This window comes from Syngnathus typhle, linkage group LG10 (assembly GCF_033458585.1).
Source record: "Syngnathus typhle isolate RoL2023-S1 ecotype Sweden linkage group LG10, RoL_Styp_1.0, whole genome shotgun sequence".
Lineage (NCBI taxonomy): Eukaryota > Metazoa > Chordata > Actinopteri > Syngnathiformes > Syngnathidae > Syngnathus > Syngnathus typhle.
Genome location: NC_083747.1, coordinates 8,664,586 through 8,918,873, shown reverse-complemented (window position 1 = coordinate 8,918,873; position 254,288 = coordinate 8,664,586). Strand labels below are relative to the sequence as shown.

Sequence of the window (254,288 nt, the reverse complement as noted above, 5' to 3'; positions counted from 1 at the left end):
CTCACCAAGTGCTTGTACTAGTTTCCGCTTATAAGTGGAACTCTTTGATAAGTGCACCTAATTGGGCCATTAATGTCGATCATTTCATAGGCTAATAATCCTTTGAATGAATTCAAGTGATACAAGATAAAGTTTCTGGGCACGGCTCCGTAATTCCTTCTGGTAATAGTGAACGTTATTGTGGCGTAACTTAGAAATGGGCCAAATCAAAAGAACATTGTGGTAATTAGGCTGTAATTCAAGGAATTACCACATCGCCACATAGGCTTAAATAGTCGTGTTGGGAGAAACGCAAAGCACATTATTCTAATGGTCTAATATGCAAAATATGTCTTGTTTCAATTACATGGTTTAACAATGCATAAATGATGTGAGCCTTGTTATTTGGACTGCAGGGTCGGCCGTTATTCAATCACTTAAGGGGGCCAGTGTTAGGGGCTGATCTACCATCACTATACTATATACATGTATATATATATATATATATATATTAAAAAAAAAAATTAACAGACCACCAAGGGCCACTGCCAACCAACATTTAAGGGAATAAAGATGAACAGCAGAGAATGTAAGCGTTAAATTAACAGTGGGATGGATAATTATATGACCCGTGTGTTGTAAAGATTCAATTTCTAACGCTCTAATTAGGCAACCGTCTCCCCATACATCAGTTCACATCCCTCTGCCATTTTCTCTCTAGAAAGCGTCCTGTGAGCGGAAATAATTGCATTTTATTAAGACACCGCTTGCGTAATGAAGAGAGACAAAGGAGGGCTGGTAAAATATACGTTCTCTAAACGGCTTGTTCCACACTTTGTCCACTGTGCCAGTTTGTAATGTGTAAAATGATGCAGCTCCCAGATTCCTTGTCAGACAACGTGCATGTTTCAACTGTGGGAAAGATTATTCACTTACTACACCAAAAGCACAATAATAATATCAGCGATGCTTTCAAAGACTGCATTGGAAGGAGTTGGTCCATCCATCAATCTTTTTTCTACCACTTATCCTGCTCAAGGTCATAGGTGAGCTGGAGCTTATCCCAGTTGACTGAGTTGGGTACAGCTGGACTGATCACCAGTTAGTCAAAGAGCTGAAAAATGGAGGCAAACAAGTCACACTGATGGAGAATTTCCAGTCTTCAATTAACCTTACATGGATTTTTGTGGGAAGGAACAGAGGCCATGGAGTAAATCACCAAATGACTACCAAATAAACCGATCACCAGCAGTCAAATTTGATATTATAAAACGTGATAACATAAAAGTTGACAAATGCAGGAGTGCTTCCATAATGAGCCTTTTTACTCTCTACAATGCATCTGAAATAAAACAATCATGACTTCCAGCTTTAATTAAAGAGGTTCCACTTAAACATTTCATTATTTTAGAATCATCGACTTTTTATTCAAAGGACCTCCATTTTATGTTCAAAATAATCATCATTTGTTTCGTAGATGGATCAAAACGATTTGTAGAATGACTGCCTGAAATCTAAGGCTTTCCCCAATAATTTTATCAACACTACAAATAGAAATATATCCTATATAGTAAATTATGATTGGGATTTTGGCCTGTGTGCTATTAAATATTTCTCGATTGAGCACACAGGATAATTCTCATAACAATGATAATTATTGTTTATCTCATTATACAGGAACAAAGAAGGGTTGTCAAGGCCTCCTGCAAGGCTTACATAACAGCAGCTGACCCACGTCTTTCATCCCTGCTCTAATTGTTGTGGGCATCAAAGAAGACGGAGATTGACAGGCTGTAAGGGCGGATTAATGCGTCGGCCGATGACGACGAACTGAGGTGTGAGGGAGGGGAACTGTGGAGAAGACGTGGGGTCTAAAATAGTTGAGGAGGACAAAAAGTGGGGAGCGAGTTAACGAGAGGGAGAGCATTAATTGTCCGCATTGAGCTCTCTTTTGCTGAGTGTGCCTGTCCAAGTTGCCGGCGCTAACCCCTCTAGCAGCCCACCGTGATCTGAGCCAGCTCTCAGACCGCTGTATTCCAATGCAATTAGGCCACTCAAAGGCCTGCTTAAAGCTGTACCACTCTGCACACACACACACACACACACACGGTTAGCAACAACCCTTGTGGGTCCCTCCCATTGTCACAGGGAGGTGTATTCCGTCCCTCATTTGGAAGGCCTGGATGAAGAGACCACCCTGGGGAGTATAAAAAAAAGGCAGGATTACCTCTCTTTCTGTCCTCTTTTACCTTTCATCACTCTCTGGCTCTTTACTGCTTTCTCTATTGCTGTTGCTTCCTCCTCTAAAGTCTATCAGCTGGAGCAGGCGTTGAGGGCACAGACAGAACACAGCACACCTTCTGCAAGAGAAAACACAAGAGGATGTCGACATGGGACTGCTTCTGCTATATCATACCCCTCCCTCCTTATTATTCATACAGTCAAATATTTCAACAAGTGTTGCTCCTTGGCTCATCCCTCTTGGCATGAGTCTCGCCTGTGTTGTATTAATGGAAGGCTCTTCACCATAGCGGTTTTCTTGGCTGCGTTTCAGTGTCTCGTTCCCCAGAAAGCATTTAAAACAGATTACCAAGCTAACGCTACACCTCCCCAATAAAGCAGGGGGGAAGCTGGCACATTAACACCTGCAATACTCCTCAATGCCCTCAATAGATTAATGGAATAATCCACACAATGAGGTCTTTGATTCATGCGGTTTGGCAGGCAGGAACGCCAGCACGGGAAACCTGCCACGAGCAGTTGCCTTTCTTATTTTTCTAATCTTTGCATCGGATGAGCTTTTGATGTATTTTAACTCCTGCATCTGCTGTTTTGCATGTTCCCAGTCAGAGGAATAACTTGCTTGTGATGCTCACGTGAAGGCAGAAGGGGAGGAATCACAGGCTTTCTGAAGGGTGTTAAAACAGGAGCTCGCCCTCCTCCTTCCCCCATTTCTCTGTGTAAGGATGCACATAAAGGAGTGCGTGTGCATGCGTGTGTGTGTGTGTGTGTGTGTGTCAGAGCTCACAGTCCCATCGCTCATGTGCGGCTCGATTAGCCCCACGTGTGTCGTTCGTCAGACGTGGAGGCAGAGCAGATGGCAGGAGATGCATGGTGTTACCATGCTGCTGCACAATGTAACACTGCTCTAATTGAAACATCAATACGGCCCTGTCAATACACAATTGCTTCTTTACCAAACACCACTACCCACAGTGAAAAAGACTTTTTTTCCCCTTCCTTCTTTTTTTTTTTTTTTTTTAAATCAGACTATTTTACTTTGAAAAGTTGAAAGTCAACTCTGTAATCACAACACAACTTGTTTTCTCGTCAGTTTGTTTCAGGTATGCCGAACATCCAAATCTGAATGACACACATCACTTGATTTGTGTTTGTAGATGCCAAAGGAGGCAGGGAGTTAAATTAAAAAGCGAACTTCCTCTGTAGCGTCTCCTTTGCGGCATATTTTTAATGAATTGATAAAGACTTGAGGGGGTTCACATTCCTGTGATCGGTAATTTGATGTTAGTGTAAATTCAGTGGAGACCAGAGAGAAATTAAGTGGCTAGAAATTAATTTGTTATTTGTCCAACCCAATGAGGAGTGACAAAGGCTCCCTTAATGAAATACTTCTCCATTTCCTACTCTGCAAATCTGAATTTGCACTTCAACTAAGTGGAAAAAGAGAAACATACTATTCCTGTGTGAGATGTGGAACTTGGAGCAGAGGCGAGACTTGCTCCTGAGACAATTTGTTTTTTGAGGATTGATTTATGTTTTAATGTGTTTGCGGGGTGACAGAGTGATGGAGTTCCCAAACCAAGTCGGTAATTCACCTAAAGAATCCTTGCTGGCAGTAAGACGGCACACACAAGGCCATGGAGTTGATTCATGATTATCAGACTTGCTGCACTGTTGACTGAATTCCTTCTTTTTTTAAACCCCTTGTTCATTTTTCTTACCCCCTTTCTCCCGCTTCTTGCGCTACCTTTTTACTTCACAGTTTGTCCACCCCTCCATGTCATTTCTTCTGCTAAAGCCAAATAGTCACAACATTGAGATTGTGGACAAATGCCATACTGGTGTGCCGTGAGAGATGTTCAGCTGTGCCGTGGGAAATTGTCCAACATTAAATACCGAGCGCATTGTAAACAGGATCGCCAAACCACAGGTCAGTCAACGCAAGGCCTGGTCAGCCACTTGCTAATCGTGCATGCGTGGCAAATCGGAGAATCTTGAGATTTCATGTTGTGGCATCGGCACATACTCAGTTTATGTGTGTAACCCTAACCCTAACCGTAATACTAGGGTTAGGGTTACCTCATAGTCAAAGGTCACAGGTGTCACTCTAGTCTAACCCTAGCTCTAACCCTAGCTCTAACCCTAACCCTAGTCCTAGCTCTAACCCTAACGCTAACCCTAACTCCAGCCCTAGTCCTAACCCTAAACTTTAACACTCGCTCACATTGCCTGGAATATATATGGTTTTATGGAGCAGCTCACAACCAAATAGTTATATTGGTAATATGGGAGAGAACACGAGCAACTGTGTTGCAACTTTTTCTATGATAAAATAATTTAGGTCTCACTGCGATTTGACCCCAGGTCGCTGGGGTGAGAGTCCAGAGCATTAACCACTACACTACGGAAGCCTTGCTCAGATTTCATGGAATATATATGGTTTTATGTATCCTACCTCTAACTCTAACCCTAGCTCTAACCCTAGCTCAAACCCTAACCCTAGTCCAGGGAATATATATGGTTTTATAGAGCAGCTCACAAGCAAATAGTTAAAATAGTTATATGGGGCAGCACACAAGCAACTGTGTTGCATATTTTCTATGATAAAAAGTTTCAAGTCTGAATGGGATTTGAACCCTGTGGTCAAGGTCACAGGTGTCAAGCTCTAGTCCTTGGGGCCTGCATTAACGAGGGAATCTTGGCAAACATGCTGGAATGCGGCGCCGAGGACCAGAGGTTGACACCTATGACCTTTGACCATGATATTTCCCTAATAAAGTGGCCTGTTATTAGGTACACTTGAAAATGGCGATGTACCTAATGGAGGGTCCAAGCTACGTCACAGATCAAACAGCCAATCAGGAGGTGGGTGTGAGGCCGGGTGTGGCACTTTTCACTTTCACGTAAGCTGTCTCCCTATTGAAGTGGCCTGTCATTAGGTACACCTCATGGACACTACAATAGATACACTACACGAGGTAAAAAAAAAATAATAATAATGAGAAAGTGTAGTGAACGATTTGGTGAACGATTCTTTTGAACAAATATTTTGAATGAACCGATTCTAAAGATTCAGTTCACTTAACTGGAATGCACATCACTAGTACAAAACAGTGCAGACGACTGCCAGGTCAAAATAGCTGACTGAACGATGACACAAGCTCTTGCTCAGTAAGAACTTGGTTCGATCCCAGTTGTGAGAATGTACATAAATGTGCTTTTATTGTGCAATTAACCCTTTATTTATTTATTTTATTTATTTATTTTTTTACCTCGTGTAGTGTACCTATTGAAGTGTCCATGAAGTGTACCTACACATATTGTCATATAAAGCAGTTAACCAAATGTCTGATTTTTCTGTTTTAATTGGCGAATAAAAAAACAAAGACTAAAACACCAGACACGTGATCTGCAACATACAAGCTCGTCAATCTCTCTGGACGGAATGTCATGGCTTCTTCTAGGACCGACTCAATGATGTAACATAGATAGCAATATTTTATTTATCTATTTATTTATTTTCTAGCCAAATTGAGAGCGGGATCCATCATTATGTGGCAAGATAATGACACAAAACTTGCAGGCAAAACAACATAAAAGTTCAGCATGTTGACATGACCTCCACTGACCAGAGGGGTGTACTGTATTTGTTTACAGAGTGGCAATGTGATTAGAATACGAGGCATTTTTTTCCTGTTCCTTGCCTTATATTTTTTGTGTAAAATTCAGTTCACTACTGCACTATATACAAAATCCTCAGAATATGAATACATGTGTGCTGAATGATTGACAGACAGACAGACGGACAAGCGGGCGGGCGGGCGGGCGGGCGGGCGGAGGGACAGACAGAGAGACAGACAGACACAACAAGTACAGACAGTTGAATTTTAAATCAATCAACCACTGTCTCAGTCTCTGGTGAAGATTTGATCTTGGCTCAAATTTCCAGCAAGTGTTTACCATCTCACGGGAACGAAGAATCCGCAGCCAGCAGGGATTTTACCGATACAGTTTATTACAAGGCACGTGAAAATGTGAGCGCTGTAAAAGATAAGACTGCACACAACACTTTCAATTATTTCTCACAGCTTTCACAAAAATAGAAGCACAGTAGGGAGTACAGTAAGCCAAACCTATAAAAAGGCACAGAGTGAAGAGTAGTCCCAGGCTGGTGAAGACTGAGCATACAATGTCTTGCTGCTGGGAGAAGAGAGAAGTCAACACGGATGCTGTAATGGAGCAAAAAAAAAATCAGGTCTAATCTATGTTTAGAATCAGAATTGACAAGGGTGAAAAAAGTTGTATCATTCTTGGGAAGTACAAATGTATGTGATGACAAATTCACCTAAGCCCAAAATTAATGCTGTGACTTAGTGTGTTGGTAAAGTAAGTTTCTATTTGCTTATTTAGTAGATTTTCAGGTTGAAATAATCAAGTTGTTTTATTAAGAAAAATAGTTTCCATATTCATTATGTTTTACGTTCTTAAAATTATTCTCACAGCCCCTCCCAAATCCATTCAAGTCATGATAAATATAGAAAATTACGCCAATATTCACATAGACTATAAAGACATTTGTTCAAAGTCAACCATCTCTTATTTTAGTATTTTTGAGCTCATCTATACACATTCAACAAATAAAAATTCAGTTCGTGTGACCACAGTTAGTATGAATAATTTTGATCTCAACTGTGAAGTATTGAATTTGATGAATGAACACATAAACAGTGTCCAAACAAGGCCTTGAGGTGATGAATTGCTAATGTCTGCATCTGCAAGGCTGAGAGTCAAACAAGCTGTTTGACTTTGACCTTGGTGTCAAACATTTTATGGCACTGACCTGACATCTATCCCTGACATATAGGAACCTTCTGGATATGCAGCCAAAAAATACAGTCAGGCTCCGACTATAACTGTGATCTTGTCAAATAAGGATTATCGCTATATCAAACTGAAGTCACACTTATTGTCATTACGCTTTCTGTCTGTGGTTTTGCTTATGTTACAGATATCTTGAATAAATATAGCATTTAACATAACGTTGAATAATTCATCTACATTTGAAATGGTTAATAGCACAGTCACTAAATCACTGCATCATTTAAAAGAGCACAGTGTAATGATTGTATTATTGCACACATGAATTAAAATTCAATTCACAAAAGTCAGCCTGAGAAAAGATAAACCACAATAATCCTTTTCATATCAAATGCTTCACATTGACAGATTGGCCGCTCATTCAAGCAATGCAATCTTTTCTGCCCTCTAGCTCGTCAACACAAACAGATGACAGCCATTTTTTTCCTGGAGCGGATCTTTCTCTACTACCTTAGATGGGAAGCCTTTTGTGAAAGTGAAAGGAAGAGGGCGGCTCACAGAGCGAAAAAGACATGTTTATTTCGCTTGTCTCTAAGGGACAAAGCCCCCCCCCCCTCATTTTCAACCCTAATAGATCAAACAAAGGACATCATTTGTAGGCCAAGTATTTTTCGGAGTTACCTTCTCCTCAGCTATGCAGTTCCCTAATCGGACAGAGCCCAAGGAAACGTGCAAAACCCAAGCTACGTGTGTTTATGTGTGTGGTCGAGATATTGCACGGTCTGTTTGTTGTGTCACCTAACATCGATTTGTCCTTTTTTCAATTTATTCCTCCTCTTTGCGTCTACAATCTATTCAAATCTACCACTTGGGTGAGAATTGGGGGTAAAGATGTTGTCAGGGCTACGTGGACTGCACACTCCTACAAACACATGCTGCTGCACATTCAAACACAGTGCGGAAAAATAGTAAAATAGACCGACAATAATATTCCAACTGAATAACCTTGTTTTTCAAACTGGGATATTTAATTGTCTTCAAACCTGGTTGGAGTGTTGTATGCGGATAGGATCAGAATAACAATATCTCAGTCCTGATTCACCTGTCTGATCCCTATCACAGAAGCTATGATTCTGACATTTTCGGATGTTATTACTCCGAGACAAGGATTTGTATCTGAAAGCCTTGACAGTCAGCGTGGCATTGAAAGGAATTGCTGCATGTGCACAAATTCTATCCTTGTACCCTGACAATGCAAGCCATTCCCTCAGTGTCACCCGTCACATCCCAACATGTGAAGTTGATCAATGCAGATATGTTCAGGGGAAACTGGAATCCGTAGAAAATTAGGACACTATTGGAATTGTAAAACACAGCTTGTGTTTGTTGTGTGCCTCTCTACAGCACTGTCTCGTGACTGGATGAAACGGTGACATCAGCAACCAGCTCATTCCTGTCTGCCATATGTGGTGAGCCCCTTTGGTCACTTCTACAGGGGCTCAGTCACGGCACTGCCCTGTTGCAAGCACATGTACAAAATGTGATGTGAAGAAAATAATTACATTTTGTTCAGTAATCTGGTTTGCTTGCTATGACTGAAATCATTATATGTGTGGCTGTCTATTCTGGCCTGGACATCACATATAATTTAGAAAAAATCTGTGATAAAAGAAACATAAAGACAATAAAGGGGAAATATTACAATGTATAGAATGAATGTGGAAATTCAAAGTAAAAATTATTTGTGTGTGTATATATATATATAATCTGTGAGCACCTCAAGACGAATGTATTTGTTCAAGAGACTGCCCTTAGGACAAATGTGTTTGTTCAAGAGACTGCCTGGTACATATGCGGAGACACATGCACACTATTTTCAACCAAGTGTTTTTCCTAGGTACTCTGCATGTGTCCACGCTTGTTATTGTCCTCCTTTAATTGCATCTTTTTGCATGGAAGAAGCACAGACTACAACAAGGCAGTGAGGGCTGCAACTAATGGAGAGGCTATAATTGTGAATAGAGGCATTCATCGAGGGACATCATCCAGGAATTGCACCACACAATACCCAGCGCCAAGCTGCTCAGATCACCAACGAGTCAGCAAACACGTACACACAAACCGGGAAGGATCGTAATCACACCTCTAGAACAGAAGGAGGCGAGGAAGAGAGGAGCTGCAGGGGAGGAGAGCAAGTGGAGAAAAGAAATTAGACAAGGAGAGTGGAGGGAGGGGAGCAGGAGATAAGATAGTGAAATTGATGTTTCCTACCATTTGATTTGGGTCATAGAGCCTAGGAGGCAGATCAGACAGACGCACGCACACACACACACACACACACACACACACACACACACACACATGCACACACATGCAACACAGATTTTGCCATCAGCATAGGCATGGCGACACATAAATACATATAGGATGCTAAAACAATGAAAGCCTTCAAATACAAATTTTGAAACATGGACACGCACAAAGACTTGCCTGACATTCTGTCAGGTAACTCTCCCACAGTCTCTATACTATCCCTCAGTCAAACAAACCATTAGGCCAAACACAGAAGAAGCAAGCTAAGAGAGATACAACAAAGCCTTACGTGGCAGCATGAAAAAAAAAAAACCCTCCCAGGCACCTGTCAGAGAGACATCAGGAAGAACTCAATTAAACACACCATCACTGCTCAATTACTGCCAGATGATCACAGCAATTTATGTTCCTTTGCCACACAACCACCAAACAAACACACACGGGGGTCAAGGATATAATACAGAAGCTGAAGTAGCATACACAACTAACACTATAGCTTCATTCTTTTTGGTTTGGTATGGTGGGAAAACTGCTGTTATCAAGTGATGCATCAGTCGGGAGGTAACGCACCAACAGACACTAATGGATTACTACTTCAATGCCTTATATGAAAGCAAAACTGTGCACAATAAAACAGACCACTACAATAAAGTGGAGATTGAGCAGTATATTATTGCAGAATCAAGAGCTCAGCTGCAGTTGGACACCTAACATTAGCACGAGTTTTAGTTATTTCTAGCTGTGTTTACAAAAATGTAATAAGGATTTGCTTTTTCAATGAGCTGTGACCAGAAGTCATTAATATAGTAGTGCGGGCTTGGCATCAGTAATGTAGACGCTTACTGTAGGTAATTAGTAAGATTTCCCATGAACGACTAAGCAAATACATAATTTTCCAAATCAAATAACCAGACTGCACAAAAGCAATGGTAAAAAATGCCTCTTGTTAAAATATATTCGAAAGATGACGCCATGTCACGGCTGCCTGTCAGCTGTTAGTTGCATGTTTACTTTCTGTTTACTGCTTCCTGCATCATTTCTCGTAAACCGAGGAAGCCCTGTACCTTCTTTGGCTAATGGAAAAGCCATCAATTGCGAGCACACATGCAGGTTCGCTGCAGAGTTGGTATATGATGTCGTGGAAAAGTGGCATAATTGTCGAGGCAGAGGTTCTTCAAGTAAAATGCTTTTAGAAAAAAAATGCATCTAGTATGCTTACTGTTGAAGATATTCAAAAACACATGCATCGGGTGAAGAGTGCTAACAACTTTCTCATCTCGCTATCACCATGTAAGGAAATATGTGTAACTTCCCAAAATGTGTTGTGTATGGATACCAGATTGACTAACAGCTTGATCTTGGGTCAGATCCAGCAGCACAGAGAGGGGATACATGGATGGATAGAGAGAAAGGAGGGGTTGAGGGGGAACCATTGATTTTTTTTTAAACAGAGAGATCAGCATCATGACAAAAGGAGAAAAAGAAACAGCACACACACACAAACGCACACACAAACAATTTTGAGCATTTTCTTGAGTTATTCTCCTATGGCAAGGTTAAGTCGAATTTAGACTTAAGGGGTGAAAAGGTTACCAAATAAATGCCGCGCCAATTCTTGACTTTCCCGTCCTATTCTAAACTCCCTGATAACACAGGACCTCAATGACCGGTGAGAGTCCATGTTGACAAAGATCAGCAGGAAAGTCAGCTTACATGTCTCTCTCCCAGCATGCCTCACTGATTTTTAACAGGCCTAATCCCCTTGACAGCAACAGGGATGAAGGTGGTGTGGCTTTAGTCTCAGTCTAGCTAATAAGGTGTTTTTGGAGGTCACGGGCATCGAGGGAGCTGACTCGCGTGGAGGAGGAGGGGTTGGGGCTTTCAAGGGGGCCTGGGGTCACATTGTAATTACACTTCAGAGTCCCACTGGTCTGACTGACCACTGTTTACACTGGTCGAGTTACCGTCAACCGAGTTTGATTGCATAGCTGTTGTGGGGAAGATTAGTCGGGTAAAATGAGTCAGTGAATAGAATACATGATTCGGAAAAGTTGCTGTAGTTGTGTTGTTTTGTTTATCATCCAGACTTGATTTGTCCAGCCTCTGCAGTTCTGTACTCACCTCTGCTTGAAAGTGTTCAGAGTGATGCGAGCAGCAACATGTGCACGATCCTGTGTGGGTGGGAAGTGTTGCAGAGTGCACAGTGTTACACTTCGCGAGGCTACAACTGCCTCCTCTTCATTTGGTCACGAGGCGTTCTTTGCTGATCATTTACGGTCATTTGGAGAAACAATACAAAGTAATGTTTGTGAGGAGAAAATCTGTAATGCTGTACTTTGGTTTTCTTGCATTGCATGGGACAAAAAAATCACCCAAATGCACAAAAAAAAGCATGTAGGGAATGTAGTGGAAGAAAATAAGGATTTGGTCCTGGTGGTCAGACTTTTTCACATCAAATAAGTCAAGCCATATATTTGCGAATCCTATTTTGTGTATCTACAATCAATCAAGTACTACTGGGAAATAAGCGATCAATCCCAACCTCATACAAATTGATTGACCAGAAGATCTGTCCCGAACATGGGTCTGGCTGGAACAATTTGGATGTTGATGAATGCTTGGCAAAATGAAAGCACATTTATATACATAAATATTTTGTGTAATTTTGTAAAATGTCACCAACCTACGTCATTGTTTATTATTTCAGAAATGTTGAAATTAAAAAAGGCAGCCGTGGTTGAGTTAAGTAATTTGCCTGTCATAGTGGAGGCCTGCCATGGTGCCTTTGAGCAAACCACTAAAATCTCAACTCTATACGTATGTACTATGACTCTGCAGTGCTTGCAGTACTCACGAGTGCGGTGGCTTAACTGCAATGAATAAATCTCATGAATATGCATGGGAAAAAGACAAGAACAAATCTTGTCTGACCAGCAAAAATACAGAGTATATTAGAATCAGAATGAATGTGACGGCAGTCATCTAAAATGTATTATTGGTTTCTTCTCATACATATAGTGTAAAATGTCTCGTTTCTACAGATGGGCTGTACTTGTCGAGTCACGGTGGCGACTGCCACGCAAAATGTGATTTTTGTACTAAAAGATTCACATTAACTTGGCTGAACCTTGGAATGCATTTCCTGCACAGAATGAGAAGTGTGTAATTTTGTTCCTGATCACTCGTAGTAGAGCAGTTTTTCACAAGATATCTATTCACAGCCAGCATAGACAGCAAGAACTATTTAGGAAACCCATCATTCGTTCATTTGCTCGGGGGCATGTGAGCAGTGCTGTAAGACGAGTTGAGAAAAGAAAAAAAAACTGAACTGTGTGCAATTTTACTGTCGCCTAGATATCTACTTCTAATACTATATCATGTTACGATGATGATTACTATTGCCTTCTGATCCAGATTTTTAGTAAATAGTGTTATTACGTTGATGAATCTACGCCATTGTTTGAACAATGCCCTTCATTATATGAGAAAAAAAACCCCACATTATATGAAATCAAGCATTTTAGGTATAGAAGAATCTAAATCCTGAGCTCATACAGCTACGGTGTGACAATACACACGATCTCCCTTCCTGCATGCTAAGAGTGGATTCCAAGTATGTGTGAATGCTCTGAGCTGACCGAGGCTAGGCACGGCAGCACCCCGGTTGAGCCTTCATTGATTTGTTGTTGGTAAACAAACAGCTGGATGTTATGGTTGAATCAATATGCCTTGCCTTCCGCCCAGCATGCCTTCTTACCAGACTGACATGCTCCTACTTCAAGTTGTGACCTGCATCAAAACATTGTAAATATAATTTCTTTACCATAAGTAATTGCAGTCAAATTAATCTCGCTCTCTTGACACCTGGATCTATGGAACACATAATACCATTTTGCAAATTGAATGCAGCAGTAAAATATGACATGAGGCTTATATATGTATGACATACACATAGACCTGCAGCATAAAAGCATAGATAATGATTCATCTTTCTGCCACATTACAAGAAATGAAGGCTGTAAGCCTAAAAAGCGGGAGTGCTGTGGATGGATGAGATGAACAATTAATCACATGCAATTTATGTAGTGTTCAATTATTCTGATTTGCATGGTTTTGCCGTGTAGGAGGGAATCTAGAGCACATAGAGCGAACTCTGAAGACTTGAGGAGAACATGTGAATCCACATTGGTATTCTGAGTAGAATGGCCGAGTCCAGCATGCTGTTTGATTTCAGGAAATTCTGAATTTCATATGAGAATAAATAATGTCTGCAATATTGTAAGCAATGAAATCCAGAGGTTCGTTCTAAAGGAAAGAGAAGAATGACCCTTGAATTGAGTCAGCGTTTGAGCATGAAACTGGATCTTATTTCCAGAGAACTAGTTGTATACGTCTGCCGTTGATTGACAAAACCTTCAAAAAGGCAGGAGCCTGGCAGAAAATCATTCATGAATCAAGCAGATTTTAAACAACTCTGACTGAACTCATCAGAAGCGTCCTAGTGGTATTATAAAATGAGCAAACCATAATATAAAGCCAGAAGAAATGAAACGGACTTTTGGACAAAAGAGAGACAAAGACAGGAGAGGATTAGCAACGGAAAGATTTCAAAAGCAGAGAGAGAAAATACAGAGGGAAAAAGATAAGTGAGGGGATTAGTGATGAGCCAGAGATGTCAGGATATTGAAATGGGTGAGCACCGAATGAGAGAAAAAAGGAGAGAGGCAGAGTTCTGATACAAAATGAAGCAGGCCACGGTAATCGGAAGTGATCTCTCTTGTGAGAAAACACTGCCTTATAATTCTCAACAAATACAGGTTGGCACCGGAAGAAGCAATGATGGCCGGTGGATTTTGGGAAGGAGGCAGTGGTAAATGGGAATGAGGGTGGAGTCTTGCTGTGGCTACATATGTAAAACAGCGGGGAAGCAGCAGTGTGTCTTTGGCCCAACCTGAGCTCCCCTCTGCTCCCTCCAGCACATCAATCATACAAAACAGGGCCATCACAGCCACATTGCACGCTGGGAGACACACACGTGCCACTGTGCGCACGAACACACACACACACACACACACGCACGCAAGTCACAATTTTTATGCCTTCCAGTGCATGTCAAACAGTTGTGCCCTCACTCAGTACCATCTGTGACGGGTGCCAACACACAGTGGGTGATATTTACTGGGAGACCCTCACCAACAAAAGAGAGGCAGGAAATACACAAAGGGACCCTCGGATCACTTGATCTCCCAAAACTCATTAAGAATGCATATATATGTAAATATATGCACCTCTGCGAATGCACCTTGGGCCGAAATGTTAGTGTGTGCGCTTGTGGGTGAAAGTACACAGCTGGAAGAGTGTGTGTGTTTCCACTGAACAAGTGACGATGCTTTGACAGTGTTTGGACCAAACTGTGATGCAGTGTGTGCTTGCTATGCTGTGAGGCGAAAATGTGGACATGTTTTGCAGTGTTATTATTCTCCCCCTATGTAATAGGACATGCTTAAGAAAAAGATACAGAAAAGCTGGGAAATTCTAATTGAGCGTTTTCTCACCAAAGAGGCAGGATATTGAAATTAATGTAAGTTCTGCATGACTTATGCACTTAACATATACGTGTGTGTGTGTGTGTGTGTCAGACACCTAGATGTACGTATATATATATATATATGTGTACAAACATTGATGTTTGAGTAAAAAATAAGACAATGTGCATAAAATAATTAAATGTTTAAATTAAATTAAATAAATATCAATGAAGATCTGTTTTTTGGAAAAATCAATATATATGAGTTAGGCGCCACTCAGGATATGCCCAAAATGTCTGAAACCATTGCTCTCGATAGCCCACTCTGATCATCTGCCCATTTGCAGAATCCGTATTGGAAAAGGTAGAGCAGAGGAGAGTTACTGAGTCACTGTGTATCTCCAGCCTTGTGGTCCTGTCTCCTTCACAAGCGCGGAAGGTCAGGAGAGCCTCAAAAGGGCCCACAGTAATTCTGTTCTCACTTCAGCTCCACTTTTCGTTCAGCAGCACCACATCTCTCTTTAACAAACGTCTTCATGACAAATCAATATAAACTCTCCACAGACCCCCCTCTGAAGCTCTCTGTGCTGCCCTTGAGCTTTCAAACATGAATCGAAAAGATAGCTCAGTTAAAGGTGAAGTCAAGTCAAAACCTTTCTCACTAGTCCAAACACTAGATTTTTAGAATATGAATAAAGCAGCAAAATCAGTATACATTCAGTCCTGCAGCAAGGTAGTTTCTTTTGTTTTCAGGACATTACAAATTGTTGTATTGGCTATGCTCAATGTTTGTACAAGAGCTCTGATTAATTTCTTCCTCATCTCTCAGCTTCAAAATGGTTTACTTTTCTCCCATAGGCAGCTCTCAAAGCCCAAAACAAGCACTATCTATTTTATTTTAATCAATTTAAAAACCAGAGTAACGAGAAAATCTCAACTCGTCATTTGTGCTGACATTATCGATTGAGTGCTGGATCAGATCGAATCTTTATTTATTTAGTTGTTTATTTATTTATTTACTTGTTTATTTCTTTATTGAGGTAGTTATTAATTTATTGATTGAGTTATTTATTGATTTACATAGAAACATATCGTGTTGGTAGACCAAGTAACCAAATTCTATTGTGATTATTTCAAAGTCTAAATGAATTACAGATGTTGCAAAAGCTATGAAATGTTTTCAAACTATTGCCCCTGCACATAAATGACAATGTGTCTGCTTTTACGCCGAGTGCAGATTAAGTTCTCTCACCAAATTATCGAGCGTATTGAGGGTGTGGCTGCTTCATAGATGAGCGCAACACGGCCCCAAATACACTAGACTACACTTGCAATGGCACGAAAAAGTGACGCCCGTTTTTACACTGAGTGCACGGGCGCCAGTCTGCCAAAATAGGGCTCCTTGAGTTTTATTAGAAGAAAAAATGTGGGGCACCAGCTACCTTAGTAAAGCTGACTGAAGTGTTCAACCATTCTTTCTTATATTAGATGTCTTACCTTTCCAGTTTCTCTTCTAACTACACAACAACACAACACAAACAACAAACGGGTGAAAATGAACACCATCTATTTTTAAAAAAATGGAACATCTACTTGTAAAAAAAATGGAATGAAATAATACAAGAATGTTTTTCTTCGCTCGGGTGCTACTTGCAGTGACTGATGAATGTAACCTTGTCCTTCTCCTCCTACTGCTGTTTCTCTGTGACCTCCTGCATTCTGACAACTTGTGTGAAACCACTGTGAGTGTGTACACTGATTAGCAGTGTGTTAAGGCATGCGGCACATCAGATGTGAGTGTTAATTTGTGTTGCGAGCATCCCAGTGACGTGTCTCACCCCCCATATAATGAGCAGCAGCACTGTTGTGTGGCTCGGCTTCTCAGTGTTTCCTCCCCGTCTCTGCGACACACTGCGCCTTGGTAATTGGTCACAGAGGGGACAGTAAATCTGCACGAGGACGTGGGAGAGGCACAGAGAAAGAGAGCAAGGGAAGAGTATGTTTGTGTGAGTTTACAGGGAGAGCTAGGTGAGAGAGGACAGGGGGTGGGAGTCTGGTGAGAGAGGACAGGGGGTGGGAGTCTTTCATCTTCACAACTTTTTCTCAAAACTGTTTACAAGGACTGCTGCCTAGCTCCGCACGCACACACACACAAACACACACTCACACACACACGCACACATGCACAAACACACGCACACACAAAGTGATGCAGCCCCCACTTCCACTGCTACCACCCACACGCATATACAGTAAATGACCTTAGCGCGCTACCGTCTGCGAGTATGGATTCTAATCAGATGTCGGCAGTATTGTGTCTGTCAAACCTGGCCAAGGTTACTTAACCTTCCAGTCTTAATTTCCCTTCCATTTTAGTGCCTTCCTTCATATCAAACATCAGCAAATCTACAGGGGGGGAAAAAGGAAAAGAAGAGTGTCTGGAGGAAAGATGAAGATTGCCATGCTTGGCTGAAGCTCGGAGATGAAAGTAAAGGATGATTCACATTGCTGTGGCAAAATGAACTGAACCAAGTAGAGCTGAGCTGTGCTATTTTTAAACTTATATATGCCACAGCTAATGGAGGAGGACAACGTGAACTGGTGAACATGTCATTGCAATATCACAATAAATGGTATTGGAAATACTGCATTGAGTATTGAGTACTATGTAAGAGTAGAGATGCCAAATTCTAGACGTTTTCAAAGTTGGAATTTAATATTGGAAATACATAGGAATTCATAGAAAATACATTGTACTTAGGGCAAAGTATGGGAATTTATAGGAATGGAAGAAATAATGTCTATAAAGAGGTTATTACGTTGAAATAAATAGCTTGCTGATTGATCATAGCAACTGGAGTACAGTATATTGTATAGTATATTATTTATTTATCTTTATACTAACAACCATCTTAATATTTTCCGGAAAATAATGTGGGGTTGTCCCAGAACTATAGGATGGTAATGTATGATTTGACACACACTCAAAAATATGACCTTGCAAACGCAATATGGTATATCAGTTAAGCACTACCCTTATATAAACTTGTTCTGCTGTTAATAAAAGTTTAAGCGTGTTGTACAAGTGACTCACATGTTCACTGAGTTTAATGTATTCTATTATGCAACCATTTGCTAATAAATATAAGTTACTTACTCACATAAAAAAGATGTGCATCATGACTCAGAGGCCTCTTTAGTGACAGTATTCGGCAGTTAGGGCTGGCCACAAAATTACATTGGAAATGAGATAGGGTCATTCAAAACAAAACAAAACAAAACAAAACAAAACAAAACAAAACAAAACAAAACAAAACAAAACAAAACAAAACAAAACAAAACAAAACAAAACAAAACAAAACAAAACAAAACAAAACAAAACAAAACAAAACAAAACAAAACAAAACAAAACAAAACAAAACAAAACAAAACAAAACAAAACAAAACAAAACAAAGATGTGAGTAAACCAAAGTCAAGAGAAACTGTGTGCAGGTATAGGTAGGTAAAAGAGTCAATCATCTACTCATTACAAAAGAGGAAGACAGATGAATTTAGCAGGCAAAACAGACAAAAGAGGCCCCTGTGAGGATAAGCGCTTCAGATAATGGATGAATAGATAAAAAGAGAGATCCAATACATGACTTGGATAAGTGTGCACCCTCCAACACCCAGTTCACTCCTAGTAAACACTCTTGTTGTCCTCGTTCATCACAAGCAACACATCTGGAGTGACAATGGCACATTGAGGAAAAAAAAAAGAGCCACTAGGCTGCAAAAAGCCTGACAGCCTGTGCCTGTTTACAGTGTGTTACCACGGGAACGCATCCATCAATCACACTTTGTAGCGATGGTCACAAAGATGAAGCCTTTTTCAATTTACATGCTTTACAGACAGGTACGCACACACACAAAGCAATCGCTAATTTACAAGTACACACTTTCAAACTGATTACTCAAATCCGCATGACAGACACAGTGTCTATGCTATTTCACACACTCAGATATTAACGCATACTTCAAACATCCTTTCGCTAGTTTTTTGTAAATGACACAGTGACACAGTCATCATATAACAATTGGTTTAGCGTTTTTTACCTCTGACCTCAGCCAATAATTGTACCTCTGTGCATAAATAAAACTCAACAGCTCTATTACTACTAAAATTTATTCAAATGACAGTTCCTTAGGTCAGGTCAGAGCTACTCCCTGTAAATGGAACAACCTACAAGAGAATATAAATTTGTCAGAACTCATTACTCACCAGCACGTGTTTGCGGGAAGTCTTGAATGAAACATTGACTGTTTATTAGAGGGGTACTGGTTTCCCATGACATTCATAACATAACCTGTCACACATCTGCAGGAGCCAGATATTCCTGCCTGCACCTCGATCAAACACAAAAATCACATTACATCACCTGCACTACAATTTAAACCTACTTTTAGGTAGTCTAAACTCATAAGGGGAGAGTAAAGAAAATCCTCTGGGTCTACTGGAATGCTGAGCGACGAGCAGCACGATCTAGCAAATTCACAACTATGCTCAACTGAATTAACCCCAATATGAAAATCGAGCTGCACCCAGTTTTACGCCATACACAGTCTATTTTCTGTGCCCAAAGCATGATATCATACAGCAGTAAAAGCCACATTTTTATTGTGATAGTCACAGGGTAAAAAAATCCTTTTATCTTATAAGAAACAGATTTTTTTCAAGTGTAAAACTTCCTATCTGTGTCTGAAACAAGTCTGCAGCGTGTTATGTGTCTGAGATTCCCAGAATTGATGCAACGTTTCTCAAATATCTTTGGATAAGGGGCTTTATGAGGTCAACTGAATGCAGTTCAGTAGCAGTTAGAGCTAATGGGTCCAATTTGAGGAGGCAACAAGTTATTGAGGAAGATGTTGTGCTCTGACACTATCTGTCTTTACTGAGGCTGTTTGTGTCGCCTGTAATTGCTTGGTGGATTGATGCTGGACAGCGTGCCATCTCACAGACTATAATCAAGGCTCATTATTCATTTGTTAGCGTCCTAATATGGGTGTTGGAGACACGTTGACCGACTATGAAGCGTCGACTACGTGATGACAATGTGACCAGTTGTGCTTTCTCTCTTTCGCTTCACTGCTCCAGCTTCACCTTCTCTTTGTTTCCTTTGAATGCTCGGCTCTTCTCGTTGCCTTTTCCCTTTCACATCACAGCCTGCTACACATTGCTCTCCCTTTCTTTTGCACCCCTCCACTCACATCAAACACATCTCTTCCATCAAAATGCTCCTCCAATGCTTCAGTGGGACTGAAATCGCAGGAGGTGTCTTGATTCTCGTGCAAATGTCTCGCTTAGCTCACTTTTATAAAAATCACAGTCCTCAATGACTAATAGGCATTTACATGTGCATTGACATCCATTCATGTGCTGCCCAGTTTCAGCAAACTCTTTGGCAATCTAAAGGGGGTGACAAAGACCTAATTCCTGCCATTATTACCATACAGACATTACGTCGTTAATGTGCAATAAGTGAAATTCATTATCCTGATGAAGGGGTCTTTCGGAGCACCTCCGAGAGAGACAGGGAGAAGAGAAAGAAGAGAGCTAATCAATAACTCAATCTTGTGCCCTGCATGGGGCTCCATCTCCTCGCTCTCAGACTGTCAGAGTATCTTAGGAGTAGAGGCACGAGCTGCAGCCCACACCGTCCACGTTCTAATGGCACATTGCTCGATCAATGAACACAATCTAATCAGCCTCTATCACCACCACTGACTTTTAGCATGTTGGGCCAAGTCTAATAGCATTAGCACAAGTGTGTGACTGGGGACTGAGGTGCGACGCCAAAGTACAAGGTCATTTGGGGAAGGGTTAGAACAAAACAATAGGCAACAGTTCAATACAGGAACCGAGAAGTACTATTTTTGAGTTTAAGCACAAACCGATATACGGTAAATCAGGGGTGTCAAACTCTTTTTTTTCGCGGGCCGCATTGTAGTCATAGCTTCTTTTGGAGGGCCAGTATGACTGTCAACCCAAATAAATGTATGAGCACCTCATATTGTATACAGTATAAGCTACGAAACAAACTGACAAATAATTCGTTTTCAAATCAGACGAGTAAAAACTAGTCAAATATTAAAAAATAGATATATATTATTAAAAGTGAAGACAATTTGCAATTCTAGGAATGATGCACAATTTGTCTTCGCGGGCCACATAAAATGATATGTCGGGCTGTATCTGGCCCCTGGGCCTTGAGTTTCACACCTGTGCTGCAAATGATAACTAAAACTTGTGACGTTATTCCTTTCCATATATGTCATTGACCACCTTTTGGAAAGAAACTGTGGAAAAGCTCGATCCTGTCATATATTCTCCTCTTGAGACTTGTAATAAATATCTACCACATTTCAGAAGTAAGATTAACATTTCATGATAAATATTCATCTTGTGACCTTAACCGTGATCTTAGGGGGTCTCAGCCCCCAGCTAGGGAGTCACTCCACTGCATTGACTGAAGACTGACTGTTTATCGAGTAATCAGTGGGTGCTTGTTGAAAATGCATCAATAGCATTTTTATTTCTGGACCGAAATGTCTCACCTTTTATAATTTCATAGTTCAAAAATAAATATATATCAAAAAACAAAGTATAAACAAAGAGGCCTATTTACAAACAAAGACACTCACAACTTTTATTAAATCCATTATTTGTCCCTGCAATTTTAGTTCCAGCATCAAGACAACGCACTCATTAAAATTCACAGTGATTTAAGTGTTTTTATAGGGTTGTAGCGCCACAGTTTGCATGAGTCTTTGCTGGACTTTGCTAATTTCAAATTGTTGTCTTATGGAAGCTAGTGTATATGTGTATTGGCTGACAATTTGATCTGCGCAATTGATAGCTATCCGACACATCACCACAGAAAAATGGATGGATGGATGGATGGATGGATGGATGGATGGATGGATGGATGGATGGATGGATGGATGGATGGATGGATGGGATTTGTATTGGGTCAAAATATAATCATATATCTAATGAGGTTCTCAATGCATATTATTATGCTGTAGCAATTATCTTTTTTTTTTTTTTTTTACCAAAACAAAGCAAACCAAAATACCAAGCTGAACATATGGGTAAACAGACCTTGTCACACTATTCCTATTTAGTGATTAAATATATCCACCCGAGAGCTCTGCACCTATTAAATCCTATTGCCGGAAAGATCGATCGAGCCTGCTCCTGCTTGGTGGCCATAAAGCTGTGTAGACATTTATCTGATGGCGAGAGCTGCAGGAAAAAGGTTTACCCATGAAAGAACATGATGAAAATGACACATTTTATGTTCCCTGCCATGTCAGTGAAAGACTACTGAGCTGTGTGCCACTTTTCAGGAAGACTCTGGGGTCTTTTTAGGAGCCATGAGCCCAAGAGCCCATACACAGCTGTATTCACCAAACAGATTCATGAGCAAGAATATTCCACTAAGACACCGTTTAATAGTCGAATCAATCCAAATATTCTTATTCAAAACCTTCAGGGAACCACGTTAAAATGACTTATGTTGAAACCCACGCCATCTTACGCATCTCAAGAAATTAGTCAGAGAGAAGTCAACCATCTCTCAACTTCCTGCGTGGTTGGAAAGAGGTTGAGCCAAGTCTCTTAAGAGTGACAGCTGATCTCCTGTCCGCACAGTACCGAGCATGTTAAAGCACTGATCCCCCGCCCCCGTACATATCAAATCCGCGTCCTCACATTTTCACCATCCACTTTCACTCCTCGATGGCTAACGCCCATGCAAGATCTACTCCCCCCTTTTTATCCATTAGGCAGAAGGCCACTCCCCCCACCTCTCCATGGGGCCTCTTTGTAACTGTCAAGGAACTCTTTTCACTTTTTGTTCTGCCTGCCCTCTTAGGTCCTTTCTCTGCTGATATTCACACCATCTGCCAGCAGCATGAGGAAGGTGCACAAGACTCTCCTCGCATTGGCTTGTCAAAAAAATCCCACTGTCTTTTACATTTGTATTAAAGCACAGCTATGACTGCAATGCTGCAACCAAACAAAATTTTTCATCACGCGGCGGGAATCGAGCTTCGGCAGTTTGGCCATTGTTTGCAGTGGTATACGTCCCCTTCAGAAGTGGCTGTAAAGAATCATTCAAGCCACACTAAGCAGCTGCCTGCGAGTTAGGTCATTTTCCCAGGAGCCACAGAGTGGGCATTGGCAGGACCTCAAAAAGAAGGGACACCATCTGTTCAGCCCCTGAAAAGGTTAGTGACACCTTCTGTGGTACCAACAACTTCTAATTAAGTGGCCGAGAATGCAGTAGCAGATGCTTTTGCACAGGATTGGTGGGCTGCCTCGCTTATTCTGATGTCAGCCACACCATGGCATCTCTTAAAGAGTGAAATATATAATGTATGCATACGCATTGATCAGCATAACACACAAGTGGTGGCCTTTGTTTTATGTGATTTTTGTCCCTCCTTTGTAACACCTAATTAAGTGTCCAGCATCAGGAAAATCTGGCTGAGCCCCTTGGTCAAAACCCAGCGTGGTATGTTTCCATTATATCATGCTGCACTAATTTGATTAACATTCGGAATTAAACACAATGACAAATAGACTTAACATCCTTCTGATTCTTATCATTCTTAGAGCTAAATCTGCTGCTAATTGAGCTTATTAAGTAATTAAGAAGAGGTCTTAATTATATCGGTGCCACTGGGACCTGCACGGATGTACCCGTGAAATGTTGTGCTGCATGCCCAGCCCTGTTTTGTTAGTTTTGGTACTTCCAAATTTCATCCTTTTTTTTAATTTATTTTTTTGATACTATTTAGCAACGCGCAGTTTTAGGTTGTCGGTCAACATCTGTCTGACGTATTTTGCAGACAAAGAAAGAAATGAAATCCAGAATCCACAAAGTCAAGCCAATTACCTTGCAAAGAGTTAAAAGCTTAATAAAACATTGTGTGGCAAGGAAATGAGAATTTTGGCACAGACATGGATTTAGTCTCAGGAGAATGGGCACCAAATGGCCCCCTCCGTCTCGCTCTCTCTCTCTTGCTGCCATCAGTCAAAGTAGCAGCCACCCGTCCCCTTCTTTCTCCCAAGGAGACGTCTCTGGAAGCCACAATGATCTATACCCCATGACTTAACTCTTCATGTCCGACATCCTTAGATTTGTGGCTTGAGGGTTATTCAAACACAAATTTAAAAGAGGATGAAATTCAGGAGAGAGCTTTTGTTGGACGTACACCAAGGTAAAGTCATTTCAGATGGCATTGCCTCAGTGGAGGAGCAAGAGGTAGCGAGTGTAGCAAATGATTTCCTCTGTGGTACTGAATGCTTTTCTTTCATTCCACACAAAGGGAGGTTATCAGCACTCAATGTTATCATTTAGATGAAAAACAAAGAGTTCGATTTGTTGGGCAAAATATGACATTGGCTATGTGACTTAGTTCTTGCATGCATTTTAATACTTTTGCTCTTGGATGTCATATAATTAAAGTGTGGTTTGGTATTATTTTGTTTATTAATTAATAGGATGGAAAGGGTAACATGAATAATTAAAATTTGAAGCCCCTGAAGTCGTAACATTTTAAATTTGATCCAAAATTATGTGAGAAATATATAGTCAGTCAAAACCTTGGAACTGCCGCAATGCTTGCGTTTAAACATTTCTGTCAGACATTTCTAGAACTTAAACTGCAATTCAGGAAGAGTAACACGAATGACAATTCAAAAGTGAAACTGTGAACGATATTTGCATTAGACACAACTATTGAAGTTCCGACTATTTTTTTTCATGTTTTATCGCAGTACCCCAGAACAGCTGTGTTTGACTTCACAGGTTCCACATGATCAGCCACCTCATGATCAAATTTATAAAAGCAGAATAATATTTAGCTCCACATGATGCACTCAGCATGCACGGGGTCTCCTACTGAGAGTTCATGTGTTTAGGAAAATCGATGAGATGTATTTTTATTTTTTATTCATTGGAATGGAGAAAGCTGGACACTTGAGTCTCTATTTGTTAAGTGTGGATTATCGAATAGTTGCAAGACTGCAAAAAAATAACTTGTGACAGTTGTGTGAGTGTGTGTGAATATTTGTGCATGAATAAAAAGTTAAATATAAATGTAAACATAAATCAGGTTTACTACAATTTTCTGTAAAATAATAACTGTTATTAAATCTGGATAATAATAAAGACTAGAGGTTCTTGCTGCGTTCTATTTTGAATTTTCTTCAGTTTTCTCTCCATCTCCCCCCCAGCAAAATATGAAAATTGCTATTTGCAGATGAATAATGCATGAGTGGTGGTTTGGAGTAGCGCAGGGTCCCGGCAACAGACTCGCCCTCTTGTAACACAGTAGGGTGGAGTGTGGTGATGGTGGTGTTGATGGTGCGTGCGCCGGGGTTTGGGTAGCGGCATGTACAGGCACCCCTCTGTTTGCTTGCTGCACCCCCCTGCTGGGAGACATGGCACCCTCTGCAGGAGCTGCAGAGCTCTGTTTCCCATCTCCCTTAGGCAAGATGGGGTGTGTCATACACAAAAACACACACTACCAATATTCATCTTGGCTCTTACGCTGACCCATCAATCAAATGTGCATTTACCCACACACTCATACACACATGACATGCACACACTCCAAAAGACAAATTCTCTCTTTGGTAAAACCTGAGACTGATCCAAGGCTCAGTCATGCTGTAGTAGGTAAAAAAAAAAGAGGTTGGTATAATGAATTAATTTATAAGGCAGCGACACAAGGCTGGTCTCCACCAGGAGAAAGGAAGAGCAAGTCCAACAGACAGAGGCCGGATGTAAGGAAATGTACCTGGCATATCTGTATGCGCACGTCACACACTGACACACACACAAATACACGCACACAATTTGTCTGTTGTTGTTGTTAAGATTACATTGTTTTGCTCCTGTTTCCCGTTTTTGGTTTGCTCCTTTTTCTAGTTTTTTTTTCCTTCCCTTAGTATTTTTGATTCCACATTCCTCGTTTGCCTTTTTGTTTAATTTTTGGAAAATTAATACATTTTGTTCAGAGTTCATCCTGCACTCTTGCTTTGCATTGCAGCACATGGTTCCACCTTTGGCCACCACCTACTCAACAACCCACACCTTGTGACACACTGGATATAAACTAGTGTACATGCCTCTGTTCAATTGTCAGGTTTTTATATTAAAAAAACATCATGCAAGCAAATTTTCTTCTCGCATTAATGCGACCTCTCACCCTTATATCTCAATTAAATTGAATAGATAAATACATAAATAAAATCTTTCCAATAGAAGTAGAAATAAACAGAGACAATGTTGTGACTCAACTCCGCTCAACTTTTTTAAGTGGGGATGTGTTCAGACGTAACCATTAAATTATATTTGGTCTTATTAAATGGGAGTGAGCATCCATATGGTTCTCTGGAATTAAACTGGACTGTTCTGGTTGTCGTAGAAAATGGCTCATCTGAAGAAACGTTATTAGTTCACGAAACAAGGCTTGATGTTGGGACTAGATGTCTCATGACATGTTGAGACAGCTCCACTACACCTAAATGGAATATTAATAAGTGAGTTTCCACCCAATGAATCCTGTTAATGGACACAGGGCTCTTTGCAAGGCATCCAAATGTTGCTGTTTGTTTGATGTTTTGTTGTTGTTTTATATTACAAAAGAGTGATACCATGTGTGATTGTGGCTTGCCTCCAACTTGGAGTATAAATAACTCCACAACAACTCAGGGTGGTGTTGTCCTAACCAGGCCTTGTTGCATGAACTGATGAAGCCTGCTTATTAAATAAGAGGTGAATCATCTTCAAAGGCAACCAGTCCAGTTGCGATTGATTCAATGTCCTAAGAAGGAAATGACCTGGATGAATTATTCACAACCATGTTTCGTAGGCTTTTTCCGACATTTTTGTTGTCAAATCCCACGGCACAAGCAATGATCCGCAGAGATGAGTGACCTCGCACGGGATCACAGAGGTCTCATTGATCAAAGTATTAGTTTGGAGTGTTCTAAATAATCTGCAAGGCATTAAATATGCGATAGAACATAGTGAAGACAGTGGTAGTGTGCTTTGCTACTTCCTGACTTGAAGTATGTTTTTATTTCCTTGAAAAATACATTATTTAAAAACTGCATTTTGTTGTTTCTTATGTTGTATTTGTTTGAGATTTATATTTTTTGTATATTCTGATTTCCTCATAAATCATCTCAGTGAGAAAATGTATTTTACTGTGTGTTAGATTCTTTCACCCAATATAGTTAGTACAAATAAACCACCCAAGTGAAATATTTGACAGTTAGTCCTCATTGACAGTCAAGTTGGACTTCCCTCCATTAGGCTGCTTGACAGTTTGTCAAAATCAGGGTGCCATGCATCATCACCACCTCCAGCACCATATTCCCACATGCTACTGGCAGTCAAGTCTAACAACAAGAGGGGAAAATAGCACATCCACAAATGTCAGCAGAGTAGGAATGTGGCAGGTACACTTCATCTATAGTAGGAGCAGCACTTTGTGCTTTGACACAAGCATCTGCACGTTTTCATACATACTTGTTCATTCAGGACATTACAAACACTAAACCAAAAACAAACAGAAAATATCTACAACAGATTGCCTTTTTACCTAAAGTATTGAAGTATCACGTCTGGAGATCAACTCTTTCCCCATATTGACTTCACAGAATTTCACTTTGCCTCTCTCCCATTAAAAGGTACAGGTGAGCTATAAATAGTACCTCCATGGATGTATTCCTCCCTATGCAAATCCTGTATGCCCGAGAGTCCATTTCAGGAGATGCTGTCAGGAGGTGTTACTGGCTTCTGACCCGTCTTTTCACGACATTGTCTGACCACAGTTCAATCACCAGTACCAGCAATTTAAAAGACGACTCACCTAGAGTCATTATCTGACAGTCTGACAAAGTTAAACGCCTAAGTACCTGGGTGGGTGGCAGAAGAACACTTTAAAATCTCCAGTGATGAGGAGTATTACAACCAAAAGCGCAGTTGGAAGCCCCACGCTCCCTCTTATCCCCCCTGAGTCTATGCCTGCCATTTTGGCTGCATCTCAAGGCGATATGTTGCCTCTATCTCATGTCACCGCTCTGGCTGGCGTTCAATTTTTGCTCTGGCTCTTGTTCAGCCTCAATTCTGGCTCCGGTTCAAGCACCACAGTTGAGGTGTTTCCCGGGCTTCATTGTGGCTCTGTTTCAGAAAAGCCCAACCCACAACAACACCCCCACAACCCACCCAGCAACACACCACCCTCATGCAGTTTCAGCACCCTAGGTAGCTGGCCCTGTGCCCAGCCCGCAGATCATTGGGAGATTCGGGCCCAGGCCTTTTGTTTGGGGTGGCATTTTGCCTTTGTTTTCCCATCTCGCCTCTAATCTAAACACCCAAAACATCTCATGCTTGACAAATCGGCCCTGAGACGAGGGAGCAGCTGAAGACAAACGGCTGGAAGCGGTTCAACCACAGGCAGGAGTGATGGTGTCCGACTGGGCCTGACCTCCCAAAGGTTAAAGACACGTTCACTTACAAAGCAATCAATTACCCAGGCTGTGAGGGCGCTTTTAACCACTGCCCCCCCAACGCAGCCCTTGCTGCCTCCCACACAGTCAGTGTTATTGATGAGGGTTCCTGTGTACAGCACATTCAACCTGGTGCGTGCATTACATATCACTTTTGAAATGAATCCTAAAATCCGGTTAGTCTACCTGAACCTTGTGTTTCTTATTGTACCCAAAACCCCCAACCCCACACCCCCCTCCATCATCTCCGCCTCCCCGAGCTCTCTCTACTCTGCGGGATGTTGTAGCAGGTTTATTCTGGTAGTTTGGCTCTGTGGGCCTCAGCAGGCCCCTCAGCTGTTCCGCTGGGTTTGTAATTACCATTTCATTACGAATGACACTTTTGGGGGTTGAAGCACCATTTCATTCTGGGTCTCGAGGGGGGAGATGCTTGCCAAATTCCTAGTGAGAGTGGCAATTATCTAACTTTGTCTGCAATTCACAGTTTTGGACTAAGTCACTTGACAATGACTAAGAATATTTGGTTGGTAAAAATGACTTCATTCTGTGATAAGATGTATTATTAATTATTATTATTATTATTATTATTATTGTTATTATTATTAGTATTATTACGAGTTTGTATTATAGAATAATTACAATTATATTAGAATAAAACCATTGTACGGTAGAATTAGACGGACAAAACACCTCTAAAAGTTGTACAAAAACTCAAGAGTTCATTGTCATGCACAAAAATAAGAACAATTTGTCAGCCTATCATGAAGGATCTCAGCATCCCTCAGGTCGACAAGCATTAAATGATTAACCATGGGTACTCCAATCTGCTCCCACATCCATTGGATGTAGGTTGATTGGACATTGTACATATCTATGATAGGCTGGTGACCAGTTCAGGTTGCACCACTGCATCCCGCCCAAAGTCACCTGGGATAGGCTATAACATACTACCTAGGTGAGGATAAGCAGTTGAGATGGATGGATGGACGGACGGACGGATAGATGAGTAACTCCTGTTTATTTTTGTAAGACAGTTGATGATCACAAAGTTTACTATAAAAAATATATGCACTGATAATAAATTGTCCCTGGAATAAGCAATTATTTGTTATTTCCTAAATAATGATTCAGTATCTAAATAAATCAGGTCATGTACTTTATACTTGTTTTATAGCATGTGCATTTCAATCTCAATATCCTCTATCTGTCAATAAGTAAGAGCCATATCGCACGATATAATAGTGACTGACCATAGAGCATGAGGAGTTTAACAACGGACTGTCTTTGCATATTCATGCGGAAAATACAAAAATACCTCTCAACATTTAAAACAACTGGATTACAACAAGCAAAACCTGATCTATTTTGTCCTTTCGCCCACACATACTTGTACATAATATTTTGGTGTGCGCTGCAATTTCACTGTATATTAGCAGCAGAAGTTAACAAACTTTATCTCAAGTAAATTTACAGCTCTCATTTTCAATGAGCAATGCTTGTAGGTGGAGCAGAGTCTTGTTTATTAGAATAGTGAGAGATCTAGTCAGTAGTAATATATATTATGTATTGGAAGTAATTTGCTTAACACTGCTGGCCAATATGCAAATTTAAAGTGCGGTTGCTTTTGCAGTTCAGTGAATGGGGATTAGTGTGACATGATTTGTATGTAAGAAATAGAAAACCCTGGTTTACGAAGCTGCCTCCAGCCCCTAACATGACTATCAACAGGATAATGAGTATACAAACAGTGTGGAAGGATGGAAGGCGTTTTTTGTTGTGCTCTTAATATCACAAGAAATGAAGACCGTGCCAGACATCAATGACTTCAGGTTTTCAGTCATCGCCTCATTATTAAAAAAAAACATTTAGACACAGTTTGTCTGGTAGTTTATATAGCATATTTATTGTTACATAATTACTCATTACTATCTTTTAAAACATATATATTTATATTTTTATATTCCATTGACATTTAACAGATGCTTTTATGCAACGCATCACCAAATATGATTCAACTTTGCCTCCTGTCACTTTTGCCTCTGAGTTACAAAAATAGGCAGTGAGGGAGCATCTTGAGTGTATCTGTGTGTCCATCGATGTGTTTACTCCTCCCTCTTGAGCGCATTAAAATGGTAGACATCAGTTTGGCTGAGAAATATAGTAATGTGACTCATGCCATGTCTACTACAAGTTACGACTACAACTCTAATTGCGTGTCCTGACTGAATGATGGGACACCTAATTCCTCCACACTGCACACTTGTAGAGGCCTGAGGAAACAATAAAGACTGACAGTGGACATATTAAGAGAGGCAACACGTAAGCTTCCTATTTTTTCTATACGATATGCTACTGAGAGTGCACACCAGCACATGAAGCACCATTTGTACAGAAATAGCTTATTGCACAGTCTTTCAGACATAATGATAAAGTCATTTGAACGTATTGACAAATTCATTCCAACGCATTTAGTAAAGTCTCTCACACGTATCGGTAAAATGAAGGCAACTTCATGTCAGTTATGTTTTTAATTGAGAAGACAATGAAATAATACGCCAATAAAATAAATGGGAGATTACGAAAACCAGAATCTAAGAACAATTCAATTAAACAAAGCAATCACGTTTTAAGACTCCACTTTGAGTTGTTTTTCCTCTTTGTAAGCATCCACCATATTTGATGTTGCAGAGTCGCCGTAAACTAATGCATGTCAACATGTCTGGACTTCAAAAAGAGACAACTCACAAAGTGCACAAAATCCATATCTCTCATTCACCCGTTCATACACACTAATACTATATTTGGGAAACAAGTTGGCATCAGAATCAACGTACGAAAACATAAAAAAAACATAGATCAATGTTTTTCTTTTGTGTTTTTTTTTATAGTACATCATAGTTTGTGGGGGAATGTATGACCAAATTAATTTCGCTTTTTTAAACATACATTACAAATGTATTGAAAAAAAGTACCTCCTTCCTTTTTACTCAGCCATCTCACATAAATTCGTCTATCGCCCCACTTCTACATTTGTGTTTCTAGGGGGATCTGGCTAACCTTTGGCCGTGGGCTAATGAGAGTGATAACGAGGATTAAAAGGGGGTTACTGGAAGGTGTCCGAGTACGGGGGTTTAAACAATTACACAGGGCTGCCAACATGCCTCTCTCAATGACTCAGGAAATTACAGTCTGCCTCTCTCCTACACACACATTTCGTCACCACATGAAAGAAAGAAAGAAAGAAAGAAAGAAAGAAAGAAAGAAAGAAAGAAAGAAAGAAAGACAATTTGAATCATTTTAATTGCTTTAGGAGGCAATGCATTTCATAAAACCTGCAAAAATAACAACAGTAACCTTAGATAACCTCAAATCTTGGTAACAAAATTGATGTTAGTCATTGCATCCGTTTGTATGGTGTTTTTTAAAGATTGGACCCTCATAGCACTGATCTGTGTGTAGGCGGGTTGCCTGACCAGATAAAGCATAGCGCTGGACGCCATGAAGAGCAATGGTCAAGCCTCAGAAAGGGGTAAACAAATTACAGGCTAAAATCCAATGTTGCAGCTTACTGCTTAAAACCACAAATTACCCTACTTTTTTTTTTTTTTAAATATCATTTTACCGAAGCATATGAAAGAAGACAAATGGGTGAGGCCGTGATCAGATGTGTTAGGCTTCGCAATGCTGACAAGCCTTTGGAGACACTTTTTATCTTCATTATTGCACGTTCAACAGCTGTTGAACAGCGAGCAAGGCTAAAATGACTAGAATGGAACGTCACCTCTTTACTTCAGTGTCAGTCATTAGGAAATTGGTACATATATTTCCACCTCATTGCCACATCATCCGAATATGTTATGAAAATATATGTATAAAAATGACATTATTCAATCATACTGAATGGAATAAAATCAACAGAGCTCTCTTTTATTCGCTAAATAAACTATAATAAAATACTTGAGTTAAATATAATTAAAGACCTACCTTGAGCCTTGACTCTTTTTCCTCATTATTTTAATTTAATATTTTCCCCCTATATGGACATTATTCAATCACACTGAATGGAATAAAATCATCAGAGCGCTCATTTAGTCGGTAAATAAACTATAATAAAATATTTTAGTTAAATATAATTAAACACCTACCTTGAGCCTTGACACTTTTCCCTCATTATTTTAATTTAATATTTTCCCCCTATATGGATATCCTTCCCCATGAATCACCTGTACCCATGCATGATGGGGGCCTGTCCCTTTTTGCACTAGTATGTCTGTGTTAACCCACTTTTTCTGGCTCCCATTCCGTCTGTATCTCTCACAGAGAGAGTGCTCTTCCCCCAGAGAGTCTCTGTCACTCATGTCGGCGGGGGACAAGGAGAATGTGGCGTTTTCCCCGGATCAAAGAATTTACGAGCAATTAAAAGTTGGCTGACGCCCTGCATCCATCAGCCCCGCATGCTGCTGCCACGCTGGGTGAGGGGGCCTCGCAGTTAACCACAGGCTATATACTTTTATATATGTTTTCCCTCCAAAGAGAGGAGGTTATGACAAAATTATATTTTACTGTCCCTAGTTTCGAGCACAATGTAGACATTCTTCATGCAACACGGTCATTGGAGGTCAGTCCTTGTGAGAAAGCCAGAAGGAAATGGGTGACTTGGTCCTTTCCTTACATACAAATCCTCCTCGGTTACAAAGGAGGGAAATATTTTAATACCCTGTTGTTGATTATAACTGCAGAACTCTTATTTATCCGCATATGCTGATGTAATTTTAACATAGAATTTTTCTGAAGCATGAAAAAAAACACATTGCTCTTCACTGCTGTTAATGGTGCCTGCTTAATTTCAATACACACAAGCACACTGGTGCACAAAGATGCATTGCAGCACAACCAACACACACAAAAACGCACACACGCACGCACATACAGAGTGACAAAACCGACCAAACTCTCATACATCAACACAGTCAGTCCTTTCACTTTCTGTCTCTACTTGACAGGCCCAAACTCATTTGCATCGTTAATTGTCTTGTAATGTACTTTTAATTTGAAAATGGAGGCAATTAATTATTTTGATATGGAACAAAGTGCCACAAATGTAAACATTCTAATAGTTTTCTGGCAACACTGGATCATTTTTCAACACCAAGTTTCAACCTTATATGTTAACACCACAACACAGCCATTTCACTGCTTGTGCATTCTCCTTGCTATTTACTTGGTCTCTGCAGAGGACAGTGCTTTTTTCACTTCTTCTATAGTATCTCCAACTGGATATCGCTATAGTTGCACAATGTACGTATGTGGACTCAAATCACTCGTTTGTTGGTTATTTGATTATCAACCCAAACTGTTGATTGTTGAATGATTTTACCAAATGAGCACACTTTGGGACCACTGCAGTATCTGCATAGTCTTCGACTGATACATTTAGGTTTCTGTGGGAATTTGGACTTTCACTCGTACAATTTTGACGTTGTGCTGCAATATTACTTATTATTTCCCTTGAAAAAACAGAAATTTTTCCAAATCCAACTGCAACTTTGCCCACCCTTCATAGTTCTGCAAATTGCACCTTTTCAGGAGAGGGGACATTAGATGCTCCATTGTGTCAGGATAAGGGACACTCTAAGTAGAGATGTGAAATTACTTGTTTCAATTTGCCAACCATGTGACAAATAAATATATCAAATGATATTGAAGAAGTAGCTGAATGGTGAGGAAGGAATGAAGACTTGAAGAAAGGAAAAGGAAAGAAAACACTGACAAATCAACTCACTCAAACTGCTAAATTCACCATGGAGAGGAACAAGATGGATGCATGTTATTTTCCCCACTCCTTTCACTTATCTTTTCGCTTATCTTATCCTTTTCAACCTCATTCACCTCTCTCTCTCTCCCCCTCTCAGTCATCTTCCTGCCCCACCCGACCATCACGCCTCACAGCTCTATCTCTTTCATCCGCTCTCTTCTGACTCTCCTGAGAGTACTGGGAGCTTGCTGACATCACAGCCCTCCTGCCAACAGCCAATAAATTATGAGTGACAAGCCTTTGGACCAATAAAAGCACCACCATATTTCATGCACAGTAAATCTGATTGCAGATGGTGCCGGCGTGTGGCGACTGACATGTTTATTGTTGCCATGGCAGTAGGAGCAGCAGCAGTGGTACTGAGATGCTTAGAACCCAGCGTCATATTTTGTAAAGCTCTCAACCTATGTGGCGGTCAAACCGATGGAAACTGACACGCAAAATAAGCTCCAACATCATTGAACACATTCACAATAATATTGACGACAGATTTTTTTTTCTTCAGCTGTGCACTGCAAATGTTGTTCACAACATTTTGGAGCTATCCTCAGAAAATGTTACAAAACTCAAATCATTCACACATCAGCTTCATCAAAAAAAGAGTTGAGTATGTGCAGTACATTTTAATAGCCAACAATAGGCACTCTACCTTTTGACACTGAGTGAAGCAGCCGAACACGATTGAAGTGGATCATCACGAAAGAATTAGACTTGGCGAGTGTGTGTGTGTGATTTTAAGAGGCTGACTATATTTGTCATTCCAGGTCCATTGTTTCATATTAGGGTTAGTTTATTTTTTTATTTTTAGGAACTATATGTGTTGAGTATTATTCCATGCTTTTATTGAACACAACATACGGGCATTCACACTGCAGGCAAAAAAAATTATGAGAGTCGTTAGATTTAATAAATGTTTGACCCTCTCGGCTGCATTAACCTCTACCAAGCGTTTCTCGTAGTTGCAGATCAGACCTGTCACGATGAATTTTGGGCAATTCCTCCACACAAAACGTTTTTATTTTTTATTGACATCAATAGTCTTAGGATGTCTGCATGGAGTAAATTGCACTTTTGAGGTCATGCCACGGCACCCCAATCAGGTTGAGGTCACCACAGACACGCTTTACTTGTATTGATTCCATTCTATTGTTGATTTACTGTTCTTTGAATTTTTATCTTATGGAATCACCCATTCTCATAAGCGTCATTTGAAAAAAAAAGTTCTCCTGGAAATTGTCTTAAAACTTAAAATCCAAGAATCTTAATCATTAAAAGCAACTGATCCAGGCCCCCGAGGAAGCATGGCTGCCCCAAACCAAAATGTCCCAACCACATCTGCTGTGTTGCACCCCTTCAAACATACTGTTAGAGGTGTGTTCCTTCAAAACCAAAAAACCTTTTCCAACTATTCCCAAACCTTTATTCTGAATGTCTGTGGTAAATTCAGATGCTGGGATGTACAGATCATTTTGAAAATCACATCATATTTGAAAGACAACATGAACCCACACTTCAGAACTCTTGACCAACGGCTGCAGTACCGTTATCAGATGTTACACAGGCTCCTAGTGACACTCTCATGGCAAGTGATTTATGAACACTTGCTTTTGTGACAGTTACATCCGAAAGCAATGTTTTCACTGAAATTCTTTGAAGAGCTGCTGCAGCATGTAATTCAATCAGATTGTGCAGTCAATCTCAATTTTGCTGGCTCATATACCAAGCTGTTTGTGCCCTGTCTTTATATCAGGTAAGTCTGCAGCATGAGTCCAGTGCATCCCAAGAACGTTCACAAACCTTTCACATTGTTCCATTCCATATTTCATATAACTAGCATTATCCCATTGCACTATTCCTTGATTAGACAGACGGATGGCAAGATTTTCAGCTATGTTTGCTGCTGGAAGTTTTCTGCACTGACCCACCAACCTCATCCATTGCTTTTTGTGATGGTTGTTTAGGCCAGAAACACAGTGGAAAAAAATCATTGTGGGATAGTAAGGACTAAATGTGAATAAAATAAAGAGTGGACTTAATCATGAATTTGCTTATATACTTCATATTGTATATTTTCCTCTCCTTTCAAATAACATACTGTGGCTAATTCTAAATGGTCTCCAAAAAGGTGAATAATGGTTAACTACTTAGTGTTCACTGTACGCCCTCGTCCATCTATCCTCGCCTCTGTAATAAAACATTCTTCATAATTAGTGCGGCCGCCGCAGTATGATCAGGGCATTACAAGTCCTCTGCCAGAGCCCCTAAATGGACAGATTTCACCAGATGCCCGCTGGTGTGATCGGCATCATTATATTTTAATTAATCCATTCTTTTCACAGCAACACAGTAATTACAATCTATTTTATCACGCGACATGCTGACAAAGTGGGGGTAGAAGCAAAGAACATGAAGAAAGGAAAAGACGGAAAGCCTGAAAATGTTAAGGTGAATAAGATGAAGGGCAGAGAAAACAGCTCACAAGTACTATGACTGATTACCAATAAGTCACCACGTATATTTTATTGTAAAAGCATTGTAAAAGCGTTTATGCTACTCTTCACTCATTCAGAAGAAGACCCATTTGCTGCAGGCTGCCCCTGTAAATCAGAGCAGGTACAGACACTCAGACAACCAGTGGGTGTGATAATAACATTAGAGAATTACAATGTCACTCCTCCATGGACAAGATCACCTGTCTCAACTGTCATAAAGTAGATGTCTGCTTTCTTTTTTTTTTTTTTTTATGAGAGGACACTGCGTCTACTGAACAATTTTCAATTTGCTACTTTTGTGTTGCACTGTGGACACATATCCTTTGTAGAACCTCCAGGCAATTAAAGCAAGTAATGAATGAAGTAGTGACTAGTCAAACATACAATATATATATATATATATATATATATATATATATATATATATATATATATATATATATATATATATATATATATATATAATGATAAAAATGCAATTCCATAAACACAGCCCCATTGTCACTGCAGACATTTAAATTGCGATGTAAACCTCATGTACTTACAGCATGTGACATGTTAACAGTTAAATATTTATAGTCTATGTCTGTGATATGCACGAAGGAGACCCACTCACAGTCCTGCTTTGAGCTAAGTACTAATGTCAGCACTACTGCCGTGCTACTGTTGGACAGGTGTGATGCTGGACTATAAATAATGGAAAAATTCAAGGTGTCTCTTGACAGCAGTGCGAGCCTCAACTTTGTAATGGGAAATAACACTGCAAACAATTTTGATCACCATACTAAAACATTTGGTAACTAAACAAATCTGATGGTGGTGTTTGAACCAAAGGCTGCTGGATTATTATTATTTCTAACCAAACCAGTGCCTCAGCCAACCGCTAAAATGTACTAAAAAAATCAGGCATTTTTAAAATTACTTTTGTTAATACTATTAACTTAGATACCTCAATGTATATGGTAATTATCACAAGGGCAATTTGACAGTTATATGGTCATTCCATACCAACTGGACCAGATTTTGTAATCTTTCCCAGTTCGAGTCATGGATTTTTCTGGTTCATTTTTGGTGAAATCTACAAATAAATTTGGCAAATCATGCAAAAGTGTATCCTCCTAGCCCAAATAGTTTTCCTTCTATAGCAGTTTCAAATGTCAACCTTATTGGATATTTCTTTTCCAAGTTAAATCTTGAAATCATGCATCTCTATGACTTTTACTGAGTAGAAACATGTTTTTATTTTGCTATAGCCACATTTCAAACCCCCCCCCCCCCCCTACCTTCAAATGTTCTCACTTTTGTGAAACTTTAGTGACTGTGTCCATGCCATTTGGGTTCTGTAAGCATAAAATTGCGCAACACTTTCAATATGGGTCCAGACCTAAAATTTAGAGACACAAATTTTAAACTATATATTAAAAAATTAACAATGTTATATTTTTGCTTCAACTTTTTTTATTGCAAAGAGTATGAGGCTCTTAGACATCCACTGAAACAAGATTGTCAGATTTTGAACATCTCCAATGTCAACAAAGGACTTTAAGGCAAAAAAAAAAAAAGAGAAACAGAATATATCAAAGAAATTCCTTTGGCCTTTGTTCAGAGGTGGCAGAAAATCAGAGGCATCACTTCATATTAACACCCTGTGATATTCCGAGAAGAAACCAGCAGAGAGGTCCCCAAACACTATGACCGTCTATAAAAGGAAATAAAGGGTCATTTTATGAGAAACTCTGCACATTCTATTGGATGAAGAATGTACTACATTAGTGCAGAGATTCATTGATACATAAAATACTGCAATTATACTGTCATACATTTACAGCAGGTTCTGTGGATATAAAACAACCGGTTTGCTGTTTTAATAATGGTGTCACGAAAACTGGGAATTCAACAAAGAATATTGGAGACTTTAACGAAGGAGTCCGGCTAGAGTTCTCTAATCCCAGACAGGGGAATTCTAATAGAGCAGACCCAAGTGTCATGTCAAGCAATATACTAATGGAATCCAATTAAGACCTTTAAACTGCGCAGAGAGCTGGAGGATATTAGCTCAGTTTTGTATAACAAAAGACCAAAGGGCTGTCATTGTGAGCTTTTTCTGAATATGAAAAGCTAAAAAGCATGAAGAAGAAAATTGGGTTTTTCGGCTTTATTCACTTACTATTGTTCCCACCCAAAATACATGAATTGACGACTGTATATGAAAATCACTTTGCCGCCCATTCTGAAACACGTTTCAGAAGAAGCCACCATCAGGCTCAACATCCATACGTATGGAAGGAATGGTGGGGACCGGAAACAAGGATATTAATGATATATTCCTTTTGAGTTATCGACACACTCATCCCAGATGGTGTATTTTAACGTTCTGATATAGAAAGCTTCTTCATCGTGATACTGATAAGGATGAACATCAGGATATATCTGACACTAAAAAACAACCTGCATGGGAAAAATTAAGCAGACCAAAAGCAAGGACTAGCTTGATTTGTTGGGGTGAATGAAGATAATTACTTTAAGATACGGTTTCAAAGGCATTAGTATGTGAGCAATAAGGAAATAGGCTTTATATATTTGGACTGTTGCTGTCCAGAATGTACGTGTGAGAACTACATCACACATTAAGAAGAGGAGTGTGATTCTATTTTGTGCGCCACGGACCCCCAACCTCCATCATCAGAACAGGCACCTGCATCACCCCTCTAGTGGAATCACAGCAAGCCCAGTAGATCTGGCTAGTTTGCATAAAGCAAACAAAATTAAATTTGCTTTGCTAAATCAAAGTATGTACGATATTCCAAGCCACTCTCTCAGGGACAAATTACTTCAAACGAACTGCTTTGTATCATAACAGAATAAAAGAAAAAAATGTATCAACCCAATCAGCAGCTTTCCAAAACTCGACTCGGGAATTAATTATTGAACCCAAGGCTTTTCTCTCTTCAAGCAGTCTGCGACACTAATCTATTTATTTTGGAAACGCCATTTTGCTCTTAAAAAAAAAAAACAATTGGCTGTGAACTTAGTTCCTTGTTTTTATCTATTTTTCTCTCCTCGTTGCTGCACAGGGCCTGAAAGGTCGTGAATGGGTTAAGGTCACACAATTACTCGAAAGACCCTGAGCAGAAAATCATGCCGGTTAGGCAGAAATGATGTTCTTTAGATTAAATGTTCTAGGATAGTCCTTCAGATAGAAGAGACACTTTAGTTTCTCTTTGGCTATTTGTGTCAACAAAACAGAAGTCGATGTATTAACCAGACTCATCAAGAATTGTATTTGCAAAAAAACGTGTAAAAATGTCTTGCAGTTCATTTTGCGTATTCTGGGTAGAGTATATACAAATAAATAGATTTTGTACTCATTATGTGATTTATCAAACCTGAGATGAGTGTTGATCGCATATTTTGAGTCTTTAAATAGAGATCAGAAAAGCAAATGTAAATGATATCGCTATTGCCACATTGTCTAGGAATATTAGACCTTTTTGGGGCTAATTTGAAGCAAGTCATACAATTTAAACTCTGCATTTCTTTGCATTGACTTAATTTAAGCGCATCGAGAATTGCTTCTGGCTACTGCCAGACATGTTTTTTGGAAGGGCTTGCCTAAATTTTAATAAAAATCTAATACAAGGTGGGCCAATAAGTTCAATTGCCATGCACTCAAGGGAAGTTAAAACAATCAAAACATACACTTTTGTCCAATTGTCGGATTCCCCTAAATTGGAGTCTAATAATCTTTTTCTGTAACTCAGGAAAGAAAAAGTTTGCCTCTTCTACTAACTGACTAACTTCCAGTTCCTTTACTTCAAACTTCATTTTACTCTTGCTGTGCTCACAAATTTCCCAAGGTGAAAAGAATGTAGGCTGATGGGACAATATTTAATGACCCCTAAGCCCCAACTCACCGAATGGAAGAACCAGTCAGACTGCCCACCATGCAATGGCTGGACATTTACACCTACCTTATGGAAAAAAAGAGTTTATACTGAAGATAAATTGAAGGCCTACAAATCATTCTAAGCCTATAACTGCATCTTGTTTAAGATTTACAATATAACAACTTGGGCAACGACTTTTGTGTTATGCAGTCACAAATGCAAAGTCAACGACAGGAACAGAAGACAAAGCAAGGGTGATTATCGAATTAAACATTTCATGGTAGCACATCTCATGTTAAATCTTACTTAATGTTTAGTGTCAAAGACTGCACCTCTCATGTGCTGAATTTAAAGTGAAAGGGAGAAGTTGCTTTCATCAAAAAATATTAGCTGTGTTCGCGCCCACAAGGGTGCAGGCTATCCATTTCGAACTGTGTGCATCTGGGAGAATACCAAAAGAAAGGAAACTCCACCCAGGACCATAGCTAGATCATACATTGCGCTACACTTGCGCTGGGCACCAAGATGAAGCCCATGAAGTCAGTATTTCATACAGCATCAACGACTTGACCAAACATTTTGAAACTATTTTGTGATCCATCATAAATGCATGTTCTGAGTTTTATAAAAGGAAAGAAAAATGGAAGAGAATGTATAGTCCTGTATAAAAAGCATTTCAAAATTCCCATAGCTATTTAAAGGTGTGAAAATGAGAGGGTATGTGCAGTGTTGCTCTGTACACGTCACACCATGACTGGGCAGAAGCTGACGAGAGCCTGCAGGGACAGATAGTGCAGCAACGTATGAGCCTCATTCAAAGCATTGCAGACGCCATCCCTTTGCCAAGGCTCACAAAGCAGCACAGCAGCCATCACAGTGAGCACACAACTGTTTACAAATCCCACTTAATAGGATCAGGCCTCATTGACTGGGTCGCCTCAATGTGTCTGATGTAATCTATTAGCTGCATGATAGTCAGTGTCCCCGTCCAATCGATAACCCCGGGCCTACGTATTGTTCCACTGTGGACCGTTACTCCTCTTAAGTACTGCTTAGAATGCAGGCTGCAACTATAAAGTGCATGTACCTATGTGTGTGTCCATGTTTGTTAGTGTGTATGTATGTGTGTGTGTGTGTGTGTGTGTGCGCGTGCATGCGAGTGTCTGTATAGTATGTGTGTGGTTCTGTGCCATCTATTAATCTGCTCATGTCATGAATGTGCCTGTTTTGTGCAGTGCCACAATGCTAAAATATTAAACATTTACATGAAATTGATACATAGGGAGATGCTAATGACATAATTTAATTCAGATATACACGTGGGTATTGCCTGCATCTGTTAAGTAATTATGCTAATTAGTTTATCATCCATGCACCCATACCCAGGTATAGCGCATACAGTACAGTGTTTAATTGTGAGGCTTTACGGTTGGAAGGTGTGTCCTCAAGTGTATGCTTATGCATGTACATGCTTGCATGTGTGTGTGTGTTCGTCACGGTGTGTCTGTAGACAGTGTAACTAGGTTTCCAATTAGGTTGAACCACAGGCCAGATCAATGCTAGTCCGCTGTGCGCTGGAATGAGCAGCCCTGGGCCCTCTGAGCATGCCCACGAATAATTTATCACTCACACTAGCATTGTGCAAAAAAAGAGAACGAAGACATGGAGGAGAAGGAGGGGGGGGGATACATGCAGTGGAAGGACAAAGTGTTCAGCCCAAGGGAGGGATTGCCAAACCACTGCCAATCGTGGGGATGGAAAGATGGAGGGATAAAGAAAGGCAAAGATCAGGAGTCAGAGAAAAACTATGTCAGCTCCCAAACATTAAGAAGCTTCACCGTCAGCAGTCTCCCAGTGCACAATAAAATTTGTATTAGCCCAATAAAGCATTACCTACAATTAAATTTGCTTGCAATGTGTGCGCAATATACTACAGTATGTTTGAAATACTTTATGAACCCAGTTGTAATTCCATTTACAAAATTTTCAAATCACTATTGGATGTTGCCTAGAGAGTGACATCAGGAACATGGTTGGTCAGTCTTGTTTTGGAAAGAAAATCATCATTTAAAAACTGTACTTCATGTTTACTTGAATGTGATTGGCTGACTTAACAGCCTCATACCCGGTAGAGTTGTTTATTTTACTCGCCCTTTTAAAAGATTTTTTTTTTTTATTTAATCGTCAGTATAGGTTACCGGTGGAAAAAGATTTGAAATTATTCCTTTTGGTCCGGTTGGATAGGTGTGCAGTCATCGGACGGCCAAATTGATCAAGCCATTGGTTAGACTTGTTCAGATACCGTAGGAGAAAACTCACTCTGCTCACAGTCCCGCCAAAATAAATTCACTTAGGATGCACTTAAGAGAGAGCAGCACATTAAGAAAAGATTACAGGCATTTTACAAGTCCGTGGCTCACTGCTATGAGATTAATCAAGATGAGGCGAGGACGGAGACAGAGGGAAGATCATACACCGGAGGCAAGGGACAATGTACACTTTGGTGTCTTGGAGGCATTCTTAACATATAAATGTGTACAGAATAAATGTTTCAAATTCATATAAGTGAAGTGGTTAAATGGTGTCTATTCCTAACATTACCTAAAGAACTCATTTATTTATTCTTCTTCCGAACTGCTTATCCTCACGAAGGTGACGGCTACGTTGGAGGCTAACCCAGCAGTCTTTGAGCGGTAGGCGGGTACACTGATCGCCAGCCAATTACAGGGACCATATAGATGAACCATCATTCACACTCCCAATCACACCTACAGACAAATCGGAGCAATCACTTGGCCTACCATGCATGTTTTAGGACTGTGGGAGGAAACTGGAGCATCCATACGAAACCCACGCAGGCACGGGGAGATCATGCAAACTACTTAAAGGACAGTATTCATTTGAATTCTTCACTTCACTGTATATTTTGATGTATCCTTATCAGCCTGCCCACTCAGATATTCATTTTATTTATTTATTATTTATATATAAACTTCAATTAACAGGCAAACCCCTCATCCACTGTTCCACCTATGACAAGCGCTCCAAATAAAATTAAATGATTAGTGCTAACAGATGAGCCACTGTCATAAAGTATAGTAAATAGTAAATGCCGACCACAAAATCAATATAATAACAATTTGAAACAGTATTATGATTGCATGAATGGATCCTCTTGTTCAAAAAGACAGGACGCTATATTTGAGTCCAGCACAATTTCCACAAGCCCAGCGCAAAATGCTCGCTGTGCGCATGGGTGGTGCTTTCTTTCTTTTGGCCTTTTTTTGTAGACGGCAAAGTTATAGAAATGAAAGTGGATCTGTTCATTCAGAGCAGGAGAGATGCACGTTCCACAACCATAACAGACTTGCTTGTGCAGGTGATGAGCATTGGCAAAGTACAGTTATGAACTGCAATTTCTCCACTTGCAGATGACGTAAAGACTCCCTTTAACCCCGATATATAGTGTATACATGTTACATAAAATAGTATGAAAACAAGAAGTAAAGGTGAAAAAGAAAACCTTACTTCAAATTTAACAATGGACCAAAGTAAAAAAAAAAGAATCGCCTGCCAGTAAATTGAGATGCTTACAATTTTATTGATCCACTAACGAAAGATAAAACCCACTCAAATAAATGTGTGTGTTTGTGTCAAAATGTTAGTGATGGAAGAAGAAAGACAGAGGAAACCAACATAGCGATAGCGCGAAACTCAAGCTCCTTAAAGACGTGAGCAGAATGTTGTGGAAGCAAGCCAGTGAGGTGATATATAGTTAAGTCAGTAGCAGAGGTCACAACCAAGCCTTTAACAGTAATGTCCTGGGAGTTGCTTCGCCCAGGGGACCAGCGCTCCATTTTACAGCCAAGCGACTGAGACTGAGACGTTGTGCCATGACAGCTGGAGCATTAAAGCTGCCCTCTAGTACCATCCATAACATGAAGGAGGTGTGGACGCCACTGATACCGCCACAAAACACCAAGCCCGAGGCCACGCGACAGCTGGCGAGTTAAGAGGCATGAGGAAAAAATGGGCTTGGAAAATTGCTGAAAGAAGCAGAGGAGACAAAAGAGGGAATGGATGAATAGTCTGTTTTTATGGCTTGTGCAGACAGCATGAGGCACATGCATGTTGTCACATGTAGATAATACAAACAATGCAAATATTAGATATATTAAGTATTTTATGTTGATAATTTACTCCGAAAGGAGAATAATGCTTGTCATTAATGTGCGTTTCTTAAACCAACCACCAACAAATGTTTAGCCCTCACTTCGCAAAATACGTAATGTCTGCAGCTGAACTGTGCGCTGCTCAAATCCTGTAACTCATGCACAAGAATACACAAAATAAACAGTGCATATAACCAGCGTGAAATAATTCATCATTCTATTTTATTAGACATTTTTTACTAATAAAAAGGACACCACACTTGGCAACACACCTTACTTGGTCACAGAATGCTTAATTACTTAAAATAATTTAGCATCTAATTTGCAATGAACGAATTGAATTTTGAAAGTAAGTTATAGTAGAAGATCGCGAGAGCTACCTTGTGGAAATAATGGAACGTCATTAGAACATAGTCAATACCTTCAATATGAACAACGTGGAACTCGTTTAAAGAACTCGTTATTGCATTGACATTCTGCCAGTTTATTAGTAACTACTGTTTTTGAAGCTGATGGATTTTAAAGGTAGAAAGAGCTTAGTGGATTCCAGTATAATGAATTGGACACTAGTTATTACAAATATCATGTATTATTGTAGAAGCAATTGCTGTTTATGATTAGATCAACACAATTAACACAGTAGGTGTTTTAGAATTTTTTAATCGTTTCTAAATCTATGCATTGCAAAAAGGTCCATGGATTTACATGGCGTGCGTACATTTGTATCCCCCTGAGCGGTATTTTGGCAACTGGTGAATGAGTAGGACTCACAGCTGGTCAATCATGTCCTCAACATCATACGTGGCTGCCAGTTTGGTAAATTTCCACTGAGAAAACATGCAGGGCCAACAAATCAATCTTCATTTGTTCTGGTGGGTGTGGCACCGTCTTTACCTCATTTGGTGTTAATGTACACTCATTTTGTGGAAGCATCTAAAAGTATTACATATATATTCATACTAGTCAACTTTTCCGGTTCCGGCAGGGGACCCCCAAAATTCAATCTTATCCCCAATGTAATTTCCGATTAGTCATTTATCCTGCTAATCTCCTGATTTTACAGTGAAGTAAACAGTGTCCGTTGTGGAGGGTGTGACGCGACATGGCTCGACTTGACTGCTCGCTCTGAGTCCCTGTCAGAAGTAGTCCAACGTACAGGTAGACAGAGCCTACAAAATGTTTGCGACGGGGCTTCAGAGATCAGAAAATGACTCTTCACAAAGAATACGTTTTGAAGATGTTCTGATCCAGTATTGATACAAAAGGTTTTCGTATAGTATTGTGTCATCTTTTCTTGCCACTTCCCCAATTTCATCCATTCTTTTCACATCACTTGTGCATCGTTCACTTGTCTGGTTTCTCCTCCACGTCCCCTCCTGTTCCCCATCTCCACTACGGCTCCTGTGGTCTCAGTAGGAGACAAACGAATGAGGGCCCCGGGAGGGCAGCGCCTGCTCTGCCACACATCGCTTACTCGCTCCCTCTCAATCATGCATACTCGCGCAACCGGCTTGTCTTTGTCCCACGCAGGCACTACCTATGGGTTGTCATGGTAACCTGCAGTTGGATTTGCTGCTAAGAACTGATTGTGTTGAGCTTAGGCAGGATGGCGCCCCAGGTGCGTGAAGCCTCATTGGAGCTTGCCATGCCGTGTCATGCTGTTCATGCCACGCCAGGTTAGACAGAGATGTCCTCTGCATAACTGCCATATTTTTCCCTTACAAACCATTTTTGTCCCCTCATTCTACACTGCTCCAAAAAATATTTTTTTCTGCTTAGAAAAATGTTGGTTTTTTTTTCTTTAACTACCTTATTAATCCCTTTTAAAATCAATATTTAATATTTATTTGCAAAATGGAGTCAATCCGTTTCACTTGACTTTGCAGGGCCAGACAGATCATGTATTTAATGTAGACAAGCATGTAGGCAATACATGTTGCGACTTTTTTTTCTTATTCCTGTCGGTGCAGTGTTCTTCTACTATATCACGGTTCAAAAGAGTTGTCAGACTTAACTCAACAAAAATGATGCTCCCCGGTGTTATATGTGTGTCAATCACCTTGTGTGTGGTTGCAGCTCACTGACTGGTTTTTTTTTAGTATAGTCTAGTATTGCATTTGATCGCATAACTTGCCGTGTGGCAGGCCTTAACACAGCCACTAAAAAAACTGCTGTTGATTGAAAAGAAAAAAAAAAAAAACATTAATGAGCTTAACTGTGACTTAAGTTGCTTTACAAAAAATTTCCCTTTCACTAGCAATGACACAATGTGTAATTTTATTCATGTCCAAGCTCGCAGACGTAGTTTTTAAATTTCTATTATTTTGCTTGTTTATTTTCTTCAGCATTGTTTCAATAAAAATACGGTGGATGATCTTACTGCGTTTTGGCTCTGCTTTGGGGTTCGACATTCTGTGCACTTGATAAAGACATTTGGGGTTCTGAAACAAATTAATCTTCATTTCAATGGGAAAACTTAATTTGACACACAAAAAAATGGTGCAAGTATGAGCTTGGTAACACTACTGGTCTTCACGGTAACCGATTTCTACAGTATTTTTCAGTTTGAGCATCAAAAGGGTTTCTGGTGCATGCAATATATTCAGCCGCGAGGGTTTCGCGACGCACGATATGAAATAGTCCACCATGGAGATCCTGACATGTAATGTTAATCTTTGCAGTTCGTAGAAAATTACTGTGGGTCATTAACTAAATTAGCATTTTTAGTCAAATGATGTGAAGGTCAAACAAAAGCTTAATGTAAACAAAACTGAAGTTTAATGAGAGACTAAAAGGGAACCAGTGTTACAAAGGCATTTGTCTAGCCATAAACATATTCCTTCTCAGTCCAAGTTCTGAGTATAAAAAGTAGAAATCCACATCCCACAGTTTAGACGAAGAACTGTAGGTGGTGGAGCCAATGCAAAACCTTTTGTGAATACAAATGCTTTGAACCTGGCTGACCCAGTCTCGATTGTGCTCGTGCGAATGTGTTGGTGCTCCACTTGTGTAGAAGCATTCAGTGGAAGCAGCTGCACACTGTCTCTTTGCTCCCACAGCATTCACACTGGTCCTCGGGGTCAAACGCACACGCAAATCAGACACAGGGATGTGTCGGAGGCTAGTCTAAGCTGGTGGTGAGTCATTGCTTTGCTGCTTCTCAGAAAATGAGCATCACTTTAGAGAAGAGGCCCTAACTCCACCTCCACCTTTGTCCCCCCATTCCAGTATGGCTCTCCCTATCTACATCAGTGTACAAAAAGACTGGGCAAAAGCCAACAGAGTACTGCTGTGACTAAAGGGAAAGAGCCAAATAAATGAGAACGGCATGGACGACTGGTACCATTTCAATATGAAAGCTCTACATGGATAATTTGTGTTCTTGAGTGTGAACATAAAAAATGTGTGTATGCATGAGTGAGAGAGAGAGACTGTGGCGTGTATGTAGCCTTGAGAATTCTTTGCCCTGCTAATCAGCTCTGTAGCGCTGTTTTAGAAGTGCTGGAGTGGACACTTGTAATTAGCTGTCTTTGTCCTGTGTGGGAGGGATGGAAAGCCTTGAACGAGGGGAAGAAAAAGGAAAGGGAACGAAAGTGAGAAGGCAGAGGAAACATGTTGGAGGAGGAGAGGAATGGGGAAGGTGAGGAAGGAAAGCAGAGGAGAGGAAGAAAGGGGACGGGTGGGCAAGGCGAGAAGGGAGTGAGCGGGAGGTAAGGGGAAAGAGTACAGTTTGACTTCCAAATTGGCACATTAGTATTCAGGCTACAGTCGTTCACACACTCCGCTGCCGCCGGCACCAGCACCACCACCACTCTGACCACGCTCCGTTGCCCTGTCTGCCCAGCGGCCAGCTCTCCTCCTGCTGAGGACCCAAACACAGAGTGGCATGCGGCAGAGGCAAATACTTGTGTTAAAAGAGAACAATATTTCTGCATGCACATATGACTAGCATTAAATAACATTGTAAGCATTTACATTATTATGGACCCATATGCAGATGGTTGGGGAAGCTAAATTGGTTGCAGTCGACAAAGCAAAAAAAAAAAAAGAAAAAAACACTACTATGTGATGTTGACTGCATGCTTAAGCACCAGTGAGACAAATTAGTGAATCATGACTGAAACCACAAAGCAATGTTGCATTGCAGTTGTACAATGGGAAAGCCATACCTTGATTTGTTTCACATATTTTCAGGAGCACACAGTCATATATTGTTAGATCCGATATAGAATGGTAAGAAATATATATTCAGTAGCGTTTATACAGACATACAATTCTAAGATAATTTAGATACTGTCATCTTTTTTAAAAACGTTTGTTTCCCCAGTCTCCCTTAACATTTGCAATCATGTATTCGCTGTGAAAGAAAATCAAGATGCAGTGTTGTCGGCTGCAATCTAACTGTCAAGTTGTTTGTTATAAACCGTCAAGTTGTTGGTTATTAACTCCCAAGTTGTCCTGATTTGTCCCAGTTCTTTACTCCAACTTGAAAAGGGCCTTGGTCCTTAGAATGCAAGAACAACTCGGATCTTTTTTATTTTGTAGTTTATTGCACAAATAATAAGAGGGTGATTAGTCAGGTTGATAACCTTGAACAAAGAAATCATTGCATTATTTTAAATTCAATGATTTTGGAGTTTGCATGGTGCCCTCATGGGGTTTCTCCGGGCACTCCAGTTTCAGTAGCTGCGTGCATGTACATGTCTCTATATTTCATCTCTATATGTGCCCTGCAACTGGCTGGCCACCAGTTGAGTGTGTAGTTCGCCTTTTCCCCAATGTCAGCTTGGATAGGTTCCAGCGACCCCCACGACCCTGAACAGGACAAGCGGTGTTGAAAATGGATGGATGGGGAAAAAATGAGTAGGTAGTGTGTATGCTTGCGCATGCTGCGAGTTTGTTTGTGTGTGCGTGCATGAGTACAGTAGGAGAAGATACTAAAGGAAGCCAAATAATGTGCATAAAGTAAGGAACAGTGGAACCTCAAGTTACGAGCCAAAATGATTCCATGAACCTGTTTGTAACCTGAAATGATCATAAGTCAGAGTAATATTTTTTTATTGAAATGAATGGAAATGTAAACAAACCATTGCACCTCAAAAAATACTTTATGATGAAAAATCTTCACTTTTATTATTATTATTGCTATTATGTTGACTCCTTTTCTCATTCATTGGTTGATTTTTCTGAAATAAAATCAACAAAAAGGAGGACATCACACTGTCAAGATTAATTCACTCCAAATTACACACATAATATGCACAATTTAATTTGAGTGCCCCCAAACGGCTGTTTGTCATGCGCTTAAAATATTTGTCAATGAGTTGTAGGGGGGTTGCTGACGGCAAATTTGGATGAGGAGAACCAACGATGACGAGCTTCTTGTATAATAAATGACAGATACAGTACCTCATTTAGTGTATAATGCATGGTTTCCTTTGGTGTCCTCTCCCACTGCTTTGTTCGTGTTGCTTTTATTACATTTACATAAAGAACTGTTGGAAAAAAACGCAAGTGAAAATCTATTCATCCCCTGGCGTGGATTAAGCAATGTGCACATTAATGTCCAACCCAGCAATACCCCTGCTCCACATACTAATTGTCAACTGATAAATCAGGTTATCTGTGACAATTTCTACACTCCGTGAAGAGTGTAAATTAGAACATTATTAACTATATGTTGTCTTCTGCCTTGTCGGAGAATGTCGGGAAGAAGAGAAAGGGAGCCGACAGCAGGGATGAAAGCGAGAGAGGGAGGATGGTGAGACAATGAAGGAATACAAACAGAGTAACTGAATGACAGCTTGATATGAAGCGGCAATGGTGTGGTTGTTTAAATGCTCTCAGGTGAAATATCCAGAATGGACAAAAAATTACTCAACGCAACTAAAATTTGGGAGAAAATGTGATTCAAAAGTTGCTTGGAGTTTGGGAGGTTCACGTAGACCTCGTGCAAGATTTCAACATTACCCTTGGTATTAATAAGCATATAAGTTTAATTTAATTCATTTAATTTTCAGTTTTGAATTTTTGCAGGGTGTATTTAGTATGTCACACATCTACATATGTTGTGATTGCTCAGTAGAATATAATTAAAATAGACTCAAAACCTATGCAAAACCAGGATGACTAAAATTATTAGATTTTTGTTTTATATATAGTCATGATGTAAATTATCCATAATGCTGGGATATGAATAATGTTGGGCTTGACTGTACTTTGTTTATACATAATTTAACTTTACACTCTTAAAACAGTTATCCAGTTATTTGTTCAAAACTTTGTGAAATACAAACAAATCAGCTAGTTTCCCCTGTGCCACAGATTATGTAACAATAAACTTTAATACAATAAGCAGTCACACATCACACTGAAACAATTCATTATATGACATAATCTAATGGCATTTTATTCACTTCAGCAGTTCAACTTCCAAGCTATACCTGCACCACCAGCACTACAACAATACCAGCAGAACATACACACACATATCGTGGTTAAAAAAAAAAAGAAAAAGAAAAAGACACACTGGCCTGTGTACATCATGACGCCTCTGTTGAATACCACAGTTGCACAGGTCTTTCAATTAAAAGAAGTATTCATGTGTGTGTGTGCGCATGCGTGTAGCTGTGTGTGTTTTATTCTGGGGGCGGAGCAGCTGGCAGGAGGTGCTCGGGGCAGAAACCATCTGCAGGTGGCAACAGCACATCATGCCCGTGTACAAACACACACACGCACATACGCAGACAGACACATATTTACACATGCTAACACACACACACACACACCCTCGTACACATAACTACAACTTGGCAGATTGTACCTTTGAGTACTGACACACAAAAAAGTGCAAAATTATATTCAGTCTCCTCCAAAAGTAATGAAATAGCAAGGTTAACGCCTTTGTTTTTGTTGTATAGTGACATTTTGGTTTCTGATTAAAAGCTATCAGACAAAAGTTCACTAATCCATCTTTTATTTCAAGATGTCTTTAACAACTCAGGACAGAACACCTTTTATTCAAAACCACCCACTTTTCAAAAGCAAAAATATTGGAACTGACGTTTCCACTTGATGAATTTTGTTGTCACCATCATGAGTTACATTATCAATAAAGACTTTGAAAGTAGAAATATATGCGCCGTATCATGCAAACATTGCACTCATTAGAAAAAAGGATTGGCACGGCATTAATGAATTTTGCAAATAGATACAAAGATCAGTCTCAAACGTTTTGAAACAACGCTTTCTGGACTGACGAGACAAAGATGACTCTACCCAAGTGAACCAATAAAGCCTGCATTTCATCTCCTGAAGTGGAGACTGAAAAGGAGAAACCTCCTTAAACAAAAGAACTGACTGAAAGAGTCCAGATTATTGTTTATTATTTACTGTTACTGTCACTGATGTATAATCCAACTGTTGTGTTACCCTGAAAGTGAAGTGAGAAGTGATGAATACAGAATCTTTACTCATAAAGGGTATGACTTTGATGGACATGATGGCGAATGTTTTGCATGAGTGTTCCATCACTTCAGAACATAAAATAACAGAGAGATGATCCTCCTTATGCAGCAGTAGCATGTGCCAGGCTAATACTCAGATGGCTATTGGTCGCCACGCGCAGGTCTGTGACTTGCAAATAATGGAGGCCTACAGATTAACTGTGTGTCTGTGTGTGTGTGTGTGTTTGTGTGTGTTGTACTTGTGAGAGAGAGAGAAAGAGAGAGAGAAAGAGAGAGAGAAAAAGAGAGAGAAAGAGAAAGAGAGAAAGAGAGAGAAAGAGAGAGAAAGAGAGAGAAAGAGAGAGAAAGAGAAAGAGAAAGAGAAAGAGAAAGAGAAAGAGAAAGAGAAAGAGAAAGAGAAAGAGAAAGAGAAAGAGAAAGAGAAATGTGGTAGAACATGAGATTTACACATCTTTATTAATCAATATTTCTGCTCCTTGGGCGGCTTTATACGGTATTGATCTGAATCTAGAGTCGAGGGTATACTCGTTTGACCCTTGACCACAATAAAACCATAATTTGACGATAGAAATCTATCAGCGTTACAGGACTGCACTAACTTGATGAACAGCTGTTGAACTGTATGTGTATATTTATTTATTTATTTATATATTTATTTATAGGCAGTTCAGATTATGCGTTTTTTTTCATTTCCTTGACGTCATCCCACTAAGGTTTCAGAGGAGACGTCACTCGCATTAGTGGATTCCTTAGAGGAAATTACAAAAGCTATTGAAGACAAAAAAAGATGCGTTTGGCCGAGTATTTATGAAACTTAAAAAAACATCCAACATAATAACTACAACTTCTTAAGTGAACAAATAGAGTGGTAAGAGATTATAGTGAAGTAATTTCATTGGATGATAAGAGACAAGAAATAATTTGTGACATTGGGAGGATATTCACGCTAATGGTTGGACATTACATGTGTTGGTGTAATGATGATGTTCATAGTATTGGATCTAATACAAAGTGGTGTACACATCCAATATCAACATAATACATAGATTCCAAGAGGCTTTAATATCAATTCAAGCCTTGAAGAAGAAAGTCTAGAAAATTTAGGATTAGCACCTTTATTTGGGATGCAGCAAAGCGTTGTCATCATCAAAGTATGTTGCAAAGGTAATGATGATGAAGCTTGAAAACTGAAACCATTCTAATATACATGTATTTCCAGTCAAATTTCAAGGGTTGAATTGTAACAAAACTGTCCAAGAAACAATGGAAAGTCGCAATCCCCTGAACATTAAACTGTAAAACAGCCCCAGATGTTATTTTTCCTGGAAAATCAGCAATTGAGTCACATGGCGATCATCAGATTGAAATATGACTGGAATGGGAATAAAATAGGTTGTCTTGCTGCTGTAATAATCTAACCAGCACAGTTAGACTGAAGAACTAGCCATGCTATTATTAATTTAAGAATCATTCCTTAGATCATCATCACAAGAACACATTTGTGTGTGTGCGTGCATGTGCGTGCATGTATATGATTGCCTGCTTGTGTGTGCACTATACATTCATGTGTGAAAGCATGCTCTAGTTCCAACTCAATTTTGGCATTAATGACAAACTGATACCAATTCAAGTTCAGGGATCAGATACTCGCTCTGTTAAATAATGTAGCAGGTAGCACCAATTGATGTCCCATTTGAACAGCAGAGAGAAATGTTGGAGGATTAATATATATAGTAGGTGCTCTAAGTATGTCAACAACTGCTGTTAAATACTCTGGGGCAAAGAAAAGGATGATTGCCAAACATACATACAGTATTCGTGTGTGTGTGTGTATACCTACGTGCGTGTGTGCATGTGCTCGTGCGTTTGTGTGTGTCTGTGTGCGGGTGCGTGTGTGTATTAAAATCTGTGCTTGAGTGCACGGCCAGCATGTCTATGTTTATGTTTGTGACTGTTCAGGCAATGTGTGTCACTCATCAATAATGTACGACCCTCAGTTATGCCCTCTTCAAAGCGGTGACGCTCTAGTGTTCCACATAATTAACTCTTTGAAACACACATATGCACGTGCACACACGCGCGCACACACACACACACACACACACACACACACACACACTATCCTATATATAATACACGCATTGAAAATAAATGTATAATCCGTCCCTCCCTCCTTCCCTCCCTCCCTCCATCCCTCCATCCATTATCCGTGCCGCTTGTCCCCATGGGGGTCGCGGGGGCGCTGGAGCCTATCCCAGCAGTCATGGGGCAGTAGGTGGGGGACAACCTGAACCGGTTGCCAGACGATCACAGGGCACGCATAAAGAAATAACCATTCGCACTCTTCAATCGGTGTTCAATCGGTGTACCATGCATGTTGGAGGAATTGTCAATTTGTAATTTTTTAATATCAAAATGAGGAAAACAAAAACTTTAGAAAAATAAAATATACCATTTAATTATAATTGAAAAAAATAACCAATAATTCCTTTTTTAGGCCATGAACAAATTGCAACCACAATATATATTTAAATGCTGATGATGATGATCATCATTTCAGGTCAGGAAGCTATAAACCCCATTTCCAAAAAATGGTTCGCCATTAAAAAACAAACAAAAAAATAACCTGGTAGTTACCGTCATGGCATGTAAGTCTCAGTGTCGCAATGAAACCATTAATGAGGAAAAATACACTGTCATGTTTTCAATAGCACATTAATTGGCATTCGTTTTTGTCTTTTATCATTATTAATTGAAAAAAGTAAACCACAAAGATCTCCAGTGCTCATGACACTTACATTTGCATTTAAAATTGAACAAGTAGAAGGGTAACATTAACATGGAACGCAAACTCTGATACACACACACACACACACGCACGCACGCACGCACACCCACTTTTGCGCACAAAATCGAGTGATGTTGGTGCCAGCTTGGAGTGATGGTAATATCAGACACTGGAGGAGCTGCTAATGAACAGAGCAAATGGGAAGAAAGGCTCAAGCTCAATCCACTAATTGCCTTAAAAGCTTTTTGTACAATTTACCCTGTCAACAGAGATGGAGGCTGCAGTGTGTTTCTGTAGGTGGGTAAGTGAGGAGCGGGGGGGAACACCAGAAAACATAAGAAAGTGAAAACTGAATGTTTATTATTCATACAACCAACTCAAAGACTGTCCCACACTTTGCCAGGGCATTTAGGTGAAGCAAGGTATCTTTGTTCATTATTATTATGATTATTATCGGTGGCGCACTGGGTAGCACGTCCGCCTCACAGTTAGGAGGGTGCGGGTTCGATTCCACCTCCGGCCCTCCCTGTGTGGAGTTTGCATGTTCTCCCCGGGCCCGCGTGGGTTTTCTCCGGGCACTCCGGTTTCCTCCCACAACCCTAAAACATGCTTGGTAGGCCGATTGAGCACTCCAAATTGTCCCTAGGTGTGAGTGCGAGTGCGTATGGTTGTTTGTCTCTGTGTGCCCTGCGATTGGCTGGCAACCGGTTCAGGGTGTCCCCCGCCTACTGCCCGATGACGGCTGGGATAGGCTCCAGTACGCCCGCGACCCCCGTGGGGACTAAGCGGTACAGAAAATGGATGGATGGATTACTATCATTATTGTTATATTTTATTTGTAAAAGTAGGGCTAATCTGTTCTGTCCTATGTTTTATTTATTTTTCTGTAAATGGTATATTGATATGCCATATGGTATATGACATGTGACCAGAATGGACGTATTTTGCCCGACCATCAGTGCAGCACTAAATTATCTGCGAGGGTTGCTATGGTAATAAGAAAGTATCATACCAAATACAAACTTGGAATTCTGAGCGGTTAAAGAAGATTTAAACACATCATCCTGTCTGTGTAGGACCAAGCAATGCACACACTTTTGATAACATTTTTAGAGTGTTCTCAAAGCAGTCATCAGCATGCAGAGCAAAATTGCCGACTCACAAAATAGCTACATGAATAAAGTCTACTGGTCGTTCTTGTCTTTCAGAGTATATTTTTCCATGTTTTAAGTCCCAGTCAGCTTCAGAATAAAGTACTTTCTTTTTTTGACAGATATTCATTCATTGGTTTTGGATTTTAAATGTACTTTTAATCATGTACACGGAGCAGTTAGAACCGAATTATGTAAGTCAGTATGATGGCCAGCCAGAAACCAATGTTAGCAAACCTGAATTCTGAAATCTGAATTTACAGTACAGTAAGATAGAAAATTAAAATTGCAGCAGCAATCGTTATCATCAATCTGCGCGAGCCAGATGTGATGCAGGCTTCATGGTGGGAAGGTGCATTTCTCAGTGAGTGCTGGAATCCAGCACCCCACCGTGTTGCTATATCTTAAAAGGATCTAACGCGCATGTCAAACCTTTAGCAAAAGTCCATCTGTGTAGAAATGTGCACTTCAAACTCAAAGTACTTCTCAAAATGAGACAATAGTTTTACTATTTGTTTACTAGTCTGTACAATGTATCCTGATCCTCCATATTCCATCCATCCATCCATATTCTATTTCAAAATACTCTTATTGTGATAGTCAATATCTATTTTTTGTCTTTTCCAGGTGACTCAGCTGAGTAGTCAAGTGGCACTCACTCTATTGACCAGCCATTGTGCTGGGCATTTCCAAACATTGATCAGTGAATGAGGCCCATTGAGTGTGTAAGAGTGAGTGGAAGGAGGGACAGATGTCCTTGCAGGGACTGTGTGGAGGCCTTTCGGTCTCAGATTCATCCCTAGAGTCAAAGCTGTGTCAATATAGACAGTGTGCAGAGACAGAGGTGGGCCTGGGTCAACCCCAAAGCCAAAGCCTGAAGATGACCAGCAGACGTGTGCATACACACGCTTCACAAGTTGGCATGCCAATAACCGCAGCACCTTATTGAGCTGCCCGGGTCCAAGTTCTGACAAGATCTATAATTTACCCTTGGGTCCCTACTGCGGTATATCCTCGTCAGCTAACAAGGCTAAATGTGAGGGCAGTGGCTTCAATAGTGAGACAGGATCGCTGTGCTATGTTTCCCCAAGGACAGTATCCAACTTTTTGATTTTGGCAAGACTTGCTCTAATTTGGATTGGCTTGGTTTCAGTTAAGGTTCCAGTTATGACACGGTTTAACCACCTCCATTAACCTACCTGCATTAGGAATTCGAATCGTACGTGGAAGTTCAAGACTCAAGACTCGACTTGCGACAACTTGACAGTCTTGATTGCTGATCATACTATATGTCCAATCTGTATAAAATATACATAAAATATAACATTGAGAATAGTATACAGTATACTTCCTGGGGAGAGTAAGTATACTGGTCCGTCAGTCTCCAACGTTTGTCAAATGTTATTACTTTTGGCTCTAAATGATACATGTATGATGTAAGCAAAATATTCTCATAAAAACAATAATCTAACTAAACTACCAGTAGGGCATCAACAGCATATTGGTGACAAAGCTAAACTTCATGAAGGAAACTATTCTGTTAAAGTAGGAGATAGACTCAAAGGGAAGGATGAGCAGGAAATATGCATTTAGGTAACTCCAGGCAGATACATAGATGCAAAGCAGCATGCTTCCAACAGAAGCAAATATGTCTCGTACATCTCTTTGGGAACCATCTCAGTGCATTGCCAGAGTTGAATCTCAGCAGGGGAGAGTATCATTCCCAGCGTCACTTTCTAGTAGGAGATACCTCATTGTTAGCAAATTCTCTAGGGATGTGGCACTTTGTACCATGGCTGCATTGACGGAGCTGGCATGTTTTGAGTGCTAGACTCACTGGGTGTTATGGGTTGTGTGACTTGTGCTGTTGAAAACACACACCTTCATACCTACTCATGCACTGTCTCACATGGGTACACAAGCCAACACACTCATACAAAAGGAGTCAAAATCCCATTGCTCACTCCGCAACGCAATGGGCGAATGAAAATCACATTCGATGAAGACAACCCGAAACAATATAATTCATCAGCAAACTCCCCGGTTCACTACTGCTCCATACAGTACATGTTAAGATATTTTCTTATCCTAGTCACACAGCAGGTACAACGTCTTCTGCTCTGAAAAGTTGTTGCTGCAGTTAAACTTTCACCACCGTCATGTCATGGAAACCTTCTCTGCACACACACTATCCTTTCCTCCTGCGATCAATGGTCTCATCCAGCTTGGACTTACATCAAAGTCCCTACTTCCCCCCATGCTTCTTGCTGAAGGTTAGCTGATCCACAGGTAACCTTTTTCCTCTTTCATTCCTCATCTTCTTCCCCTCTCTCCTTCTGTTTCTGCGCTCTCTCAGAACCAGTGAGCATCAAAGACTGCTGGGCCTCACGCCAGGGGCTCCACACTATGCAACCTGCCCCAGACTCCCCGCCAGTATCAATCCCCCATCACTAAGCCACTGCACCTCCAAGAACCTCCCTCCCTCCCCCCCAAAAAAATCATGTGGAGCACACACCCATCGTGATATCCGCCTCCCACCGGGCCACAGATCTGCAGTGTCTACCCCATGCTGGTTGCACATACTGTAAACAACAAGCTGTCAACAGGGCTACAGCGTACTGATGTGACCTATGGAACAGCAGACTGGCTGTGGAGTGGGGCTCCATGCTCAGCAGGTGGGACAGGGGGCTTGGTGGTTTGGGGCCAGTCAGTCAGTACTGCTGTTTGTGGGGTGCACGGCTACCTTAGTTTCGGCAGAAGGGTTAACTTGCCTGTCGCAGAGTTGTGTGTCTACCAAACCTATTGCAATAATAATTTAATTGAAATATATATATATTTTTTTTAACTTTGCAACATGTATTTTAATCTGGAAAAATATTGTTCCATAATTTGATGAAAAAAATATACAGTATTAAAACAAATACAACAAATTGGATTTAAAAATGTATTCAAAAGTATGACTAAAAAAATCTATTGTCATTGTCAAGTTGTCCTGATCTTCCTGAGTTCTTTGCCCCAACTTAAAAAAGGGCCTTAGAAGGCAAGAACTACTCGGATCTTCCTCTTTTTTTTTTCTTTTTGCAGTTTATTGCACAATTAATCAGAAGCTGATTAGGCAGGTTGAAAACATTGCTTTAAGTTCAACTAGACCGGTAAGTGCATACATGTACTTACCGGAATCCAGCAAACTACAAATCAATTGAGCCACTCAAAGTTAAGATAAACGCAGTTTGTACCTCAAACTAAACATTTCAAACAAACCAAACATTTCAAACAAACCAAACATCTTCAAACAAATTAAGCATTCAAGTCTATTTCCTACCAGTTGCGTGTGATCAGGAACAGAGGAGTCTCTTTGTTTTGTTTTTTTCTTTGCTTTCTCTGTTTAGGTTTTCTTTCTTCCACTAAGAGGCTTTGCCTCTTTTGTTTGCCATCTTTTATACTAATCTGTAGGCAATATGGCCATGCCTGGCATCTGACAGGAAAATTGATGAACAGTGATTTGGCTGTTTTTTTTTTTCTGCCCTCTGCAGGTCTGGAGGGAGATCTCGTGGATATTTTGTTTGAATGATCTCTGCTTCTGTTAGTTGACGTGACAGTCATATTGCATCAATCAAATGGTCAATGTGCTGCTCTTTCTGGTGTTCCCACATTGGTTACCTGGGGCTGTATAAGACAGACAGACAGACAGATCATCAGTGACGCAATAATAAATAGTCATTCTGCCCAGAGGAAAAACATATGATTGAGAGTAATGTTGTCTATGTTGTTGCAGTGTTTCTGCTAAATCAGTTGCTTATAAATTCCTGAAAATGTTCCGTTATAATTGTTTTTCACTGACCCTTGAGGTACTACTGTATTTTTATTTTTACCAGCAACCTGAAAAATAATTGAAGACATTCAGTGCTTTACATTATATAAAATACTAAATATAACTGAGCATATCATAAAAACATCAGGTGAACTCATTCATAATATGACCGAGATAAAACAGCACTACTGGATTCTTCTTTTTCTGACATTTACCTAGATTTATCTGATATTCGTTTTGTCTCTACCTTGTCGTTTGACATGACTTCTCCTACTGCACACAATTGCTGCTGTCTCCCTCCCTGACAATTGTCTATGTGCTATTATTACTGTCATCTCTCTACCTTCTCTCGCCTCATCTCCCCATCCCCACACCTACTCAACGTCTCCTCTCAACTCACACTCCGATTTGTAGCTCTTAATATTGTATCTGTCTACCAGAAGGACAGGAGCAGTGGAAATGACATGTTTCTGCAGATAATCCCCCCCCTCACACACACACACACGCACGCGCACACACACACACACCCACACACTTTCAAGACACTCATACTACGTCAAGCTCATAGTGTAATTATCTGGGAGCCGAGCAGTCAGTTACATAGATGAGTGCTGCGCATATCAGAGCTGGGATGTTATACTGACCCAAATGGCCAGGCTGACAAAACACATATTTGAACTTCGAAACAGGGAAAATGAACATGCTCCATTGTACAAAATGAAGGCGATAATTATTTTAATTATTACCATGGATTTCAGCATGTGGGCGTGACACAAGTGAATTTAAGGCAAACACCAAGCTTGTGGCAATTACATACTAGGCAAACTATGTTCCTATGTTAGAGAAGCTGAATAAGCTAAGTACTAAAACCCCATAATAATATGATTAGAATTTTCCATTTTATGCTGTTTTGCAAAATCAAGAAAATGTTGAAGTACCTGTTCAAGTTAATCTTTAGTTTTAGGTTTTTGTCTGAGATCTGTGAGAAATTTGAGAGGTGGTTTAAGCCTGATTTGGTCACATGCTTAGATGTGGGATAACACAGAATCTCTACATATCTTCATGACTGGGGTACATCTAGTATTGCGTGTAGTGTATCTCAGAGTGGATACAGCACAGGCCGGCAGATCTGCGAGATCTGCGTTGCTGTCCAGTGGTACCAGCCGACTTCAATTATGGTCAAATACTGACCCTTTTATTCCCTTTAAATGCGGCGCGGTAGTGGAACATTAAAGTCCCGACATTAGCGTTGAGGTCATTTGCAGTCATAATTATCCTGCTCCACATGCTTTATTGAAACACATTGTCCCTAAAAGGAGCAAATACAAAGTGTGATCAGGAGTCACAATAATGCATATGTATTTTGTTTTAGTTGATGAGCAAGACAATACAGTACAATCACTCCTCTCATGAGGAGAAGGCTCAATTACTTTCAGTATTGACTTATCTTTTCAATTCAGTTCAGTTGTACTCTCCTTGAACTTGATCTGATGGGTAAACTGTGACCGAAGATGCAACATAACCAGATTGTCCTCTCCTGTAAAGAACCAACAAAATAAACAATAACATTTTCCAAACTTCAGACAAATACAATCACCACCTGTCACAGACTGAGCTGACTAGATGTTGGCAGCTACGGTCAAACTACTAACTTGTCAACAATGGGAGCTCAATGAAGATACGAGATGTTTAACTTTCACTGGCCTCATTTTTGGTTTGATCTTTCCGACATCCAAACATTGATCTTGTGAAACAGTTGTGGTGGGATTATGTCATCTGGACAGCAATGTACAATGGGACCTTCAAAGTTAGTAGTTTGGAATCCAAACACAAGTCATCATCCAAATTTCTAGTGAAGCCAGTTTGTTTGCGTCTTTTGCATAACTTTGTCATTCTATGTTTTTTAGATTGCCATAATGGCAGTGAAATCATTTTTTGTTGTCGTAAGGCAGTTTAGGATGTTGAAATGCTTCATCCAATATAGTTAATCAGGATTTAAAATAGCTTTTTTATGCAAGTGAGTGTACTTCAATTGATTCCAATTAAACAATGTCTAAGAAAATATCTACTAACAAGCTCGAACGACCAGCATCACAGATTGTAACTGAGGTTCCACCATATGTGAGAAATCAGTCTCACAGGTGAAAATTATTTTCATTGGTTCTACCACTCTACATGTTACCACCTTTTAATGACTGCACTGGTTGTGTGCCTCTGAGCGCACGCAGTCAGGTTCAATATTGCGCCAACACATCCCAGTAAGAAAAAGAAAGTGAAGCAGACATAATGACCCAGTGAGAAAAGCAGCAGCGCAGCGAGTGCTTCAGCGCCAGGCAGAGGGTACAGAACCCTGCATGAATATCAAAAAGCTTTGTCACTTTGACCTTGAGATAAATATTTAAAATCCAGCTCCAGTCTATTCACCCATACACATCAAGTACACACTGATCATGGTGTGCCCTGAGGCCATGGGTGAACTGAAGTCTTCCTCATTAACTGCCTGTTGTGATCCATGTACAGATAATTACTGCTTATACTCAAAGTACAGATATCTTATATACACGTATGTATAGGTAATACAATAATCAATACTCGTACTGGATGGATGGATGGATGGATGGATGGATGGATGGATGGATGGATGGATGGATGGATGGTTGGATGGATGGATGGATGGATGGATGGATGGATGGATGGATGGATGGATGGATGGATGGATGGATGGATGGACGGACGGACGGACGGATCGATCAATCAATTATTTCCTTTTGCACATTTAGTACTTGCGTTACCCTTAACTTGACACTGTTTGTTTCTTATTTTGTGAATAAACAGTTTCTTTTAACACTTTACTCTGGTTTTATCTCCTCCTCTTTTGTTGCGGCCAACAGCCAGTCATAGGAGTATGTATAATATACACACACTTGTATAATAGCATACCTTCTATTAAAAAGAAACGTCAATGTGTAAAAAGCACAGACTAGGAAAGTTGGTGGAAGACTGACACCGAACATGTCCCTTTTCCTTATCCAGCTTTCTACTAGTTTAAGGCTTGTTCTCTTTCTCTGTTGTAGCATATGTCTCAGAATCTCATCTTGTTCCTCCTTTGTGTTCGTTACGCTTTCTCAACATCTGCACTCTCGCTTTACATGCCGATATCCTTCATCTCCTAGGAATATCTATGAACACATCCTTCCTTCTCTCCCTATATTTATCTCATCTCTAGCTGACTCTCACCCTCCCTCCCTCCCTCCCTCCTTCCATGCATTCCCTCTCTCCCACTCTCAGTGGACTAAAGTCCCACTCGGTGAAAATTAGGAAGGAGGAATGAGCTTGGAATGGTAAATTGTTTATTTTTGACAACTCTGTGCGGCATTAAACACCACCCCCATTCCCAATGAAACCACATGATGGTAGTGAAGTCAAAGAATGGAAAAAAACAAACAAACAACCAAAACAACTCATATTAATCACTGTAATTGTGTGGGTGCTTTGGGTACCCAAGCGGCCGGGTGCCGATGAGGGATGGTGCTGCTCACAGGCCTCCCTCGCCTTCATGAATCACAGCTCGAGTTTCTCGCCGGCCGCCACGGAACAAAAGATGGAGATGAAAAATGCAGCAATTAAGTGATTTGATTTCTGCTCTACCCTTCTGTATATCTCTCTCCCAGCGTCTTTTCCGGCCACACACACACTCAGGCCCACACACACATGCACGCACACACAAAACAAAAATTAAAACACATACCCTATTCATAATAGGTGAAAACATAGACATCTAAAACTTAATAACGCTCCTTAATAGACACACAGATAAATGTACATGAACACGTCAGCTATACTGTAAGCTGTGCCAAGATGTGAAAGCTGATGAATTGTATTTATTGATGGAAATAGTTTAGGCTGCTTATTGGTTTATGATAAAGGCTCCATTTGGAAATTATTGAAAGCGTGTGTGTTGCCTCTCCAAACACACACACACACAGTCTCAGAGTGGTTTTGGTGTGTCGTATTAAGGGTTGGGGGGAAAAAAATTGTAAGTAAATGAGGTAATAAGTTGACAAATTCTTCCATAATGTCTGTCACACACAAATATTCAGTAGGCCTATCACAATTTGCTTCCTACAAGCTGCAGGGTCAAACAACTTTAAACTATGAGAGATGTCGACATTTAATGCATGTGTCTTGCATTTGGGATGCGGCTGAAAAGGACAGGGCTAAGCATTTGCAATTAGAAGCACGTGTAAGTGGTTAGCAGCAAAGAGCCCCGTGTGTGTATGTGTGTGTGTGCGTGTGTGTGTGTGTGTGTGTGTTTGCATGTTTGCGTGGATGTGAGTGCATAGCCAGCCTCGGCATCAGGCCATGATGGACTGCTTCACAGATCCAAACACCCGTTCAGCAAGCTGCATGCTCATTAATCCTGCCAAACTCCACTTGTTACATGCACGCACAGGAAATCACGAGGCAAGGTAAACCAACAACTGCTGCGATCCATCACTGCGTGCCAGCAAAGACAAGTACACACTAATACGGGCACACCAACATTTGGTGGTTTAGTTTCAATATCCACAGATTGTTATCTTCTGTTCTCCATATTCCAATAATAAACCTCCACATGCTTACAGTCAATGTTGATAAATCCAGACTTTAACTTTTGTTAGTTGTGTTGAATATTTCATTCGATTCGCTAGGAACAAGATGGACCACAACAATGGAGGTAAGACGTACAGGCAATGGGCCTTATGCATGTTACACTGTGACCTCATGCATTGTGAGTAACACAGTTTTCCCTTGTCTGGTTTAGGGAAGTAGGACTGCTGTGTCAATCAGTCAATCTGTATCTTTATCTAACCAGAATATAAAACTTTTTGAGACACATGTCTGTTGGGTGATGGACACCAGCTGTAGCACGGTCAGACACTAATATTAGATTTATATTATAGTTATTCATACTTGTATCCGTGATTGGCTGGCGACCTGTTCAGCATGCCTCATGGGGATAAGTGTTATAGAAAAATCACAACCTAGTGTGTCAGGTACATATCTTTTTTTGTTGTTGTTGAAGTTTGTGTCAAATGCAAATTTAGCACCATACCCTATTCGTGGAGAGAAATACTGCCACAAAGCTTGGGAACAAATCAATAACGCCTGACCTCAGTTTGACCTTATGTTGATCGGAGAAGTTATGGGATCACACTGGACTTGATATAAGCTTATTTGATGTGTCGTATCACAACAACAGCGCACTCCACGTTCCCATTTTCATTGTGTCGATTGTTTGTTTTTCTGTTAAATGTTTGTGAACACAGACATAATAACTATACGAATGAAAAATGCTGTATGAAGCCAGTAACACAGTCCATTGGTTAGGTGCAGCGTTGAAGGAAATTTTTCATAACATAATGCGTTTGCCTGGATGGGGAAAACGGAAGCTATCAGACAAATGACGTATCGTTTGACTGAGAGGCTACAATACTATTCACACCAATGTAGCTTTAGGAGAGCAGGATTCCCCAGTTAATCTAACATCTTTGTTATGACTCTTGTATTAACATTGAGTCCTAAATGTGGCAACCCTTCAGGAGGATTGATGAGAACAGGTCCCTGGCAACTATTCTCACATGCTAATAATCTCTGGTAAGGCCTAAAACCAAAACAACAGCTGCAAAAAACAAAGCGGACACTCATAAACAAAGCCACCTCTAAAATCCCTCTCACTTCATGGACATAGACTGCATAATATACAGTAAAACATTTTGTCAAAGTGATCTAATAGTAGCTCTGGGTCTGCATTGAAAGGTATCTTGGTATTTACAAATCTATTTACCATGGCAGTTCTGAACACGCTTTCCAAAACTATGTCTTAGTCAATTGTTCACCCAGATATTTATTAATTTGCATATTTACTCATCCTTGGTGGCATAGCTGCTGTGCATGAAACTCTGAGTTCAAGGTTGTGCTGAAGGACACATGAAAACAACTGCTCAGGGAACAAAACACCAAAGCCAAAGATTTGAATCCAGGTAAATTTCACCACCTCTGAAACCACAGTCATACTAATAAGGATGGCATTTAAACAATAATTAACACAAGCACAATGCACCGGTAGACAAACATCAGCAAAGATACACACAACTGCATATAAAACGTCCATAAACAAGTAGCGCAGAGTGTTGGCGCCGAGACTGAAGTCATCATGGACCAGTAAAGCATTAGCCTCTGTGTGACTCCAGCCACTCCAGAAATAGCCCCTGTAATATATGCTTACTGCCATAGTCTCTTTTGCACAATAGTGCCCTTAATAACACACTCCATTTCTGTTGGCATAAATAAGGGCTCCATTTCCATCTTATTTAATGCAAATGAGAGAGCCAGCACCCAAACAGGTAGTGGGAGTAGTGTGTGGAAGTGGAGTGAGTGTGGAAGTGTGTAGTCACTGAGTGTAGAGCCATGATTGGGGACGAGCAAATTCAAATGAGCATTGTAGAGACCCAACAATGTGCCGTTGACTCCCCCGCCGGCCTGCCATCGGTGTGACAGACAGCGTCACTTAGGGGCTATGCCGCCTGCACAGTGTGCCATTACAAGGGCCAACGCAAAACCAATATTTATCCAAGCAAATGGTTCTCATGAGAGGGATGATGATTGCAGACGCAAGAGTTACCCTCCAGTAGAAGGCGCTGGTGCAGCCAACAGATGTGGTTCATTAGTTCCCTCACATTGTCATTGATCTGTCTGGTGCTATTCTTTTAGAAGGAAGGAATCTACTGACAAATGTGTGTCACCCGGAGAAAAATATCCAGAGAGGATGCACTCGTATTCTTCACACTGGTAATACTCTGGCAACATTTTGTTCAGAGCACAGACATGCAGAAGCACAAATTGAAAGCTTTCCCAGTCAATTAGAATAGCCGGTTACGGTTCAAAAGCACAAAGTGGAGCCGCAATTAGTACTTGGGTGTTGTTCATCAAAGACACCTTGACTGTGTTTGTTCATAAGCTTGCTACATGGACAATGAGTAAAGAGAAATACCAGATTTCGAGAATATATTTTTCTGGCCCAAAGGCTACATACTCTTAAAACTCATTCAGGGATGTATTTTTCTTGAAAGATCAAGAATCCGGGGTATTTGTTTTTATGGGTTTGTTTTTCACACAGGAGGGCAAAAAAGAGTCTGAAAATGACTGTCAATTTGTGATATTAATGAATGTTACTTTTTATTGTCTTCAGAGCCCCATTAATAATAAAAAATCTGTCCAAATACATCTCTGGAAAAACAAAGTGTTACTTACATGTATGTTTGACTGCAGTAATTTGACAACATAGCTGTACATAGGTGGCATTGCATAATTATGCAGTTTAGTCTAAATAATGTTTTTTAACACATACAGTATATGAAATTTCTACAAGATGACAACAATCCTGGTTACATCATAGCTGCCAACAGTAGGCACTGCATGGGCACCCTCTTCCAACTATTGCAGACATTGTTGAACTATACTATAATTGAGCTTTCCTTCAAATAGTCGGAAAGCCGTTGTCGTTGTGACGGTGCTTTCCTTGGGAGAAAGTTTTCATTTTATTTTTCCCACATGCATGCTCATACAACAGATGTGCTTCAACCAACGCATTCAAACTATATGTCTCTCAAATTGCATGTAGATCAGCCACTCAAAGTAACTAATTATTGCATGCCACAAAGTGTGCCAATAACAACAGTGGCAGATGGTGAAGTGAAAGCAAAGACCAGAAGAGGTGGAGAGGAGAAAAGGTTTACAAGGTGGATGATGGTCAGATAAAACAGCCTCATGCACACTTGCTTCAAGGAAAGGTTAATGTCTCTCGCTCTCGTTTTCTGCTCCCCACCCCTCCCACTCTGCCGTCACTTTACCATCTGAGGCCTGCGTGACTTACAGCAGGTCCAGACTGCATTAGATTAAATCATAAATTACCCACCAACCCCCATATCTGCATGCCCCCCATCGTACTTGATCCTCGCTGGTCCTTTCGCTATCACAATCGGGCTTTCTTCTCTCTTCCATTCCACGTGTATTCTTTCCCACTCCTCCACTATTATTTTCCTCCAACTGTAATCATTATTCTCTTGTGTTCACCCCCTTATTTTTCTCCAACACCTCACTCTACAATGTAGCGTGGCTACAGTGTTTTTGGCAGCAGTGCACTATTAGCCTCAACGTACATATTTTTAGGGTGTGTGTGTATGTGTGTGTGTGTTCATATGATGCAGTGTGAATGAAGCTCACGTGTTAATCTGTCCCCGCATTTAAATAGAAAACATCTGTGATAGCATGGGGGGGAAGAAGACATAGTGAATTGGCGGATGTTTCATCAACTGTTTTCAGGCATAATTTAATCTTTTGTTGAAAGCAAGGCTAGCAATCTTAAAGAAAAAACTAATTGCATTGTTAATTGCAGTCTGTTTCCCCCTCGCTCCAAAAGTGTGCTTTTCTGCCGGGTCTCCGATCTTCGCCATGATTATACAAGATATATGTGTGGTACAGCCATTCCTATGACTCAAACACATTGAGGTTGACTGAGAATCATATCCAGCTGAACTTGAAAGTGTTGATATGTTGCATTGGCATTTTCACCATACATTCTGCTATGGTTGGTTGAATCCAAGTAGGGGACATTTATGTGAATGATATGTTATTATTGTTTGTCGACTTACAGACACATGACTGTGTTCTGGGCTTAACCGAGCATTTGGAGGATAAAAAACAAGCTAGTGAACGAAAGAAATAATAAAATACCATTCCTCCTTCACTCCCCTTCAACCCCCACACCCTTCGCTCCACTGCTCCACTGGAGAGAAAAGGGAAATAAAATTGAGTGACCCTGCAGCTCTTTTTTCCCCCCACTGCTCTCTTCATCCTCCCCCTTACAGTGTGAAATCAAATTTCCATGAAGCTCCCAAATCTGTTGCACAGCGAGGTGATTTATCAGGGATGCAAAGAGCATGCAGAAACAATCTTTATTACATCCATTTCCTGCTTGTCAGTCGGGATCATGTTGGCTGTTCATTAAAGGCACGGCGCAGGTGAGGAGAATGCATCCCGATGCCTTGATAGATTGTCTGCTCCCCTGTGGTGACAGCAGCTGGATGGATTGAACAGCGGGGGGCGAAGAGGGAGGGGAGAAAAGCGCTGACTCTGTCGCTCCCCCTGTCAGACACACTTTTAGATGGCCGGCCAGTGTCATCTCTACCAAGCAGCCCGCACCAAACATACATGTGCATGCAGGCTTATGGCAATCATTGGACTGCAGCCAGGAGTAAGTCTGCATGGATGCGCACATGCCATGAGCACACAAACACACATATTTAGAGAAACTGATATAAGTATGTATGTAAAATCTTTGCAATCATAGCCAGATAAAAGGCTTAATTGAAATGAAATGTATACATATTTGTTCTAAAATCCATCGATTGATCCGATATCTATCTATCTATCTATCTATCTATCTATCTATCTATCTATCTATCTATCTATCTATCTATCTATCTATCTATCTATCTATCTATCTATCTATCTATCTATCTATCTATCTATCTATCTATCTATCTATCTATCTATCTATCTATCTATCTATCTATCTATCTATCTATCTATCTATCTATCTATCTATCTATCTATCTATCTATCTATCTATCTATCTATCTATCTATCTATCTATCTATCTATCTATCTATATCTGTATCTATATATATTAATGTGAAAATATGATGGGCTTTCTTGACCTCAATTAAATGTCACGACTTTGCATCACGGTTGTTGTCAAGCATCTACTTCCATTCATTAAGACCGCTCTTGATTTTAGATTTTGATCACAATACATCTACAAAATGTATTATCTTAAAGTGACTTTGCAGAATTATTTGATTTCTCATCCTCATTCTTGTGTCTCAATCCAATCTTGACCTGTTAATCAGGTACACTGAATAACAGATGGATATGATGTTGACCCCATGGCTGATGGAATGTAAATCCAGCTGCATTCAGCTCTGGCACCTAGTAGGGCTTCCCCCCAACATGCCCCTATCTTTTGTATGAAGCGGAGCCACTGTGCATCGACAATTTTTAACAAGAATCAACGGGTAAAGACTTCTTTTTTATTTGCGACTCCAAATCAGACCATAGAAATTAATAACACAAGTTCAAAGAATTAATAGTTGTCCTTGTCATTTTAAAAATGTACATATTCAGCAATATTTTAATTCATAATTTTATTTTATTTATTTATTTTCTGCCTTATTCATGAGAATGTTATGTGTGGTGAGTGCGCCTCTATTGGCGAGCTGCCACTGCTGGCTTCTTTGCTGCCAAATAGCAAAAATCAGAAAGACCTTGAAGATGCCTGCTGTTAGGGTTTTTGACCATCCACAAACATTTGTCATGAAGGTTTGGATTCCCATATGAAATAAAAACATCTTTGAATGAAAACCTACCGATCTGCAAACATCCAAGAAGCCAGGAAAGCTTGATTAGCATACTGGTGAATTACCTGACACCATTTAGTGTCTACATTTTATTAGAGAACACTCGCAATTGGATGAAGACACTTGAGAGAGAAATTTATTTCTCTTTAATTTCTTACTGTTTACTTAACAGGACTTTTTGTATATATCCAACGCATAGTTGGTAACATGTAATAATTACTGTAATTTCCGGACTATAGGCCGCAACCTTTTGCACAAGCTTTGAATTGTGTGGTTTATAGTTCAGTGCTGCTTGACTATGGATTTTTCATGATTTTTATTTTTTTATTTTGAAAAAATATTTGTTTGGTAATTCAGGTAATAAAAAATGTGGACATTTTATTTAAAACACCTACGATTTATAGTCTGGTGCGGTTTATAGATGAACAAAATTGAAGAAAATAATTTTCCGCGAATTTTAGCTAATGCAGCTTATATTCAGGTATAGATTGTGATGTTCTTATAATTCGGAAATTACAGTACGAAAAAATAAAATATGTAACATTTTAGGCAGCTCGTCTTTTGTACTTAAATTGCAAAAATTACTGCCTATCCCACAATTATTTAAATTGACCCACAATGTTGTGTTTTTTTTTTTTTTTTTTTCCTTTGAAGGACACAGACCAGCAAGCATTAAAGCCGAGATGGATGCATGAATGTACTGTCGCTCATTAAGTGAATGAGCTGGAAAAGCACAGCACAAAAGGCTATTTCTCATAGGGGTGGTGTGAGAAAACATAATCAGCCATAAAGTGGTTTATAACTCCTCTTACATTAAAAGATAAATATGTCAACAAAACCGGTTCTGCATCTACAGTATTGTGCTTCCTTTATTTCCACAGAGGCCTGCCTTCACATTGCTTACTTTCTTAGCCAGTAATTATTATGATGGAAAAAAATGCCACGGGGTGTCGTAAAAACAAGCTGAACTGAAGGTTATTCAAATTTCTGCTCCAAAACATTCATGCATTATAGACATCAGTTCCTTTAATTATCAATCACACTTCTCACTCTTCTTGGTGTAAACATTCATTCTTCAACTCTTCTCCATCCATTCATCAATCATTTCCCCCTGTTGTAGAAGTCAAATGTTTGTCCCCTATTTGACTGCCTACTGCTGACATGTGATGACAGTGACTTGAGTGGCGATCAATATAAGTCCTCTGCTATCCGGCCCAAGGTGGAATGGTGTAGGGAAGTGAGAGGTGGTCTTGTCTGTGTTTTGGATTGGATGATACCGTTGACTGCACGGACATCTTGGCACTGGGGTGGATAGAACTTTTACCACCTCACAAATCCTTTTGATTGATGCCCTATTTTTTTTATTATACATTGCTTACAGTTTGTCCACCTGACTGCTTAAAACCAGTGAGAGCACAAACAAATAAGGGAAAAGTGAGGGATAGGATAGCACGGAAGCCATTAGTAAATTCTCATTCCATTCTACCAATAGACTCCTGCCTCATCACAACATTGTAATGCTTTTGAGGGACAAAAAATGTCTCTGAAGAAGAGCGCTACTGAGTAAAGAACTAATACTGTAATTGGAGAGAAGAAAAACTCCCACACGTTCCAGAGAGGATTACGCACCCTGGGATACATAATCACTTGTCGATCTCTTCCATAAACTGCAGCTCCATTACAGCCAAAGCAGTATGGTTCTGCTTCTTAGGAAAATTAAATTAACTAATTATTATTGTCTGTAAATTGTAAATGCATGGATACATAACCCTCATCCTACAGCCAATCCCTCGAGGGTTTCTAATGTTTGTTTTTGTTGTTGGAGTCCCATCTTTTAAGAGTTATCTAATGCTCTGTACAATAACTGTCACACCTTGTAATCACATTTTAGATGTCTACACATTTGTAATCTTCCCGAGTCTTTTTTTTTTTTTCTGCTGTTATGTGACTGTATCAGAGTAAATGTGCTTTGCTCATAATCATAAAGGCTTCAGATACTCAAAAAGTAATAAGTAGAGCATCTGGCTTGACTATAAGCCCCATGACCTCAAACGTAATGTTAACGATACAAGTCCAGAAAGAGTACATCTTTGGCTATGTTGCATATAAATATGAATTGCAACAGAGATTTTGCATTTGTCACATATACATAGTAGGTACTGGATCTGGATAAACATTATGTCATCCAGTGGCAACCACAAAGTGGAAAGAAGGGGGCCGTGGACTAGTGACTGCATTGGCACTATCCAGGAGGAAACAAAAGGCATCCAACAATACTGTAGATCAAGATGATAGCCCCGGGAACGGCTTGCTTCAGGAATGCCTCGGGCAATAGAAGCCCAGTCATGAGAAAGAGCCAGATGGACTGACATTACATGTTCTAATGATGGGTGCCACGGATGGCACTACACCGGAGCTATCTAGAGTGAAGTTATAGTATAGTTAAGCCCCTCCAGCATTTTATTTGATATCTAAAATTAGAAATGATTTTCTGAGCCCACCGCCCCACCCCTATTTTTAGAGAAAAAAAATCTAGTATCCATCCCTGATGAGTGCTTTCCTTGCTTATCACACGTCACTCTTTCTGAAATGTTTGTTTCTGAACACTTGGATTCACATTGCAACATAAATTCACTGTATACTGCTACACTTGGTATAGCACATGACATTTTCTGAGTCCACTTCAGTGCACACATTGCTGAATCAGAGGCATCTCGCAAGAGCGCATAAATGCACACATATCAAAACAAAGCACACCAACTGCAGTTCTATCAGCACTTCAGAATAGTGAGACTTCAATTAGTTCTTGATGAATGAGCCCATAAGATGACACTTTCTCATTTCCCTGGTTGCCAGATATTCCAACAATCAGACTGAAATGAATTCTCATTGTGCCGTGACTGACTCGAAGATGAGCAGTGTGTTGATGGTGTTGGGGACGGAGGGGGCACACAGAAATACATTCACTCCCGCTTTTCAGGGCTTAGGTTTCTGCTTAGGGCAGCATTGTCACGCTAAACATACTTTCATCAAACTCACTGGTGACAAACAAACAGCCTATTACTAAGTAGTCTGCAAGTACAAGTTTCTGCATTAGCTCTGAAGATTTTTTATTTAAGTTTTATTATTATAAGATTGTGAATGCTCTCTGTTTTCTGAACACATTTGCAGGACAATGATTGTTTACATACGTATATTCACTAACCCTGACAAGTGGTATGGATGGATGGATGGATGGATGGATGGATGGATGGATGGATGGATGGATGGATGGTAGGAAGTAAAAAGCGGAAATGACATATATGTATTTGGATTACAATGTCCGTGCTTTGCCGTTGGAATCGTGTTATTTAAATGCACGTGTAACTGTCATGTAAACGAGTCATTCGGAATGTTTCCGAGATCAAACTTTTGACCTTAACTCAAAGATTGACTGCATGGAAATGTAGTAAATGACCAGCTTGCCAGGCTAAGGATGAACAACAATAGATTTTCTTTTTTCCAGTAATTTTTTGGGTATGTGTGTGAGGGGGGCTTGATTGTCAGCATACAAAGATCAAACATACAAGTGGCTGCAGAAAGACCAAACCCAGATAATAATCTGTCCAACATAAAATATCAGCAACAGCCCATACACTCTGAAACAAGCACCCTAGTGTTATATTCAAAAGGAATGTTTCAAGAGACTGTTGTTGTCGTGATGAAAAAAGAAGAAAAGAGAGGAAGAAATAGCACGATTGCAAAAGAGCAGCTCAGTAGGGGGTACAGTGTGTGAATATGGGCGCGTATGTGTGTGTTTCACAAGGTTACAACGAGGGAGCAGCGCTGCTTTGTATTGCGGCAGAATAAAGATGCATGAAAGCAGCTAGTTCGCGAGCGTCCGCCACAGATCCAGCCCTGGGGAATGTGAACACACATTCTACACACATTTGTAACCTTATACAGACTCAAGTTGGTTCTCGACACATAGTGAGGAAACTGAAGTCTCCCATGCAAGCATTTATATGCACAGTATGCACAGTAAATCAGAACAAACCACGACACAGTCGTCATCAACTGACGGCCCAGGAGCCGAATTCGGCCCGCCAAATCGTCCAAACAGCAACAACAGAGATGACGCACATATGTAAAGATGTGAAACACACAAACATTTACGACTGAACGACAAACAAAAACCACATCCAGGATGGGTAAAAGGATTGTCGCTGATGTCTAACTTAGTAAGTGCGATGCCATCACGCATAATATTATACAGTGTACCTCAATCAAGTAAAACTTATAAAAGTCACTTGACCATTTCTTTCTTTTGAGTAGCATGGCACTGCACTTTGGCCATGAGCTTAACATGACTTATTCTCTACTGAAAGAAATTAAGGAATGAGCCTTATAGTCTTTTGGGGGCAATATTTATTATTCTTGAGAAATTATACAATATGTTGTCCATCCATTTATCCACACATCCCTCCATCCACATCTGTCTATCTGTCTGTCCGCCTGTCTGAGCGACTGATTTGATTTATTGAAGTGACGCCACTCTATGTGAGGAAACAATATGTTCTAGAGGTAGTGCTGCTCGCGGTAAATATCAACATTGTGCTGAGGGTAAAACTTAACCCATTGTTGTAACACTGTTGTGAGTCTGTGTTTTGGCAAGGCTGATCAAACTGGGATTCTCTTGTGTCTTCCTCTCCAGTCACACATGAAAACCTGTCTGTCCGGCCTGTCAGAGAAACATCCCTCACTATGTGGACAAGATCAGAAAAGGAAAGTGGAGAATTCCCCAAAAAGCTTGGTAAATAGGCTTCTCTCTACAAGGACCACAGCAGGTTATTTAAGGTGATGGTCTGGTCACTATTAGTCTCTTCAAACTGCCTATCAGTCATCTCCTTTGGGACCCTACAACCACACAGAGCCGTCACGTGGCCGTGTGTGTGTGCACATGTTTTTATGTCCATGTCTTGAACTCTTGACAACAGAAACGAGGTCTGTGGTCTCTGGACAATGGTGAAACGCCTCCTGTGCTTCCACACTCCCTCCATTTTATCATATCATTAGCATTGTATTATCATATCATTATTTTTGGGACACACTAGTCTGTCACGATTGGGTGGTTTGGGGTTTTAGGCGTGCTGGTGTCGAGGCAGAACTTGATGGACCCATGCACAGGGAAGCAGGAGAGGCAAGAGCCTGAATAATAAAAATAAAAAAAAACAGTGTTTATTTACTAAAAGACAAAATAAAGGTATTGAGGTGACACAACTGACTAAATAGACAATGAAGCTCAACATGACACAGCACAGGACATGGGATATTGATTGAATAAATAAAAAAGAGAGACTGGATCCTCCGTCTATGATTGATTCTTGATGCAGATCAATTTGCTATGCTATTAAATACACAAGCTCGCATAATGTATAAAATAAACACATGTATGTAATGACTTCAAAACTGTTTCATTAAAGTGACTTGAGAATGTCATACTTGCTAAGGCAAAAGTCATTCAATATTGGTGGGGGTAAAATATGGCTTATGGCATTTATTGCGGTATGGCCCCCTCTGACCCCCACCCCAACCCCATCACCCCTACTTCTGCTAACCCATGTGTTTCTAATGTTAAATATTCTGAGAAGATTCTTGGTTCAAGGAATTGCGATGCTTTATATCTGACTTCTTGTGGCCAGGCCATTGAAATATTTTAAAACCCTGACTAGTGAAGTAACGATCTGAAGCCCATTCTGTAATTATACTTACCTTATAGTTCTCTTAGTGATTAGCACAGGAATTCATTGCTGTGGCTTCTAACCTCTGATTATGTTTACATTTTGTCTTTGTTGACTTCTGACACATTTTCTACATTCGCACAAATGTCAATTTTCAATCAACAGAGAACAAATGTATTTTTTCTTTAGGCTTGTATTGATTTGGGGGTTGTTCCACAAGGTGTGTTAATAGCAATTCCCAATTGGTATTTTTAATGGATGTGGCTCTTGTCCATATGCAAGGATACGCATAACAATTGTAGTCCAGTTCTCAAACCAGGACCTGAGGTTGATGCTTAGTGCTCTTCTTTTTCAATTATTATTACGAACCACACAACTCAGTGAATGATCTTATTGACTTACAGTATAAGGTACCGTGCAATCAGCTGATTTGAAATATAATTAATAAATAAAAATGATTCAAAATACATCTAGCCATTCTGCTTAATGTAGTTGTTGTAATTAGTGGGATTCACAGCCCCATCATTTGTGGCAAAGTTTCTCATGGGGCGCAAGCTTGCGGCTGACCTGAACTGAACTGAAAACGGAACAAATCAGTTCATTAAATGATTCAACTCTGCGTTCACACATAAGATTCACTCATTCAATAGAATAATTCACAATGCTACTACAGGTTGTCCAGGGTCACAACACTTCCCCCTCCACCCCGGCATGGTACCGTGCCTCCCTGCCCAGTATTAGAGGACTGCTGCATACTGACACCAATTTTGTCTCTTACTACGCTTAACCACAAGCATAAAATAGTAAACTATTAAATAGAGAGTTCATTGCGTCAAAGAATAGTCTCATGTTGTTTGTGACACAGTTTCATTGTCTGGGTAAAAATCAATGAAAGACACTCATCTAACTAACACTTCTCCATAACACAACAGAGACACACACATATTCTTGCCTAGGTTGATGCATGCACTTTGATCCGATAAGGGGTTGGAACTTTGGAAGAAGGGTGCAGTCGATCAAATAGACGAGATATGCACACACGCATGCACACACATGTACACACACACTTGCAGCAATTTAAGACCATTGTGCATGGTTTGATGCTAATGCATTCTTATGCCTAAATTACATGTGATGAGGTTAGCAATAAATGTCATTTGAGAGATAGCAACAGTCTTTTCCATACTTAAAGTGTTTTTGTGCCCACTCGACATCCTTCCACATTTATTTTTATCTCTTAGAAAATGCAGTCCAAAATACCTGGCGCTCTGCATTGCAACAGCCAGACCCCTAACAGGGAAACAGGATATGTGTACAGATACCCAAATGTAATCAAATGGAAATTTTTGATTTGCTGATTAGGGGTGGGGGGAATCAAATGTGAATGCACTTGATTATCTTGAATCTTTTAATTTTTTTCCCATTAATCAACCTGCCCGGGTGACAACCAGGGTGTGCCCTACCTCTTACCCAAAGTAGTCTGGGATAGACCGACTGATTTTTTCCGGTAAACTTTGCAGCAAAGTGGCAGTAGAGCCAATAGTCATTTAAATATTTGATAACAACGCTGACTGAGAATTTTAGTTTCACTGTTTACTGTTAAGTGCAACTTGCATTGTCGCAGCGACCAAATCAAGCAGTGGTAGACCTGTGATTTGATTGTGTGTGTGTGTGTGTGTGGGGGGGGGGGGGGGGGGTCTGTCTGTGTGTGTGCGTGCATGTACCTGCGTGCCTGTGTGTGTGTATTCTGTAAAAAGACCTCTAGTTGCTCTGGAGGAGCGACCAGGACACACTGATCAATACACATGATAGGAAGCTAATCGCTCTATGCCAAACCAAGGCCTGACGGCTACTAATAGCACAAACCCACTGGGGATTGTGTGCGTGTGTGCGTGTGTGTGTGCGTGCGTGTGTGTCTTAATGGCAGACAGAGACTGCTTAGGGAGTGTCCCTCAAGGTTAGACTCAGCGGGTGAGGGGCAATTGACCACACTGTCTATGACACTGACCCCTCCACTGTCAGCACATTCATCATCCAGCTGTGACATATAGACAGCATGGGTGCACCCACACACAAAAACAACAACGCCGACCCCCCCCCTCCTCCTCCTCTGCCACACACACCCAAACACGCAACACACATTCACACATACACAAACGTGCAAAACAATATTTTATTTGATCTAACCTTTATTTAACCAAGAAGGCCCTAATGAGTTATAATGACCGTTCTCACAGCGAATCCTGCCATGGGCACATAATTAGAAACATGAGAAAAAACAAACCTGTACACAAACTATTATATATTATATTATTAATATATTATATATTATACTGCAATTTACACATTCCACACAAAAGTGTGTGTATCCCTGTGTGTGTCGCTTCTCTGGAGAGGGTATGAGTGATTGAGCAAGGTCAGGAGGAAACAAAGAGAAATGTTTGCATGTGTGCATTGCATGCCCATGTCTCTCCATGAATGAGTGACTACGGAGTCTTGAAGGCAGCTGCAGCAGCGTGATAGGAGCCAAGTTGCAGAGATATCTGCGCTGACATTTTGGGCTTCGCTACCCACCCACTGCCTCCTGGGAAAGCGGTGGCGATGGCAGTGTCAGTGGCCACACGCCTACACCTTTTTTTCCTGCACCTCAACTGTCAATCACAACGCTGTCCTTTCTCATGGTCCTTTTGGCTTAGACCATAACTGCCATTTTGACATGTAGGAGAGAATGCACCTCATGATTCACCCTACCACTGCTGATCCATATCTGGACCCCAAATCACCTCCACCATCATTTGTTAGTTCATCCACAGCTGCCACACAGGGGGGGGGGGGGGGGGGGGGGAAGAGAAAGGTTTTGTGCATGTGTGAGTGTACAAAGAAGATGTAGAGCGAATGATAACCAAGATAGAAAAAAATAGAGAAATGAGAGTTCTTCAGCAGTGAGGAGAGAGAAAATGCATGAAGTGAAAGAGAGGAGAACGATAACGCTGAGATACACTCTGGCCCCTCCTCTCGCCTTCTTTCAGGGCACCTCTTGGCCTCCCCTTCCCTCCCCTTCTCTCTGCCCACCCCTTGGCCCTCTGGTGTTGCTCACTCCATTGTGTCAGCCTTCAGAAGTGCTCAGTTTGAGTGGCAGGCCGTCACAGATCAGTTCCCTGCTAAAGCGGCCCGGCAGGCCGGGGTGACGGGCCAGGAAAGGATCTAAGTGGGGTTTATCAGCGCTTCTTAACGCCTCTCCAGCTCTCTGACACAAAAGAGAGGGGGTATTAAACATCTAAAGCAAACCAAAAAGCGTGAAAGCTCCTTATAGGGCCGCGGGATTGGGGATGTGACTGGAGTCTTTAGAGAAATAGCAAAATGAGAGAAGAAAAGGGGGTGGGGGAAAAGCACACAAATACTGCAGTAAGGTAACATTGAAGGGAAAAATTTACGTTATTTGAGCCCTGTGTAGACATGAGAGTACATAGATGGAAAAGAGACACAAGAATGTTAAAGCGAGTGCATCTGAAAAGCTCCCTGGCTCACCACTTGATTTCATGCAACATTGAAATGTCGCACTAACTCAACATAACAAATACAACAAAGTAAATAGATCGGAGGGATGTTTTTCTTTCACTTAAATGGCTATGAACGTCAGGTAGTTCATGTCATGGTTCCATCACTGCACCCTTGGCTGACTGAGTGCCGTTTGCCAATAAGTTTAAATTACTACTCGATTTTAAATTGGAAAACTGACCAATCACTTTATTTGTGACATCTGCATAATTTGTGTGGATGTTTGCAGTTTTTTATTATTGCAGTACACGATGTTTTTCCTAAACATTTGATGTAGTAGGTATAAGAATGTAAGTGAACATCCATCGATAGATAGATATCGGATCGATCGATCTATCTATCTATCTATCTATCTATCTATCTATCTATCTATCTATCTATCTATCTATCTATCTATCTATCTATCTATCTATCTATCTATCTATCTATCTATCTATCTATCTATCTATCTATCTATCTATCTATCTATCTATCTATCTATCTATCTATCTATCTATCTATCTATCTGATGAAATGCGATTTGCAAATCTTTGGTCATTGAGAGCTAAGGGCGAGGGAGGTGCTCAGAACAGGCAGAAATGGCAAGGCTGTAATTAAAGCCTGCTGCGCCGGTGCACATAATTTTTGGCGAGTTTTCTATCTCACGAGACATTGAGGCAAGTACCTTACATGTTTGATCTTTTTTGCCTTGTGAGGTTAAAAAAAGGAAAAAGAAACTTTGTGTGTTTTGTGTTGTGTCCTCTGCCACTGTTGGAGCGTGTGGCATTGTGGGTAAAAAAAACACAATTGAATAGGAAGTGTCTGTGTTGATAGACTTGATAGTACTGTATGTTTGTGGCCATTTAGTGGACTCGCTTTCACGGATATTTGCGCGCAAAACCAAATTGCACGCAAAATCTTTCATAAATCAGGCTTGTCTTTGTTATTATGTATATAAATGTCAGTTTATTTGCTTTGCTATTCATTCAGTAGGCCTACTGAGTACGATGTATGTATTGCGGTCTCGTCTGTGAGTTATAATCGGGGGCCTATATGTTTTTATTGAGCTGTTTTCCACCATCTTGCTAATTATGTCATTAGCAGTGTGATTATTATGACAGCACGTTGTTGCCTTGCTGACTGCAGGCTAGATCAATCGGGATTACACGGTGGCAAAACCTCCGCCTCCTCTGAGAAATCACGGTGGACCTCGATTATGTGTTTGCTGTAGTGGGCTGTTGTATAGCTTGCTGCATATGAGCTGTGCAAAGCTTTGTCAGAGCTTTTTCATATTTTCTTAGGTTGACAGTGAGAAACAATTCCAAAAGGACTTTAACGCTTGACCTTTAAATAACTTAACTTGAGTTTGCTGACAGGTTGGACAACGTCAGGGTGGGCTTTTTTTTTTTTTTACGAATGTTAGCAATAAAAGTTTGATATGAATGTAAATGTTTGAAACCGTTAATAAAAACATTTACTTATTTTCTACAGTGATTCGACGACATACAGCATACACTATACATCACAGAGCTCAGAATTTGTCTGACTGCACCTCGATCAAATTGACCAAAATAGCATTACAGTTCCTGTGCCCATAAACGTGGGGCCAGTGGTATCGTAAAATTTAGTCGATGCTCAGCTTCCAGATTGTCACGTATGACGAGCTCATGTCACCACAAACGCCGACCATGTTGCAGAGATGAACCATATTCCCAAAGAAGCAACTTGCGATGAGCAAAAGAGAAAAGGCAATAAAGAAATGTTCTACCGGAAAGGACATTGATCTAAAACTTTTTTGTGCCTTTTCGAATCATTTGTTGTTCTGCATCCCTGAAAATGGCACTCTTCTGATTTAATGCATTTTGCATGCATGTTTGTGTGCTTGCACAGATGTATGTGTGTGTTGAGGAGAGGCCAGCGCTATGGTTGACCCTGGACAAAGGACAAGGCCAAAGCTTTGACCTTTTCCTCCCAATTTTCCTCTCACCCTGTGCTGTCATGGGATGTCTCAGAGGGTGACGGTTTCCAAGGTAACATAAGCCCTGCAAGTGGCTGTATTGTGCACTGCCAGAAGTAGAAGTAACTTAGTGGAAGATGGCAATAGGAGACAAAAGTAATTCACAGGAGGAGTAAATAACTTTCAGCTATTTGTCACATGACTCCATTTTTTTTCGTGTCTTGCTAATCAACACTAGACACTGATTAAAACAACAGCTGTCCAAATGAATTGTCATTTGCATATACATGCTGTGTAAAATCAGTACTAAAGTGATGGTGTGAGTTTATCTAAAGGTGGCCATGCAAATGTATCACAGTCATGTCTAAGTAACTAATGACACTGATTTGCTGGAGATACAAATCTATTTCCCGCTGTGTTACAGACAATCCCAATCAGGTCATTAAAAAAACACCTTTGGCTTGATTCTGTCTCCAGACTCCAACATGTGAGGGGAATCATATAATATGGCACTGGTTGTTTATTAGTACAGTTGAAATACAAATGCTTGCAGCAGCAGTTGTCAGTCATTTCTCTGTCAGGGCGCCCCCTGCTGTCTCTTATTAAAAATTGCTATGCAATTCAGGTAACCTTGTCCCCATACGAACAAATTTCCAACACTCAGTACGAAGGGATCCAACAAGCTTCTTGTCAGTGTTGGCATTTGCAGTACTATGTTTAAAATCGGATCACTCACTTCCCGATACAATAAAATATGTCACGGAGCAACAAAGCAACCAATGCGGTAAGATGGAGTGGGAAAGCAGTTTTTAACAAGATCAAGACATTTATAGAAATGTGGTTAATCATATTCACGCGTTTAACCATTTGCTCAACATAATTCCAGTGCATCCAGTTTTGTATGTGGGTTTTGTGTACCAAAATCACAAAGCACACAGGTTATTTAACCTCATCCTGGGCCTTTCATTTCCAAGCTTTATGAACTCAATCGTATTGACCGCCTGGGAGAGTTAGAGCTAACTAAGTGAAATCTACTCGGCTGCAATTGTGTGTAAGGTGCACGTTTTGTGTGTGTGCCTTACCGATTCTATCTTCCTCCACTTTCATTCGCTCTATTCTTTGTCCCCGAGGTGCATCAGTGCTGGGACTGCCGAGTAAATTGTCCCAAATTGAGTTCCTTTTTGCTGGCAGATACAGGCCACATCACGACCATTTAGAGAGAGACAGAAAGGGGGTGGGGGTGGGACGAAGAGAAAAAAACTCAAAGAACACATCACTTGCTGAATTTTCACACTAATTTCTCTCTTTTCCTTTCACTTCTGCCTAGGCTCTCTTTCTCTCCTTTGTAAATGTCCCTACTGCCTCTCTGTCTTCAAGGAGCACATTATTCTTCCACTGTATTTCTCCTGTTTTATGTGATTCTCTCGGTGTCTCCCTGTGTCTTTGTCTGCTATGAATAAATGGTTCCTTTGCTTGGCTTGACTTTTCCCCTTGTTGATTCTTAACTGTGGCGTGTCTTCCCCATTTATACATTTTCCCCCTTGATACTAGTTCATTTCTGCCAAACTATAAAGTAGTAATTCTGTTTCTAGTCAATGTCTATTGTCTTTCTTACCCGGGTTCCTATCCTAACTGTTTTACCGCTGGCATCCTGCCATGTATGGATCCAATGTGACAAAATACTCATGAGCACAGACCTCCTGTGAGCTGAAGCCTCGCTCCGACAATAATCACAAAGTAAGTTTTTTAATGCTGGCAGTCCAGCTGAGCCGAGTTGAGCACATCCGCCAGCCCTGATGCTGACACACTCCATTAAACTCTGCAGGGAGCCTGCAGGCTGCCTGGGTCCACGGGTGACGCACAGGAAGAAGATGGGGATAAAATACAAGTACAGCATGTTCCTGGGATGGGGGTGCACTGGGTTGAAGAGAGGAATGGCGATAGAGCACTAATTAGAGCGATACAAGTAGGAGTGGTTTTGATTTGAGTGGTTTTGGAGTTCAACTATGAAAGTTGATGCACACGCCGCTGTGCCTGCCTTGAATCATAACCCTCAGTCAGTCTTCACTCACAAAAAATAAAAGACTGACAGAAAAACGATTGGGTGTTGATTTGTACACAGCTGAAAGCTTGACTAAACAGTCAATCCTGCATAATAATAAGAATGTTGAAACTGTAAGAAAAAAAGGTGGATATAAGTGATGACTGATTGTAATGGACTCTGGACAGGCATATTTACAGAAAATGTAATGTGCAACCATTAAAGCCTCATACTTTACTGGAAATGATGAGACGTGAAACAAACACTTTTTAAATTTAATTTGGTTGCCAGTAGATGTTCTTCATATAAAACACAATACTTAAGCCAAATTGATTTAAGAAGGTGTGGAAAACTCTCCCATCTACCTTGAACTGTAACAGCTATCATGCTTGGTTACATGTTGTTGACTTGACACCTCAGAAATGCCAAAGTGCTGTACCCCGTTCACGCTGAGAGCTAAACAGGAAAATATTGGGTGAGATTGTACAATACTATACTAAATTATTTATATAGCGCATTTTACAACATCTGCAGCTATAACAATAGACATATAGGAATGATAAATTGAAACATAAATTAATAAACAGGAGCAATACAGTAAGTCAGTCAAAAGCCAAGGGGAAAAAATGGGTCTTCAAATAAGTTTTAAAAATGGACAAACTGCTTGTCTAACATTTAAGAGGAGGTCATTCCAGAGGGAAGGACTGGCAACAAAAAAGGCTCAATCCCGGCGCGAGGCCCTTTAACGATTTGAAAACAAATAGAAGTATTTTAAAATACACTAAAAGGTATTGGGAGTCAGTGGAGGGGTGGACAGAATTGGGCTTATATGCTCCCTCTTACAAGCTCCAGTTATGAGTTGAGAGGCATCATTTTGGACTAACTGGAGATACTTTTTTAAAGTGCTGTTGAAATCATTCAATCAATATGACAATTAGGTAACATTCCCAAACAAATACACATATCCTTATGCCTTGGCCGAGAAGGATCACAGCAAAACAATATGAGACCAATCAAGGTACCACCGGTATGGCTCTCTCCCTACTAATGAAGGCACTTTCAAAAGGTAATCTAATTCACCGGCTGCAATTAAGGCTGGGAGTGCCTTGTCACTATCAATTATCTGCTCCTTCACTCATGTTCTCCAACGTGGACGCCGAGCCTGCTTGACACAGCAAACTGTTGGAGAAGATCATCCACATCAGTCAACCTCTGTGTTCAAAGAGAATCACATTGGCTTTATGATGTGATTATTGCAAAATGCATACTTGCTACATTACAAGGGGAAAACATACATTTCAGAATGTATGGAAACAACAGGCGGCAGGATACTAACTGCTGCTGACCTGATTTGAAATGATGGCAGAAAAATGTGTTGGGGCTAAGCCACTTATTGTGTTTTGTCAGCAAACTCTGAAGGAGCCTGATAATGATCCTGTTGATTTGAACAAGGGAGAGAAAACAAGCAGGACAATGAAAGTTGGTGTATAATAATCAAGCTGCAGGCAGACAGATCTAGCACTTGGCAGATGTGTGTGGTGGACGTCTTGGCATTCTATTCATAGGTAGGACAGGAGAGTGGGACAAGCCCTCTGAATCATTCATTGAATAGATTATAATCATCCTCATATAAAAAAAATATTTTAAAGGAACCTTGGGAGGGAGCATCCACAGCGCCCATGACCACCTAGAACAAAAATAGTGCCCTAAGTCTCTTGACTGGCCCGAGAAGGTGTTAAGAGCCTCCTGGAAAAAATGGACAAAGTGGGTAAGGAACGCAAGTCTGGGCTTCTTAGCTTTGCCTGCTGCCCTACAATCCAACCCTGGATGTTATTATCACCTGTTTTACCTTTGGAAATTACATTTTGGAAGACTGAAATCACTTTTCTTCCATTCTAATTTTTACATGACAGAATTAATTAATTGTACATAACTTTACATGTGAATTAAATGGCTCCAGGGACAGTTTACACCACAGGTGTCAAACTCAAGGCCCGGGGGCCAGATACGCATCATTTTATGTGGCCCGCGAAGACAAATTGTGCATCAAATTGGTGTGTCATTACTCGAATTGCAAATTGTCTTCCCTTTTAATATCTTTTCTTTTAAAATATTTGACCAGTTTTTACTGGTCTGATTTGAAAACGAGTTAATTGTCAGTTTGTTTTGTAGCTTTTACTCTTTATAATATGAGGTGCTCATACATTTATTTGGGTTGACAGTTGTAATGGCCCTCCGAAAGAAGCTACGACTACAATGCAGCCCATGAAAATAATGAGTTTGACACCCCTGGTTTACACCATAGCGCCCCCCCCCCACCCCTCTCAAGAAGATAACAAACTTGAATCTCGTTATTCCAATTTGTGTTTAAAGTGTTTCTACTTTTGTTACGTTTTAGTAAGAGGGTGGCCAGTGACAACATAGAGTCTGGCTTTAAATTGGCTCCAGTACATTTTTTACAACCAAGTGAAATGTTAACAAGGCAGTTTTCTGTTACAAGGCATCTTAATGGCTGTCATTTTGCATCAGAGTAATAGTATGGAGTATTCCTCTAACTTGGAAGAGAAATAGTTGGCTTTCTGCAGCAATACCCTGGGCACTGAGGAAGCCTGCTCAGATGGGAGGTAAAATATCTTCTAAGACAATAAAAGCAGTTCAGGTGCTATTGAAGAGCAGTTCAGATGCTATCAACTAAATTCCCATTCATCCATTTTCTGTACTGCTATAAATAAATATATGTCAAAATGTTGGCTCTGCCCATCATCTGCAGTTATCTTCTTTACTCCCTCTCTTGCTCTACCTTCATTTCAATATTGAACTGTTTTATCGGAGGCTAGACTCCTGTGTGCTAAGGCGCTCTCATTAATTTTCCAACAAAGTGCTTCAATCCATCACACGGCCAACATGTGGCCTTTGGAGCTACACATCATCTTAGCCAGGAAGGGGGCGGGTGGGGTACTTGGCTACTCTCCCCCTCTTGGACTCCTCAATCCATCCATCCATCCATCCTTCTCCTTCTTTCCTACCTTCATTTCCCACCAGAGTTTCCCACCTGGGACAGAGACCGTATCTTCCCCACAGTCAAGTCCTCCTTCATTTACAAATGAAGAGTGAGGTATGAGTCAGGCAAGGGAGAGTGGGGATGGGAGTGGGTGAGTGTGTGGCGGGTGGCGATGGGGACGTGGGCTTGGGGAAGGGACTCGGCGATGTAGGACAGTAAGCAAAGAGAGAGAGCAAATATGAAAGAGATGGAGATAGGCGAGAGTGAATGAATTGTGCGGGGCTAAGAGAGACAGCGAGGGAGAAAGAGATAAGGAAAATGGAGAAAAGCTCAATGGAATGAATTAAATTGGGGGGACGAAAGTAGGCGATAGGAAGACAGCGTGTGAGTGTGTGCGCATACGTCATTCACAAGCTACATGTGTGCATCTTGCATGAGAAAATAGAAATGGACACAGAGGTATGTGAGGGGGCAGCCAAATGAGCCGCATTTCCCAGCATGCATTTGGCGCAGGGTTGCCGTCCATGCTGCCCCTGCCCGCACCTTCCTTAATTTCACTGCCTCTGCTCTCTTTGTGCTGAGGAGTCAGACTGAACTCTGGTCTCCCTACCTAATGGAATGGACCCATGATCAACCATTAGAGGATTGGAGTCCCTTTATGTGCCCCTGGGTGCCAGTACACTGCTTTTTTTCCATTTCACACATGCGCACAAGTGTACTGTCTACTGTATTGAGGGAGAGAGAGCCTGGAGTGATCCTGTCTTAAAATAGTTCAGTATCTGACTGAGGCTATTTCCAAAGGATGTAAAATGTTCTTAAAGTATTGTCGTCGTATGAGGTTTCAGAAGGAGAAAAAGAGCTGTCTGAATCTCTTTTACAGCATCCCCAGCTGAATATTAGACATTTGCGTGATTTCATTTAACTGGTAAATCCAGAACTCTATACCTCAATTACATTTGCTTTACTCGGATGGAAAACACACCTCTAGTGTACATACAAAGGAAAAGGGAGGGAGGGGAGATGGGAGGGGATGTTGTGGGGTTGCTCACATGGAGCGGATTGGAGATTGAATCTCTAGATGAGTTGATAGTGAGACACTGAGCCAAGCTGTGCTGGAGTAATGTTATGCTAATGATATGGTAATGATATGGTAATCTTCTGGCAGTATTCCTCCTCACAGGAGAGAAGGGGAACCTGAGCGGCCTTTCACCATTGGTTGAAGACCAGGGACTATGTGATGTCAGAGTTCAAGACAAAACAAACCTACACGCACAATTCCATGCACATCCACAAATCCAGACATCTTAGCAATCACTTCCAGAAGATTTTTTTCTCAGAAAATTAGAAATAGAGTGCAACACCTTATTTGATTTCCTAAATAAAAGTCACGTCCCAAAATGTGAACAACCCAAAAAACTCGACGGTTGTTATTGAGAGTTGGCAATATCTGACCCGTTTTCTTTTTTTGAATCAGTGTCATGAGGTTGATGTTGTTCTGTGTAGTGAAATCAAAACAGAAAATGATCTATTTTAGATTACCACCAGAGTGTTGTTTTTCTTGTCATTGTCTGTGACACCCAGTACCTGTGATGGCTGCCATTACCTGCACATCATTCTCTGTGCCTCTTTCTGATTGCACATATCGGCCACTCTGGCCTTTGTTGCTGATCAGAGCCATTATGATGCTCTTACTTTACTGACATTATAGGCGTTCCAATTACATGTTTTTATGAATTAACTTTTTTCCTTCCATATTTAGTCATGTCGCAACAACAATGACCTGTTTGATTGAAAGGAATGAAGCTTAGAACCTCTTAAGAGTTTCTGATCAAGTAGCAATGTTAAACCAAGTAAACTTAACATGCTGGGAAATAAATTCAGTAAACTGTCTGTGGACTGAATTGTATGTATAATTAGTGGAATTGTGTTGGCTCTGCCTGCAAATTACATCTGCAGTACATTACAGTTGTGTAAATACGGTGGAAAATGATGGTCATTTTCTTGTTGTCTTTTTTCCCTTTCTGTCTTACATTAAGAATATACTTTGCCTGAGAGGCACAGTGACATTTTCCAGAGTGATGCACATTAAATCAAAGAGACTAACAATATGTTGAGCATCAGCATGGAGACATTTGATTTTCATTCTACTCATGCAGTGTTACCGCTGGAAAGCCAACAGACATCAAAATCCCCCCCAAAGCAGGTGTTGTGCTTGTCAGACATCTCATTTCACTTCAGTGTTTTAAATAAATAAATCACAGTAAATCGTAAGGCGCCTCTTCTCTCTTGATGTATGTAGTAGGCTATCTGCTGGCGATTCGAGGCACAAATCACACACACAATTAAAATAGGTTTGACTTAACTAAGGTGATTTAGTGTCTGTGATATTAGACAAAAAAAGACAGGTCAGCAGTCTGGGTATAAATGTCTGGTCTTTTGCTTGAGGTGTCGCTGGGCTAAGCACCTGATTAACTAAGTTGCTAAGTATGTTTGCTTGGCAATGGTCAAACTGAAAATCACACATGTATGCTGCTTCCAAACAAAGTGAAAAAAAACAGTACACAAACTAAGATTGCCAGTTTAATTTCTGGGCAGCACTGCATTTGCCACCATGAATAAATACTGTTTATGTCAATGTGTTTATTATTATTTTTTATTTTTTTTACAAAAAGCAGTGCTTAAGTGCAGGGGGATTTTAGTGAGGTGTTAAAGGCACACAATGTAATGCAAAAGAATGTTTGTGTGTATACATTAGGAAAAATGTGACTGGAAGACAGAGACAGGGATGCACTGTCCAATATACTCCAGGAAAAGGTCAAAGAGATGTTTTATTCATGATTCAGGCGGCAGAGGCAGCAACAGCACCAGGGCCAAGGTTAAAATGAGCTTGCATCCTGATTTCCCAAAGCCAATGCTGCACACCACTTCACACATGAGGCCAGCACACACTGGCACATACTTATCAACAATGACAACACGTTTACCCGCAACCATTGCCTTTCATCAATAGCTTTAAACACAATTTGGGGTGTTTTGGCAGGAGAAATATACTTCCGAGAATGCTGCCCCTAAATGGACCTCACCTTGATGGATATCACCAGATATATGCTTTGCAAAATAACTGTTTACCAACATACACACATGTGCAAGGCTCTAAATTAGGAGTGTAACGAAAAGCGATTTGAATCGGAAAATCGCTTTTTTCGATTCAAAAGCCAGATTTACAGGACTGACAAGTTTATTAATTTTGTACAATGACGACAAGACACTTATTGCATCATATGCTCTCAAGATGAGCTGTCCCATATTCAATCAAATCATAATCTCATTGAATCAAACTGTTCCACTTTAAAATTCGTTCTAGTATTGAACTAGCTTCTATTGGAGGGATATACACCCCAAACTAAATGTTGCATTGCTTCAGTCCTCTACACTAGAAGTGCTTTGTAGATTTTCCTCCACTTCTACTGAACAATAAATGACGCTTTAGTCATAGGTAAGTGAAAATTCAATATAAAGAACGGCCAACAGTCCAAATGCAGAAAAAAATGCCTTGATTGAAACTTTAACCGTAACAAACTTACAGGGTTTTGATTGAATAGATTTTTTAGATACTTAGATTCCATCATTAATGTATTCATAATGTTAATCTTTTGAAATGCCCACGTCGTTGTTTTTTAATTTGTGATTGTAAAAGAGTAGAATATTTATTTCATTGTGATGCCATAAGAATACAGCATGTCTGTACAAAGATCTCAAGAGAGACAAATATGCTCAACATAACTGAACCATATTATAAAGAAAACTACCGGTTGGATTCGCAAGTCATTTAACCCCTGAACTCTGTTTTCAATGTCAAAAAAATCCACCTCATCAAGTGTTGCTTAGAACCTTTTTAGGAAAAGCCGCTGGCATGCATGCAAACAACACTTAAGTAGTAACCTTCAAAGTACTGAGCCCAAATCACAGGTGTCAATCTGACAAATGAGATTTCACTAGAAAAAAATCACCAAGCTCTGCATGATCATCAATTCTGTATCTTTATCATGTCATGTTTTAAGGACATATACAACAACAACAACTTTAGACAGAATACATTACCTGGGCATAAAGATTGTTACTGATGGGTCTTAAACATGCAAACATGCAGTGATCTCCTGTTAACGTTGATGCCAGTCATTTCGGTTGGTCCCATGATGCCTCTCTGTGGCCAATAGATTATACTGCAGGAAGCAGCCAAGTATCAGAATCGAGGACAACGCAAAAGAAACCCATTCACTTTCTATCCTGCTTATACTGTTCAGGGTCATGTGCAGAAAGATCTGACTTCGGGCAAAACACATACTTCACTCTGAATTGGTTGCTAGATAATCACAGATTACATAGAGACAGGGACAATCATTCACACTGACGCTGAGCGAGAACCAAACCCAGTTGCCAGCACGAAAGTCACATCAGTGACTGAAAAAGAACAGATTAATTCTCTTAAAGTAAGTAAGTAAATAAATAAATAATTGATTGCTTGATTGGTATAGCTTCTACTAAAATAGCCATAAGGAAATCTCCATTATCCAGAAGTCAGTTTTGTTGTCTTTGAAATTACAGCATGACCATTGGTTATCCAAACAGCCGTTCTTGTATTGTTTATCATTTCAACATACAGGTACAGTTTCAACATATTTTAACTGCAAAAGATATTTGCCAGTATTGATTGCATTCATTGGAGTATAAATTTTGCCATTTAAAAGTACAGCTGCCTCGCATTGAAAGGTTTGGGAATGGATTGTAGGAAGAAGGTAAAATACTTCATTTGAAGAAGACATGAGGAAATAAGGCAAACTGCATGCACGTGGTTCAACCAGCTAAGAGACCTTCCTGCTGGGAGGTCATGCTAATAAGGTGACCAAAATATATAGTTTGGAGACTTTGTGCACACTTTTTTTTCCCCAGCGATTCATTGCAGACTGCACATCAAATTCTGTTTGGATGAATACATGCATCTCTGACAATTTGAAGGAGTCCACAAGAGACAACAATGTGCTGTCACGGAAGCTGGAAGCATTTGGAGGAAATGTCTTCATGACCCAGGCAGTATGAGCTCTTTAACATTTTGATATCCAAGATTGAGGTTTTTGCTGGCCATCAGTTTTGCATGTGACATGAGGCATCTTTTGACTCAAGTTGCATGGATAATTGCAATCGTGACTGTCTCACAAAAGCCACTGACAATTTTGCAGAAGAAATCTTTCACCCAGTCTAATAAATTGTCAAACTTTGGCACCAGGGGTTCCCGTCCGCAATGCAAATGCCTTTGAGAGCAACGACAGCAGTTCCCTTGTTGTGTGAACTTACTCCCCTCCTAAAGCACAAAGGACTGCAAAACTTTATCATGTGTTCTCAACCTCAGTTTGCTCTAATGATGATGGAGCAAAACCTCATACAATGGGGAAATTCCATTGTGCAATTATTATGGTAATGCACACAAATTGTTCAAATACAATACATTCTATCCCTGCGTTTATCTCACTTCAAGTAAAAATCAACCGCAGCCCACCTGCAGTGTTTTAAAAGAGCTGACAGATGTTTCAAGTCTGCAGCACCTTTCAGCTCCAATCTCTCAAGGCTCTGATTGAAATCGATTACCTAACTCAGTGCTCGAGCCCCAGCCAATCCCACAGAGGTGAGGGCCCAGCGGCGTACACTCGCCCTGCAAGGAGCAGACCACGGGCAGAGACAAAGTAGACAGGGAAAGGTGGGGAGAAAGACCGCGAGGGTACATTGAACAGTGCTCAGGCCTCAGGGTCTACAGGGATGCTGATAAAGTACCTGGACATTTTTATAGACAAACTACTTATTTCGGTCCTCATATCGCTTGGGAAGACTGATAACTTTATATTCCTCTCAGGCAGGGGCGGGGTGCTTTCAAGAGTTTAATTGATCAAACTGTGGCCACAAGGGGTTTTTCTGGAGATAAAGGGAACTACCACTTTCGTCTGTACAATATGAAGATCTTTTAGAATGCAGACTCAATGGAAAAAGCAAAAGAAAAAAATCACTCATTATGCAAAGTCATTACCCGGTTCCTACTATTCTGCTTAAAGAGTGGGAGTTAATGGTAAAATTGTATTGTAAGGCTTTCTAGAGGTCAAACGACCAGTCTTATGATAACATTGCTTCAGAAGATTATTGCTCTAAAATGTAGATAACCATTTTTGAGGTCAGGCGGAAATACAGGGCTTATTAAAAAGGTGTCGCAACATGTGGGCTTCTTATCTTTTGAACAATGCCCTTTTGAGATCAAAACAAAATATAACATGGTGAAATTGTTCTTCACCTGATGTTTTCAGTATCTACAGCCAACAACTGCAGCTGTCCTCCCCGTAACGTTTTGTTCTATTGAGCAGCGCCTAATGAACAAAATTGTGTGCTCTCCAGGGCGCAAGCCAAGTGCAGGTGTTTTTATTTTTTTTAAGATAGGACATAGAAATTTACTTTCATCCGATAGACTTGGTAATTGAGTGATCGCTTGATCGTTAAGAATTCTGTTGATGTGCAATTGGCTGGTAATGCGGTCTTGAAGCAACGGAGGCACTGCTGATTCACTTTCAACAATTTTTGTTCGCAAATATTTGCACCGTGAAAAACAACCAGAGCTGTAGGGAAGATGAGAAGACCATCATGCTGCATCTCCTTTGAGCAGCGTTTTGCTGTTCGGTGCAAAACTGGCAACAAAAGTGTTCAGAACACCTTTCTTCAGTTATAACCACATAGCGCTCTAGAGTGGTTTATATCCTATTTGACTGGCAGGACCTTTTGAGTATGGTGTTCCACAGGGATCTGTTTTGGGGTCCTTGCTGTTTTCATTGTATTTTCTGCCCCTAGATTCTATCCTGCATAGAAATGGCATTTCCTTCCATTGCTATGTGAATGACAGATCTACAGTATGTCCCGCTGATCAAAAAGAATGTGTTCTCCTTAAAACCACTCTGATTCTGCCAAGAGGAAATCAAAGTCTGGATGTCACTGAATTTTCTTAATTTCTTATGGTTTTCGGCTCCAGCGGCCCTTGAACATCACACCATGTTTTCCTGTACCCCCTGGCGTCTAAAGCCAACAGTCTCAAACTTTGGTTTTAAATTGGACAGTGGTTTGAAATTGGATGGCCAAATCAGTGCTGTCATTAAATCCAGTTTCTTCCATTATAGGCAGCCCTTCCTTTCTCAAAAGTACTTGGAAACAGTAATCCATGCCTTCATTAGATCTCGGCTAGACTATTATATGGCACTTTACTTTTCGGAGTCATCCTCAAGCATCTCCAGATGGTCCAAAATCCTGTCGCTTGCCTCTGAGTTCATTCAAGGGAGCACATTACCCCGATTCTGACCTCCTTTCACTGGCTCCCAGTACATTCTAGAGTTTGTTTTATGATATTTCTATGTGTTTCCAAACCATTAAATGGCCTTGCCCCATCTTAACTCTCTGAGCTCCTCCACATCTGGCTGGTGCCTCAAGCCCGCAGACCAGATGCTACGGGAAGTGCCGAAGTCTAAGTGGAGTCTCAGAGAGGATCGAACCTGTTGCCGGACCTTCTCTCTGGAATAACCTCTCTTTAAATGTTAGGCAAGCCCCCTCATTGTCCATTTTTAAAACTCGTGTGAATACCCATTTTTATTCTTTGGCTGTTGACTGAATAAAAACAACTCATGTGAATACCCCTTTTTATTCTTTGGCTGTCGAATGACGGTTATATTGTTCTATTAGTGTATTTTAATAATATTAATACTGTATACTAATTTGTGATTTAATTGACTATTTTCACTGTCTTTATGGTTGTCCCAATACTACAGTTCCAGCTGTTTCAAAATGTGCCATATAAATAAAGTTGTATTGTATTTTATTGTACAATTTCATCCGATATAATCCTGTTTAGCGCTAAACCTGAATGGGGTGCAGCACTTTGGCATTTCTATGGCGTCAATTCAACAAGTAAGTCAACAACACCGAATTGTATGCGAAAAGAGCAAGTAACAAAAGGTTCAGTTTAACTGATTTATTTACCAATCAAACAGAAAAACTACCCTACTGTCAACCTGACCTTTCCTCTGTAATCAACAATGTCATTTTCCTACTCCATGCTGTGTCTGCCACTTGTCACTGCCAAATCTGAGTAAAAGTGACTCTCACATGTACATGCAAGAACAGCCGTGGTAATTGAAAGCACAAACTATGATCTCAGTGGGACGTGAAAGGGGATCAAATGTCACGTCCAAATCCATAAGTCCTTGGCTGAAATGTGATGTAGTCACTTGTCTTTTTCTGACCTTGAACATTTTTAATTCAGATCTTGATCTAGATTTTGGGACTCACTTCATTCTTGGGATGTTGTCACAATCCGTCCTCAATCAGTGGCTGATGATTTGTGTAATGTTTAAGCCTAGTTTATTTGTGAGGGTTTTGCCTACTGCCCATATTCAGTTGGGATAAGCTCCAGCACGCCTGCGACCCTCGCGAGGACAAGCGGTTAAGAAAATGGATGGATGTCATGTTTCCCTGGTATAAATAATGCCACAAAAGAACAAAGATGTTTACTCGCAATGAACATATATAGATCGATCGATCGATCGATAATAGATAATAATATATTTGTAATCAATCATAATTCTGGGACAAATTGAGTGATTATACTGTATTCTTGAGGCCACTTTCTTGGCCCGGGCTTTTGTACCATTAAAATAAAATCTTCAGATTATTTTTCTAACATTGTGAATTGATTATCAAAATAGTATATAATATATATAAGCTCCAGATTTGTTGAAGCAGACAGTCAGGCAGAGATGGAAGATGTTTTGTTGTGGCGACCCTGAATGGGGTTCAGCCAAAAGAAAGGATTCAAGGATACATTTTATACTAAGCAGTAATGCAAAATTGTTATAGTTTTTACTTTTCAAATTGCAGTTGCAGGATAAATGTCCAGATTATAGATCAGTGGCTCTTAACCTTATTGGAGGTACCAAACCCCACCAGTTTCACATGCACATTCACCGAATCCCTCTTTAGTGATTTTTTTTTTCTTTTCTCAAATTCAAGACATCAATGTTTAGTACTGGTGCAGAAAATGAGCCATGCATGAATATCACCTTGTTCAAAGAACATAAACAACACAATGCATGAACTCAAAACAAATGACATACCTGCAAATCATCTGCAAGACCACTTCAGATGTGTTGTCACAAATTTACACAATAAATCAGGTTTGTTCGGACCTCCACAGTGGAGGCTCTGCCGAACCCCTGAGACCGACTCACCGAACCCAGGTTAAGGATCACTGTTATAGATGCTATTTACATCAAACTGTAAATGTTACATGAGACTTCTGCTACTGCTGTGTATTTGTTAAGCTACGCCCATTGTTAAACTTTCCACCAATCAAAGATCTTGACGTTTATTTTGCGCATGCGCAGTTTGAACGCGCGGAACTCTCCCGGAACTCAAACAGTTTATGACAACACAGGAGAAAGCGCCGATCTTTTAATCAAATGTACGGAATTTTAATTCGCATATAAACACAACAAGTAAAGGTTTGTTCATGTTTCTGTGCACTTTGCTTATCCGATCGTTTTTGTTTTCTATTTTTAACGCTGATTGGAGTAGAGTAGAGATTAAGGAACAATAACGGCACTGTAAAAATTCTGAACATAACTTGATCTTCACAATTGATTGAATCTGAAGTCACTGCATCATTTTTGTCGCGTTTTCCGTGTTTCTCATTGCATTTTTTTCTGATGATCAAAGGTGACTGATGAGCAGCATGGCAGACGACTTCAACCAATCCCTCACTCCCCCAGTGTCCCCTACAGATGGTCTGTGTGAGCTTCCCCCAGCCAGACCACCTTGGTTCTGCTGCTCTGAAGTTAAGGAGGATCCAACTGGGCCACTCTCAAATGAGGGATACACTGCTCGAGGTTCACTGAAAAGGTCAAACCTTTTTATGTTACTTCAGAGCATTTTACTGACTAATTGTATGACTGAACAAAAAATCATACTAACATGAAACGGACCCACCTTGCAGGTTGCTGCTGTGTCTTGATCCAGCCCCTGCAGACTATGAGAGCGACACAGTGGAGATGTTTGGTTTAACCTGGGTTACAGAGACAGCATTGGTCGAATCAACCAAACTACTCTTTGGACTACTCAGGTAAACCAAGACACAAAGCGCAGTTTGTTTTTGCATGTTGTGGATCCATCGTTTTCAGTACCGCTCATCATGTTTTTGTCAATAGGCTAAGACAACCTTTAGAAAACCCATAAAAGCATCATATTTTGTGTGACAAAACATATTTAATGTTTGTTTATGCATGTCAAAGTCAAAGTCTGCTTTATTGTCAATCCCTTCATATGTCAAGACACACAAAGAAACCGAAATTCCGTTTCCTCTATCCCACGGTGACGAGACATAGTACACGATAGACATACAAGTAGACGACACAAAATAAAAACAAGAAGGCACAAACAATAAATAATAACTAATAAATAAATAATATGAGTGATGAATAAATAATAAACAAATAACACAATAAATAAGAGGAGCAAAACTGAGCCAGTGTGCATACAGCAGACAGTAAGCATGTCAGTGGTAAATTAATATTTTATTGGCATGAAACTCTCAATCAAGTTTTTTATCGCTTAATGTTCCATTTCAGACAAAAGATCTACAGGCTTGAGACTATGACACAGCACAGCTCACATGACTTTGGTAAGCATAATTCTATTCCTATAAATTGAGGTTTTTCCAAAATTATTGGCCTGTGAAATTATGTCAAGTTGCAGTTACAAAATATTATATGTACAGTGTGGGTTGAAGCATGTGTTTTTGTGCCTTAGGTCAAAGAGGCAACCTCCACTATGAGGCCTCTGAGCTCAGACAGCAATGTGTTTCATTTCTTCAATATATTAAAGTCTTCTTACACAGGTAATCTTTATAGCAATATTATCCTAGCCATTGCACTTGACACGGTTTCTATTTAACTTTATTTAATTTATTTGTTCAGATACCTGAAGGTTTCCTGCAGCCTTGATGCACATCCACCCCACCCTTATGAGGAGTTGGAGGGTCAACTTCCATCTGTTCTTGTCGAAGAGTTGTTTGGCATCATTCTGCTCATTGGGCGTCTTAAAGACCTGCCTGCTAACATTCAGAATGCTTTCACTATACAGAACCCAGGAAAGGTACTTCGAGTCCTAACGGTTACTTAATTAAAATGTTGGGCTACATTTGTTAAATGACACATGAGTGAAGGAATACGATGAGTTTCTAGTTGCTGTAGACGTTACGACTAAAAGACAATTAAATTTGAAATACATTTGTTTAGTGTAGCTCTTTGCAGCACAGCCCACAACCAACATATGCAAGTGCTAGAAGCCCAAACATTGTATACTGTTACATTCTCCTCGAGGGATATTATGGATTGTTTCCACAGATTTTTCCTCCCTCTTGGCATTTACTGCACCTTCACCTTGACATCCACTGGTCAGTCTTGGAAATCCTCCACCTGTTTGGCCATAAGATGCATGGTATGTTTGCGTACTCTGAAATACAGTAGCTTAACAGATGTAAAAAGATTTATACGTAATGAAATTATCACACATGAACAAAATATGGGAAAAACACTTTTTGAAAAGAAAATGTGAGTGTTTAATATACAGAAACAAATATTCAATGCACAGGATGGTCTCGGTCTTCAAGGTGTTTTGCATTGTGGTTGCTGGTGATGTGCTAGCACAAAGAGGTTATGGCTTTCTGACCTTTAGACATGGTCCTGACTGTTATAGCTTCTCTTCTGCCCAGGCCAGGTGGTGTATGCACACCAGTTTGTGAACCTGACGGGAGAGAACTTGACTGATACCAGTCTGTTTGAGGACCACCTCTGCAGCCTTCTGTGTGACCTTACTGGCCTGGCCATGGGCAAATACAGCAAGGTGGGTGGGTGCTAAACAATGAGGGATTATATTTTTTACAGTACCAAAATGTTGAAATTACACAAGAGGATGAAATGTCTTGCAAATGTCTCATGAACATCTCATATATCAAACTTACACAGAACCAACCAACCTTAGACTTAGAGAACAGGCGCGTCAATGTGACGCTTGCTGTCATTTGATGTTATTTGCAGCTTGAGAAAAATAATTTTGCTCTGTGTGCTTGCCGCTGGGACAACTTGGCTAAACTCTCGTCCTTGCTCTGGGCAAACCACAGTGGTGTTTGGGGAATTTGCCGTGTTTGCAAATAATCATGGACCTTTTTGGGTGCAATGGAATCATGTCCTGCATTTCTTTCACGTGTGTATCAACAGAAAAACAGACAGCAAGAGTGATTCTACAACGCAAGCTTTTATTTAGAACTGTAGCCAAAATGATTGTAATGTAACTTTTTTTTCTTTTAGGTTAGGCCGACAGAGGTTCTTAGCAGTCATCATTACCTCTGCTCCTGCACTAAAGAGCTGTGGATCCTGGTCATTCACCTTTTGCAATATAGGAATAAAAGGCGACACTCACAGGTGATGCAGATGCAAATGTGTGCATATTTGCATAAATGAGATCTATATTCATTAGCTTGTCTCTCTTATTGCTTTAGTCTTTTTGGAGCTATATGAACTCATTATTGAGGCCTCTAGTGTCAAACAAACCTACGGCAGAACAGTTCAGTGGCCTCCCGACACACTGCAAGGACCCTCTAGGATTCACATGGTGGCTGCTCACTCATTTAGGAATGCTAGGCCAGTACAATCAAAATGGCATAATCCAAGCAGAGGTAAGAGGCACAATATCACAATTTTATAATATTTACATAATTTTGCGCACTGGCTGTTCATTACGTATATCTACACAATTTAGTATGATTCAAACCAACAAAGATTCCATCACTGACTATAGTATTTATATTTGGGGCTAAAACCTCTACCTCGTATTTGATGAACATGTAGTTCTGTTATTTTACCATATTTTTTATGTTGGTATTACTTGGAGTGCTAATTATTTTTGGAGGTGATACTTGGTGTTAAAGGTTTGAGAACCTCTGGTCTATATTAATAATGGTATGTTAAAAATGTTGACTTTTTATCCCTGTGTATCCTACACTTTCATCCATGCTTGCAGAAATCCCTAGATGACAATTGGACATTTGTGGAAGAGTTGCTCAAGTTGACTTGCAAGCCACAGGTCAGCATCATTCCGTAACTCATCAAACATAATGAAAACAAACATGTATTTTTATTTAGTCAGTGTTTACAACTCCACAATCCAATCATAGGGAGGTCTTGGAGAAGAGCAGGTCAGAATGCATGTGCATTGTTGTCTCTCTTTGTGTCTACTGTGGAAACCGAGTACCAGTGCTGTGTCCACCCTCTGGGACTACTACAGCAAAAACCTAGTAAGGTCAAATACTATGTTCAGTGCTTAACATCCAAAATTATCTTTTTTTTTCTGGTCACCAACCTTTGCCTTTCTTAACATGCTTATAATCAATTTGATGTAATCTCCAAAGTCATGTATAGTTTTAATGTTCTCTTCTGTCTCGCCAATCCAGGGTGCCTCATTCACCGTGCCTTGGCTCGGAGTGAGTGGCTTGGGCACTTTGTCCAAGTCCCCTCTGTCTCTGTTGGAACTGGCACGCAACTGCTGTGAGCCGTCTCCTGTCCGCTCCCAAGGACATACCCAGCTGTATCGTTCATCCAGTTCATTCCACATCTTCCTGCGACTGCTGGCCCTGTGCCTGTCTCAGGACAGGGTAGGGGGAGTACCACAGAGACAGCTCAAAGGAAGGTAAAGCTTGACCAAACCTCATTGTGTCAAATGTGCTTTTCCACAACACACATCCAACATCCAATGAGCGAATTAGTCTCAAATAGTTATTACATTATATTTATGATTTTGTTCATATACTTATTCTAGTAAAGTGATGTGATAACTGGCAAAAGGCACCACCACCCTTATAATGTTATAACTATCTTATGCCTTTCAAAGACGTACTCAGTAATTACATTTGTGAGTAAATTGAAACGAGATGATCATTATTTCACTATTTATACGATACAATGGTCACGGCATGTGTAAGAAAGCCAATCATTGAGTCCTTGGATCATCAAATGACACATACAGGCTGGGTACCCAAATGAGGCAGATAAGTCCGCCTAATGTCTTCCCTCTGTCTGGACTGCTCAGTGGCATTGCAGACATGGGGGCTAATTAGCTAACAAGCGTGGCGGTTAATTCGCCTTAGCAAAGCTTTGGTGGTTTCCAACATGGATAGTGATGGGGCTTGTGTGGAGGGGGGCTGTAGGATGTGTTTGTTAAGCCAGACTAGGCTGGAACATGTCCAGATCTCCCCCCCTCCGACATCCCCCCTTCAACCAAGGCTACACCACACCCAATCAAGAGGCTGTACTGTATTCCAATTTCCAACAATATTTGGGTAGTCCTGGCTGGCCTAGGGAGACATCCATGATGGCCATGTTAATGTGAGACATTTTGCGATACGCATGTTGATCCCCAGAACCAGGAATTTTGAATATCTGCTTGGCTGCAGAGAAAACACAGTCTTAAATAAACAAACAGAAACTGGCTACTCAATGCAATCTTATTTTTTTACATTCAGTCACACGCAAAGGCTGCAGCCATCCCCTTTAAAAGAGAGAAAATAATTAATAATACATAAATTATTGCTTGTTTGCTAAAAAATATATATATGGGGAAGGGGACCTTGAAAAAAAACATTGCATATTAAATCACATTATTAAGGGGGGGGGGGGCACAATTAGGTTATTTTTTCAAAATAGTTCAGCCCTAGATACACGTTTGTTTTGGGAGATGTCACTGCTGCTTTGACCCGCGCAGCATAACAACTTACCTGTACAGGCTGGCATTTCTGTTTGTGGTTTTGGGAGGTAGGGAAAATGGGATTTTATTTTTTTACAAGGTGTGCAGAATTTGAACTGGAAGCGTGGCAGTGTGTATGTTTGTGTGTGTTTTTATTGATCCTTCTCTGGTGTTGCAGTAAATTGGTTTGGCTGTAGAGAGGGACTAAGCGCCTACTGCTGTGTGTCTGAGTGTCTCTGACATTTAACTTGATCTTTAAAGGCATTTCTCCACAGTGCCCTCAGGATCTAAAAGAATGCTGGGTGTTTTGCTATTCTTATTCCCTCTCCCACCTTGTGCCCCCCGCCCCCCACTACACACACACACACACACACTTGCAAGTATGGCTAGACACCACAGATTTCCCCGTCTGTTGTTTGGGTAGTGGAGGCAGGTGGTAGAGCATCATGGGAGTGAAAAGTTTAGTCACTGCATTCTAAAAAAGGGACATGATACCTCTGAATTGATTCTAAATGGAACTAAATAGAATTTTTAAATTTCCAAAATCATGTTTAATGTTGCACCATGACACTATGTGTTCATTGTTCGCTTTTCCGCTCACTATTGTTTTGGCCCTTTTTCAGGATTTGCTCAAAGTTCTCCTCAAAGAAGATGAAGGAGCTGACAGAGGCCGGCCTCATGAACTTCCTGCTACTGTTTCTGGTGGTTGCCATGAAAGTGGAGCTGGAGGATGTTGCCAGTAAAACCTGTGAGCTGCTGAGCTTCCTCCCATCTGACTGCTCCCCAGGTCACCGCACGCTGGTCTGGAGGGGACAGCTGGCTCTGGTATTGTTATTTCAGGTATAGTCGGTCATCCAAAAATCTTAAAGCATGGTCCAGTCCAGGACATTTGACTCATTTGTGCGAGAGGTTTTGACATACTATATGTTCTTTGATGTAGGAGAGGGGCTTGGATCTTGGCCCCCTTGCTAGTGGATTGGCCACATCTTTCAATGATACCGCCAAGGAATTCTACAATAAAACTACGGAGATGTCTCGTAAACTTGCCCTCTGGGGGCCTCTCGGATCTTACCTGGAAGGGGTGGCTGAAGTGTTTGAAACTAGCACCAGGCTCAACCTATCAGAGGAAAAACTTCTGAATGAAGGCTTTGTTTGGTTGCTGCCTGCCTGCCGTCAATCCGAACTGAATTCTGTACTTGGCTTTCTGCAGACTGTCCTCGCCCAACTCAGGTGAGAGACTAATCATCATCCAGGCTTTTCAACCATCAATGTTTTTTCTCCCGTTTCCTATTATCATACTATTCTGTCACACATACTGACCAACACACGCTGCACAGGCCATAATTGTGATGATTATATTTTTTCAATATAGTGCAGCCATCAAAATTGGAAAGAACCAAAGTTCCTGCAATCAAAGTTAGAAATTATAAAAACATTCATTCGAGACAGGGAATAATGGTCAACTAGATTTTAAGTAACAATGTTGCTTCTTTCAGTTATATGTACATAAAACTACAGTAAAATAGACAAGTTGGAAATTTTTGATTTATGGTATGAAGTGAGATAGGATTGTACTTTCGTGTTTATGGTGGGCAGTTCAGGAATTATTGTGATCACATTGCTCAAAAAAGTTAATGTTTTACAATTTATTCATCCGAACCCTAAATACTTTAGTTTAACTCATTTAGGGTTTGTGTTCAATTGTCTAATATTGATGTTTCTGAATTCAAAGTAAAGTCATTGTTAATGGACTGTTTTTCTTTACTGTAACTCAAGTCGAACCACTGTGGCTGAGGCAAGGTGAAATGAAGTGCCATTGTAGGCCCCTAAATAATTTTCTGGGCTTTAAAAATAAAGCAGATGTCAAAAGGCAACTTTGCAGTCGTTTGTGCCTTGTAATTGTAATAGTTAAGTTGCATCAGTATAGCTCAATAAAACGCAGCTCTTACTGTTACGTGAATTGCTCTGTATGTAATAGTCTTATCCGAGATAATGTTGGACATTGAATAACATTCACATGCTTTTATTTCACAAACAATGCAATTTACCTAATGTTAAAACACTGCTTCAAAATACGCCTGGAAAAAAAAAACACCCTTAAGTGTGTGTTTCTGCGAGGATGTTAATAGACTCCGGGCACTCGAGTGTAGTGTTATTGTTTTACAACGTAAAAGCTTATGTTGAAGGGAAAAAAAACAAACTGCTGTTCCTGTAATTTCTCGCAGCCAAGTTTATGTGAGAGTGGTTGCCGCGTCTCTGTGTGTGACACTACAGCACAGACGAACAAGAGCGGCATTGGTTACATATTGACCGATTTATGAGAATTGCAAGATAATCGCCTAGAGTAGTCGGTCGGGTTCTCGTGCCAATTTGTCGTCATGGCAATTGCAAAGTAGCTATATTTAACACATAAGTCTCTGTATGCACCTACGCTGGCCTCAGGAAGCCAACCAGCCCACCAGTCCCTCAGACCAATGGAGTCCTGAATAGTGTTACAAGCCCATGGGACTCTGTCAGGATCGTTTCATGGTCATGGGAACAGCAGCGCTGCGGTTGGCATGTTGAGATGAAGCTAGACTGAAGGTCATGAAGGCAGGTTCACCTGTAGGACACGAGCTTTAGTTACACATTGGGCCTCAGGTGTAAGAGAGAGACACAACTGAGATGTTGCAGAGGTAAAACTAGATGAATGACGGTGTTGGTTTCCCAAAACCTTCTCAAATGGAGACACAAGGTATTTAGGTATTTGATTCCTCCTGGTGACATAATGTAAACTAATTAGATCGTGCAAATAATTTAGATTTGTCATACATAGACAAAAATACGCATACAGTAAATTCAAACAGGAGAAATGAGAGACTACAGTGTAAGGTTTGAGTTGCAGAGCCCTCCCACTGTTACTGATGCTTTTACGTGCTTATTTCTTTAGTTTACACATCCCAGTTTGGACACACAAAGCTATACAGCGACACACACTAAAAGTGAAACCCAACCTCGGTGTTACTCTCTTATTTCAATGTACACAGGATCTTGTTAGTGCACCTGATTCCCTAACTTTTCAACTCGCCTCACAGGGTTAGGAGGGCACGCATTTGCACATTAATGGCCTCGGTGAGAGAGTGGGGAAGGGAAATCACAGAGCCCAGCTGACCCATTTAATCAACAGAAATATTTTGTTTGTGTTACTCTCCCAAATTAAAAATGATTATCAATCTTGGGAGATAACGTTTTGTCTCTGTGGCTAACGGTGTCCCTGTTTGACAATTCATTATTAATTGTGGTAATTTTTTGACAGGCATATTTATCAGGTGCACCATTATACCTATTAAGAGCCATGTGGAATCTGCACACATTAAGATGATTATTGTGCCGGTGGTTGAGGAAGTGCCATCTGAGTGTTCACCCTTGATGGCACTTTTACAAGAAGCCAGTCCCAAGCCTAATTCCTCAGTTTTATTCCTTCTCATGTCTGTCTGGTGGGGGATCCCGCTAGTTGATGAGGTGAGCTGGCAGTGGCACAACCTGTTGGATCTGTTTTCAGTAGAACCAATTAACTCCAGTCCCCTCGGCATAATAGAAGGCAGGTCTTCCTCTGAGGTCATTACAACCTCTCACTTGATATCTAGCCTTTTGTTTTTGTCAGGAGAATAAGGGACACATCTCAGAAGTCAAATCAAAAACTCTAGTTGGTTTCTGTAGTGCGTGGTGCATTTTGGGTGACAGTGAAACGAGGTTGAGAACTTGTCTTTTGAGTTTATGAAGTTCATTAGTTCAAGACAGGATCAAACGGTGTCAGTGTTTTGTTGGCAACATGTTTAGTGCGTGCGTGTTTCTGTGTACATGCTGTAAGAAATGTCAGTTAGGGGAATTAAATGGGGTTTCTGACGATACCTTGTACAATGAGGGCTGATGGGTGTGAAAGGCCCATTCCGCAGTAGTAACGAGGCTAATGAATTCAGAGTCTAATCGATTGTCTCAGCTCTCTCTGGATTAGATGCAACCTTGCCGGAAGGGAAGAAGTGAAATGTATGTGTATGAGGGAGGAGGGTGGTACCCTGTACTCGCTGTACAACCCAACCCCTGCTTCCCCACACCCCCATCTGGGCAGTTGAGGGGGACAGGAGGATCACCTCCAGTCTAAATGAGATTACAGCTTCTTCAGCTGCTTATCTGGGCTAATGCCAGCCACTGTGGGGCTGCTCGTGAGGCTGCGGCTAGGGCCAGGGATGAGCCAGAAGAGCCAAAGTACATTGTGTGTACAGAGGATCAGCACTAGGCTCCCCCTCCATACCCATAATATCCTTTTCTCCTTCACCATCTCATCCTATACTCTGCTGCTCCACACCGCAGCACACCACAGCCCCCAGTAATCCCCCAGGAGGGAAGAAAGAAAACACTTAAGAAGCAGGGAGAGAGGAACAGTGGAGAAACAGGATTAATAATATGAAAAAAGAAGGTGGGGTGTTGGGTGGTGTAGTTTTGCGCACTGGGTTTGACTTTTGCATTGGACAGATTTGTTTGTCTGTGTTTTTCCAGACGGGCACATCAATGTTGTGTCCAGTCAGGACCTACAATGAACCGACTGACTACCAACAGTGTTGTGAAAGAGCCCCACCTAGCGGTGGCTTCAGCACTCTGGGCACATTTCTTCCCCTTCCTCCGCAATTTACGACTTTCTCAGACGCCTCCAGCCCAGTTGGCAGATGCTGCTGCAGGTCAGTATCAATGTTATCCTCCATGACAGAAAAAGTGACCCGAGGCTAAAAAACAACCAATGAGTTGAGGGAAAAATGAATTTAACTGCCTTTTAAATCCGTCTAAGAATTTATAAGAAATAGAGGGTGAGGAAGGTAAATCAATTGTGATAGCCGATGACAAGATCAGAAGATGGCACACAGATCATGCATGCTGAAACATGGGCGCCTTTATTTGTCTGAATTCATGTTGTATGCCTGTAGGCTTCACACTTCTGGCATTCGAGCTGCCCGCTTCCGCCCCCCAGGACCTTCAACCCAATCCAGTTCAATCCATCATGCAATACTTCGGCTGGGATGACATGGTTCATCCACTTCTTGTCACGCGCTACCTTCCGCATCTACTCCAGAACAGGTAGCAAAGCTTAATTTTGATCTGGTCCGTCACATCTAAATGAGTGTTCATGCAAAAGAATCAGAAAGTGTGATTTGTGGTTTACACGACATTTGTTTTAACCGTTTGGAGATTATTTGAAGCCCTTTGGTCATTATTATATCTTTTATTCAGCGAACTGGTGTCCTCACTTAGTGGCGATCGTGGGATCATTGTGTCTGCCTCATCGCAAAGTATGTCAGTCCGGGCCTGGTTTCGGTGTGTTCTACAGCAACACCTTGGTGGGTCTGAAAGCAGAGCAGGTAAAACCAAATTTAGTGCAAGCTTCTTTTTTTTTCTCGTGTCCGTTTGATGCAGCTGATATGGTATCAATTCCCACTCAATGCCCCATTTGCAAATGCCTTGTTCGAGACTCACAATCAGTCTTGGATTAGTGATTAATCTTCCGATTAATAAAAAAATAATACACAATGCGTAAAATAAACCCGACCTTCTCCAATACATTATGATGGATGTCAATCATTCCTAGATTTTTCCTATTTGCAAATTGGCCTGGTCCAAATTCTCTGAAAATTGATAGAAAATGTACCCCCACAATTGGTAAACATGCCAGAAATTTGTATAAAGTCAGGGTTTACTATACAACACCTGGCAGCAAGCAGGTTAGGTTCATTGAATCTGTTACCATGGTGACTGACTTGGAATTTCTCTTACTCGTCATCTTGGACTCATCTCAGGTTTAACCTTGACAGAGTTTTCACATAACCTGATTCTAGCGTAGTCCCCACCTTCTTCACGTGAAGATGGATTATTACAAATTACTAGCTGTTGGTTTTCCTTTTTTTTTTTTGTCAGATATTTTATTAGCTTTGTATTAGATAGGAAATTCAAACCCTGTGCTATTTGTGCCCGACCGACCTGATAGACCTCGCTTTGGAGGAGCAGCTGTGTGAACTGACCCGCCTAGTGCTGATGCTTCCTGAGGTGGACGGTCTTTTGCAGAAAGCGAACCTCTGTCCTACAGCCACCGTGACAAAGCCCACGTCAGCCTTGGAGTTGTTTGTAAAGGTAACGCATCATCATCACTGAATTTTGTCGAGAAAGCAACCAAGTGTGTTTACATTTGAGGACAAATCAGATTAGTCTCGTACAAATAAGACAAACACTGTTTGAAGATCATACCTGACGTTTTATGTGTAATACGTGTGTATCACGTGAAATGTATTTTGTGTATGTCCCTGCCATATTTGGCCTACATAGTACATCAAAGATGGAAACTTCACTCACCCATTTGATTCTTTCTTGGGTCAGGCTGTAGGCAGAGTGTACAGCGGACTGCAAGTTTTGTCTGAACGTTCAGCCATGGTGACCAGAGCGCTGGACTACATTGGAGACGTCCTTAAATATATCAAACCCTCTTTTGTCAGCAAGAATCCGAAAGGAATTCAGCTAACTTATTGGGCTGTTGGTAAGAGTCACATGACGTCGATACTGACCTCTGACATGGAGGGTCAAGAAATCGTTGTTTGTTTTTCTTTCTTGGATCATTGTGAGCCAGGCTGCGTCGTGAAGCATTGGAGCCACCTGCTGGTCACATCCAAAGCGCAGCAGTTGCTCTTCCGCATCGTGGATCGGCTGCTACTCCCGCATAACCTCTCTCAGCAAGACACGGCTCTAAGAAACAGTCTGCCACTCTATCTACAGGTTTGGGTCCATATAATCAGAAGACAACTGTAAACGAAGGCATGCATTTATGCCTGTATTAAAATTCCTGCAGGGTCTGTCAGTGGCTTGTAGTGTGTCCCCGTCACAAGGGGCGCACCTGAAGCAACAGCTCCATTCCATCATCCGAAGATATCTTGATCATTTCCTTCCCGTCTCTCCTTCGTTGGGTAGTATCACCAATCATCCCGTGCTTCTCAGCGCATGCGAAGCCATCCCAAATGGCCCTGGGGCCTTGCTGAGGAGGATTATCCTGCAGGTCCTCTGGTATGACTCCAAAATGAGATCTGCCCTGTTTGAAATGTCAACTCCCAATTCAGTTGAAAACATATTGACAAAATACGCTCTAACAATGTCGAAATGTTTTTTTCTCCTATTAGCAAGAGTTTCCTTCAGTTCAAAGGTCATTGTCCTCCACCTCGCCTCGTGCCCGTTCTGTTATTCCTGTGGGAACTTCTAAGACGTAGCAGCGACTCAGACCCTGACCTCCTCACTCTACCGCTTCCTTCTCTACTGCGTTGCTTGATGCTGTGCAATGACCCTCAGGGTGAGGTTTAGTTGATTAGGACTTGCTTGCACTTTTTACTTTACAGGTAACTCTAAATAAATTGAGGGAAACTTCTATGAGGTAATTATACAGTTTGTTTAATAATTATTATTTTTACAGTCCCAACAGAGGCCTCAGTGGGAAACCATAATTTCCATATGGCCCAAAATGAGTTTGTAAAAGTGAAAATGCCCTGTGATTGGCTGCCGTTTGCCCAAAGTTAGGCATCCAAAAAGTTTTAATCAATAATTAAGTATAAAAAGATGTGCTTATTTCTCAGTCAACTGGTTTTATTTTACGGTGAAGTCTCATCCATATTTGTGTGCAGCGCGGAAGACAAGCACAGATGCAGTCCAACTTGTGGTAGAGCGTTGTGCTGCGGGGTCTGCACAAGGACCAAGCGAGCAGCTGATATCTGTCTTAAAGTAACTTTTATTCATTTGTTGCAGTAATCGCACTTAGGAGGCTCCTTGTCGTGGTTTTACCCTCTTTTTTTTTTTTATCTTCCAAGGTCATTTGTGTCAGAGAATGAGGGAGTCTATGACAGGCAGATTTACACTGTTCTGGAGACGGTGGCTGTTTTAGATCCTCTTGTTGTCGAAGCCCTGATTCCCACCCTGTCTCTCACTCTAAGAAACAACGAACACAAGAGAGGACTGGGCAAGAATGCCACCTTAAGGTGAGCAAGCATAAGAATCCACTGCATTGTTGTTGCTTTCTTTAATTTGATGCCTTCGCTTCTTTGTTTAAACAGAAGTGCATACACAAAACTGCTGTGTCTTCTCGGGGAGAGTGGGCAGGCCGAAATATCAAGTTTGGAAGAAGACTAAAGTGCCAAGACCTAAAAATAAGCTTGAAGCATCTTTTTCTGCATAATATTATTATTATTATTGTTAAACATTAGCAACATAAATGTTAAACCTTGGAAAAAAAAAGTTTGTATTGACTTTAATTGATGTTTTTTTCCGCACCCAGGTCCCCATAGTAGCATTACAAAATTGCACTTGCAAAATTGTTATTCAGTACTTCAGCTGTTATACAAGAAAAACTTGTCATTGATTATGTGAGACAAACTTTAAACAATTAAATCTGCAGTGTGGTCCTAAACTAGAGGATTGATACTGTTTGTTAATGCCTATTGAATGTACATGTACTATAGTCATGCAATGTATGCGTTTGACCAGATTGTATATATTGTAAAGAAGGTGTGCAATTAAATTAGTATTTTAAATTTCAGATGATTTGTACTTTGATACATGAAATGAACACAGTTAGATGCTGGATATCATATGCAATTAAATTAGTATTTTAAATTTCAGATGATTTGTACTTTGATACATGAAATGAACACAGTTAGATGCTGGATAGGTTTTGTAGATTGGAATTCTAAATTCCACATACAAAGATGGATGTAGGCAAGCTTAGTGATCCTTATTAGGAAGAAATACAGTGTGTAAAAGGCATATTATAAAAGGCATAATATTTCACAGTATGTCCCATTGCAAGCCATAGAAATGTCTTGCAGTGTGACTTAAGTTTGCTCCTAATCACAAAGGCATGATCCTGTCTGCCACAATCAGCAAATCTCTTTTTTTGGGGGGGTCATTTTCCAGCTTCACTTCACTGCTTTTCTTTTCATCGCACATCAGGGAGATTCTGCTGAAGTACTTCACACTTCACTCTCAGTGGTGTTTTTAGAGTTCATGCATTACTTCAATTTGGTGTTCACTTATCTATTGCTGCTCAATGATCAGGCAGACTAATCCCTCATTTTCTGCGTAGCTTCCAGCTAGAACAATAATACAAAAATCACATTTACAAGTCATTTCTATTTATATTTGAAAAGTCAATATACATACAGTACTGTATTCACTTGGACGGGGACCGACAAGAGAAATGCAGCACCACAATGAATGATTTTTGGTTCAAACAGCCTACTGCTTCGAAAATCAACACGGTAAATTGTTATCTGTGCGTTGAGAATACTAAGCAAATATATTGTTGAACGATAAACAAGTCTTAAACATGTTATGAATCTCTGACATTCCAGAAGGTTGTTAGCAAGTTATTTATTCAACGTATATAAAAAAAATATAAAAAAAGATCTGTCTGCTCAGGTTTATTGACATAGTGAATAATTAAGTATAGGTTGAAATATTTATGTACCAGGGTTTAGTCCCTGCATAATACTAGATTATGCCTTTTGTTTGTTTTTCCTTTCTTTTTTGACACTTGGATGGCTGGTTTGCATTTCAAGGAAACAGGTTTCGCATAGAACAGCAGCAAGTCTTGTCAGGAGAGTTGATCTTATGTGCAAGAGTACTATCATTAACTTTATTTTCAATTCACATTTGCAAATACTGACTGTCAAATATATTACTGTTCCTCAGTTCTGTTTGCATCTTGACATACAATTCACGAGTGGTTTAAAGCGTACCAATCCTGTGATGGGGTACTTGGAGTGTCTGAAGGTTGGGGCATGTGAAATATGGAGCAGGTAAGAAACAAGTTGCTATTCCATTTGAGGCGAATGGCAACGTTGGCCCGTAGAAAACCTCCTCTTTTCCCTCTCGACTCAGATCAAGCACCTGAAACGAGACGTACAAAGTGAGCAGCATTATGTAAAAAAAAAATAAAAAATAAACGTTCCTAAGATAGAGACATTCAGAAGGGTCAAATATTTTTTGCACTAATTTGATGCATTGTTAAATTCTTCCAAATACTACAACATTGCCGTTTCCAAGACACCATGCACCAAAGTGGCTGTGTCGAGGATAAGGGATGAACAGTTTCAAATGTGAAATGTTTTCCCTCACCTGAATACATGCCAGAGGCTCATTGGTCCAAATGGAGTACCCTCCAACCACATAGATCCTATCATCATGGACCGCCACTCCAGACTCATTCTGACCTGAGAAGGAGAAAGGCTAATGAAGGGGACACTTTCACAGTTTCAACTCCCATCTTCTTTCAATATGTACTGTATGGCATTCATTCGGTGACAACTATACATGAATTAAGTTGTCCCAATTGGAATATGTAAAGACATAGTGGAGCATTGGTTGATTAGTGGGAGGACCGTGGTTGGGATCCCTGTTCATGCCTTCCTGTGTGAAGTTAGCAGGTTCTCCCTCTGCTTGTGTGGAAATTTTGTATACTGCAGCTTTCTCCCACTTTCAAAAATCATTCTCATTAGTCTGACTGATGCACCCAAATTATCCATGGTTGTGAGTGTGTGTGTGTAACTGGTGTCCTGTGATGGAATGACGACCCTGGTTAAGATAAACCCTTAACCTTTCAATCAAACTTTTTTCTTTTAATACATGGATCGTTTCACGGAGCGCTTGTGTTGGAGGTGAATGTTCATTTGAGTAAAGAAGAAGCAGACTTTGTCCAACATCAGCTGCTCTGAATTCCACTCCACCACTTGTGTCTGTGTGTTGTAGGCGTTGTCCACTTTCCCCACCTGTTAGGAGGCTGAAGGAGCAGCGCGTCCACTGGTCCACATCCAGGCTGTATGAGTCGATGTGGCGAACCAGAACCCGGTCGTTATTGTAGTCCAGGTCATTCCCTCCGAGCACGTAAAGCTTCCTTCTCACCGCTGCCATCACGTGGTAGACGCGCCTCTGCAACATTGGACTGCGTGCTAACCACTGGTCCTGAAGAACAGGAGGACGGACGGGGAGAGTCAATGAAAGGTTCAAAGGAAGCGAGGAGAAAGTGAAGGTGAATTAAGAAATGTGGGTATTTGATGTATGCTCTGTATACTCGATAAAGAATGTGGCGCCAAAGCTCTGCTTTGTATAAACGAATTCACTCCCTATTTCTAACTGTACGTTTTAGCTATTTTCCGTTAGAGACTATATAAGAGAGGGAGAGAGGGAGAGAGAGAGAGAGAGAGAGAGAGAGAGAAAGAGAGAGAGACTGCATGCGTGCTTGATTGAGGCACAAAAAGTGTGTATGCGTGTGTGTGTGTGTTGACGTGTGGCCATCTGTTGAGGGTACAGTCAGTGCGGGGTTGCTGTTGCTCTGGCAGGTGAATGTAGATTGGTGGTGAATACAAATGAGCCTCTCTCGTGCCGCTCTCTCGCCCTTGCTAGCAGGCCAACATGAACAAACATAGAGCCATATGGATGTGCGCCTCACATGTAAACATGCCGCATACCTCCACATTAGGTGCAGTCTTAAAAAGATGCAGAGGCCTTGCATGTTAACAGCTGGCTCATATGCATACACAAACAAACACTGGAGCTCACTACATTCCACTGTAATTGGCTGCATGAGACTATTCTACTTCAAATTATTTTTGATTGGGTTGTACTTGAATTTCATAGGGCAGCTATTTTCTACCAGGCTGCCATGACATTGCATGAGATGTACTACTACTATTAATAATAATCATTTATGAGGAAAAACAACCTCTGTATTGACGCCACAGCCAATGGCAATCGCATTTATGGCATGAGCGGCTGAGTATGTAAGTTGCACCCATGAAAAAACTTGCCAAATCTGTGACAATGTCAAACAGCTTGTTTTGCTGTTGCCATCAATTCTTCTTTTGAGCTTTTGCCTGGTCTCTGCAAACGCTGAAACCTCAATTCGTAGGAGTGTTATTCAGCACTGGTCGAAGTGGAGAGAAGACTCTGAGAATTCTGGGCTAATATTGGTGCAGTGACAGAATAACATATTTTGGTGAGGGAATTTTGATAGTGGCAAGCGCAATCTCCCTCACTGGAAAAATAATGCTTGTCATCCAATGGAGGCTATCTCAATTGGTTTGGTCAGAGAACATTTAATATGTTTTTCATGGGTGCAACCGATATACTCACATCTGCTGCTGTCACGCCCGTGCCAGAGCACGCTCGGCCGTCAACTTCCCTCAGCCACACCCCTTTCGTCACCGGAATGTCTGTCACCTGATTCCTCTTGTTACCCTGTGTATTTAAGCCCTGTCCGTGTGGTTCTCCCTGTCGGTGTCTGCTGTTCTGTCCCGTCCCTGTCCGTGCCCTGTCATTTGGTTTCCCCTCGGTCTGTCTGGAGGCTCACGGTCAGTATTTTAACCTTGTCCAAGTGGACTTAAGTCAGTCTGTCTGTGTCTTCGGTTCCCCACCTACCTCCCTTCCAACTACCTTTTACCTCAATAAACCCTGGTCCAAGCTGCATTTGGTCACCCTGCTCCATTCCGTTCCTGACAGCTGCTCATCCAACAAAAGTTTCCTAAAAATGTGGCATCATTCTAAAGTGTTTGTTTCTATCAATACTTCATTCTTAGCTATTCCCATCTATAATGTGAATGAGATGAGGTAGCCATGCACAGTATTGGTTGACCAAGAAAAAAACAACCATTTGTGCCATTATTGTGACAATACAAATAGTTACCTGTTCTGGCTCGTATACCATCAGGCGATTCTGGTATTGAGCTGTGTTTGTCACCCCACCTGTGAAACAAGATAAATTAAAGAAAACAGTAAAGGATATGCAGAACTATGCTTTTTTTGTTGTTTTTAAAGGAAATACTTTAAATACTTTAAATCAAACTCATTTTTTTCACGGGCCGCATTGTAGTCATAGCTTCTTTCGGAGGGCCATTAAGACTGTCAGCCCAAATGTATGAGCACCTCATATTATATAGAGTAAAAGCTACAAAACAAACTGACAAATAACTTGTTTTTAAATCAGATGAATAAAAACTGGTCAAAAAAACATATTAATAGTGAAGACAATTTGCAATTCTAGTAATGCCACACGAATTTGATGCACAATTTGTCTTCGCGGGCTGCATAAAATGATGTGGCGGGCCGTAACTGGCCCTCGGGCCTTGAGTTTGACACCTGTGCTTTAAATTATCAAACATAGAAAGTGTGGCACTTATCTCATTGCTTCAACTTTACACTGATGGGAAGGTATTCTTTGAAATTTTAGTGTATATCTAGTGGATTGCTAAGGTCCATTTATTTTTTTCCCACTGTGGCACAAATGAGATCTTTCGATTTGTCTTGTTACAACAGTGTTGGTCATACATTTTTTTTAGATGAATTGTTTGACGAGGCGTATCTCAGTAATTTGGTGCACATAGCATACATGTATTGTTGAGTGTTTACCTGAGACCCAGAGCAGGTTTTCAGCCACACAGCCTGCGTGGCATGAAAGCGATCGGTCAAAGGGTTGCACATACATCCACTTATTCTTCTTGGGACAGTAGCGCTCTACTGAAGGAAGCACCTGCCTCAGCTCGTTCCTGCCACCCACTGCATACAGGTACTGACCCAAAGCTCCCAGTACAAAATGTTCTCTGCAGGCCTTCATGGAGGCAATCTCAGTCCAACGGTTTGCCCTCGGGTCATATCGACAAGCAGTCCTAACTGCACACGTCCTCCCACTGGTGTGCTCCATCTCGCCGCCCACAACAAAGAGGAAGTTTCCCATTACAGACACACAATGGTGGCTGCGCCCGGTGGGCATTGGTGCCAACTCGCTCCAATTGGAGGCTCCCGCCACGCGCACGTGCTCTTGTGCAGCCGGATTGAAATAACGCAGCTCTCGGACTCTGCACACCTCACGTTTTCTCCCTCCGGCTATATAGAGAGTGAGGGATTGGAAGCGAGGCCTGGTGCGAGCTGACTGGTGAAGGGGCTGTGAAAACGTGCTGTGATGATAGTCCAGGGCTTCATCTACCAAAGCAGCAACAGTGGAACTGGACTGCACCAGGGGATGGCTACAGGCTAGGTGGTGCAAGGTTGAGACGTCCATCAGGCCATAGCGGACATGTTGCAGAAGATCCGCGGTGTACTGGTAGCGACAATCATGTTCCAACCACATGACGACAAACTAAAAGGGGAGAACACAGAAAGCGTGATGAATGTTACAGCACAGATGCAATTATCAAGTAAAATCTCAAAAGCTGTAGCTCATCAGCTTCAGCAGGAATTATGGTGAAAACTTAAATTTCTCCATTGTTGGAATAACAAAGACCTTCTCTATTCTACCATCAAAAAAAAAAAACTATTGTCAAGATGCATCAAGAGATTTAATAAGTCCTTCTCCCCTCGTCAAATAACCATTTTGGTTTATGTGTCCTGGTATGATAATTGTAATTCACACTGCACGGTTGATGTTGGCAGGCAGCTAATTGTATGTTCTCTACTCAGAATAATAGTAAATAAGAATAGGAAAGACACACACAATAATCAAGTATTTTCCTTTAGTGGGTATATTTAATACATCATCAAGGGCTGAACAAAAACAGTAAGAGAGGACGAACACACTGATTAACAAATAAAAAAGTGCAGGGGGAATTTGAAGGGAAGAAACAACGGAGGACTCCTAATCATGATTATTTTTTTCTAGATACCTACAGGCTATTATGAAAAACTCAGTCAAACCAACACAACATCTAAAAGTCAAGACTGTAAATATCCACAGGCACAGTCTTTTGTTTATTGCAGGCGAACTGGGTAATTGAACTTGAGAGCTGTGGAAGGTTATTTAGCCGCTGTGAGGTGTGAATGTGGGCAAGATGTCTGGAGATTACTGATTTCATTATTATGTAAACAATGTGATGTTGCTGTGAAGATGATTTAGTAGAATATATATATATTTTTATATATACATATAAGTGACAATTGTGTTGTTGAGAAGAAAAGGAAGAAGATGCATAAATCATCGATTATTATCTACCCTCAGTCATTGCTCTTTTTTCAAACATCACTTAAAGGTTGAAAACGGCAACAAACACGCAAGTCAGGATTCCATCATTTTGTGGTGACTGCAGTCTTTGCTGTCGCTCACCCTGTTTTTCTCCTCTTCATAACGCTGAAGTGACACCGTGCATGCCTGTGTGAGTGTGCGTGTGTGTGTGCGTGCGTGTGTGTACGTGTGCGCATGTGTGTCTGCGTGTTTGCACGGCGGCAGCTGACTGTGAAGGTCACGCTGCATCACACAACTTCCTCGGGGCACAGAATAAATCAACTGCTTCCGCTCCACGCTGGAAGAGCAAGCGCATGTGTGTTTGCCTGTGTGTAAAAAGGGTAAAGTGAGGGAAAGAGATAGTGGCAAAGAGGGGAGGGATGGGGGTGCGCGACATGAAGGCAAAGTAAAGGAAGGCAAGAAAGAAGAGAGGGGAACAAAGCCAGAGAAAATGTGATTTTCCGAGCATGAGAGTCTCTGAGAAAACTCAGGGTGACAATGATTGACAGCTCAGCTATATCGGTCTGATATTGGTGTGCAACACCCCGCCCCCCTTTCACAATTTTGGACGATGGCCCTCTCTTCCTGTCCGCATCCGTCTGATGCTCAAATTAACCTTCTGGGCGCAGTGAAGGAGGCCTAAAGCAGCCTAATCAGAGACTGATTATGGCGGCGGCGGATGGTTAAGGGGTCAGCGTAATTGTGCCATCAGAGGCCTGATTGTTTTCAATCAGACGAGCGGGCGACTGACAGCTGGGGGATTGGGGCCCTGATGGAGGCGCGGAGGGCCTAATCAGAAAAGAGAAGGGGAGAACGAAAGAAAGGGAGTGAGATCGCAGGAAGGAGGGAGGGCACATGGGGGGAGGCTGATTGGCGCAAACGAACAGTCAAAATGGCAAGTCCTCACGCCGCACTGGCGCCTCACGCTACCGGCGACGCACACACCTTGACACTTCATCAGACAGCCACACAAGCCACGCTTGCTTGCTTACACACATGCATGAATGCATGGCAATCAATCACATACACATTCAGAAAAAGTCCACTGTGATTGCAGGTCAACACAAACAAACATTATATGAGGTGCAGATGGCAGTCTTTAATTTGTTCTATTAGCAGAGTGTTTGTTTTGGATCGTGTCAATCATTTCTGGTTGTCTATTTTCCAGTTGTGTACCAAGTGACGATTAATCTTGAGTTAAAACCTGTTACATGGCTTCACATTTTTCTGTCATTGGGGCAGCTTGGTCAAGTGAATGAGAATGCGGCCTGTGACGAAAGGGCCCCTGGTTTGATTCCCTTCAACGTCATTGGCAGTGGGATTTGATTTTATTGCACACTGTACATCATCTTTGTTCTTTATCCAAAGTCTTATACGCTGCATTCAGAGGTATTAGAACGGTGAAGCCAAAGCCATTATTTTTGCCGTCAGCTGAAACAAATATGGAGCAAAGATAAAGATGAGAAAAGAGATAACAAAAATTCATTTTCTTTTCATGTGTTTCTATCGGAATCTGATACACTACTTCAATTTTTTAGGTGTACTGATTTTGTATTGGAAGAAATAATTATATAAAGTGAATAAATGTGCCGCAGGGCCGTGTGGTTGACACCTCCACCTCACAGTTCAGAGGTCGCGGATCCAAATCCGGGCTGGAGTTAAGTCCCTACCCCGCTGAGCAGCCGACAAATGTTGCATTCGCATCACAGTCCGTTCAAGGTCGCAAATGTTCCCAAAACATTCACTAGACGTTTAAGCACACATTCCCATACCTTCCATATCTCTTCTTCACTCAGCGAGGTGAGACGGTCACTCTTGAGGACCTCCTTGAGAAGGTGGAACGGCAGCTGCAGGGCCTCCTCCTGCCTTGTCTGGCTCAGCTCAGACAGGTGACCCACCAAAAAGTCCACCACAGCCTCCTCCAAAGAAGGAAGGTGGAAGAGGTCGGCCACACGGTACAACTCCAAGTAGTTGACGCTGCTCAATTCCTGCAGACATGCAGAGAGTTTATATTTGGGGACCTCTGACTCCATTTAAATCAAGAATAATATAGTACAACGGAAGGAACGTACTCAACAAAAAAGGATGGAAAAATACTAATGGGCAGCTTTGCTAAAATGTTCTATTAGTAGCCGTACAATACAACACGCTCCAATATTACGGTCAAATCTAAGTTCTAGTTAGCAAATGCGACAAATTCCCATTTGCCAAACATTTATTATTGAGTGCATGTGCTTTATCAGACAAGCCACAAATGTGCAGTTTTTACATTAAGCCTAAAATGATTTCAATCTCACAGTGTAATGAAAAAGCAGTGAGGGAGAAAGGCAATAAGTGTTGGAGGGGCAAGGGGGGGTGATCAAAGTAGATTGAAAATGTGGAATACGACTGCCACCTTCTGGCATTGCTGAATAGAACAGAATGTTGGAATGAATGTTGGCCAGTGCTGTGGCTATGTGTAGTACTGTACCTGCAGATGACATAAATCACATCCATATTCTGCACAGGAGACAATGGATACACATTTGAACTCAGCTTAGTTTATTTTTTAGTTTCATTAAACAAATTAAATTACGGTTATGATGATTGCTGTCCTTTTAATTAAATTAAAGTACCGTGCACCGTATGAATGATTTTGATCAATTAAGTATTCACTGCACATCATTACTCACAATTATGGGGGTAGGTCATGGTGACACACGACTCAAAGGGATTTTTAATGCCAGTATTGATGCAATGTGTACTAGGTAATCAATAATAATCATTTGACCTTGCCTTGGGCTAATACCTCTAATGCAACATCTGGTGCAACTCGGGTCAGATGTAAATATGCACAAGTACATATTGTTACTGACATTAATAAACCTGACATTAATAAACAATCACTTAGGCAAGAGCAACGTTTGGTTTGCACTGAGGGTTAAATATACACCAAACACACTGCAGATGTGTGTAATAATTGGAGCAGTTCTGAATGCACTTATCTTGTACTCACACACAAGTATTTAACAGGGGAATTTTAAAATGTATGTTGTGCACCTGAGAGCGTCTAAACGTCTAAACGGGTTAATATTCCCACAGGAATGGCTCCAGGATGTCCAGTGCAATAAAACTCCTGATCTGGACATGACATCTACCCATGCTTAAGAGAAACCAGTGTGTTTGTATTATTAACATTTTCAGGACATAGATCAATGTCATCGATGTTGGTGAGGTGCAACTAGTAGTGTGACAAAAGACATTGTGCAGGTGTAACAAAAAACAGTACATGCAAAAAAGTCCCGCAACGATTCACTCTCACTGGAATATCCTTACCCCTCTGTCCACAAAATGCTGACGTATATTAGCCAACTGCACGCTGTGCACTGCAAGTCCCTTGCTCAAAGCCCTTTGACCAAAGCTTGGATGAAGCTGGCAGAGAAATGTCTCAAACAGATTATATTTTTTAGCTGGCAGTGGGAAGGGGAGGTTGCCACTATGCCTTTATCTGCATTTCTGGCTGAGAGAAACCTTTGCATCCAAGGCATGCAAGGTCATCGTCCCAATTCTCCTGACATCCAAAAGGATGGGTGCATTCACTGAGTAAGCAGAGAGAGACGTCGGTCAAGCTCGGACACCTGGCAAGGCACTGTCACGCAAGGGTAGAAACCAATGCAGCAACCAAGACACGTACGCTACTGTTTGAAAGTCATTTTGTCACCTCTCTTAATAACACCTCTTAGCTTAAGCCAGCAAAACACGGTCTTCTTCATTTAATCTGGAAAAGAGCTTTCCGCTGACTGACCAAAATTCACCTTTGACAACCTTCTGTCAATGGCAAGCGTGTGCTTGATATATTTTCATAAATAATACCGCTGCGTCATATTTGCTTTTTCATACATAATATATTTTGTTGGAAAGCCATTTTTCTCTTTTTTTAAAATTGTTTCTGCCTTTTTAGTAAACACATTTAAATGTGTTTTACAGACAATGATTAGTAAAAATTGGAACACTCAACTGTATTTACGAAGCACTTTAAAACAACCATCGTTAAATACAAAGTGCTGTAATTGCAAAACATTGTCCGTCATTAATGTGACCTACTGTACAACTTGTGTAACTTAATAGATTTTTTTTTCTTACATAACTTTAAGAGATGGAAGGGACAATAAACAACCGAGGTAAGAGTGATCACTGGGTTGTGTTCAGAATTAACCAATCACATTCAAACTTATATGAGAGTCAGCACACACTTACCACAGTGTGTGGGTGTGTGCGTGTGCATGCATGAGTGTGTGCTTGCATGAAGCTGCTTGGGCTTTTGGCTTCCAGAAGCATTTAGGCTTCATAGCTAGTTTTTGTAAAACAGTCTGGTGGAATCAAATGTGGGAAATGTGCTACATATTGACAATGAACTATGAATATAATACAAAAAAGCCCAGAAGTAGAATAAAATAACAATAAAATAACAATAATAAAAGAATAAAGATATTCCGAACTGTGTCATTTTTCGACATTCCTCTTCCATTTCTCATAGCAAAGATACCAACCTTACAAGCAGAATGGAACTGTTATGCGCACCCCGATAAATTTATGCGCACCCCGATAAATACAGTAAAGGTATAGAAGCATTATCTAAGACCTCCATCTTGTCAGGGAAGGAGCATGATAAATGTTTTTTTACCTGGATGAGGTAGTGGGAGCAGATGCTTAGGAGCTCCAGCAGCTGAAGGTGGCTGCCAGCAGACAACACATCCTGGATCACCGCTGGCTCCAGCACAATCTGCCCACAGGAGAACATTGTCATATACTCTATGTCATAATAACCCTTAAGCAATTCACAGACGTCTATGATAAAATGATTCAAATTATCCAAACCCAAATTGTTTGTTTTAATCTTATCCCGTATCAAAATGTGAAATTAGCTGACTACATCCTATTTCTAGTTATGAGCTCCTAGCGTTAAAGTGGACTATATCAGTGCTCCGGTTTTCATTAAGTGGATTGGGTTGCATGTCGGCCAGGGCATTTATAGATCACTGCTGCGAGTCTCAGTTAGGGACTTGAAGACTGCTTTGCATCCTGATCGTCTGTGACTTTTTGAGATTGAGTGATGAACCTGAAGTTTGAAATTCATTTGTTATTCAGGAAAGTTCTTTGTGCGGAAGGATGGTGGTGGACGTTTCCAGAAGGATAGAAATGGATGCAGCAAAAACTTTCTTCCAGAAGAGCCAGTAGCAAAGGATGGCCCACAAGAATGGACTGAGAACCACAACTGGTAGATTTTATCTTGTGCAGATGATATGCTGTATTCTGAAGATCAGTCAGTAAACTGTAAGGCAAGTGGTAGGGGAGAGTGTGGCCTGCAGCAGAGGATGGTGGTGTGTAAAATGACTCGTGTGGTGGTGAGGAAGATTAGGAAGACAGATGCAGAGCATAGAACCATATGGTGGAAGCTGAGAAAGGAAAAGGGTTGTGCGGCTTTATGAGAAGACGTGACACAGGCTCTTGGTGGGTAAGAGTTTCCAGATGACTGGATCAATACAGCCAAGATGGTGAGGAAAAACAAGCAGGAGAGTACTTGCTGTCTCTTCTTGAAAAAGCCATGGAAATTGCAATAAAACATAACATAAGATAACATAACAATAGCTTTGAGCTTCTATTGTTTAAAAAGGCATAAAACATCAACATTTTCCAGTTATAGCAAAAACATCCCGTGACAGCATGTCAGATCAACCTGACATGTGGGTGAAGGATTTTAGTGGGTTATTATTTACGATGTGAGGGTAAGCATATTGCCCTCATCTCATCTGCTATCATCTCCACTGGGCTGACGAATAGCTGAGCCAACTGATGCAGGCGGCTTGCAAGCCTGCTGTTGACCTACTTACACCTCCAAACCAACTACTCCTTGCTCATTTCCACTGTATAAATAAGATTAGGGAGTAATTACAACTTCAGTTTGCTTGTGGGACAGAATCTTGCTGATGCAAGGGTAAAAGAAGGTCATATGACCTGGTCAGACACTTGTGACTGGTGAGAGTACATGAATGGCAGAAAACTAATACAACCTGATTGGAAACCTACACATTGATCCACCGTCACGCTGCTGATTAAATGCTCTTGAGATTAAAGTGCTAATCTGCAAAAACCTTGCATCATTTTTTTAGATGACGTATTTAGCTGCATGAAAAAACACTCAGAGCAATGTCCATTTTAAAAGGCTCAAATATTTTTCAATGCCTTTGTGTTGAAGATATCATTTGCAAATTACAGGATTAAAATATTTAGGTATTAATAAATCAGTATATAATTGTAAAATTGGATAAATTAATAGTGACGGGCGTAAAATGAAAAATTTGAAGAAAGATGCAGTACAGCACATTTAACTCAATAATTATAGACATGAATAGCAAAGCATCAGAAAAAATCATGTCTTTTTAGAATTAATTCATAAAATGGAATTGAGAAAGAAAAACCCAGCTCTTTTCCTTCTTTGTCTTTATTCCTTCTACTAATTCATGTGGATGTTCTTACCTGTCCGGTGTAGGCAAAGTCCAAGGCGTGTTTCAGTCCAACACTGGTCACTCCTTGCAGAGTCACTTCATCAGCCACACTCTCCACCATGCACAAGCTGAACATAGCCTGATCAAACGACATAACATGGAAGTCAGATGAAGGACTTCACAATTTTCTCGAACAATTAATTGTTTTTTCCCAGACTCTCGATGTTTACTTATCAGTATTTCATTCGTGATTTGTAGCTGCACTGCAAAACGAGTTGTGGAGCTGCACAACAACTCAATTATTCAACCAAGAGACAACAGCCAAGAAACTTCCAGTATTGATTGCCTTCCTCAGCATAAATATAAATAGCACAATCAGTAATTTGTGATACACAGCACCTCTTGTCGTTCTTGCCCTATAATGGATGCACACAAACATGCACGCAAACATCTGTGCAAAATCAAAGCAGTGACCACAGTGTCTGTAGTCTGACCCTGCTGAGTGCAGCTTTGGTCATCAAAGCTATTGATTGCAGTCATGGCATGATGGGATGTCACCCACTGATCCGGGACCCAGTAAAGCAGTGTAACAGTAAAGAACAAAAGGGTCATGTTTCAAACAAGGACAGTATATGTATTGCCTACATTGACCATTCTTTTTTCCTCAATTTTATTCTCTGGTTGTCTATCAAAAGTGGAATTTAATTTAATCAAAACCAAAATTCTGTATTATGAGAAAATGATAGAGCACCTTTTTAATTGTCAGTGAAAGAAATATGCCAAATTAACTTTTTTTTTTTGCACAAGTGTAACCCTGCACTACAGTGGCAGACTGGTGTATCGTCTGATTTGTCAGTATAAAGAATAACATTTAGTTTAGCTATTTGATTTCATGTCATTTGACAGGTCGACCTAATGAAAAATCCAGTGTGTGCGCATAACAATGCATCAAAGACCCAGAGGCAGGGCTGTTAAAACATCCTTCTGTCACAAAAACAATGCAATCCCTAACCCTAACCTCCACTGGCGTTTTTGATGATTCATGGCACACATGAACTTTAACTCAGCATCACCTCTCCACCCTCTCCTCAGGCAAATGGCCACGCGAGAGTAGGAACAACTTGAATTTGTGCCGAATCGTGTCCGGTGCTTGCACAGCCTAGTTGCTCTACCATAGAGCCAATTAAAAATAGACTGGTCCATTAGACACAGGGAGTGTGACGGTACAACCAGATGAATGATGGTAGCGGCGCTGTAGTTTGTCTGCACAGATGAGTGAAAAAGAAAAAACTGCACTGTGCAGGTTCATCTCAGCTTTTGTGTCATGACTGTGGGCATTGAAAGCGTTTGGTGAGCTGTCTGTCCCTTGCATGACTGTTCTTGACCTTGGTGTGGGTGCTAAGGGACAGCTGATGATGGATAGCTCTGCTGACTTGGGACCCTTGAGTCCAGCTCACTGCAGTCTTTTTCCTATGAAGCTACAAGAGGAGTACAGTGCTGCACTTAGCCTGACCTTTTGAGGGAAAAAAAAAAAAAAAAGACTGATTATTCGAACACATTAATGCCATAAGTGCCACACGTATTGGCCAATGTCACGAATACTGATACCATAATATAAAGCTGGTATCGGCATCGATACCGATCCTCGGCCATCCCGAAATTGACAGGGCAAAATTCAGACCCCTGAATTAATTATAATTCAGTTATTGGTGTAGTCCATAATATATCAGAAAATGAAAATAAAATGTTGAGCATTGTTAAAAAGCAAATATATTTTTGATTCAATACAAAGATAATTTGTCCACTTTCATGCAGAACTACAGAAATCAGATATTTACTTATGAAAAACTGAAATTTGAGATTAAAAACTGTAATTATACATTATCAAAATAATTATTTGATATTTTATATTTTTTGAATTAGCGGTCCATTAATTTTATCACTAGCTATACTATACAGTATAGGGTCACATGTTTAATATGTGGCAGATAAGAAAGGAACACTTTGTGCAGGTAGCATACTTAATTCGGTTAGTTTTATTGTTCAGACTGTCGCTCAATTTAAGAAAAGGCCTGGAAAAGTGTTGTTGGTTCCAAAAGTAACACAGAAGTTTGTTTTGATCACTTCATTACATCTTGTTTGCCTAATCTGCACACACACAAAAAACTAATGATAGTTTAAATTCTATTTCCAAGCCAATCTGATTGTTGCCAGGCAACTTCACTGTTCCAGGCAGTTTTTTTCTCTCATATCCAGTCGTTTTACTATTCTAAAGTACTTGTCTAATATTTTTAGCTGATATCAGTGTTTTAAAAAGAAATGAATTTGGACTCTCCTTCAGATTTGTCTGGGGGGGACAACGGGGGCATCCATGAGTGTGCGATCCGGGCGTGACTGATTTACTTTCCAGACGTTTTAGCAATGTGACAACATTGGAAGAGACAGGTGACACATTTGAATAACTCACGCTTGGTCAGGTATTTCATTACAGCCACTCACCAGTGAGTCGAATGTTGTGTTCACACCACTTCTATGTGTACTGTGTGTGTGTGTGTGTGGGGGGGCAGAGAGTAGTGAATGCATGGTCACTACTAACAGCAGCAGTTTAATCTAATAATCCAAGTCTTGACCAGCACAATAATTTGGCTTGGTTAGTACTCGGCTTGGAAGGAGGAGAAGAGGGGTCTGACTCACTCGCCCAATCTTTCTGCAAGGAGAAGTAAAAATAACCTCTACTCGCACAGACGACAAAATCCTACAGGCCGACTTGGACGAATTTAATCTGCCTTTCATTTTCAACAGGGATTAGATTTGATTTACTAATCTGCGCTGTGTCTCTAAATCAAATCTCATTGGTGCCCTGTTCTTGTGCAGTCTACCTCATCTCCACAGTATATGGCTGCAAATATCAGTAAGTATCAGTTAAAGCTTAATTTGAGCATAATTCGGCTAGAAACAGCAGGGCTGAATTAGATCGCTTACCCTCAAGATAGCCAATGAGCACACAGTTTGCATGTATTCAAGTGTAAGTAAGTCTGTCATATTTGTTTACTATGTTTGTGCGTTATTGTGTACTACTACATGTAATAGAAATGACTAATCAAAGGCGGATCTAAGAAAAAAAACATGTGCGTGCTTGAAGTTTGCCAAAGATATTATTTTAACGAGTATTAGATTCTACACTCACCCGGAAGTAATCACTGCATGCTGCCAGGATGGCTTTGTGAGCATGGAACTTTTGATCCCCGGCCACCAAAGTGACGTCACATAGAAGACCATCTTTTCTCTGCTGGTTGAGGGCAGACAGGACTGAGTCCTGATGTGATTTGGATTGGCAGAGTCTCTGTCCTGTCAGCATCTCCCTGCTGACGGACACAAAAAAATTATACACAGACTTACCCCTACACAAAGCTCAAATTTGTTTACGTCTCCTTTTTATTTGGTTTCATTTAGATTTGATGAATTCATTAGTAGTTCAGAATATCAACACAATTCAAGCAGCAATTAAAACAGCACTGAATAACATCTTGCTGATTTTATGCCCGGCAATACCAACAATATTTCATCTTTTGAAGAAAGATTGATATGTAGACTAGATTGGGGATTGTAATTTGTCGGACTGACTGAGTGTCTAAGTAACTGACAGGTAGTAGTGCGATAGGTTGAAATGGTGAGTGCATATTTTCGAAAATCCTCCAGCCTTCTTCTCTCGTCCGCCTCCCTCATCAGTATGCCACGCTGTGCATCCAAATCCATCTCTGTCCATTTAGTGTTGGCCATCCTTGTGAATACATTAGCCTGCCAAGCGACACACTCTGTAGTGTTGGGGTGTAAAACAAAGAACATAATGAATGCGTGTGGGTTTGAATGCATGAGCACACGTGCGCCTGTGTGGGGCCAGAAGTGAGACGACTGATGAGTCAGTGTGTTTGTTTGGAGACTGGAGTCTGCAAGGAGGAGCCCAAGAACAATTGCGCCATTGAAGTGAAAAGAAATGATAGCATTTAAAAGCCTAAGGAGGGACGTGATGCAAAAATATATATATTTTTTTAAAATCAATAATTCCATAGATTCGATTCTAAGTAATGCAGATTTTATTGAGCAAAACTATCATGATGACACAGTATTTACCTGAGGCTGCGTTCAGGAGGCATGCCCCTGGATGCAGGGTGAAGGGACTTCTTTGGAGGCTGAGTGGAGGTGCTATATATCTCCTGAGGACTGAAGTCTCCTCGCCAGCAAAATACATCAGCCTGATGGGACAGAGCAGAGTGTCAGCTTTTATCAGTCCATCCAATGCACTCAAATTCAGTGTGGCAACCTTCTATGTGATGCGTGAAAAAACCCAACTGCACATCAAGCATCGTGCCAACTTCTCACTTGACTCACACATTGCCCATTATCATTTTTACAGTTTCCTGGACCCGGCGGTGATGCACATGAGGATTTTCTGTAGCTTCAACTTCAGAAATGTTACGCTGCACATCTAGATTGTATCGTATCTCACAGTGAAGTTGATAGCAAGCAGCCACACTGACTGGAACAATTCCAAACAGCAAGTCTTCTCATATAGCTATTCAAAAGATGTTTATATATGCAAACGTGCATGCTTCATCTCATCTTCCTTTAGAGAGTGGTTCCCGGCAAGATCTAGTTATCGATCCATTCGTGAGTGACCTTCAAAAACATGGCCACAGGCAAATGCATTTGATGGATGAAGTTGAGGTCTTTCATCTCCCTTCATAGACTAATATGTGATTGTCACATTAAATATTTGAAGTTATGTAACAAAGGGGAGGTGGGGGGCATGCTATTCCAGTGTATGTCCTATCCTGTATTTTTGTAACTGTAACACAGATACTTATCTCACAGTCATATGGCGAAACATATGATGATCAGATGATCATCACAAGAAGTAGGCCATTCTCTGCAAACAATAATAGTCACTTGACTGAAAACAACTATTAATACTATACTGGATGTCACAGACTAAACACAATCCGGATTTAGACTCAAACACAAGATGAAAAAGTGAATGATGGTGAAGGAGGTTTGCGTTGGCAGATAAGTAGACACCGCGCTGACTATCACTTTCCAAAAGCTTCCAGCCGTCAAATGGGTTTCTTAGCAACAGGCTCGCGCCTTGTTCCAGCAAGTAAAGCCTCTTATTTCCATCGCACACAATATGTATTGCACACACTCACATTCGGATATGCATAGTTGTCAGTGCCCCACAGCTCACGCATACGCACCTCATATGTCAGTATCCTATCCTTGTCCGACTGCTTCTTTGACAGTAAAATTGTCCGAGCACGCCGCTATTGAAGCACATCTGCAGGTAAACGAAGGAAGCACGACGATGGTGAAAAAGGCGTCTGTCAACAACACTTTATTTGTGTAGTGACAGACTGTCAGTGGAACACCTAAAATGTTACAGCAAAACTCCGCCTCCCCGCTGGTCACATGGACATTGATAAATAAGGGGGCCTAGCGACACCAAGTGGATACTATAGGAATAGCAACGTTTGTATGCGGAGTCGATGGCTGAACACCAGGGGTCCTCGTGGGGTCTCTAAAAGGTTGAAATTTCAGATGCCCTGCTGCTTCACAGAATCAATTTCCGCTCAAATTAGCGATCATTTTATTTATTTTTTATTTTCAGGTACTTTTCTGTGACAAAAAAAATCTATGATCACCGCTGCTGTCAAAAGAAACGATGTTTCACACTCGAGATACACAATTTTCCTATGGACACAAAGGCAGCAGGAGGTTGGAGTAGCCCAACGGGAGCTGGTTAGTTTTTTTTTTGTTTTTTTTTCCTCCAGGAAACACGCTATCAAATTTCACTCCGTTTACTCCAAAGTTATCCATGTATCCAGCTCCAGCTCAAACTTGACTCATAACAGTTGTTGGTAAGTTCGTTTGTTCATTCCTCTCTTTTACCTTTTCAAAGTTTTGTGTTGCTACTGAAATTGTTTTGCCTTTCAATGTTAGCAGCCGAGGCAGCGATGTTTACTGCACGGTGCCAGAAGTTTGCTTTGCTGCCTGAAGATTGATACCTGTTTACGGGTATTAACCTGCAATATTGTATTCATTATTAAGTTTCTCCATCCCTCCTCCGATAAAATTACAGTCGTCGAAATGCATCGGTTGTGTTATTGTTATTGCATATTCGCTAATCTGTTAAGGGAAAGTAGTATGCAAATGACAGCTATAATATAGAGTTCTAAGTAGATCGTTGTACTCCTGTGTTTGAATAGATTTCCGTCTCCATAAATATCCTTTACTCGACCAATTTTATACATATTTCTTACTGTAAGAGGCTCAATCAAATACTCTACACAGTCTTGATACAGCTGTGGTAGGAAGTTATCAATAATAATAATAATTAATAATAATAATAGTCCCAACCATTCCAGATTTCAGATTAATATTGCAAACGTGGTTGTGCATACATTCCGAAGTCATGTTCAATGAGTCCAAACAAGTTGAGACTTATTGAATCAGAGTGGATTTTTAAAATTCCCACCCACATACGGACAGGACTGTGCTATTCCATCCAATTGATGTCTTTGTGTTGGAGCTCAAGAGATCTCTAGAAAAAATGAGGAGTTACGTACATCTCATAATCTTGAAGTTGAGTGCTTGAATGGATTTGTTGAACAACAACAACATGCATGTATGCAAGATGTGTAACTCTTGCTCCATTGTTTTCTAATTTCAGTCGTGTTGGCTGTCTCTCTCTAAAAACATATGCAGCAGGCTAATGGGGAAGCACCACCATCTGCGCCTGCCATCGCCTCCAACGAGATGACCCCAGGATAGGTGGAGCCGTGAGAGTCAGGATAATTCACTATTTGGGTTAAGATACTCTCAACCTGAACCTAAAGGAAACAAGTTGTTCACACTAGAAAAGAAATTATCCCAAAAGTTCCAGTGAGCCCTCATGATGATGTTTTTGGTATGGTTGGGTCTGCTTTGGCTGCAAAGCTGCAGTGCTCACAGCCTCTTCACCTGCGAGCCAATTCGGGTTCATCGCTGCATGGGACTGTCCTACAATATGACTTTCTTTCCCAACATGATGGAGCACTATGATCAGGATGTTGCAGACAATAAAATAGAGGTGAGTGACAAACGCCTCCACCTTAACTTTTGTAACAAATGACAAAAGCATCAAGCAAAAATGAATCGATTCACCAATGCATTTCATGCAATTTATTTCTTAAAATTCTTAACTGTCACACACACAATTGTAAGGCCTTTATTCTGGTTTAATTTCAAATTGTACAGTCCGTCTTAGGGTCTTCACTCTTCTAGAGGTTGCACTGTTTTTCCAAAATTAAAACAGTAGATAAGGGGCAAGCCTGTGGTTCCTTGGTGGTTATAGATAATCTAATTGAGAAGATATAGTACCGACATTTATTCACTGCTGCTCAAAATAATGTTAGAATTAGTCTTGTCTCTTGGCAGAACTTCTTTTCTCCAATTGTTGCATCATATCGCCTTCCCGAAGGCTATCTCGGTTTGGGTTGCACATGTTAGAATGGCTAGCATGAAAGGTGCTGAGGGAATCTTTTGTGTGTCATCTAGCAAAGTTAAAGGCTTCTGATTTCACATCAGCCTCAGCCACAGGCTACTAATCATCAACTTTGTTGTGTGCAGTCTTTGATTCGTTCAGGAAGGGGATGGACACGCCCAGAGTCACACAAAGCCCCGTCCTGCATACCACAATGAATACGCTCTCTCTGTTAATCACTCACTAGTTTCATATTCTGCACACAGTCATACCTCCTCAGAGAAACTATGCAGTGTCCTATCAAAGCCTGTACTGTGTAATCACCAAGGCCTTCAAATTTAACCCAGCTCGCCCTTTCACAAAGGATTTTCAGGAGTAGACTTTCCCTTGTTTAGCCCATGTCCCAACATTCCACTGGCATTCACCTGTATTTGAAAGTTATACGTGTCAGGATATAAATGGGATTGAAACAGGCTGTGACGTATATATGGAGGGATCATTTCAGACATCTCAAAATTATTTTTACTGTTTTTCTTTTTTTTTTGCTAACTAATCATAAAAGCATGAGTGCACAAAAGTACTGTAATTCAGGACCAAACTTGTGACCTGAAATGCAACTTGTATCTTTGCTCAGCAGCTCCTCTGAATGTTTTGTCTTTAATGTCATTGCAGCCATTTATGCCCTTGGCAAGTCTTCCTTGTTCCCCAAATGTCCACCACTTCCTGTGCCAGGCTTTCTTCCCAGTATGCACTGAGGAAAATACAGTGCTGCAGCCTTGCCAAGAAGACTGTGAGGCTGTAATGTCCGATTGTCAGAAGATCATTCAGAATTTTGGCATTATTTGGCCTCCTGAGCTACAGTGTGACAAGTAAGTAATACTCGTGAATTAAGCAAGATTAGTTCATTGATAGATTTTTTTTGCATGGATGATTTTTTTTCTCTGTTTCAGACTTGACCCATGTGGTTTAGGAGATCGTACCAAGCTTCCCACAACCACCCCAATGAGCTCAATATCTGCTAAAAGGGACTTGGGCTTTTGGTGCCCACTGCAGTTGAAAGCTAAACCTGGCCACGGCGCATCATTCCTTGGAGCGCAGGACTGTGCTCCGCCTTGTTCCAATATGTATTTTAAACCCGACAGCATCGAATTTGCCAAGAATTTTATTGGCGTGTGCTCCATCATTTGCTTGGGTGCCACTCTCTTTACCTTCCTTACTTTCCTCATCGATGTCAAACGCTTTCGCTATCCCGAGCGTCCCATAATCTTCTATGCAGTTTGCTACAGTTTTGTTTCACTCATATACTTTGTCGGCTTCCTGCTGGGCAACGGCGCAGCCTGTAACAAGGCAGTCCACCCTACTGGTGTGGACACAGTTGTCTTGGGCTCCCAAAGCAAAGGCTGTACTCTGCTTTTTATGCTCCTCTACTTTTTCTCAATTGCTGGAATCGTCTGGTGGGTCATACTCACCATTACCTGGTTCCTGGCAGCTGGACCCAAATGGAGCTGTGAAGCCATAGAGAAGAAAGCGGTAAGATTATATCTGGAAGTGAACACATGAAAAGATTTGGCTCTGTTCTGATGAGACTGGAATGAATTTGAGGCTTCAGATTTGCTCACAAGTGACAGGCTTTAATAAGCTTCCATGTTGCATGCTCTTCAAAGATCTCTTGTGTGTTCTGCCCTCAGGTGTGGTTCCACACCGTCGCCTGGGGAATCCCCGGAGCTTTAACTGTCATGCTGCTTGCCCTGAACAAGGTTGAAGGGGACAACATTAGCGGGGTTTGCTTCGTGGGACTCTACGATCTGGATGCCCTGCGCTACTTTGTGATCGCGCCCCTGTGTGTGGGCGTCATAGTCGGTCTCTTCCTCATCCTAGCGGGCATCATTTCTCTGAATCACGTGCGGCAGGTTATACAGCACGACGAGCGCAACCAGGAGAAACTCAAAAAGTTTATGATCCGCATAGCTGTGTTCAGCTGCCTCTACCTGGTGCCACTGGTCACCTTGTTAGCATGTTACGCCTATGAACAGAGTCATCGCAGCACCTGGGAGAACACATGGATCAATGACCGCTGCCAAGAATATAGCATCCCCTGCTCACACAAGGTAGGTGTAACTCAACAGATCTTGGCTTCAAAAATACATTGCCGCACTTTAAGCTGAGATGACATTGTAGAGATTTTTATTTTCTGCCATCTCGCAATCGAAGGGCATATATTGACAAACAACCATGCTAACTCACACTTAAGGAAAATTGTAAGTTTTCAGTTAAATTAAAGTAATAAGCATGATTTTGGAATGCGTGAGGAAGCCGGAGTATGCAGACAGAAGCCACACAAGCATGTGGAGGGCATGCAAACTCAACACAGGGAGGCTGGAGCCACAATTCGATCCGCCAATCTCACAACTGTGAGGTGGATGTTCTTACCCGTTTTGCCTAAAAATACATTGGGAAATGGAAAATTAAGTTTTAGCCATGTGCCCAACACAAAAAATGTCCGCAAGCTCAATAAATCTCTTTTCTTTTCCATCTTAGACAACGGAGCATCAACGACCTGACCTGTCTCTGTTTCTGGTGAAGTACTTGATGACCTTGATTGTTGGAATCTCTGCGGTGTTCTGGGTCAGCAGCAAAAAGACCTGCTCTGAGTGGGCCTACTTTTTCAACAGGACCCGCAAAAGAGAGTAAGGACATTTTAGTGACCTTGTCATTTTGACATTGCTGATGGACATTTTTAGATTTTAGGCCCACTTTTTATTGTTTTGTGATCAACAGTCCCATCAGCGAGAGCCGCCGAGTACTGCAGGAGTCCTGCGACTTCTTCCTCAAGCATAACAGTCGTGTCCAGCACAAGAAGAAACACTACAAGTCAACCTCACACAAGCTCAAGGTCATTTCAAAGTCTATGGGCACAAGCACTGGCGCCACACCAACTAACGCCTCCGTTAGTGCTGGAACTTCACCTCTGGGAAATCATGAGCGCCAGAGCAAGGGCACTTCAAGCCGAAGCTCCAGGCGTGAGGACAAGGAGCGAGCAGAGGGAGAGAGACGTAGCAAAGGGGGGAGCTCCGGACAAGTTAGTAGCAGCAAATCGTGGAGTTTACACAGCAGAGTACCGGATGCATTGTAAGTTAATTGTTATTGTTAACATTTTATATTCTTGTCTGCGGATTTAATTGGAACTGTGATGGGACGTTAGTGAACATCCTCCAGTATTTAAACAATGTTTCCTACAGCAATTTGGATTATTCTATTGCACTATTCTAAGATTTTTATTAGCTAAACAGGTACATTTTCATTATATTATAGCCTTATAACTGTAAAATCAAGTTATTGTGATAAGTTGAAAAGATAAATGCATAATGTGAAAATGCAGAGCTACTTAACACATACGTATGAAGGTGTTGTATGTATCACACAAGTGTAAAAACAATTTAACAAATACAAAACAGTTTTTACAAATTGTCAAACTTCAGGAGTGCAATGCTTAAAATGCAGGATACGGAAGCCAGCATGCCCCTTGTTATTGCCTCTGCCTCTAATACGTAAAGATGTTTTTCTAATTTTGTTTGTGTCATAGGATGACACCAAAGAGTGAGCAGTCAGAGGTCAGACCAGTTCCCATCACACAGCAGGATTCAGCTCAGGGCCCATCTTCCGGCATTGAAGCCTCCACCCACCAGCAGATGCCCAAGGTGTCTGAGGAGGAAAAGGACATTAAGGACAGCAACTGCTGAGACACTGACGGCAGGCACTTGACTCTGATTGTATCCATTAGTTGAGGAAAAGTTACTTAGTGTGCACAGCCACAAAGTAATATTTACCTCCACAATTTCAAAAGTATTTTTTTGTTCTCGATTTGCATTCTGAGTGACTTTAAGATTTGTAGTAATTTAGTTGAGTTTTTACCGATATAGCTCTATGCCAAGTACTACATTACTTGTGGACTGATTTGAAACTGTAAGTCTTCTGTTTTTTATGGCAAGCTTAACGGAAGTCTTAATGTGAATATTCTGTTTTCCCCTCCATTCAATGGATTAGTCACTACACTGGGCATTTTAATGTGAGGTCATGATGTTTCCAAACCTTCAATAAGAGGGGGAGTGTTCCTGTGGTTTGTTTAATGTACTATTCCAGGAAAGAGAGTGTGTCATCAAAAATCATCCTACAGTTTTACTTTTAAATATATGGTAAGTCATGATAATTGTATTTGTTTTCTTGAATGTTTTGGTTGTACAGCTCCTCACTTTGTTGGTTGGGCCAGTGAATGTTAATTTGAAGAGTGTTTTTAATTTGATAATTTGCTTAATTTAAAAGGTAAAAGCAGATGTTTCACATGTGTCGGTGATGTCATTGTTGGCATTAAAATCCGTCTGTGAAAACCAAACTTGATTTGGTTACTATGCAGAGCTATTTTTATTTTAAATTGATTTGTCAAATTTCTTTAGGGGTTATTTATAAAATACACTACACTTAAGTCTTTCTCTGATTTATACTAGAGAAAATAAATTGAGTCATCGTCAAAATCTGCTGTGCAAGGATTATAAATTTCATTCCTTCCTGTTTAAGTGTCAAGGTCGTCTCACTGGCCAATTTAAAGGGAAACATTTATCTGTTACAGATGCTGATAGTGGCTATAGCTTTTTGTATTTACTGACATTGTTTCGCTGCTTCTTATCTCTTTTAAATATGCCTTTTTAATTTGATGTATTTTTTTTTTACAACAAACAAGCAAAACGTGAATAAAAGATTTTATTGCATGCATCGACGTGCGTTTTTTTTCTCTTATCTCAGAATTATCGCCACGCATGCACAGTGCAGACATTGGTCCAATTGTAGGACCATGCTCGCATGAAAAGTGCATGTTGCTGAGCTGTTTGCTTTGGAACGGTTTTCTTGAAGAGCGTTGACTGGCCCTACCCGCTGATCCTGCCCTCCCCCTGGATTGAAAGAGTGCATCAACGCAAGGTTGAAGACTTTCAAAGTTCCCAGTTGCACCAAATGATGTCTCCTGTAGCCCTGCGCCTTTTGCTCCTGCTCGTCTGCTTGACTTTCTCCGTGTACGGCGTGGAAAAGGTGAGAAGTAGAGGATACCGAAAGGATCCTGACGGGGATAAGGTAAGACCGATTGCAAATAACTCGGTCGTCATCATGTTAAAGCGATGTGGCGTTTTCCTTGCGGTGGGACCTTTTGGATGAGTCCGCTGCGTCCAAGATGAGGTTGTCACATTTTAAATTATGGCTAATAATTAAAGCACAAGTTTTTGTATGTTTGAGATAATTGATAATACATCCAAAACCCATAGATTGCGGTGAAAATGTCCACTGGAGTATACGAATAATTATCTTAACTTTGCCCCCAGAAATTATGTGCTGCAGTTTTTTTTTTTTTTTTTGTAAATATAGCACAGTCAGCTGGTTCTTCCATTATTATTTAGGTTTGGTGAGAGGAATAAAGCCAAAGAGGAAGCGCGTGGTCTGTATATATTCCAATTTGTTTAAACACCTGGTTTTATATAAAATGTGAAGATGCATTATTCATTCACCAATGTCTTTATTTTTATTTTTTTAACCAATCTTGCTTGAACAGGATTTACATACGTTGTGGGTGGCCACTGGTGAGATAGAATGCACTCATTCTCTGTGCTCTTGGGAATCCATCAAATGAAAATGAAGCTGTTTATTTGGCAAAGCCTTTCCAGACCTTCCCCCAGGTTCCCATTAATACTCTGTGTTGAGAAGCCTGGAGGCACTATTTTGCTCTTAAAATCTTCCTAAAGACTTTTAGTAGTACTTAGGAACTACAATTTTCTCAGCACAATGGGAGGATAGGATGAATGGCACGTTTCTCTATAATATAATTTTGTGGTATTGGAAAGCCCAAATGCATTCAACTATCTTCGGGAGGATGATCTTTTTGTTCTACTAGCATGGTTACATTTTTTTTCATAATCCTGAGTAGCCAAGCATTCTGTTCACTCTGGAGAGTTGCACTCCTCCCTTCAGTGTGTTCCAGAGTTCTCGACACTTAGGGCCAAATGCAGCCTTTATGCTTCATGTACAGTAACTGTAGCCGTGTGTTTGGACTATCCAGTATAATTCATGCAGGCAGCACCGAACTTTGAGCTGAAGCCGATATAAAAGTCAACAGTGTGCCCAAGTGGACAGTGGATCCATTCATTAGTTTGCTGTGAAAATCAAAGCTAAAATACAGGTTTGAGAAGTTTTCAAAGTCAAACTCGTACAGCTCATACTTAGTGGCTCCAAATTTCAGGTATATTGTCCAGAAAATAAAATGAAAGTCTGCTGTTTTTAACCGCAGGCTTCCCAGTTTCCTTCAGAACTGATGTCACATCACCAGATCAATCTTGCAAAGCCACTCATGGCTAAAACAGACCCTTGGCCATCTCTTTCCCCAGCTGACATTAGAACACCACAATTCCCTATAAATAAAGGCATTTTTCCAGATGTTCGTCTTCCCAAGTCCCGTTTTAGCTCCCCCCGAGGGATTCAAGCAGAAATGGTGTTGAATGGGGAGTACCGTATTTTCCGGACTTTAAGGCACACCGGACTATAAGGCGTACCTTCAATGAATGGCCCATTTTAAAACTTTGTCCTTATATATATTAAATTATTCCAACATAATGCATCATGTCAGATTTTTAATCCAAATCATTCTCCATTTTATCTTTTTTATTTCAACTTCAGACACAACAAATTACTTTATAATCACAAAACAATGATCCATAGTCTTTATGATTCATAGTCTTCAGCGGGCCACTTATGATTGATTTCATGACACAATGCTTCGGGCATGTTTAAATTTAGGAATTTGTTCCATATATAAGGCGCACCGGACTATAAGGTGCACTGTCGGCTTTTGAGAAAAATGTAGGTTTTTAGGTGCACCTCATAGTCCGGAAAATACGGTAGCTAAATGCTCTTTGTTCTCATCTCCTGACATTTTTCAACTTCATGTCTTTTGGTCATGGACTGACTACTCTTCACTGCTGCTGGTTCAGCAAAATGTAAACTGTATCAACATATGGTCATTGGCTGAAACTGTTGCGTAAACAAGTCAGTTTGTTTCAGACAGTATCCATGCATATACTGTGAATATATAAACTGAGAAACGTGTGTACAATAGAGTATTGTACATGATTGACACTCTGCAATATTCAGGACAAAGGAAACTAGTGCAGAGTCATGCAGGCCCGTTATTTTGAACGGGTCTGTTTTTAAGCAAGCCTGTGAATATGTATTTGAGTCAGCTGAGTAAGATGTGGCATTTATTTAAATGTGGCAGTAGGGCCATGAATGCGTGCCCAGAAGTATCATAACCAGTCCTTCCTTCCTTTTGACAATATATGTCTGTCATTAATATGCTTCATGGTTGTTCACGGTCCCATCTTTTTCTTCTGCTGGCCAATATCACCTTATTAGTATGTGTTTTCACGACTTTGAAATGTTTGAGCTTTGTACTGGCAAAAAAAGCTGGCTGATTCCAGGTGTCCACTTTACATAAACTTTAGCTCTCAGGAAGCAGGAAATTACATAATAGATTCAACTGATTTGACATCAACATTCACATTTCCTCCGACTTGCTTGCTCCTGCAGTATGGCAGCTGCATGCAGGGTCCAGCAGGAACTACCGGCAGAGATGGTAACCCAGGGGCTAACGGCATCCCCGGAACTCCGGGCATCCCTGGACGTGACGGACTCAAAGGGGAGAAGGGCGAATGTATCAACGAGATCTTCGAGGAGCCCTGGAGGCCCAACTACAAGCAGTGTGCCTGGAACTCCTTGAATTATGGGATTGACCTTGGAAAAATAGCTGTAAGTTGAATTTGCATGTAAATTTTGCAATGTCGATTTGAATTTTCCTGTGCTGTCTTGTAGGACTGCACATTCACCAAGCTGCGCTCAGACAGCGCCCTCAGAGTCCTCTTTAGCGGCTCCCTCAGACTCAAGTGCAAGAATGCATGTTGTCAAAGGTGGTACTTCACCTTCAATGGAGCAGAGTGCATGGCACCACTACCCATCGAGTCCATCATATACCTGGACCAAGGCAGTCCAGAGCTCAACTCAACCATCAATATCCACAGAACATCCTCAGGTACGATCACAAAGTTTGAATATGAAACTAAATTAAGGCACCAACCAGGCTATATGGAGGAAAACTCTAATTTTGCACTATACTAGTCTACTGTCTCATATGCTCAGTGATGCTTTATACACAGTGTGTGTATATAATAGTTGTTTTTTAGTCAACGGCAAAACATTTTATGTTGTGCCATTAAATTCTGTAGAACTCGAGAAGTAAACATCGGGAGAGGTCACATCATAATACACCAGTTTTGTGGCCATGTATTTTGGGTGTTCCCTACAATTTATGTGTCCTGTCTTTGTCTCTTTTCTTTTTCTGTCAGTGGAAGGACTGTGTGAGGGTGTGAAAGCAGGGTTGGTGGACGTGGCTGTATGGGTGGGGACCTGCGCTGACTATCCCCGCGGTGATGCATCCACGGGGTGGAATTCAGTTTCCAGGATTATCGTCGAAGAGCTTCCCAAATAATAACTGTTGCATAAGAGGTATGGGATCAGCCCTGCTAGTCTGGTCTTCTAAAATGAGCAGGTATGATTTGCCGAGGCCTCACACAACACTGATGGGAACGTCAATGTTTTGTTGACAGTCACTATTTGGCTGGCCATTCACTTTACAATAAAAAACCAAACTGTACTGTATTGTACTGTAATTTCAATGTTCCCTGGTGCTATGTGCAGTAATTGACGACAGTATGTAAACTTGTACTCATTTAACTTTTTGTATGTCTTTTTACTGATAATAAATAATCTTTTTGAGGTTTCTTAAAGTGACCATGAATGCAATCAAATATAGTTTTGCATTTAGTTCAGCTGCATTTGTGTACACATTTCTACATTATTTCACAATGCTCCCCCGCAATTAAGATGAAAAAAGGCAGTTAAAATGTTTTTAGAAGTTGCAAATGTTTTGGCACATCCATGCAATGAATTATCTACGATTATCCGCTGTACTCAACATTATCAATTGCTTATGTCATGTTGATCAAAATGGCAATTTTCACACCCCAAAACATTTTAGCATCAGTTCATCAAACTTTTTCGTTTCGTCAAAGCAACACAACGATATTGGCTGCTTAATTGTCTTTTGTTCTAACGTGCCGAAGAATCAAGCAGGCAATTCAGGTGAGTGTGCAGTTTCTGTTTATAGCAAAAGAAAAAAAAAACAGACATGATACACCAGATATCTAAATAAATATATTAATGTTATAACAAGCAGCTTTTTTTTTTTTTTTTACCTCAAGTGAATTAGGGAAAATTCACATTTTAATGTTCCATTGTTTGGCTTGAGGACTTTCATTGATCAGCTGCCACTTTTAATTTATTTAAGTCATTTGGAGACATTTATTCCTCTGTGTAAAAATAACCTCCTTGCATTGCTATGACAGTACATCTTCAAGGGTGTAGCACAAACTTGCAGCACTGGCCAGTAATCACTCAACCGCACTGAGAGGATCAACAATACAACTTGAAGCCTTCCTTTTCAGTGTTAACACTCAGTACATGCACTGAGGTTCATGTGCCAGGTACCGATAGTCTGACTGGCCGTTCAGTCTTACTGTGTTTATAACCTCATTGTGTGTCTTTTTTTTTTTTCTTTTTACTGATGGATCTTGCTAACTTGTGCCAAGCAGGAAGCGGGAGACATTTTCATATACTACAAATGTAATGCAGCATGCTGGAGTGACACGAATCAGGTTGGGGACGATCCCTTTGTAGAACCCAGTGGCGCCTTCATTCCTGCAGTGAGAGCAGTGACGATTACACACGCCATCTTTCTAATCGGCTCAGTCAACGCCAGGTCAGACTTGTAGAAAGCACCACATTATTACCACTATCGTACCTCCAAGTCCTCCTAATGACATCGATAACGCCGTCGTATCTATTGTGCTGGTCTTGCAGTCGAGCTCGCACCACTTGATATGGGTATGTCGTAGCCACCGCAAATATTTTAGACAGTGCCGCCATTGTGATGTATTCCAAAGGATTCTGTTGAAGTGATCAATGAAGCAAAGTCTCAGGTACAGCACAGAGTCATACAACATGTACATCAAGTGTGGTCTGCCTCTGAGGTTTAAGCGCTGTTAAGCTAAGTAGAGGCTGTCTGTGGCTCGTGGGGTTACATGACTCACCAGCTTTGCATCTGAAGGAAATTTCTTGTATTTATTGTAGTCTCTCTTCAGCTCTTCGTAGGCCATGAACTGCAGCGCACCATGAGATGTTCCAAAGAGACCAGGAATGTAACCCTTTAAGATTATGCATTATAAATTAATTTGACTGACACTTATACATGATCCTAAACGGCAAAACAAAACATACAAGACTTGTCGTTGCCTACTTATTGTTGTCCTTAGGTAAATGCCGTGGTGGATGAAATGCTGACTACGCTGACTGACAACACATTACAACCAAATGCATATTTAATATTTATATCTAATTTATTTAGCTGTTGGGAGTTGAGATGTACAACACCTCTTAAGCATGATGCAGTACAGTTCTGCACCACTACAAACGAGTTTTATTAAGTTTTGGAGATAACATTTATCAGCACAAAAAAAAAAGTGTAGTATTGTTGCCCTCTAGCGGTGATTATGGAAATAGTCATGTAGTTGTCGGACCTTGTCTGAAGTCTGCTTGAAAATATCACCATGGTACTTGTACTACAGACTGACCTTGTAGAGGCCTGACACCCCCTCCACGCGGTAGATCTTGAACAAGGCATCCAGCATCCCCCTGTACTGTTTAGTGTTTGGGTCAGAACTATACTGCAATACAAGCCTGGTCTTGGTTACCCAAATGGGGTTTGTTATGGTGAGTGTTAAAATGCCTGTCGAGACAGAGACAAAGAGGACATTGTGCAACGATGGCCTGCGTTCCAGCCGTTCAAAATTCAATCAAGAACATTTTGAGTTGCCAAACTTAATGTGGCCAGTGGGAAGTGAAGTTTCATGTGAAGCCGAACGGGCATTATTACCTGATTACTGTTGAAACTAGCAGCTAATGTGCCAACAATACAGTTCAAACCAACCTGCTTCAGCTGCAGACACGAGGTGCTCCGAAGCACTCAGTTCAGTCTGGCGACCTTCCTTTACGTAAGCTTTGATTGCATTGTATCTGTGAATGAAGCAGTGTGTCAATGCACAAAAAGAAATGTCAAAAGAAAAAGAAACAACAGACTTACAAGAAAAAATAGAGACCCCAAGAGGCTCCAGCACCCCACACGTTGGGGGTCACTCCTTGATAAAGTCCCCTCAGTCCTTCCTGGTGCCACACACTCTTCATGCAATGCAGTATGCCATTATACTTGGGTCTTAATTCCAAGCCATCACTCACTGAAGCAAAAATAAATTTAAGTGGGTTAGTCTTTGCAAGGGATGAAAGGTCCTTCATAGGAAACAACAATCACAACATTCATACTTTTTTTAAAATGTTTGATCTTGATGATTGCAATTTGTTTCAGTTTTAACATGGCGGTTTAAAAGTTCTGACTTGAGTACATTATCAATAACAACACAGAGGCTTTGCTTGAAGCTAATTTTTTGTATAGTGTTTGCCACTTGGATTTCCTGGAAAACAGTTGCAGTCTTTAATCAACACCCCTAACATTGTTTCAGGTCTACAAACCCGTACCCTCTTTGCTTTCACAAGTGAGATATTTCAGCGCACGAGTAGAACCACAAGGACACAGTAATAGAATGACTGCGTCTAATGAGTAACGTTTTTTCCACTGAGTGGCACTTTTGGAGTGCTAGTAAAACTTTAAAGGAGATAAGGAATATTAAATAAAAGCTCAATTGTTTTCATGCACTTGCTATTAAATAGATAAACAGCTTTCAGTAAAGCTGTTGATGTGGTATGTCCAAATAGGCTACACCACTGGAAAAACAATCCTATGGTTCCATTGGATTCACCCAATTTGTTAATTGGTTACACATCATTAAAATGTTTATATCATTTGAGTATTTTGGAGGACAAAAGTAGGAAAATTACATAAGTTGGTCACATTTTATTTTAATCACGTTTGATCAAAAGTTAGATGCTTGCAGTATGTTTTTTCCTACTACATGAAATTTCTGCACACTATGAGGATAAGTTTGCATACTGGTATTACAAGTAAATTCTATTTGTAAGGCAAAACTGTGCATTAGTTGCTTTTACTAGGAATTCTAACACACAACATTTTGAAGGACTACGTAGCAGCCTACTGTAGAGCATTAAATGTCACTGTTGCCTGATGTTGTTGTTTTTTTTACACTGGAGTAGAAAATTAACATTTAGCGTATTATTAGAATATTGACAGCGTCCAACAGTAGTTGATATAGTATGGCTCACCTGCAAACCTGATTTTGACCAGGTCGAGAGGATGAAGCACCAGCGTTGAAACAACTCCCCCGCTTAATCCTGCCACCAGGTTTTCTACCTTTACATGTTTGAAAACCCGCTGGACGTGTTCGGCGAATGATACGGCAGAGCCCGGTTTGCCATCACTAACGCTGACAGTACCGTGATCTTGGCCGGTGCTCATGTTTACCAACTTTAGCTGTAGCTTGCAAAAGCTAGGTGTGTTTACAAAACGTGCTCACAAGTCTTCAATGAGTCTACGGTAAAGTCGTCACGATGTTGCAGCGATCTAACTTCTTTGACATGTCTCATTGTGGACCCACATGGTTGCTCGTGATCCACGTTTTTAGCACGTGGCGTCAAATACGATTGAAAGTGACATTACCCAAGCAAATGTCAAGCAGCTTGCAAGGAAGTCCAAATGAGCGAAGTGTATAATTGCAGTGCATCCGATTCTGAATTTCAACTTAAAACATTTTATACAAAATCATTACAACTACTGTACTGTATATTCAAGAAAGGTTACATTAATTCACTTAGTTGATCTTTAAACAAACAAACGATTGATTTGGAAAAACACAATTTTGCTATGAATTTGAGTGCACGCCTACTATGACGTAGGCAGGAGGGGACGGATTTCTCCCATAATGCACTGCGATTTCCGTAAACGGAAGTTTCCAATCCGACGCGTGGGCCCATGCTGTAATGATTGTTTATATTGTTCATTTATTTCTAAATCGAACATAAGTGTATCTTGATATTTTCTTCTCACATTAAAATGAAAGTAAAAGTGCTCTCGAGGAACCCGGACGACTACGTCCGGGAGACCAAACACGATATTCAGCGCGGTAAGTGAAGTAAACCTGGCTAGGCTAGCTGCTAGCCATTTTTTTTTTTTTTTTGCTCAACACCGTAAACTCACTGCTGTTTTATAGTCGATTTTTAAAATTTTTTTAACGAAGACGCTGGTTGTCACACTAATTTCCGTGTTGTGACATGACATTCAAGGATCGTTTGACTAAGACGCACACATATATTTAATTTTAATCAGTGACCTACAATTATTTTCTTAATCTGAGGTTGTGCGCCGTTTGTATAATAACCTAGATGAAAAAGTTACTTTTTATAAATATGAATTAAGTTCTCGAAGTATAATATAGTATTGCTTTTAATAATTTGTTTGACTGCATTTTGATGCCTCTGAGTTTTTTGAACGATTTAACGAATTTGACTTGTCCATTCTTGCTCCCAGTCCCTAGAAACTATGACCCAACACTTCATCCATTTGAGGTGTGCAGAGAATACAGTCGGGCCCTTAATGCCACCAAACTGGATAGGGTGTTTGCAAAGCCTTTCCTGTCCTCATTGGATGGACACAGAGATGGTGTGAACTGCATGGCCAAGCACACCAAGAGCCTCTCCACAGTGTTGTCTGGGTCTTGTGATGGGGAGGTAACGACTCAGTTCTTGTATACATATTATTATTGTCGTCCATATACTTGTATGTTGTGTGACAACACTGTGTTTGATTTTCATCCTTAGGTTAAACTGTGGAATCTTACCAAACGTGTATGCCTCCGCACGTTCCAAGCCCATGAAGGATTTGTCCGTGGAATGGCTGTTCGCTATTGTGGAACATCCGTCTTCACGGTGACTGATGGTTTTTGTCATCCCAGTGATGGGCTATTAAATTATTCCCTGACAGTTTTTTATTTCAGTTCTAACAAAAATGGTATTTTTCCCAGGTTGGTGATGACAAAACAATCAAACAATGGAAAATGGAGGCCCCGGGTTATGGTGAGGAAGTGGAGCCACTTAGTACAATTCTGGGCAAGGTATGTAGAGTAGGAACCACTTGTGTGATTCTTTGATAACAGACCATTCTGCACTCAGTGGTATATATATATATATATGCATATCCAAAAGGAAATCATGGTGAAACGATGTGCTTGTTCATTGCAGACAGTCTTCACTGGGATTGCTCCTCATCAAAAAGATGGTGTATTTGCAACATGTGGCCAGCAAGTGGACATCTGGGATGAGCAGAGGAGCACCCCTATCCGTTCTTTCACCTGGGGTGTGGACAGCTTCAGCTCTGTCCATTTTAACCCAGTGGAGGTGAGTCTATGCAAGATGTACCCCATTGAGATGATCTTAATTCTGTCAGGGTGAAAATTGTTGACAGTATTGGGTGCATACATACATTCATTCATGCGTGTCGTAGAATTTGGACTGCTGTGAAAGCGGTATTAAAGACCAAGTGTGAAGTAAGTTGAGAAAATGCCAAATGCAGTTTAGTTATCGCACATATAAATAAAGCATAATTTCTATTTTGTATATGCGACAAAATAGTCGTGTTTCCAAAGTGAGATCCTGGTGAGCAACACATAATGTGATAACTATGGCAAAGAGAATGGCACAATGCAGTCCGATGGCCGACTGGAGTAAAACATCTGAAGTATGTGGCAACCAGAAGCACCTGTTAATCTTCCACTGTCCTCAGAGGTTACCTCCAATTTTTATTATCGGTTTGCTTTTCCAACTCTTAAGACTTGTCAATAATTAATAAAATGACACCCGCGATTGTTGACTGGCCAATTTATCAAAGATGGAATGCTGTCGGATATGGTATACGATTATGATCCCTTTAAGGCAGTGCTTCTCAAATAGTGGGGCGCGCCCCCCTTGGGGGGCGCGTGTGACCCTGGGGAACAGGCTTTTTTTTTTGGCAGTACTAGAATAAAGTGTAATTGCGAATCTTCACAGCAGGGGGCAGTGGCGCTCTCATTGTTACTTCTGTGACGTTTGCGACAGTGCAACATTTTACGACTTACAAGACAAGTTAGGATAGTCACGGTGGGGAAGGGGGGGCGCGAATAGTTTTCTTCTTGCTAGGGGGGGGCGTAACAGAAAATAATTGAGAAGCACTGCTTTAAGGTGACATGGACTGCCCACAGTTATGTCCGCTCCACTGGATGACAGGAAACATTTCAGGGAAAAAAGCATAGCTCAATTCTGTTGTGTTGATCATATTTTCCTGTTTTGTCAGACTGAACTTCTTGCAAGCTGCGCATCTGACAGAAGCATCATACTATATGACATGAGAGAAGCAGCTCCGCTTAAAAAGGTATAGTGACGCCACTCCCTTGCTGCATTTTTCACTTCTTTACCCTTTGCAATAATATTTTTCTTCTTATAGGTTATCATGACGATGAGGAGCAACACGTTATGCTGGAATCCGATGGAGGCCTATTACTTCACAGCATGTAATGAAGACTATAAGTGAGTGAGCAGATAAGACCTTTAGACAATTCCCAATGTACAACAAAATGGCTTTTCCAAACACTGTTGTTCTCTGACTCACTTTAGTGACAAGGTTCTTATTCCAAGAATGTTCTGTCCTTGTGCTTGTCCGTCTCTGCAGTCTTTACACATATGACATGAGACGCCTGGACAAGCCGATCATGGTACACTTCGATCACGTGTCTGCAGTGCTCGACGTTGACTATTCCCCCACCGGCAGAGAGTTTGTGTCTGCCAGTTTTGACAAGACCATCCGCATCTTCCCCATGAATGCTAGCCATAGTAGGTCAGTACCAATTTCTCAAATATACATGAAGACATGCACCTGAGGTCACTCTTAGGTTATTTGATGGAAAGTGAATGGATGTTGTACGACTGCTTGCTCTGCACCTTTTCCTTGGTAACATGTCTATCTCCAACCAGGGAGGTCTACCATACCAAACGCATGCAACATGTCATCTGTGTAAAGTGGTCGGCCGATAACCGTTATATTTTGAGCGGGTCAGATGAAATGAATATTCGTCTGTGGAAAGCGGCGGCGTCAGAGAAATTGGGGGTGGTAAGTAACACGTTTAATCCTTGTCTACTGTAGTAATAAGAACACTCCAATAAGCCTTTTTTTTTCCTTTTTACATATAGATTTTGAGTCTGAACATCTACTCAAGAAAGTACATTACACATTTACACTAAGCACTTCAATCTCTCTGAAATGTCAGACTTGTGCCACAATCCAATTTACTACTCTACTCATTAGATGGTTGCTTTTGACAGCACACCCTCCTTGGCTTTGTCAGAAGATGGCAACCGTTCAGATTCAGGGCTGGATCACTCTCATTAAGCGAAATGAAGCAGCAGAAATATACCCAAAACAAATGACCGGTTCTTTGACACAAACTATAGAATGGAAAAACTTATTTTCCATCACTTTTGCCTCGTCAGGCAACGCAGTCTGTTAGTATAGAAGTAGTTTTGTTCTGCTTTACGGCCTATGAAGTGTTCTAATGCTCCAACTTCGGTTTACGGCTTTATAGTAATGATCAATGATGTCCTGCCACCATTTCCAGCGGCCATCTTTCATTTCAAATCAGTCACTTCTGCTTATTCTCTTAATGCTGCTTCCGTTTGCAAAATTGGCTCACTTGGTAGTTGTTATCCTGTCGCTGTGGAAAAAAAAGAGATTTATTCGCAACTATTGCACTTAAGAGATCAGACAGTGTCTGCTCCTATCAGCAGTTTAAATCGGCCAATCACTTAAAGCGAGCCGCTTGCAACATAATGAAGCATTAACAATCAAGCTAGACTGAGGGTGTCTTTCATTATCAGGAAATACTGAAATGCTGAATCAAGGCATCGCAGATGACTTCTCTGACTTGCTGCATTTCACTTTTTTTGTTGGAAAACTTTATCATTCCATTAGATGCTGTGTAAGTGTGCTCGACAACAAATGAGTTGTTTGGGTAGAACGAGTTCCCATTGGAGGTATTAGTCTGAAAATGATGAAGACACGACTGTAATTCAAAAGTATTAATGACAAAGTCCAGTTGTACACGACTCCAAACTTTTACCTACAATAATAAACCTGTTGAATTACAGGTAACACCTGTTTGACCGTGGCAATTCTGTATTTTATATTACTGTACAAGTGGTCATAATGTATTGGTGTTTGATGCTCCTTTGTTGTAGCTTACGCCCCGAGAGAAGGAGGCCACCAACTACCGCCTTAAGCTGAGAGAGAAGTTTAAGCACTTCCCACAGATCAGACGCATCGCTCAGCATCGACATCTCCCGAAGGGCGTCTACGACCAGTCTAAGCAGCTTAAGGAAATGAAGGAAGCTCGCCGTAGAAAGTAAGTTCTTATTTCCGTTGCCGTTTCATACTGGTGATTGATGTGCATGAGTTATGGTACCTTGGACTGTTGCCAGGCTGTCTTTTGTTGTCCCACTGACCTCATGGAAAATCCCTTTGATGGGGCTTCCCTACCATGATATGTATACGTGCATTTGCTGTCTGTCATTAAGCCGAAGCACAGAGGTCGGCTTTGTGTAAAGCCTAACTTACTTTTTGTATTTACTGTGGTATTTTCTGAAAACATTTGTGTAGTTGTCAGTTGATTTGGTGTTTGATCGGTCATTCTCCTTCTCTGGCCTCCTCTTTGAACACCCTTGACTTTCCATCTCTTATGTTATCAGCAGCAGGCTTTTCTCACCATCTTTCATCCTTGTCTTTTAGGGAGAAGAATGTCCGCGCGCACAGCAAACCAGGAAGTGTGCCTGTGGTGTCTGAAAAAGAAAAACACGTCGTGACTGTGGTCAAATAGAAAATTATTTGACAACAATCTGGAGGTGCATCACACATACGGAAGGTGTGATTAGACTTCTCTATTTGGGATTCTTGCAAGCACACTTTCGCTGAATATTTATAAGTCAAAGCGTTCATATTCTGCCTGTCAAATCGTATTTCATAATTGACACTTCGTTTGTGACAGATTCAATTCTTCCTTAAAAGAAGTGACTCAACCCAAAGTGTTGCGTGCAATTTGCCTGAAAATGACTGTTCATTATTTACAAATGTATAATGTTTATCTGTCCATGCCAATGACATGCAGTGACAGGCAGAGCGATTAATTACTCTGTAAGGTACAATAAACCAGTTTTCCACTTGTTTTTATTCATACACCAGAATTATTCGTGTCTTTCTTTGAAAAAAAATGATTTATATTAAATTCAACAGGCCCAGGATTTCATACTGTAAATGCATTTGTGAGTATTGTTTCAGTATTCATACCTTTTGTGACATTTTTGTTTAGTGGTGTGCTGTGAGATATTTCTAAAATAAAATGTGTTGTGTAGACTAAAAACAAATCAAACCACTGCTTTTAAATCAATCACAGTCTACAATGTGATTCCAACTAATGGACATGAGTAGCGAATCACCTAATTTCAGGCAGAGATGAACTGAAGATATATTTGACCCCCAAAAAAATCATTACAGTTATTTGATTTTCTTCAATTAGTTTCACAAATCTTTCTGCGATTGTATAATAGTGAGAAGGTCTTTATCTATAGCACTGAGTTCAATTTCATTTTGCTTCATCAGGTTTTTATAGCAACAATTTTTCTGGTAGGTGCAAATGTTGAGAAAACCCCAAATCTACTTTGAGAAGTGAAATCCAACTGTGTTGCTCCTTGCTGTTTCTTTGCAAGCTTTCTTTCCAAGTTTGATTTAAATGTTGTCATAAGCCAACATAAGCTAAGAGTGTTTGATTTAAACCACTTAAGCTACCTGTTGTTTTACTTGGGACTAATTTGCTTACAGGTCTCTATCCTCTTAATGCTGTCACTTAAATCCCATCACCGCAGGTACCTGAGCGTGGCTGAGGCCAGCATAAGAGGGCTCCTAAAAATTAAGTAATGAAACAGGAAATTGCTTCAAAAACAATGTACATTATTGCCAAGTGTTAATGAGGTAAAGGCTGCATTTACACTTATAGTATGCAATGTGTAAATGAACATAATTCATTTTCCATGCGGCTTCAAATACAGCATTAACACGCTCCAGCTCCACTCCGTGTTTCCCGTGCTGCTTTACGCCTGTTGTCAATGAACATCCAAGCATCCTCAGTTTGATTCTGCTACGCGTTTCCGTCGCTCCGCCTCTTCTGACCCCCCACCCCATCTCTCTTTACCCTCTTCATCCCTCTCTCTCTCTCTCATTGCATCCATTTTTGTGCATTTAAGAAATCTCCAAGTGTTACCAACCTGGATGAAAACAAGCCAAACTGTGACAGAGGGGGGCATAAGGACTCCAAAAACAAACGCGGACGGACCTAACCTATTTGATTCTAAAATGCGACTGAAACCTTTCTAAGGAATGGCAGCGATGGGTTAGACAGGATTTAAAATGACTGCAAAATAAAAGGCAAGACTGCGTTTCTTTTCATCTTTTATTGCTATTTTTCTTCCATTCCGTGAACGAATGGCTATTTGGAGCACTACGTGGAGGTTTCAGCCTGCAGCGTTCGCTTCTATTCAGGGCATCCATTTCTAATCCTGAGTGCTCGAGAGAACTAATGTTAGTGTTGATTTCAACCCGCAAAATCTAAGATCGCCTCATCCCACAACGTACCGAAAACCCCTCACGAGCTTTTGATAGGAAGAGCTAATATTTTTGACATTTAGTTGTGCAGCAGCACACCATCATGTGCATGTACCGTCGTGTCATCTGCTAGCCTCGACTGGCTCCTCCAACTGCACATTCCGAATTTGCTCACCACATGAAATTGATATGTTTATTATATTTTTATAAAACATGGCACCGTTTGATGTTCATTCTTTTCTGGTGTTTGTAGCAACTGTGAGTAAAAGATGTCCGCTCCACGAGGGCCCAGGGGTGGTAATGGCCCTGCTGCCTCAGCGGCCGGCGCCTTGCCTGAGATGCCGGACCTCAGCCACCTCACCGAGGAGGAGAGGAAGATCATTCTCGGTGTCATGGACCGACAACAGAAGGAGGATGCGAAGGAACAGTCCATGTTAAAGTAAGGAATTGCTCATTAGAGTTATTTTATTCACACTCATTGCTGCCGTGGCTGCTAGCTATAGTTTGTTGGTGTTCCCTGATGTGTCGTGGTCATGTTGCCTCTTGACATTAGGCCGCGGTTGAAATAATCGACGTGTGTGAGGCATTTTTTTCCACAGCCGGCAGCTCTTTCCTCTTGATTCAAACACTTGTTTAAAATGGGATTTATAGTGCAATATTCCTCCGTGCTTCTTTGCTGTACCGCACTTAATGGGTTGGGTGAGCGACTGTAACGGGCGCCATTTTCATGTAAAAACATGTCAAGTTGCTTCACCTTAACTCACAAACGTCCTCGGCATTACACAATGTGTCACTGGAAAGATCCTTTAAGGTGTCCTCTGTGCACGTATGTATCGCACACGGACACGCACGCACGCACCTCCCCGGTGCACAGATGTCGCTCAGAGCGTTTCAGCACCAGGCGCTGTCCATTGAAGGCTGTTTTTTTAAGGCGGACCAAGAGGATTTCCGTCATTGATTCCGTTAACCTTTACCGTGTGAGCCTTAACTCTGCTTTATAGTGGGATATTACAGTCGCTTGTCCTGTTCAGGATTTAAACATCAAACAGCTGATTCGCTGTTGAGAAATAAAATAAAAACTTATGTGAGCGACTTGTGGTTTTAAATGTTCTATCCGATTGAGTTTTATTTTCTTGTTTTCCTTTTTAAATGGAAATCACGTGGGTAACTTGCTTAGTTCTAAATTTACAGTTTACAGTGTATGGAATTAGGTATTAGTAGAGTCAAAAGTTGTTTCAAAAGTCTGCGTTAATAAGAGCACAATGGCCAAATTTGTTGGGTACTCAATTGAGATGTTAAACTAGCAAAACCTTTATTATCATGGCTGTTGTTTGCACTGCGTCACACTGAAATGTGTCTCCTTATTCTGTATATAAGGTCATCATGATATTTGAAACAACAATAAGTATGATGTAGTTGAGTTCTGCTCTGACAGGTTATTACTACTATCTTTACAAAGGCAGCTCCCAGACTGTATAGGTGTACCTAATGAAATGACTACCAAGAGGGATTTGTCTCATAGCCAAATAAGTACATCTGTCCATAGTGCCTCACCTGTGCTCTTTTCCCATTTGCCCCAAAGCTTGCCCAGCTTATGAGCCCCATCACTGCAAGCTTTTATGATGCATTAGAGCTGTTGTTTTCCATCACCAGGTAAATATTTGCACTGAGGCAGTATTCCTAATGGAAAGAAAGTCATGCAATCCCTACCTAGCTTCACTGAATGAGAAACATGACTCATGTACTCGTGTATACAAACAGGTTTTTTTTTTCTGCCCCCCCTACTTTTTTTCTTTTTATGAGCAAACAACATCCACCCGTTCCTGGGGATCCGTTTTTTTTTTTTTTTTTTTGGTCAAAGCTTTCTCATTTATGACTATTTCAGTATTAGGTAACATTAGAATTATGTGACCAGTGTTGCTGAGCTCCCGCATACTACTCCTAATACTGCAGACCCATACCATAGTGGCAAGACACATTTTTCCTAGTCAAATAGTCAGTGGAGTCCTGATGAGTCATCAAATAAGTAAATACCAACTTTCCTTACCCATGAATCACACAAGTATGCGTTAATTTATATATTCAGGCAACATTCATGTGCTCGAGCTGCAACAGATTAGCTTGTCTTTGAACAATTTGTTGTATTGCCAGTGGTTTCAGAATCAAACACCGCCGCTGCCATGTAGCCAACCCTTATAGCTTGTGCATCTGCATGGTCACGGTTCAATCCCACAGCAGCTTGGATGGCATTTCAAGAAAGTGGCAGTTTGAACATCCAAGTGTGTAATCTAACAGAGGGAATCCTGGGAGGATGAAGGGATGGAGGATGGAGGGAGAAGCCTTCAGTTGCAGAGCTGACTTGCATGAATCAGCTAGGTTCTTACCTCTTAGCAGACCTGTGTATGAGCATGTCCAAAGAGGGATGCAACCATGCAGATAGCTTTCGTAGAACGCCGCACTCACAGAAATGTGAGCAGCGCAATTATGGAGCACGGCTCCAGTCGTATTTGCGCCATTAAATCTTGTGAAGCTATCAGCTAGCTCTGCATTCCACGCATCAGTGCGTCTTTGAGCAGAACAGTAATGATGGTTATGGGAACTCCATCGCCCACCCATCCAGACTTGGTATATAATTGAAGCAAGCATCAGCTGCCTGTAATGGGGTGACCCAAAGAATGCTCCAGGCTCCACTTTTTATTTATTTATTTAAAAAAATACATATACCATATATATACGTATATAGTATAAGTATTAGCTTTGATTAATTTCCTCTTATTTTCTTTTTCTGAACACCCCCTATTACCCAACCCATATTCACTCGGATAGTGGTAGATAGTTTGGTGTACCGGCTCTTTTGCAAAAATACAAAATTGCTTGCGCTTAATTGACCGTTAAGCTACAGTACTAAGGCATTGTGTGCGCTTTTGGCAATAAGTACAAAAGTGAGGAAGACTCAATTATTATTATTATTATTATTATTATTATTATTATTATTATTATTATTATTATTATTATAATTATTATTATTATTATTATTATGGAACATTTGGGAAAGCAAGTGCAAAATAAAGGTTGGAGTGATAGAACTGGAAGAGAAAGCGATTTTACAGGATGATTGTGTAAGTGTGTATACGTATGTGGGCGTGTTTAGTATGTGTGTCTGTGATGGATAGAAGTCAGATAGTTCATCTGTTAATGCTATTGATGACTGTTAGTATTGCTGAAGTTGCAATTAAAACATGACAAATTGGATCAATAATTGTCAGTAGTTTCAAACGTTCCGATTTTCCTTCTTGGAACTTAAGCAAACGGTTTTGCAAAAGCCATTAAAATGTCATGGAAAACTATTGTTGAAGAAAATAATTACTGATTATACAAAACTTGTAATATGTAATAGTTTGATCTGCAATGTGTGACTGATCATGGATATATCTGCATGGTAAGAAAAATTGTGGAAAAGTGTAAACCTATGTGTCTTGTGTGTGCTTATAATAATTTTTTTGACAATTGGATTTTCAGCCAAATTGATAGGATATATCAGGCTGTGTCAAACATAATGTTGTCAATAATTTCCCACACGGTCCATTTTATTCAACAGAATCTGTTGCCCTTAAAATAGAACTTAACCAGAAGCTCCATACTGATTATGTTTTGCCCTGATTAAATACCCATTAAGCTCTCCTTGTGGGAGCGAAGGGTGTGAAGAAAAGGAAAGGACAGAAGAGGAAAAGGCAAATGGAAAGTTTGTTGGTGTTAGTATAGCAGCGAGTCGAGGAAATGAGAAGAGAAAACAAGAGGAGAGACATTGACGTCTGAGATGCTATCAGGTCTTGCTGCTGATATGACAGCCTCAGTCCCCACTGACAAGCATCAGCCATCTCCCATAGCATGCTTGCCACATCAGACTTCATTGTCTCGCAGGCTTTGTTCTAAATAACATCTGCACTCGTCAGCATAGAATCTATTCTCTTCTAGGCTCTTATCCCTCAAACAAACTTTGAAGGGATTTTCCTGCCCCTGGTGCTGCAGTTTAAAATGTCCTTGGTGAAACATGACTGTCAAATTATAATTTTTTTGGACATGAACAGTGTTTTACAACATACTGTAGGATCCCGTAAACCACATACTGTACATCTTCACTTTGTACTGTTTGTTAATTGACTGACCGAACCGCACCTTACTGACTGAGTTCTTGTCTGTCTCTATTTTTTCCTGTGACTGACTGGCGACCAGTCCAGTGTGGGGTCTCCCTTCAGCCTGAAGTCAGGTAGAATAGGCTCCAGCTCGCTGCGACACTCAACAAGAGACGCTGTAAAAAATAAATAAATAATAATAATGCCTAGGTCAACCTCAATCAACTGACTTGAAGCATTTTCGGCCAAAAAAATGCAGATTTCGACTGTTTGGTGAGAATAGAACTCGTGCAGCACGACACTCTCCTTGGTGAAGAGGCCATGCTAACGTTTCCCTGAGACATCAATATTATTTTAGTTGTAGTTTGTACACATCTGCACTGTGAACCCCCCTTCTACTATTTTGTTTACCATATTTATTAGAAAGTGGTGACTCATACGCTTTCAGTTTCTGAGTAGTGAGGTTATGAGTTGACTTTTTGTACGTGAGCGGAATACTCTGCACACATTATGTGCTGTTCACCCATCACTGAGATAAGCATCATGTTCAGGCCACAAAGCAGCTGACAAGTTCTTGGGAATGATACGACCTCGTGTCCCTTCTGACTTGCTGTAAAATGGCAAAAATTAAATGAATATTTTGCTGTAATGATAAACTTTTCATTTTCAGAGGACTGCAGGTGTTTTTTAAATAATGTAAAAACTTGGAATGGATATAGTAGATGCCTACTAATTATTTTATTTGTCTTTAAAGAGATGATTGAAAAATGCATTCTCATTGATTGATATTCTGAACCTCTGAAGGATCATATGTGTCTGTTTTCAAAACCAGCGTTGGAAATTAATTCAACGTAAAACAGATTTTTTTTTCATGACCCAACAATTGAAAATTCTAATCTAATTTCAACACAACAAACATTGTTTTTCTTCTGCAATAATCCCCTCTGGGTTGGTTTATGATTTGTATTTTCTTTAGGGTTAGAAACAAAACCTCTGCAAGCTTTTCGTCTAATCAGAATACATGGCTAGTTCTTACCAGTTAGATTGGAACAGACTAATAACTCTGGGTTTTGTACACTGGAAAAAAAAAAAACATTTCAATTTACTTTATCCAAACATGTCCATGTACACAACTGAATATGTAGATGCAAAGTCCTTGAAGTCGTTGACTTTAGTGTGAATGAGTTTTAGAATCCATCCCATTGCTAAATGCTGTGTATCCTAAAATAGTTTATCAGTAAACACATTGTGTCAAATAAATAATTCGGCCACTAAAGTAATTTCCTTGATACAAGAAGTAATTTGTTAACAAGACCCTATCAGTTATCAGTTTTCAGTAGAATCTTGGTCAATATGAGTACATAGCATAACAATCCTACTAGAGGAAGATTCAGCAGTTTATTGAATCCAGCATTAACTTAGTTTATATAACTATAGACAAATTAAAACCACACCAGCTGATGACACTGGAAGCTTTTATTTCAAAAGATTTCTTTGTTTTCCCACGACGTCCCGTCCGATCTTTCCCGATTGGTTCCATCGAACTCTCGGTTTGCTCAGGTTGGCCCCTCCTCAGAAATGTTTTAATAATACCCAGTCCCATCCCTAAACAGACCCCAAGGCTAATGGGGTGCAACATAACAGGGAGGAGGTTGGTTTGAGGATCGATGTATACGATAACATTAATTAATGTATGACACCATATATTTATTTTGATATAATAAGACTCATTAATATTGTTTTTTCTGTATTGCTGTGTCTTGGGCATATGTCATTACATAGAAAAACACACACACAGGTGCACAACCAAATATCTGGCTGTGTGAGTCAGAGAGCTGCTTTATTTACTAGCGGTAGTTTACACAAAGCTCTATAATCTTTTCACTCAGTGTGTGTGTGTGTGTGTATACATGTGTGCATGTGTGTGTCTGTCTGTGTTGTGCTCATTCAGGCTGTTTGAAGCAGGTGCAAACCGGTGATTCAAACACAGACACTGGCTACACAGCTATCTAATATGCAAATGAACACCTTTGACATTTTTCCAACTCGTTCATTATTATTGAAATAAAATTACCTTTGTTTTTATTATTATAGTATTATTGAAATAAGTATTTGATTTGAATCAATATTTTTTACTTGATTTTTGGAAACTATGCTTTGTATTTATTGCATCATAATAGCATTCATGGTTCATTTTGAATTCCGCGTTTGCTTATGGTAATCTCCACTTTTCAAGGGCTTCAAACTGCGTAATTCTTTGACGTTGCAAAAAAGATTTGATGTTGGGTAACATTACGTTTTTATAGTGCATGTCGAGTACATGCTGCGGTAGGTAGATTACAAAACTGATTGCCGTGGAGGGATGAGAAAGAAATGGGCCTCGTATATGGCCAGTCTTTGAACACTTCATACAAAGGCACCAGCACGGAGCCTACATGAAGACATACTGCACACTGGACGAGTTCTCACCCTGCCTTGGGATGAATGTAACTTTGTTGATGCATAAAATGCGTCATTCCACAGATCCAGAGTCTGCATGTATGTATGCTTAAAATGTGTGCATATTATCCACTATGTGAACAACAGAAAAGGTCTTTTTTTTCATCCCCATTATCTGGTTTGAAGGCCAAAGAGAGCTGATGCAGTCATCTCAGGATCATGCCTTTCGACCAAAATCTGATGGAGGGTCTCCTACTGATTCCGTAATATTATTCATCCCACTGCGCCACACGTTGCGCCACCTGGTTGTTTCAAAGTGAAATGAGGTCAGGGTGGAGGGGTAGGAGTGGTGCATGCAGAGCCACCGAAATCCTCCGCATGATATAATCTATGAAGTCTTTGCTGGCATGCTGAACATTGTTAAAGAATTTACCAAGCAGGTAAACTGCTGTTAATTGTTGTTGTGTCATCTGGTTTGTTGGCTTCCCATGTGCAGCCTGACAGCTAATGCAAGAGAATCCTTTCCTGCAGTCAAGTTAAACTATCTCCAGATGTTCAAAGCTATCAAATTCGACTTCTTTTCACTTGTGCAATACTTTTGTGGGTGTGTTTTTGTTTGAATATGGGTTACATGTGTTAGAGGGGATTTAAATCCAAGTTGCTTCAGTTCTAAGATTGTCTCATGGGGCAAAACCCGCGAGCAAACACTTTTGCTGGCTATGAGACCGGAAATAATTGGGTGATCACAAGACTGGACAGAACTGGTGCCTGTGAAGTCATTTGATGCTGGAATCGTAGAGGGTTACTTGAGTCAGTTGTCTCTGTTTGAATTTTGCAGTTTTATATCTGGCTAATGTAAACTTTCTGACCCTAGTGATGGTGCAGGGGGGGGGGGGGGGGGGTAGGTTTAAGGCTGGCTCCCAGAGGTATTATTCAGTCACGAGTGAGCAGAGGTGTGACGTTAGTGTGTGACATTGTCATTTTGGCATTTTACCAAAAAAGGTGCTGATCCGTCAGGATGAAAAATAAAGACAGACGATTGACATTTAAGTCTATACAACCGTCATCAAAACAAGCAAGAGCATAATCATGCTTATACACAATATGGCTGGTGTGATTTTCTTTATCTCATATATAATTGTATCTGGCCAAATGTTACAAATGTGTTTCTAATTTTTTGCCCACTTTAAAATGCAATAGGAGATGGACAAATTACTAACGACACAAATGAATTTAGGAATCTAAGGGAAGACATGAAGGAGCTTTTTTTTTTTTTTAATCCTGGCAAGTAATCTGAGGAAACAGATGGATTTTAGTTATATATGGCAACAGATTAACCACTTCCCTGTTGTGCAAAAAACCTGCAGTCGCCAGCTTCTGTTCAGCATTCTGAATCCCAGTCCATGCTCAGGAGGTTTGACTCGTGCACTGTTAAATTACCTGTTCGGATGAGTGTGCCCTATGAAGTCAAATGTTTTTTTTTTTTATAAAAACCATTGACCACCCCAAGAAGCCTCTTGCCACCCCACTTAAGAGCCTATCATTTTTACAGTTCCCTTTGCCAAAGAAGTCAACAGCATGACCTGTATGAAGATGAAAAGTAGTACTTTTGCTTACTACCTGAACATACATTAGAATTTACTATCTTGGTTTTTGCGGAAGTCTTTGTGCCTGGCGCACCTGACAATCTTACGTTATGTTTTACGCCGGTTTGAACCACATTTAATTAACTCTTGGTGCAGGTAGTGTTAGATAATTTTGGTGATGCAATAGGGGTTGGGTCGTGCACAGACATGAATGATCGGGATGGAAGGCAGTCTCCAAGTGCTTTTTTGTGACCTTTTGACCATCTTGTGTATAAAGGGTGTAAAGTTAAGTTGCCGCTGCATCATGCGCACGCTTTTCTTGCACAAAGACAAGTCAACCTCATCGTAAAACAATAAAGCAATCTACGTTTTATAACAAGTGGAGACACTAGAGAAACTAACCAATTTGCTGCTCATGGCTAATCCATCTTCAACTTTCCTTCTGCTCACTCATCTCTGAGGCTCCTGGCAATTAACTCTTGACTGAAAGTCACAAGAACTCTGGCAGGGATGAAAACGCCTGATGTGTCATTGTGCACGTGTTAGGTTTAAGTGTAATTCTTTTTCAGTGTTGCAATTAGAAAGGAGAAATTAAAAGAATAAATGTGCAACTGTAGGACTAAGTGAGGTATAAGAAAGTACGCTGAGGTCTTCTCAGATTTGCTGAGGCATTTGCCACATACTGACATTACGATTTTGTCTGAGTTTTATAAATTGAGGTTGCACTGTATTTACTTTTGAGTTCACATATTTCAACAGACTTCATTGAGACTTTTCCCTGTTGGTCATTTGCCTCTGAATGATTTTGGATTGTTATTAACTTCATCTCCTGCCAAAACTGACTGGCTATGTTAATGATGTACTGTACTGTATGTAGTTGGTATTTATCCACTGAGCCAAATGACTCCCTTATGATCCAATTATCACTCAATCTGTGGTGGACGCAGAGGGCCCTCAGGGTTCATTGCGTTAGGCATGAGATCTTTTATCACAGACTGTGTTTGTTGTAGATGCCAAGATGAAGTCGGAATTTGCTTAGAAATTGTTAAAACAGGCTTTTGCACTATCTAGTTGCAGCTGCTGATGAGCATCTTTGTCCACAAGTGTTATGAACATCAATGCGTCAAAATTATTTTTTTGGCTGTGTGCACTGTGCAGTATTATACCTTTACACTCATAGCTTGACAAAAGCAAAACACGAATTGCTTTGAGATGGTTTTAGGTGCTTGTCTATTGCTGTATTGGTGCTGACTTATGATTACAGGATGGGTTCTTGTGTATATATACATATATAAACCATATGATATGATGGATGGATTGTGCAGATAAACCTCACTTTGTGTACACACAAACACATATTTTGTTCAATTCTGTTCATATTTGCTGTGGAATTGTTAGTTTTGCAGGCCATGTGTCCACTAGAGAGCAGTGTAGCATCAGACACAGTCAGAACTGGTTCAAACCAAATAGAAAAATAATATTGTTTTTTGACTGCCCTCCTCAGCAGTCAGGACACCAACTACATCACTTGTGAAATTTTACACTCAGTCATGTCACTGCCGCATGGCAAATAATACCCTGCTCCCACACTAGCCTGTACGCCCATTCAGTAAATTACAGGACACACGTGGGACCTGGGTACACAGAGGATCGTGCTTAGAAGAGTCCTCACACTTGGTTTCCAGTCGACATGCTGGCAGCAGGGCGGCTCAATCAGTTAAATATGAGGCTTGTAATACAACCACAGAGACAAGACTGATGGGATCAATAAAGAACAACGTTGTACGTCACTGGGAGAACACAGTGAGAGGATAAATATGGACTGGCTCACCTGGAAACACAGCAGCAAGACTGATGGGTAAACAGGACTGACTATATCTTCTCTTGTGTGTTCTCCTCACTCTCATCATTGTAAAACAATTAAATGCTGTGTGCTGATTTGCGGCTCATTTGTTAAAATGATAAGAACATTTAGAGCATTCTGAAAACGCTTTTAAGGCTCACAGAATAGGTTTTATGGATAAGTGGTTCGGCAGTGGGATGAATGAATGAATGAATGAATGAATGAATGGCCATGTGAACTCAAAAACTACCAAATGAAAGATTAGACTCTTCTTTCATTCCCCAAAAGTATTTTTGTTGTATTTTGCAGTGCTCTGGTATCACACAAGTTTTCTTCTTGCTAGATACTTTGGCTTGTTCTTCCCAAATATTTGATCCGCCTATATTTGTTCACCCCCCCAAGCTCATTATTGTATTCCCATGACCATCACCATATTGTCTTTTCCACATTGCTATCATATATATTATTTATGGATCATCATTAATGTCACGTTTCATTTCTATACCAGTTTTATATTTTTGTTGCTTGTGTTTTCCTCATCCATTTGCGCATTTTATGCACTGAGTTGTGCACCTTTTTTTCATTTATGTTTTAGGATCAAAGAAGAACCAAAGCCTCAGTCAGCACAGTAAGTAAACTACATTACCCAGAGTGCTATAGTCTTTGACGCTTGTCATTCGGTGTTATGTGCTTCACGTGGCTCTGTCCCCTGTGTCTCAGAGGAGGAGGAAATAAATGTCGCTAAATTCATGGAATGCAACTGCTGCAGTGAGGGAACAGATGACTTCCATGACATTACTGACAATGCCATTTCCTTGCCAGCATTCTTGTTAAAAATCCGAGCCATACAACCTTCTCCCCGTATCTGTCTGTTTTTCTCACCTTGTGTGTTGTCTGCAACTGGCTTGTGTAGCCTTGGACCACAATCTCTGGTTCCTCCCAGATGCTACTTTTCTATACTGTGGGTGCACAAATCTACTGTATTTTTTCGACAATCTTGACCCCTATAGTGTCTTCTTTCCTCAGCTGAGCATTTGAGCCTGCTCTCATTTCCACTGGCTGTAGCGTTTTTTCGTTTCAGCTTTTCCTCTTTTCTGGATTTCTATTCAACTATTGCTGGTTTTAGGACCCTAGTTGCTTCTCCGCTGTGTCTTGGCCTCCTCTCTCTCTCTCTTTCTCTCTCTACTCTGGTTGTAGTGAATGTTCCCAAGAATTGTTCACTTCCTGGAAATCACACCCCTGCTTCTTAATGTACCTCGCAGGCTAGATTGTTTTCTCAAGTGATGACTAGCTGCGCTCTATCTGTCATGCTTATTTGCTTATTTGAACAGGTGGTTTCCCTTTAGTGGGATCACTGAGCTGGTAAATAATGTTCTTCAGCCACAGCAAAAGCCCCAAAATGACAAGGAGCCCGAGCCAGACGCGTAAGTAATAGATCATACACAATTTGAACTCACAGCAGACATAACCATACAACTCCACACAGTACAATACAGTTCTAGTGTTTTAACAAAATGGATTTATTTTTCATAAATACATCCATCTGTCATTGTGTACCTTTATTAGTTGTATTAGTTAACTCCAGGGATGGCACGAGGGTTTTTCTCTCCTTGGTCGAAGTGGGAGCTCGACCAAGACATAGGGATCTGGACAAATAATTTATCAATATATTTTAGACTATCAATTTGGGGTCCTTGACAGATTTCCGGTTGCTTTCCAATTGGCAGTTTACCCTTACACATCCATTCCACCCGGCAGAACTCCATGTTGACCACATACATAAAGACTTGCGGTTGTAAATATTGAGCAAGTTCAAAGTTTGAGATTGATATTCCTCTAAAGACACACTATAGCACAGTGAAAGAATATTTTGAGATTTAATGGAGAAATGCGTAAATTTGTCCACTTGGTATGTGTGTAGCGTGCATTACACAAAATAAGTTTTAAATCTGTAATTATTAAGTAAGTTTTATTGTTAATGACATGTAAAAGAAATCAAATGTCCTCTCCCACATTCAGCATTCAATTAATCAAAGCAAATCTTTCTTCTTAATCATGTCCTAATCATGAGAATAATTAATGTGGTTTTGTTTAGTTCACCAATATATTAATTTTTTTATAATTAAAATAATACCATTATTAAAATAATAATTGTTTTTTAACCTTATGTCACTTAGCATTATTAATTAGACAGAGTACCGCAACGCAGCAGCATAAACATCCATTTTATAGCAGTTGCCATACAGTATGTACAAACAAGAGACTCATGTTACTGGCAGCGTGTCCCTGCTGGGGCACAGCCCAGAGGTAAGAGAGCTCCGATGATGCTAGAATTGGTTGCTACAATGAGCAGCATACAGTCACCTACATATAACCATGTTTGACTGAATAAGTAAAGCCTCATCATCGTGGACCAACAACGTCTCCTTCTCTTTTCTTCTGGCGTTTTCTCGGAAATGTACTCATTAGGCAAACCTGTACAATCTAATCAAAAAGACAGAATAGTACGCTACGTGAGGTATTCATTTACCAATGTTTATTTATTGTTGTATACTGTGTAGTGATGTGGAACAGCGGTGCATTATAATGAGAAATGTGTGTAGTGCAATACGTATTTTAGTTCTCTCGTTTAGCTAAATAAGATAACCAATGCAGTAGAAACCTAGCAAGTCATCTATTTTCTATACCACTTGTTCTATTCAGGGGTTCATGAAGCAAGAGCCCATCCCAACTGACCTCAAGTGAAAGGCATTTTAATAGTAATAATAGATACTTTAGACTGCATGCCAGTCAACACATGTAGGGTTGCAAAAGCGTGAAAAATTTCTGGCAGGCTTCAGGTAAATTTACCTTAGTGTGACAATTTGTGTTTGGGAAATACTTCAAATTACAGTTATTAAAACTAATGGGAATTGATGGTAATTTAATCGATCAGTATAATATCCTCCAAAGTCCCAGCCTATTTCTTTGTGTCCACTAAAATGGACATTTGATTTTGGTGCACTGCATATTTGTTGACTTATTTCAGCTATCCTACTAAGCCCTGGTGTGCTCAGTGGAAGACGTCCAGGCCTTTCTGTGTGTTTGGTATGTGGGATCCAAGGAACTTTACTTTCTTACAGAGACGAAATGAAGACTGCAGCAAAACGCAAATGTCAAGAAAAGAGACAAATAGTAATGTAATCTAACGTAAAAAATTCTCAGACAACTAAGTGGGAACTACGAGCATTTTCATCTGGCATGTAAACCGCCGCTCTATCCATGACAAAATTGAAACCGCTCTCAGTTGGATGAATTGAAGCTCTACATAATATTACACGATAATACATACATTATACACAACAATACATACATAATACACAATAATATAAAAGTATACCACTCTGACAATTAATATCGCCAGCACAGAGGATATCAGATGATATTCCAATTGTAATGTGTGATTGTTCAGTATTAAAATTTGGTGGTGAAGTGCCAGGAGGCATCGGATGTTTGAATGAAATAGCAGATGGAGTAAAAACAAGGTTGTCGGTCGTCTCTGATCCTCTTGGACATTGGCCATTTAACTTGCAGAGCAGTTATCGTCACCCTGTTATCAGACCTTCTGTCATCAAATGAGATTTAGTGAGCTCTGTTGAACAAGGCGGCGCACTAATCTCGTCTTGTTTATCACACAAAGGCTGCGGCACTTCTAATCCCGCAGTGCAACGAGGGGCATGCTGCTGGCTCACCATCATCTTTTGATGCCACATGCACACAAACAAAAGCGTGCATGCACATGCGCACACAAGTTACTCGTCAGGTAGTGTAGAAGGCTGCTATACTTAGACTCCAAAGCACTGGCGGAGGGTAAAGGAAGCACGTTTCACTCAAACACAGACCTGTATGTGGTAAAAGGATAGCGCTACTCAATAATTCACAAGCTCTAATGAATGTTGCAGGGGATATGTGGGGCGAAACCAATTCTAATCGCCTTATTATGAAGTCAGCCCAGTGTTTAGTTTCTAAGGAGACGCTCAATTGACATGTGTGTCATACAAAATGCATGTGAAGAGCCCATGTGTTTTCAGTAGCCTCTGAGGACGTGTCAAGAGTTCAGCATCTTCTGCAAAAGATCACGTGTTGTGTATCAGTAGGAGGCCATCTAAAGGACAGAAGTGGTAACACAACTAGGCAGATGTGATAAATATACATTACCACCAGTGCGTGTCTGTTCTCTGACAATCTGTAGAATATGGTGCAGTATGTGTCCATAAAATCTCATCATCACCAATACAAGGTTATATCAATTTATACTATTAATTTAGTATTTACTTGATTATTTATATATCATATATATTATTTATATCAATTTGATAGTTGAATGTAGGACTCAATACTGTATATTACAAGCACCTTTCTGAATGCAATACTACTTCAGGTTGGCGATGCACAGGCAAACAAGACTCCAATTCAATTGAACTTAGTGTATTATTAGACCTGTTTAATGTGTCCTCCTATCTACCCACAGGAAATTGCACCAGCAGTTTGAGTCATACAAGGACCAGGTCAAGAAGATGGGTGATGAGACAAAGCAGGCTCAGGAACAGAAGAGCGAAGCTCCAACTTGCGGGATATGCCACAAAACCAAGTTTGCTGATGGCTGTGGCCACCTCTGTTCATATTGCCAAACAAAATTCTGTGCTCGGTGCGGAGGACGAGTGTCTCTGCGGTCAAATAAGGTAATGCTGGTTTGCATGCTTGGAACTATCTATTTATAAGGACACACATACAGATGTCCTGCCCTCAGGAACATTTCTCTCCGCTCTACTCAGTGAAATCATAATCTGGGAATTGAGCCAGTGGTGTCTCTCACAGTGATGAATCTTTTTCAGTATTTTGCCCTCTACAAGAGACTGTCTGCAACATTTCTGTTGTGATTATGTTCACTCTTAACACAATGGGCTCATATTTTTGTGCCAAGTGAAAGTCTGGCGCAAGTTGCAGTGTGAATCTGTGCAAGGGCGGGTTTAACTAAGGTGTAGTATTTTCGCAGACCCGCGTAGCAAGGCTATTCTCTGTCGTTGTCTGCGTAATCACAGTCAACTTATTTTGCCGCCGAATGAAGATCCTCACATTTTATTAAATTATACTCGAGAAGCGTGTTGACGTACCACAAGACACTGATTCATGCCGAGTGTAACTTAAACTGTATTTCACCACTGGAAGGAACTACGACTCATTTTTTAATTGTTAAATTATTAAAAATTTTAATGATTCAATTAAATGTACCCAAACAGACTGAAGGCAAAGATTGCATTATTTGATGGGTTTAAATTTTTATCCTGGCCTTACATGTTTCTATCCCAACCGGTGCAATCTAATTGCTGTTAGAGTATGTGGCTGTGCTACCAGGACAATCTTTCTTACTGCCCACTTATTCCCTCTTTCTTCCTCCCCTTTTATTTTCCTCTTTTCTATCTATTTGCTGCATTCCTGCTTTCATGGCATTGCAACAGGAGGACAAAGTGGTTAGCGACATCCTTTATTTCATTTGCTGGGAGTGTGTCTGAAACGTTGTTGTTCCTGTGACGTACTCATGCACATACAGCAGCCAGAAACAATTAAAACCAACAAACATAAAAATCTGAATACGGCGGTCTGTGTGAGTGTATCACCCAATGCCCAATCAGAACTATCACTGGTGTTTAATCTCAACAAAGCAAATGTTTTATAATGGAGAGTGGAAATAGTGTTGAACATACTGGCGATTAGATTAAAAATATATAATGTGTGATCATTTTTTTTAGTAGTGTATAGATGAACAGATGTCGCAGCAAGGTGTGGAATGATCTGAGAAACTTTATAATGGTGATAGTTCTAACCAGCATTTTGTTCTATTTGCCTTGAGCCTACGAATATTGCTTAAACCTGAGTTTACAGTGTTGGCCTATTAGAAAAGAACACAAATATTTGCAGCAGCAAGTAAAACCCTCAAAGATGTTTTGTTTTCTGTTTAGAGGGTAGTCGGGAGATCCGCCGGCTGGCCGTGGCTAATTGGAGGGTAGGCACATGGTCCTAGGGAAGTGCCACTTAGTGAATAGAGGCAATGACACCTCTCGCTAAGTAGTCTTATGGCCTTTTTACCCTCAAGGTCAACCATCAATACACACTGTGGATGCTAGTGTTAAATATTAATGTGATGTTGTACAAAATAGAATCTCATGAATGAGTTGATGTGTACCGAGACAAGGAGCTACAACTCCTGGGAAATGCGTAAACAGAACAAGACTTGACATTCTACCATCATTTGTCTGGTGCAATCACATGCCTGTAAACGCACACACACACACACGGGATAGTTCGTTATTGTTGCTTCTTTATGTAATTGTTTCATGATCATAGAGTCCATGTATATTATCAAGTGAAACTATACAGTAAAGATAGCGAATCAAAACTGCCGATGGAAATTAGCACCGCTCTTGTGGTCATTTTTTAACCATTAAATAGCTTATTTTAGCATAAACATTGAAGTATATTACTGAGATGTCAACGTACTGAAATATAAAATGGCTTCATCCAATAATGGCAGAAAATGCCACTTATAAATAGATATGTATCTTTCTGATTTGTATCTATCAAGTATAATAAGGGAACACTCACTGTTTTTGTATAATAATATGCAAATGAGCTATCAAACAGTGCTACTCTACTCTTGCTGTTGTGACGACTGCAGATCTCATTCTTTGAACCAGCATTGAATATTTACTAGTCTGAGTCTATGTCTGGAGTCAGCAGCAAGCAGTGCAATTGCGCTCTGGAATTTGATATAGTAGATTTAGAATTGGAAGGCTCTTTGAGTCTACACTCACCATTCTATCAAATTTGACAACATTTTATCAAACTAAAAACAGAAAAAATCTGCTTAAAAGAATTCAAGGAAGCAGTGACATTTGGAATCTTATAACCTTTGCTATAGTGTGACTGTTTCAATGTTTTGAAGACCTCAGAATGCCTGCATGTCCTGGTGGTCGGAGTTCACCACCAGTTCTCTCATGCTTCCTCTAATGTGGCTTCAAAAGAGCCTGAGGAACCTACAGCAGTCTCCAGGGTGGAAATCATTTGTGATTAAAGCAACTCTTGAAATCACTACTTCCAAGCCTTCTTTTTTTCTTCATCCCATTGTTAGATTATATCTGAAATGAGTGAACTTTGAGTGGAATTGTAGTTACTTGACCCATTTGAACATACAGTAGGAACACATTGAAATTTGAAATATGAATTTTTTTTTGTATTTAAATGTTTGTAGTGAGGAAAGGCAGTTCAGAAAATGGATGAATGGATTGATGTAGTTTTAAAGGCATACAGTACTTTATGGAGTAATCAACAATATAACAATTAGTGGGACTCTGTCATGGTAACCAAATTGTCTGGTATACAGGAATGTTCTCCAAGTTTCACGTCATATGTGATCCAAGACTATGCTCGTTTTTTCATTGGCATCTTTAGATTCTGCCTCTTTGACTTCCATTTCCACTTGATATTTATTATTATTATTCATGGGTAAAGATGAATACATACAAAAAATATGACCAGTAAAGTGTTGTGCTTTCAGTAAGAAGTAAAAACTAGGTACATTCATGTATCATGTCTCACTAGAATTAGGATTTTTGCTGTGAGAAAAATGTTGAATTGTGGAAAAATTGTAATTTTTTTTAAATTAGAAAAGGAAAGCTTGCAAGGTGTGAATGTTTGGAATATGTTAAAGTGGTAATCGTTTCAATCGGACAATAATTGTAGAAGTACTTAATGGCTGAAATGCATTGTTGTAAAATGCATAGAAATATATGGGGGAGTGACCTGGCATTACTGCCGTATATAGTTGGATTCTGGGAGTGAAATGAAATTGAAAATAATGATTCTTATTGTACGTGAACGCTGCATCATTCCTGCAACTTCACATCATATTTTTGTCCCCGTGACTTCATCCTCTTGCAGTTATTTGAGGACAAAATGCACTCTGATTGCATTGCCAACGAGAGTGGTCACAGCACACAGCAAATGCCAAAGTGCGCCTAACGGGAGCAGAAACATTTTCAGTCAGCATTCAGCGCCCCCATGTTGCTCTGTCTTATTGGTGGATCGAGGGGGTTGCCGCATATAGTAAATGGAGCTCAGGATGGAGTTTAACGGCAGGCTGACCGAGACATGGATGAATTAATGCACTGGTGATGGGATGCACAACCTCATTTGGCAGGTTCTTGCTTGATTCACATGCTTCTCTCGCAGACTAGTCCCGACAGCTATTTCGGATCGTCTGCAGCTGGAAATATTTTATTTTCAGTCAGGCAGCTTCAATATTTGGACTGATAGAAACTAGGGCAGAGACTGCGGTGTTGTCGGTCGGATCGGAGCGGAGCGGATGTGGCCGGTCGAGTGTCCGGTGTAACCTTCACTGCTCCCGGCAGCTGGCGTCTGGATTTGGAGCTGTCCGCGGTCCTGAAGGTCGGAGTAGCTGGTTTGTTTGTTACGAGAGCTGCAGACAGCCCAGCCCGCCTTACGGAGTGATTGAATTGAACACTCTGTGTTTCTCTCAGCACCACAATGGGTAAGCGAGCGAGTGTGACCATTTTAATATTTGATGCTACGCATGCATGCATAGTTGCTTTCGGTCATTGAGAGCAGCTTGTTCATGTGTTAATGTCTTATTTGAAGCTTTGAAACTTGTAAACCTGTGCATGAAAAAAACGGAGACTGATGGGATGTGTGAGTAAAGCACATATTCACATGTACAATGATGTAAATGTATTCCCACCTCATTCCCGTGTCTCTGAGCTTCAAACAGGGCACATAAATATTCATGAAGTCTATTATTATTGCTGGTGCACACACTAAAATTAGAAGCTCATTAAAATGTAATTCACCACGTGCAGCCACCGTTGGAGCATGTGGATGTTGCAGCTTGCCTTATTTTCATCTTCTGCACACGCAGTGCCTCTAAAAGTGTCATGGAGACGTTTTGCTCTTGAAAATGCCACAAAAGCCTAATTTCACTGACAGAAAAATACAAACAATAACAAATTGTAGTATTTATGTTTGGACAGGTATGTCCTGTAACAAAAATGCCTGGGCAGTCTGTATACAATGTTAGTCCTTTAAATTCATTATTCATTGGCTGAACCAGCACCATAAAGTGACTGCAGTTTCCCCAGCTGTGGCAATAATTTTCTCTGGAGTGTATTAGCTCCTATCCTTATTGATGATTGCAGCTCAGTCTGGGCGCGGTCCAGCCTCGGATGGTCTGAGATGGGCTCCACTCCCTGAACAATGAGTCTTTTAATGAGTCGTTCAGCTCCCCTCGGTGCAGGTAAAGGAGAGATACGGCAAGGCAATATGATACCTATGACAGCTCATTTAATGCCCCATCAATATTGCAGCATTGGCCATCTCCACTCTTAACCTCACTTCTTTGTTCTTGTCTTCTTTGTTATTATTTTTGGGACTTTTACAAAGATCTCCCTCAACAAATTTGTCGGTCACTATAGTGTGTGATACTTGCTCTTCCTGACTTTTTAATTAGATTAATATGGCACTAATGATAATGACTACAATTTTTTTAACGTGTTGCATGATACTTATCATAGCAACATAGTAATAGTAATATAGGTATAGTAGTAATAACAATTACTATAGTATCAATAGTCACTTTAAAGGTAATTAAAATACAGCAATATAGTAATAGTAATATAGGTATAGTAATAGCAACTACTATAGTATTAATAGTCATTTTAATAGTAATTACAATACAATAGTACAGTAATAGTAATTTAGGTATAGTTATTGCAATTACTCTAGTATTAATAGTCATTTTAATCGTAATTAAAATACAGTAGTATAGTCTAAGTAATATAATAACTTAACAAATGTCTTGATAGACGTTCGCTGTTGGGACATTTCTTGATTACAGTATACGCAAGTCACTGACAGGTATAAGAATCAATCATTAACACGAGGACTGAGAGTTATTGAACAATGTAAAGTGATCAGTCAGAAAGTCTGTCTGAAATTATTTTTTTGGTAAAGTCATGTTTCCCATATCAGGTTTCAGCAGGAAAACATTTGGCATTTATTAAGTCTAGCCAAGAGAAAAGAAATGAAAAAGGCAATGAATACCTAACCTCCCTTATAGAAATAAATGAATGCTATTGATTCGATTTGACACGGAAAGTGGCTGTCAACCTGAGCACACAGTGAATACCTGCAGCAATTCTGCTGATTCACTCTCCTCATGTGAAGTAATGTTGTAGTGCAATTTATTGGCCACAAGGAGCTGCTCACTGCTCTTCACTGCTTCTCACGCTGAAATGTTAAACCTTCAGAAATAGAAATATGAAAGACAGCATAAGAAGAAGCTTTACTCTAGGTTTTTATGTGGCTCATACCAGTTTGAAACATTATTTATTAAACGAATGACATTCAGAACTATAGATTCTACAATCAGAATGAGCTGTTTGTGCAGTCGTTACTGTACAAACTTCACAATAATCATATATAACTCATTTGTAGGGTATACACTACAGCCCATGATGCAGTGGTTGTTATATGTGGCAGTCCTTGGGTTTTTAGCTTTCTATTTTTAGCTGCAGGTTCAATGACTATGAAATGTGCAAACACAAGGAGAAATGGCCCTGCCTGAGGGCTGCAGCCCCCAACCCCCTTCCTGCACTCATCCATGGAGAGTTAATATGAAGGGGAGTGTGTGTGTGTGTGTGTGTGTACGTGTGTACGTGTGTGCGCGTGCATGTGTGTGTGTACGCGCTTGCCTTATGTGTCTATATACAGTCAGGTCCATTAGTGTCGGCGCAGTGATGCCATTACCATATGTTCGCTTCTGTATACCGACCCAATGGATATGAACAAAAAACGTAAAAGTATAGTATTTCATCTTTAATTCAATGCATTTGAAAATACATATACAATCTAGGAAATAAATAGCAATTTACATATAGATGGACAAAATTGTTGGTACCCCTCTGTCAATGAAAGAATGCACAATGTCAAGTCAAGTTTATTTGTAAAGCCCTTAATCGCAGAAAAGTCTCCAAGGTCTTCACAAACCCACAGTTGACAGATATTACCAACATCCTCTGCTGTGGTGTATAGAAATAACTTGAATCTGAAGAAAGTCATAATTAAAAAATAAAAACCAACTAACGAAATTCCCATGCTGCTTTTCATTGTGATTCTATAGAGCCACAGAAGTGACAAGTAATTTTCTCACTCATGTTTTCAGTTTTCACATGATTTGCAAAAAGTTCAATGTGGTTCAGCAATGAAGAAAACTAGCCCCGGTGGCGAGTGGGTGTTACCTCGTCCGATGGCTAACGTTTGACTGAAGAACTCTGACCATGACCTCGGTTAAAGGCAGTCACGGCCTCGCCGACTACACTCCACTGAGACGCATTAAGCACAATTTGTAGCCTCACAGCTTCCATTGTGTGTCACTACTGTTATAGCCTATCTGTAACTTTGATAGCTGTTCACAAATGTGTCAATATCACAAAGGCTGGTGGTACATAATGTCTGTAAGAGTCTGAATTGAAAATATGACTGTTATCACTTGTCATTGTTGATTGCTGCATTATGTAATAACTTTGTTTCAGCTAGGGGTCAGCCCGCAGTATGATTCCTTTATCTGCACATTATTGTTAATATTCCCATAACTTAAGTGTTGAATGAGCTTAACTGGTAGATGATTTAACCCAAAGTCCAAAATATATAAAATAAACATGCAGAAGTATGAAGCTGTTGATTCCATAGTTTATTAGTGTAAATTAGATCACGGTACAAGCACAGTCAAACTCAAAACACAAATAGGGACATCGCTCATTCTACATCTTGTCAACTAGTCAGAAATCAAAGCTTGTTAATACATCAACAACTGTACTGTATTGATGATATACCAGCACCCAGGATTTGGACATTACAGGAAATCATTTGGCAAGACCACTGCACTTTACATACAGATCCTATCTGTATCGCTGATGCCAATTCAGCTTTGCAGCTCTGATAGCCAGAGAGGCAGCATTCAAGTCCTGCTTGCGCTAATAACAGTAATGCACTGACTCAGCACTGAGACTTTTAAGACGGGCGGTTTTGGTTCTGTGTGTGTGTGTGTTTTGTGTGGGTGAAGGATGGAGCGAAAGCTGTTTTCCATTTAGTCCACTGGCCGCATGGCCTGTCAATCATTTTCCTTTCTCCTGTCTTTACAGACACATTTCATGATAAGTTGGTGTGGTATAGATATGGTCACTTGACTGTTCACACCAGAAGATACTGGGACCTGGTGTGTGTGTTTGATTTGTGAGGCTAATGTGGTTAGCTGGACGTTGTAGCTGCAAAGTAGAGCAAATAAAAACGCCGCATCAGAGCAGTAAAAACCTTCTCTAGTCTTTAGAGCACTTAACAAAAAAAACATCACCCATACATCCATTGTCTGAACCGCTTATCTTCACGAGGGCCGCAGCCGTGCTGGAGAACATGTAAATTTCACACAGGAAGGCCAGAGCACGGGATCAAACCCGAATCTCTGCAGTCAACCAAAAGTTTTCATTTAAGAAAGATCAAGAGCTATGCTCTGAGATGTACAGAAGACTCACAGACGCAAAATTTCCTAAACATGAATAAAATAACAACTTTCTTAATTTTGTAAAAGGCTGCTGTATGTGTGAAATAAATCATCTTTCCCATAATCAACGGCCAATTTTTTAATTTTGTTTTAGTGGGGTGAAAACCTTGTGTTTTGATTTACAAAGTAAAAAGTAGTCACATCATGTGACTGTCGATTTTTTTGGATTTGAAAAGCTTTTTACCAATCAACGATGGTGTATGCCTTTGTTTTGTAAACAATTTATTAGCATATGTTCACAGATTATTCCATTACAGCTCATCATAAACAATGTACCATACGGGATACAAATTCTACGTACCCTTGCTCAAATGCCATGATTTTTGGATACAAAAAAAATTGACCAACCTAAACCCTTAATGTACTGTGTAACCTCTCAAGCTCAACTGAAAAGTGTTTTTATAAGACACAAGTAGAAATAAATAACTGAGATAATGTGGTTAACCAATAACATTCAATCCCGTGTTGAATGGGAGTCAACAAACTGCTGTTACCGTTTTAAAGAGGCCCTGATTAGTAGTGTTTTTATTCATTGTTCAAAGGTATCAGTCAGGAAGGGTACTCAAAAATGTCCAAAGCATTAGTCATACTTTTGAAATACAATGATGTCATCAGGTTGAGAAAATATAGTACGACAGTGACATTTCCAAGAACTGGATGTTCCCTCATAAGTCATTAAAAGATGAGAATAAAACGGCTCTGCCAAGAATCTGACAGCAACAGTGAAGGAGTTGCAGGAATTTCTGGCAAGTAGTGGCTCTTTAGTATATGTAGCAATCTCCCTTCTTTTTATAGTTGGGCTATGGGGAAGCGAGGCGAAACAGAAGCCTTAGACTTCCAAAGAAAAACAGCCAAGCTCTGCTGCATTTCGTAAAAATACACACTATAATCTCTCAAATGCATGTAGGGTACATTCTGGGCATAATTACATACTAATTCTATATTTTTAATTCCACTGAATAAGATATTTGGTGCAAACTTAACACGGGTCATCACAGAGAGAACACCATACATACAGTGAAGGATTTCGGAAGCGGAATCATCATCTTGTAATCTGAATAAATACGTCCATTTAAACGTAGCCCATGTTAGCACAAACCCTTCATGTTCATGTTCATGCCTGTTCGAACATCTGAACTTTATTTGGGGTTAATCAGAGGCACTTGAAATGGTAGCAGATGTGTGCTGACTCCCATTTAACAAAAATTTGAATATTACCTCAGGTGTTTATTTTTCTCCATTAAAACTTTTAAATTATTACAATTGATTGTCATTATTTTAACATGGCTAAAACCTGGCATTTGAACTTGAATGTGTAGAGTTTTTATTGCTGCTGTGCACTCCCTCCCACATTGCTAATATTTCTCCTCTTCCTTCCTGTAGGTGATGTGGGTATGCAACTTGTGCCGAAAACAACAAGAAATCCTCACCAAATCGGGGGCGTGGTTTTATGGCTCGACGCCTGGTCAGGTGCGGGCTGTGTTTGAAGGCGGGCCGCAGGGGAAGAAGGCCAAACTGCAGGACCCGTCACTATACCCTTACCAGGGTGCCTCAGGGGACTTGACACCAACGTCAGACAGAAGCAGACGTCACGGCGGGCTCCTGCCCAGACAGGCGTCCCTTGACAACGGCTCTCTGAGGTACTCTGGACATGGCGATGCACCCATAGACAGGTTAGTTTCAGAATGACATGTAATTGCAATATGCATGTGGGATTGATCATATATTCTTTAGTTGTTTTTATTAGATGCGTTCAAAATAATTATATGCTTCGTGGAGTTGTCTGGCATAAAGAACAGAAGACTTTTAATGCTAGCGCTAATGTGTGTGAGGTTGGCGCAGAGCAGTGACTCAAGCTGTGTCTCCTTGCAAGCAAGTCAAGACGCCACATATAAAACAGCTTGTGCATGGAGCCCATGAGACCTGTAAAGGAGACACAGACAGATACAGTAGCTCTCAGCAATTCTTCAACAGCCCAACCCACTCACACGTATCAGAAAAAAATATGGAGGATGTACTGTTGGCAGATAGAGGGTGAATGTTCTCTGTCTTTTTTTCTTCAAGTAAGATCACAGATTTACCTGTTTTTCTGTTTTAACTTGCTGACCAGTTCATAATGCTTTAGGGTTTCAACTTAGTTATGTACGGATGTTTTTTTGAGGATGAAAGTGAGAATGGGTAAAATTTTAACGGAACACTTGCATGGGCTCTCAGGTATTGATTTTGGTACCATGTAAGGCAGCACATGTCCACATGGTGGCTCCTTCTTCTTTCTTCTGCCAAAGTTCTCATTCTAGTAGACATTCTTCACAAAGTGTTTCCTCCTCGTTTGCTCATCATACGTGCTTACAGTCTGGTATCAGTTAGTACGAATCACCCAGAATCTTTTTTTATGTATAATCTCAGTGCTGTCTGCTTCAATAATGGGATTATGCTTCTGTACAAATGGACAGTACAATGCAAATTTATTTACTATATAGTGCATTTCACAACAGTCTTTATGAAGAAAATTTGGTGCGTTGGAGTAGAACCACTTAACATAATTCATATTTGCATACAATAGATGTCTAATTTCAGGTAGACGTCAACATCTATCAGTCACTTTCTGTTCGCATTGCAATGCAAGAAATTTGTCAGTTACAGGATTTTCGAAAATTAGGGAATCTTGAGATAGCGCTGATTCTGGATGTTAAAGAATAGTTAAACAGAACATTAAAGTTCTGCTGCGGACCAAATGTACAAATGCCAACTAAATTTGGGTGAAATGAGGCGAGGCTTTTCTTTTTATTCATTTCATGGGCATAATTGAAACAGATGTCCACTAAAGGTGTCACAGAGAAGTCTACTAAAGATAACATCCCGTCGTTCCTGCACATATAATAATAATAATAATAATAATAATAATAATAATAATAATAATAATAATAATAATAATAATAATAATAATAATAATAATAACAACAATAATAATAGTAATAATAATAATAATAATAATAATAATAGTATAGAAGATATATGGATGGATAATAATAATAACAAGAATAGAAAATCTGGCCAAGAGGCTCAAAGACAATATTGATAGTCATTATTTCATAATCACAATGTTTCATAGAAGTTTGCTTTTGCAAATAATATCCTCAGTAAATTATTACTTTATTAGTACATTAATTTTCCTTCAGTCAATTTTTTATTGCCTGTGGCAAATCAGCTTTCAAGCCACATTATCAAGAATTACTCTTCATAGAATCAGGATAATCAGGATTGTTCTTCTTGGAATCAACACTGCAGATTCCTGGAGGGACTACACAATGATACCAAATTCAGACTTTCCCATTTCTACTCGCCTTTACATTTTAGAGGCATGCAACGACAAACACGTTATAGCTGTCCAAATATTTTGTTTTGATAGCACGTTGCCTTCAAATTATACAACCTCCCCTCTCTTTTGTGAAAACAATACATACTGCTTTATTTGGGACATGATCGGTACTATTTGGACTTTGACGATAGTGTATCTGCAAATTCCAAGCATTTTGACGACAAGGATAGTGAGTAAGTGTGATCCAGTTGGCTGGTTTTGTGGAGGACACTTATTGCCCTTTTGTTGTAAAGTTGTTAAGGAACTGATTAAACTAATGTGAGAGTCTATCAGGGGTAGATGAGTAGTTAATGCCTGGGAGACTTAGTAGTTCAATTAATGTCTCTAACATTATGGAATGAAATAACATGGTATTGTTTGAGCTTGAATACTGTGTTAAGATTGAAGTGAAACACGAGATATATGTTTTATTACTGCGGTAAGGCTTCTGTGTAGGGGGCACACAATTCACTAGCAGAAAGAAGGGAGACGATACTTTGTCTCACAGGGGCCACAACGTATGATTGACGTGAGCCAAGTTTTTGGTTATACAAGCAAACAACTAATATGCAGCTATTCCAGTGACGTGAGAAAAAAGTGAGTCACAGTCAGCAATGCATGCTCAGCCATTTATTGAACAGTGTACAGTCAAGCACATAAATGCAAAATGAGAACACTCACAAGCAGCAGCTGAGACACATGTCAAGACACTCAGACTGGTCTAACCAAGTCTCCTAAAGGTACACAGCTCAGAAACACAGTTGTTGAGACTTCCAACTCATTTTACAAACAATCACTGTTGTTACAAAGTGCTGTATAAGATGGAACATAAAAAGTATTTATTTATTTATTTATTTATTTTTAGACTGTATTTCTTACAATGCAGTGCTATAACAGATTAATGGCTTTTCAATTCATTTCACAAGGGGATACAGATTTGATTGTTTATAGCTTGAAAGGTGCATGAGATGATGGCACGGTTGGTTATTGATTAATAAAGCTTTAAATTCGATGGGTCGGAATTGCTCTCGTCCAGCCTCCTCCACCCATCGCGTATATATCCGCTCGTGTCGTGAACACACAAATCCCACTTGAGAGCTGGATTTGCTGTCGGACGCCACTGCATTGAAATGGTGAGCTGATGGTGTGACCCCAGACGCGGAAAACCCCTCGACAACAGCGTGGACGCCTCTGGGGTGTTCTGCGATGTATCTGCCGCGGTGCGCCTTTGCCAGAGCGCGCAGGAGAAGAGATATGACAAAGAGTGGGTTGCATCCCAGTGCAGCAGCGCGCGCGTGCGTATGTGCGAGCGAGACGGCGTTCCTCCACAAAAATATGACTTGGATGTGAGGTAGCTCCGGGGAGGAGATGCAGCTCCCGATCGCCGTGTAGGATGGGGATGTTTCCCCACCTCAACCTTCCTGCGGGCGGACACTCGCCGATCGCAGCCCCGCGTGAGGACGTTCGTGTCACGACCAGGAGAATAAACGACGCTGTTTGGGTACCTGCAACGCATTCTTACTGCAAGTCCGAAGAATTATGACCAAAGGATCCCACCCGGAATGCGTCTCACCTAAGGATACGCTTGTCGAGGAGCTATTGGTGAAATATGGAACTTGATCGGCGTCGTCGCGTTTAATGCGCCCCGTGAGATACTAATCAACACAAACCGGGGAGAATGTGTTGAAGGGGGAGACGGAGGCTTTGGGATGTGTTGTGGGTGAAAGAAAAAAAAACTGCAAAGAGGAGAGGTGCTATCGAACGCAAAAGAAAGCAAGCAAGCAAGCAGGAGGGCGAAAATGCAGTTTGAGACATTGCGTCAGTTTTGTAGCTCGGTTCTATCCCATTTCAATGGGGCTTTCTCGGAGCCTCAGAATATCTTGCAGACTGAACTGCTGGAGCAGGCGCTGAGCAACATAGGGTGAGTGCTTCCTTAGCGAAGACTAATTTATGAGGAAGGGATTCCCCGTTACCGTGTCAAGCCAGAATTCGTGGTGGGAGGATTGTTGCGTTTATTGATTAGCAACCATGCCCGCGTAGTAGCAGCAGCCACCGGCAGAGAAGTGAGCTTGCTGCTGCTGCTGCTGCTGCTGCTGCTGCCTCTGTTCCTGGTGCTGCAGAGCTTTCTGCCAGCTAAAATCAACCATGCTGCTCTGGTGCGCTATACTTGTGGGCGCGTGCGTGGGTTGATTTAAATGTGCGTGTGTGTTTGTATCACACGCGCCGGGTACAAATAATAATCTGTTTGTAGATTGCTAGTTGCGACGTATTGCGCCTGAGTTTGCGTGTGCGTGCATGCTCCAGCGCATCACTGCTGCAGCGTGTGCGCGCTTCTCACAGGCTGTGCTGTGCGACCCGAGAGAGAAGAACATGAGGGGGTTGAAGACGGTCATCTTAGACCGGGAGTTTAACTTCAGCCCAGGAAATAAGTATCGTACACACTCCAGAGCCGCAGGGTCTCATCCAACCAACCACCCACCCACCCACACACTCAAATGCATGACATTGTGTTCATCTCGTTCCAGTATGTAAAAAAAGTTGCAAGATGACAGTTTATCTATAGTTTACACTTTATCACCTTAGTATGATCTTGCTCACCATCCTAATATAAATTAAAACGTACAGCATACCTAAAGCCACTCAACAACCGGAAGAGCTAAATATGGAGCCGAGATCCGCAATATTCAGATAGATTCGAGGCTTGCTTGCCGTTGAGAAAAAAAAAGAACCCAATTGCACCGAACAGTCATCATTACCAGCATTTTTACAAAATGTGTCCTTTCCATGTACTGTATTTTCTGCACAGTAAGGCACACCAGATTATATGGTGCACTTTAAATGAATGGCCCATTTTAAAACTTTGTCCATTTATAAGGTGCACCGGATTGTAAGGCGCACTGTCGGCTTTTGAGAAAATTGGAGGTTTTTAGTTGCGCCTTATAATGCGGAAAATACGGTAATCAATCACACAGCGAACACACAAAACAACACTCGGCAGCTGATCTAGTTTAGTTCATGGCCACCACAGTTGGAGTACTGCTTTGAATAACAACCACAGAAAATGTTGACCCAATGAAATCGAGGCTCACAAATTGTGACCGTATATCTGATCATTTCTTTTGACTGTGATTATAGAACAACATAATAGTAGTAGTAGAGTGCTCTTATCAGACTAAACAAGTTTCTGTCAGTTCCAGCTTTGAGGTTTGTGTCCAAGGTCTCTCTTTTCATTCTCTTTTTGTCCATTCCATGCCTGCTAATGGGCTGCATGCTTTTAGATTCTGGTTCCATGTATTATGCATGTGCGTCTCAGCCGAGGTCCGAATGGGAAGTGGGGATCTGTTCTTAGAAGGCCTCAATGGTTGAGTGCTCCTTACATTTAACACACACGCATATGCACGCGCAGACACACTTACACACACCACAACTTAAACCTTTTTTCATCTCCAGTGACAACTATTGTAAAACATATGAAATTAATCTTTTCATAGTTGCTTTTAAATTTTAATTAGTGATTGGTTTAATATAATGGCATTAAGGTACAACAGAATGAATGCACCACCCTGTGCTGCTCTTCATAAACTCCAAACTTATTTTGCTGTTCTTGGGTGTGCTTTTATAAGTCATCCTCCAACTCTCAACTGTTAACTTTAGTTCCCAGTATAATATTGACTTCCTCTGTGAAATTCTGAGCTTGTCAAATCTTCCCAACAACAATAATGTTGCAGTCATGTTGGGCTACTTTAACTGGTGATTTATTCATTCTGTTTTTTTGGTGTTTGGGGACATATGCTTTGTTCAAAGCAGACTTGGTAAGATGTGTTTTAAGAACAATTCAGATTAAGTAGCCTTTCTGAGTTGGCTTCAGTTCTGCACAACTTCACTAGGCATTCCTTCAAAATAAACAGAAAGAGAACTCACTTATTTTGGCTGTTGAGCGAAAAGATTAGAAGCCAAATAGAGCAAAGCAAAAAGTACCAAAATGTGGAAGGAGTATAACCCCATCTGTCAGCATAGTGACAAAGTTATAGAAGAGTCAGATGAAATAAGCGAGAGGAGAACATTGAAGGAGAAGTCATGTTTCCACTAAGTTTGGCTTGGTTCAGTTAAACTAGTTAGACTCATTTACAGCTCATTTGTTGGTAATTTCCTCTGGTTTCGTCAGTATGCTTGCACTGCTCAGCCAATCACCTCGCTCCCTTTTTGTGCTGTCCAGTTCTGTCTTGTGTATGAAGAACCAGAACACGCTTTGAAAATTCAATTATTGGAATTACTTAAAAAATGCATACATTATGTATTGTTCACTTGATGAAAATGATGAAAATGGAGGATGTGCAGTGTTGGCTTGCAGTAATGGTGGACCACATTCTATGATAGCTTTTATTATAGCCAGTAAAAAAGTGTGCAATGGCAACACAGTTACAAAGTGTGTGTCGATTCATCCTCACCATTGGAAACAATTGGAATTTTTCATTTGACATTTAATCCAAAAGACTACTTCAGTTCTGATCAACCAACTTGAACGTATCTGGTACCAATTTAGATATAGTTGTCACTCCACCAACTCTGTTATGCTCAGCCTTTTGCTGTTACCTCTGACTTTTCATGTAGTTACACTCTGCCCAGCACCCCTCAACCCCATGATGTTGTACCTGGGTGTTGGCAGGACTCAGCTACTGTAATTAAACCAGCCTTTTATTGGCTTTGTCCTCGCCAAGGGAAATGTATGCAGGAATAAGGAAGGCCCTGGTTTATTGCCTGGGCATCTAAGAGAGGAGTTTTGATGATTGCACACTGGAGAGGGGGCAAAAAGAAAAGGCCTGGAGAGAGCAATAAAGTCAAGAAGAAAGCTAAAATAAAAATGATAACAGCAACAAAGAAAGTGAATGAATAAAAGTGTAGTGAGTTACTCAAAATGTTTGAGTCCTTCTAGCTCTTCAGCTTTCATAATCATTATTCGTCATGTCTACGTGACAATTATAAACAGATTATTTTGTTCAGACAATGAAAATGACAGCTCTGAAGAAGACTGGAGTAGCAGTTGAAACTGTCAGCAGCAGGTAACAGCTAAAAAGTTTGTCTTTGTCTGAACAAAAGAATCTGTTGATAAATTCATAATCATATCTCACAAGCAAGAGACAAAAAAAATGTACATGATTGCTATCTTAAAGTGGACCATATAGTTACGTAAGCATCCTGCTGATGCCTTCAACTCTTGGTTTGCTTTACTGGATGCTAATCCCATTGACCTGCATGCTCGGTGAAATTGCCTTTGGCAGCTGTGGTTGCAGGTCTTCTCAGTCTTATAGCATCACCCCGCTACATGTACATTATGTAGAGCTCTTTCGCTGTGGCTCATTCTATGCAGTGAAACAGGACAAGTAAGGCAAAATAAAGACGTCAACAATTGAATAGACAGAAATGTTGGCCCTTGCAAAGCTCTGAAACCTGGATCCTTTTAATGTCTGTGGAGCGAAACTGATTAGTACCTCCAAGGTTGAATAGGCACGTGTGTATGCATTTGTGCATGTGAACCTTGACCTTAAAATATCATTAATGGGTGAGTGACAGTAGCGCTGGAGTTCACATGGTAAAACACCATTTCAATTTCATCATAGAGGGTACTTCCATTGCAGCTTTGCCCCAGGCCTCCCAATTCATAAATAGACTGAAGAGAAGACACAACTGTGTTCCTCCGATTGTGTTTGGGACAGCATATATGGTTGGCCGTGCGTCTGCAGTCCAAGACTTACCAGATCTATTGCTTTCTTAAATTGCTGCTTTTTGTGCTCACACAGATGTCTGATGTCATTTGTTTTTAAATAGCCAGAAGAGAGAAGATTAACTGCAGGGATGGTGCTTTTCCTTCAACCATATGCCCCAATGTATGATGTTATTTGTCAATGTCAAAAACTATTTAGTAGTTTGTAGAGAGTCTGAATTTCCCTGATTTTGCTGTTATTGCCTGCTGTCAGCGTAGGGCCTATGTGGAAGGGGAACGACATAAGTTATTTCACAAAGCATTGTTCTATGTTGCTTCTTTAGCGTAAGATATGCAACATTACAACATAATTTTTATTTCGGTTTATACGCAGGAGGCTTTGTTTTTTTTAGTATGCTTTTTGGACATGTACAGTACGCTATATGCTGTATCAATGAACGGGTCCATTTAAAAAAAAAAGTCATAAGAAAGGCACACTATTTTTGTGAAACACAAGATATGCAAATTGTAGCACGAATCAAGTTGCGCATTTTGGAATGCAAAATGGGCTAAAAATATATTATACTGTATCTTGCTTTATTACTATTTTTTAATTTTTATCATCATCATCATCACATTGTTTCATGAATGCTAAGAAGCTGCTTTTCACGTAATCCTGTCACCGTGCTGAACATCCAAAGCCATTTCATGCTCTATTTTATTGAATCACCAAAAATACACTTCAAGCAGCCATGTGATAACAGAATCATGAAAAAGCTTAACCTAATATCTGTGTCTATGCAGCCCATTGCTGTTGTCATCCATCTCATCCCTCGCTTGTTCTCAAATCCTCTTTTGGAGCACTGATGGTATTTCACAAGCTCAACGAGATTAATTATCTCCATATTTTGAAAACACTGCACCGTGTGCGGTTCCCCTGTCTGCCAGAACGTGCACAATTAGCTCAGTTCATTTGGGTTGCAAATGAGTCAGCCCTCGCGATACTTGGCGGTCTCGCCGGACCTCTTCTGCCATGCAGCGGAAAAGAGAACTCAGCCAAGGATTGATCAAAAGCCTTCTACTCTGGCAGACAGATGCTGAGTAAACAGAGAACAACAAGCTGCCCGAGCCTCCTCCTGCATCCTCTTCTGCCTTCATTAATTTTGTCTGTCTGCTGGCTAGCATAAATGAAACACTGTGTAATATTTGCTTAATCCTCAGTATTTACCGTAATTTTCGGACTATAAGTCGCACCGGAGTATGTTGCACCAGCCATAAAATGCTCAAAAAAGTGAAGAAAAACCCCATATATATGTATATAAGTCGCTCCTGAGTATAAGTCGCCCCCCCACCCAAACTATGAAAAAAACCGCCACTTATAGTCCGAAAATTACGGTACTAGCTGTTCTAGGATAATAGTTGATTTCCGGAGGTGGCTCAGAAAAGGGAGGAAGCTCAATGTAGCAAGATTAGTATATATATTATTCTGGTTGCATATCCTATATCCTACCTTGTCTGCTTCATTATGCATTATACATTCGTGGATACAAACATAAAGGATCACCACTGATTGGATCATTTGCTTAGGTCAGAAAAGCCCTTGATTCTGAGTTGTGCTCATCAAAAGTCTGGATGCGGGCTCACTGATTGAAATGTTTGACTTGTCAGTGCCACTGACCTCAGGCGAAAATGTGCCTTTGCTGAGCACACAGGTCCCAGCAAACAACGTTTTCATTAGATGAAATGGTGGCGAGAACGCTGTCCCGTACCTTACATTGTGTCCATTTGAAAAACAATATTACTGCATTGGAGTGATTTTTTTTAAATTTGTTTTCCTTATGAACGTTGTGTTCATGATATGGTTCGTCTGGCCAATTTTTCAGCGGCAGTCTAGTGCTTGTGAGGTTATTGGGGCTTATGACAAAAAGGTTAACATTTCACGCTAATCATCAGCACCTTTCATACAGCTTTTTACTTTTATTTCTGGCTCACTGTGCTTTGATACAGTGGTACTGGCAATTTTTGCATGCAGTCAATATCTGGGTAAAGTCAAAATTCCAGTTTCTGAAACATTTGGAAAATTCCATTTACATGTATGAGCGGACAGAATTATTCCACTATACTCTACATGTTAAGTGTGATCAATTGGAATGTCTCCAAACCATGACGTACGAAAAACATCAAGATGCAAATGACGTCATTTCCACAATGTGGCTCACTGGATTTATTAGATGTCTCTAATAATTTTTACTGTCACCAATGCACACCTATTGCATTTTTTTCCAGCTTTAAGTAAGGCCAGTTGGACCACAAAATCGTATTTCCATTGAACATATGCTTACATATGCATATTTGTCAAACTTAAAAGACAATATATTTTTGAAAGATGTCATTTCCCAACTATAAGATGTACTGTACATTAATACTGTAGTTGGCTGTAGTTTCAGCTTTCAATCGCATCTTTCTTAGCCTGAAGGATTAATGTGCTGAGCATTAGCAGGATTAGGTGGGAATGTCAGGAATGTCTTCTGAATATTAAGTGAGTGGAAATATAAAATAGTAGACTGGCAGTGGTAATCCCAGATGATGGCTTCATTCTCCCTTTAGAAGCAGACAAGCTGTTTAACCTGAAGCCCATCATCATTTGTCAGCAATAATTGTACAAGTAAAGGCGTACTGCTCACCTTGATCAGACCTCCATATCCCTACTTTTCGCTAACAAGATTTCAATTCCTGCAGCTCATCTACCCCTTAATTCATAGCCACCTTACGTACGGACTAGTGTGAAGGGTCCAGCCTGGCCCGGCCACACAGTTCCACTCCAGAGATGTTATTTTGGTTGGCAAAAATTATTAAAGCCTCCTCTGACTCACCCTTCAGCTTTTTCATTACCTACCCACTTATATGGCCAGAGAGCCAGACAGTCACTGCCTCTGATTTCAAATGCAGCTTGCTCATTGACATGAAAACTGCATACTTAGCAAATCCAAAAGAGTTAGTGCGTGCCGGTGCTAGAGTGTGCCTGTGTCCCTGTGTGAGAGAGAACAGAAATTGCTTTCTATTCCTTTAGTATCCTGGAACAAGGTAGTATAAAAAAAAACATTCAAAATGTGTTACACTATATCCAGTAACAGCAAAAGGAGAATACCTGATACTATATTTGAAAAGGACCCAAGTATGAAAATAGAATCTCTAGGTAAATTGTGCAATTTCCTGCAGAAAGCTCTTCTGTAAAAAATGATGACTTCTTGTGGCACTAGTTAACTGCACTGGCTAATGCAAATCTATTTGACTGTTGGATAGGATTCCTGTCATCTATGCAGTCTGCTGGTATCCACTGCTTGGTGGGAAATACTGTACAGAGATCCCGGCCACTTTTTTAGGGTGGCCGCAACCAATAAATTTCAGAGTCAATAACAGACTGTTTAAGTGACTGATTATATCCTGCATGAGACGCAAATGTGTTATGGCAACAAAGTCAACAGTTACAGAATAACAATAATCATCCGTGGGAATGTTACTGCAGGGCATACTGTACATATTTCCATGTTCAGTGTAGCGCTTCAGTATTGAAATCAGTCCTACAAAGATTTAGTTGTGATGTGTTGTTTCACATCAACTCAGGTGTTTATACAATTATTGTTTGGAAAGTCATCACACAATCAACATGTTTGCAATATGTATTATTATTATTACAAGAAAGTAATTTCAGATTTAGTATGTTTTTGTTCTAGAAACACATTACATATCCAATTGAGTAGCAATTCACTTGAGACACTTCCAAGGCGAGCAAATCGTATTACATTAAAAATCGAGTGTTTGGAAAGCACCGAATGTTCTCCTTCTTCTCAGGGTTTGACAGGGTTTGTTCAAGGTCGCAATTTTGAACTTGTTCAAAATTTCCTTGTGACATGAAAACAAAAACTGTTGGTGAACGTCTGGCAAAAGGTTTGCACACATCCGTGACCTTGAACAAACAGGGGACTATGATTTGAACAAGCATTATGCTACCGTCGCCAACAATGGAAAATGTTCGCACCTCGGTCGGAGCAGGACTTAACTTCAACAACGACAGGTGTACGGATAGATAATGTCATGTTCTTTGTTGCTCTCTACTGTCAAAATGTACAAGCTCTATGTTGGTGTAAATGATTAGTGAATTGAGATGGTTACAGACGCATGGAGCTTCCATTGTAGATTAAAAATGTTTGAAATTCAAACTATTTCTATGTTCGAACCTGTTTTCACGTACGTTTTGTGTTTTTGTATGTTAAACGGATTTTCCAGTCATTTTTTATTTATTTTTTTACTTCACATTGGCAGTTCCTCGCTAATGGAGACGGTAAATGAATATATCCAAGATCTTTGTCACGATTCGTCCCCGGTTGCTTAATTATGTCTGTTACCATGGTTTCTGTTTGCGTCGTCCCTCCCCTCCTGTCTCACCTCAATCAATGTAACTAACCACAGTCACCTGCCTTTTGTTACCTGTTTTGTATTTAGGTCCTGTCTGCCCCTCGCTGCCGGTCGGATCATTGTTGTCGTCATGTCTTGATGTCTTCCCGCCTGTAGTCTTCTTGTCTCAAGTCCCAGTCAGTCAGTCCAGTTATTGTTTTGTCAAGTTGTGTCAGTTTGCCTCTTGAGTTTGCTCAATAAGACCTGGTCCAAACTGCATTTGGTCGCCCTGCTCCATCCGTTCCATGGCAATCTCAAATCTCAATCTCAGGGCTGACATGCTCACTCTTGGCTTGGTAAGGTGTTGTATTAAGTTTCAGCAGAAAGAGATTTGTTTATGCATTGTGACCTTTTCAGTGTGATAAAAAAATCTGTGTATATGTTGTTTGCTCTTCTAACCTTTTTCTGCAAAGAGGAATAGCAAACAGCAGTGTACCAGTTGTGGCTTGTATCTAATTTGATGGCACAGTCTATTGGGGCTTGGCCTACTTAGAATGCGAGCTGCATCTCTTCTTTAAAAGGAGACCTTACAGGCAGTGCAGTGCGGAGCAGAGGCTAACCATAAACAGTATAAACAACAAGAACACAGAAGGTGCTGCTTGATGTGCTTATGGAAGGGAGAATGTTTTAGCAGCGATGTGTAAGCATGGGAGGCTCTCTGCCTTCCTGCCCATGCATGTGAACAATCAGAACTAATTATTCAAATTATTTTTCCATTGTAGTTATCTCTTCTCTACTTTACAATGATTTTCTTTTTCAATCCAATAATGCCAACAGTGTCCACATTAAAATGAATAATTTGTGTATTACCTGTTCAAATACTTAAGCAAGAATGGAACAGAGGCTTTGCAATTTTAGTGACTCCAACGACCACATGAATATTTATTGCCAATGTAGCCTTGACACAAACGACAGTTTTGTCTTTACAATGGCAATATACGTACTTTATCAGACATGTGACATATTTAGTCTTTCTAATTGGATAGAAGACCAATTCAAAAGCACAGTCGAGCCCCAAAGTACCTTGTTGTTTCCAGGAGGTGGCAGTTTTGAGCTCAACTGGCACGATTTATACAATCATTGCCATGGGTAGTCTCTTCCCATAATGTCAACACATGATCTGCATCCCTTGCACTATCCGCAAAAACTTAACTATAACTTTCCTAGAGATTGAAGTTGACATACAGACATAGACTGTGGAGGAGGAGGAGGAAAGAGGAGTTATTGTTGGTGAGGGTCATCAGCACCGTTGATTTCTTTGGAGACACATCCGTGGAAAGTTCCTCGGAATTATATTCAGCGGATTCCTCTAAGAGTGCAAGATGAGTGAAAGCTGCTGAGGTGGTCTTTTTTTTGTTTTGTGGTGCTTAACGGCGACCTCGTAAATGGACGTCTAGTGAGAGGTCCTCCTTCCTCTTATCATGGATGGATGGATATAGATTATAAAGGCTAGATGGATGGATGGATATAGATTATAAAGGCTAGATGGATGGATGGATGGATTTATGGAAATTAACACTGTGTGACCAGTAGCAAGATATAGAACTTCAAACCACACATATGTATAATTCCACACGATTCATGATTATGACCTTTATGTACTTTTGTGTTTAAAGTTCTTTAAATGAGAAATTAGTTAAGCTAAAAAGTAAGACCACCAGCAAGCTTACATGAGTGGTGTCTTTCTTCTTCAGGGTATCATCTTGGGAAAAGGTTAATCTTTCTTTTAATTAGTCCATTAAATTTAAGGCTAAATGGGTTTGAATAACCTCCATGTAAAAAAACTTCCCCACTGTGTTTGCAAGTCCACATTCCTAAAGTCTCCCAAGTACATAGTGACCTCAAAGTTTTCTTGTCCAGCTTTACTCTTGCTGCCTTGCACCATTAATATCCGTGGTATGTGGCTTGACTGTTGAAGAAGCAGAACCCAATGTCCCTAAACTGTGACAGCGTCAAATGTCAGCACTAAGTGGACCTGATGTGCAGGACTGAAATAACGAACAAATCTTCACAGGACAGGTTGTACTTGAGTAGGAGGAGTTGCAAAACCATCCTTTCACTTTACTAAGAAACCATTTTTTCCATCTGTGAAGAAGGCTTTTGACTTTCCAACTAATTAAAACGTACATATTTAAGGAAAGTATGTTTTTGTAGTTATAATAAAAAAGTATATATATATTCATGATTTTGGGTTTTTCATGCGTCATGGTGCTCACAAAAGCCGCTACTTCCTGTATCTTTAAGTAGTGTTTCCTGTTTTGTGATTTACCATGTTACCTTTACAAAGCAACTTCAGCTCGGTACTCATTATTGCTCAGAATAGTTTGTTTCCACTCAGTGTTGATTTGAGTGTTGATAGTAATAACGTGTCTGAATATTACATTAAAGGAAAATTTTGATCTGATATTTGGCACCTCATACACAGCCCTAATGGCTGAGCAAGCCCTACTTAACCTCCACCCTTGTAAGTGCTGTATCAACAACATGCCATCATGTGATTCCCCAAATCAGTCCCAGCCAGCCTCCCTTGCAGCGCAGAGTCAACGTTTTGTGAAGAATAAGGCAAATGGCGGGTACGCAGACCAGAGAAACATGATTGGACAATCACAGAAAGAGATGTGAAATCAATTTTGGAGTGTAACATATCGACCACACACAGTCAATCTTGATACATGTGCACTCATCCCCACAGAATAAACCAGAGCTAGCTCAAACCAGGCCACTGAAAACCAGCTACATCATCAAAGTGGCAAGCCTAGGAGACGTACAGTATTTGCATAAATGTAATGCATGGAAATGATGAGCTAGAGAATTCTTCACCCACCTGAACTTCCAATCTCTGTCTACCCCTCCTCTTTCTCTTTTCTATTGACTCTGTACCAAGCATACATTATTTTTATAAAACCAAGGAAACTATAAAGGACTTCATACTGAATTAGATGAAATTGCATATGCTTCTCTTGTGATTGGTGATGTTGTTCTTTCTGCCTGGTCAAGAGACAATGCTGCTTGACCTCTACCCATTCCTAGCAGTCAAATGATGATGATTTTAAAGTCGAAACTGAGCTCTCTTTAAAATCACGAGGAGCTTTTTAAGCAAGGTTATAATTTGTGCTACCCAGCCGTATACAGTAAGGTGCAGGAAACTGTCTGTGCAGCAGAGTGGCAGAAAAAAAGCAGGTCATGCTGATGCAACAACAGTAGTTGCTGAGACGTAACATGGTTTTATCATATATGGTAATGCTGATGCTTGGATTCATCTCTTTTATTTCGAATGGTCTTATAGTTACACAGAATTATTCAAGGAATAAGTAATGATGCATCACTGTAAATGGGTCCTTATTGCTTCGATTGACTTTAATGCCTGAGCTCACAGGCGCATTCAGTTTCCTGCTGTCTTATTTCAATAGTGACCATCCCAAGAAGTATTGCTGTCATAAATAGAGCAGGTACCCTTCTCAAGGAAGGAGATTTCCAATAGGATGCCACTCATTTAGGATAGGCAGAGAGCACAGAGCTGGGGTCACGAAGGCAATTCAAGAGTCAAACAGATGGCAGTTGTGATAGTTTTCATCATGGAACATTTGGGAAAAGACTACAAGTGCAAAATGAAGTTTCATTTAATGGGATTTGAGTTATTGGGAGGGAAAAAAAAATCAATTATTCTGATATTTTGGGGGAACTGCATCAAAGCCTTGTTTTAATTTAATTTGACCTCAGTTTAGCACACCTAGAAAATTGCTCTGAGAGAAGCCATCAAACCGGAAGTCTTGTCACTTGAAAGAATGAAAAGAATGTCTATGCCTGGCAAACCTTGGCGTTGTCATGTAGGAATGCCACTTTCCCTTTTCCTGCCCTTGTTATTGTTAGCGTTGTCTTTTTGTTCTGATTAATGAAGTGACACGGTCAATGCAGTGTCACAGCAGAGGATTTATGTCATTAACTCACAATAGGATCGGATTTTATTTCCACTCTATGAATTGCATGGCTCTTTGTTGTTCAGATAATTGACTCCCCGGATGATCTGCTGGATAGTACACAACCCACCTCCTTTTCTGACCTGTGTCTCAGCCTGTGGTGACATCACATCTGCATCTTGCCATATAAGGGAATGTGATGGAGGGGGAACATTACTGTGCGCTTTGTGACTCAATTGCTGCAGCAGTGAGACTTCAGTGCTGCATTTTAGGCATCCTGCTGCTTCCTGCCTAAGCCTCGTGCAGTGGATCCATTTTTAGCTGGAGGACATGGCTTACTGGCAATGTCCCTTTGAAAATTTCTTACAAAAAAAAAAACTTACACCGTCAGCTGATAGTCCTCTGTTCTGGTTTGTGAGCCGGAGTGAATATGAACTAATAGCTGTTTGTTGGCTACATGACGAGTCTGTATTAAGACAGTAAAGACACAAGGCTAAATGAGATTGGTGAAATGATGTTTGTCTTAATGTGTTTGCTCTGCAAAGTTAAAGTTGTTTTCGGTAATATTCATGTGCTACAGCTCTATGTGCGTGTGTACTCTCTGGGCTTTCAAGATCACCTAATTGGGAGGGATAGGAGGAAGTCATAAAGACTGAGTCAGCCCCAATGGAAGAATTCCATTAAGTAGCAAATTAAACAAACATAAACAGAAATATGATGAATAAATCCTATCTCACAAATATTCATGGACACATCTGAACATAAACACACATCTCATAAATGTAAATTCATCACTCACATACCACGAGTATTAAATATGCTCTCGGACTATAGTTTGTCCCTTCAAACTCTATTTAATATTTATTATTCTTGCTGCTGTTAGAATGAACAGCTTCCATCCATATATCATGTAGATATTGAATTGATTCTATACAATGAAAAAATATGCTGTGTAAAATATCGGATGTTTCTGTGTCGTATTTCAAAAGTACTTTATCGCAAATGCACATGTTAAAGCAAGAAGCAATTATTATTATTATATGCAAATGGTATGCTTCTTATCCACAGGAAACGAAGTCCGTCTGCATCCAGGGATCCAAACCAAAAATACGACCAAAGGGAGGGGAGTGACCATTCGCAGTATGCCCCGACAGACGGAAGCATGCCCAGATCACCGTCTGACTATGGGGATGGGGACCCTCGGCGGGCTCCGCGGGGCCCACACTTGTACCCGGAAGTAAATGCAGCGTGGATTGGCTACAGGGACCGGCAGGGTCCTGGACGCTGGCACTCCCAGGAGTACCCTTTGGACCAGGAGCTAGATGGGCCGCACAATGAATATGAGCTCCAGAGGCAACGGCAGGAGGAGTTCCAGACGCGCTATCGCAGCGACCCTAACCTGGCACGCTATCCTGTCAAGCCGCAGCCCTACGAAGAGCAGATGAGAATGCATGCGGAGGTGGGACGCCTGAGGCATGAGCGACGTCACAGTGATGTCTCGCTAGCTTACACTGAACAGGATGACCCAGGACCCATCCGGCTGTCACGTCAACATCTCACTGAGCGCCGTCCACCTATGGTGGGACAGCGATCTTACTCTGTTGACCGCTCCTCCCCGGGCCCCATGGGTCCTGGCCTTGGAGGCCACAGAACATCAAACCACAGCCCCCCAACACCTCGCCGCAGCCCGGTGCTAGGTGACCGATCTGGCGATCTTCGAAGAGGTGACATGAGCGGAGGAGGGGACTCTATGAGGAGACAACATCACTTGGACCCCAATTCAGCTGTTCGCAAGACCAAGAGGGAGAAGATGGAAAGCATGTTGAGGAATGATTCTCTGAGCTCAGATCAGTCGGAGTCGGTACGTCCTCCGCCCCCGAAGCCCCACAAAACCAAAAAGGGAGGGAAAATGCGGCAGGTGTCACTGAGCAGCTCGGAAGAGGAGCTGGCAACTACGCCGGAGTACACCAGCTGTGACGATGTGGAGATAGAGAGTGAGTCAGTCAGTGAGAAAGGTACGTACAGAACACACCCCTTAAGCGTCACTCTTTCTGTATTTACTGTGCTTTTTTCCCTGCAACTGCAATTTAAACTCCATTCTAATTTTAACAGCATAATGGCTTTTTTTTTTTCAGAGAAGGCAGATTTGGTGATTGTTCTTTCTTGTTCATGTTAATCGTGTTTATATAACTGTAGCTGTCAGATATAACCTTCAGTTTCTGCATTCTTACTGTCTTGTTAAATATGTTAAGGGCTCATTGTTTTCCTTTGCACAAAAAAAACATTTGGTTCCTTTTATAAAATAATTCTGCATATTCAAGACTACACTTGCATTCATAAGTAAGGTATACTTGACATTCTATCACCATAGCAACTTGTCAAGAACACCAGAGATGGAAAACATTGAGTCTACATGGGCTCTCAAGCGCGTGCGTGTGCGCGTGTGTGTGTTGGTGTACCCGTTAAAATGACAGTTTGACAGTTTGTTTGGTGCAGCCAATAATAATTGACAAGCTAAATACAAAAACCACAATACCTCATCCCTTGAAACATGCTAACCAGTTGACTACCGTGCCGCCCTGCAATTGATAATTGTTCTAAACTCGTTCAGCCCCCGCCAATATAGTCTCAATCTTGCATTGTTTTATTATGTAACTGTTGTGCTCCCTGACAGGCATACACCATACTGGTGATACATTATTGATGTGGGGCTTTCCAGGCAGCCACTAAAACTCAGTAGTGAGGCCGATTTTGGGTCAGTGTTTGTGTTGGTTCTTTCTCCACGTGTCTGTCACCTACACACCAAAAAATAATGTAGGATTTAAATTGCATGTGATGCTATTAGAATGTTTTTTTCTGCCATCTTACATGGATTTATTATAAATGTAATTACTGAATCATTTGGCTAACGTATTAATGTATATTCATTTTATTTTTAAAATACAGAATAATGAGGTGTAATTCTCTAATAGCAATAACATTGTAAAGATGACAGGGTTCATGATCCTTATTATCCTCACAATGATATTGACCATGATTCTTGTAAGCTCCAAAATTGACCTTGACTCTTTTATACTGCAGCCAAAGCAAAACTAAAACAATCAACCTGCACCAAAGGCCAGATCGGCAAAGAGACAGAAAAGAGAGCGCAAAGCACCTTTTGGCCATATGTGGTCTGTCAGCATCTCAGGGTTTGTGCACTCAGCTTGCCCGGGTGAGGAGATGAGATGTAATAGCAGGCTAAGCGGGGCACTTTTTATACTCTCAAACCTCCAAAACCCCAAGGGTGCTCCTGGAGGGAGGAGGATTTGATGGAATGTGAAGAAGGGGGGGCGTCAGGAGGCGAGAGGGTGTGCCAGCTGTAATGGGTCTGCCTCGTGCCTGTGAGAGCTGGTTACTGATTTACCGCTATGAACCTCTCCCTGTGTTTTACTCTTTATTGATTCCCCTGACACGCAGTCTCATAATAGTGCCGAACAGACAGAAAAGGGGACTTGTTGGCTAACTACAGCAGTGAGGTGGGCGTTGTGCAGTGATAGCCAAACATTCATAATGATTCATGGCTGTGGAAATCACAGTGTAGCTGTTAGACAACTTGTAACCATTTCTCTTAACTAATCGGTGCTAGTGTAGCGGTTCACTTGCTTGACTCAGTAACATCATGGATGTAAGTGTGAATAGTGGCTTCTCTCGACATGAGTGAATTGCAATCAATCCAGGGTGACCTCCGACTTAGGTTCCAGCTCCCTGCGCGCAAGCGTGTGCAGTTTAATTGGGGTAACACTATCACCTTGGTAACATACTGTACACAGTTTCACACATGCCACTCTTCTGCACCTCTTGAGTTATAGTAAAACCAGCATCAATAATTAATGATCCAATTAATAGTTTACACTGTTTTTTATTGAGCTGTCAAAGTGATGGAGAGCATGCTGGTGGTGAACTCCACCACCGCCTGCACTTTGCCTTCATCCTGAATCAGCACTATGTGGTGCCTAGGAGTCAGGGCCAACAAGCAGGGCTGGGCGTAGACTGCTGATACTCACAATTCACTGCCATGATGAGTTTCCTCACCCCTTGAAAAATACACAGTGCGTTGTTGGGCATCAGTGCCCAATTTTGGGGTGTCACTGTTAATAAAGCTTGAGGAGAGAATACTACAAGGCCCTCTGTGTTTTTTAACAGTTGTACACGATGGCCTTGGAAAAGCAGTATTGTATATTGTAACAGTGTATATTAATATAACTTCAGGTTATAGTAATTTAATATAACAGAGCCAGTACGAGACAAACAAATACAATACAGATAACATCTTCCAGTCTCAAGATTTTGGTGACGTTATTGGTGTGTTTGTAGGATTTCATTTGGTCAGTTCATCCAGAAGAACTTGCAAGATTTATGCATCTATTCATTTTTTAGACCACTTATCCTGTTCAGGGTCAGAAGAAGCTGGAGCCTAAAGACGGACGACACCCTGTGCTAGTCGATTGTCAGACACTGTCACATGCACACCGTGACTGGGTAGAGATTGAACTCCTGCCCTACACTTCTATACTATGTGCAAAATCAAATTAGTTGGGTCGGTTGGGACAAAGGAGTGGAGGCAAACACCTTATTGGGTAATGAATTGATCAAGACCATATTGTCCATACAGTGCAATGTGATTTTAGAGCAATTATGTGAATCGTTCATCTGCCAAAGAAAAAGTCTGGCCTCAGGCAAGGGATATATTCACTGGAGTTTGTCTAGCATGCTGAAATACTCTCCAGTGTTTAGACTGCTGACACAAAAGCAGCTGGGGAGCATAATCACTGTTGTCAGCTGTTGTTAGAGGGTCACAGAGGCTAATGCCTTTCAAGGGAAAGTGTTTTATCAAAATGCATAATTTGCTTTCACGCTAACATCTGATGGCTGCAAGGATAGTTTTAATGATTGTGATGATGATCCTTTCTCACTACTCTGGAGAAGACAACCATGTCTTCTAACAATGAACTTTTATGGATCTTTGGTCTGAGCCCATCGTAAGTGTAGTAATAGGTGAGTTCGGCCCTAATCAATTAATAACAAAGATCAATCGATCTATACCGAGAATCTCAAGGAGAAACAAGATTAGCCAGTACTTTATGGTTTAAAAATGTTTCTCATGCTCTCTCTGTCTCGTGGCATGAATGAGTTATCGCCACTGAATGGTTCTTGATTGGTTAACTGCTGTTATAACTGTCCATATATGTACCATGGGTCTTCCCCTTCAATGAAAAAAAGCTGTAATCGGAAGCCCATCTTTTATAGCTGCCCTTTGTGCACTTTAAATTGAGGTCAGTTAGCCTGTGTGCCGCTGTCATTTGAAGCCAAAGTTGAACATGAGAAGAGATTCCCCTTCTGTTGTGATGATGAAACGATAGAAGCATGGTTACGTTTACAAATGATTGCTTGCTTATGTTTATAGTAGTAGTATCGACAGGTGCCTTTCATACCTGTGTCGTAAATTCAAATTAATTTAAAGGGCTCAAAGTTATCCGTTTGTCTGTTCCTGAAGTGTTTTTTTGTGACTTTATGCACGTATTAATCCTACTTTCTGACTAATCAGAGTATGAGAGAAAAAGCAAGACATTACATTTACCATACACATTCCCATACTCATACTCTTTGCGTACTTCGAAGAATGTAGAAGGTTGCTGAAAGTTGCACGTTTACTGAAATCTTCATTTGTTCAACACAACCAAAAGTTCTTTTTCCATCAATGACTCAAATGGCTCAGTAACAATGGTGAGGACTGTCACGGAAGCAAAATAATCCACATGCACACATTGATTGACGACTGACTGCGAATTCAGTACGGTATCGTGTTTCGTTGGGAAGTCGGACTTGAGGGACTTACTGGGAGTCGAACCAGAATCATTTCTGATGGACTGCTGTTTGTGTCGTAACCTCAACTGTCATTTTGCTTTTTCCATAGGGATGACACAGTGTATGGTTCTAGGAATTTGTGCGCTGGAGTCTTTGTGTATGATTGTGTGTCGGGTTGTGTCTTTGTTGTGTTTTGTGGTGTCCTCACTGCTCCCTCTTGCTGTCCTCTCTCATGTACGTACACCCTCCCCGCGCCTTACAGGAGATTTGGATGGCCATTGGTGGGACCATACGTCTTGGCATAGCAGCGAGGCCTCCCCAATGTCTTTGGTGAGACATGTGGAGTCTCCTCCCTCCTGCCTCGTAACCTCTGTCTGTCTGTCTGTCTGTCTGTCTGTCTCTCTCTCTCTCTCCCTCTCCCTCTCTTTCCCTCTCTCTCTCTCTCTCTCTCTCCTTCTCCTCCCCTCATCCCCTGTATTCCAGAGTCTACTGTCATTTCACATTTCCTTTGTTTTATTTACACCTTTGCATGTTGTTTTTCTGTTTTCTTTCTGTTTTTATCCCACACCTTTAGGGGACAGTCAAAGGGGAAAAAGAAAAACAATTGAGCAGGCATTTATGTCTGAGCCAGCACACACCTTATCTGAGAGGCAAAAGAAAATGGTGCGCTTTGGGGGACACTCATTTGAAGAGGACTTGGCATGGTGTGAACCGCAAGTTAAAGACTCAGGAGTTGATACGTGCAGTAGCACTACCCTAAACGAGGAGCATAGCCATAGTGAGAAGGTACTGAGACAATCTAGCCTGCATTTTTTTTTGTATCTATTTATGACCTCCCCGTCTTTGTTTGCTCTGTGTCACTAAGTGTAAATAGGTGAGATGTTTTTTTTTTTTTTTTTTTTTTTGCGTTTTATTTGGCGTTTTATTTGACGTCTAAAATCCATTTCTTTTACTATTCTATTCCTTTTTGTTTCGGGGTTAATTATGGCTGCACCTTGCTTGGTGTGGCTGAAAAGAAAACGTTTTGCAGGGCCACCCTCTTTGCTTGCTACTTGTACTTGCTGTTTTGCTCCCCAATAGAAAAAAAACCCCCACACACCTCAATAGTTGTAGTAAAGATGACCACTGACTCTGAACTTCTCTGTTTGTCATGGCACAAAAGAATGTGTGTCCTCCTAGTTGCATGCTCGTTTTCGTATGTTGTGTTGTTGCTCTGCAGCGGTCTTGTTAAGAGCGACAGGCAAACCTTAAAGCGTCCCTCTCACTCTGTTGCCCTCCCCCACAGCAACCAGTCCAGATAAATCCTTCCCCTGGCCAATATTCCATTCACTTTTAGAAGAAAAAAAAAAAAACGTCAGCACACCTAATAGGGAAGATAGATTTTTTTGTAAACGTTTTTCTTTTTTCCCTTCCACTGCTGTCTGTTTTCACCCCATGTGTGTTTCACTGCTTTGTTGTGACACTTTTCATCTTTTCTTAATCTATGTGTCTTTAATTTGGTTCCTCCGTCAAAGATGACCTTTTTAGTCCATTTCATAGTCTGCTTTCCCTTCAATTACTCTTCTTGAAAAGTGGTTGTACGTGTGTAGTGAATCTTCCACGTGGAACGCTACCCTTCTTTTCCCCATATTTGATGTGCCGGTTTAGTAATGCTGGGACTGCTTGCTTTTATCTGCATGTGGCACTGCATGACGCTCACTCCACCCTTCACTCTAGCAGGTTCACAAAAGCTCTGCAAATGACAATACTATTGCAAATTTGTTAAGTATTCGAAGTTAAATATGTCATAGAAGAAAAATGTTGTTTACATTTTCTGAGTTATATATATACTGCACAATAGTGCACTTGAGTGCCGAGCTTGAGTGAACTTTCCCCCCTCTAAGTGAATAAACACTTCCTCAACTGCCTCCATTCACTGAACTAAAGTGATCACATTCAAGTTTGTAAACACAAGATGTGTTGTTGCTCTGACCTCGTAGCATCCGGTGACGTGGCAGCCGTCCAAAGACGGGGATCGCCTAATAGGGCGGATTTTGCTCAATAAGAGAATGAAAGATGGAAGCGTGCCTCGAGACTCAGGAGCTCTGCTTGGTCTTAAGGTGAGCTTCTTCTGCTACTCTGTGCTCTCGTTTTGTGTGTTTCCTCACCACAACCTTGCTTTATTTGAGTTTTTAATGAGATTTGACTCTGGTCCTGATTACTATCTTTCTTTAAAAAAAGAGCAAGCTTCAAAGTGAAAAGACCCAAATGATTATTCATTTTCATCGCGCTCATTAAGCATCCCCACAATATTGCCCCTTGCATACTCATAATTCCATATGCTTCCAAAACAACTCAAGTCCAGTCAGATAGGAGACCACAAGGAGAGTGAACAAAGAGCAGCAAGATGGGGGAGTCATCGCTGATTAAATGAGCCTCCTAAAAATGCACTTTTGTGTCTGCTCAGTGCCTTTGTGCTTTTCTGTCCCCTCAACAGCAGCAAACACACTCTGCAGTCCAGCCAGTCAGTCCATCATTCAGGCTGCCAGCTTTGCCCTCGCAGTCCATCCCTCGCTGTTCTCCTCTGCGAGGCCCCCGCTTCGGCCACAGCCTGTTATATAAAGCCATTTCATTTAGCAGACGTCCCTAAGCTCCTTTGTATGTTGGCATTCAGTCTCCATTAAGCAGGATTTTATTTGTACGATGAGAGTGGAGTACGGCATCTTGACTATAGTACAGTTCTAGCCCACAGGTTTGTACTGATACAGACCCACACAGTGCCCCAAAGGACTAAAGCATTATCCTGGACATTCAAAAAGGAGAAAAGAAAGAATAAATACTTTGATCTCAGGCTTTCCCTTGACTAAGCTTTTCTCTAGAAAAATAGTTACATCTATACAGAAACAGGAGGAGTATATGTTGTAACTGGAAATGATCTCCTAGAAAGAGTTCCAAAAGTGTGTCGTTGCAATTACATTCACTTTTCTTCTTCACCTCAGGTGGTTGGAGGGAAGATGACAGAATCTGGTAGACTTTGTGCTTTCATCACGAAAGTGAGAAAAGGAAGTCTTGCGGATACTGTAGGGCATCTTAGACCAGGTATTCAGAAAAAAAAAATATTTACAGTATATTAAACTACATTTTGTGCGTAAACATGGGAGTTGAATGAAATGTGATCATTTTACAGGTGACCAGGTGCTGGAATGGAATGGAAGGCTTTTACAAGGAGCCACATTTAAAGAAGTTTACAATATAATTTTAGAATCCAAGCCTGAACCACAAGTGGAACTGGTGGTCTCACGGCCCATCGGGTGAGTGCTCACAGCCCTATTTAACGTGTCGCTCTGGTCCTTACATCATACATGTGTATGTACCTAAATGCGCCTAAAGTTTTTACATCCGATATAATTATTATATAGAATATGATGTTCCAGGGATCGAGTATTCCCTCAGACGTAGAGATGTTTTGGGGGGGATAAAAGGATTCTGCTCAATGCTTGCGAATTATGCATATTAATTTGCAATGTTGTATCTACCTAGTCTCAGATTAATGTTGCTACCAAGGATTAGATTAACAGTAGCCTGCTCCCATATTCTTTGTTGAGATAACATAGCTTGTGTTCTCACTCTATTTCTTTCTTTCTCAAGCCTCATATGAGAACATTCCACACACACAACGGCAGTTTTAAAACAAATCCATTTCTGTCTATCCCTGTTTGTGCTGCTAAAGGGTCTACTGTACAAATGAAGACTAATGTTGTACTTAGTGTCATTAAAGCACAGCGCATTCAGCATTAGCTTATTGATTCGCTTGACCTCATTCTTTTTCTTTTACACTCATACATTCTTTTCCCCCACCCCCAGAGATATTCCAAGGATACCAGACAGCACACATGCACAACTGGAATCAAGTGAGTCACATGCCTTTTCCATATCAAAATCCAACTGTGGTGAACTAATCAATCAAGTATAGAATCTGGTAAAACTTTACAATAAATATATTCTTGTGTGGGTTTTAGAAATGTCTTATCCGTGTAGGTAAGTTAACAATTATATTAAACGACACTTAAATAATGAACAGTACTTGTCTACCATGTGTAAACTACATAAACACTTTAATGATACTCGTATTTCTTATTACAAAGTTATTATTAACTAGTTATTTTAAGCTATTTATAAGCCCCTCACAAAAACACAATTGTGAAATACCCCAAATCTGCCTGAAATTTTACTTGTCTGCCCTCTGCGTTACACAACACATTTCTATCATTCCTTAATTTCTCAGTATCATATGTATCCTAAATGTGTGCTTTTTCAGGTTCAAGTTCTTTTGAGTCCCAAAAGATGGATCGTCCGTCCATTTCTGTCACCTCCCCCATGAGTCCCAACATGCTGAGGGATGCTCCCCAGTACTTGTCAGGACAGCTTTCAGTAAGTGACCTTACAGTGACATATGGTCTATGAGAAATCCTTAGTGATAAATGGCCTCATCCATTGGTGAGATGAATTGTGAACTTGAGCCGCATCCAACAGATATTTTTCTCCCTTCCTTGATATGATATTCAATGCACATTGACACCACTCGAGAAAATGGTGTGTGAGTTTGTTAAGTAAGGCAAACGGGCACAGAATCACATCTATTTTTCTGACCTTTCTACAATCCGACTCCAGATGGTCAGTGATACGATGTGTCCATTTTCGAGTTTGAAAACCTTCCCTGGGATGAATGGGTTAAACTAGTGCGCTGAAATATGACATGAACTAATTATATCAATTTAAATTTACAAGAAAGATGTTTGTGCCTGTGTGTGTGTGTGTGTGTGTGTTTGTGCATGATTATATGTGTTGATAATTTAGAAATTTGAAATTACTGAAATATTTTTTAGTCTGTGTTTAAAATATTTGTGGGGATAATGGCATAGGTTTGGCGCTAAAGTCAGGTAATTGCACATTCGTAACATCTTATAAGCAGAAAAGTTATCTTTGGAAAAAAATCATAGTGCCCTAAAAGTGCACACATCTGTTTCTGTGTTTGGGTGAATTGTGAGTTGATGTTGTTTTGTGGGAATTTGGTTTCATTGCATTACCTTTGTTGTTAATTTTGCTTATCCAGAGCCAAAGCCTTAGTAGAAGAACACCGCCTATTCCCCCTAGGGTCCAGGTAATGGGCCCTATCTGATGGGCACTCTCTATTTGGTCTTTGCTCTTTGACTGTTGACTAGGCTTTTTCTGTTTCCGTACTTGGGAAAATACATTTCCAAGGAAATTAATGCTTCGTGTTTCCCTGTCAGTGTAGTGCCTTGTGTTACGTTATGATTTTCTACTATCACCGTTTTGATTCGAGTTATGATGTATTGCTCATTTTAACCCATTCATGTCAGTCTGCCTAGGCAGTGCATGCCCTAACTAATCTAAAAAAATGTTTCCATTACCTTGTTGAGTTTGCTGATATTCCATTTTTTTAATACATATGAGAGCTTGAACTACACGGTTGCAGGAGGCTTTTCAAGGACAGAGGCCTAGAGTTATTTTCCACTTCATAATACTAAAATAAACCCATAACTCCATAATCGCACGCACGCACATACGCACGCACGCACGCACACACACACGCACACACACACAACATATTTCTCATGAAATAGTTTTCCATATGTGTATTATAGTGATGCAGTAGTGTAAATCATTCTTAATCCAGTTTTGTTGAACTTGTTTTGCTACCAAAACAGTTGAACATTTAGTTTTACAGCCAATTATCATTTATCTTCCAGATAGAAGTGCACTATTGCACATTTAAAATTAATAAAGATGTGGAGCCTGTCTTTTACAGCAATATTTGACATCTTGGATAGAAGTACTGTCTAACTCTGTGACAATTAATGGAATTGGGGTTAAACAATTTGATTGTTCAGCGTGTCCCACCATTTTGCACAAAAGGCTGAATGGATTCTTATAGACAGCCGTTTTGAACGCTGAACTCATCAACAGAAAGAATATTAGACCTTGGTGTGTGCTCGCGCGTGTGTGTTTGAATATCAGTTCCTCAATAAGTCTGAGGGGTAAAAGATATACGTACGTATGTTGAATTTTATTGGAGTTCTTAAACTTAAACTTGTGTTAATATTAATGTCAATAATAATAACATAAATATAAATAATAACTTGTTCAATTAATTTGATTCATTTTTAAGCATGTTAGTTGACCCAAAGAAATGTGTAAAACCTCGTCCACACGATCATAGAACAACATCAGACAATAAGGTTGTGTGCATACAGTAAAAGGGAGTAATCAATAAGAATTTGAATGCCGTAATTTTTGGACTATAAGTCGCGGGTTTTTTTCATAGTTTGGGTGGGGGGGCGACTTCTACTCAGGAGCGACTTATATACATATATATGTTTTTTTTTCACTTTTTTGGGCATTTTATGGCTGGTGCGACTTATACTCCGGTGCGATTTATAGTCTGAAAATTACGGTACATTAAAAGCTGATGCAAATGCGAGATTGATCTAATTACTCACGAGGTTTTGTAAAAGTTGTGGCTATTGTGACAAAAATACACAACTGTAGCCCGAGAATTTACATCAATTATTTTGTGTGTTTCTTTTGACTAACCTTTTAAAAAGGGCAAGAGTAGAACTTAGTGACAACATTTTAAAATCTGCTAGGAAATGGGTCCCATTGTCATGATACACTGATTAGAATTGTGATGCCTTCAGATAAATGGTGTATTTTGAATTGATTTTCCTCAACAAACTTGCCTTGGCTACATTCTTTTAAATTGCTGCATGGATAGCTTGTAGTTTTATTTGCTGGTGTAAACCCTTTCCATTATCATATTCTTGAAGAAGTATGGACAAAAACTTAGAAGATGTCCTTTGGTTTTCATCTCACCCAATTGCTTTCAGGCCTCTGTTACGAGTTTTACCTCTTCTAAGTGTCTGCTTTTGGAGTCCATACTTCCCTTTTTACCACCTTTGATTACTCTTGCAAGAGCATGATTGATTTGTCAATATCGGTGCCCTTTGTCCAATATCGGAGACATTATTACAGATAACATCATCACGGCTTTATATAAATGCTGGCAATATTAGAGCGTCTTTTTCTGGAGTAGTTCTATCTTTGATTAAATGAAATCAATACATCAATGCCAGCATTATTAATGATCTTATATTCTAATTAAGTACTTTTAAGCACATGACTTCACAAGATAGTCATCTTGGTATATATATGAGAGGACCCCACATTGTAGTCAACAACTGGAAATAATAGTGCATGCCAAGATTGAACCGAGCGAGCCCGGTGAAGTTGTCTTCTCCAGCATTATTCACAAAGTGTGTTTTTATTGCAACTTGTGTCTCAGATCGCTGTGACTGAATCATGTTTCTTTTCTGCACTTTTAGGTCAAACTGTGGTACGACAAAGTCGGCCATCAACTAATAGTCACTATACTGGGAGCCAAAGACCTGCCACCCAGGGAAGATGGTCGACCCAGAAATCCTTACGTGAAAATCTACTTTCTCCCTGATAGAAGGTGAGCGTAGGGACAGTTCCAATTTGTGGTAATCGAATTTGCTGTTCAGGGTCATGTCCTTCTACACTTCTTTATCCTCAGTTGTCTGCACTGTACCATGGTGCATAATGATTTTGTGGTCCTTTCATGTTATGATTGTAAATCAAAATGATAATTATTCTTCCCCCAGTGACAAAAGCAAAAGGAGAACAAAAACAGTAAAGAAATCCTTAGAGCCCAAGTGGAACCAGACCTTTATGTATTCCCCGGTACATCGGAGGGAGTTTCGGGAGCGCATGTTGGAGATCACGTTATGGGATCAAGCCAGAGTGAGGGAAGAGGAGAGTGAATTCTTGGGAGAGGTAAGAAAGACAAAAAGACATCTCATCAGTGTGTGTGTCTCTCTCTCTCTCTCTCTCTCTCTCTCTCTCTTGCTCTCTCTCTCTGTCTCACCACAAGCAAAAGTTTTGGTTTGGTCAATATGAATTACTCAATGAGTGTTTGACACGGTCTGTAACCCGACTCTGGCTTTTCAAACGGATAGATACTCATTGAACTGGAGACAGCTCTTCTGGATGACGAGCCTCACTGGTACAAGCTACAGACCCATGACGTGTCCTCCATCCCACTCCCGCGTGCCTCCCCAAACACACAACGTAGGCAGCTCCATGGAGAAAGCCCAACACGGCGGCTTCAGAGTGAGTGCCAACTTTTTCACCCAACCTGTCTGTCATAAAACTCTGCTAAATTACAATGAGCGTTTATGTATGTCCCAAGTATCACATCAACCATACTGCTTTTGCTTTTGCAGACAAAGGCTCATATTCATACTCAGGTAAAGGTCCCGCAGTCAGGCAGAACTTTTCTATGGTGCATTTGAGTGCCTGTTGTGACGCATTGCTGTGGCTTGATTCTGTATCCCACATGCGTAAAAGGTGCATGTGTCTTTTCCCTCACATGGATTTCAATGTGATATGAGCCAGTGTGTTGGTTCCACCCTTTTAAAATCCATCCAGGGTCGCAGGCAAAGGATCCTCTCAGCTGTTAAATATCTACCAGTCCCCACCCTGCAACTTTTTCCTGCATTCGGCCCTAATGCTGTGCTCTAAAAATCCTGTAAAATCTCAGTCTGAAAGTCCTGACTGATATAAAGCACTTTCTTTCCCTGTGTGATATTTTCCATTACAAGTACCTTAAAATTAGAAACACAATTCCGCTGTCTCACTTTGCTCCACTTGCATTGTGTGATTTGATTGTGACTGTTCTTTGAAGGGGAAGTCAACCCCAACATTTTCTCATAATATCTACTGTGCAGCCTATCCAATCAAAACACAGTGTTCTGATTAATATTTTGTTTGCTGAACAAGAATTAAAGACGCAAAACCCATTTGAGGGGGCAGCATTTTTGTCACTTGCCGTCGACCGAAAATGACACCACAGTCGCCAGGTCTCAGGTCAGAGCTAATCATGGCTCACCAGTTTTCTGAGGGTGAGCCGCAATTGGTTGTGCCCTGACAACTGTGATGTCATTTTCAGTGGCTAAATGGCCGCTGAATTGACTCATATTCCACAAACACAATAGTAATCCGAATGCCGTGTTTAGACTAGTAGGGGCACATACAACATATAGACAATTTTAGGGTTGACTTCTTCTTCAAACTGACGAGGATGTAGTCAGTAGTGTTAGTTTAAATGCTTTCAAAAAAACAAAATTGTATGTTTTGCATAGGCTTCCTGTGTCCCTTTTGTTGCTGTTGACTATCATTTAACACACCCAATATGCTTATGCAGTATTTTGTACTCTTGACAAATACTGTACTCTTGACAGTTTCTCTTAAAAAGCCTTTTCTGGGCACCTGATGATGACCACTGGAGGGTTGAAAGTGCTGACAACTACAAAATGTTTGCCTCAAACTGAGGTGAAAGGTTGGAAGCAGCATTACATAGTGCAGCCCTTGTCATTTATAATAAAAAACAAAATGTCCACTTGACTCAGCTATGACTGAAGATTGAAAGCACAGTGTAAGATGTGCCTGGTTATTTTCTCTGATGATGCATAGAAATGTCCAGCCTTATCAGATTTTTGGGCAGCAAAACTGTTTAAAAAATCATTTGTGAATGATCAGTGTTTTTATTCATCACGCAATGATGTCTGATATCAGTCTTTCATTCAAACATATTAAAATATTTTTCCATTTTTCTCTATTTTTATCTCGAAGGATCCCAGAGAATAAGTGATGGCGAGATCTCAGACTATGATTGTGAGGACGGTGTTGGTGTAATAACAGGTAACACTCACATATTGATATTACTGTATATACTTATGTCCGAGTTGGCCCGGAACGGGTAATTTTAGCCTCAGTATTAGTAAGATATGGATAGGATGAGTGAATGTGCACCCAAGAGCAGCAGCAAGAAGAGACAGCAGCAAGCTTTTGTCTGTAACATGCTTGTTTGTGTCTTCTCACCAATTCTCCAACAGAACGCCCACGCTGAACATCAGAATGAGAGCTTGAGATAAAGTCACAGAAAAGCACAGAATTTCCCTGAGAAGCACTTGAAATCTAGCAACCTTGGTTTTATTTTTGTATTGCAGTCGACTCATGGTGTTTGGCTTTTCCAGGATTTTTTTTGGGGGGGGTTTAGTAAAAACAAAATAAAAAATCTCCCAATGCATTTTTAATGGGCGTAAATTATATGTGGATTTTCGCTATTCGCAAGCTGGCAAAATACGTATCCCTCATGAATAGCAAAAATGTTTATATGGTAGATTTGTCATGAAGTAATATCCACTCCCTTGTTACATATTGCTACTTCTTTCAATACCCTGTTTTGACTAGTGGGTCCGTATAGAACATAATTGTGTAAAGAACATATTTGACTTGACGTCCCCTGTGAAAACACCACTAGATCCAAGTTGCTTATAATTTGGTGCCGTTTCTTTCATTGACATGTTCACAGACTACCGACCGAATGGCAGAGACTTCCAGAGCTCCACTTTGTCTGTCCCGGAACAGGTGATGTCTTCTAACCACTGCTCCCGGTCTGCCGAAATACATCGCGCACGTTCACGCTCCCCCAGCGTTCCCCCACCTGCCAGGTAACAATCAATTAGTATACGATTGGAATAACCTGCATATTTTACATTTGTTGTTATTGGCTTTTTTATTTTTATTCTTTTACCATACTTATTGTGATAGTCACATTATTTTATTTTTTGTAACCCATTGAAATTTCAATTAAATTGTAATCACTATACTCCTCATATATCTTCAGGATCCTCTGGGTTATATGTAATTTATAATCAAATGATACTTTACTCTGAGTTTCTGAATTGCACAAGTGTATCCATTACATTTTTTTTCCCCAGTTTGAGTTGGAGGTTATGTATTATAGAGGCCGGATATGGCAAGGTGGCACATGCTACCAAGAACTTGAAAGGAAGAAAAAGTCACCAGTAACTCGTCACACTATTATTTGCTCTGCGCATTATATATGTTTTTTTGAAATGTCCAGTCGTTGCCTTGGCACAGACCATAGCTATTTTCCTTTTGTTCAGTTATTTTTTTTTTAGGCTTGCTCTACTATAAATCAGTGTCATTGACAGCGTAAACACACTTATATAAATTGTCTAGGTCAGGAGTAAGCCAAATCAGCTTTTTACCAAAAACATTCACTTAAAGATTTTATGAATGAGACCAAAAAATGACTTGAGATCATTTTGAGTTTTCCTTTTTGATGTACTGTACTTTAAAAACAGCAAAAAAAATAATTAACCATTGTGGTCAATCAAAATTGTCCATCTGCAGTAAATGTGCATTTGACAACATGCGTAGTCCTATTTCCCCCCTTTGAAGCAGCGTATATGAGTATTGAAGGTTTTTGCTATATTGATTTATCTCATTTGATTCTCCTCATCTGCTCCACTGTGAGTTTGTCCGCATTGAGCTCCCTCTACTTCCTATTGTCTACCTCTGTCTCCATCTCAGATCTATCTCTGTCTCCTCTCCTGCCTCCATATGGTCGCAGCCATTTTTTCACCCTCCCCCGACTCACACCTACTCAGTCTAGTGATACTTCCCAAAAGGTTAGATGCTGACCTAAACTTGCTTGCAAACTCAGTAAACATATTCCAAGCCAATGAACTGCAAACCTTCAAGCCGCAGTCTTATTTTTTTTTTTTTTCCTACTTCCATCTGAGTGTGGAGCACTTGGCACTTACACTGTGACTATAAGACTTGTTTTCTTTCACCGAAGTCAACTTCATATGCAATAACTTGTTTGATTTTCTTACTTCACATACAGTACCTAATTTAATGTTGTAACTTATGTCAATTAAAAGGGGTGGAAACTATAATTAGCTCTTACAGATACACTTGAAGTTGAAATCTTCAGTGCCATTAACTTTATGATGACTAGACTTTGTCTTCAAATGACTTTCAGAAACAAAATAGATAAACAACAAAACACCTCATTCATCCATTTTCAGCATTTTTTGTTATCCTTCAGATATTTTGGTTCCTGCCTTAAATTATCTATGCATACCTTCAGGTAGCATCGATGGCCGTCCAACCTTCAGTTCGTGACACATTCACATGAAGGAGTATGATTTTGCAAATGATCTGCTAACGAACGCTTAGTGGTTCGTTACGCGGTTCTGCCCTCTTCTTTTTGTTACCCTCCCTTGTGCGGGAGAAGAACACCCGATTCTGATCAGCTGTGATATGATATTTTTTCCCAGCCGAAACCATCGCGTGTACCCAATCTGCCGTGAGGAAGCGGTCAGGTTACTCCGTTCCACTAGGATATCCCGTGCCTTTTCTGAGGGCGCCTACTCTTCTGACTATGACTTTGAGAGGTATTGACATGCAGTGCCGCTGCATCTGTGCATCCGCCATGTTGACGTCCCCCGTTGTTGATTTATTTATCTGTGATTGTGATGCCAGAAAATGATATCCTGTTTGATATCGGTTTCTGCCAAGGAGACATCACTGCTCTGAAGTTGTGTAAATGTACATGAATGGTACACAACTGCCTCTGTGCTTGTAGGCTGAGGCTCAGAGCTTCTTTATGTTGCTGTTGTCAGCCGTATGACTTTTCAGTAAATTGCTGGCCAGCACGTGACCATCGCTTTGTTGGCGCCCTTGTTTATGTTTCCCGTTTCCATTGTGCAAGCAGCTGTATGGCGATACAAGCTCTGCATGATTGTTACTGTACCTCTTTATTGGCAACTCCTTTTTGCACACCAATGCTTAGGCATCGAAAAAGTATTGCTTGGAGCAGCTGAGTAACTCTGTGAATGCTGTCCTTGCTCTTTGAATTATGGTGTCCGGCTAGAATGTGATATTGAGCTGATAACACCAGTGTACCCCCAGGACCGATGCCAGTGCCCCAGTGCACAAATAAAATGAAATATCTCACATGCTCCTTTGCCCAGAAACATTGTAAATAATAATAATAATAATAATAATAATAAATTATATTTATAACGCACTTTACATTTGGGGGAATCTCAAAGTGCTACATGGCAGATAAAAAACAAGAGAACAAAACAAGGACAAGTTTAGAACAACTGGACGACAACCAAGATATGAGAGAAATTACGGAAATGCTAAGGTAAAGAGGTGAGTTTTAAGTCCAGTTTTGAAAGAGTCAGTGGATTGGGGTGCTCTTAGGTGGTCGGGGAGGGAGTTCCATAGTGTAGGGGCTGTATGGCAGAAGGCCCGGTCGCCCATGGTGCGCAGCTTGGTTTTAGGAACGTGGAGAAGGTGTGAATTGGATGAGCGGAGGCTTCGGGTGGCAGGTTTTGGGGCAAGGAGTTCTTTGAGGTATGGGGGAGCATGTCCAAGGATACAATGGTGAGTGAGGAGGGCGATCTTATAATCAATTCGGAATTTGATGGGGAGCCAGTGCAGAGAACGGAGGATGGGTGTGATGTGATTGCTTTTCCGCACCCCCATCAGGATCCTAGCAGCGCTGTTTTGAATGTACTGAAGCCTATGGAGGCTCTTGCTAGGGATCCCGATGAGGAGTGCGTTACAATAGTCTATCCTTGAGGAGACAAAGGCGTGGACAAGTTTCTCAGCATCCGTCAGGGTAAGTGTGGGGCGGAGTTTGGAGATATTTCTGAGGTGGAAGAAGGAGGTTTTGCAGATGTGTTTTATGTGTGACTCAAGGTTGAGTTGAGGGTCCAGTTTCACACCCAGGTTGGTGACAGTGGCTGAGAGGGGAATAGTGAGACCGGCGAATAAGATGCTTGTTATTGGGCAGGTATGGATCTGATGGGGAGTGCCAATTAACATGGCTTGGGTTTTGTCACTGTTAACTTGCAGGAAGCTGAGATTCATCCACGCCTTTATCTCCTCCAGACACAGGGAGAGGATGGATGAGGGAGATGGAGAAGGCTGGGTTATGGAGGGCGGGGGGTCAAGTTTGAGGTATAGCTGGGTGTCGTCCGCATAACAATGAAATGAGATGCCGAACTTCCTGATTATATTGCCGAGGGGTAGTATGTAGAGAGTGAAGAGGGTAGGACCGAGTACAGATCCCTGGGGGACACCGGAGGTGACAGTGTGAGTGTCGGATTTTTTCCCCCCCAGGGAAACGTACTCGGTCCGGTTTGAGAGGTAGGACTGAAGCCAGGTTAGAGCAGTGCCAGAGAATCCAATGGAGTGAAGCTGGTTAAGGAGGATATTGTGGTGGACAGTGTCAAATGCAGCGGACAGATCCAACAGGATGAGAAGTGACGGGGAGCCTGCATCGGCAGCCATGAGAAGGTCGTTGGTGACCCTAACAAGTGCTGTTTCAGTGCTGTGGCCAGAGCGGAACCCGGATTGAAATTTCTCAGCGATGTTATTGCGGGTAAGATGAGTGTGAAGTTGGGCAGCTACCACTTTTTCCAGAACCTTGGAGAGGAACGGGAGTTTAGATATTGGTCTGTAGTTGGCAAGGTTGTCCGGGTCAAGTGAGGGTTTTTTGAGCAGGGGGTTAATAATGGCAGTCTTCAGTGCAGGGGGTACAGAGCCAGACTGGAGTGAGAGGTTGATGACATTGGTTATTAGGGGACTAATGGCTGAGGTTTGTTGTTTAATGAGGGCTGTGGGGAAAGGGTCCAGGGCACATGTGGAGGGCTTCATCTTTTTGATGATGTCCTCTACCTCCGACTGCAAGATAGGGGAGAAGCAGCGGAGAGGCTGGACTGTCCCGGGTGGAAGGAAGGGGGGAGGAGGTGAAGTGGTGGTGCCAGAAGAGGAGAGGAGCTGGGTGCGGATGTTGTTAACCTTAGCGGTAAAAAAGGTCATAAAGTTATTGGACACTACCTCTGAGAATTCTGACTACTCAATCTTCTGCCATCTGACTTTCAGTCAGGAATTACACCGGTGCCTTTCTGTTCCCCCCTCTGGGGCGGACAACTGATGAGTTCTTAGAACTCTTTTAAAGTGTTTGACCGTCTTTATTAAAGTGTCGCAAAATGTCCCCAAGGTTCAGCTGGACTCCAAATCACCACAGATGACCATTAACAAGAGTTCCATGTCAAAATTTCTTTTAAAGCAGCCGAGAAAGGAAAGTTTTCATTCGCTGAGGAATCCACTTCCCATCCCAGTGCTGTGTTTTGATGGCATTCAGTCAGACTAAAGGTAGTGGGATTAAGTGAGGAAACGTAAACTATTAAGGGACCTTTTGTTTTTTGGCAGGTTTATTTCGGGAATACCTTGCGATGAAGTGCACTGCTGTACCATGAGTGGGACACAGCAGTTGTATATGAGCATTATAACAAGCAATCAAAGAAATAATTGCTGCCTGCCAGTATGGGCTTTTCCAAAGAGCAAACATGGCAAGAAACTATACAACTTGCTTTCTACCATACTAACAGCTCATGACCATGTTGACCATTACTGTGAATACTCTTAAAGGTGCCTTTTTAAGGTCACTAACCGATGGACCATCCTCCATAGAACACTCCAACGCCACACGATTCTCAACCGCACATTATTAAACAAGTTACAGGAAATATTTTGGTGTCTTGCTATCTTATAAAAAGACATACCCACGGCTTTCCAAATTTATTCAAGTTTGTATTTGTACTCATGCATGCTGACAAACCCAGTTTTGTGCCACATGGTGTATTATGTCTTACATCGATGTTTTTTTATTTTTATTTTAAATGTATCATGTTAATTAGTGATAATTGTGTTAATCTTTTTTTTTTTTTACAGGTCATTTTGTATGGGTACCGAATGTGCCAAAAGTGTGCCAAAAATACAATTTTTTTGTGACTAACAACTCGCAGAGCCACAAACATACTGCACATGGGCACGGAGCCAATAGCATGAGCACAAAGTCTTATACCTTGCACACTTGTCATTTATTTAATCTCACAAGATGCCCATTAAAAAAATAACCAAAACAATCTGCAGAATGATTAATTAAACTTAAATAATTAATGAAACATACACTTATGTAATTTGATACTGTAACACAAGTGTGTCTTTATCATTGCTATAGAAAGACCATTACAACATATAGTATTCTGATCGTTACTGCAGCCCTCCATGTCGTTCTCAGGTTGGAAAACATTTCTTACATAACACCATGAAATGTGTCAAGTAAAAACTGCTGACAACAGGCCAAAACATACCTCACTCGTGTGGTCCGCTAATGGCTTTCATCCGCGCTGACCTCCCTTCCAGCCTACTGTCCCCGCCACACGGGGCCCACTGAGTTCCTGCCTATCTTTCAATAACTTCTATAGGAGCCACGGAGCCATGGATAGACACGAGTATCACAGCAGGTCCCGATCTGCAGACCAGCGGCCCACAATAGAGCGCCCCGCATCCCGATCACGCTCCACTGAACGCCCCCACGACTCATCGATGATGAGGTCCATGCCGTCTCTACCGTCTGGGAGGTCAGCCCCTCCCTCACCTGCCATGACGAGGTGTGACCCAGACTGGAGTCGTCAAGCAACTCATCACAATTTCAGACTCTGGCCTTCGTTAGACAATGACTTCCCTGAGAAAGTTTAATTGTGAGGGGAAATAAGATCAACATGAAGTTAGGATTTTCAGCATTTTTTGATCTTTCAAAATACTATACTGCTAACTTATTGATCCCCAGTTAGTTAACAAGCAGCATCAGTTAGCAGTACCACTATTTTTTAGACAATTAAACTGCTACATAAATGCTCATGATATGAGCTCATGTTACTTTAGGCCCCAGAAGGTAAACACACATGTTAAATGTGTTGACTAATCTCAAAGCAAATACTCATTCACCCTGAACCAACTAACCCGACTAACCCAGAACCAATGAGGGAACTCATTTCACCACCGCCCAGTTTACACAATCCCAATACCTGCTTCCTTTCCTTATTTCACTTAAATGCACCCACCTTTCCCATTTGTGTTTTGATCACAAGAGTGTACTGATGCTGCATTTTCGTTACATGTCCAAAGCACGCTAATCCTGGCACCAGATACCGTGCTGATTCATTTTGATTTTGGAACACACTGCTCATACACCTGTGTGAGTATAGCAGTGTTGGGCCCACTATACTTTTGTTTTGTTACTAACATGGACCGATGCTTTTGTAACCCTTTGATGGCATCCTCTGTTCGTTTTCCTTTCTGATTTGAGTTCAAGCCCTTTTGGAGACGGTCCGAACGCATGGTCGCAATGGTCTGCTGATTCTGCATTGAACTTTTTTTCTTCTTGCAGCTTGACGACTGACTGCACATGCGTTTCAGCGCCTTTTTTATTTTTTTTTGCAGCTCAGTTCCGAACAGTCGATGTGCCCCTTCACTCCCATGCCATGTGCCAAACGTCATTAAGCGCGCGTTGTCTTTAGGGATGCACTGACTTCTTGATATGGTGTCAACTACCTCACGTTGACCTTAATTTGGTCAAAGTAAATAGTTGAATCAATGTAGATTGAGTATATTAAATATGTATTACACATTCTATCATTATTTACTGATACAGGTTTCTTTCTGCCCTACGTTTTAAATGTGTGCATCCATACGACCACTGATTTGTGTCATACCTCACTTTCAATAACTTTGTGTCATATAGGGCGCACCCTCGTAGTGGATCAGTCCAGACCAGTCCAAACAGTACGCCAATGTCCCACAGACGAGGTCGGCAACTCCCCCAGCTTCCATCCACCGGGAAAGACAGAAGTAAGTCACCCGGTTGTAATTTCTCGATTTATAATTGGTTTGTATGTGCAAATTCTGTTCCTTGATAATATTGCGAGTTAGTTGTGCAATATCACTCAGATTTCGCAATGGGAATATTTAGGCTTCTTTTTCTTCTTTCTTGTGGTCTTAATAATTAACTTACAAAGAATTTTCATAACATGTCGACTCGGTTCCCTTCCCATTTCCCTCGTAGAAGATGGAGACGAAGGACCCGAGCCTTATGAAGGTTTGTACCTATGTGTGAGGGTTTACGTCTTCAGAGTGAGGGGTGTTTGAGCCATAGCTCACGGTGAATACCCAAAGTCTGTCTGTTATGGTGGTTGCAGATGTGGTTGATGTAGTGTAGTAGTGTACTCCCGTTTTGTCGTAATATTGTTGCCGTGTTAGCCTGTCTGGATCCCAACATTAGTGTTCTCTTCTAGTGTGTCTTTGTTTTGTATTGTTTTAGACATTTGACCTACCTCAGACAACTTTCTACCTGATTATTTTTCACCAGTACTTTTGCCTCATTCTTCCTCTTCTAAAGTGATATTTGAAGATAAATAAATCGTTTTACACATGTGCTACAAAGGTTGCGATTAATTTCTTTTTTCTTTTTATTCTAATTCTTGGTGTGGTTTATGGTGATTGGCGGGGAGGGCTGGGACAAAGCTTGCAGGAATTAAAAAGCACAGACAGTCCTGTAGGACTTGTCAAAGCATTTGCAATCATTGTCAGAGTACATTAGGGCTTACCTTGTCTTCACTATACGTAACTCTTCTCTCTGTTGCTCAGTCCTGCCTTCCTTCAGTAATTATTTCAAAGTTATGCTCTCACTGTCTGGGCCACGGCTATCTTTTTTGAACTCTCAATTTCTTCTTCATGTGTCCTTATCATTTTTTCTGCATATGTATTTTTTTGTTTCTCTCAACTGTACATTTTGAGATATTAGAAACTTTGTGTGTGTGGACATCACAATTTTGGCTGTGCACTCCCACAAGGTTGCGATAGAAGTCAAATAAAATGTTTTTATTGTGTGGCAGTAGGTTGAGCCGAATCTATGACTGGCCCCTGACTAATCCAGAGAGGATTTTAATCTCCTCTTGGATGTGAACTGCATGAATGTAAATAATGTTTGATATTAGCGCATAACTAAATTGTTGTGAGTCATACTTCCATCCTTCCATTAGAGGGATCACTCGAGGAATTTGGGTCACTTGGACATCGGGATAGTGGCCCAGGTGTGTTTATATCTAACAAAACGGATTTGGACTTGTTTAAATGCGTTGTATTTTTGAACCAATATTTATTTTTCTGCATGTTATCATACTCCCTGTTTATATGGCATTTTGATAATGTGGCATTAGTGCCAGTTGTAGTGCCTCTTGGATTTATGACTTATTTGCAAATAGGAGTTCCCAGTTTTCCTAAATTTGCTGACAGATTTAGTAATCTTTGCTTTGTACTAAAAGTATGAACTACTTTAATATAATTGTCCAATGTTCGGAATTTTTGACCCACTTTTTGTGTTTCCACCAGTAGCATATTGTACAGAAAAGATTCAAAGTGCACCAGTAAATGGGAGGAAAGGCAAGTCAGTTCCCTGGCATGTGTGATTTCCTTAGTATACTATCCCTGAACAAAAGTGGTTGGCTGAGTGTGCCATTCTGAACTTTCCTACTCCGACTCTCTCTATTGTGATGTGTTGTGATTAAATTAGAGGCATGCATGGTTAGTCAGTACCTGAATTTAAATGTCATATGGACATCTTTGCTGTCTTTGCTGCTTCCATAGAGCATCCTAGATGCCATCTGTTCTGTCCTCCTTAACGAAAATCCACAATTCAAAGCTTCACCTTAAAAAAAACGTTTCAGCAATCGAATACAAACCATTGAAATTAACTTCAAGCTAAATATGGCATTAAAAATTATACCAATATACTCAGAGCGTGTCCTTTTTTATTCCAGGGGCACGTTTTGCAACGTGATAGATACGCTTTGGTTAAGAAGCAAATACGCGATTACAGTTAGTGACCAGGAGATGGCGTGCGTGTCATAAGTAATGCCCGAATCAATGACAATGGAGCTGTTCAATCTGTGGTGCTGAATTGGAGAAGCGCTTTTTTTTCTCTCGTTTGGATTTAAACAACCATACACTTAATTTTGTCCTTTTAAATCAGGTGATTTTTTTTAATAAAAAAACACCTGATTTAGAAATGTATTAGATTAAAATATGGACCATAGTGTATTTGTGTAATTTTTATTCCATCTTGCCTTAGGTGTTTTTGTGTATTTTATGTGTCTTTTTAGAAGTAACATGGGAGGACCAGCAGCGAGGGCTTAATGGCTCGCTGTCTGATGAAGGGATGCATCCCTTCGTCAGTGTCACAGGTTTGTTGGTCTGGGTGTGCATTTTGCCTTTTCTAATGCCTTGTGTAGGTTTCTTGGAGTACTGGCTTCCTGAACTCCATCCACTTCCAAAAAAGAGAAAAATGATCTAGTAATGTCAGATGTTGTTGTTTGAGGCATCTTAATCATCGGATTTATTTTATATGTGATCATGCAGTCTATGGATGACTTTCTTGAGTTTGTCTTTCTTGCCTTTGTGTGTGGTGTTGCGGTGCTGCATGGGGTTGATACATCTGGACAATAATAGTAACATTATTTATTAGGGAAGCATGGTAGCAAGATGTGTCTTGAATCTCAGCTAAGGCACTCTTTTGTCAAATTGTCCTTGTGCTTTTTTGTGTGTTTCCGTCTGGCTACTGTGACTTCTTCACACATACCACAAATGTGCACAAAATGTTAAGTGAAGACTATGTGCGAATGTGAGTGTGAATGGATGGCTGTGCGCCGTTCGGAACCTTGAAGTGTAATATGGCGAATTATACTAAACCGAATTCATGCATTTTTTTAAACAAGACTTAAAATTTCCCTTGTTGAGACAATGATTTGATTCTCCTAATTGTGTGACTTTAGCTTGCAAGAGATGAAAGCTGCTAAGGCACATCACAAGACTCCCAAATTATTTTTAATTAATGTGGCACTCCATTATTGACCTACATTTTCAACTAAGGTGCTCAATGCAAACTGCCCAAAAAAATTAGATCGGGTATTCGTTTTTAAGATAAGTTTTTCTCTAGCTGCAGTCATTGCTGCTTTGTTTTTTGCGACAGCAAGAAAGAGACAAAGAGCTGTGGGAAATAAGTCACAAGCTGATTGTTGATTCAAACACGTTTATTCACTGAAGAGGGCAAAGCAAATATTTGCCAGAATATTTCCATGTTGAAGTTGGCTGAAAATGAGGAGGCAATAGTGAAAGGGAGAAATATGTGACAGGATAAAAATGAACAACCTGAATCCAAGCAGTTGCAGTGTCACATCACTTTCTTTTATGGGTTAACGCTTGTGTGTGCTTAGCTGTTGTCAACTTTCTCTTGATGTATTTCCCAATACCTTAGTGCTCGTGTGCCCTTTCTTTTTTTTGTGCAGCTCTGTATTTGTGTCTTGTAATTATAATTTTACATATTTTTTTCCAGCCTTCACAAAGTTGACCTATAGAGGCTCAATTGACTTCTCCCTCCCCTCTTCTTACCCAACCCTCCTTCACTCCTCCAACTCCCAGAGGCCTCAAGTTTCTGTCTGCTACAGTGCATTAACATATCTTTATTATTACAGATTCTTTTCCTTTAAAACGCAGAGCCTTTCCCAATTCCCGTTCCTTTCCAGTTATCTAATAATGAAAATCTCAGCTTCTACCTCAGCCTCTTACAGCTTCTTATCCTCTTACAGTATTTTTGCTTTTATGTCCATGGTGGAGTTTTTGGTGCGTCTTCTTTTTTTTTTTTTTTGTATGTGCTTTATGTTCTCCGTTGACCATTGTTTTGTCACTGTATTGTTGTATTGTGTGCCCCCCTTCCCCGATCCTTCATCCTCTCACCCTCGCTATCCAAACAGTGGCCTTTTCGGTGGTTACAGTGGTGATGTCACATTCTCTCGAACTTCACTCCAACCCCTTCTTGCATCCTCTCATATCCATCTTCCTCTCTCCTCTGTCTGTCTGTCCATTCTGGATGTGATCCCAGAAGACACTGCCTCACCAAGTTGGACGAACTCAGGTCTGTCCTTTCTTCATCATCTTCTTCCTTCTCTCATTCTGCTTGCATCATCGCCCCCACCAAATCCTCCTGGCGTACCCGTGCCACCTACTTAGACTGAATTAAATTTTCTTATTTTTGCTTTGCTCATTATTTGTGCTCTATGTTGTCTTGGTCATCACGCTTGTAGCTTTTTGGCCATTTTACAATTTAGACTGTGTGGCATCAGCTAAGAAGAATCATCCTATTATCACAACAACCTTGTTGTCAGACGCCATTCTTTTTTTTTTTTTAAATAAAAGAAAGAAAAATACATCAAACTGAAAAAATGTGTTGAGACACAAATTCCTCATAGAGACACAATGGGGATCTGACAGAATTATAGTTTCACATAATCAGTGCAAGATAATTAATAGATCCAGAATTTCAGCGTTTTCTCTGTTGTGTCCAAGAGATGTGTTAACCTCCAGAAAGTATTAACACAGTACTCCAGGTATTTAATACAATTTATGGCATACAACCCAGTGATGGGCATCTTAACACAGATCGTAAAACAAATATAAAATGCTCTGAATTACATTTATTTGCTTTACCACAGTGTTGGACACACTTGATCCGCTTGCAGGTCTGAAGACACATTTTCTACAATTACACTTCTTTGTTATGAAAAGAACTATCTGAAAATGTATTTCAAGTGCTGTAAAAGTAAATATAAAGCCAATTCTTTTAAATCGTGCTTTGTAAACGTGTTCACCTTTCTCTGTCGGTGTGTGTGCGCGCGCATGTGTGCGTGTGTGTGTGTGTCAGTGGGGATTTGATATGAGCTTTACATTTGCATTTATATTCTTTATTTATATATCGTTTGACTGCCCAATAAATGCAACAGATTCAGGATGTACCTGCCTCATGGTCAGTTTGCTGTGGTAGGTTGAATGAAGAAATGCATGGATGGCTTAGATGTTATTAATAATGTTCATAATCAAATTTAGACAGTATTTGTCTTCATACTTAGACACTTTACAAGGGCTATTACCATAATTTGACCACAAGCGTCACCATAGGCACATATTAAATTATAAATATGGTTATTGTTGTAAAAGGCAATATATATTCATATCGGTTGCTCATAACCGATAAATAGATTTTTTTTAACGGTGTGAAAGCTTCCATGCAAGCTATCATTTGAGAAGTTATTGTGTAACTGTGATTTCAATTTTGAATCGCCGCAAAACCAGCGGGCGTCACTCGCTCAGTGTCTGGTGGCCCTGACTGAAAGTCACTTGGTGTGTTCAAGGATGCTCAAATGTTGTAGCTGATCTTCAACGGATTGGATTTGTGATTTTTAGATGATGTTGGAGAACATTGCTAAAGGCAAGGGAGGAGTTAATGATGTCAGTAGGCCAGAGGAGATGGATCCAGTGGGGAGGTGGGTGATTTCATGCCAGAAAGAATTTTGGAGAGGTCAGCTGCCGTTTTGGGTGAGACGAAATGAGAGGCGCTGGGTGGGGAAGGTGCATGCTCCTTTCGGGGGTGATGGTAGGAGAAGTAACTAGTTGGTTTTCGATGTTAACGTTTAAAAAAAATCAAATGAATGAATTAATTACTCGTAACACATTTTGAACAGAACAAGAATAGCTGGATAACAATACCAATTTGTTTGCATAGTGAGCTGTGAACTAGAGAATGATGCACTCAATTGATTGAAATTATTGCAACATGAAGATGCAATTAACATTAAAAAATTGATTTTATTCGGTTGAGGATGCTGTTTAGCTAGTGTCTCATGTAAACAAGCAGTAATCCACCATTATTTTCCATAAACACTGAAATTATGACTACAGAAGATTTTGAACTGTTACAAAGTCTGTTTCTTTACTCACTCATTTGATTTCCAAGCTGACCATTCACTTTTCTGCCATTTGACTGGTCCTGTTCATAGCTCATGACTCATAGCACAGCAGAACCTTGTCACCCATCACTGCAGTGTTTACCGCCACCATGCTTTCTTACTCATTATTGACCTCCATATGACAACTGTAATCATCTGCTCAGGTATTGACATGGAGGAGAGGACCAGGCAGATGAAGATGAAAATGAACAAGTACAAGCAGGGAGCTGGCTCTGATTCACGGCTGGAGCAGGACTACCACAAGGTAAGAACATGTCCACACACTGTATACACCATATCAACATGTTAATGAGATTTGTAGGCATAATATACACCTCTGCTTTGCACACTTAGCAACTACACAATAGTGTGGATCTGTGTCATACTAGACCGTATAACAGCAATACAATATGGGTTCTCACATGGGAACTGGTTGAGCATACTTCCATGCACCTTCTAGTACCCTGCTGAAGGTGTGGGTACAGCTGCTGTTTCATGGCCAGGATGGAAATGATACTGATCTTCCTGAATCTGTGGTTCAATTTCTCCTTAACCCCATCAAAATGTGGCCTGCACTTATGGACACCCTTATAGGCAATCCATGAGGAGAATTGAATCCCATTAGCTAAGAACCACTCAGGTTAATGTTGACTATTGGCCTTCTTGGTCTCACCATTGTTGCCCACATGGGAGTCCCCAGCGGGAATGCTCCCCAGAACCACTGCCAAGGACTCCAAAAAGCGTGACAACTGAGCTGCTGTTTGGAGTATAAGCTGATGCCAGCATTACTCTATCATAACCATTTTTGTAGGTAACACAGGGCAACTCCAAACTTGAAGAGAGTTCAACCCTTCTCAAGTGGCCTGGTTCTAAAGCCCGAGCTGTGTCGAGGCCAGCCGGCTAGATCTAGCTGGAGCCTATTGACCTTGCATATGAGCTCCTTGTCAGAGAGGGAACGGTCCACATCCCTTGAGCCAGTTGGTTCAACTATTGTAAAATAAAGGAACGTGACTTCGACAATTTGCAGAGTCAAGTGTTTACTACTCTGAAGTGATCATAGACATGTTTAGAAGTCTTGACCACTGCCTGTGTAGCTGCCCAGCGTTCCTTTTATGTGTGTGTTATGAACACTCTCACTTTAGAAGCACTAAGCGTGCTGTAAAAAGCAGATCACCTTATGAATTGTTTGTTGAGTAATATACTTCTCGGAAGCTCCATTGGCAAACAACATTCTGCATTTCTAAAGAAGACTTGCCAGTACCTACTCTTAGTCACACTCAACACTAAATTCTACTATTAACATTCCTCAAAGACCAAGTCAGTGATATTAGTAAAAACACACACACTTGGGTAGCATTCCAAAAACGTACATGTTACATTAACTGAAGAGTATCATTGGACACTATTACCTCCAAAGCTCCTTGTCGAAGATGAACTTGGGTTCACTGCATCCTCCTAGGTAGAATTGCTTCCATTGGCATCTCCCGCAGTACTCTATACTGCTTTCATTCATACCTCAAAGAAAAAACTCTGGTCATTCAGCTCAAGTCATTTTCATCACAAAAGGTATGCCCCAAGGCTCTGTCCTGGGGCTTCTGCTTTTCAACAGTTACCTCCCCCTCGGCCCCATGCAAACCACTCTCCTCCCTAGGTCTATGCTAACTATATATTTGACTTTGTTTATAACATAAACAGACAAATAGAGATTAGACTAGTCTCGTGTATCTTATGCTGTGTTTATGGAATTGAACTTATTCTGCTTTTAAACTTCCAGGAACACCTTGAGCTTCATTTTTCTTTTTATTATAAGTTTATTTTAGTGACATTTTTCAAATAGTTTCCATTCTGATAAGCTTTAACTGTAGATGATAGGTAATCACAGTATTCATACAATAAAACTATTTTTTTATTTACCGCGACAAGCAGTATAGAAAATGGATGAATGGGTTGACATTAGTACCGAGAAGTTTACTTCCGCTATTTCGTGTTATTCCCCCGCCCGCTCTCCTTGACAATATCATTCTTCTTTCTGCTCATGGTGTATGTTTTTCTTTCCCTGCGGCTTGGTAGCTGCCCTTCAAAAGGAAAACGGTGTTCTTGGAAAACCTTCAAAATGTTTCCATTCAAACAACAAAAGAACTACAACCTGTTTTCTCCTCTTTTCAGCATTCCAGTAGAGATCCAAGGGGTTCAGATAACCTGTCGGCAAAGTCATCAGACAGTGATGTTAGCGACGTGTCCGCTGTGTCGAGAACCAGTAGCGCCTCTCGGTTCAGCAGCACGAGCTACATGTCTGTCCAGTCTGAAAGACCACAAGGAAATCGCAAGATCCGGTAAGCTGACCTCAACTTTAAGGGAAGAGTGAATTTTCTTTTTTGCACTATAAACCCAACATGCTGTTTTCACAAGTGGACAAACTCCCCACAGCTCAAATGTTTTATCCCTGTGTATGTTCCCATGTACAGACATTTTCAACAGTGAAATTGTTTGTACCTGGTTGAGCCTCAAGAGGAAAATGCACCAGATAGCACTGTGTCATTTCCTCACCCCCAATGAGTTCAGGTTTGGCTCTGTTGTAGAAAAATCTTGAACCAAACAGTTGAACTCTGCTGCTTTTAAGCTCTGGGAGAAGCTTGTCCACAACTGGTCTTGACTTCTGAGATAATCAGAAGACATTGCATCATTTTGGTGCTTCTTGTATCAGATTAAGAAATAAAACAAAAAAAATAATAATAATCATCTTGCATGATGCTTCGCAGTAGTTCTACATTTCTGTCTTCTGTTATTGCTCCGCCTGCTTTTTATTTTGGCTGCATTGTTTCCTCGTGGTTGGCTTTATTTTTGTCACTTGACACTTCTCATGCTTTTGTTTGGTTTTCTTTCTGCTGTGCATGTGCTGCTGTCTTGCTTCTGCCTCCATCTACAGCCATTTGCGATCAAGGAGCCAGTCGCGGGAGGGGGATGAGCATTTAGTTGATGTGCTAGAAGAGGAAAAGATAGGCGGGAGAGGTGGAGGTGAAGGGACAAGGGTCAATAAAGACGGGCTCGTGCAGCGAGAGAGAAAGGGATCAGGCAATAAAGTAGACAAAGACAAGCGGCAGCATGAAGAAATGCTGATGAAAGAAGACGACTTGCACCAGAGGAGTATCTCAGAGACTGACCTCAGGTAACAAGCTTGGCAGCCTTGAACTGCAAACTCCTACTATTCAATATCAACCTCAGTTTGCCCTGCTGCCCATTTACTTTAATGTGAAGGATTAGCATTGTGCATGCTTCCTTAACGGTGTTGAAGCAAACACCAGCATTTACAAAAAAAAAAACATTATGAGACAAGCACAGAGAAACCGAGAGTGCCCTCTCAGATCAGTCTTGGTGTCATTGAAAGACGTAAAGCTAGCTCAACTCTCTACATCTATATCTTGTACTGTATCTATTTTAGATTTGTTAGCTTTTTGCAGGTTGCATTCTAAACTCATACACATTTTCTTCGGCCCAATTACAAATGGGAACATTTTACTAATACTTTAAATTATTTATTTTTTTATGTCAGAGCAAGGGCTAGTTATTTTGAGTAGAGTACAATCAACGATGGTCCCTTTATTCTAACCGCATGAGAGTATTCCTATTTGACAGAAATAAAAAGTCAAGACCAAATCAGGGCACGTTTATTTATAGTTCGAGAGAAAGGCTACACTGTCCCAACTATGAAGTGCAATTCACAGCAGATGCCAAGTCGGTTCTACGTATCAACACAGTAATCCTCAGTATCTCTTTGGCCTTGAGCAAAACAAATTACAATAAAAGCAAGGCCCCCTATTAAGGCCTTTACATGGCACCTATGTAAGACACGCTGACTGCAAAACACATTTTGGAAAGAAAGATGCAGATCAAAGTAGATACGTTTTCCTATAGTCAGGTTAAATATAAATGAGCACCCAGGAATATAGACAGCTGTAATTTGTTTTTACTTGATGGCTGCACTGTGTTGCTTCACTTTGTGTCTGTGCTGCTCAGTGTCGTGTCAGTGTTTTGTCCTAATCCCTCAGTGTTATTTTGTGCCTGATACTTTCATTTTCCACAACATTCCACAACTTTCCCTCGATCCACCCCAACCTTATTTCCAGCAATGCTACCACCATTATTATTGCCCGTCAGTTCACTTTCAGGAAAGAGCAAAATATTTTTGAAGACATATTTAGGCAAATATACATAAGTAAATAATTTTAGAGCTTTAGTCACACCATTTTATTTTCAAACATAATTTTAAAACTTTGCTGAAGGGGCGGGACGAACACGGAAGTCCCGGTTCAAGATGGCGGCGACTCTACCCATCGCTCCAATTCTCTCTTCAAGTCCAGGTTCTAACTCATGTTATACTTTATACCATATGTATGGTCAGCGCTATCACCGCTTCTTGTGGTGAGGAACACATGATTTCACAAAACTGAAAACAGCAAAATGACCCAAATATATGCTGGTGTTTCCCAATGATGTTTACCAACCTGTTTTGGGACAGATTGATTTGAAAAGCCATCATGGTTTTCGATAAGGAGCAAATATTATGTTATAAAAAAAATTGTATCACATTTAGTTATTTTCTGGATTCTTAATCCATTTATTAAACCTTTTTAGTATTTTGCCCCAACTCTGCACAGGGCAAAAGAACCTCAACTTGGGTGGTACACACTGACCTAACTTACTTTATACACAAAATTATATTTTACTCCACCACAGCTGGAAGATTAAATTTTCAATCACTGAAATTAGCCACTTAAATGAAGCTGCAGGTTGCCTAAAATGATAAAATGTTTGTTCATTGCTCATCCATGCACAAACCATGAAAGCACTGAAGCAGAGTGATTCAACAGAAACATCGCTACAAGGTACATTTACTTGTGACTCATCCCCTATGTATTCAGGTCACAGTGTAAATACACATCTACTGCGCATTAAACGGGCCTGCTAACATTGGCTTGGTGTGCAAACATCACAAAAGCCAAATGTGTTTTTAGTCTCATGAGAACTTCTGTTTCACAGAAACACAAAATACACTTGCACACCAACATTTGCGCTCACACAGTTTTGTTGTGTCCCGTTGACTACTCGTTGAATTTCAGTTTCCATTAACGCATTTAGATCTCGCATTTCTTCTTCAGATATGGTTCACCATTATTGTTGCCTTGGTGACTGTTCATTCATGGAAGAGTAAAGACCAGTGTTTTCAAGGGCAGGGACTTGGCATCACTTAAAGGGAGGAGAAAATATTTGCTTAAACCCTCGTCCATCCACACCATTTCAACAACAACTTGTCTAATGGGCACAGGAGAATTTATATTTCTGGGGTGAATTATTTCAAAAAGAATTACAGACTTTCATTTGACTTGATTTGTTTACACTGCATTGACAAGCAATCATGCCTGTTTGATTAGTTTAGGAGTATATCAGATTACAAGACAAGTGTCTTTATCTGCTTCACTAGATTAATAAAGGAAGACAAATAGTCCATTACTTATAGATTATGTTCATTTCGAGAAGATGATTTTTGGAAAAGATTGATGGTCTTCTTTACCTTTTTTTACTCCAGTTCTTCAGTACATCCAGTATGAAGATTTCCATGTATAAACAAAGTTTTATCTTGGAAATATTTTGATGATATTGCATGTTAGAGTATCTGCATGAACAGGATCATTATGTTCCCTGGCTGCAGAGTAAGTCTGAAACCTCAAGGCAGGCCAACATTTTCAAGCAGGCACGTGTACTATTTGATGTGCCAAAGCGTTCATAGAGGAAATGGAACTGTAATAAGAGTAGGAGCCTTTTTTTTTTTTTTTTTACGTATGTATCTTGATGGGAGATTAGGTTTTTCTATATCAGACTAAGGTATTATTAAATCATTATCTAAATTTTGCAGCTTAGTGAGACGTTATTGTACTATTAAGAAATTTGGAGGGGAAACAAATCATCACAAATCTTGTATTCAGTTTTAGTGTCAGATCTACTTCTGCTTGGGCAAAATATAGCTTGTATTGTCCAAGAATAAAATTAAGGGGTTTATGCCCCAGACTTTGGTTTTAAGGACTGAACCATCTTGGGCTCTTTGAGGCTGTTTAGAGGGCTTTGCTCTTTGAATGGGAGGCACACAGAGGTATGGAAAATAGATCAAACATTTAAATAACTTGGAGGAAGACGGTGACAGAATAAGTTGTGTTTTGTTTTATAAACTTGCCCTGAAGGCGTAGCAGTTGAATGCAAATCTTTATGCCTATTCTGCATAATATGTTTCAGAAAGTTGGTGCAGTACTGCTATGAGGCTATATTCAAAATTCATATTGCATTCAAATTATTCTTAAATGTGAGTCAGCACACACCCGCCACTGATTCATCAAATACAATTTAGTTGCTCTACTAGACTTTTCTTGACTTAAAAACTTTTTTTTCTTTACAACAGATACCTGCACGTTTGTGCTAACAGTGATTGATATTTCAACCAGTTTATAATTCCCCCCACCTTGTCTAAATAAAGTTCCAGCTGACAAAAAATAACAATCCCAAAGCATAATGATGCCACCATGCGTCACTGTTTTGGGAATTATGCACAAAAATTTTAACCCTGGGAGAATATAAAACAGTGTCACGTAACCACATTATTTCAGTTGTTTGTTTTCACTTCGCAAAAGAGTTTTCTTGAATCACATGGTTGAAAACATTTATCTTGGTTTATTTTTCAGATCCCAAAATAGTGGCATTTGAACAGTGGTTGTAAACACGTTTTATATCCACTGTATCTAAAAGATGGTGTCCTGTTTTATTCAACCACCAAGTATTTTTCATGGCTGTGTGCTTGAAAGTTTATGAACGTGCTGCAGAGCCATGTTAGCCTTTGCCAATGCCCTGAAATCTTTTGGCTGTATTAACTAATCCAAAACACTGTGGCATTACAAGTATTCAATATTTATGTATAGAGATGGACTGATCCACAGCAGAAGCCCATCTGCCCGGGCACCGACATAAACACTTTTAAAATGCCGTGTGAGTCGCTCTGTTGTCCACACTGTGGACATCTGTCTTATTTGACTAGAAACAGGAAACCAAATGAGGAGACAATCTTCAGTAGTTCCACAGACATGATCCTTTTCCAGTTTGAATTGTCTGAACAAGCCCATACATATTATATCTGTGAGTGAGCAGATTTTGCAGAGCCCAGTTTGAGTAATTGATACAATTGAAAACCACAAACCAAATGAGAGTCCTTGACTTCTCTTCATAAGAGTACAACATAATGAATTTTGATCAGTAGATCAAGGGTTCTATATTCATCTCATCAGTGATGCAAACCCCATGACACAAAATATAATTTGTCTTTTAAAGATAACATAAGTGGATGAGCTAAAATAAGATCTTAATTTGGGCTATGGCCTCGATAGGAAGCACTCGACTTGAGAATTAACTCTCATGGCGGACCAAAGTGAGAATTTATGTAAGGTATGACACGAGATGCAAAATAGGGATTGTTTCATTTCTACCTTTATGACGTGTGAATAAAGTGGTGGTCTTGTAAAATGTAACCGGTTAGTCTGGTAAACCACATGATATTGCTAGAGATTTTTCTAAACGCTCTAAAGACATTTTAGGCTTTTATAAGCTCTGCATTGAATTTGGAAAGCGCAACTGACAACCCACCAACCACAAACTTTACTCAGCGGTTGCCCTAAATCATTCATATTACAATCCTATCACATCATATTCTTTGAATCTTAGATGTAAAAATAAACTAGTAGCTTCCCAAATGTCCAGCCCACAATATGTGGTTGAAAATGATAATAAATGCAACATTTACTCTACACAGGAAGCCTTTTATTAATCAGATACACTCTGAGCCCGTAAGTCATCTATATTGTAAGTCATGAATTCTTGTACCTGAACTCTCTCCTTTTCTCCTTTTTATCCCACCCCCCTCTCCTCTCACTTTCCTGTCTCCATCCTTTCTGCTTCCATCCTTTCCTTCACTTTCTGTCTCTCTCCTCTCTTATTGCATCCTTTCCGCTGGCCTCTTCCTGTCCCTTGGCCTGTTCTCTCTTTTCTGTTCTCCCCTGCCTCCCCCTGTCAATGGTGGTGGCTGACAGTGACTTTGCATCCAAAATGAAAAACAGGCAGATGGGCTCGTCGGGCGGCGTGAACATGACGAAGAGCACCAGCATCAGCGGTGATATGTGTAACCTGGAAAAGACAGACGGCAGCCAGTCAGACACGGGGGTCGGCACGGTAGGAACCGACGACAAGAAGAGGCGCTCCAGCATCGGTGCCAAAATGCAGGCCATGGTTGGCATGTCACGCAAGAGCCGGAGCACCTCACAACTCAGCCAAACAGGTAGGGCACCGCGCTGACCAACAGCATCTCTACCTAGTATGTGCATCTGTCCTGTGGCCTTCTTGTCTCTCCTACATTGATCTCTGTACTCACTTTTTATTTAGCATGTCCTTTCCCAACCTTTTTACTTCGACAGGCTTTGGACTTGGCACAGGCGAGATGAAGAAGCCAACAACGTGACTTTTTCCTCATTTCTTCCTCTTTCCTCTAGGCTATGTCAACTCCTGGAAATTCCTCTCCCGTTTCCTCATTGCATGTTGTTATTATAAGTCTTAATCCGTTACTGCTTCAGAGTTTCATGAATTATGCTGCTGCTTCAACAATGATGGTTTTGCTGTTTTATTTCGGAATATGTGTCACAGCTGTTAGAGCTTTGTGCTGTTGCCAAGTTACTGACGTTTCTGTCAGTCATCTGATTCTAATTTGAATATGGCTGGTGGTGTTTTTGAACACTGCCTCATATTGCTTTTGTGTTTCAGTGTAAAAGAGAGAATGGTAACATTACACACACAATTTTTATTTTTTTATAATAATTAAGGTTTCTCAAATTTGTTTTACTTTTTTCCATTTGGAACTAGTTCTATTGTATGAGTTATTGCTATTCTGTATAAATAAAACGTGGTCAGGCAATAATAGTGGAATAGTGGCTAGAACTGACGTTAGGAATTCCGGCGGAATTAATGTAAAATTCCTGACTTGTGTTTAGTTTCTTTTTTGTTTGTTTTATTGAAGCAATTGGGGCTTACTAGATTTCATGACTTGGCAGCACCCAACAAAGGTTGCTGCCTAAATGCCTGCTGAATAAATCAAAAGTACGTAAACAACAGTAAGAGAGGAGATGTAGTTCCAGGACTCGTTTGAACTCAAATAGAATGATGTTTTCCAGACGAGTGAAGGTTGGCACATTGATAACGTGCGCAACAAAAACAGCAATGGTTAAAGGTTCAAATTAGGGTTAGGGTTTCAACCTCTGGTTTAAAACTAGGGTCAGGATTTCCAACTGGGGTTAGGGTTTTAACCTAGGGTTTCAAACTAGGGTTAGGATTTCCAACTCTGGTTTAAAACTTGGGTCAGGGTTTCAAACTAGGGTTAGGGTCTCAAACTAGGGTTTCAAACTAGGGTTAGGGTTTCAACCAAGGTTTTAAATTTTCTGTTGTGTTTTCAAAGCATTTTCTTTGGCCAGAAAACCATATACAAAACCATGCTGGTGTGATGATGATGACATAGTTGCATGAAGGCCCATTTCCAGCAAGCATCCCTCCAGTGTTATAATGGTCTATTTTGTTTTCTAATTGTGTTAGAAGGCTAATGCATGATTATAAACCCCTGAAAATCTTTGTGCAATTACGTTATCTTGGAAAACACGAAATTGTCCGGGTAACCCCAAACTTTTAAATGTATAATTTATGCTCCATTTACATTCATGCAAACAGTGCAAAGCGGATCGATAGAGTGGTTTAGTTTTTGGCAACACGTTTAAACTAGACCAAGTTTTCATTTGTCATTCATTTGTTTGCAACATCTCAAAGGAAAATTCCATTCAGATTAATCATACATATATTTCTTTCATACCATACAGAGAAGCAGACCAAACACATGCAGACTTTCAGGAAGAGCTGTCAAGGTAATGCCATGCACAAGCGGTACTGTTCACTTGAACTTTGAGAGAGAGTGGGGCCTTGTTTTACATTAAGTCATATTTAGATTGACCAACACAGAAGAGGATTAAAATAAAAAATACCACTCACCATCAGGGTGAATGTAGTTGCAAATTCTTAACAATATTTATAATATCAACAAGTTAGTATGTATAATTTAGTAGAAATTTTATACTAACAAATGTTGGATATTATTGTGGAATTAAATCAAGGCCTAGTGCAATGCACTTGAACCAGGCTATACCCTGACTACCAGGCCACTGTGCCTGTGTTGAGACTAATGAACTTCCAATTTTATATTTTTAGACTCTTAGCCACACACAAAAAAAAGACTTCCTCTATTTTCTTCCAAAAGCTGCCAGTCAGTGAGGAAGCTTGATGAGACATGACCTATGGTAAAATCAGGTTTAGTATAATCCTGCTACATACAATAGTTTATTTTTTAATACGGTAACCTGACATTATTTATCCCTTTATTATAACATATTATATATTATAACATTATTTATAAGTGCAATGGTTTATTGAAAGTATTGGATTAATCAATAAATATTTTGATCATCATTTAAATGTTTATAAACCTTATTTCATTCAGAATTGTCAAAATCTGCGAAACTCTCGACAGTAACCATCCTCTCATTGGCATAGACCTCCATGAGAGCATGGTTGAATGAATGAATGAATGAATGAATGAATGAATGAATGAATGAATGAACCATACTCGATGTAAAGTTGCTGCTCAAATTTGAATAACTAATTTAGCGTTATGCTGTCAATGAAGGTTATTTTATTTTGCAGTGCCATATGTCAGCGATTTAATGTAAAGGAGGGGCTGTATGAATGTTGGTAATTAGTACAAGTCATGTTTTAAATGCAAGTCTCTGTGTTTAAGCGCACGTTTGTGCGTGTCTGGCTGATATCACTGCAGTCTGTTGTGTTTAAAGTGTCCAGGTCCAGACTTGCTTTGTGACGCTCAGGCTAGTCTCTGGCCTCATCAATCACAGTGAGGGGCCCTCTGCACTTCTGGGATATTGCGCTGTTCTTCGGTTGTGGTAGAACGGACAACATTTTTCAGATTCCCATCATCTGAGGTGCTTATGATTTCCTGTTATGTTGTCGCTGTCCTTTTGGTCGTGACTGGGACCACGTCACAGTCTATGCTTTAATGGTAGTCTCTAGTCATCATGCTTTGGTGTAACCCAAGATTTCTTTGTGGGTGGGAAGCAAATAAGGACTTTTTCCTTTGAACAGTAGATGAAAATCTTAAACCCAAATGAAAGAAAACTAATCTAATTTATATATGAGGTTTCAGCAACACATCAATTAAGATTCTGCCTCTGTTAGAAATGATCTGGTGATTAGCGTTAGAAACACTTTAAAAACAACATTACAATATTAGGCAAAGGGATTGTTTACTGTAGCCCAAATGAGGACATTACATCTCTTTGCACTTCATATTTGCAGCAGTTCTAATTAACTCGTAAATCATTAACTCGTGTCACGTTCAGTAAGTGTTCTACTGGAACGTTTGTGAAGCTCATTTCTTCTTCTGCCCAGGTACAGTATGTGGGTGGGTACAAATATACTTTACAAGTGTTAAAGTTAAACATCACGTGCTGAATGTTTTGCTTAAGCATTGCCATGTACAGTTGCCACGTGTCCTTTGACGCATTTGGCAGAAGAGAGTGAGACAGATGGGACACTAATTGTTGTATCTTTCTTGCTTGACTTGGATCATGACTTTGTTCTCACGTGTTGGAACCGCATATTGCCCCTATTTCTTTCATTGCCTAATTTCAGTGACTATTGTCATTTCATTCAATTCTGACCTAATATACTTAATTAAATACATAAACCTCAGTCATCAGAAGGAGAAACTCAGAGCAAACTTATATAAAACAATGTAAAAGTTTAAAGGTCCAGGACTTGACAGGAATTGGCAGGTCCATTTAAATTAAACACAATAACAAAAAGTCTCGTCACAGGTTTAAAACCCACCATAGCCAATAGTTTTGGAACAGTGAGCCCAATTTCTAGTTGGCCAATTTCTGGAGACTGAAAACATTTGATTGACATCAAGTGATCAATAGTGCAGCTTTCTATTTGCATTTCTATTTGAATTGATTTCACAACTTTCAAGTTAGCACCATTTGTTTTGACCTACCCATTTATCCACGTGAGCAAAAGTGTTAGAATGTGACGAAATAGTGTGTTTTGTTGCCTAGGTGTTGCCTATTTTATTGATCTCAATATTTTATTTAATTTCTATGTGATTTGGGCTTCGCCTAAGAAAAGAGGAAGGCCAATACACGCCACATGGAATTTTGTGAAAAAAATAAAGCACCGATCAAGGAAAACAACATCCACTGACAAGAAAATCATGCTGGACTCTGAAAGACCCTAAAACAACTGCTAGTATTGACACAAGCAATCAACATCAGGGCATAAACCAAAGTACTAGAGTTTGCTTTGTGGCAAAGTTGATGAGGTGATGAATAACCATCAACAAAGTGATGGCAAAGCTAAATTTGAGAGAAAGCAAGAGCTGCTCATGATCCCAAACAAGCTCATCGGTGAAAGATGTGAGATTAACTGTTTCCAACCACCAAAGAAACCTAAGGACCAACCGACGTATTGAGCTAGGAAGCAAGTGGATAGGCCTTCACAAGAAAAGTGCAAGAAATGAAGCCATTAAATATGACCCAATTACTGTTCTTATAATGTTCTCTGTTTTGTCCAACTTGCCGCAGATGTGAAAGTGTCGCATTGCTGTTGGCTGTGCTGACCTAGATGAAACCTTAAGTGGTACACTTGTGGAAATAGGTTGCTGCATCTCAGTGTGGACAACTTTTGCACCAGTGCTCATGCTACAAGAAGCTACGTGTTATTGTGCCATATTTTCAAAGGTGTTTTGCATTTTCATATGCAGCACCGCATTGTCGTTGCAGTGAGCATGTGAATATTTTTGCTCACGTGTGATTGTGGCCATTTAGCAAGTGCTTGATAGTTTGGCTCTCTAAACTGCATGTACCAATGAGCAAGATATTGAAGCATTTGTCCTTGGGGTGTCAGCCAGTTAATTTACATGCAGTCCTTCCATTGTATAAATGCAAAAGTTAAGGCTTTTTTGGAGGGAGGGGTCAATATGTATGAATCCAGACCAGAGTGATGAACAGACCACAAGGGAAGTATAGTCACACTAATGTAAACAGAGAATGAAAGAGTTTTACAATCAATGAAGAGAAACTGAAGAGCCTATTGATGAATGGAAAATGACGTTTTTAGGTTGAACATGTGAATGTGATCATCTCTTTTTCAATTCCTCCCAAGTCAACACAGCTGTGTTATGGTAGAAATGGTAGAGAGGACAATTAAAGGAGCCTGACCTGGCACGTGCAGTTGGAGTGGCTGCTACGTGGCTGAAGCCGACTCACACGTAGCAAAGTAGCAAGCTGGCAGACGGAATGACAGCTTGTTTTCACTGGCCTCTGTGGCTAGCATGGGGATCTGAGGGGATTGTGATACCGGGGATGGAAAATGAATATGAATGAAAATACCAATTATGAATAATGCAAAGAGCAAAAAAGGTGAGCAGAGGGAAATAATTAGTCAATGAAGAAAGCAAGGTTTTATATTTGTTGTTTCACTGGGAAGGGAGGTATCTCCATATCTCTGGGTAGAGCTTCTTTGCCCATACTGTCATCTGAGGTTTAAGAAGGCTAGCCCTGTGATTGGTGGAGCGAGAATCAGCACCCTTCCCTCCCCCTAGAAAAAAGAGGTGCTACAGGCAGCTTCGGGCACAGTCGAAGTCGCAGCTACTGAGGCAACATCCACATCTCTCTAGACAGACTAGCACACGGCCAAGATTTGTTAGCCGAATTCAATTTTGAAGCGTGACCTATTGATCAATCCAATCACCGCATTGAGGACGAGTGCAAGTCACTATGGGTAGGCAGGGGCACGAGTCCTCTGCTTCAGCTGCTGGGATGCGTATCCAACGCTCTCAGAGTAAGATGAGCTTGTCTGCATCGTTTGAAGCGTTGGCAGTCTACTTCCCCTGCATGAACTCCTTTGATGAAGACGATGGAGGTAAGACGACACTGAGAGATGCTGTGCTTTAGGAAGAGAAGCATGCGGGATTAACCGATTGTGCTTCAATTAACGTTGTGCCGCGGTTGTGTCAACATGCAATTCTGTTTGTCAACCAGGTTGTCAATCTGTCGTGAAATACTCAGCTAAAAAAATTTAGTACATGTGATGAGTGATTGCTTTAATTTTACTGTGTTGTAGAGATCCTACCAGAATATGTTGGATTTATACTTTTCACATTTGAAGTATTTATAATGAAGAACACACACAGGAAGAAATTAATTCAGCAATATGTCTATGGCTATTTCATCCACGTTACACATTGTCAAATCCGGTAAATTCCGAATTCCCTTGTCAATCATGTACAGAACTTATAAAAATGTCGGCTCCGATCTCCCTTTTAAAGTGTGCAGCGGAAAACAATGCAAAATGAAGTATATCTATTTTAACAAGGAGGCTAAACTAATTCATTTTGAAAAAAGCTGTAGCGACGGCTTGTTGCAGGTTTATCAAACAACAGTATTTATAAAGACAGTATATGTGTATGCTGGGAAACCAAAAAGCATTTAGCATTCAGCTTTCAGAACTTTCTAACTAAAGCCTTGTTATATAAGCTTCAATTTATATCCAGTGTTGCTGTTTACCATGTTTTACTTGTTTTCCCGTACACAAAAATAATTACAAGCAATATAATTCCTACCTATTACTGGGACCCTTTTCGAGCATGTATCGAAAAATATATTTTCTACTATATGGCCTTTATATTTTGGCTCTGGTAGTTAGCCTACTTGTGCTTTGTTAATATTCACATATTTATGTCAAAGGGGACTTCTGGACACTATGCTTTGTTGTCTAATTTATTTTATATTTGTTCAGAGTGAGTACGTTTGAAAAGCAACAACTTGCAAGCTACTTAATTATTGTTGTTGTATTGCGCAACTATACGGGTAGGAGTATTTTTCCATCCTCTTTTTTTGCTTGTATTTTGGAAGCACAGTAGATGCTGAGAAACATTGCTGTGACGTAGCAATTCAGAAAGGGAATCCTATGAAGCACCTGGACAAATATGTCAGCAGGAATATTACCAGTTCAAAATAGTACTCCGTGATGACGTGCTGCCAGACGTCATTCAGTTTCTGTCACCGTTGTTCCCAGTTGCAGTGAGCAGCATGAAGAGGCAAGCTGGATCACTGAGATTTCAAGGCTAAATGGTTTCACAACTGTTTCTTCACATGCAGAATACTGTATGTAGATCATGTCGGACTAGTCGATAAAAGGCCCGTTCTAGGGTGATAAGATAGACAATAACACGCTTTACTCCGTTTGGGATCACTATCATACTGCGTCGTATCCCCACACTGGGCTACTGACTTGCAGCGCTCCATATTTAGCTATATTTTTTATCTCAGGCGCCATTTGTTAGCGAATCATTGATCATTGTAATGTACTTCGTTTAGTTGCGGTACGTCTGACATAGGTGCATCCATGCAGGCTGGGAGATGTGAGCATGTGAGCAGGCTGATGGAAGCAGTCAGCTGTCATGTTTGATCAGCCAGATGAGACAGATATTTGTAGATGGAAGCTTCAATATTGTCCGGTGTGTCATGAACTAATAGGAAAACATTTTTTGGGTGTTTAATATTCAATGCCAAAAATGACAGTCTTTCTTTCTCTTGTGCTTTCCTTTATTATGTGCACAGAAGCAGGAGGCAAGAAATTGCGCAGCACTATCCAAAGGAGCACAGAGACAGGCTTGGCAGTAGAAATGAGGAGCAGGATGACCCGTCAGGCCAGCCGAGAATCCACAGACGGCAGTATGAACAGCTACAGCTCCGAGGGAAAGTAAGCAGACAAAGCATTCAAAGATTTCCCCATTTTTTTATATCTTCCTAACTTAATCCAGCTGCTTAGCTCACATTATTTGACATGGATATAGTAGGTTTGTCTCCATGGTAACAAGTGTTTTTTTGTGCTCCAGTCTCATCTTCCCTGGTGTGAGGCTTTCTTCAGAAGCCCAGTTCAGTGACTTTCTGGATGGGCTCGGGCCCGCCCAGCTCGTCGGACGACAGACGCTGGCTACACCGCCAATGGGTATGAATCTCTCTTGCTTGGAAGCCTAAAAACATTTGCTGCTCCTGGTTCTTTTATCTCTCTTTAAATTATAAATATAAATCTTGAACACGTTTTTAGGTGACATCCAAATTGGCATGGTGGAGAAAAAAGGAGCACTGGAGGTGGAAATCATAAGAGCTCGTGGCCTTGTGGGGAAACCAAGTTCCAAGGCACTGCCAGGTTAATAACACGAAAAGCATCATGTTGACAAATAATGATGACATTTTACTTGACGTGTTTTATTTTCTCCTAGCACCCTATGTTAAGGTCTATCTTTTGGAAAATGGAGTCTGCATAGCCAAAAAGAAAACAAAAGTAGCAAGAAAAACCTTGGATCCTCTTTACCAGCAGCAACTGCCGTTTGAGGAGAGCCCTGGAGGGAAAGTTTTACAGGTGAGAAAAGTAGAAGAAAGAAAAAGAAAAGATACCTTGCCTGCCACCTGAGGTTGCCCCATGTGTTTGACTCCCGTGTTTTACATGGCTTCTTTTTAGGTGATTGTCTGGGGCGACTATGGACGCATGGACCATAAATCTTTCATGGGAGCAGTTCAGATACTGTTAGATGAGCTGGACCTGTCCAACATGGTGATTGGCTGGTTCAAGCTCTTTCCTCCCTCCTCGCTGGTGGACCCAACTCTCGCCCCCCTGACAAGAAGAGCTTCCCAGTCTTCGCTGGACAGTTTCTCACGGTCATAGCAGCGTGCAGACTGATAGCGTTGTTGTAGCAGCCCAGTGTTGCGATGACAGGTCACGCCCCCCGGTTACACTGCATGCTTGATGTTGTGTCTTCTGAGCCTGTTTCTAGGGGTGCAAATGTGATCCTGTGTTTTGAGCAAAAACGTTGCACACGTGGTGCTCGTGGCGAAGCGCATCGCAAGCGCCCGGCGGCCAGGATGGCCGGGCCATGTTGTTCTTGCTGTTGGAAGGAAACTGGAATGGAGTCCTTAGCACGAGGAATCTGTCATTTCCAGCTTTTCATCCAATTCGAAGCCATGGGGGTCGGTACTGGGAACCGCAAAACGGGTTCTACAGAAACCCTTTTTCGAATGAAAAATAAATGTTTGTCTTTGATTTCCATTTTTGCTTTGCTTTTATTTGTTTCTTTTTCCTGTTGTCGTTTTTTATGTCTGAATGGGGGTGACGGTGGTTTGCACCACCAGATGCTTGGTCGTGCCCCACCAACAGGTGAGGTTTTTGGAGACCATTACATAGGGTGAGGTTTGTCCCACCTTGAAGCCACACCCCCCAGAATCCTAAAAGAAAATAGCCTGCAGACTCTTGGTTTATATGCTCAACCTATATGCTGTGCTGGAAACTCACCAGACAGCAGTAATCAGAGGCAATATTGCAGCGGCTACAAATCACCAATAATGAGTCAAACCCCCAGAGAAAAGATGTGCAATCTACCATCTTGATTTCATTCTTTCTCTTTTGATATACAGTATTGTATGAAAAAAAAATCTCTGAGAAAAATATATTTTCCCTTTTTAGTTCATTTGCATGAATACAAATTTAGCTGACTAAAATTTCTCTTTTTTTTCTGGAGGCTGTAACATGCAAAAAATATGAAGAAAAAGAAATAAAACAGATCAGCCATTTCAATTTCAACAATTTTATATTATTTTTTAAGATACATTTCACTAGTGCATGGTTTTCAAGGGGAGTGAATGCAACATCATGATTAAAAGAGACAAGTCATTGTTTATCAGTCCAGACCATTCATGAGTCAGTAAGATAAGGCTAACAAAAGGAACATTTTGGACTATTTAACAGATAATGTTTTATGACGAAAAAAAAAAGTGATAATGACAATAAATGTAAATGACTTATTTCATTGTGAAAAGGCTCAGATAAAGATTATGTGAAAATGTACATGTTTCTCTTTTTATTCCTTCTCCCAGGGTACTTCACATTGTACGACTCATTTCTACCAATGTCCCCTGATAGTGTTTGGATTTGGTCTGGGCCAGATCTAGTTATTTTACAGTTCTATATTGTTTTGGTATGCATTTTAGTTCAAATTTGATTTCTTTAACAAGCATGTTGAAAAGGATTCTCTGCAACATGGCTTGGGCACACCTTAAAGTAACTCGGCATGTTTTGATATAGGATGATATTTGGAATTTTTGCAGTTTCTTGTACAGTGCATGTCAACGTCCATTCATTTTTCTCCCTCACGTTAAATTCAATGCTACACCTAATTACGTTCCAATCATCCATTGACCAATTATTAAAGTTTTTAACAAGACATTCCACTCCCAAGATCATATATATTTTCTTTGCAGATATTGAGGAAAAAAAGTGACAAGGAAAATATTTTCTACTTAATGGAGTTGAGACGTTGTGATTACAAGTGTATTTTGTTTCAGTATTGTTGACCAACATGCAAAAATATTCTGTATTGGTACAGCAAAAGGTCTATACTGTACGTAATCAAGAGGCAGCAAACCTGTAAAAAAAAAAAAAAAAGTGTTGCTGGAGTTCAATACAAGCACTGTTTATGAGATGAGCTAATCACAAGTTCAAATAACATGGAATATTGCCACAGAATTTTTTTCTTGTTTTAATGAAAATGACATTTATTTAGTATATTTTTGTTAGTTTTCTTTTAAAAGCCAAGACCTGATTATTTTTTATTTTCTATTTTTAGTAATAAAAACGTCTCATGTCTGGGAGGCTAATGAATCGTATAGCTGCAGTATGTCTGAATGAAAATGAATTGGGGCATTATTCCTTTTCCACATGGAGATAAAGAATTTTAATGTCCAAGGATTTTTTTTGTCGCTGTAACAATCTGCAGTATAGAGTTTACTTTTTGATTTCCATTGTACATACATACATAGATGTCAGATTTTAAATAAACACAACACTCTTCTGGAGCAGGAAAAATGCCTCACATGATGAAAAAGACATAAGTTATTTATGCTTTTGAATGCCTTTTAATTTTCTCTTTTTGTGCAATGTGTTAATGCCAAGGCTATGTCTTGGTTAAGTATGGTTGAGTACAGAGATTTATGTAAGTTATTTTTCAAATTAAAAATAAAAAAATGATATTACACTAATTCCGATTGCTGTGTGACTGTAGGTTTTAGAACAAACAGCATGCATGCACTCTTATTGGTTTCCTCGGCAACTGGATTCGGGGTGGCGGAATTATCGTTAAACACGTATCCATATATTTTTCTATCTCACTTATCCTCATTGTGGTCATACGTGAGCTGCTTTCCAGCTGATTTGAAGCCAGAAGCAAGGTTTAAAGAAGTGTAAACTATGGAAGGGATAATAAAGATTTCATGTATATTTCTGTGCACAGTGCTTAAATCAGATTACCAGAATGTTTGCTTTAGTGGTAGCCATCATGAGAGACACACTGCTTGCTTCTATTTGTGGAAACACAGTCCGGAGTCAGTGATTGTAAACACTACATTCATTCATTCATCTTCCAAACAGCTTATCCTCACAAGGTTTGCGAGGATGGTGGAGCCCAATAAAACTTTAACTTTAATTAGAAGTTTATGGACGACGCTGTGTGTATGAGGTGCATAAACATGTCTCCAGAGACATACCCCGACCCGAGAAACTTTTTGGAAAATAGCCACAACTTACAAAACAGTTGGACAGGGCACTAGTTTTCAGAAATAAGCAGTCGCATGGTTTCGCACTACGTTCACACTTGATAGGGAGGCATGCAGGCACTGCATAGACCCATCTATTACTATACAAGGAATTAAAATGTAAATTTTGATTGTTGTAGTAGCGTTTAGCAATATATTGTTTTGTTTGGGTTTTTGTTTTTATTTGTATAAGTAGCTTTTGTGGCTGATATTTTATTATTAGTGTAATGTAAAGAGAAGAACAGCAAATAGGAACCAGATATTTATTGTTGCTGCTGTCAGCTTTGCTTTTGCTTATATACCAAAGAGAGAAATAGTTGACCTGGTGTTTCTCATTATACTACACAAACTTGTTGGACTACTCACATGACTCGTCTCATGTCATTCAGTCCTCTTTGGGAGGCTCCTGTAGTAAATTTGCTGTGTCAAAGAAGCCCAAAAAGTGTCAGCTCTGAGACATTACAGTAAATAATTATTTTGCAATTAATTCCTCTGTGTTTGAAAAGACACAGAACACACTGTAAATCTGTCTCCTTCCATTTTTCCCTCCAATTCTCTAAGAAATTAGCAGAGCTTGATTTGTAACCTGTTGGCAAGATTGCCAAATTCCTCAGCATCAGGCTGCTGGAAAAAGTCTCAGATGGTCCTGAATTGTGCCGCACGTGAGCAGGCACCACTGGATTAAAGGGCTCAAAGTATCTTAATATTTCTCTAGGACGCTGCGCTCCCATCTGTTACTCTACGAGTAGTTACCTTCTCCTTTCACAGTCATTTGTGTTATGAGCCATTTGTGACCAATACGGAATATTTATTACCTTCCTTATAAGCATACAACCAGACATGAAAAGAAAAACAAAAGATATAAAAAAAATATCAGCGTGATAATGGCCCGTGCAATATTTGCATTGCAAAGATGTGAAATAAGTTTTAGATGGAATTGTTTATTTTTACGTAACTTGGACCAGATGCAACTTTAAATGTGCTATCCAATGGTGAACAATGGCATTACTAACACTGAATAACTTTAAACATATGCAGGCTGTACGTGGAAAAATATGAATTAGAATTAATAGTTAAAACATAGATTTCATTCATTAAATTGAGCAGGTTTAGGTACATGTCAGATATTGCTGTAATACGTATCATTATTGAAATACAGTATTTAATACCCATGTCATATCTTTCATGTTTTTTCAAGATAAGTACATATAAGAATTTGTGGAAATAGATGTGTATTGTTAGTTTACAATGAGACATTTATTATGATTTGTTGCTTCCTTCTTTTTTTTTTTTTGTTTGTTTGAGAAAAAGATGAAGATGACTGTACAGTATTATGACGAATGACTGTGGTTTGTTGCCACATCCTGTTCCAGCATTATTTAAGGCGATGGTGAACAACACACAGTAATAATAGATGCAAGGCTACATGCCTCAGGTTTGTACTTTAGAAACAAAATACACAGGACAACCATCTGATTAAGCTCATCCCAGAGTTCTTCTTTATTTGAATTCCTGGGACTGTGGACCATGAACACCAAGGGCCTAACTGACCTGAGGATTTTGGCTGTGGATGTTTTTACCAGTGATAACAGAGAGGGCTTCAAGAGAACCACCGTCCTCCTCCTCTTGTGTGTCTTCCCAAGCCTCCTCCTCAGTGCTTTACTGCTTCTGTACCTTTTCTTCACTCTGACTTGTGACCTAGCAGTGTCCTCGGGGATTGCTGCCCTCTTTGGGGTGCTGTTGACACTCGGCCTATTCCTGTCACAGACGGTACGATGCTTGTTCACTCTATTTGTCATATCGCTTTTCACGAAGAAGAGTCGTAGTCTCCTGCTGACCGCTGGCACAAGTGTAGTTGTCCTTGGAAATATTCAAAACACTTTGGAGAACCTCACAGGCTTGATCAGGAGCATGATTTGCAACCTGAGGGCCAAGAAAGAATCAGTCATTGCTCCCTTCAGAAACTATGTGGACATGTTGAAATGGCTGGCTGATATTTTGCTTGGGGTGACGGATTTGGGCGTGGTCAAGCTGGACTCCCAACTCAAAATTTCACCCAAAGTGGACTTGGAAAATTTTCGGGAGCGACTCACCCAAGTCGAATTGAAATTGAATCAAAGTGTCAAATATGCAGTGAATTTAATAAACACAGTATCCACTGTGAAGGAATATGTTTATCCTCTCATCAGCATACTGGTGCTCATCATCTTTATAATCTTGCACGTAAGAAATTACTGCAATGACATGAAGTACAAAAATAATTTCATCAGTAACAAATTTATTGACTTTGACAAGAAGCAGAAGGAAGAAGGAAAGCAGCACGTACTTCCTCTCACATCAGAGGAGAAGAAGCTTTACCCATCCCTCCCTTCCCTCCGTCCCACCACCCAGGAAGGAAAAGCTCTGCTAAAATTTGGCATTCCAATTATCACCCATTTGATTGCTTGGGTCATATTTATAGCTGTGGATGCCGTGTTGTACTATTTTGTTACTATTATAACAACCAAGCTGTCAGAGATGGAACCATTCCACGTCCCTCTGCGGCTGAGCCTCAAAGTAAGTCCTTCAATTAAACTCTGAGTCAATTGTCACATCAATTTAATGAATAAACATGGTGATGTATTACTTAAATAAATACTCACACTCACAGTGAGACACTATTTCATTCATATTTTTTTAAATTTGGAATATTATTTGAAGCTGGTGTCAGTTGCTTCATCTTAGTGTTGCATTTGAACACCCACTCAGCTAACCACAAGTTTTTGTTCACCTTGATGACAATAACAACAACTGTGGGATTTCTTTCATCCACCCTTGCAAAATAAAATAAAATAAAATAAAATAAAATAAAATAAAATAAAATAAAATAAAATAAAATAAAATAAAATAAAATAAAATAAAATAAAATAAAATGAAATGAAATGAAATGAAATGAAATGAAATGAAATGAAATGAAATGAAATGAAATAAAATAAAAACGTCTGTTGTACTGTTGTATGCCCTAAATGCAAATTGCTTTTTTCAGGGGATTGCGACCTTAATTGGTCTACAATTGAGTGAGGAAAACCACCAAAAGGACTTTTCTTATTCTGTGATGCTGTTTGAGAAGCAGTGCCTCCCCAAACCCAAACTGCTGCTCAACAACTCTCTGGTCCCATTGACTGCCATCTTGCTGACCTTGCTCGTTATGGCCCCTGTAGCGGCCAAGTTGGTCCAGATCAGGCTCATGGTGTGTGAGAGGTTTTACTGCACCGCTGCAGAGGAGAGGATCAAGTATCTGCATGCCAAAATTCTGAGGAAGAGGTTAAAAAGGAAGCGGGAGAAGGACAGTTTTACATCACTCATCACCAAGGTATGAGTCACAAAATAATGCATAATTGAGAGGGAAATCCTGGATGCTAATCTTTCTTTATTGTTTTCTCTTAACAGCCACATTTCTGGTGTCCATTGCTTTTCTCAGATGAGGTCAACACGTGAGGAAAGGTTTCTCCATATACCCAACAGTGACTGACACTATTATGTATCTCTGTGGGTATATATATATATTCATATACATATATAAAATATTGCACATTTTTATATTGTTGTAATGTATTTGTTCCATACAATCTGCATGTATTATCTAAACTTGGGTGAACAATGTATGTCTTTATTTATGTAATGTTGATGTTATGACACAGATTTTTCAAAAGAAATTAAATATCATTAATATAATGACAACATTTTCTGGTTGGAACATGTTTGTTTTTGTCAAACAATACTTTCAATACATATTGTCACGTTTCGTCCCCGGTTGTTTTATTATGTGCACATTGTCATAGTTTCTGTCAGTGTCTGTGTGCTCGCCCCTCCCTTCCTGAGTCTACTCTCAATCTTTGTACTAATCACAGTCATCTGTCTGTCGTTACCTGTCGCGTATATAAATCCTGTCTGCGTGTCACGCCCCTTTCCGGATTAATTCTGGTCTCATGTTCTGTCGTTGCTAGTTTCTTGTGTATTCTTGTCCCACGTCTCGGTTAGTTTGGTTTTTGTTCAGTCAGTCCTGTTGAGTTTGCCGGTTCTGTTGGCTTGTTCGCTTTATCCTCCCTTCCAACTACCTGTTCCCTTCAATAAGCCCTGGTCCAAGCTGCATTTGGTCACCCTGCTCCATTCCGATCCGTGACGCATATACGTAGGTATAAATTGATTGTGTGTGTGTGTATGCGTGCGTGCGTGTTTCTGTGTAAGATATCTACTGAATGTGTCTATTTGAATAGACCGAGACCGTGTACTTACATAATCCAAGACAGCTGTCCTTTGCATGTGCAGTGTAGGCCACAACACCATAGGCCCCCCATTTGCACCGTGCTGTCACTATGCATTGACATCATACAGGTGTTTTATAAAACAGGGACACTTGGGGTTTTGCATCCTTTGCATGACTACCAATGATAATTTTAGCTTTGTATTTGACTTTCATAGAACCAATTCATCAAGATTTATTGCCTCCAAGTCATACCTAGAACTAAAAAAATGAAAGAAAGGAGAAGATCCTCTATAGCTGTTTTACTTAAGTGCAGTTTATAGGAATAGGCAGAAATAAAAAATAAACTAAAAACAAAATCTTATGTATGAGTGTGACTTGTAGACTGTTGACTGTAAATAGTACGCTACAGCTTGTAATATTTTAGCCAACTCAACTGTACTATTCCTTCCTTCATTTCCATGGTAAACAGTAATGGGAAGTGGTACAGCTGAGGGAGGAGTGGGCCTTGTGTGAGTCACACATTGCCAGTGACCCGTGAGGCAACCTGATAAGCTCACATTATGTCTCAACGGGGCTTGCGGCAGAAAACCACGTCAGCATGCGAGCCTGACAGCAAGCTCCCACATGATGCTTGCCGACAGCCGCAGACCTTTTTACTAAGTACTGAGGGGAGGGCTGTTCTCCATTTATGGTCAAAAATGGACTGGATATGATAATACGCCATCCTGCTCAATATGCAAATGCAGAGTCATCGTGGGTCAACAAAAATCTCATTACCGTCAGTCTATTAATTCTCTCCAGTCTGTAAAATGACTCAAATGCAATGGTTGAGATGACAAGAAACTTTAAGGCGTGTTCACCGGGTGCAGCAATAAAACCAATAGAATAAACCACTAAACTGTTTCTTAGTAGCCACTTCCGCTTTTATTTCTTAGCAATGATAATAAAACTATTGCTAGTTAGAATTTCATAAAGCCTATAAAAGTACATAACATGACATTGAGTTTGATGTTGAATTGACCTAAATGGACCACCCATTCCTCAATGAAAAGAGGAATTAAAAAGATAACACATTTCGCAGTTCTGTATATAAAATGAATCTTTCTGAGAGTATAATTTTTGCTATTTCTGACCATATAAGTATTACTATTTCTGAGACTTGTCCAGGCACTGACAGTAATGTGTGTGAAAGGACACAAGCACACAGCTGGAGGCTCAAAGTGGCTTTCTCTAGTAGCTCCCATGTTCACACAGAAATGACTTTTCCATCATATGGCTTTCTGATCACAGGTGTAGGTTGGCCCACCTGCAGGAGGAAAGAAAAGGCAGAGAGAAGGCTTGTGTGTCATCAGAGGGCAGATATCAATGTGGTCATCAGAGCAGAGCAGCACTTTCCAGCCTGTTTGGTATTTAAAATGTTGTGTTGCTCGCCACAACTGAAAAAATGGGGACAAGGATTGGGAGAATCGGCACATGTCAAACAATCTGGATTGGCAAATTGGCTTCAGCATTTGATGACCCCCTGTAATGAGGCCGTGCCAAGCTCTGCTTCTATCTTGAGTATTTTTCTTCTTTTGAACATCTTTACTGACCTTGTCCCTCTGCATGATTCGTTTGTAGACAAATTCGGAGAAGGGTTTTCTGTGGATGAATCTGCCCCAACCAGGCGTCGTCTTCAGCTGTCCATCCTCGTAGACCACTTTACCCCTGGAAATGGTGATCACTGGCACTCCATGACACTCCATACCCTCAAAGATGTTGTAGTCCACAGCCTGGTGATGCGTCTTGGCTGAAATCTTTCTGTCAAAACATACAAATGCCAGCACAGGTCTGCTCAGAACAGAAAATGAAATTTGTGACGAGAGAATACTAATGCGTGACTTATTCTTGCGTTAAAGCAAAAAAAAAAAAAAAAAAAAAAAGTCCTGTCTGGAGAAGATGTTGGACATAAATGAAAGATTGACATGGAAAATGATTAAATAATAAATAAAAATCACAGTGCTGTCACTGCAGTTCACAGACAAATGTCATGTAAATGAATTGCCAAAGATCTGTTCTGTTACTTAGTCTGAAGATAAATTCACCCCCGAATGAATAAATCCTACCTAGTTAAGATAATGTTCTAAATAGAAATGGGTCATGTTTCTTGATTAATTCTAGTTTAAATGTCCGAATAATGTTTGTTTTTTTAGCAATTTTAATTTGTCAGGGATGGGCAAAGATAGATACCAGATATCAATATCACATTTTACATTATTTTAAAGTACCCTACACTGAATGCTCTCAATACCAACCATGAGTGAGGTTAAAAAAAATAAAAATAAAAGTCCTCTTCGCAAGTGAATGAGAACCACTACGTGTATAGCTGCTCCATAAATCAAGACCTTACAGATTGCTTAACACCTACCTATACAAATGCATTTAGTTAATTTATTTTTGGGTCCAGGCTGTTTTGAAAAAAGCAGAAATAGAAACAATAAAAATTTTGCTGAGAAATAATGCTTTGCAATGTTCCAATGTGCCTATTTATGAGACATGGGGCCCTTGACTGAGCTTCCTCTGGGTTACGTAACTGTTTGTAGCCTCTGGCGCCGGATGTTATGGAGTGACACTTACATTGAGAGCAATTAATTATGCAGGTTTACAGATGGATTCATAGGAGCAGCAATTTAACATGAGGCAATCTTAGAGTTAGAAAACAAAGCTATAGAGTAATTTACAAGAAGGCTGATTGGCTCAAACTTTAAAGTTGTCCATGTTAACAATTGTACAAATCTTAGACATATGCTAGTAATTTACAGTAAGATACATTGATACAAGATAAAGTACATTGGGTAAGGATGAGTTCAATTCACATCAGTGCATAGCACCCTTCCACAGGGGCTCAGCCCAGATTCTCTTGCAAGCAAAAGCGCACAGTCGAGTTTTGGATTACATAATGTGTGCGTGTGTGTGTGTGTTGGCTCCCAACCTGCCCCATATGAAGAGACCTTCAACTGTTATGATTTATATATTTTTTAAGGAGGAGACAGGAGGAAACAACACCAAAATCAGATTTAATAGGCCCTTTGCGGGATGTGACATCATAGCTGTTGACTTTTTATGTCAATTAGCACGTTGGAACACAACATTGATTCGTGGAATTGTGTAGCGCTTCAAGAGAAATCTACTATTCTCTGTTTTAAGGCTGTTTTGTCTGCAAAACACATGTATTTTTCCTAAAAACAAAGAGCGAACTCGGGAACATTTCCTGAAAGTGCTCTAACGCTAACTTCCTTAATAAGAAAATGGGATCAGCCCCCATGTGAACATTTCATTAGTCTTCAAATCCACACGAGCCGTCAACATCCCAGCGGATGTGTCTGTCTTAAGCTTATATAAATGTTCAAGTCATTGGTACATTTATAGAATAAAATCTTAAATCCCTCACGCTATCATTTTTGAGAATCTGATGAAACCGATTTGTATTTACCGTCAGCCTTTAATTTGTGGCTGCATAAAAGGACATGCTGCAAACTTACAAAAGACAAGAGTAGATGGGATTTTGGAACCCGGGGGGGACAGGAACCATTATTATTTTTTTATTTACATATGAATATATGACACACACACATTTCTTCAGCGGCTTTTCTCTTGCTTGCACTAGAATGAATGCTGAATGGCCCAAGTGGGCCCCTCACCTTGATGACTTGGGATCCCAAATAACCACATCAGCATCTGAGTTCTTGGCGATGCGGCCTTTTTGCGGGTAGAAGTTGAAGATTTTTGCTGCGTTGCTGCTGGTGACAGCTACGAATCGATTCTCATCCATTTTGCCGCTGTGCTGGGAAGATGGATATGCACAAATAAGCCAGTTTGAGTGAGAGAGCGCAGTTGATAGCACCGTACACAATTAACAGACAGAAGCCAATGTAGAGGAATGTGTGATTTGAAAGCACTGCAAAGTAAATCTACACTAAGAAAACGCACTGTCAGCTTTATGCATTGAAATGTCGATCTCTATTTACTCCTCTCAGTGTTTGCGGAAACAGAGCGCCACAAATGCTCAGTCGGAACTACAATTAATTCCAAGAACTATTGAATTGCAAGTCATCAAATAAAAGAAACGTGTGGTTGTAGATAACCACAATGCATCACAAAGGATATCTGACTTTTTTTTTTCTTTGTAGTGGTATGGGTCAAGGACATATAACATAAATTCTATCTATGTTGTGTTGTATTCCATCCTAGAATATGGGTACGTGAGCGTATGTGACGAAGACATACCACTCCCTTCTCCCAAATGACGGACATCCTATCCTCCACGCCGTTCACCCCATTGGGGATCTTGGTGAAGTCGTCTTTTCCAAGTGCCTTCTGACAAACTGAGAAGGTACAGTTGTCGGTCCCCGTCACACTGAGATCATCACTAATGACACATAAAGGATAAATATATGATCAAATAACAGAATAAGAGTGATGAATGATTCTAAAATGTCTCTTTTGTAATGCTAATTTAATTTCCGTTATATACTACATTACTTTCTTGGTTGTTCTAATCATTTTATTGATGTTCCCTTTGTTATGTTTCAATATTGGTGTTGTTTCAACCACAAAAATACATAACTGTGTTCCAACTTTGAGGCCAGCAACATCGATCCATCAATCCTACAAGTCTCTATTAGGTTTGCTGGTCACATGACCTATATATATATTTGGAATGTATGGAGTATAAAGAGATAACCCACGCAAGCCACCTACTTGGCCAGCAGGTCCATGAGGTACGCAGGGGTGCTGGGGTCAGGTCTGAGGGGAGGACCCATGACAAAGAAAGCCGCATGGGCCCACTCCTTGTGCCAGTAGTGAGTCCCGTCAGTTCCTAGTCCAGCTGCAATGGGCTCCCCAAACACCACCCGTCCTGGCAGCAGATGGAAGTTTTACTTCAGCCTCACTGTACACTTTAGGCATCATTCAATACTGAAAAGTTTGACTATATTCAACACACATTCAATAGTTTTTAAAGATCATTGGAAAGGTATTTGTAACATCCTCTCACACGTAAACTAATAAATCTATCACCTACCATCTCTGCGGGCGTTGGACACCACCTTGGCTGCAGATTTGCTCATGACATGGACCACATAAAGAGGGCAATTGACAGCACTAGCGATGGTGATGGCTCTCTGAGTAGCCTCAGCCTCGACTTCCTCCGGCCGACACATTTCATGACCCTCAGGTCCTGTGATGCCCATGGACAGCATCTTCTTTGCCCCCTGTTTTGCCCCGATAGAGGGGAGAAAAACAAAGCAGGGTAATGGTGATGGATAGATAACAATAACACAGAGTTCCGCAATACCTATAATTGAGCTGACTCCACAAAAATCGTCTCCACGAGTAGACTAATTATAAATAGTAAAATAAAACCTTGCAACTAGTCCTTTAAGCGTTAGGAACATGAACTTTTATAAAAACTCAAAACAATCGTCTGCTGCTCTCTAGTGGTGTTTCGCACCCTGGCATCTGTATCAAAAATTAATCAGATAAACAGATTAACACTTTATTTACGTACATATTTATATATCTGTGTAAGTATATTTATTCATAGTTATATTAATATTGATATTTGTGTGTGTATTTGTTTATTATTATATTCTGCCTCAAACTGTTCAGTCCTAGCACTAAAATGAAATGATGAATAAATCTAGTAGGAATACTAGGCTATCATAACTGATTATACTATATAATCATTTCATATTATTTAAAATGCATTAATATTACTGTTCATATTTCTTCATTTAATTTATTTATTTTTAAATTGTATTCATGTTTAAATTGACCCACCAACCTCAGCGATCAGGTCTCCATTCTCAGCATGCACTTGCGCTATTGCGCCAACGTTCTTGCAATGGGCAAATGCTGCATAGAGTTCAGCATCCTGCAGCATGTACAGATCTTTATACGCCATAAACATCTTAAAGGAATTGACTCCTTTCTCTTTGGCGATAATCTCCATTTCATTCTTGACCTGGGAAGGAGAAAAATAGCAATAGCAATGTTACAATGTTACAGTTCTGATGAGAAACTTAAATGTTTGGTTAAACATCATTTTATTTGGCCCTCGAAGACAAATTGTGCATAAAATTCGTGTGTCATTACTAGAATTGCAAATTGTCTTCACTTTTAATAATATCTTTTTTTTTTTTTAAATATTTGACCAGTTTTTACTCATCTGATTTCAAAACGAGTTATTTGTCAGTTTGTTTTGTAGCTTTTACTGTATATAATATGAGGTGCTCATACATTTATTTGGGTTGACAGTCATAATGGCCCTCCAAAAGAAGCTATGACTACAATGTGGCCTGCGAAAAAATTAGTTTGACACCCCTGCTCTAGCACACTGAATTTAAAGGGAGTGAGAGGAGTCGCTTCCATTGGCAGAGAAGGTAGCTGACTATGCTCACGCCCACAACAGTGCACGTTACAAGAAAGTTACCTCCCATGTGCAGTGTCATGTAATTTTAATAACAAAACTGGTTACGGGGCAGAACTGTTTACCATTTTTGTTTTAATTTAGAATATGTCCAAAGCCCAGGGCTTTGACAGAACCTTTGCTTGCATATTTAAGTATTTGTCTGAATGTCCAATAAATTGGCCAGACTCCAACAACATGATAAAATAACCATCAGCTATGTCCTCATCTCTGCAGTCATATTTTCATATTCACCTGGTCACTCCACCACGTGACAGCGACATGCAGTGAGTAGTCACAGCAGACTTTGCTGTCCGCTGCCTTGCGCCAAGAGTTATAAGCCTCCAGAAGAGACTTGCCTTTTTGGGGGATGACAAAGTCCACGATCATTGTTGTCCCTCCAGCGAGGGCAGCCTGGTGAGACAAAGTCAAAGATTAACCGCTGAAAGCTTTTGTCACCTTAGCACAAAGTCAACTAACTGAAGGTTGGATGAGGGTATTGCAAGGACACTTGAGTTTGACATCCACTGATGCCAGAAAGTGTGACAATATCAGTGAACTTAATCAGTCATCAGTCAAGGTAGCATTCTTCAACACTGAGCACACTCACAGTCAACACTCAAATATAAAATATAGAATATCAACAATGAGAAAAATTCAAATTAAACATTTAAAAAGGAAAAACAATGTCAAAACAAGCTAGTCCTGCTCAGTTGCCTATCAAAACAAACAACATTTCAAAACTGGTTTACCCTGCTGCACACAATGGTCATAAGGTTTAGTTTTTAATTGTGAGCGGGACATATAATAGGTGTGTGTGTGTGTTAGAGAGAGAGTGTTAGTGTGTGTGTGTGTGTGTGTGTGTGTGTGTGTGTGTGTGAGTGCACGTGCACGTGCATGTGTGTTTTACCTGAGTTCCTATATGAAAGTCATCCACACTCCTGGTGCCCATAAATGCAAGCTCCATGTGCGTGTGCGTGTCAATTCCACCTGGGATCACCAGTTTATCCCTGGCATCAATAATTCTCACTCCCTCTGGAATGTGAAGATTCAGTCCAACATCCACTATTTTCCCATTTTCAATATAGACGTCACTGATCACAGAGAAATCTTCATTCACAACTTTGCCTCCTTTTATCAGGATCCCACGGGCCTCCGCCATCCTGCCGTGCAACGTCTGTGAGAATGCGGAGAGAGGGTTTGTGGAGTGGAAAGTCACAAATGGCTTTTAATAAGTAACATCTTGTGTCTGTTCCAAAGTTCAGCAAATAGAGCAGCAAATGGGCCTATCCTTACACAGTCACTGTGGCCATGAACTCAACAAACTGTCCTATTTGTGCACACACGAGCCCCGATGACCACAGGCCTCAAGTACATGTTAAAGATAACTGAGCCGCTAGAGGGAGCCACATGACTGTTCTAATACATTGGCTTGGTTTTGACATTTATGTAACACAAATGCAACGTTTCATTATTTTTGCAAAATTAGCCTACTTTGCAGTAAATCATGGACAAGACTTTGTGACAGTGTTCTGCTCCAGTAAGAATGTATGACAGTATGACAATGCAATCATAGAATTTGAGTGAGGCTGCTCTAGACAGTGGTCTGGAAATAACATCATGAAAACAACATGCTTACTCTTGAACTCTAATAAGCCAGGAAATGCAGTAACTACAAAATACATCATGAGCACACGGAAAAAAACATGCCACATATTCCAAACGTGTACCTAAACTAACGATTCCTGGAAGTCTACAGAAGTTGGTCAGAGTTTTCTTTTTTTTTGCTGGGACTCAATTGTTTACTCTTTTTTTTTTTTATGACAGAAAAGCACGCCCTTCAAAATAGATCCAAATAAAAGCCCGACCTTCAAAATAAAAGTAACCCAAGAAAGCACGTTTTCCCTTTGATTGGTTTATGTTTACGGCTAAGCCGTGATTTTCATCCAGATATTTATTGTCTTTAAGTATGACTAATCTACAATAATGGCATGATTCATAGATTAGTGAAGGACTAATTAACACAAGGAAGAAGTTCCTTCAGTAATCTACTGCAGTCAGGGCCTTGGTCTTCTCTGCTCATCCAGTCAGAAGCACATGCAGACCTCCAATTTAGATAAATTGTATTCATTTAGTTACAACAATCTGTTATCTTCATTTCACAGTGTGTGTCGATCTACAACACAGTGCATCTCCATTTGCCTGAAATGTAAAGGCTCATTTCAAACAACAACAGAAAAGTGGGCACAATTCTCAATACATATGGTGAACGTTGTCTTTATTATTTCTTCTTTTACTTTCTGCGTTTTATTTGTTGTTGTTTTTTTCATTCGGTCATTATTATACTTTATTTGCTCATCGAGAAATCAACACGCCAAATTTTTACCAACTGTGCAGGTCCACAGAACTGGGAGTGATTTCCTTTTTTTTTCTGGGAATATTGGAAAGATTGGTCCACCTTTTTGGCAGTGACGTTGATGATTTTGGTATCTGCAGTCAGCACACAGTGTTTCTGCAATTTGCTATCACTTAATCCAGCCAAATGGGGAACGGTTCCATCTGATTTTTACTGCAAGCAGTTCAAGTTATCATTTTTGGCACGCAAACAATCATTTGCTTCAAGAAATGCCTTTCACATTCATATGGGTGTCATTGCCATATTAAGCAGCTTTTCATTCCTTCAATCTGTCCCCCAACCCAATCGTTGCCTAATAAATCCCTGGGATGTGCAGTTTGACTACAAATGTGTGCATCCCCAAATAGCGCTCCAGGTATTTGGTGACTTTGCAAAGGGAATCATCACAAATGTCACAATTGGATCAAATGATAGTGTATTAAAAACTATTTGGTTGTGTATATTCCAAGAAAATCGCCCAACTGTATTCTATGTTTTCATATCCTGGATTAAACCTCTGTATGTCTACCGGGACTGACTGTGAGGGTACTATGAGTCCAGTCATTCAGTCTGCACTCTGAATGTGTAAATATGGTAAGTCCTTAGCATAGCGTATGATGATGCATCAATAAAAAAGTGTTTATGGTTTTAGCAAGCTAAATATAACTTGACTCCATTGTGTCAGGCGAGCAAAGTGGCCTAAAATTTCCCTTGTCTGTTTTGGTTTTGTTCATATTGTGACATTCTTTTCAACCCCCCTTAATATGGTCCTGATAATGCTGAGATATCCCAGCTGCACGCGTCTGCCTCCTTTTCATGAGGAGTTGTTAGCCAATGGGAGAGATTAGCTTTTTACTGCAGTAGATTGGTTGTCTGCACCGCATCAAGAGAGACAACTTTTCCTCATCCATTAGTGTGTTAGCAAAGCAACACACATTGGAGAGACAAAGATGCATGCGCTGGTGAGATAAGCGCACGCACGGGGCTTAGGAACACCTAACCTTCACAGTTGCAATAAACAATAACATGTGACTTAAGAGGATTTACATAAGATGAGAGGAGTAATCAGAGGGAGTGAAAAAGCAATGAGGCAGCAATGGCATCTCCTCAAAAGTATCTGTGTTGTGTTACTGAAAGAGAAAAGTTATGATTCCGCTGGATTTAGAAACAGCCACGTGTTATCGTTTCATTTGCTCCCGCAGCATTATAAACCAACACAGACGGAGAGTTTGTGAGCTGAGTGTGCTTAA

The 254,288-nt window shown here is 40.4% G+C and overlaps 9 protein-coding genes and 1 long non-coding RNA gene across 22 annotated transcripts; 6 read left to right on the top strand and 4 right to left on the bottom strand.

The window, feature by feature from the left end:
• Positions 1–59,690: 59,690 nt before the first annotated feature.
• On the bottom strand, positions 59,691–82,927 carry LOC133160411 (uncharacterized). Its single transcript, XR_009715879.1, has 2 exons — positions 82,791–82,927; positions 59,691–61,571 (listed from the first exon to the last, which is right to left on the bottom strand). It is a non-coding gene; the product is annotated as an uncharacterized LOC133160411 (long non-coding RNA).
• A 13,283-nt stretch (positions 82,928–96,210) lies between these two features.
• Positions 96,211–110,214, top strand: mms22l (MMS22-like, DNA repair protein). 2 transcript variants are annotated; one of them, XM_061289307.1, is made up of 26 exons: positions 96,211–96,288; positions 96,543–96,725; positions 96,820–96,945; positions 97,451–97,503; positions 97,632–97,719; positions 97,799–97,976; positions 98,228–98,321; positions 98,596–98,726; positions 99,191–99,304; positions 99,382–99,558; positions 99,903–99,965; positions 100,057–100,176; positions 100,333–100,568; positions 102,245–102,461; positions 102,562–102,851; positions 106,158–106,336; positions 106,580–106,730; positions 106,884–107,011; positions 107,635–107,777; positions 108,021–108,177; positions 108,268–108,413; positions 108,487–108,698; positions 108,812–108,978; positions 109,307–109,403; positions 109,490–109,657; positions 109,733–110,214. In XM_061289307.1, the coding sequence occupies exons 2-26, from the start codon at positions 96,550–96,552 to the stop codon at positions 109,806–109,808; spliced, it is 3,687 nt and encodes a 1,228-aa protein (XP_061145291.1). In that variant the 5' UTR covers positions 96,211–96,288; positions 96,543–96,549; the 3' UTR covers positions 109,809–110,214. The 2 variants fall into 2 exon arrangements, with proteins under 2 accessions (XP_061145291.1, XP_061145290.1); XM_061289306.1 differs by having other exon boundaries at positions 96,211–96,328.
• Positions 109,910–128,607, bottom strand: klhl32 (kelch-like family member 32). Of its 2 annotated transcripts, none has more exons than XM_061289308.1 (12): positions 128,402–128,607; positions 127,281–127,402; positions 126,337–126,514; positions 123,181–123,288; positions 121,328–121,426; positions 118,437–118,652; positions 115,080–115,806; positions 114,358–114,416; positions 112,445–112,637; positions 111,795–111,889; positions 111,416–111,566; positions 109,910–110,767 (listed from the first exon to the last, which is right to left on the bottom strand). In XM_061289308.1, the coding sequence occupies exons 2-12, from the start codon at positions 127,301–127,303 to the stop codon at positions 110,712–110,714; spliced, it is 1,905 nt and encodes a 634-aa protein (XP_061145292.1). In that variant the 5' UTR covers positions 127,304–127,402; positions 128,402–128,607; the 3' UTR covers positions 109,910–110,711. The 2 variants fall into 2 exon arrangements, with proteins under 2 accessions (XP_061145292.1, XP_061145293.1); XM_061289309.1 differs by having other exon boundaries at positions 126,337–126,511.
• Positions 128,608–128,899: 292 nt separating this feature from the next.
• LOC133160622 (frizzled-6-like) lies at positions 128,900–135,433 on the top strand. 6 transcript variants are annotated; one of them, XM_061288453.1, is made up of 9 exons: positions 128,910–129,061; positions 129,144–129,218; positions 129,909–130,272; positions 131,338–131,534; positions 131,616–132,195; positions 132,354–132,773; positions 133,204–133,352; positions 133,444–133,794; positions 134,249–135,433. In XM_061288453.1, the coding sequence occupies exons 3-9, from the start codon at positions 130,096–130,098 to the stop codon at positions 134,403–134,405; spliced, it is 2,031 nt and encodes a 676-aa protein (XP_061144437.1). In that variant the 5' UTR covers positions 128,910–129,061; positions 129,144–129,218; positions 129,909–130,095; the 3' UTR covers positions 134,406–135,433. The 6 variants fall into 6 exon arrangements, with proteins under 6 accessions (XP_061144433.1, XP_061144436.1, XP_061144437.1 ...); XM_061288450.1 differs by having other exon boundaries at positions 129,874–130,272; XM_061288454.1 differs by having other exon boundaries at positions 128,920–129,061; positions 129,147–129,218.
• A 61-nt stretch (positions 135,434–135,494) lies between these two features.
• LOC133160625 (collagen triple helix repeat-containing protein 1-like) lies at positions 135,495–139,538 on the top strand. Of its 2 annotated transcripts, none has more exons than XM_061288459.1 (4): positions 135,495–135,744; positions 138,286–138,504; positions 138,568–138,784; positions 139,098–139,538. In XM_061288459.1, exons 1-4 carry the CDS (start codon positions 135,670–135,672, stop codon positions 139,238–139,240), a joined length of 654 nt encoding a protein of 217 aa, XP_061144443.1. In that variant the 5' UTR covers positions 135,495–135,669; the 3' UTR covers positions 139,241–139,538. The 2 variants fall into 2 exon arrangements, with proteins under 2 accessions (XP_061144443.1, XP_061144442.1); XM_061288458.1 differs by having other exon boundaries at positions 135,496–135,786.
• Positions 139,539–139,894: 356 nt separating this feature from the next.
• On the bottom strand, positions 139,895–143,718 carry LOC133160624 (solute carrier family 25 member 32-like). 2 transcript variants are annotated; one of them, XM_061288457.1, is made up of 7 exons: positions 143,495–143,718; positions 141,950–142,100; positions 141,797–141,882; positions 141,441–141,595; positions 140,901–141,014; positions 140,612–140,757; positions 139,895–140,508 (listed from the first exon to the last, which is right to left on the bottom strand). In XM_061288457.1, the coding sequence occupies exons 1-7, from the start codon at positions 143,556–143,558 to the stop codon at positions 140,385–140,387; spliced, it is 840 nt and encodes a 279-aa protein (XP_061144441.1). In that variant the 5' UTR covers positions 143,559–143,718; the 3' UTR covers positions 139,895–140,384. The 2 variants fall into 2 exon arrangements, with proteins under 2 accessions (XP_061144441.1, XP_061144440.1); XM_061288456.1 differs by having other exon boundaries at positions 143,101–143,714.
• Positions 143,719–143,757: 39 nt separating this feature from the next.
• On the top strand, positions 143,758–149,086 carry dcaf13 (ddb1 and cul4 associated factor 13). The gene is made up of 11 exons (XM_061288455.1): positions 143,758–143,957; positions 144,362–144,561; positions 144,652–144,759; positions 144,855–144,944; positions 145,072–145,227; positions 146,159–146,236; positions 146,309–146,391; positions 146,534–146,698; positions 146,836–146,971; positions 148,096–148,259; positions 148,643–149,086. Exons 1-11 carry the CDS (start codon positions 143,888–143,890, stop codon positions 148,728–148,730), a joined length of 1,338 nt encoding a protein of 445 aa, XP_061144439.1. The 5' UTR covers positions 143,758–143,887; the 3' UTR covers positions 148,731–149,086.
• A 1,684-nt stretch (positions 149,087–150,770) lies between these two features.
• rims2a (regulating synaptic membrane exocytosis 2a) lies at positions 150,771–239,397 on the top strand. 2 transcript variants are annotated; one of them, XM_061289416.1, is made up of 28 exons: positions 150,771–150,947; positions 165,020–165,230; positions 174,560–174,849; positions 191,676–192,622; positions 197,029–197,240; positions 198,434–198,553; positions 199,433–199,532; positions 199,621–199,744; positions 200,298–200,344; positions 200,752–200,864; positions 201,547–201,594; positions 203,837–203,967; positions 204,137–204,308; positions 204,491–204,644; positions 206,166–206,234; positions 206,908–207,046; positions 212,699–212,884; positions 214,018–214,124; positions 220,273–220,373; positions 222,275–222,441; positions 224,389–224,466; positions 228,232–228,476; positions 230,056–230,100; positions 235,924–236,065; positions 236,202–236,314; positions 236,414–236,515; positions 236,589–236,728; positions 236,828–239,397. In XM_061289416.1, the coding sequence occupies exons 1-28, from the start codon at positions 150,778–150,780 to the stop codon at positions 237,029–237,031; spliced, it is 4,677 nt and encodes a 1,558-aa protein (XP_061145400.1). In that variant the 5' UTR covers positions 150,771–150,777; the 3' UTR covers positions 237,032–239,397. The 2 variants fall into 2 exon arrangements, with proteins under 2 accessions (XP_061145400.1, XP_061145401.1); XM_061289417.1 differs by lacking the exons at positions 150,771–150,947; positions 165,020–165,230; positions 174,560–174,849; ... (18 more) ...; positions 228,232–228,476; positions 230,056–230,100 and adding an exon at positions 231,788–234,223.
• Positions 239,398–241,374: 1,977 nt separating this feature from the next.
• Positions 241,375–243,619, top strand: LOC133161252 (dendritic cell-specific transmembrane protein). Its single transcript, XM_061289606.1, has 3 exons — positions 241,375–242,505; positions 242,975–243,301; positions 243,379–243,619. The coding sequence occupies exons 1-3, from the start codon at positions 241,477–241,479 to the stop codon at positions 243,424–243,426; spliced, it is 1,404 nt and encodes a 467-aa protein (XP_061145590.1). The 5' UTR covers positions 241,375–241,476; the 3' UTR covers positions 243,427–243,619.
• Positions 243,620–245,096: 1,477 nt separating this feature from the next.
• dpys (dihydropyrimidinase) lies at positions 245,097–252,450 on the bottom strand. Of its 3 annotated transcripts, none has more exons than XR_009716077.1 (10): positions 252,283–252,449; positions 251,554–251,820; positions 250,899–251,057; positions 250,020–250,199; positions 249,258–249,447; positions 248,936–249,092; positions 248,462–248,603; positions 247,876–248,018; positions 245,788–245,991; positions 245,097–245,501 (listed from the first exon to the last, which is right to left on the bottom strand). XR_009716077.1 is itself a non-coding variant. In XM_061289806.1 (10 exons), exons 2-10 carry the CDS (start codon positions 251,803–251,805, stop codon positions 245,442–245,444), a joined length of 1,491 nt encoding a protein of 496 aa, XP_061145790.1. In that variant the 5' UTR covers positions 251,806–251,820; positions 252,374–252,450; the 3' UTR covers positions 245,097–245,441. The 3 variants fall into 3 exon arrangements, 2 of the variants coding, with proteins under 2 accessions (XP_061145790.1, XP_061145789.1); XM_061289806.1 differs by having other exon boundaries at positions 245,788–245,995; positions 252,374–252,450; XM_061289805.1 differs by having other exon boundaries at positions 245,788–245,995; positions 252,283–252,447.
• Positions 252,451–254,288: the final 1,838 nt, after the last annotated feature.

Bases quoted from the DNA above. Each gene is read 5' to 3' on its own strand.
- mms22l (XM_061289307.1), top strand. From the start codon at position 96,550: ATGAGCAGCATGGCAGACGACTTCAACCAATCCCTCACTCCCCCAGTG. The intron at 97,720-97,798 runs GTAATCTTTATA...TTATTTGTTCAG, and splicing joins ATTAAAGTCTTCTTACACAG to ATACCTGAAGGTTTCCTGCA. The intron at 106,731-106,883 runs GTAGCAAAGCTT...TCTTTTATTCAG, and splicing joins CCGCATCTACTCCAGAACAG to CGAACTGGTGTCCTCACTTA.
- klhl32 (XM_061289308.1), bottom strand. From the start codon at position 127,303: ATGCCTCCTGAACGCAGCCTCAG. The intron at 126,515-127,280 runs GTAAATACTGTG...TGTGTCCGTCAG, and splicing joins CCTCCTGAACGCAGCCTCAG to CAGGGAGATGCTGACAGGAC. The intron at 111,890-112,444 runs GTGGGGAAAGTG...TCTCCTTCTCAG, and splicing joins CTCCTTCAGCCTCCTAACAG to GTCAGAATGAGTCTGGAGTG.
- LOC133160622 (XM_061288449.1), top strand. From the start codon at position 130,096: ATGATGATGTTTTTGGTATGGTTGGGTCTGCTTTGGCTGCAAAGCTGC. The intron at 132,196-132,353 runs GTAAGATTATAT...TTCTGCCCTCAG, and splicing joins AAGCCATAGAGAAGAAAGCG to GTGTGGTTCCACACCGTCGC. The intron at 133,353-133,443 runs GTAAGGACATTT...TGTGATCAACAG, and splicing joins AACAGGACCCGCAAAAGAGA to TCCCATCAGCGAGAGCCGCC.
- LOC133160625 (XM_061288458.1), top strand. From the start codon at position 135,670: ATGATGTCTCCTGTAGCCCTGCGCCTTTTGCTCCTGCTCGTCTGCTTG. The intron at 138,505-138,567 runs GTAAGTTGAATT...GCTGTCTTGTAG, and splicing joins TTGACCTTGGAAAAATAGCT to GACTGCACATTCACCAAGCT. The intron at 138,785-139,097 runs GTACGATCACAA...TTTTTCTGTCAG, and splicing joins TATCCACAGAACATCCTCAG to TGGAAGGACTGTGTGAGGGT.
- LOC133160624 (XM_061288456.1), bottom strand. From the start codon at position 143,293: ATGAGCACCGGCCAAGATCACGGTACTGTCAGCGTTAGTGATGGCAAA. The intron at 141,883-141,949 runs GTAAGTCTGTTG...CTTCATTCACAG, and splicing joins TGGGGTCTCTATTTTTTCTT to ATACAATGCAATCAAAGCTT. The intron at 140,509-140,611 runs GTACGATAGTGG...CTCTCACTGCAG, and splicing joins GTCATTAGGAGGACTTGGAG to GAATGAAGGCGCCACTGGGT.
- dcaf13 (XM_061288455.1), top strand. From the start codon at position 143,888: ATGAAAGTAAAAGTGCTCTCGAGGAACCCGGACGACTACGTCCGGGAG. The intron at 146,392-146,533 runs GTGAGTGAGCAG...CCGTCTCTGCAG, and splicing joins GCATGTAATGAAGACTATAA to TCTTTACACATATGACATGA. The intron at 146,699-146,835 runs GTCAGTACCAAT...ATCTCCAACCAG, and splicing joins ATGAATGCTAGCCATAGTAG to GGAGGTCTACCATACCAAAC.
- rims2a (XM_061289416.1), top strand. From the start codon at position 150,778: ATGTCCGCTCCACGAGGGCCCAGGGGTGGTAATGGCCCTGCTGCCTCA. The intron at 203,968-204,136 runs GTGAGCGTAGGG...TTCTTCCCCCAG, and splicing joins TACTTTCTCCCTGATAGAAG to TGACAAAAGCAAAAGGAGAA. The intron at 224,467-228,231 runs GTTCTAACTCAT...GGTGGCTGACAG, and splicing joins AATTCTCTCTTCAAGTCCAG to TGACTTTGCATCCAAAATGA.
- LOC133161252 (XM_061289606.1), top strand. From the start codon at position 241,477: ATGAACACCAAGGGCCTAACTGACCTGAGGATTTTGGCTGTGGATGTT. The intron at 242,506-242,974 runs GTAAGTCCTTCA...TGCTTTTTTCAG, and splicing joins CTCTGCGGCTGAGCCTCAAA to GGGATTGCGACCTTAATTGG. The intron at 243,302-243,378 runs GTATGAGTCACA...TTCTCTTAACAG, and splicing joins TTACATCACTCATCACCAAG to CCACATTTCTGGTGTCCATT.
- dpys (XM_061289806.1), bottom strand. From the start codon at position 251,805: ATGGCGGAGGCCCGTGGGATCCTGATAAAAGGAGGCAAAGTTGTGAAT. The intron at 250,200-250,898 runs GTGAATATGAAA...TCTCCTTCCCAG, and splicing joins TCACGTGGTGGAGTGACCAG to GTCAAGAATGAAATGGAGAT. The intron at 245,502-245,787 runs GTCAGTAAAGAT...TTCCTCCTGCAG, and splicing joins GAATCATGCAGAGGGACAAG to GTGGGCCAACCTACACCTGT.